Below are 253,538 nucleotides of genomic sequence, written 5' to 3'. Positions count from 1 at the left end.
ATTTTTCTTGAGTCTGCCCCCCTTCAATCTCAATTCATGCCCTCTCGTTCTACCGCCTTCCCATCTCCGGAAAAGGTTTGTTTGCGGATTAATATCTTTCAAATATTTGAACGTCTGTATCATATCACCCCTGTTCCTCCTTTCCTCCAGGATATACATGTTCAGGTCCACAAGTCTCTCCTCATACGTCATGTAACGCAAATCCCATACCATCCTCGTAGCTTTTCTTTGCACCGCTTCAATTCTTTTTACATCCTTAGCAAGATACGGCCTCCAAAACTGAACACAATACTCCAGGTGGAGTCCCATCCTAGTGTGTGATGCAAAGTCCCTGAAATGGAACAGTTGTGCATTTATTGTTTAATAAAACTGGGCAAAATGTCTCTGTCCCTTAAATGACTGAATACAGATTAATTTAAAGAAACCTGGCATTTTTGCTTTGTAAAAGACGTTCCTTTTCAACTCCTTATCATCCCATTAAACCAGTGGTTCTCAAGAAGTGGGAAGTTTGTCACAAAAATTTGGTGTAGACATCACACCTGTGTTTCCTTTACAATCATTAGTGCCTGCAAGCTGGGAAGACCAGCAATATTGAAATCCCTGTAACTGGTCCCTATTACGTTCAGTAATAACTGGTGCCTTCAGCCCCGAATGATAATGTTGAAGGTTTGCTGTCCATAGATTCTGTTTGCTATATAGTTTCAGAGGTATATTTGCAGGTTTTTGTGTTGCTTCACAGTATCTGGCACTGGAGGGATTCTTTGTTGCTGTTATTGAGATGACACTATGTATTTGTTTTATGACAAGTGAGAAATCTGGACTTGATGTGTTGCATACAGCCTTTTGATATGGGATAGGCAAATTCATACTAAACTAATAGTTAAACAATGAAATATTTAGGTGTGCTTTTTCAGCTGTGAATTTGAGTATTTGTTGTAACACACCTGACAGACAACGTTCGTGTATGTGACACAGAGGAAAAGTTGGAAACCACTGCATTAGACCAGCCCACACCAATGGGTTGTGTCCCTTCCTGACCAGCAGATGGAGGTAGAGAATGTGAACTTTTTCAGTGACATCACCAGTATAAAGGCTGGTGCCTGCTGCAGCCAACTTTTCAAAATGATCGGGGGGGGGGGGGGGGGGGGGGGGTGCTAAACCCAATGGAAATTACTTCTCACTGGACAGAGTCAAGGAGTTTGCTCATTATTGGGGGTGCTTAAGTACCCACACCACCCACAGAGCTGGCTCCTTTGTTGCAGTAGGTAGATGAGGTAGGCTTGACACCCTGAGGGGCAGTCTATGACCTGCATCGCTCCTATGGTTTGGACCGAGGTCCATACCCCAGTGGAGCCAAGGGTACAGCTCAGTCTCGTGTCCCAGCTTCAGCCCACAGACTCTAGCTAACTGAGCCAGCCAGTAAGAGTCTCCATGGGGCCTCAGTCGGTGGGGAAAGTGGGTTCATCTGTCGATTGCATTGGTGGGAGTAGCCCAGAGTTGGCTATGGCTCTGGGCTGCACATGTGGCTTCAAGGTACAGTTCAGTAAATTGCCCTTTCAGGGAGACTTAGAGAGGCTGGTAAAGAATCTGGGTGAGGTGAAGTTTCAGCAGTTGCCAGAGAAAAGGCCAAGTGTGTCACCTTGTTCTGTGCCTTACAGATCATGGCCTAGAGATTGGGAGAGTTTTTGTCAGGATAGGAAGCTGAGTAGTGGTTCCTCTGCTCCATGGGCGTAAAGGGGCAGTCATATTTGGGTGTGAGAAGGCCATAGGACTCTGGAACCACACCCTCCAAAAGATCCTAATGATGTTCTGGCTGGTGCATCGGTGGGGAGCAGGCTGCACCTCCTTCAGCACAAGTGGGCCCTTATCACCTCAGACCAGCGGGTTCAAGAGGTGGTAAGTCAGGGTTAGGCCTTGGAGTTTGTGAGACGAATTCTTGATGCCTTGATTCCCCACAAAGAGGGAGGTAGTCCAGACCATATTTTCATGTTTAATGGACCTAGGGGTGGTAGAGCCAGTTCCCCTCCTGGAGAAGGGGCTGAGTGGGTACCCCCTCCTTCTTTGGTACCATGAAGTAAGTGGTTCCGTTTGCCCCAGTCTAGACCTCAAGGGAATCTATACAGCCTTACTGTTGGCCCATCTTGACCAAAGAGCAAGAGTGGCAAATATGCTGGGAATAGGTCGGAGAGAAACTTGGTGAAAATATGAGCATTGTGGAAGTGATGTACAGGCATAAATACTAGCCACAGATGCCAATGCAGTCAGAGGTAGACAGTGTTATATATATGTTGTAACGTGTATTACCAAACAATATAAGCTTGTACAGTAAAATGCTAAAGATAACAAACTCTTATAAATGAAAATTATACATAATAAAGAAAGAAAAATATCTCAATACCATATATCAAGTCCACAATAGGAGGAAGACAAGAACAGAACATTGAGAAAAAAATAAGTCAACAATTAACTAACAAAAAGTAGCAAAAACATTGTTTTCTACTAGCATTTATATTTATAAAGACACAAATCTTAAACAGGAACTACACTCAAAGCTCCCAAAGCCCTCTTACAATTACTAAAGGTGAAGATGGAAGTTTGAAAAAAAAATATACTCCACAGAACAGTATTTGACTATACATTTGCATGGATATTGGACAATGGTTGTGACAGAAGTGTAAAGGATGTTCAACCTTACTTGTACAAAATCTCCTACCAAGTTACAGATTTCACATGGTACATCTATCACTAGTACAATGAGGAGACTGATCCTGGACACTAGCTAGAGCTCTTGCTATGGAGCTTTACCAGCTTGTAGGAAGCTTTTGTAGTTAGCCTCAATTTACAGTAGTTGGTGTACCTGACCCAGGCTACACCCTGGCTATCTGTAACTAGCTGGAATGAATACAGTATCCGCCTATCCAAGAGGACATAAGTACATAAGTAATGCCACACTGGGAAAAGACCAAGGGTCCATCGAGCCCAGCATCCTGTCCACGACAGCGGCCAATCCAGGCCAAGGGCACCTGGCAAGCTTCCCAAACGTACAAACATTCTATACATGAATTGTGGATTTTTCCCAAGTCCATTTAGTAGCGGTTTATGGACTTGTCCTTTAGGAAACCGGGTAACCCCTTTTTAAACTCTTCCAAGCTAAACGCCTTCACCACGTTCTCTGGCAACGAATTCCAGAGTTTAATTATGCGTTGGGTGAAGAAGAATTTTCTCCAATTTGTTTTAAATTTACTACACTGTAGTTTCATCGCATGCCCCCTACTCCTAGTATTTTTGGAAAGCATGAACAGACGCTTCACATCCACCTGTTCCACTCATTATTTTATACACCTCTATCATGTCTCCCCTCAGCCGTCTCTTCTCCAAGCTGAAAAGCCCTAGCCTCCTTAGTCTTTCATAGGGAAGTCGTCCCATCCCCGCTATCGTTTTAGTCGCCCTTCGCTGCACCTTTTCCAATTCCTCTATATCTTTCTTGAGATGTGGCGACCAGAATTGAACACAATACTCAAGGTGCGGTCGCACCATGGAGCGATACAATGGCATTGTAACATCCTCACACCTGTTTTCCATACCTTTCCTAATAATACCCAACATTCTATTCACTTTCCGAGCCGCAGCAGCACACTGAGCAGAAGGTTTCAGTGTATTATCGACGACGACACCCAGATCCCTTTCTTGATCCGTAACTCCTAACGTGGAACCTTGCATGACGTAGCTATAATTCGGGTTCTTTTTTCCCCACATGCATCACCTTGCACTTGCTCACATTAAACATCATCTGCCATCTAGCTGCCCAGTCTCTCAAGGTCCTTCTGTAATTCTTCACAAGCCTGTCGCGAGTTAATGACTTTGAATAACTTTGTGTCGTCAGCAAATTTAATTACCTCGCTAGTTACTCCCATCTCTAAATCATTTATAAATATATTAAAAAGCAGCGGTCCCAGCACAGACCCCTGAGGAACCCCACTAACCACCCTTCTCCATTGTGAATACTGCCCATTTAACCCCACTCTCTGTTTCCTATCCTTCAACCAGTTTTTAATCCACAATAGGACATTTCCTCCGATCCCATGACCCTCCAATGAGATTTTAAGTTTGTAAATTTCTGACTTGGTTCATTTTTGTTCAGAACGCATCATTCCATAGTCATAAATGAAGCAGATGTTTCTTTTTACTTGTTGACAGCTATCCCTCGGTTTTACACCTCTGAACTATAGCGAATTATATGAATTTTAAACTCTAGGACATTACCATATCCTTTGCACACCACTTTGTACAGTAGAACTGCTATTTCATAAAATCTCTTGATTTCAGTTGCTCCTTTTATTACAGAGCCCTCAACATAAAAAGCCTCTGTTCCAGTTCTAGCAGCTTTTAGTATAGGTTGAGGTTCATCTTCAACCCATTTCCCTAAACAAAATCTCTGAAAGCTCTTTTTTTTCATAGTATTTCTCTTGCATGATAATCTGGAGAACATGCCATCCATCTGATGTCATCTCTCTGAACTTGTTTTACAGGTTCCAGTCCTGTCAAAGACAACTTGGCTGTTTCTGCCTTCCAATCTGAATAAAAATGGGTATGGGTCTAGTGGGCTTTGGTATAGTGGATATGTATTTGGAACCCCTGTCAATCAGGGACGTTTGAGTGTGCTCAGGCCCATAAAGGGAGGGAAGACTTCTGCAGAGGGTGTATCTCAGAGAAGATACTCTACCAGCACAGCCCACTGCAAGAGAAAAGGGAGTAAAGACCAAAACAAGTAGATAAATGAGGACCATTATGTCTGGGTGTTTCTCATATATTCTATTTGTAAAGTTATCTGTACATATGGGAATTGTTATTGTTTAAAATGGGAACAATAGCTGTCTACAGAGACACCGTGTGTGGACCATTCCAGGGAACAAGATTCACCACCATAATGAGTAGGATTGAAGACCAATGACTGGGGCTTTCTAGCAGTGTGTCTAGGATGTAAATTTTGAAAGAGCTGTGAGGTTTGCTTTTTAAATGCTGCTGAGGCTCTAAGGCAATAATTTGAGGATCCCAGACATCAAGGGTCTTGTATTTTCCCCTCTCCCTCCTCCTTATGGTTCAGTATCGCTCTCTCTCTCTCCCTCCCCCCCCCCCCCATAGTTCTCATCCAACATCCCTCCCTTCCATTATCCAGCATGTCATCATCCCTCCCTCTCTTATTCCCCCCTTCCTACCTTAGTCTTTAGCATCAGAGGTCACTGGCAGCAGCACTGCTTATGACCAACCTTGGAGCCTTCCTTCTGCCACATCCCGCTCTGCTGGAAATAGGAAGTTGCGTCTGAGGTGGTGGGAAGGCTCCAGGGCCGGCTACAGGCAGCATGTATGAAGTGCTGCTGCTACCAGTGAACTCTAGTGCTAAACATAAGTTCCTTGTCATCAACAGCAGCGGGGGTGTTGTGGCTGGTGGTGCCCACTTTGAAGGCATACTTGGTTTTGTTCCCTGTCCCTGCCTTACCCCATCCTCCTGGAGTCCCTCTGTTGCTGCCTGCCTCCAACTTTCCTCACAGTGTAAAAAAAAAAGGGCGCGCTTTTTCAGCGTTGCTGTTCTGAGGCTTTCTCCAGAGATTCTGGTTCAGTGCAGCTTGACCGGAGCTCGTTGACTCGGCCTTCTGAGGTGAGAGTGGTGCCCAGCTCCTCCAGGGAGGTTCCCGCGGACAGCGTTCTGTGCGGGGTAAGTTTTGGTGCAAAGCCGCCATTTTATTTCTATTTTTCCATCCGGTCGAGCGATGGCTGCTGAAGGCGTTAAGCATTGCTCCCGCTGTGGTAAATGCAGGTCAGCAGCGGGGCTTTGCAGTACATGCTCCTTAGACAATCGTGCTAGTATGGGCATGGCGAGCGGCGATTCTTCCCGCTCAATGGAGCTGGCAGTGGGTGCCATTTTGGAAGCGCCATGTGACTTGACCCTCACGGTTGCGGAGGAGTCTGAGTGCAAAAAAAAAGACAATAAAATTACTAATTCAACCCCAAGTTTACCTTTTCCCAAGTTTGAATGCAATTTTCAGCAGGTAAGATACACCAGTGAAGTTTTCCTCCTCTCAGGAGGTTCTCTCTCAGCACCTTTTCAGGACTAGGAGCAGCTGAGTTCTGGTTAACTTTATGTAGCTGTGCTTGTAAAGCAGTGTTTCCCAAGTCCAGTCCTGGAGTACCCCTTGCCAGGTTTTCAGGATATCCACAATGAATATGCATGAACTTGATTTGCATACACTGTCTCCATTATATGCAAATCTCTTTCATGGATATTCATTGTGGATATCCTGAAAACCTGGCAAGGGGCACTCCAGGACTGGACTTTGGAAACACTCTTATAAAGCAATGTCAGCTAACACCTCCTTGATGATTCACACTGCACTTAGGGGGTCTTTTACTAGGCCGCAGTAGCGTTTTTAGCTCATGGTAGAAATCATTTGGTGTTAAATGCCGAGATGCCCATTATAGTCCTATGGGTGTCTTGGTGTTTACCGCCAGCTGATTTCTACCATGAGCTAAAAACGGTATCATGGCTTAGTAAAAGACCACCTTAGTCTGCCCTTTCAACTTTTCTCTTTAATCAGGTCACTGTTGTTTAATTGAAAGGTAACTGAAAAACATATTGGTTTCTTTCTTCCATCCTAACAGGAAGATCCTTGCAAACTGTTCTCTGTAAGGGTACTTTCTCTAGCAAATAATTTCAAACAGATAAACACAAATGTGACCGTACCTTGCTTTCTAATTTTTATTAAAAGATTCCTATTTTTTTTCAGTGACTAAGCTGTACACTAAACCAGTGATAAATGTGATCTCCACTTCCATGTCCGGCATATCCCTCAAATCTCCTTTCTGCCTCCCCCATCTCCATGCCATCCCCTGATCATGCTTTCCACCTACCTCTTATCCAGGATCTCTCTCAATCTTCATTTCCATCGGTCCCATGTCCAGTTGCCTTTCACATCTCTATCTGTGCCACAGATCTCTATCTGTGCTGCAGTCCTCAGGCACAAAGTAGAAACCCTTCCACATCTATTTCTGTGCCGCAGCCCTCAGGTCCAAAGTATAAATACAAATTAGCAGCATGGGGCATCATAGTCAAAGCATGAGCTCAGTGTCTTCCAGTCCTGCTCCCTTCGATGTGGCGTGTTATGATGGAGGAATGGGATTGGCAAACACCTAGCAATATATGCACACAAGCTCTGAAGCTCCCCCCCCCACTCTGCTATTTTCTGTCTGTTAGATTTAGCTGGTGCCCAGTGGGGAGCGTTAGTTTTTGAGGGCCAGCCAGGATGGAGGAGGTGACCCCCTGTTTTTGCCAGTCTCACGCAGTGGTAGCTACACCCCTGGGGAGGGAAAGAGAAATGTGGGTTGTTGGAGTCAAAAGATAAGAAATGTGGAGGGATAGCAAAGGAGAAAAGATAAGGATGATGTGGAAATGGGGGATTTGGAGAAAGGCGTACAAGAGATGAGAGAACAACAGGAACAGAGTAGGAATTTTGTTATTCTATTGCCTGCCTGGGGTTAGGATGGTATTATAGAAGGATTTGATATAAGATTATTCCTATCATTTTTAGTATTAGGAGATTTCAGTGATCATGTAGAGCCAGCCTCTTCTCAGGATGTATTCAGTATCACCAGATTCTGCCATCAACAAAAAGCCAAAACCCCCTCCCTAAAAAGATATGCCTTTTAACCAGTTTCCAGAATTGGACAACTGACGAGTCCATTCTATAATTCTGTGCCACAACGGAAAAAGCATTTGCCCCACATAGGGAGTGCACTGTAAAATTTCCAGCAGATTCTACTAGCTAGAACGTAGTGCCCTAGCTGGAGTATACCAGCAGAGGTCTGTGGCAGTACTTCTCAACTCAAGGTTTTCAGGGTATCCACAACGAATGTTCAATAGAGCAGTATATAAACTGTGAAATAAATAAAATAAAACATAAACAAAATGAAGGATCCAAAATTAAGTAATTTCTATAATCACAAAAATTATACAATAAACTACTACCTTATTAGTACAATCTTTTATTAATATCAAAATTATCTGTAATAATTAGAAGTACACAATTACCACCCCAATAATACACCACTGACTTGATTGAATCACAAAATTGCCTCCGAATGGATACCCATTTTTACTAATAATAAATCTTGATTTTTCATAGTTATTAAACATAAGAGTTGTCACGTTTACAAAGCTGGAACCTAGGTTAGTGAGCCCTTGGGCCACTGCTGAGGGGCAGCAGCGGCAGGCAAAACCACCCCACACCAGAAGCAAGGCAGAACAAACGTACCGGCAAATCCAGGCAAGGTCTCTTAGGCGGGCAGCAAGAATAGTCCAGTAACAATCCGGGTCTAGACAGGCAGCAGGCAGAAGAATAGTCCAGTAGACAAGCAGAGTCAAAGCCAGAATCAGGAAATCAGACTAGGCAGAAGTGCAGCACAGCACCAACAAACCAGGGACCTTAGACACAATGCAAAGGCAAAGCAGAAATGTTCCAAGATGGCTGATAAGCCCAGAAGCAGTTGGAACTCAGCTGCTGCAATCACCAGGCAGCTACGGGTGCTGTGCAGGCTCAAACAACACAAGCAAACCTGGCAGCCTGGAAGATCCGGACCAGACTGGGCTGAAATCTGGAACGGGTGACGGTTCACAGCAGCCACTGGTTCTGGCCACCAGAGGGCGAGGTGAACACAGACGTAACAAGAGTCCAGAATACACATAAGCTCAAGACAAATGTTCTCTTATATCCAAATGGAGGATAATCCAAAATTGTGGTAATGATGATAGAAAGTCTTATTTCACAATTAAAGTGGAGCCAAATCTCCATAATATTGAAGAACCACAGCAATGAACACCTTTTCAATTGTGATACCACCAAACCAGAAGAACAACATATATCTTTCAAATCGTTGAACTTGTTGAAGTTTGTGCTCAACATGGATCCATGTTTCGCTTTACGCATCCTCAGGAGGCAAAAGCTTAAATACAAGTTCTTAAACATCTCATGGTTCTATATGGGACGAGCGTACCACGTTACCTTAATCCACTGCATCATGCTTATGAGCATTCTGGATTCTTATGTTTATTATTTGTAAAAATGTGTAGCCATTTGGGGGCAATTTTTGATTCACTCAAGTCAATATTATATTATTAAGGTGGTTACTGTGTACTTTTAAATTTTAGATGATTTTGGTACTAATAAAGTAGTAGTTTATTGTATAATTTCAACGAATGTATATGAGATAGTGATAGTGCATGCCAATCTGTCTCTTTCGTATGCAAAACTATTTTATTAGTATTCATTACAGAAATTCTGAAAATCAGACTGACTGCGTGTGTCCAAGGACTGGGTTGAGAGCCACTGGACTATGCCATTGCAATACTTCAAAAGCCAGAACCAAAATTGTAAGTATTATCTCAGCCTGAACTGACAACCAGTAAAGTTTTATCAACAGAGGCCTAGCAATACTACATTTCCTACCACTAGTCACCAAGCATGCAGTCACATTCTGTAGCTTCTGAAGTTTCTCCACTTATCACCAATGAAATCTGATTCTGAAAAGTCACAGAACTATCGATAGATATCTTTAGGCTGCAGATATCAGAAGACAAGTCTAGTTTCTACAACTAAGGAGTTTATGGGATGGTGAGGTTGAGGTTGAGTAGTAGTTTCTTGGGGTAGGGCAGGTTGTGAAGTGGGGGGCAGTTGTGTCTGGATAGATTTTGGGAGTGAGGGCAGTTTATCTGATGATGAGGCAGTTGCAGGGGTAGTTTTTGGAGTTGAGAACAGTTTGGAGGGCGGTGGGGACAGACGTTGGAGGACCTAGTTTTTGGGATTGGGGGAATAGAGAACAGGAAGCAGCAGTTTGAAAGGAGGAATTCCCTAAATGCTATGTTTCACTGTATGTAAACGTTCTTTGCTACAGAAGCTGAAATTCCTTTTCCCAAAGAAATACATTGTGCCATTTTTTTGGAGAGGGGATTCTTTTTCCTCTGGAACCCCTCAGTCAGATTTAGACCATTTACAAATTCAGGGTTTCTTTTTACCCATTTTCCCACATGCCAGACAGATGACAGATATTCTACATCCATTTTATATAATTCTTTCCAACTTTCATTGGGCTGAAAGAAATAAAATTGCTGTCATAGGAAGCTCTATGGCAGGGGGCCCCAAATTTTGTTCTTGAGACCAGTCAGCCACTCTGATTTTCAAGATTTCTACAATGACTGTGCATGACATATTTGTTTGCATCATCCCCTTCTTATGCAAACATATGTCATGCACCTTCATTGTAGAAATCCTGAAAATCATAGCAGTTAGCAGCCCTCAAGGACCAGATTTGGAGACCTGGCCTTGTGGGATCAAAATGTGAAATGGTGCGCTTTGGATAAATATAAAGCCATGTCGAAGGCCAGCCCAAATGTATCTGACATCCTAGGTGAAACTTCAGCCACACACTTTTGCCAGGGATTGCTCAAGGCCCTACCCTCTCCTCCCTCATATCCTGCATTCCCCCTCTGTAGTCCAGCATCATCCCTTCCCTTCCTTTGCTGAGCCTGCCTCATCCCCTTCTCACTGTTGCTGTAGTAGGTAAAAGACAAAATATGCCTTTTAGCTAAGCTAAGCCATCAATAAAGTAGAAGAAACTGCTTATTCAGATCTAAAATTTTAAAAACGCTCTCTCACACACACGCTCTCTTCACAGCCTTGTTATATCACTCATTTAAGCAACATAAATATTGTCCAAAGTGATGATCTTTGAAATGTAACCAAAAGGCAGAAGGAAACTAACCCTTAAAGTGTGTCAGAGTGTAAATTCATAAGGGTGTCAACTAAATTAGCATCAATTAGCAGAGGTTTTAGTCATTTAGCAGGGAACAGGGAAAAGTGTTATAGTAGCACCTCAACAGAAAGTGATTAAAAAATTACAATAATGAGTCATGATCCAATGTTTTGGGTCAGGTCATTAGCTTAAAAGCATTTTCTTTACAGTTTGTACATGGTGCCCTAGCTACATTACTGCACAATAAATAACAACATAGCTGCAGAGTGGTAGAGATACAAAGAAATGGTGGAACTTGAGGATTGGACAAGCTAATTAACAGGATTTTTGTATTGTCTTTTTGAAGAAATTCACCTAAGGCGGTGTACAACAAGAATAAGCTGAACAGAGACAATTACAGCAGCAAACATATTTAAATAACAGTATATATTATGGCATAATATGCTACTAACAATGTCAACACAATATACATGAAAACTAGAGGGCAACCGAAAGTGAATCTACGGCTGCTTGGTTTTGGCTAAGACTGAAGCTGAAACCAAAAGTGAACCCCCCCCTGTTGCCAAAAGCTGGTCCCCCTGGGCTACCCTCCCCCAACCAATGGCTATTCTCAGACCTATATTTCAAAACCTCTGGTGGGTTAGTGCCTCTTCAGGGCAGGAGCAATTCTGAATGAACCCGGCAGGGGCTGGGGCTGGGGCTATAGTCAAAGACTGCTGTGGGAGTGGGAGGTCACAGCAACCATTTTGAGCTTGGAACCAGCGTGGGCAGGAGCAATCCCTAGTCTCACCACAGCCATTTTGACTATGGAGGTAGTGGGGGCAGGAACAACTTGGGATCACTCCTGCCCTGAAGAGGCCACTAGACTGCCAGAGCTTTTCGAAGGTAGGCCTAGGGAGGGCAGAGTTGGTGGGCAACCTGGGTGGACAGGTTTTCTGCCATGGGGAGTTTGGCCCAGGGTGATGGACTTTCAGCAGTGGCAGGGAGGGGAAGGGTGGCACAGAGTGGTCACAGGGTGGCGAGTTTTGGTTTCAACTGAAAATACATTTTTGGCCAAAACCAAGGCATAGCAAAATCCAGATTTTGGGTCAGTTTCAGCACCGAAGCCAAAACGGAAACCAAAATTCAGTTGGCCTCTTATTAAGTCATCTGACTATGGAGCATAAGGTGTAAGCAGAGGATAGATATAGACAGGTAAGATAGAGTAATAGGAGTTGGAAAGAAATAAGGGTCACTGACAAGGAAAAATTGTACTTTAAGTCAGAAAAGGTGCATGAAGATCTGAGCTACAGTAGGAGTTAATAAGCAAGTCCTGTTCATGTTCAAGATGAACATTAGTTAGGGAGTGGGCCTCTTGGATATAAGGTGAAATATTTGTTTCTAAAGTGGGAGGAGGAAGAAAACAAGAAGGTGATCTGGTTTGGGGGGGGGGCGAAGATACAGATCGGGGTGAGGACTGAGGAGAGAGCATATGAAAGTGAAGACCGCAGTTGTGAATCTTCTAGTATATATATTGAAAGAAACAGCTCAACCGAATAAACCAGAAAAATGTGCTGACATAAGATATGTCGGACACTCTCTTGATTCTGGTCTGCGGTCTTCAGTACATTTGGTTTCATCAAATCTACCATATTTTGACAGTAGAGGATCATTGTGTAGCCCCTGAAGCAGCCCTGCTAGGCGAAACACGGCCTGTGTCGGGCTGTACTGTATATAATTGTTAATATCTATTAATAAATTACATTTTTTCATCACGATCTGCTTTGTTGATTTTCCGTCTTGGAGTTTGCAGACTGTCTGCCCCTTTGCTTTCTTTAATTCCTATGTCAGGGCTGGGGTTTCTTGTATATGGATCATGGAGGATTATTGCCTTCCATGAGTCTCATATGTTTATGATAATAGCCTTTTCCCTACTTCAGGAATCCAATTTCCTTGAGTTATTTACCATGCAGAGAACCTGAGGCAGGGGCATGGCTGGATTAATGCATGGGCTGCAGCTTTTGATCAGAGATTTGAGACTTCTCAGTACAGACCCCTACTGAAGTTAATTTCCTAACTGTACTGCCCTTGACCTTATGCAGCTCCCATCTCAGTCTTTGGTTCTCAGTTCTTTCTTCCACCTTCCCCCAATCCTTCTGTGGTCCTTTTCCCACTCCAAGTATGAAAAGGGCAGGGGGGAAGAGGAGAAATTGGGGATTGAGGGTGAAAGGATAATGTGACTGGGGATCAAGGGAAAAAACAGTAATGTGGAAGAGTAAGAGGAGGGCACTTGAAAGTATTCTGTCAGCAACCCTGGAAGGGACACAGGAAACAGGTGCTTCAGGCCCCTATCAAAATTAATCTATCCCTGATCCCACAGAAAGTATGTTCAGGCACTGGTGGTATGCTATGCACAAGGCAGAGTGGTCAACATGGAGGATGTGACTGATTAACCTCTCAATCAATGCCAAGACACTTGAATGGCAGGAAAGCTTTCCTCTGTTTTTCACACTTTTACAGATTTCTGTGCTATTAGCAGCTGTTGATTCTAGGGGCCAAAAAATGGACACAGTTCACTTTACTCCAATCTTTGCATTTCAGCCCACCACTTAGTCACATGAGTCTGTACTGAGCTCAGACCTGAGGTGATTGATCTTAAAGACTGCAAACATTTCTGCTAATGATGCATAAGAGTCATGTTAGCATTCCAATACAAAACAGCTGATGTTTCAGTCAGAGGGACTAAAATCTGACTTTATTTTCTTCTGTGGCACTGTTAGAGTAGGCTATCTGCAGCTGCTTGCAATTTGGAAACACTGTGTTTTTGTCTTTGCCTGCCTTCTTTTCTTTCCTTTCTCTCTATTTCTCTCCTCCGTTCCATTCTCTCTCTCTCTCTCTCTCTCTCTCTCTCTCTCTCTTGTGCTTTCTTTCCCTTCCCCCTCCCTCCCCCCAAACCTTCTGTAGCCTGGAGTTAATACAAGAACGACAAGTGGTGACCAAGCTAAGATTATTCTTTGCTGTCGTGCTTTCTTCCTGCATCCATCATGCAGAATGTAAGACAGGTCGCTTCTGAGGCATTTTGTCGCCTTGGTGAGTCCTTCATTCATATCCTATAGCAGCAAGTACAAACAGGGTAGCTGTTTTCATCTCTCCTTAGCTCGGTTTGCTGCGGCCTTCGCAAGGAGATAAACAGGGAGCAGGTTTCTTGTAATGTTGTGGTAATTATTTTCCTGTTTCAAATGGGAAGCATTATGTGAAAGAGAGGTCTGGCTAAGCTGTCAGTATAGGATGAACTATGTATTTCTGTGTCTTTCAAAAACTGATCTCGGTTTAATCTCAGGATGCAAATGTACAATAATAGGAAGCAGAGCTGATTAGCACACTGATCAAGGAGTGGATATTGGCTTGGCTCTGGATTTATTGTAGGTACACCAAGGGAAGCCAGTGGAGCATTCTGTGATGCATCAGTTAAACCTTTCTAATAATCGGAAAGCATCAGTAAATCTGCTATTGATTCCTATTGCATAGATCTGATTTACTAAGGATTGTTTGCTTTATTTCCTCCCCTACTGACAATAAATTGGAGAAAGTTCTTAGCAAAATGAGACCCATCACATTCAGTTTGCATGTGCAAGATCCAAGGTTATCCCAGTGTCCACTTTTTTCACTACCCTGTCTGATAGCCCAAGATAAAAGATGATCCTTGTGTGTGCCTATGGAAATACATTTGTAACTGCTATATACTAGGGAAGTTGTTCCTGATTAGTTTAAGGGTGATCTATCAGAGGATGTTGTGAACCACTTTAATGGTGGAAATCCTTTCTGTGGCTAACACACCAATCCTGTCCCTAAATGCAGATGTTCTCAGCTGATGTGGTTTCCAAATTAGTTTGACTATTTACAAATGAAATGAATTGAACATGCGGCTCTTCCACAGGAAGCAGTGAGTTCTCAATTTCTAAACAGAGCAGTAGACTTATGATACAAAAGATTTTTGGCCAAATTGCTTCTGAGTGTTAGTAAGAACTGTGTAACTTTTCTGTCAATACAGATGTTATATTACTATGTCAGAGCTATTAACAGTAAGGTTGAGTTAATCTCGGATTCGTTATCTGAGGTTCAACCTAACCTGTGCTGTATCATAGAATCTTGGCATTTTATTGTAGATATGTTTCTTGGATGACAACTTTGTTCATCAATTTGGATTAGTTTCCAGAAGTGGTGGTGGTGGGGTACTTCAGTATTATCAAGCTAAGTATCAGTTACAGCAGTGCTTCTCAACCCAGTCCTCGGGGCACACCCAGCCAGCCAGTCAGGTTTTCGGGATATCCAAAATGAATATGCATGAGAGACATCTGCATGCACTGCCTCCTTTGTATGGAAATCTATCTCATGCATTTCGTTGTGGATATCCTGAAAACACAACTGGTTGGGTGTGACTGGGTTGAGAGGCACTGAGTTAGAGAAAGTGATTACACATTTAAATCATGTCTATGAAGCAATAGTTATACATTTTGCTATTTCTCTGTGTTTTTAGTGTACTGTCCATCTGGCAACTGGCCCCCTCTTTTGAAGAGGAGTTAGTATCTTCACATGTGCCTATGAAGGCATATTTTCAAAGCACTTTGGGAGGCTAAGTTCCATAGGTTTCTATGGAACTTTGGGAGGCTAAGTGCTTTGAAAATGAGCTTGATGGTCTCCTTAATTATAGTAGGACATTGGTTCACAAACCTGTCCTGGGGACCACCAGACAATCATGTTTTCAGGATATCCCTAATGAATATGCATAATTCCAAGTAAGGTTCACTCAAATATAGTAGTTGTAAGCAGTATATAATACAAACTATAAAACAACCGTTAAATTGTTTGCAAACCACTTTCTATCTTTATTGAATAACTTCTATACTTAAAATTCTTTTCTTTTACACAGTCATAAATAGAACACTAACACAATCAATCACTCTCTTTCACACATCACTTTCTATAAAAAAATCGCTCATCTTAATATATAAAGAGGCATATTTTCAAAGCACTTAGCCTTCCAAAGTTCCATAGGTTTCTATGGAACTTTGGAAGGCTAAGTGCTTTGAAAATATGCCTCAAAGAGTGCTACAACTATTTCCTCACAAAATGAATCTGCTTCTCCTGCATGACATTTAAACAACCAAATGACTTGTATACCATGGAGCCTACCCTTCAATGAAAAACATAAAGGGGAGAATTTTCTACTATATGATGATTGATCATAAATGTCCAACAAATTCACTGATAGTGGACCTACCAATAGTGTATCAGTTCATAAATCCTCACAAAGGCATCACCGATTTTTAACGTTGAATGTTGATGAAAATCCAATGGGGTACAACCTCCAATCTATATGTGAGGTAGCTACACGCGTCTGTATTATTCGCAATCAAGTCCAGGAATCATCTCTTCTGGACTTTATATAAAGTCATCATTCAACTTTGCTCAACTTTTCAGCAAGCCACTACAGGACCCGACACGATCATGTTTCGCTATCTAAAGCGTCTTCAGGGGTTTTACGTTCAGCTACTGCAAGTGGTCAGGAACTCGATACCAGCAGGTTGCCAGTGGAATAGAACAACAGTGTGTAAATATCTCTATATACTAAACATCCTTAACCCTAACCATCTAAACTAAACAAAATACAGGTCATTTTGTATTCCTCCCCAATGTTCAGAAAATAGCTCTTGCAACAAAACTGCCTTACCGCTACAAAAAATTAATGCCAGGTCGAAGCAGGCATTAGGCTGTTGGAAGAGAGGATTTCTCATGATTATTTCTGCAAAATCTGCCAGTTTTGATTGCTTTTGGAAGCAGAAGGAAGCCCTTGCAAGTCCTTAAGCGCTGGTTGTGAGAATCAGCAGACCCAAGTGAAAGAACACATTGGTGTCTCTTTCCTGTGTCTAAATTTAAAGTGTCCATGCTAAAAAACAAAAATTAAAAACGTACAAAGTGAAAACACACATTGGCATCTGTTTCCTGCATCTAAATATAAGCATCCAAGCTATGAAAAAAATAAAATAGTAATTAAAAACACTTCAATTTAGGCCTCTGAAGACAAACACCGGATAGGTGCACTCATAGTGTTGAGCATTAGGGAGTTCGGCGGGAGGATTGTGCTGTGGCACAGGAGGACTGTGTTTGGTGCATGCGCAGAAGAGTTCCGCAGTAAGCTTGGCTCCTGTGCGCATGAACCTGGTAAAAGCTGAACACATAGAGGCATATTTTCAAAGCACTTTGGGAGGCTAAGTTCCATAGGTTTCTATGGAACTTTGGGAGGCTAAGTGCTTTGAAAATGAGCCTCATAGTAACATAGTAGATGACGGCAGAAAAAGACCTGCACGGTCCATCCATTCTGCCCAACAAGACAAACATATGTGTAAACCTTACCTTGATTTGTACCTGCCTTATTCAGGGCACAGACCGTACAAGTCTGCGCAGCAGTACTTTCCGCCTCCCAACCACCAGTCCCGCCTCCCATCACCGGCTCTGGCACAGACCGTATAAGTCTGCCCTCCACTATCCTCGCCTCCAAACCACCAACCCCTCTTCCCCCCACCTGCTCTGCCACCCAATTTTGGATCCTCAGAAGCTTAGCCTATCCTGTGTTTTTTGTTTTGGCGCTGTTTGGAACAGCGCCGGAGTTTTAATCATCAAATCCTACGTTAAGCATGCAACTGTCACTATTCTATAGCTTCTATGCCCAAATTTGTGCGCTAGTCAGAAATCTGGGCACATTATTTTATAGAATCTGGGTGCTAGGGAATAATTTTATAATGAGAGAGCTTATATATAGGCTCCCAGAGGGCACCTTTGCGGCACCTATTCTATAAAAGTAAATAGGTGCCTACTTTCCTTTATAGAATATTAGTGTAACTGTATATATACATGCCTATATGGTTAAGTATGAGTACTTATGCCAGCCATAGAGCTGGTGTACATGCTCATGCCTAAATGCCAGAGATACATGTGTAACTTATAGTATTGTATAAGTTATGTGACTCTACCTATGAGTACATCCTGTAAAATATATACGCACACACAAATGCCAAAAACCGTCAAAGTGCATGTGTACATATAAGCATGTATATCATATGCTGGTATTCTAAACGTGCACATTTAGTGCGTAAATCATAATGCCTACCTTATAGAATTACACCCCTCCCCCTACTGACTTTGTTGCTTTCTACTCCTTTTCTTTACACCACTGATGGAGCATACTACAGTAATCTGTTGTGGGGGGATTCATACTTTCTCCAAACTGAAAGTTCCAACAGTATGGGAACAGGGCGGAGTTTCCCTGCTACATGTTGTCTGATAAATTCCGCTTCCAGCAATCACGCCAGTATAGAGTGTTGTTAACCTTTGGCATATTTGGATTCACTATTGTACTACGTACCACTTCGTACCATCAGTTTAGATGATATCAGACTCCTGATGCAGGCTTTATAGCCAAAATACAGCCTGTGTCAAGTCATTTTTGAAGTTAATAAAATCAACTCTGCATGATTGGTTACTAGCCATTGGTCATCTCCACTGTTTGTTTGTTTCTTTGTGTTGTCTAATTGCTCCAGAATCTCTCTCAATTGCAACAGCCCCTATTCCTTCTCCTTCCTTTTCAAGATCTGTTCCCTTGCTGACTATTCAGAGCATGCGTAGTCTTAATTTGGGTTCTACAACTAGGTGCTATCAACACATAGGGACTCCTAGACTGTACTTCAGAGGCCTCTAACAGAGGCTGTGCTGTACCATTATGCAGGGACTACAAATTGAATGTGACATACTGAAATGGCCATGGCACAAAGGAAGAAAGGATGCACTCTCTCAAAGTGACTCCATTCAAACTCAGTCTTACCAAACTGTATTGCATGTTAACAGTTTAACTGCTGCAATTCCTGTTCCATGCTTATCTCAGAGATAAAGGAGCTGTAGGGTTGTCAGACACCCCATGGAGCTCTTGGGTTCTTGTAACAGGGGAGAACACTTGCTTAAAGGCTGTTAAGGCTCTGGTAGCCTGATGATCAGAACTGCCGCAGTAAGCCAACAACACAGAAAAAATACCACCGGAACAGTGTAGAAAATTAGCTCGCCAGTGCTCAAAGGAAATGGCATGCAAATTATATGCATACTGTCAGTGGCGATCCTTGGTCGACTGCCACCCCGGGCAGATCTCTGCTGCACCCCCCCCCCCCCCACCGGGTGCAGCGGTGTCCACCCCACCCCCCGGGTGCATTCTTACCTGCTGGGAGCAGCCATGCTGTCGGTTCCGCAGGTTCCCTGCTCCCTCTCCCCCGGAACAGGAAGTAACCTGTTCTGGGGCAGAGGGAGCAGGGAACCAGCGGAGCTGACAGCTGTGCAGCTGCTTTCTGCACCCCTCCAGCGGCGTGCACCTGGGGCGGAACGCCCCCACCGCCCCGCCCTCGGTACGCCACTGCATACTGTTAAAGTGAAAACAGGGAGGGGAGACCGTCTTGGCACATGTGCAGAAGAGTTTCGCGGTAAGCCAAACCTGAATGGAAACACACTAGCATCTGTTTTCTGCACCTTTAAATATAAGCTGTTCAATCTTTTTTTTTAATTGAAAGGCTTATATTTAAATGCAGGGAACAGGTGCCAATGTGTGCTTTCACTTTCGGGTTTGCTTGGACTCACCCACATTTGTTTCTCACTACAAGCACTTTAGGGGCTTCCTTTTGCGTCGAAATTGTATAAAAATTGGTAGATTTTAAAGAAAGAATCATGAGAAATCTTCTATTCAAATACCCTAACGCCTGCTCTGAGCTGGCTTTATTTTTTAAAGTGATAAGGTGGCTTTGTTTTGTGTGCTGTTCTCTGAGCATTGGGAGGGAGTATGAAATGACCTCATTAACATTTATTTGACTACATTAGCATGCTATTTGCTCTAATCTTTGGCACACTCATTGTTTCCCATGCCAGAGCATCTGAGAATTCTGCACTCATTAATGCAGGTGCTAGTTCAGCGCTAATGGCCTCCAGGGCTTCGATCCCTCATCTGCACTAATCATACAGATACACAGGTTTGGGGTTGTTATAAAATAAAAGTTTTTTGCTATCAGGATACTCTGTAGAGACTTTCACAGGCTTTGGGACTCTCTACTTGATGTTAATTCATGACTTTATCATCTGATTATGAAAAACACGTCTTCACAAGGCTGAGATATTTCTCCTGTGATTTTTCTTCTGATTCTCCTCATTCAAGTTACATTGATGAAGCACTCGGGATGCAAGACTTCTTCTTATTTAGAACATACATTCTCTGGAAGCTGGTCTACTCCTGGGTGCAATTTCCACTTCTCTTAGTAAAGTGATTTGAAAATTCCTCTGGTACAAAGGGTGTGGAGAGTATTCTTTTATTAGGAATCCTATTAGGATTCCTTCTCAATTGACCCCATCCCCACCACCACCTTCACCTCGATAGCTCTAAAAGACCTCCTCTCCTATAGTCTCAGGCACTCACTGACTCTGAACTTCTTCCTGGAAGATAATCAGAAAGAATGAACAAAGTCTGCACTCTTTAACTATATTTAATCCACTCAATTTTAACATTCCACAGGGGAATGTTAAGACAATCACTGTTCCTCCTCTCTTGACAGTGTGTGTCAGTGAAGATACACAGATCACTGCTAAGGAACGATTATGGGGGCCTCCTTAAACCATTTATCATAGCAACCAAAAGAAAGTTTATATAATACAGAGTCCCACTGATATCCAAGACTATATAGCATCACTCGTTCACCAGAAGCTTTTGAAACTGTTCCCAGAGTTGCAAGTGAGAACAGTTTCAGAGACTTCAGTAGAATGCTAGAGGTCATAAGTTGAGATCATTTTCTAGCTTGTTAACATCCTGATTCCATGACAGTTCATGTGAAATTTTCTGGATTAATATTTGGATTTTCACCGCTTTTCAACCCACCCCTGTTTTCAATTTGCACAGTTCATCAGTTCCATTAGGGATCGATTCATCCAGCTTGTGGCCAAAAGCAAGGCCATGGTAAATAGCTATTCGGGGAGGTTAGGGAATACAAATAATCACTAATCAAAGGTAGGACAGAAGCCATGTGGGGTGGAGGGGAAGGCTGAACAGTATGGTTTATTATATTTGACATACCACCTCTCATGAAGAATGGTGAAGCAGTTTACAATTCCAAACTTATGAGAAAAGAGAAAAGAACCAATTAAAAACAGGACAGAGAAAAAGTCAGAAAGATGTTAGAAACAAGAGATAAGGGTAGTACAGACAAAAGCAAATGAACTCCAGACCACTGCGTCCACTCAGTCTCCAAATGCTAAACCGAAAAATTAATTTTAAATAATGCTTTAATTTGGGGAAAGAAAAGTTAAGTGCAGAGTGAAAGAAGATGTGAGTTCAAGAGGAGGGGATCAATACAGTAGAAAGTGTTCTGGCATATAGAGTCCAGCCAGGCATGTGAGCTGAGCAATAATAAACATATAATGGAGCGATTTCGTTTACTGTGTTATGAGCCATGGAATGAATTTGATGCTTCATTTTCCTATGCATAGTCTAATTATCTCTTTTTAGACATATGGAGTGTTCAAGTAATGTCACCACCCTATAGAAAATAGAGAGAAAACATATTGAGCAGGCACATGTTGTGATCTCAGTGTAAACTATAGGCAAGAAGCCAAAAATGCCTACTCACACTTCAGTCTCCATATCAGCTCATTTACATACTCTCTAAAACAACTCATTCACCCCCATAAGGATTCATTGAAAAACTGGAAATACCATCACACACACGCACATACGCATACAAACATACACAAAACAACTTGTTATACTCAGAAGAAATGCCATTGATTGTATTACGAATTGATGAAAGACAAAGCCAATATGCGCTGAAATAGAAAAAAGTGGATTTTCCCCCTATCTAGATATTTTCCTTACACGTACCATGTAAAATGTTAAGCTCTGTATTGTTGTCATGACTTTACACAGGGGAGTTCCAGCATGGATAAGGGCACTGGGAATTGGAGCTTCAGCTATCACACATATACAGACTCCGTCACTGCAGCAGTCGTGCCATAGAAGAGGTTCTGTAGCCATATGAGACTGTGGGGCTCATTTTCAAAGCACTTAGACTTACAAAGTTCCATAGGTTACTATGGAACTTTGTAAGTCTAAGTGCTTTGAAAATACGCCTCTATTGGGCTCATTTTCAAAGCATTTGGACTTCCAAAGTTTCATAGTAACCTATGGAACTTTGTAAGTCTAAGTGCTTTGAAAATAGGCCTCCACATGTCCTTCCGCAAATTGTTGAAAACATTCTTGATGAGTATTGCTTTTAATAATGACAAAACATGATTCAACTGTTAACGATATTATCTGTCTTCACCGCTTCTCTGATAGTAATAATCTATGTCTTTTGGGGGGCGGGAGTAAATCTTTTATTGTTAGTCAATGCTGTTTATTGTTTGTAAGTCATTTTGAAGCTGAGCCATGTTGGAATAATCTGGGGTATAAATATCATAAATATGTTGTACTCCTATAAATACCCTACCACTTTTTACACTGAATGTATGAAAGGGGGGTTGGCAGGCTATGGCTTTTATGATACTTAATTAGATAACGTGTGGGGGTAATTTCTGCATATAGGGCTAGATTCTATATATGGTGCCTGAAAAAATCCTTGCAAATAAATTTCTGCCTAAACATATTCTATAAGTGGTGCCTAGATTTATGCGTGGTATATATAATACGCTTAGTTGATATCCCAGCGCTTAGAACTATGTGCATCCATTTACACCAAGGAAAATGTGGCGTAAATATTAGCGCATAGCTTTAGGTGCAGAGGGGCATATTCTGTAACACTGCACATAAATTTTGGAATGCCCACAAAATGCCCAATTCTCCGCCCATAACCATGCCCATTTTTGGCTCTGCGCATTAGAATTTAGGCACTGTGTGTTACAGAATACACTTAGTGAGTTCTGCCCATAAATTCTAATTATTGCTCATTAAGTGCTCTTAAAAATGCTGATTGGCTTGTTAAGCCAATTAAGTTACGTACGCTGTTATTGAATATACTTGGATTTTGGCCCAGAATGCTAGGCGCGATATATAGAATCCTAGGGATAAAGTCTGTTTTTTACATGTGAAAAAGGCCGTTCATAAATGTGCAGCAGTATATGCCCTTATGACTGCATGCGCCAACAAGATAGCATGTATTTTTTTTTATTTATTTGTTACATTTGTATCCCACGTTTGCCCACCTATTTGTAGGCTCAATAGTACTGGAGAGGCCTTTGTAGGCTCCAGTTTGAACAAATACAGGGTGATGTGGTATGATCAAGTTCATGTGGCACAGCCACATTAGGGAATTGGAGAACGGAAGAGTTGTGTTATGTCCATTATGTGCTTTAGTTTGGTTGTGTTGCAGAGATTAGGCATTTAAGTTGGATCGGAAGGGTAAACCTTTTTAAACTGGTTGGTTTTTATTGATTTCCGGAAGTTTAGGTGGTCGTACATCGTTTTCATGGCATTTGGTAATGTGTTCCACAGTTGTGTGCTTATGTAGGAAAAACTAGGTGCGTAATATGTATGTACATCATGACTCCGCCTCTGTTCCACCCAAATTACATGCAGCGAGTGCACATATAAATACTCTGCCCTGTTCCACCCAGATATACCTATATGCAATGCTGCATATAGGTATACCTGGGTGGAACAGGGCAGAGTATTTATATGTGCATTGCATGTAATTTGGGTGGAACAGAGGCGGAGTCATGATGTACATACATAGTTTACAAAATATGTGAGTACACATGTGGAAGGTAATTTTATAAAAGAGTGCCTAGTTCAAGGGGGCAAGTAGGTGCCTATTTAGGCTGAGAAAGGGCTTTTATTTATACCTTCTTTCAGAAAATACAATTAGAAGAATACTGACACAATTTTGATGTCGCAGGCCCAGTGCTACGGATTGTGCTGCTGTTAAATAAATCCTCACTGTTGGAGCTTTTTGTAAACAACTTAAAGCTGATTAATTTAGACAGGCATTTGCCAGCATTTTGAGCTCTGCAATTGGATACTATTTAAAGATTAGATATGTGTATCCTGCTCCTCTCACTTAACGGGTTAAGCTCAGGAGTCTACTCCGTGAGCTGATCTTCAGTTTCGCGAGACTGGGTGTAACTAGTACTGACTTCAGGTCCCCTCTAGATAACACACGGGAACTACACAGTAGTCAGGTGAGTCAAGAAAAGTAACTGAACTTTATTTAATGACTGGAACTCTGCATCAATTGTCATAGAAGTCCTCAGCACACACAGCTATGATGGTAACCAGACTCGACCTTACAAAGTCACAAGAGCATACAATCTTTCCTTCTTGGGTTATGCACATATGCAAAACCCCTTTCATCTGACCTGCAACCAGTTGACACCCCGCAATCAACTTCTCCGATGTAGCACCAACGGAGATTTAGATCCAGCAATAACTGTCCAAGTCTTTCAGGAGTTTACCCTGAAAGAAATCACCAGCCGTGGGCAGACAGAGTCCTACCATTGAGCCCGGTTTGTGGCTAGACTCCTCAGTCTCAGCCTGCAGGTCGGCTTCTCTATTTGGCTCAGAAGATTAACAGCAATGACCCTGATCCTGCTCCTTTACCAGGGTTGGCTCAGCAGGTACCCCTCTTTTGTTCCAATGGGTCACTTGGCGGGGGTTATAAACTTCTTAAACACAGGCTACCAAGGACAAATCTTACAGTACTGTCCTTCCTTATATAGTAATCATCAGCTCCACCCCACACTGGGATTCCACGAATCAAAACATCCACAAGATGGACTCAGGATTTTCTCCCATGCTTGGCTCCTCCCACCTAGGGCTCCAATATAGCAAAGGGTTACATATGGTTAATGTTTAGGCCATGACAAAATTATGCTTGTTGCATGTTTGTGTTATTTCAGCTATGTCAAGCTGTATGTGTTTGTATGTTGTCATGCTGACCAGGGTTGCCAGGTGGAAAATATTTTTCCAGCCCAAAGGAGCCCAAAATCCAGCCCAAAACCCGCCCAAACTCAAACCCCGCCCCTGACACCCCCGCCCCCGCCGTCATCAACCCCGCCCCGCCGTCATCGGCCCCGCCTCCACGTCATCGGTCCCGCCTCCCACGTCATCGGCCCCGCCTCCCACGTCATCGGCCCCGCCTCCTACGTCATCGGCCCCGCCTCCCACGTCACTAACCCCGCCCAAAAACGTTGCTAACCCCGCCCACCGCGGCCAAAAAAGCAGCCCAAAAAACCGCCCGAAGCCCAAAAAGCAGCCCAAAAAACCGCAACCCGCCGCGGGCAAAAATTTCCCGCGGCGGGTCGCAGAAAACCGCCCAATTGGGCGGTAAAACCGCCCACCTGGCAATACTGATGCTGACATGGCCATGGTGCCTCCCAGTGGCCGTGAGGATAGAGTTATCTCAAGCTTTCCTTTCAGGATACTTGAGCAGATGTAAAAGACTAAGGCCAAGGCACCCAGTTGCTATACCACTGCTTTACTTAACATTAATTCCATGTACAAATCCTGGAATTCAATTCCATTTCATAATCTAATCTACTCATTATTCATGTATACCACATCTTCCCTTTAAAATAGAGTTCGAAGTGGTTAACAGAAAAAAAACAGGTTTACAATAATCTAGCAAATCATTAGACAAGAAAAGATCTCAAGTATCATAACATTTCTGATATAAAAAAAAGACTTTACATTTTATAGAACAATAGATATGAAATACTGTTTTGAGTAGCCGTAGGTAAAGTATTCCAAGACAAAACTGCTCTATAAGAAAATGACTCTAGCAGTTTTTTTCAAGCAGATTTAAACGAAGGGAATATCAAAGTAATTTGACGGCTTTGCCTATGGGTCACATTCCATAAAAAAATTGAACTAACGAGAATTACTTCAGAAGGCATGCCATGGAAAAATTTAAAAATAAAGCATAAACATTTCATATTAAGCCAGAACAAATTATAAGATGTTTCAACAGTTAACTTTCCTAGTTTAAGATGTTATAAAATTTGATCAGTTTGTTTTTACAAAATCTTGGTAAACTTAAGAATTGCAGTGTGGAATGGCCTCCCGGTGGAGGTTGTTGAGACAAGGACTGTGTCAGATTTTAAAGAAAGCATGTGGGATCCCTTAGAAAAAGGAGGAGTTAAGGGTTATGGAGGATGGGCAGACTGGATGGGCCATTTGGCTTTTATCTGCAGTCATATTTCTGTGTTTCTATGTTTCTATGACATCCCAGAAACGCTTGTTAGATCTTTTTAATCTGCGTGAGCCAAATATTTGGTAATCGCAGTATAGAAGTATGTATATTAGTATTATTACCCTTCACGCTATGGAGTTTCCATGGCCAAGCATAGACTATAGGAAATTATCCTGCTGCTAAACCTAACCAACATAGCAAAGTATTCCCCCTTCACGGCCCTAGGATTCTCCATCAAGGATACGGTTAACATAAGTACTATCACAAAGAACCCTTTTCTCAGATTTAGGGGTTTCTCCAGCTAGGCATATTAATTAAACACAAATCTCTTAGAGAGTATCTTATTATTCTCTGACTTAATCTATACAAACATTACATTATTACTTCTCTTTCTGCAGCATTCACTCCACTGAAATATGCTGGGATCCTGGCCTGCTCTAAGTAGGATTCCAGATAAAAGTTTTCTGATTTTCCCTTTGCACCTCTAGTAGGGGAAACTTTTCAATTCAATTCAATACTTGTATACCGCTAATATCCCCTTTCCAGAGTTCAGTGTGGTTTACATTCTAGGTGAGACAAAAGCAGAAAGTGTTATTGTGAGGTATGAGAAACATTAGGGACCATTGTGTAATGCATGAGACTATAAAAACATTAAAGGAAAGGATAATGGATGATATTAGGAAGTAGAAGTTATGATGGATTATTATGAAGCAGTCTTTAGGAAGAGAGAGGTTTTTAGCCTCTTCCTGAAGTTGAGGTAGCTGTTTTCTCTTCTGATTGGAATAGGTAGTGTAGTGAGTTCCATATGTTGACTCCAAGTACAGGGAATAGAGAGCTGAAAAGCTTCTGATTTTGAATTGTCTTTTGAAATGGCGATGCTAGCATTAGTTGTTGTTTCAGTCTGTTAGACTGAACCAGATATAGCAAAGTGTCTTAGCAGTTCAGAGGTGTTGTTGCAGCATATGAATTAGAGCAGGTATGGTAGGGAGGTAATAGAAATGGAAATCTGCATTACCATAGGATATTGGCATGTTTGTGTTAAAGAATATTATGAAAAGAACACAGCGAAGGTGACAAGATGGATGACGCCAAACAAACTTCTACTGTGAACTTTTTTCTGAGTCCAGTAGAAGTTTGTTTGGCGTCATCCATCTTGTCACCTTCGCTGTGTTCTTGGTTTTTAAAGAATATTATAACATCTTCAAAGGTCTTCTGCACCATTTTACTTTTGTGACTTATTTTTTTGCATTCGTGTCCTCTATAGGTCTGAAGCCAAAGCACACAGGCTACGAAGAGGTAAGATGACAACTTAATGCTTAAATATAAAAATGTTCAAATAATTACAGAAACTTACCGGGAATTATGAGCAGATGTGTGCTTTGAGCCCCATTGAGTTACGAATTTTTGGACACACAGGGCGCCCACATTTCTGATGACATCAGTCTCAGTTACTCATATTGTCTGTAGGTGAAAAATGTCTCTTGTGGATCCAATAATTTGGGCCCTTTAGTGAACTATGTGACACTTCAGGGATTGTTGTTATATGTCTTTTTGTTGGGTAACTGTATAGTTAAGACACTTAAATCCTTTTCTGCCCAGCAGTGGCTAAGAAAGCAAATAGAATGTTAGGAATTATTAGGAAAGAAATAGAGAACCAAACTGAATATTATAATGCTTTTGTATTGTTCCATGGTGTGGCCACCTCAAATATCATGTAACATAGTAAATGTCAGCAGATAAAGACCTGCACAACTCATCCAGTCTGCCCAATAAGGTTGCCAGAGTTGTATCTGGTACTCTGCATAGGTTCCACTTCTTTCATGATTAAACATTTGCCAGTTTTGGGGAAGAGATGTAGAAGTCTGCCCGACACAGGTCCTACTACTCAACTACTGGAGTCAGACCTTAGAAGTGTGCCTGGCTTTGATAGCACTAAAATTGATAAGGAAATATCATGTTCTGAGACTTCTGTTGGGCAATTAATTTCTGAAGTTGAATAAGACATCGACCAAATTGTGTAAGTGATCTAAAAATTTTCTTATAGAGTCATTAAAGTATTTAACATCATATTACATGAGGAAAGATCTGCCGTCACCAATACAATTAAGCATTACTCTGATACCTAAGGAGAGAAAGGATAGCACTCTTTATGGATCCTGTAGGCCTGCTCCTAGGTGAATCCAGATTGTAAAATTCTTGCTAAAATCCTTATTTCCAGATTACAGTGTGTGGTAGAAATCGAGAAGGGATATGACAGATGTTCATAAAATCATGAATGTAGTCGAATGGTTAAATAAGCAATGGTTGCTTAACCTTTCAAACAACACAAAAACAAGAGGACATTTCAGAAAACTAGTGACCAGCAAATTGAAAACAAATTATAGTATTTATTTTTCCCTCACAGCACACAAGTAGAATCTGTTGCTGGAGGATGTGGTTAAGGTGAGTACCATAGTGAGGTTCAAAAGAGAACTGGACTAGTTCCTAAAGCAATGGCGTAGTATTTTGGATGGGCCAAGAGTTAACTTAGATGGACCCTTCCATGCCATGCCACGCTCCTCTCAGAGATATAAAAAAAAAATTGTAGGTTTCTTTTCACCTATCCCACATCAATATCTCTCCTCGTCTGTGGCGTCCTGGCATCTGCCTGCCCATTGCTGAACCCCGTCCCTCCCTAGTGTACCTTATAGGCATTCCTGGCGCCTACAGTGATTCGCTCTTGCTGCTTGCGCTGGGCCCGCAGGCTTCCATCATCTGGGTCCCACCAGACAGGAAATGATGTCAGCATGGGCGGGACCCAGTCGATAGAAGCCTGTGGGGCAGGCGCATGCAGCAATAATGAATTACTGCAGGTGCTGGGGACACCTGTAAGGAACCCCAGGGAGGGATGGGGTTTAGTGACGGGCGGGCAGATGCTGGGATGCTGTGGAGGAGGAGAGATGTTGATGTGTGGTGCCATTGCTGGGTGTCGTGAAGCATCTGTTTACTCTTTCCGGAAATACTAGGACTAGGGGGCTTGCAATAAAGCTACAAAGTAGTAAATTTAAAACGAATCAGAGAAAATGTTTCTTCACTCAACATGCAATTAAACTCTGGAATTTGTTGCCAGAGAATGTGGCAAAGGCGTTTAGCTTAGCGGAGTTTAAAAAAGGTTTGGATAGTTTCCTAAAGTAAAAGTTTATAGACCATTATTAAAATGGACTTGGGGAAAATCAACTGTTTATTTCTGGGATAAGCAGCACAAAATGTTTTGTACTTTTTTGGGATCTTGCCAGGTATTTGTGACCTGGATTGGCCACTGTTGGAAACAGGATGCTGGGCTTGATGGACCTGTGGTCTGTCCCAGTATGGCAATACTTATGTATTTATGTACTTAGCTGAATCGCACTATTTTTATAATTTACCATTAGAAATGCTGAAAACCTAAAAAATGTAGCAAATCTATTCATTTCAAGATGTGCATTCTAGTGGTGTCACTGCGTTCCAGTGACATGGAGGCTCATTTTCAGCACTTAGACTTACAGAGTTCACTTTGTAATTCTAAGTGCTTTGAAAATACACCTCCATGTAACTTTGGAAGTTAAACATGACCAAAACCGAACTTCTCATTTTTCCCCCCAAACCCACCTCCCCACTCCCCCCGTTTTCTATTTCTGTTGATGGCTCTCTCATTCTCCCTGTCTCCTCGGCTCGAAACCTTGGGGTCATCTTTGACTCTTCTCTCTCCTTCTCTGCTCACATCCAGCAGACCGCCAAGACCTGTCGTTTCTTTCTTTACAACATCCGTAAAATCCGCCCCTTTCTTTCCAAGCACTCTACCAAAACCCTCATCCATACCCTTGTCTCCTCTCGTTTAGACTACTGCAATCTGCTTCTTGCTGGCCTCCCACTTAGTCACCTCTCCCCTCTCCAATCGGTTCAAAACTCTGCTGCCTGTCTCGTCTTCCGCCAGGGTCGCTTTACTCATACTACTCCTCTCCTCAAGTCGCTTCACTGGCTCCCTATCCGTTTTCGCATCCTGTTCAAACTTCTTCTACTAACCTATAAATGTACTCACTCTGCTGCTCCCCAGTATCTCTCCACACTCGTCCTTCCCTACACCCCTTCCCGTGCACTCCGCTCCATGGATAAATCCTTCTTATCTGTTCCCTTCTCCACTACTGCCAACTCCAGACTTCGCGCCTTCTGTCTCGCTGCACCCTACGCCTGGAATAAACTTCCTGAGCCCCTACGTCTTGCCCCTTCCTTGGCCACCTTTAAATCTAGACTGAAAGCCCACCTCTTTAACATTGCTTTTGACTCGTAACCACTTGTAACCACCTGCCTCCTCCTTCCTGTACACAATAATTGATTTGATTTGCTTACTTTATTTTTTGTCTATTAGATTGTAAGCTCTTTGAGCAGGGACTGTCTTTCTTCTATGTTTGTGCAGCGCTGCGTATGCCTTGTAGCGCTATAGAAATGCTAAATAGTAGTAGTAGTAAAATATGCCTTATTGTGCATTCCAACATCAAGTGAAAAGGAACAATTTGACTAATTAAAGCACAAAAATAAGCAAAACACACTTATTTTACCTCAAAGGTTTCTTAATAAGATAAATACATTAAAATGAACAAATATAAATCATTGTAATAAAAGCAAAATGAATAACAGAACCATTCTATATAATAATTTGCACCTCCAACATTCTACGTCTGGATGCCTGGGTTCATAGCATCTATTCCCACTCATTGCCCTGCCCTCGCGTCAAAATGTAATGAGGTCAGAGGGCGGAACAATGAGGGGGAAGGGAATGCTGGAGGTGAGATGATGTCAGGAGGAAAGAATTGCGGGACATCGAGGGGAGGGAGGGAGGAAGGGAAGGGGAGGGCAGGGCAGAGGAGAATTGATGGACATGGATGGGATGGGAGGACAGTCATAGGTGCCCCGTATAAGAGGCTTGGGGAGGCAGCCCAACCATGACCTTCCCCTGGCTGCTGCCCCCCCAAACGCAGGGCTGCCTGGTGCAGTAGCGCTGCAGCCAGGCAGCTCTTGGACAGTCCCTCCGCTCCTTCCCGTCCTCAGCTCCATGATCAACAGCCCTCCTCTCTGTTCCTCCCCACCTTGCGCGTGTTTAACCCTTTTACTTTCAGGCGCAGCGACAGCAGTGAAGACAACAACACAGCGGGCTCGCCTCCAGCTTCTCCCTTCCTTCACACAGTGTCCTGCCTTCTGCGATGATGCATTTCCTGTTTCCGCAAAGGCGGGACACTGTGTGAGGAAAGGGAGAAGCTGTGTTGTCCTCTTCACTGCCGTCACTGCGCCTGAAAGTAAAAGGGTTAAACGCATGGGGGAGGGGGAAGGAACGGAGAGGAGGGCTGTCGGGGAGCTGAGGGAGGGCAGGGAGAATCGCTGGGCATGGATGGGAGGGGAGGGCAGGGGGGGAGAAGAGATCACTGGACGGGAGAGGAGGGGAGGGCAGGGGAGAGAGAAGAATTGCTGGACATGGATGGATGGAAGGGGCAGGGGAGAGAGCAAATTTGCTGGATATGGATGGATGGAGGTGAGGGCAGGGGATAATGGAGAGTTGCTGGACATGGATGGATGAATGGGGGCAGGGGAGAGAGGAAATTTACTGGATATGGGTGGATGGAGGAGAGGGCAGGGGAGAAAGTAAAATTATGTATCATACCTGATAATTTTCTTTCCATTAATCATAGCTGATCAATCCATAGACTGGTGGGTTGTGTCCATCTACCAGCAGGTGGAGATAGAGAGCAATCCTTTTGCCTCCCTATATGTGGTCATGTGCTGCCGGAAACTCCTCAGTATGTCGATATCAAAGCTCCATCTGCAGGACTCAGCACTTAGAGAATTACACCCACAAAGGGACACTGCCCAGTTCACCACCGCCGAAACGGGGGAGGGGAATTAACCCAGCTCATCCCCACACAAGTGGGGAAGGGGAATCTGTCCAGTTCATCCCCGCGGAGCGGGGGAGAGACACCACCCCGCCGATGCGGGGGGATATGGCTTATCCTGCAACTGCAACCGCGGGGAGGAGCTGACTGACCCTAACACCGCCGAAGCAGGAGGGGTACAAAGCTGCCCTACAGCCGCACGAAGTGGGAGGGAGCGCCGGCAGAATTTAGGTCTCAATCCAGCCCCGTAAAACGGAGGGGAGAGGAATGCAGCAGCTCACTGTAACACAAAATTGTCTCAACTCCTGAAGAATCCAACTGAAAAAACTTGAACACGAAGTCCTCCTGAACAGGAACTGAAGACTAAACTTGAACCTGAAATGCAACCAGAATAAAAACAGTACAGATATCTGGGAGGGGCTATGGATTGATCAGCTGTGATTAATGGAAAGAAAATTATCAGGTATGATACATAATTATACCTTCCATATCATCATGCTGATCAATCCATAGACTGGGGGGATGTACTGAAGCAGTACTCACCCAGGGCATAGAAATTCCTGACCGCAATACTGAAGCTCCAAACCGGGCCTCCACCCGAGCAGCCACAGTCAAGCGGTAATGCCTGGAGAAGGTATGAGCCGATGCCCAAGTTGCCGCCTTGCAAATCTCTTCCAAGGAGACGGACCCGGCCTCTGCCATCGAGGCTGCCTGAGCTCTAGTGGAGTGAGCCTTCAGCCGGATGGGCGGCACCTTCCCCGCGGCCACATAAGCCGCTGCAATGGCTTCCTTGACCTATCTTGCCACTGTAGGCTTAGCAGCCTGCAGACCCTTACGAGGACCTGCAAACAGGACAAACAGATGATCCGACTTCCGGAAATCATTGGTCACTTCCAAGTATCTGATGATGACTCGTCTCACATCTAGATATTTGAGAGCAGAGTACTCCTCTGGGTAGTCCTCCCTACGAAAGGATGGGAGACAGAGCTGCTGATTCACATGGAAGCGAGAAACAATCTTTGGCAGGAAGGAAGGCACTGTGCGAATAGAAACTCCTGCCTCAGTGAACTGCAGAAAGGGCTCTCGACATGATAGCGCCTGGAGCTCGGAAACTCTTCTGGCTGAAGTGATAGCCCCCAAAAAGACTGCTTTCAACGTCAGGTCTTTCAGAGATGCCCTCGACAAGGGTTCAAAAGGCGGCTTCTGCAAGGCTCTTAGCACCAGATTGAGATTCCACGAAGGTACCACTGAGTGCAGAGGAGGGCGCAGGTGATTAACTCCCTTGAGAAAGCGCACCACATCTGGCTGCGAAGCCAGGGAAGCACCCTTCAGGCGGCCCCTGAAGCAAGCCAGAGCCGCTACCTGGACTTTAAGGGAACTGAGTGACAGGCCTTTCTCCAGACCTTCTTGCAGGAACGCCAACACTGAAGAAATTGGAGCAGTGAAGGGAGAAAGTGAGCCTGCCTCACACCACGATGCAAAGGTACGCCAAACCCTGGCGTAGGCAGTAGAAGTAGAGCGCTTCCTTGCTCTCAGCATAGTGACGATGACCTTGTCTGAGAAGCCCTTCTTCCTCAGACGCTGCCGCTCAATAGCCAGGCCGTAAGACCAAAGGGGGAGGGATCCTCCACCACCACGGGACCCTGATGCAACAGGCCCTGCTCCGCTGGCAGCCGCAGAGGGCCGTCCACTGAGAGCCTGATCAAGTCCGCATACCAGGGACGTCTGGGCCAGTCCGGACCCACCAGGATTACCCGGCCGGGATGCTTTGCCACCCGATCTAGCACCCTGCCCAACATGGGCCAGGGCGGGAACACATAGAGAAGCTCCTGTGTCGGCCACTGTTGGAGGAGAGCATCTACTCCCAGAGATCGAGGGTCCCGTCCTCTGCTGAAAAAGTGCGGCACTTGGCAATTGGCCGATGACGCCATCAGATCTAGGCTCGGCTGGCCCCAGCGCTTCGTGATGTCCAAGAACGCCTGAGCCGATAACTGCCACTCTCCGGGATCCAAGGTATGGCGACTGAGAAAGTCCGCCTTGACATTCATGACTCCGGCAATGTGGGCCGCCGACAGCTGTTCCAGGTTCGCTTCCGCCCACTGGCATAGATTCATGGCCTCCTTGGCTAGAGGGGCGCTCTTGGTACCTCCCTGGCGATTGACATAGGCCACAGCCGTGGCATTGTCCGACAGGACCCGTACTGGCTTCAACGCCAGTACCGGGAGAAACTCCAAAAGCGCCAACCGAATGGCTCTGAGTTCCAGGAGGTTGATAGACCACTTTGCCTCTGCAGGAGACCAGAGCCCCTGCGCTGTCCTTCCCAAGCAGTGGGCTCCCCAGCCCGTCAAAGAGGCGTCCGTCGTGACGACAACCCACTCCGGGGTCAAAAGAGGCATCCCTGCGGACAACTTGTCTGTCCTCAGCCACCAGCTCAGCGCCTTGCGCACCGCTAGGTCCAAGGGAAGGCGCACAGCGTAATCCTCCGACACTGGAGTCCAGCGCTGCAGCAGAGAGAGTTGTAGTGGTCTCATATGAGCCCTGGCCCAGGGCACTACTTCCATCGTGGCCGTCATAGAGCCCAACAGCTGCACATAGTCCCAAGCCCGAAGAGGAGAGGCTACTAGGAACTGGTCCACCTGAGCCTGAAGCTTGACAATCCGATTGTCCGGCAGGAACACTCTGCCCACTTGGGTGTCGAAACGAACTCCCAGATATTCCAGGGACTGAGTCGGGCGCAGCTGGCTTTTCTCCCAGTTGATGATCCACCCCAGGGAGCTCAAAAGAGCAATCACCCGGTCTACAGCTCTGCCGCACTCTGCATAAGAGGGGGCTCAGATCAACCAGTCGTCCAGATAAGGATGGACTTGTACTCCTTCCTTTTGTAGGAAGGCCGTGATGACCACCATTACTTTGGAGAAGGTCCATGGAGCAGTAGCCAACCCGAACGGGAGGGCTCTGAACTGGAAGTGTCGGCCCAGGACTGCAAAACGCAGAAAGCGTTGATGAGGAGGCCAGATGGGAATATGCAAGTAAGCTTCCTTGATGTCCAAGGATGCCAGGAACTCCCCTGCCTTCACTGCCGCTATCACAGAGCGGAGAGTCTCCATTCGGAAGTGCCAAACTTTCAAGGCCCGATTGACCCCTTTGAGGTCGAGGATAGGCCATACAGAACCTCCTTTTTTTGGTACCACAAAGTAAATGGAGTAACGTCCCTTGCCAAGCTGATCTTCTGGCACCGGAACGACCGCACCCAGGCGGATCAGATTGTCCAAAGTCTGCTGCACTGCCACAGCTTTGACCGGAGACTTGCAGGGAGAGTGCACAAACCCGTCTCTTAAGGGTCGGCAGAACTCTAGCTTGTAGCCGTCTCTGATGACTTCGAGCACCCAAGCGTCTGAAGTTACCCTGGTCCACTCGCCCAGAAACGAGGACAGGCGTCCTCCAATCTGCACTGGGCCATGGACCAGGGCCCCGTCATTGGGTACGAGACCCTGGGGGAGGACCGGAGGATGCACCTCCGGGACGGCGATCTCTGCGAAAGGGATGCTGCTTGGGGGAGAAGTTCCTCTTGAAGGGGCAGAGGAGCCCGACTTGCCCGGGCGATACCGACGGGCTTCCTGAAACCGTCCTTTGGAGGAACCGGGGCGAGCACCATTGGCCCGAGCCCTGACCTCTGGTAACCTCTTGCCCTTGGACGTGCCGAGATCGGTCACAATTTTGTCCAGCTCGACCCCAAAGAGCAGCTTGCCTTTAAAAGGCAACTTAGCCAGGCGAGACTTAGAGGCAAGGTCAGCAGACCAATGCTTCAGCCAAAGCCAACGCCGTGCAGAGACTGTCTGAGCCATACCTTTAGCTGAGGCTCTCAAGACATCATACAGCAAGTCTGCCAAATAAGCCAAGACCGATTCCAGGGCCGGCCAATCAGCCCTCAAGGAAGGATCCGAGGGGGAAGCCCGCTGCACAATCGTCAGGCACGTCCTGGCCACATAGGAGCCGCAAACTGAGGCCTGCAAACTTAAAGCAGCCGCCTCGAAGGACGACCTTAAGGCCGCCTCCAATCTTCTGTCTTGGGTGTCCTTTAGGGCCGTGCCACCTTCCACTGGCAACGCCGTTTTCTTAGTCACCGCAGTGATTAAAAAATCCACGGTAGGCCAAAGAAAGGCCTCCCGTTCACCTTCAGGCAGAGGCGGGACATAGCCCTAGCCACTTTGAGGCTCGCTTCTGGGACATCCCATTGAGCCGAAATCAAGGTGTGCATGGCCTCATGCACGTGGAAGGTTCTAGGCGGGCGCTTCATCCCCAGCATAATGGCAGAGCCAGCAGAGGCTGAGGGAGAGACGTCCTCTGGAGAGGAAATCTTCAAAATGCTCATGGCCTGCACTAACAGGTTGGGCAAATCCTCTGAGCAAATGATCCGCGCTGCAGAGGGGTCATCCGCTCCATCCGAGCGGGAATCCGTCTCCTCCAAGGAATCCCCAAAGGACCGTTGGGAGAACTCAGATACGCTGCCCTCGTCTACATCAGAGGAGACAGAGTCCTCTAGGGCCTGGAAATCCACCCGAGGGCGTTTGCTTCCGGAGGCCTCAACCCCTTTATCAGACAGGGGGGCAGGGACAGCGTTTTGCATAAGAAAAGCCTGATGCAGCAGCAAAATGAACTCAGGGGAGAAACCCCCCGAACTGTGCACTTCTGCAGCTTGGGCCACGGCCCTAGACGCACCCTCAACCGGCGCTCGCAAGAGCGGGGCAGAAACGTGCTGCGCATCCAAAATGGCGTCCGGCACGAAACTCTGAGAAGGAGCCGCGCGGGAAGAACGGCGCTTAACTTTGGCCGCTTTCTTACCGTCGCCCGAATCAAGGGCGACCATAGTATTAACGTCTCCCAGCTCGAGGGCGGCCCAAGAAGAAGCTGTCCGAGCAGAGTGGGCGAGCAGTGGGGGATGGGCGCTTATGGCGGGAAAAACCGCCGCACCGGAGGAAGAACCGGGACACTGACCGGACTCCAAACTGATGCTCAACAAAGGCGATTTAGGCTTTGAAACCCCCGCATCCTCGCTAGACGCACACACGCGGACCGGGGAGCGAATCTTTGCGCCCTCGCCCTCCGACGCCATAGGCCACGTGGAGACCGAACGGGGAACCCCCTGCCCGCTATAAAAAGGTAAAATTACCTGCTTCTTGCTCCGAGCTGTAACGAACTGGTGTCCCAGTGAGCAGCTGTAATAAACGCTGAAATAAAACGTTGAAATAAAACGTTGAAATAAACGCCCTTAAAGGACGTCCAAATTTTTTTTTTTTTAAACGGAGCCAGCGGGAGGGGGGAGAAAAGGAGGGACCTGGTACCACCAGGTTTGCACTTGCTCAAGAAGAGCCCTCAACCCCAGGTACTCAACAAAACCTAAAAATTAGGCTTGGAGACCTAGCCAGAGCTGCTGCTGTGTGTGACCAGCACCTGCTGAGATAGAGAACATACTGAGGAGTTTCCGGCAGCACATGACCACATATAGGGAGGCAAAAGGATTGCTGTCTATCTCCACCTGCTGGTAGATGGACACAACCCACCAGTCTATGGATTGATCAGCATGATGATATGGAATGGAGAGTTCCTGAACATGGATGGAGGGGAGGGGAGAGAGGAGAATTGCTGAACATGGATGGATGAATGGAGGCAGCAGGGGAGAGAGGAAATTTGCTGGATATGGGTGGATGGAGGAGAGGGCAGGGGAGAATGGAGAGTTGCTGGACATGGATGGATGGAGGGGAGGGAAGTCAGGAAGGAGATGCACATGGATGGAGGGAAGGGAAGAGAGGAGAAATGCTGGACATGGATTGAGGGGAGGGAAGAGAGGAGAAATGCTGGACATGGATTGAGGGGAGGGAAGAGAGGAGAAATGCTGGACATGGATGGAGTCTGCGTACTCTTTTTATCTTTTAATAAATACTATAAATAAAAATCACAAAAAAGAAAGATTAAAACAAAAAAAACATAGATAAAACAATCCGTATCTCATACTCCTGGAGCATATTACTCATTATACACCCTTCCCAATTATTACTTATCATGACAGAACATTTCTCCTAACAGTTCCCTTAAAAACATAATCGCCGTTACATGATAACCTTGCTAGTGTCCATTTCATTTGTGTGAGAAATGGACCTTTTTTACTAGTAATAAATAAGGCTAAATAACTTAGAGCACTGAGAAATTACAGGAATACTGACAGGTTCATCTTCATGTTAAGTCCTCAAGGGGTCAGTGTCTGGAATTTGAAAATAAGGGGTCCTTTTACTAAACTGCGGTAAACACTAGCGCATGCATACCGCAGGTTAAAAGGCACTATTGCGGGACGCGCTGAAGCATCCTGCAGTAGTTTTGGAATTGGCATACACCTAAAAAACAGATTTTTATTTTTTAGCGTGGGGGGCATGTTTGGAGATGGAGATGGAGAATAGGCATGTCCTGCGCTAATCGGTTAGCATGGTGGCATTGGCATGCACTGACTAATTAACATGGGTATCCCTATTGTCTACAAAATAGGTGGCGGTAAGGGCTCCCGCAGTAATGGCCTTGTGCTAATTGGGAAATTAGCGTGTGGCCATTAATGGAAAAAAAGAAATTGCAGTCATTACAGTTACCACATGCTAAAAATAGTGCAGGCCACTTTTTAGTGCAGCTTAGTTAAAAAGAAAAAAAAGGGCCCCTACGTCTGTGCTCTGTCTACAGAAGAAGTTTCTACATTACCAGCTCTCCATGATGGTCGTGGAGTTGCCAGAACACAATTTAAGTACTTGAAAAGTATTAATAACAACCTCTTCCAGAGATGTAGGTGTGGTAGAACTATAGGACATGAATGGGGGTTGAAGCTGGACAGAGTTCTACAGTCTGTCCTGCAAAGGCAAAAGACTGAAGAAGATTTGGCAACTCCAGAATAAAGGAAACCGAGGTCAGTGCCGGACAGACATCTACTGTCTGTGTCCCACAAATGGCAAAAGACAAGCTTTTTTTTTGGAGGGGGGTGGGGGATACATTTTGACTGTCAGCAATATATACATTATATACATATAATCAAGTCTCCCATCATGTTTGGCTGCCTATATGGTTGGCATGGTGGAGACTTGACAACCAGTATTTAAGCATGGGTGGCTGGGGCCCGCATACAGTGGCGGGCATGGCTCTGGCCACCTTGTTGGACAGACTGGATGGACTATGCAGCCCTTTACCTACTGTTATTTACTGTGTGACTGCAGCTGGTATGGACAATTCAAAGTAAGGCGGACATGGCACTATGTGATGACACAACAAGAAAAAGTCAACACTGTGAATATTGCAGTGAGCCCTAGAACATCAGTACACTTATTAGGAAAACTGAAATAGGACAGATTACTGCATATTCTTGCATAGAAACTCTATGTTAACTAACACACATAGAGGCATATTTTCAAAGCACTTAGCCTCCCAAAGTTCCATAGAAACCTATGGAACTTAGCCTCCCAAAGTGCTTTGAAAATATGCCTCATAGTACAGAAGACCTCACAAAATAAAAAACAAATGACCACAAAATGAAAATAAAAGGATACATTTCTGCTTAGAGACAGTAATATTCTGGTTGGTAGTTTGAAGCAAGTTGCTGTAACAATATATATATTACTTGAATATAAGCTAGTTTTAATATAGATCAGTGACAAGTTCAAAATGTATTTTCAAAGAATGGAGCCCACAGCATTACACCAGATCTGTTCTACTGAATTGGCTAAATGAATTACCTTAGGAAATTGATTTACTCACTGTTACAGTGGTAATGTAAAATTAAATCTTTTTATCTAATCTAAATATCTATAAAAATAGTAACTGTCAGAAGAGAAAGTGGATATAGGAAGTAGAAGTTAATACAGAGGGTTACTGTTTGTCTCAGATGATGATGCCAACACTAAATTTATATTTCTAGCTCCCTCTTTCCTTTATGTTCTTGTCATCAATCACTGATGAGATACACAGCAGAGTTTTGGAACCTGTCAGGGACCTCAATGCAAATACTTGTGCTAGGGTCTCTGGAATTAAACTGAGACCACCAATTCATTTTGTAAGTAATTTTTAAAAAATGTCCCTTCCAACCTGAGCTAGGTTTGAATCAGTGATGTACAAGCGAAAAGGTTCAGTAAAACTGTGGTAATTCTCCTGAGCCCATCCTTTGCAAGCTTCCAGACAAAGATCGCTGTTCCATATTCGCCAGGTCTGTACTATAGGTGTTATCATTAGTATGTGAGAATACTGTATACCAATGCCGTATGTGAAGAGATAAGAAGGAGAAAGAGGTATAACAAAGGATAATTATATGTGGAACAGATATAGGAAGAAAGAACTACATGAGAATGAGATAGAAGGCAAAGAAGCAAGGGTGAGTAGATGTGAGTAATACAATTGGTATGTAAAATAATTCATTTGACTGTGGTGTCTATGATACAAAGAGCTTGAAACCAAGGGTGTGTTATTTGCCAAAAAAAAGCAGCTTAACACAGGATTTATTTTTACCACAACACATGTTAAATAGTAATGAGCCATGTACGCAGAGTACTTGTTATGCAAAATGAACAAAGCAGCTTGCATTAAACGTCACAAAGCTGCGTTGTTCATGGAAAGCTGACAACAGCTCATGAGATGGTGTTAACTCCCCCCCCCCCTCCGATTCAGTAGAAATTAAAAGGCCCAATGGATCCATCCTCCACGTCCTGAATAATTTGAAATCAAAAACTCTCTGGGGCCCACCCCCACTCCCACCCCTACCATCTTTACCCCCTCAACACCTACTGGGATGTTTCTGGTAGATAGCAGGGATCAGGAGCAATCTCCAGTCACTTCTGCCCTGGCACCCTCAGATTCCCTTAAGGGTAATACCCGAGGATTACCACTAAGCAGGGGCGTAGCTACGGGTGAGGCCCACCCAATTTCAGCCCAGGCCCGCCCAGCGCCAGCGCCAGCACCCATTGCCGGCCACTGCTGCTTTTCCTGTTGAGCAGCAGGGCTGGCGCTACAAAAAAGAAGAAGCGCTAACGGCGCTAAGGACGAGAAATGTTTAAAAAAAAAAAGCGCGGCACCGGCAGGCACTGTCTCGGCAGCCTTAAGGCATTGGCTGCTGAGGCATTGGCTGCTGGCTCGCAGGCTCCTCCCGTCTGCGGGAGGAGCCTGTGAGCCAGCAGCCAATGCCTCAGCAGCCAATGCCTTAAGGCTGCCGAGACAGTGCCTGCCGGTGCCGCGCTTTTTTTTTTTAAACATTTCTCGTCCTTAGCGCCGTTAGCGCTTCTTCTTTTTTGTAGCGCCAGCCCTGCTGCTCAACAGGAAAAGCAGCAGTGGCCGGCAATGGAGGCTGGCGCTGGCATGCAGGGCGGGCCTCGTCGAAGAAAAGAGGGAAAACATGGAAGGATGGGGAGAAAAAGAGGGAAAACAGATGGAAGGATGGGGAGAAAGAGGGAAAACATGGAAGGATGGGGAGAAAAGAGGGAAAACAGATGGAAGGATGGCAGAGAATGAGGGAAAACATGGAAGGATGGGGAGAAAGAGGGAAAACTTGGAAGGATGGGGAGAAAAGAGGGAAAACAGATGGAAGGATGGTAGAGAATGAGGGAAAACATGGAAGGATGGGGAGAAAGAGGGAAAACATGGAAGGATGGGGAGAAAAGATAGAAAACAGATGGAAGGATGGGGAGAGAAAGAGGGAAAACGGATGGATGGGGAGAGAGACTCTGGATGGAAGGATGGGGAGAGAAAGGGGAGAGACTGGAAGGATGCAGAGAAAGGTGAGAGACTGGAAGGATGTGGAGAGAGAAGGGACAATGAACAGAAAAGGGTAGAGTGATACAGAGACACTGGTTAGAAAGAGGGAGAGAGACATTAGATGGAAGGATCAGGCGAGAGGATAGATGGATGGAAGGATGGGGAGAGAAAGAGGAAAGACGCTGGATGGAAGGGTAGGGAGAAAGAGGTGACACTGGACGGAAGGATGCAGAAAGAAAGAGGGGAGACTACTGGAAGGATGGGGAGAGAGAGGGGAGACTGGAAGGATGGGGAGAGAAAGAAGAGAGCTGCTGGATGGAAAAGAAGAGTAGTGAAAGACTGGAGAATAAGAGGAAGGGGCATGGGGAGAACAAGGGTGAGAAAAAGATGAAAAGCCATAAGTAGATGAAGGAAATTAAAGAATGGATAGTAAGAATGAATTAAATCAGGACAGAGAGAGAGAGGCAGAAAAATATTGAAGAAAGCAAAGAAAAAGGAGAGAAAAATGAGAAATGGCCAGGAAACCGTGGCAGAAGAGTTAAGCGAAAACGAGGGAAAGCAGAATCTAGAGACTGGGAGCGACACAATGAGAAAAAGTAAATGGCCATACAAGAAAGGTAAAGAAAATAATTTTATTTTTAATTTAGGATAAAGTAATATGGTACCTGTGTTAATAAAGTTTCAGAGATCAATACTTCCTTCCTTAGGTCAGGCGAGGATACCGTAACAGCATTATACTGACCTGAGGCAGGAGGTTTTGGCCTCTGAAAGCTCATTGAAAAGGGTGTTAGGCTATTAAATAAATTTTCTGAAATCTGATGCACTGAAAAGCAGCACTTTACCCTGTGTGACAAATGCATCTGATTAGCGTGACTAAATTTTGCTGGGGGAGGGGGGTAGAGAGAAAATTTTGTGCCCACCCACTTTGGGTTCAGGCCCATCCAAAATTGGCAGTCTGGCTACGCCACTGACCACTAGATGTCTGAGGTCACCATTTTTACTACTAAGCTGCGATAAAAAGTACCCTGCACTAGCATCGGGGCCGTTTTTGCCGCACGCTGCAGCCCTTTTGGTAAAAAGGCTGCAAAAAAAACATGGCCATGTGGTAAGATTGCTCTTACTGTGTGGCCACATGGGGGAGGGAGAGCACTTACCACCACCCATTGAGGTTGCGGTAAGAACTCCTGTATTAACCCGGTGGAATTATCTTTTGAAGTAATTACCCAGAGGATAACCTTAGTGGTAACCTTTGAGTCGGAGCCAGATTGCAATGCTGTTCTACAAATTTACTTCAGGAATTTGAATGAGCAGTTTATGGGATCAAAAATAAGGATTTTTCTTCATTTGGCTAGAAATGCATAAAAGAGGTGACAGGCCTTCCAGGCTCTAAAGGCAAGGGTACAAGCAATAGGAGCCAATTTTGTATTGCGTTTTCCTTGTATTTTTGTGTTAATTCTTAAGGGTAAACAGTTTCAATTGTTTGATCCCAAGCAACTAGAAGCTTTTCTAAGAGCAAAAGAGGATGTTAATGTTTTGGTTTGATCCTTTTGTTTACTGTAGAGGGCTAGCTTGGGGTATATGTTCTTAAGGGCAACCTCTTTTTGAAAATGTTTCTTTCTTCTTTGTCTCTTATTTCTTTATCTTGGATATAATTTTCCTGATTTGTGGATGAAAGTTTATAGTTATAGTTGCCTTTGTACTGATTTTCCTTTGTATCATGAAGTATTTTGGTGATAGAATAAATTTGAAATAATAATTTAAAAAAGAAACAGAAACAGATCAGTTGGAGATCCTCAGTGTTAAGGTCCTATCTCCTTCCAAATCACAATCTTCAGGGTAATAACAATGTCAATTTGAAGAAAAGCTGTAATTTCCTGCAAATGCGTGACCAGAATAAATGTAGTTTCGGGCAGAAATATATCATATGGGATAGGGTACCTGCCTCCTGCTTGCATGACCAACACAAGCTGGTACAACTACTGTTACATTTGCTACTTACTACTATTACTACTATTTAACATTTCTAGAGCGCTACAAAGTGTACGCAGCGCTGTACAAACACAGAAGAAAGACAGTCCCTGCTCAAAGAGCTTACAATCTAATAGACAAAAAGTAAAGCATTTAAATTTAAAATATTTAAGCAGTCAAGCACAAGAGAACAGTCACAGAAGGACAGAAGATGTTGAAGGGTGGTCAGTGTGATTAGGTGTAACTCTGGTTGGAGTAGTGGGAGAAGGTGATAGAAGAATAGAAATGGGTGAGGTAAAGTAATGAGTGGGTTGATAGGGAGGTTATATAAGACATGTCACTCTAGGGGTGGGTGGGTAGAGGGGTAGGGTGGGTGGAAGCAGGAGAAGGTATTCTCTGCAGCCTATCTGTGAGATGGAAAATGCTCTCTGAAGCTGCTGCTATAAGTTGTTAGTTTTCTCTCCCTGAAAGAGATCCAAGCCACACCCACGAAGTTCAAACTGTCAGTGGGGAGGGTGAGGGGAGGAAATGGCAGTGCTTGATGAAAAAGAGAGCTCAGTTTGATAGGAGATATACTATAGGATGTCATTCTGAGACCAGGCTAAGTCTAAAGCAGGAGAAGGTATTCTCTGCAGCCTATCTGTGAGATGGAAAATGCTCTCTGAAGCTGCTGCTATAAGTTGTTAGTTTTCTCTCCCTGAAAGAGATCCAAGCCACACCCACGAAGTTCAAACTGTCAGTGGGGAGGGTGAGGGGAGGAAATGGCAGTGCTTGATGAAAAAGAGAGCTCAGTTTGATAGGAGATATACTATAGGATGTCATTCTGAGGCCAGGCTAAGTCTAAAGCAGGAGAAGGTATTCTCTGCAGCCTATCTGTGAGATGGAAAATGCTCTCTGAAGCTGCTGCTATAAGTTGTTAGTTTTCTCTCCCTGAAAGAGATCCAAGCCACACCCACATCAGAGTCCACAGGATCATATGAGAAAAGAAGAATATGGATTGTGTCATGGAGGCAGAAGGGAGACCCTTGGGCCATGAGCCCAAAATCTGCACCACATCATCTTTTAATTTTTTTCCCATGTTCTTTCCATTCCTATAGTGTACTCTCAAGACTGTATCCTCTAACAGCCAATCATCTGAAATTTCACTGGGGTCTTGTACCTGCTTAATAGCATGTTGTAATTGAATCCAAGTAAATTCTGAGCTGTAGGGAGTCAAAAAAATTTTAATTGGCCATCTTCCAGCAGCTAACCAAAGGTCCAGATGTTTAGTTCTCCACAACTTCCAGCTGATTGATGTTCCCCCATCAGTATTTTGGATGATTCAGAATTGCCATCTCTTCTAGTACATTATCAAGAGCTTTTAAAATAGTGTGGCTAAGATGACAGGCTAATACAGATTCTGAGAGGGAGCCATTCCTTGTAAAATATTAATGGTAACAGAGAAGCAGAAATCTCCTCTAGCATCAATCAACTAGATCATTTTTGCTACATCTATGAAGGTCTTGAATCAAAGTCCTCCAATGCATAGGATAAACGAGGTGTGGTAGATGTTAGGGCTGTTTCAGTGTCTGAATGGCTATATGCGAAAGACTGCCTTTTCGTAAAAACCTAGTTAATATGTGCTCAAGGTTTTTGAAAGTAGTAACAGGTGAGTATATAATTAAGCTTCGGTGTTATAACCATTTTTATGGCTTCTAGCCTACCTCACCAGGTAAGATGTAAAGGAGACCATTGAGATGTTAAATCTTTGGCTATGGACAGCAGAGTGTTTATGCTCCTTGTTGGCTTCTAAAATTCTACGAAATCAAACTCCCAGATATTTCAGATAGGTCTGCTGCCACCTAAAGGGACTTGACATCCTTCTTATGTGTGTATTCATCAGAGGGAAGCATTCTGTTTTACCCCAATTAACTAACTTTATACTCTGATAACAGTGCAGAACTGTTGAAAAGGGACAGCAGATCCAAGATGGACCCTATTGGAATAAAAATAATCAGATCATTGACATAGATAATTTAAATTACTGGAATTTTTGAGAGTGGTTCTATAGTTACATTAAATAGGAGGAGAGGAAGGAGACATCCCTGTTTCATTCTCCTTTCACAGACCAAAAGCTGATAACAAGAGGCCATTAGAAAATATATGGGCAGTGGGTGCTGTATATAGTATTTGAACAATCTGTTGAAAATCTGGGCCTACTCCAAGCCAGTGCAGTACTTAGAAGAGAGAGGGCCACCCAACCCGATCGAAAACCTTTTCAGCCTTGAGGGCAATTGAACCGTAGGAGTGGACAGAATTTGAGCCATTATCAGTTTTTCAATAGTAGTAAAATGACAATGGAACTTGGACATTCAGATTCTAGAAACTCAAATGTGACAGCTAGAACAGATGTTTTTTCTTTACTGATTGAATGGGTCTGTTATTGTGGATCCTGAAAATATTGAAGTAAAAATATAATCTGCTACTTAGTATATGGGTTGGGTAGGGGGCCCATTACCCTACAGAAATCAGTAAATTGGGTAGATTGTTAGCTTAGTACCTTGAAGGTAGACAAATGTCTGCACATCAATAATGAAAGAAACAGGATCCCTATCAATAGAGAACAAGGAGGTAGTGAGTTCCAAACATTTTATCAAATGTTATATACTTCAGAATTTACTGGGTCCCCAATTCTTGAATTCCCTTACCCATCCTACATTAAGGGGTCCTTTTACCATGCTACAGTAGCAGCAGGGGCCATTTTTGCCATATGCCAGGGCCTTTTTTACCGTAGCGGGTAAAAAGCCCCTAAAAAAAGACATGATCATACAGTAAGATTATTCTTACTGCGTGAACTTGTGGGAGGGAGCACTTACCTCCACCCATTGAAGTGGCAGTAGGGGCTTCCCCGGTAGCCTGGCAGTAACTGGGCAGCGCACAACACTGCCCAGTGACCGCAGGGTTAGCACTGTGCTAGAAATTACGGAATTATTTTCCATAGTGCTGGAAATGATGCATACTCTAGGCAGAACTACCGCCAGCAGCCGCATTGAGCCAGCGCTAGTTCCGGGTTGTTACGTGGCAACCCTTTAGTAAAAGGGACTCTTAGTGACAGAAAAAGCAGCACTTGGATTCAGACATCACATTGGAAAAGATGCAGCTATACACACTCTTCTCAGTAACAAAACTCTGGGCCCAGGCAGTTTAACTGTAGAGTTTTAAACAAAGCTTTCTCCAAGGATCTGCTGCCTATTTTACAAGTCTTTCAGAATTTCCTTAAGAGAGACAATGTAAAAGGCTCCTTCACAGAGGTGCAAAGTGTAGTGCTTGCAAACCAGATTTGGATAATATACATGATGAAAACTACAGACTTGTATCCCTCATTAATGTCAAAAGCAAAATTTGTGGTTTCCCAAACTGTGGGTCTGTAGCTTTTAACATATATAGGATCCCCATTCAGCATTAAAGAAAAAAAAAAAACAGTTTCCTTTCCTGGAAATGCACTGACTAGGAGGGAGACATTTATGCCTAATGCAGTATGTACTATGTTTTCTGTCACCATACATTTTTTAATGCCATGGTAATGTCATTAGCTTACTGCATGGAGAATAAAAGATTTTGTCAGTATGTGCTTTACAAACATTGTGTGTTGAAGCTTAGTACACCATTCTAACACACAGTGTATTCAGAAGCGGAGCCAGGTTAATGGCGCGGGGGGAGCGAGAGCGGCGCAAGAGTGGACTTCCGCCGGTGCCAGAGCACATTTTCAATGCAACACATTGAAAAAAAATAGGCGCCAGTGCCGGCAGAACTCCGTTTGGGGGAGCGGCCGCTCCCCTGGCACCCCCCCTGGCTACGCCACTGAGTGTATTACATTGGCCTCTCAGTTTATAATATAACCCATCACCTTGGAGACAACCTAAGCTATTTAATTTATTTGTGAGCCACCTATATGGGCAGACCAATGTTTCTCTTGCTGGTACATGTTGGGGCAGTATTTATTGGTACGTGCAAAACAATGTATTTATTTTAATGGGTAGTGTTACAGAGAATCTACAACATCTATTTCAGAGATATTGATGTGCCAGTCATTGCTGAGCCCAGACCTGAGGTGTTTTATAACAAAAATTTAGTGTTATTACCAGTGGTGTGCTGGTAAATTTTTAACAACAGGCTCTCTCCCCGGTCCACCTTGGCGCCCCCCCATCCACCTCGGCACCCCCCCATCCACCGCTGCGCCCCCCCACCCACCTCTGCGCCCCCCCCCAAAATTGCAGAGCTGGCCATAGCCAGGGGGAGGGGGCAATGCATTACTCTCTCCAGGAAAAAAAATTAAATGATCCCAGGTTCCAATCTAATTCATGTTTAATATGGGATAAAATGCCATAAATAAGTAAATAAATATAAACTTTTAACGTTCAGCACCTGATTCTCAAAGTGGACGTATTCCAAACACTATAATGAAAATAAAATTATTTTTTTCTACCTTTGTTGTCTGGTGACTTTGTTTCTCTGATCATGCTGGTCCAGTATCTGATTCTGCTGCTCTCTATCTGTTCCGTTTCCAGGGCTTCCTTTCCATTTATTTCTTTTCTTTCCTCCTTTCTTCTTCATTTCTGGTCCTCCGCAGACTTGACTGTCTAGTGGATCTAGCTTCTTCCTATTTTCTCCATCCATGTGCAGTTTCTCTCCTCAATTCGTTTTCCCTCATCTAATCTCCTTCCTCTATCTTCCCTCCATATCCAGCATTTCTTATCTCTTCCTTCCCTCCCCTCCATCCATGTCCAGAATTTCTCTTGCTCTCTCCCCTCCATCCATGTCCTGAAACTATCCTCTCTCCCCTGCCCCCCTCTACCCATCCATGCCCAGCAAGTCTCTCCCCTGCCCCCCTCTCCCCATCTATGCCCAGCAAGTCTCTCCCCTGCCCCCCTCTCCCCATCCATGCCCAGCAGGTCTCTCCCCTGCCCCCCTCTACCCTTCCATGCCCAGCAAGTCTCTCCCCTGCCCCCCTCTCCCCATCCATGCCCAGCAGGTCTCTCCCCTGCCCCCTCTCCCCATCCATGCCCAGCAAGTCTCTCCCCTGCCCCCCCTCCCCATCCATGCCCAGCAAGTCTCTCCCCTGCCCCCTCTCCCCATCCATGCCCAGCAGGTCTCTCCCCTGCCCCCTCTCCCCATCCATGCCCAGCAAGTCTCTCCCCTGCCCCCTCCCCATCCATGCCCAGCAAGTCTCTCCCCTGCCCCCCTCTCCCCATCCATGCCCAGCAGGTCTCTCCCCGGCCCCCTCTCCCCATCCATGCCCAGCAAGTCTCTCCCCTGCCCCCCTCCCCATCCATGCCCAGCAAGTCTCTCCCCTGCCCCCCTCTCCCCATCCATGCCCAGCAGGTCTCCCCCCTGCCCCCCTCTCCCCATCCATGCCCAGTGATTCTCCTCCCTCCCCTGCCCTTCCCTCCCACTCCCAAACGTGTCCAGCGAATGATGTCCTTCGCCCCCACCCTCCCGTTCCGCTCCCATCTGTCTTTTTAATTACCTCCGTCGAAACCACTATTTAAAGCCCTGCTGCATGCAGGCCGTCTCTCCAGGCTTCCCCTGCTTGCTTCAGTGATGTTCGTGCCCTTAGTCCCGCCTTCGCGGAAAAAGGAAATGATGTCAGAATGACGTCAGAAGGCGAGACTAAGGGCGCAAACATCACCGAAGCAAGCAGGGGAATCCTGGAGAGACGGCCTGCATGCAGCAGGGCTTTAAATAGCGGTTTCGACTGAGGTAATTTAAAAAGTCAGATGGGAGCAGGAGGGGAGGGTGGGGGCGAAGGACATCGTTAGACATGCCTCGGAGCGGCAGGGGAGGTAAGCATGGCCTGTGATGGCGCCCTCCTGCCATGCTTACCTCCCCTAATGGAGCTGGCTCGCCCCCAACAACAACTGGCTCGCAAGAGCTGTCAAAATTTAACAAGCGGCTCTAGCGAGCCGGACAGAGCCGGCTCCAGCACACCACTGGTTATTACTTTATTAGTTCTGATGAAGGATAAACCAGGGTCTGAAACTGTGGCCCATAAGTTTATACAGATGATGCAAGCAGAGGCCCTGGAACAGGGCCTTCCAGAGAATCAGAGAGGGCAGGGTCAATGCAAATTAGAAAGACCAAGAATCTTTTAGTACTTTGAAAACATGTTCACTGGAAGCCACTGACACAGGCCAACGGAACCTCCTTTCAGTGTGAGACCTCGGTCAAATACCCTGCTGGCATCCCCTCTGATAGGCCCAGCCTTGGATAACAAGCTTTTGTCAACTTTCATAAGTTATTTGATAACAAGGTTACTTCCTAAAAATAGAGCACAATGAAGTTTGAGCAAGTTGGTTTAAGTGACTTTCCAAGGTCAACTGGAAGTGGTGGTAGAAGTGGGCTGCTGACTGAGGCTGTAACACAACAAGCCTAACTTCCACTCTTTGGTTTGTTAAGTAAAATGCATGCTGCCAACAGCCTAATGCATACATATAGTAGCAGCAGAAATCATTTTTTGAAGGGGAACAGGATGAAATGATATTGTAGGGCTGAGAAAAGAAAAACATGAACGTAAAAGAGTGGCCAACATGGAGCAGAAGATGCGACATTGGTTAATGTCGTTCCCATCTTTCAGCCTAAATTTAATGAGACTTGAATTGATTCTTACACTGATAATCATAAAGGCAGCTAGGCTTTTCAGAAGATATTTGTTGCATATATGTGTGGGGCAGGAGAGATCTGGTAATGCTGAAGTCATGAGACAGCTTGTAGGGGCCTCATGTGAGTCATATGAATACTCCAGTAATACTGATCTTTGTTGAAGAAGGACTGAGCCAGACACAAGCTGAAGCATTCCACAAAGATGTTTCATAAGCTGCAGTGAACATGGGTGAAGCTCTGTGTGTTAGTGCTTACAAGCCATGGCATAGCTGCTGCCACTCGGAGAGGGGAGGCCTAGAGTGCAGTCAGCAGATCCAGCCTATAGAAGGAGAGTCTGTGTTGGAGGTATGTGATGTGATAGCTGTAGCTGTAGTTCCATGCTATATCAAAACTCTGACAATCACAAAAAAACACTCAAATGGTGAGATGCTTTCTTGGAAGAGAGCAGCATATCCAGGTTGGAACTTTCTTATACAGGCTAGGGTGCTATTTAAATTAGGGTGTTTATTAGTCAAGATTCTATGTGGCCTGATTCCTTAATATATGATTTCTCTTTTATGCTATTCAATATGAGGGCAACACTATAATCATCAAAGTTCATTTTCATTTTCTTTCCCTAGCCCTTGCGGGATTACCTCAAAGAAATTGTTTCCCTCCCATTTAAACTAAGGTATTTGCCTAGTTATGATAGCTTTAAGCAGGGTTTAAAGACATTGTTATTTTATAAATATGTGATAAGAAAGTAATATGCCGCAGTTACCTTAGCGAAGATGTAGTTCTTTTGTAAGGTTATTGAAGACCATAATATTAATATCTGCGGTTATTATGGATCAATTCTGTTACATCCTAGATTTATTTTGATCTAGTATCTTAGTTGCAAGTGCAACCCACTATAAACTATGTCTCTGGTATTAGCGGAATGAGCTAACGGTAAAATTCAGCTGATCCATGTTTGGACTGTTTTCCTTTCTCTTCAGAGAAGGAAGGCAAATAACCAATTGTCCAGAGGAGAGATGGGTTTTATTATGTATACCAAATGCCCACTAAAATATTCATATATCAATACAAGGCCTTAAGGGTCATTCAGTGACAGTGGCCTAAAGGATTGTCTTCTGTGTTTTAACATGCATTACTTATATTGGCTCCCATTACTTGTGATAGGGGCTATTCGCTAATAATGTGTGTTGTTGTGCAATGTGGGTTGATAAATAGACCTCAGTGTGTGTGTGTAAGAAAAGTAGAGCCCACATTTGACTTTGTGGAACAGTAAAATGGCAGCATTGGGCTTAAGGCAAAGCCTGGAACTTCCAGCAGAAGGAAGTACAGATCAGATCTTGATGCCTGTGACTTTCTCTCAGCCACACTGAGTCTAAAATTCTGTTGCCAGTATTGGGTCAGATCTGCCTGTGCAAATATTTTGTGCTGAGAGACTGCATTCAGATGTATTAAGCTAAACACATGTGCAGAGCCCCAGGATTCTGCAAGAGGATCCGGCCGATACTCAAAGTGACTTAAGCAGGCAAGAGAGACTTCTGCCCGCTAAAATTGCCTGGGACTGCCCAACCATTGATATTCAGCAGCACTTAACTGGGCAGTGTTACTCAATATCAACTTTGATTGGCCCTACAAAGAGTGGGTAGGTCAGGGGTGGATCAAGGGGTGGAATTGGGGAGGAGCCGGCAGTTATGCAGATGCTGACAATATTCAATGCCAGGACCTGCATAGGTAACCCAGCCAAGTTAGGATAGGACAGCTTAAAAGTTGTCCTTACATGGCTGGTGTAGCTATGTGGGTCCTGATACTGAATATTGACTGGGACTCGCATAAATTATTTTGAAAATTCTCTTCTCCCTCTAAGCCCCTTCACCTCCTCTCCGAAGCAGCCCTTTTCCTTCCAGGCACCCTCCCCTCTTCCCCTAGTGACATTACCAAAACCTCCCTCTAACCTGTATAACTTTAAAAAAATGTTCTTCTCCTCCCAATCTCCCTTCCACCCTGTGAAGCAGTTCTTCTCCTCCTGGGCACTCTCCTTCCCCCAGCTCATGACATTACCAAAACCCCTCCTATCATTGGTGGTCCAGTACCCTGAGTTGTTCCTGCAGGTCGCATCAGCCATAGGAGCAAGAACGAGTAGCCCTCGCTCCTGTCCCCAATGCCCTCATTGGACCACCAATGATAGGAGGTAGTGCTGCCTTTCTTTCATTGGTATCTCGCCTGCGGGCAGCTTTGATGGATGGAGGATGTTTATCCAATGGAAGTGGGAAGGGTGCAGAGGGCCCCCTGCTCCCACAGATCTTCAGGCTTTGGCCTGAAATAGTATATGATCTTATGAATGCAGCATATGAGTGTCCCCCATGGCAGCATTGTAATGGTGACCAGGTTGAAATGTCATGGAAATGTCAATGTAGTTGCTGAGTTAACAGGTAGAAGCTTGGTTTTCTAGGGATCAGCTGGAATAAACTGTGACAGGGTAATGGGGGACTTTTCTGTTGTTTTTTATTTGGCCGGGAGCAAAAGTGCCCGGTATAAAAGGCTTGTGGAGGCTAATCCTCCCCAGCTCAATCTACAACTTTCCTCCCTGCTGCCTTGCCGGTATTGTCCCCCTCTCTCTCCCCCCTGAGCAGCCTGCTGGCATTCAGCAGTTTTTCTTGCATCCCCTCCCCGCGTGACTTTGCTATGTAACTACTACTATGGTGTGGCAGAGATGGTAGCAATGGGAGGCAACAAAAACTGCTGGTGAGTGGCTTAGGGGGGAGAAGGCACAGGAAGAGAGACTGGAGTAGTTTGGGGGGGGGGTAGGGAGAAAGACAAGAGCATGATTGGTGAGGGAAAGAGAGAGAGGGGTAATGGATGGAAAAGAGAGAGAGTGGCAGGGTCAATGCTGAATTGTGAGTGGAGGGGAGAGAGACAGACAAGCTAGGCAATGCTGGATGAGGGGTGGAAAGACATGCTGGATGGCATGGGGATAAACAGACACACAGGCAATGGGAAGTAGAGAGAGAGAAAGAGGCAATATTACATGGGCGGAGGGGGAAGAGAGAAAGACAGGTAGTACTGCATGGGGAAGAGAGAGAGATGAGAAAATGCTAGATGGAGATGAGAGAGAAATAGGGGCAATTTGCAAAGAGGGGAGAGAGACATTGATGGTGCTGAGTGGTGCTGGGGGAGGGGGAAGAGAAAGGGAAAAAGTGCTGCATGCTAGGGGCAGAGACAGGCAAACAGGGGCAATGCTGGATGGTGAAGTGGATGGAGAGACAAGAGAGGAGAAGCAGGGTGGCAGGAAAGAAAGAAAAAAATCCAGATGAGATGCTGGTTGGAAGAAGGGAAAGAGACTCACACAGAGGTGATGCTGAATGGTGGGGGGAGGAAAAAAAGAGGAGTTGCTATATGGCAGGTGATAGAGAGAGGAGATGCTGGATGGTAGCGGTAGAGAGAAGTTGGATGGCACAGGGTAGGGGTGTGTGGGGAGAGAGCAAAGCATTAGTGAAATAGTGGGGAATAAAAGGAAGGAGAATGGGAGGGCCAGGGTGAGAGAAAGAGATGTAAAGCTGTAGGTAGATGCAGTAACAAGGGAGATACTGGATAATATGAATGAATAAAATCTGAATAGACAGGATTAAAACATGGAAGAAAGCTGAAAGGAACAGATCAGTGTTAGAGCTGGATGTAGTAGAGGAGGTAAAGAAAACAGATGGAGACAAAAAATGACAAATGGACAGGAGACCTTTGGAAAGAGAATGAAAAGAAGATAGAAAGCAGTAATCAGATTGGGGTCAACGCAGTTAGAAAAATTAAGTGGCCAGACAACAAAAGTAGAAAAAGAATATTATTTTTTATTTAGGATAAAGTAATATGGTAGCTGTGTAGTCCACTTTAAAGGATAATTAATAAAAAGACAAAATGGAAAGTAAGATAATACCTTTTTATTGGACTAAATACATTTTTGAATAGTTTTCTAGCTTTCGGAAGCCAAAGTCTCCTTTCTCAGGTTGGGATAGTATACTGCTGTTCTAGTATCCTGCCCTGACTTAAGAAAAGAGGTTTTAGCATTTGGAAGCTAGTTACATGTTTTATTGATAACCTTGAAGATTGTGGTTGGCTTCCTCTACCCTTGTGGTTTAACTCCTGGAAGTTACCTGAATCTGGCCAATATTAAATGCTGGTACCCGGATAACTTACTCGGCATAATTGATACTGCTTTTTATACAGTCCTACTTATCTGGTTAGTAATCTGGGCACAAGTACTGAATATTGGTGGAGCCTGAATAACTTATGAGTCCACCCCGATGCTACCTCGGCACTAACTAATATTTAGCAGCACAATCTGGTTAAAGGCTGCTGAATATTATGTCCCCAGTTAGTGCTATTTAAAGAGGTAGAAGCCTCTCCTATCCTGCTAAATAGTGCTGAATATCTATCTTATAGATACTAAGGGAAGAGGAAGGGATTTTAAATTTAGCTCATGTCTTTTTTTTTTAGCTTATAGGGGAAAGGGGATGGGATTTGATATACCGCCTTTCTGTGGTTACAATCAAAGTGGTTTTACATATTATATACAGGTACTTATATTGTACCTGGGGCAATGGAGGATTAAATGACTTGCCCAGAGTCACTAGGAGCTTCAGTGGGAATTAAACTCAATTTCTAGGTTGCTGCACTAACCATTTGGCTGCTTTTCCACTCCTAGTGAGTTACATTCAGGCACAGCAGATATTTTCTTGTCCCCAGAGGGCTTACAATCTAAGTAGCCCTTTTACAGAGCAGTGGTAAGCCCAATGTGGGCTTACCACACGCTAATCTGGAACTATCGCTGGCCGAACGTGTGTGCCGGTGGTAGTTCCAACCCTGGTGTGCGCCATTTGCCACACAATGGAAACTAGCTGCACTAACCCGGCAGTAATCAGGCAGCACTGTGCTGGGTTAGTGTGGGAGCCCTTAATGCCACCTCAATGGGTGGTGTTCTGCTTCCCCCCACATGGCCATGTGGTAAGTGAAATCAAGTAATTGATATTTTTTTTACTTTGTTTTAAATTTTGCTTTCCAGCTGACTGACCTGGATGCAGCACCATGGCCCATGAACTCTCTGCAACCCCAGTGGTATCACACGCTCCAGGTACGAAGAATCCGGGCTCAGAGAACACGAAGCAACAGTGATCCTTTACAGGGGAAAGAGTTTACTCAGGGATTACAGTGGGTAAGTTTATGTAATGTAATATATAATCTGATTGACCAAGAATTCAGTTAGTGCAAGCAGTGGAGAATTACTCAGCAGGGTGTGTAAACATACATCTATGTTCTATTTCCTGGGCTTTTGGTGCTGGATTTTGGTTGTTTTGTAAATAAATGCCTTTTCCCTGACACAGCAAAAGAAGGGCCTACCATTTGGGACAGCCTCGTCCTACCTGAATCTGGAGAAACTGGGTGAAGGTTCTTACGCAACCATTTACAAGGGTATTAGCAGGTGAGTGATCCAAACTCCTAACTCAAGAGAAGCAGCAAAAATAGTCAAGGAAATTATCTCAAAGTGCTCACTTTACTCTGTTTAAAAGAATGCTGTGGTAGGATATAGACTTTGATGTGTAAGATGAACCAAGATAAGACTACCCCATTGCCTAAAAAGACCCAGAATCCAATAGACTGGAAATTTGTCACTCTTTGCACAGTCTACGGGTACTCTTGGGGTTATTCAGTCCCCTAGTAAAATCTTGGAAGAGGCTGGCTGATATCTTTCTCTTAACTAGACAATGTGTTATGTTAGGTGGAATCTAAACTGAGAGAAGGCTGGAAAGAGAATACACAGAACAGAAAAAATGTCCTACAGTCTGTTTAGACGAACCTATTATCCCTTGCAAAGGCCTCTGGGAGATGACCTTCTTACATTTAAGACAGGGGTGGGCAACCTCAGTCCTTGAAGTCCGCAACCCAGTCAGGTTTTCAGGATTTCCCCAATTAGTAAGCATGAGATCTATTTGCATGCATTGCATCCATTGTATGCAAATAGATCTCATGCATATTTATTGGGAAAATCCTGAAAATCTGATGGGGTTACGGCTCTCAGGGATTAAGGCTGCCCACTCTGATCTAAGACATACTCATTTACTCATACGCTGGGTCAAGCAAATCCTGTATATGGACGACTAGAAACCCTCTCTGTAACCCTTATATTCATCCAAAGCTACCATAAAAGACAAAAATGCACAACTCATTGCAACAAGGCAGCAAAGCAAATAGTAATAATCTCCTTACAGTGAACTTCCTCAGGAAATGCAGGCCTAGGGTCGTCATCTTACCCTTGGTCAGGCTAGTCCAAGGTCAGTCCTTGAAGGCTGCAAACAGGCCAGGATTTCAGGATGCCCCTAATGAATATGCATGAGATAGATTTGCATGCCTATACATCCATTGTATGCAGATCTTTCTCATGCATATTCATTAGGGATATCCTGGAAACCTGGTCTGCATGCAGCCCTTGAGTTCTGAACTTGGACAAGCCTGCCCTAGGTGATATGAACAGGTTGCTCTAGTACTAGTTTTGCTTCATCTCATTGTCTGCATGGATTTAAGGGTCTGTTTTTCCTAGGGAACTCAATAAGCAAACAAGAACTAAAACTCCACGCATTCAGTGGGGTAAAATTGGGCTGAATCAGCCTATTCAGTCGTCCTGAGATAAGGCTGCAGTCCAGATGAGGCCTCTGAATATTTTTATCTGCTTTTTTTTGAAACATGCTTTTAGGGAGCATTCCTTCATTTGGAAGACAGACTCCTAGTGATGATTAGAGCTGTACCAAATAGCATATTTTACTATTCTGAAGAATACAAATAATGAAAATATTATTTGGCCAAATATGAATAATAGGCCTTGAGCTTTAACATATCAAATAATAAAAGAAGCATTGTGAAATCAGAGAGCAAATAATTATTTCAGTAGGATTTAGCACAGTAAAGCCCCAGATTATTTGTATTCAAATTTAAATCACTATTTGGCCGAATATGAATAATGTATTCGGGCCTGTTCGAATTGAGTACAAATATTTGGTACAGCCCTAGTGATAATACCATGATACTATTGTTAAGGGTCTGACAGCAGCATTTTTGAAAATGGAGGTGCTGGGGCAGGATTGAACTAGGATTATTCCTACCACTCTCTGGACCAGTGCTTTTCAACCCTTTCCTGGAGGTACATTTTGCCAGTCAAGTTTTCAGGATCACCACAATAAAAACACATAGGAAAAAAAGGAGGCAAGTACTACAGGACCAACCAAGGACACAGGAAAGTATCAACAGACCACAAGAGTCCAAAAGAGAGAGAGGTAGTTTATTGACATGGGACCACCCTTAAAAAAGGAAGAATCTGACATGGCCACAAGCTGCATTAGTGGTCTCAATCTGTTGGAAATTGTTTCAATTAAATAAAAACTCATGGTACTTTTAAAAGCTGATGCATTAAACAGTCACACCGACAGCAGAAATCTTTCCTTGAATACAGTTTTGATTGTGTGACTGTTTTTTGCATCAGCACTGTTCTAGACACCAGGGATACCCTGGTAGATGTTGGAGACTGGGGTAGGGGGCTATTTGTAGCAGATCACCAGAGTCTTTAAAAGGCAGTTGGCCAGAGCTGGACCCTGCTATCACGTGTTGCTGTGACCGGTAATGAGTGCTGTTTCTGGCTGCAGCAATGCAAAAAAAAAAAATTATTGTGGGATTCACTAACTTGCCGTATATCAGTTCAGCAGGTTAGTAAATGCCACAGTAAATTTTCCTGCTGTAAAACTGTGCACAAACATGCTATTTTACCATGGGTTTGTAAATAGGGCCTTAATTTAATCTAAGAGGCTCCAGATTTAAGGCTCTCAATATGTATACTTTGGAAGAAAGGCGGGAAAGAGGGAATATAATAGAGACATTTAAATACCTCTGGCATTAATGCACTGGAGGTGAGCCTCTTTCAAATGAAGGAAAACTCTAGACTAAGAGGGCATAGGATGAAATTAAGAGGTTATAGACTCAGGAGTAATCTAAGGAAATACTTCTTCACAGAAAGGTTGGTGGATGTGTGGAATCGCCTCCCAGTGGAGGTGGTGGAGATGAGAACTGTGTCTGAATTTAAGAAAACGTCGGACAGAAAAGTGGGATCTCTTAGGGAAAGGAGGAGATAGGGTTGCTGTGGATGGGCAGACTGGATGGGCCATTTGGCTCTTATCTGCCATTATGTTTCTATGTCTCTATAACTGTAACAAATAAATCACATAGAAATGTTGCTGATTGGAAAAGAATTGGAACCAGGAGTAGAAAAGACTGAGGAGTAGCCTAGTAGTTAGGGTGGTGGACTTTGGTCCTGGGGAACTGAGGAACTGAGTTCGATTCCCACTTCAGGCACAGGCAGCTCCTTGTGACTCTGGGCAAGTCACTTAACTCTCCATTGCCCCATGTAAGCCACATTGAGTCTGCCATGAGTGGGAAAGCGCGGGGTACGAATGTAACAAAACAAAAAAAATTGATAATACTGCGTAAAAGGCTTTATTGCACAAAAATAAATACATTTCCTGACATGGCCACATTTAGAAGAACATTCATACTCTTTTAAAATAATAATTTGAAAACAAACCAACCTAAAAGCCATCACTGTGTTTATTATAATGGTTGTGATCAATGTACACAAGGTGGGGGGGTGGGGGGATTCTATAAATGGCACCGAGATTTCGGTGCTGGAAAAAAATTGGTACAGAGCACTATTCTATCAACGGTGCTCGGGGTTGAGTGCTGTTTATAATATAGTGCTTTGTGTGCCAAAATTTGGGGGCCAGTATTTACACTATCTGAAATATCAGAACCCAACTTCGGGCATTGTGGCACAGAAATGGTGCTATTCTATAACCCCGCTTGTGCCTACCACTCCCCTGGTCAAGCCCCCTTTTGAGTTGATTGCTAGAGGATTTGGGGGCAAGGAGTTATAGAATAGGGCACGGGGAGATGTGCATGCAAATTTCAATTATTGCCAATTAACTGCAATAATTGGCATCAATTAATTGTAATTAATTGGCTCATAAGCTAATTAATTTGTGTATAGATTTTTGATCTGTGTGCAAATTGCAGCACTAAAATGTTGGTGTCTTAAATATAATCTGTGGGAATATGCATACTATATTAAATTTTGAAAGATTTTTAGCAATGTTTTTATTATGTATGTGATATTGTGATCCACCTAGAATTGTAGGATAGTGCGGAATATAAAATTTTAAAATAAATAAAGAAATATATTTCATGTTTTAAACATTTTTCTTGAAATGGTCACTTTAAAATCTAATTCTCATTTTTAAACATATTTAGTCCTTAAAAATACATGTGGAGTACTCCCCTCCCTTTTAGGAGGAGTTACACACTATTTTTTCTGTAGTTAAGATCATTTTGATAATACTTCTTTTGTCAGAAATAACCTTTGACCCTTAAGAAGCACATATAAGCTGACAAACTTCAAGCTTGGTTGCTCACTATAGAGACTCCTGATGCACAACTGGTGGCTGTAAGCTCATTGCTTTGTACTGTTTTTACTGCAGCTTTTTAATTAATATTGACTGGTGATTTTAATTCTTTTTTAACATGTCAATTGTTTGTCTTGCTCTGCAACCATGTTCAGTGATTTTTACCACTGCTTTCAAACTAATGCTGATGCTGACAGGTGTCTTTTCTAACATGGTTTCAGAGATGCCAATGTTTTTCTAGCTCTAGAGGGAAGCACATTTAGCTCGCTCCCTCTCTAGGTATGTGCCATTGTCAGTTTTCTTATTGTATTGGTGCAACAACACTCATCATTCACCTTTGGAGGTACAATGCACTCTTTCCATGATTTCTAGTATTTAAAATCTTTTGGCGTTCTTTACAAACATATAGCTGCTCATTAGACATCTGATCACATTGCCTTAATTGAATATATTATTCACCTTGTGCACATTGATCACAACCATTATGATAAAACAGTGCTGGCTTTTAAGTTGGTTTGTTTTCAAATGATTTATTTTTTACATATACATGTATTTTTCTAAATGTTTTTATTTGACTTTCTATTCATGTTTCAGATTAGAGCTATGCTTTCTGTTTTTATTACTAATTATCTATTATTTATGATTTTATGTACTGATTTAGGGGTCCATTTACTAAGGTGTGCTGAAAAATGGCTTGCGGAAGTGTAGGTGCGGGTTTTGGGCGCACGCCGATCCATTTTTCAGCGCGCCTGTAAAAAAAGCCTTTTTAAAATTTTTGCCGAAAAAGGATGTGCAGCAAAATCAAAATTGGCATGCGTCCATTTTGGGTCTGCGACCTTACCGCCAGCCATTGACCTAGCAGTAAAGACTCATGTGGTAACCGGGCGGTAATGACCTACACATGTCAAATGCTACTTGGCGCGTGTCCGATACGTGCATCTGAAAATAAAAATAATTTTTTGGATGCGCGTATTGGATGCACGCCAAAAATGAAATTACCGCAAGAGCCACGCAGTAGCTGGGCAGTAATTCCCTTTTGGCACACATTGGGCGTGCGCAGAGGTTTACGTGGCTTAGTAAAAGGGCCCCTTAGAGAGAGCGAGAGAGAGATTGAGTAGACAATTTGGTTCCCAATTGTGACCAGATGAGATGTACTTTGATTTTGGTTTCATTTACCTGATAGGATCAATTTATTATTTCTGAATATGATATATTGAGTGAGATGGATAGAGGATGTCTCTAGGAAGTAGAAGACTGAGTTAATTTGTTTCTTTATTTAGGAGAATGCCATTCTGTGTCCCTTTTTTTTTTTTTTTTACATGGAGAAACATTCTGGAGTCCATGCTTTTGAGAAACCCCCCAGTATATGATGATGTAATGGGAAAGGGCCTCCCTGCTAGTCATAGGAAGTTTGGAAGGAAGTATAGAGGGCCTGAAAAGTCAGCTCGCAGAACATAAGATTTGCCTTACTGGGTCAGACCAAGACTCCATCTAATCCAGTATTTTTTTTCCAATGGTGGCCAGTCCAGGACATAAGTATGTGGCAGAGTCCTTAAAAAGTAGCAGGTTTCTATGTTACATAACCTCAGGGATAAGCAATGGCTTTCCCCGGGTCTAACTTGATAACGGTTTATGGACTTTTCCTCAAGGGATTTCTCTAGACCTTCTTTAAACCCAGCTACATTAACTGCTTTTACCACTTGTTCCGACAATGAGTTCCAGAGCTTATCTATAGGTTGAGTGAACAAATATTTTTTCCTGTTTTAAAAATGTGCTACTGTGCAACTTCCTGGAGTGTCCCCTAGTGTTTCTACTTTTTGATAGAGTAAACAATCGAGTCAAATTTACCTCTCTCACTCCATTCAGGATTTTATAGACCTCTATCATATGTCCCCTAAACAATCTCTTCTCAATGTTGGAGACCTAACCTCTTTATCTTTTCCTAAAATGAAAGTTGTTCCATCCCCTTAATCATTTTAGTTGTCCTTTGTACCTTTCCCAGTTCAATTACATTTTTTTGAGATGCAGTGACCAGAATTGCATACAGTACTCAAGATGTGGTGTCACCATGGAGTGATATAGAGGCATTATGATATTCTCTGTTTTATTCTCTATTCCTTTCCTAATAATTTCTAACATTCTGTTTGGTTTTTTGGCCACTGCCACACACTGAGCAGAAGATTTAATTGTATTGTTAAGCACTTTTCTTTGATGGTGACTGTTAATATGGAATCTAGCATCATGTAGCTGTAATTTGGGTTGTTCTTCCCAATATGCATCTCTTTGCATTTGTCTACATTAAATTTTATCTGCCATTTCGAAGCCCAGTCTTTCAACTTCCTAAGGTGCTCCTGCAATTTCATGCAGTTCTTATGCAATTTACCAGTTTTGAATAGTTTTGTGTCATCTGCAAATCTGATCACCTCACTTGTGCCCATTTCCAGAATATTTATACATTTGTTAAAAAGCACTGAGCTGAGTACTGATCCTTGAGGCACTTCACTATTCACTTTCCTCCTCTGAGAGAACTGGCTATTTAACCCTACTCTTTCTCTATCTTTTAACCAGTTCCCAGTTAACAGAACATTGCCTCCTATCCCATGGCTTTTAAACTTTTTCTCAGGAGTCTCTCATGAGGGACTTTGTCTAAATCTTTCTTAAAATCTAGATACACTACATCAGTTGGCTCACTTTTATCCACATGTTTATTTGTGCCTTCAAAAAAATGTAAGATAAAGTGGTGTGGTAGCCATGATAGTCCACTTTTTAGATAATAAGAACATAACATAAGAACATAAGCGTTGCCATACTGGGACAGATCGAAAGTCCAGCAAGCCCAGCGTCCTGTTTCCAACAATGGCCAATCCAGGTTACAAGTACCTGGAAAGGTCCCAGAACAGTACAATACATTTTTATGCTGCTTATCCTAGAAATAAGCAGTGGATTTTTCCCAAATCCATCTTAATAATGGCTTATGGATTTTTCTTTTAGGAAGGTATCCAAACCTTTTTAAAACTCTGCTAAGCTAACTTCTTCTACCACATTCTCTGGCAGTGAATTCCAGAGTTTACACGTTGAGTGAAGAAATATTTTCTCCGATTTGTTTTAAATTTACTATTATGTAGCTTCATTGCGTGCCCCCTAGTCCTAGTATTTTTGTAAAGAGTAAACAAGTGATTTACGTCTACCTGTTCCACTCCAATCATTATTTTATACACATGTATTATATCTCCCCTCAGCAAGCTGAAGAGCCCTAGCTGCTTTAGCCTTTCCTCATACCTTTTTATTGGACTAACAATACATTTTTGATTAACTTTTGAAGGCAATGCCACCTTCTTCAGATCAGAAATGAGCAAATAATAGCAAGTATCAGAATATATAAATGAAAAATAAAGTATTCCAATGACAGTCTTGTAGGGACAGGAAGAGGTGAGGGAGGGTAAGAAACAGGGAGAGATGAATGGGTGATCAGAGGGTTACAAAGCAATATAATGTATAAAATGTGTAAAAGTATAAAAATATAGCAGATTGGTGAATCAAGGCTTTCCTTGCTGAATCCATTTTGACTCTGTACCATTAAACCATGTTTGTCCATATGTTCAGTAATTTTGCCCATTACTGGCTTACTGGTCAGTAGTTTCCTGGATCACCCCTGGAACCTTTTTTTTAAATTGGCATTATATTGGCCACCTTCCAATCTTTGGGTACCATGGACAATTCTATTGACAGGTTATAGATTGCTAACAATTTAGTCTCTGCAATGGCCTTTTCCTCCCTTTAGTGCTCTTTAACTCCTTGATGATCTAACGGTTCAACTGTCTACCGTACAGGCTCTCTGCTTGTAGTGTACCTGAAAAAGTGTTTGCTATGAATTTCTACCTCTACAGCAAGCTGCTTTTCAAATTCTCTTTTAGCCTTCTTTATCAATGCACCTAACTTGCCAATTCTTTTGCTGCTTCCTACTTTTTTCATTCAGATCCTTTTTCTATTTTTTTTTTTTAAGATGTTCTTTTGACGCTTGTGGTGTACCTGAAAAAGTGTTTGCTAAGAATTTTTACCTCTACAGCAAGCTGATTCTGGAGAGTAAGAATTTGTTCTTTCTTCATGGGAGTCCAAGACAATGAGAAGGAATAGAGCAAGAAGCGGCTGACTAACCTGAAGACTGGGGGGGGGGGGGGGGGGGGGGGCGGGTCTGCTGCATCTATTGTACCCTACTAGACTGCAGTTTACAGATGGCAGTCACTCTAGGCTGGCAGGCTTGAACAAGGAATAAAGAGTTCTTAGAAAACCAGGAGACCACAGACAAGGAGACTGGAAGCAGAACATCTAGTGAGTCAGGAAGAAAGTAACCATTTGTCATTCTGCTGGGGAGAGGATAGAATAATACTAAAGTGCAGGAAGGGACTTTCAGCCAAGGGGCATCCCTGCTGGAGACTTTAGAGGACTGGGCTGGCTACTGTGTGAAGAGGACTTGTTGCCCAGGTGCATCCCTTTCTCGCAGTTGATGAGTGAGTTTTGACTATTTTTGTTGAACAGTCAGCTTTGGCAATTATTTTGCTGGGGGTTTTGTCTGCATCTCAGGGGAGAGGTGGGGAGGAAAGCAGTGATAGCCCCTAAAAGGATCTTAACTTGGGCATCCACTCCTCAGTGGTCACTGGGACTAAGCGGGAGTGTGTGGATTTTTTTTTTGTATCCAGGGAAGATCCAGTTTATATTTGGTTCTAAAATTTCTCACAGAGAAAATTCTGTATAGTATAGGGTTGGGATATTTCAGGATGGTGTATAAGGATGAGAGACCAGAAAAATATGGAGGTTGTTTGCAGAGATTTGCAGATTTGAGTCTTGCTTTTTAATGTTTAAGAGTAGTTGTTTTTGTTCTGTTCCAAACTGAGGATGGGACCATTCAGATCTCAAAAGCTAATCAAGAGGGAGGTGATTGTAGGACTGCATGGCATTTGCACTTATTAATAATTGGTTTGCACATGTAAATAGTCCTATGTATGTCTATAGCAATTTTTAAAAAGGTGCTACATACATGTGACTTCCTGCAGCACACACAGATTTGAAGGGTGTGGTTTGGGCAGAACTGAAAAAAATGTATATTTCCTGTTTTGCAATAGCAATATGTACCTACTTAAAAAATGTGCCCGTTGGCATTTACACCTGCTCCAAATCTTGCATAAGTGTTACATAACAGCTCGCTTGGACCTGGGAGTAACTGAGAGGGAAATTTTACTTATCTCTCTAGCATTTCAATCCACCTCAAAAATAAAAAAAATAAAAAATCTGAGTTTTGGAGGTTAGTTCCTTAACTGGACCTCTTGGATGTGCAGTTTTGTAAAATCTATCACGCACATGTGTAAAGTGCCAGCATTTATACATGCAGAGCCTTTATTTATTTGTTGTATTTGATACACTGTCTCTCTGAAACACATCAAAATTCAGCAAAATTAAAACTAAAAATTAAATTAAAAGGGCAGAAAGATTAGTCTTCCAAAAATTGAAGGGGTATGGAGGTGTTATTCTATTAGCCATCTGTTACTCATATGCCTAGTAAATACACATACATCGCTTCCTTTTGTGGTGAAAACTAAACTGGGGCATAACAAAGGAAGACACTTGTTTCATAAAATATACCTTGAAAGGTAATTGTTGTATGATCTATACAGCCAATGTGAAGCAAACTGAAATTTTTCAGTCTCCTTTCCCTGTACTTGCTGAATGTGTGTGAAAAAGCCATTCATATAAAGAGGAAATTTTAACTTGGTTCAGTACCCAATGAATTTCAGGTTCTGTGGCTGAAGATTGAGAGAAGGGCTGTATTTGAATATGATGCTATTTGGCTTGATAGTTTTATTATACAAAGAGAACTGAATGCTTTCTTTTTAGCTCCTCATGAAACGTATTCTAGGCTTCAATGTATCCTTTTAAGCTTAAATTTCAGAGGGGTCAAATGAAGAACAGGCCCAAATTTCTAATTAGGCAGATAAGACATTTAGGGCTAGGTTTACTAAGTGGTGCTATGGGCACGTTAGCGTTTTTAATGTGCATAAATGGTTTACGTGCGTTAAACGCTAACATGCCCATAGAAATGTATAAGTGCGTTAGCGTTTAACGCACCTTAAATTTACAGGCTCGTTAAAAACGCTAACGCACCTTAATAAACATACCCCTTAGCTAAGGTGAACACAATGAAAGGGACACTTCCTCTTCCGTCTTCCCAAGCACAACAGTATCCTTTTGAATCCACTCATTTAAAGGCACAGGGACAAACCAGTAGCATTTGGAGAATTGTAATGTAGAATTGGCACCAATCAAGCCCTGTGGATTTCTGATGGGATACTGTCATTAAGGGGGTATTTTACTAAGTAGTGTTATGCTGCTAGTTTGGGTTTTACCATGCATTAGACATTAGAACAGCCATTAAAAAGCTAGCACAGCAAAAATCAGCGCTAGCTGCCTATGGTGCTGAGTGGACTTAACAGGTGCAGAGCAGAGGTGTGGCCATTGGTGAAGGCCACTAGCAGTAGTCTCACATTAAGTTATTAAGTCATATTCCATAATGGAGCCATCCCAAAAGATTTAACATTGTGGTCAAATTACAACATTTAATAAATATAAAGAGTTTTTAGCATTCAAATGAATCTAGCTCTGCTTGCCAGAAGGTTCTTGGCACTTAAGCTTATTAAGGCATTAGTAGTTTAGTTTCTGACTGTCATAAGCATTTTTTTACACATTTGTAAGTACTAGGATTTTCTTCATGTACTCCTATGGAGCTGGGATGAATACATGTTTTATAGAGTATGCAAATAAAGCAATGTGGAAGTCAAAGTGTAAGACAGGTGCTTGGGGTTTATGATTCTTAAATGATGCTGTTACAACCTCTGAAAGCTCTGTGCGGTTTCACCATTTTTTTTCTAGAGGAGATCAACTATTTTTGAGATATTATGCGTGACTGAAAATGCACGAGGCTCATACGTAAGGCAATGAGACTGCTAATGCATTCTGGGGCCCTTTTACTTACAGTGGGGGAAATAAGTATTTGATCCCTTGCTGATTTTGTAAGTTTGCCCACTGACAAAGACATGAGCAGCCCATAATTGAAGGGTAGGTTATTGGTAACAGTGAGAGATAGCACATCACAAATTAAATCCGGAAAATCACATTGTGGAAAGTATATGAATTTATTTGCATTCTGCAGAGGGAAATAAGTATTTAATCCCTCTGGCAAACAAGACCTAATACTTGGTGGCAAAACCCTTGTTGGCAAGCACAGCGGTCAGACGTCTTCTGTAGTTGATGATGAGGTTTGCACACATGTCAGGAGGAATTTTGGTCCACTCCTCTTTGCAGATCATCTCTAAATCATTAAGAGTTCTGGGCTGTCGCTTGGCAACTCGCAGCTTCAGCTCCCTCCATAAGTTTTCAATGGGATTAAGGTCTGGTGACTGGCTAGGCCACTCCATGACCCTAATGTGCTTCTTCCTGAGCCACTCCTTTGTTGCCTTGGCTGTATGTTTTGGGTCATTGTCGTGCTGGAAGACCCAGCCACGACCCATTTTTAAGGCCCTGGCGGAGGGAAGGAGGTTGGCACTCAGAATTGTACGGTACATGGCCCCATCCATTCTCCCATTGATGCGGTGAAGTAGTCCTGTGCCCTTAGCAGAGAAACACCCCCAAAACATAACATTTCCACCTCCATGCTTGACAGTGGGGACGGTGTTCTTTGGGTCATAGGCAGCATTTCTCTTCCTCCAAACACGGCGAGTTGAGTTCATGCCAAAGAGCTCAATTTTTGTCTCATCTGACCACAGCACCTTCTCCCAATCACTCTCGGCATCATCCAGGTGTTCACTGGCAAACTTCAGACGGGCCGTCACATGTGCCTTCCGGAGCAGGGGGACCTTGCGGGCACTGCAGGATTGCAATCCGTTATGTCGTAATGTGTTACCAATGGTTTTCGTGGTGACAGTGGTCCCAGCTGCCTTGAGATCATTGACAAGTTCCCCCCTTGTAGTTGTAGGCTGATTTCTAACCTTCCTCATGATCAAGGATACCCCACGAGGTGAGATTTTGCGTGGAGCCCCAGATCTTTGTCGATTGACAGTCATTTTGTACTTCTTCCATTTTCTTACTATGGCACCAACAGTTGTCTCCTTCTCGCCCAGCGTCTTACTGATGGTTTTGTAGCCCATTCCAGCCTTGTGCAGGTGTATGATCTTGTCCCTGACATCCTTAGACAGCTCCTTGCTCTTGGCCATTTTGTAGAGGTTAGAGTCTGACTGATTCACTGAGTCTGTGGACAGGTGTCTTTCATACAGGTGACCATTGCCGACAGCTGTCTGTCATGCAGGTAACGAGTTGATTTGGAGCATCTACCTGGTCTGTAGGGGCCAGATCTCTTACTGGTTGGTGGGGGATCAAATACTTATTTCCCTCTGCAGAATGCAAATAAATTCATATACTTTCCACAATGTGATTTTCCGGATTTAATTTGTGATGTGCTATCTCTCACTGTTACCAATAACCTACCCTTCAATTATGGGCTGCTCATGTCTTTGTCAGTGGGCAAACTTACAAAATCAGCAAGGGATCAAATACTTATTTCCCCCACTGTAGATGCATAGGTGCCCACATGTGTACAATGCGCCCGGTGCCCCGGGTAGTAATTCTAATTTTGATGCGTGTCCAAAATGCATGGCAGAAAATCATTTCTATTTTCTACTGCGTGGCGCTAACTGGGCAGTAATCTGCAGTGTAAACGTGCAGATTATTACCGCCCGTTTAACACTTGAGACCTTACCGCTAAGTCAATGGGTGGCGGTAAGGTCTCAGGCCCAAAATGAACGCGCGATGATTTTAATTTTGCTGCACATCCATTTTCAGTTTAAAAAAAGGGCCTTTTTTGCAGGCACGCTAAAAAATGGACCTGGGTGCGTCCAATACATGCTTCTACACCAGCGCAGGCTATTTTTTGCTGTGCCTTAGTAAAAGGGTCCCTCTGTGATTTGGAACTGGGGTGGCCACAAATACTTCGTTAGACGGTCATTATTATTCAGTTTCTCCCATGCAGCCTTTGTTTCAGCATTCCATGGCAAGTTATATTTATTTGGTGGGCAGCCCAATAGCTGTTGACCTTGTCCTGCTTAACAGCTTCACATTTGTTAAATGAAACTCTTAGATTTCACCAGTTTAATGCAGTGTTGAAATAGATGATCTTTTCCTTGGAGGATATAGAGTAACTGAATGTGCTACTGCAACAAGTCTCCTTTCAGGATAGGATTAACCAATTTGGGCCCCTATCATAACATAAATATATTTTAAAACCCATACTAACAGAGCCCACATGGTTCTGTCTGCAGAGAAAAACTGGCAAAGGAGGAAGCAGCAGGTAAAAAATGCTGCTCCTCAGTTCCTCCTGCACAGGGGGTTGGAAAAATAGACTGACCTCTGAGGGCAGTGGTGGCTAGGTTTCCTCGCCCTCCTCCTTCAACCTTCTTTCTGCCTGTAGCTGACTTACTAAGGCTACCATATGTCCGGATTTCCTTGGACATGTCCTCCTTTTCAGGAAACTGTCAGGGGTCTAGAATTTTTTTCGAGCCAGCCCGTTTGTTCGGGTTTCTGTACTGGCTGGCTAGTTGGCGGGTTGGTGGGCGGGCAGGCTTGCCTCCCCCCCCCCCCCCCCGTAGCGCACCCTGGTGTTCTAGTAGTCTCTGGGGAAGGAAATAACTCACTGTTTCCTGCCCACTGACACTGACCTCCCCGCTACCACCACTTCTTGAACGTGGCTGCCTTGTGAGATTCTGTGGAAGAGGCCACTAGACCACCAGGGCTGCACGGTAGGCCTGGGAGGAGACGAAAGGGGCAAGCTGCTTGTGGATGGGAGGGAGAGAAGGGGGGAAGCCGCTTGTGGATGGGAGGGAAGGGAGAGGATAGGGGGACATGCTGTACATGGAGGAGAGGGAAAGGAAAGGAGGTCATGCTGTTCGTGGATGTTTGCTTTTTTAGAAATGTACATCTTTTCTAATTTTGTGGAAGAAAATGCATTTCTGTTACTTTTACCAATATTTTCAATGTTTAGAGTATCTGACTTTCTTGGGGTATCAAGGTAACAGTACAGCTGGGGCGGAGCAGGGGGTGGGCTGGGACGAGGTGGCATTTTATTTTTTGTGTCCTCTTTTTTTGTCTCCACAAATGTGGTAACCCTATGACTTACTAAAGCAAAAATCTGCTTTAGGAATCAGTGAAGTAGCAAAACTGAGAGGCCCCTTCTAAACATTTGGGCCCTAGGCACATATCTAGTTTGTTTGTTCCTTTCTGAGTAATACAACTATAGCTGTATTCATTATGTAGCAAGAATATGTTTATAAAGTTTTTGTGATGGTGAGGAGATGGAAGAAACATGTGCATGAATTTGAAGAAAAAACGCCTCCGGAGTGGAGAAACAGGGAAACCACTACGGAAAACTCAAAAGTAGTAAAGAAGAATAGGATTATCAATGGGTACTTGAGACAAAACAAAGAAGGAGGAAAAGTCCCTCACGTAAATGTGAGCACGGAAAAACAAAGTGAGGAGAGCTCAAGGAGCCGGTGATCGGCGGTCATACACAGCGTGGTTTCATTGTGAAGATTATACAACAGTTCCACAGCGAGAACCTTGTCTTTACACAGTCCTATTACCAAGAGCATATAAGATATTCTGACCCCTGACGTAGGCCTTTGCGCTGAAGCACGGCTGTGTCGGGTTGTTTTTATGCTTGTCACAATTAAAGACTCCTTGAATATCCTCCTTGAGGTCTCCTCAGTTTGTTTTTCCGTATAAAAGATTGAGACCATACACTGGCAGACTCCTGAGGCATGTGGTGATGCTGAAACATGGTTCCATGTTGAGTCTGAATCTCAGTGGTGAATCAATAATAAATATCTTTTCTATGAATAATTCACAAGTATTGGAGTTTATATTGGAAGACCCATTAATAAGATTACTCTTTTTTTTACTTCTTTTGTGGAAGAAATTTGACCATGGGGAAAAAAGTATGTTAATGAGGAACACAGGAATACAATTATTGGAATGCATTAAGACTGGAGGTGAACCAAAGATCCGCACAGGATGCTGAACTATGATTTAGGATTAGATTAAAGGAGCCTGGTAAAATCAGCTTATATTATTAAGCACAGTTTTAGGGGTTTTAGTTATAAGACATTTGGTCATAAAAGTTGGTGGACAAATTCGTCCTAAGCCATTTGGTCATAAAGGGGTATGGTCATTAGTCATATAATTCACTCATGTTATTCGTCATAGGCATGCTAACAGTCATGGTTTATGGTCATATGATTATTGGTCACTTGTATTGTTCATCATAGGACCGTTGGTCATAACATAACATGGCCTAAGACAGTAAATATAGAAAGGCAGACAATTAGGTATAAAAGATACAAAATATAGGACTAGGTAAAATGTAAATTTGTTATTTATTTCAAACTATATCACAATGACAACTCAATCGTTTTCACACAGTGTCAATTTTGTGATATATATGCCATACTACTTAAGTAAGTGATTATGGGGCTCATTTTTGAAACAGAAAGGTCCAGGAAAGGGAAATGGGACTTGATATACCGCCTTTCTGAGGTTTTTGCAACTACATTCAAAGCGGTTTACACTTATTTTGTACCAGGGGCAATGGAGGGTTAAGTGACTTGCCCAGAGTCACAAGGAGCTGCAGTGAAGTGGCAGATGGATGTTTTTTTTTGTCCATAATGTCCACATTGCTATTTTTGAAACCCATTTTAAAGATGTTTTTCTATGCAGTTCATCTGCAGTGCATCCAGATCTCAAGGGGGTATGCCATGGGCATGTTGGTGGTGGGATTTGGGCGATTTCAAAACTTGGACTTTTTCTGCCATTATGGAACAAAGCAAAAATGTCTGGGGCTAGACATTTTGGTCTAGACCTGTTTCAATCATGGCTAAGTCACATAAAGGTGCCCTAAATGAGAAGATGACCACTGGAGGGTTAAGGCATAATCACCCCTTATTCCCCTAGTGGTCACTGACTCCCTTCTACCTCCAAAAGATGTGAAACAGTACATACCAGCCTCTATGATGTTATGACCAGTCCTATTAGAGTAGCAAGCAGGTCCGTGGAGTAGCCTAGTGGTCGATGCAGTGCACCATAGAGAAGGAGACCCAGGCCCATATCCTAATCTAATGGTTATATTTATGGAGGAAAGTGTGACCCTTTCAAAACCCACCAAAATCCTACTGTTCCCACATATATATTTAATGCAATCTTTTTCTTCTATATCCTTGTTCTCATTTTCAACCCACAATTAAATAACCACACCAATACTGATACACTGCTTCCATAGTTATTTGAGGAGGTCTTTTACTAAGAAGCGCTTACGTTTTTAGCGTGCGCTAAAATTTGGCGCGCACTAAACATTAGAGACGCCCATAGGAATGAAATGATGCTAGTAAAATGAGAGTGGATTACTCTTAATTGTCTTAATTTAAAGAGAGATTGTCATTCCACTGAAGTAACCTACACTTCAAAATTCAAAGAGTATTCTAAAAGGACACCCAGTACTTTAGACACAGTATCAATCTTAAAAATCATTCCATCAAGCAGTTGGATAGAAGTTGGAATAGCATCCTTTTTTAAACTAAACCACAAAAACCTGGTTTTCTCAGCTTTAAATTTTAAATGATATATCTGAGACCACATTGAGTCCCATAATTTCTGAAAGCCTAGAAATTAACAATTTTATATTCACATGAATGAGAATCAATACAAATATGTCATCTGCATAAGAAAAAATCCATTCATCGGGAAACATAATTATCTTATTCAATGTGCTCGTATACAAATCACACAAGGAGTGACACGGGCTGCACATACTGCAGCAGGACATGTTTATCTACTCCTATCCTAGCTGAGATAACATTTAATCATCTCTCTGACCTCATGTGCAACTTTTAGTCACCATTTTTTAACTCCTCTTACTCTCTTACCTATCTATATGTTCCATCTTTGCTTATACCCTATGCTGTCTATTAAAAGTTTCTATTACGTATTGTGTTGACATTGTAAGTAGTGTATTATATCATACTTTGACTGCTGTAATTGTCTATTTCTTATGTTTGATTTATTCTTACTGTACACCGTCTTGAGTGAATTTTTTCAAAAAGGTGGTAAATAAATCCTAATAAATAAATAAATAAATTAGGGAGAAATAGGGGACCCTTGTGGTACCCCACATGGGGGTACCCAGCACTCTGAGCAAATTCCACCCTTCAAAACCTTATATTGTCTATTCTTCAAAAAACCTTCAAACCATTGTAATACCACTCCAGAAATTCCAATCTCTGACAACCTGCACAACAGTAGGTCGTGATTAACAGTGTCAAAGGCCGCAGAAATATTGAACTGCAATAAAAGTACCTGACCACCTTTACTTAGTTCTGATCTTACATAAGACGTCAGTTCAATCAACAGTGTTTCAGTACTAAAGAAACTCCCAGACCCATGTTGATAAGATAGCAAAACATTTGAATCCGAAATAAACCTATTCAATTGAGCAGCTACTAAAAACTCAATAAGTTTTGTGACAAAAGGAATTCCTGCAGTCAGTCTAAAGCTAGAGACTTGAGATAGATCCATATTTGTACTTTTTGGTATTGGAGATAGTACAATTTCTCCAAAGAAGGAGAAAAACAACCTTGAACTAAGACTGAATTCACAAAACAAACCAGCCAGTCCAATACGGTTAAAGGAACATCAGTAAACAAAAAAGATGGACAAACATCCAAATGACATGTTCTAGATAGTCTCTTAACACATGTAATAACCTCTTGGCTAGTAACTAGAAGAAAAACAGATCAATTCCTATTAGCTAAATACCTTCTAAAGAATATAGGTCAAAAACCCAAAGCCAGAATATACATTCAAATCTATATTGCTATCAAAAGATTTAAGTACAGTATCAATTTTACTCAAAATATGTACTGCAAGATCACCTGCTGAAGGCTGAATCATCACAGCACCAGTATCAGAACACAGTCAAATGTCTCATAATACCAAATAACTTATTCAAACTCAGACAGTTCATGCCAGTTAACTTAGAATAATATTCTTTTTTTAGCCTGTTTAGTCTGATATGTATAAGAAGAAAATAACCTTCTCCAAGGGGCCCTCTTACTAAGCTGTGGTAGGGCTATTGGCCCTACTGCTGGGGTAGCACAGGAGCCTGATGGTACTTCCGAAATCGGTGCGCGCAGTTTCCCATGGAAGAAAGTAATTTTCTATTTTCTACCGTTTGGGGCGTTCTAGCCATGCGCTGCCCGATTAGTGCGTGAATAGTGTTTGAGCCCTTACCGCCTTCTAAATAGGTGGCGGTAAGAGCTCAGGCAGTAAATAGTCACATGCTAATTTTAATATTAGCACAGGGCCATTTTCTGCCCCATTTAGAAAAAGCCCTTTATCTCGCCCTGGCAAAAAGTGACCCAGCATGCGCCAACTTCACGTGCCAAAACTAGCACAGGCATTTTACAGTGGCTTAGTAAAAGGGCCCCTAAGTGTAGAATCATTAAATGTTTTCCAAGCACGCTCTGCTTGACGACATTCCTGTTTAAGAGTAGACAAAGAAGTTGAAAACCACTGATTGTTTCCCCAATATTCCATTTATCACTCTGTCACACTTTTTTTTAACAAAGTTTATACTAAATTGTAAATTAATAATTTGATCAGATGTTACAACTACATTTTCTTACCATCATGCACAAATGTGTACATTGCACTAGCTACTTCCTGTTAACGTTATGCAGCTAGCATTATAAAGAATTGTAACCAACAGCCATGCATAACAATGTGTGCCTTATCAGCTGTCCTGATAGACTTGAAAGACATTTACACTCTGGACTCAATTATTATAAAAAATAACTTGCATAAAGGAGATTTACTTGGAATAAGACCGAAGAAATAGCCTAATCCCAACTAGCCTTTGAAGCCCATGTACTACTACTTGACATTTCTAAAGCGCTACTAGGGTTACGCAGCGCTGTACAATTTAACATAGAAGGACAGTCCCTGCTCAAAGGAGCTTACAATCTAAAGGACAAATGTACAGTCAGTCAAATAGGGGCAGTCTAGATTTCCTGAAAGGTATAAAGGTTAGGTGCCGAAAGCAACATTGAAGAGGTGGGCTTTGAGCATGGATTTGAAGATGGGTAGGGAGGGGGCTTGGCGTAAGGGCTCAGGAAGTTTATTCCAAGCATAGGGTGAGGCGAGGCAGAATGAGCGGAGCCTGGAGTTGGCGGTGGTGGAGAAGGGTACTGAGAGGAGGGATTTGTCCTGTGAGCGGAGGTTACGGGCGGGAACGTAAGGGGAAATGAGGGTAGAGATATTAGATCTATAAAGTCAATATTAGATCTATAAAGTCAAAGTTCTTCATGACAATAACCCCCAAATTCTATATATGGTGCCTGTAGTTGTGCGCACTAATTTGGCCGCACGGCCAAACTGCGTACTTAATTGATTAACAAGCCAATCAGCACCGATAATTGGATGTTAAGCAATTAGCGGCAGTAATTGGTTTTAATTAGAATTTACGTGCACAACTTTCTAGGCATGTTCTATAACATGGGGCATGTAAATTCTAATGTGTACAGTTGAAAAGGGAGTGTTGCCATGAGCATGGAATGGGCGGGTTGTGGGCATTTCAAAAAAATTATGTGCACTATTATAGAATGCACACAATCTGCGCCTAACTTAGGCGTAGTATTTGGGCCTGGTTTTAGGTGGCCTAAATGGATGTGCCTAAATTTTAGGTGCAAGAATGGTATGTGAGCATATTCTATAAACTATGCCTAACTGTAGGCATACTTTATAAAATCACGCTAACCACGTGGTTTTATGGAGCAGATTTTTAAGGTCCCTATATAGAATTTTCCCCTTTAAGTCCTTGTGACCAATATATCAGTGACCTAATAGGTTTTTGACCAATAGTAGAGGTGTCCATTATACATGTGACTACAAGGTCCTATGACCAAAAGGCACTGTGGTGAAAGACCCTATGACCACCTGTCCTGTGGCCAAGTAGTTATGACCAATTGTCCTTTGATCAATAGTCTATACACTATTAAGTACATCCTGCTACAAACCACTGTGGGGAGAAATATCCAGATAATGGCAGAGTATGGGGCATGATTTAGATTATGATTTTTTAGACATATCTTTAATAAAATTATATTTAATGGATACAGTAAAAGTAAAACTTTTAAACAATGAGGTCCAATGAACATAGAAAGAATACGTTACATAGGTAACTACATTTCATGGGAGGTTATTTATGGGTGCATATTGGAAACAGGTAGAGTGGCACTGGGGGTAAGTTGCTTGTTGGTACATGAGCTACAGTAGCACGGACATCCTTCTCAGCACATTTGTCCCCTCCCCCTCTTACCGTCTAGAATTAACAGGCAACTGGTGGCTTTGAAAGTCATCAGCATGAAGACAGAGGAAGGCGTGCCGTTTACAGCCATCCGGGAAGGTGAGCAATACAAAGCAACTCTTTTAACCCTCTCCCCCCACCCACCCCAAGAAAAAGCTGTCTGAAAATAATCCAGTGGCAACGTTATGAAATTATTTTTCTTCATCACTGAATTCAGTAACATTTGTGAGGAGGTATTAGTGTCAACATCTTGGAAGCTCCACATGTTTAGGCACTCTACCAGGATGTGTATGTAAAGCTGGGGCTGCTGTTTTAACCTTTAACAGCATCTTATTCACATGACGTATTTACACAGGATGAACAGTTTCCAAGCAGATTATTAGAGCACCATGTAGGCATCACACTGATGCATGTAAAGCATGAAAGCAGCACAGATAGCTGGGGAAAGTGCTTCCTTTGTCCTTAGCCATTCAGCAGGCACACTCTGCTTTTTTCTAACTGAGCCCAATATATAGGGTTAAATTAGAATACAACTAAGGGGTGTGTGTGTGTGGGGTGTATGGGGGGGGAGTAGTTATCAAGATGTGTTAGGGCACTAGCCTGTATTATTTGCCTCTTAAGCTCTAATGCTGGGTGCAGCGCCCTAATGCAGCAATAATTAGGTCACCTCATGTTACATATTGATGAGATGCAAAATATTCAAATGCATGTAAAGCAGCACCATTCTATGTAAATAATATACCGTAGCTTGTTGTACCAGTATAGCCAGTAAAATAACCCCAGCTAAAGCTGGTTATTTTACTGCCTAGTAGCATCGGGGTCCAACTGCGGCCTATACTCCCAGACTGCATGTTAAAGGGGCTAGCACACAGCAGCCATTGTTGTGGCCAGAGCACTCCCCAGGCTGAAAGCCCCTATTTGCCCCCCCAAATCAAGCTCCTCTTGTGTGCCCCAACTAGCCCCCCAACCCAAAGGGCCCCTAGTGGAAACCCCACCTTGGAAGTTGACCCTTCCTCCACCAAACACCTTCCCCCAAGGATGTAACCCTCTCACACACCTACTATAGTAGAAACCCCTGGTGTCTAGTGGTGCGGGCAGGAGTGATCCTCAATTGCTCCTGTCCTAACCCGCACCTTCTTCCAAAATGTCACTGGTGACCCCTAGTGGTAATTTGGCAGTACTACCCTTAGGGGGGGGGGTCATGTTTCTATAAGGGTGCCCTTTTACATGGGGTCCCCATTGGGGGCCTTTGAGCTGGGGGGGGGGGCTGGATGGATGACACAAAAGGGGGCTATGGCTGATATGTGCCAACCCCTTTAACATACAGCCTAGGAGCTTGACGACCTGATACTCCTGGACCCATGGCTCGCAAGCAGCATTATCCATTTGCCATGGGAGTCAGCAACCTCAGTACGGCAATGCCATGGGTTGGTGACTCCTGTAGTAAATCAAGGTGCAGTAAAAACCTGCCTTTTAGCGCAGCTTGATAATTTACCCCCTAAAAGACCTTTCATATTCAAAATGCATTGTTTAATGTTCTACTAGAGAAACCTCTGAGAATACACATATCTACACAGAAGAATAGTAACTGATACAAATGATAATGCTCCAATTGAATGTGACCCGGGAAGCCTGAAGTTCCAAACAAGGTTTATAAAGATATAGCTGACTGTGATCTTATGATCTTTCAGTTCACAAAATCTATTTCCTCCTTACTTATCCTGCAGAAACGAATACATCAGGCTTGGGCCTCCTACCACATCTGCTCAACCTTTGTGGATTTCTTGCTTTTGTCCTTCTCTTCACCTTTTTTTGCTTCTCTGACCTCGTTGCAAATGCTCATGCACCATATAAATCAGGGGTGGGAGGGCAATCACGGTTCTCAAGGGCCACAACCCAGTTGAGTTTTCAATATTTCCACAATGAATATGCATGAGATCTATTTGCATACAATGGAAGCAGTGCATGCAAATCAATCTCATGCATATTCATTGTTGAAATCTTGAAAACCTGACTGGGTTGTGGCCCTCGAGGACTGTGGTTGCCCACCCCTGATGTAAATGAGATATCCCACTTAGAATGTGAGAGAGTCTTCACCTCTGTCAGTAAGTCCCCTATCCTTGGATTTCAAGTTCATCCACCTCTCTTTATTTACATCATGGTGGAAGGTCTAACGGAAAACTGAAATGAGATGGGATATTTATTTAAAGGAAAAATCATACATTGTGTATACTGTGTGGTGCTCCAGAAGTATACAAACAAGTGGTAACATTCACCTTGTGTCATTTAATATTTGTATTCCTGTAGTTATTTTTCTTTAAGTTGCTCTTATGCAAATCTGCTGAACCCTGGGCCACAGCCGTTTTAGCAGTTTAATTACAGATTACCTCATGTGCACTGGATTTGTTGGGTTAGGATCTCAGAAATGACAGCAAGTTTATGGCATAAACTAATTGGGCCCTATTCCAGGAGAGTCAGTGAATGATATTATTTTCAATACGGCTTCCCCCATGGCTCAGAGAAATTACAGAGGAACTATTTAAAGAATTACACAAATAATAACTTAGTAGGTTTAAGTGAGAGAGGAGGGAGCTTTGTATGAATAGTTTTGTGTATGGGGATAGGATAAATCATAGTGTGAGCTCAGCTCCAGCAGGCTCCATTAGGTTAAAATTTCAGGCATGCCACTTTTGCCGTGCCATCGTTATTCTCTTCCCACCACCCTAGCTGAGTAAGTCACCTGTACTCTTAACAACAGCTCCTTGGGTTGATGATTTATTCATTTCAATTTCTCTAGCTTCCCTCCTGAAAGGTCTGAAACACGCTAACATTGTACTCTTGCATGACATCATCCAGACAAGAGAGACCCTGACCTTTGTCTTTGAATATGTGGTAAGTTACACTCCTCTTCAATGGCGTATCCATTCAAGGTGTGTGTGTTGTGTACGCACCCCCTGTCAGCTCCTCCTTTCTCACTTCTGCAGCATCTCACCCTTCCTGGCCCCGCAAAGCTCTCACAATTCCATCTCCTCCCCCCCCCCCTCCCCAGTGCCTTAAAATCACCTCTAGTCTTCACCTGGGTAGCGCCAGTGGCACTCATAGGCTGCCTGCAGCCTGTGCCGGGGCTTTCTCTCTGAACCGTCCCATCTCTTCTGACACAACTTCCTGTTTTCTGAAGGGCAGGACGGTTCAGAGAGAAAGCCTTGCTGCAGGCCGCAGATAACCTATGAGTGCCACTGGTGCTGCCCGGGCAAAGACTGGAGGTGATTTAAAAGGTACTGGGGGTGGGGGCGGCAGGAGGGAGATGTGACGTGAAATGCATCCCCTGTTCAAAATTCCTGGCTACACCACTGCTCCTCCTCCATTTTATCCTACCCTGTCTTTCTCGAATAGATGTTAGCCTGGCATAACTATATACCAGACATGGCTTTCCATGTACTATGTTTCTGTGTCTGCCATTAAACCCAAGGGATCCTCTTCCATGGCTGCCCCTAGGTCTGGGACTGTATTTTGCATAAAACATAATTTCAAGACATTGAAGGCAATTCTATAACTTGGTGCCCCAATTTAGGCACTACAGAGGGGTGTGTTTAGCACCAATTTATTTTTTTATTACATTTGTACCCTGCGCTTTCCCACTCATGGCAGGCTCAATGCGGTGGGCAATGGAGGGTTAAGTGACTTGCCCAGAGTCTCAAGGAGCTGCCTGTGCTGGGAATCAAACTCAGTTCCTCAGGACCAAAGTCCACCACCCTAACCACTAGGCCACTCCTCCACTCCAGTTCTATAACAGCACTTAGGTATGCCTAAGGCATTATAGGATAATAGTACAAGCCCAAGTTTGTGCACCAAAACAGGCACATTCTCTTATGCCATTGTAAAGGGTCATGCCTAATTGCACCTAGAGACGTGCATAGCTGATAGTGTTCTATAAGGGAGGCGTTCAATTCCCTCTTATCATTGTTTTGCTCTTCTCTGAAGCTTTTTACATTACATGATGTTACATTGTACTTATAAACTGCCAACTCTCCAACTGGATTCAAGGTGGGGTACACAAAAATAGAGACTGATACAATCATCAGGAATTACAATCGTCAACGATTACAAGTAATAATCAAAAATATACTGAGAACGTATAAAATATTAATTACATTGATCTAAATAAGTAGGTCTTCAAGGCCTTACGAAAATTTACAAGAGATCATAAAAGGCGGAGACAAACTGGAAGATGATTCCAAAACTGAACCACTAGATGATGAAATGAATGGGAAAATATAGCTTTAAATCTGATTTGTATAACAGAAGGAAAAGCTAAGATTAATGAATACCAATGCCAGAACTGAGTACTTGATTGTAAAATTTTAAAAGATTGTGAAAGATCTTTTACACAATTACCATAGAAAGACTTAAATATCAGGCATAATGCCTTAAAAAGCTATCCTTGCTTTTCTAGTTGCACTGCATCTTTTTAGAGACAGGGGTGACCTAAACTACACACAGTACTCAAGGTGCTGATGCACCAGGGACATGTACAAAGGAATAATGCCATTCTCAGTTTTTTCTTTTCCATCACTTTTCAGATAATCTCTAACATTCTGTTTGCTTTGATGTGAAGTAGAACAGTGTTTCCACCCCAGTCCCCAAGACACACTCACCCCAAGTATTCAAAATGTCCACAATGAATATGCAAGAGATTTTCATACAGTTGAGACAGTGCATGCAAATCTCTCTCGTGTATATGTTGCGGATGTCCTGAAAACCCAACTAGTTGAGCGTGTTTTTGAGGGCTGGGTTGCAACCCACTAAATTAGGAAATTTCAGGACCAGTTTTCTAACTCCACTCTGATTTAAGGCCAGATGCACTAAACTTAACGAGCAATTAACGAGCCATTAACGAGCTAGTAAACCCTGGCATGCACTAAAGGCTATTTTCCTATCATGATAGCAGCTAATGAAAACAGAATGCAGATGATTTTAATGAGCTGCACTACCGTTGCAAGGCTATTATAATGAGATGCACTAACGTTTACCGATTCCTCTTACCATGGAAAACTTAACGTGAGGTCTGCACCTCTCGTTAGGCTGGGGATACTGTGAACGGACCCATGGAGACCAGTGGGAAAGTGCCTAAAACCGTTGTGGAAAAAAAAAAAGAATAAGCTGCGTGTCCCAAGTGCTCGTCAGGGACGTCCTTCTAAAGTACCTAACATGGACGTCCTTCAAGGACGTCCCTGATGAGCACTTGGCTTTCTTTTTTTCCCTTCCGACACCACTGCCCCACCCCGAGTTCGCCGCCACTCCCCCCCTCCCCCTGCATTGAAATGACAGCTTCCCGTAGCCCCGGCCTCCCCACCATCCTCCACACCCCCTTGGCCCCGCCCTCGCCGCCCCCTTGATGTCGTCACTGCAGCCACTCCCCCTCCCCCGCCCCTCCATTTGAGTCCCGCTCTCTGATGTAACTTCCTATTTCCTCGAGGGCGGGACACAGAGAGTGAAGGGCCAACGACGAGACGGTTGTCTTCTTTTACAGTCAACAGCGCTGCAGATTTGAGGTGCCGAGTGCACAGAGCTCAGCTGATAGGCAGGTGGGGACTGTCGGATGGGGAGGGGAGTGAGAGGCGTTGCGCCGGGGGGTCCACGCCAGGGGGTGTGCCGTGCCACGCCAAGGGGGTGGACAGAGCACCCCCCCACCCGTTGACACCCAGGGCGGACCGCCCTTGCTACGCCACTGCTTTCTCTGCCTCTCCCCACTATCCATCATTGACTCTTTCTCTCTGTTTTCCCCCCTCCCCCCTGATCTCTCTCTTAAAGCCTTTCTAGGTCAGTGGTAGCCAGCAGCAATATCAGTGGTATCAGCAGTAAAAACAAAGTGAAGACCACAGGACCATTTTCCTACGCAAGCTGCTGCTAACTGTTTCAGTCATGCCCCTGTGATGCAGGAAGTTTACATCAGAGGGGGCAGAGCTAGCAACTGCGCTTGCAGGAAAATAGTCCTGTATGTCTTTACTTTGTTTTTACCCTTGATACCACTGTCAGTTACCGCTGACCTAGAAAGACTGCAAGAAGGTGATCCAGGAGAGAGGGAGGAAGAGAGACCTGGGAAGGGATTGGGCCCAGCAGCAGGAAAAAGAGGAAGGTCACAGTTTGGGGCTGGGGAGGCTTAGCCTCACAAAACGTGTTACACAGGGCACCTATGAGCACACTCTTTCTGATAGTGCACACGTGTGCACTCATGCAGAACGCTTCACGCATATGCATGCTATTGGGAAAGTGTGTGCCCTCTTTGCACATAGTCCCCCTAATTCTATAAAAGTTGCCAAAAATTGCGCACACAAATTTAGGTGTGAGCCGAATTGCACGTGCAATTTAATGGAATTATGAGCCAATTGGTGCCAAAAATTGGCTTTTTAACAATTATTGGCTCTAATTAGATTTAATTGGGACTTACACACATCAATTTAGGCACAGACCCCCGGATTCTATTTAGCGTGCCTAGAGATCTGTGCCAAAATCCAGGCATATTCTGTAATGGCGCATGTAACTTAATTGGTTTAACAAGCTAATCAGCATTGATAACAGCACTTAACAAGCAATAATAAGCACTAATTGGTAATAATTAGAATTTACACGCACAATTCGCTAAGCTTATTCTGTAGTGAACTGCACCTAAATTCTAATTCCCCCAGTTCAAAAGGAGTGTGGCTATGGGCCTTTTATGGGCATTCCAAAATTTACACACGTAGTTGTAGAATATGACCCAGTGCGAGTAAATCTACGCGCAGAGATTTATTCCTCACTTTTGTTGGTGTAAATGGAGGTGTGTAGTTTTAGGCGCTGGGATATCAACTAAGCGTATTCTATAATACCACACCTAAATCTAGGTGCTGCTTATAGAATACGCTTAGGCAGAAATGTGTACCACACAGATTTTTTTAGGCACCATATAGAATTTGACCCAGAATCTGTACGTAAAATTTATGCACAGCCCAAAAAAGGGGGTGCGGAAATGGGAGGGTCATGGGCATTTTGGGGTGTATCAGGGGCGTGGTTTTGAGTTACGTGCGTAATTATAGAATAATGGTGCTCCACATGTAAATTTAGGTGAGGGTATTTTCATCACATTTTTGTTGGTATAAATGGCAGCACCTAAATTTACATGCGACCTTTCTGCTTAAACGTTATTCTATACACTGTGCTGAACTTTAGGCTCAACTTATAGAATTTCGCTTAAGCAGTGAATTCTATATATGGCGCCTGAAAATTCTGCGTGGAAAAAAATACGCCTAGGCATATTCTGTAAAGTATGCCTAAATTTGATAGAATAGGCTTGAATTTCTGTGCAGTATACAGTGGTGGAAATAAGTATTTGATCCCTTGCTGATTTTGTAAGTTTGCCCACTGACAAAGACATGAGCAGCCCATAATTGAAGGGTAGGTTATTGGTAACAGTGAGAGATAGCACATCACAAATTAAATCCGGAAAATCACATTGTGGAAAGTATATGAATTTATTTGCATTCTGCAGAGGGAAATAAGTATTTAATTCCTCTGGCAAACAAGACCTAATACTTGGTGGCAAAACCCTTGTTGGCAAGCACAGCGGTCAGACGTCTTCTGTAGTTGATGATGAGGTTTGCACACATGTCAGGAGGAATTTTGGTCCACTCCTCTTTGCAGATCATCTCTAAATCATTAAGAGTTCTGGGCTGTCGCTTGGCAACTCGCAGCTTCAGCTCCCTCCATAAGTTTTCAATGGGATTAAGGTCTGGTGACTGGCTAGGCCACTCCATGACCCTAATATGCTTCTTCCTGAGCCACTCCTTTGTTGCCTTGGCTGTATGTTTTGGGTCATTGTCGTGCTGGAAGACCCAGCCACGACCCAGTTTTAAGGCCCTGGCGGAGGGAAGGAGGTTGTCACTCAGAATTGTACGGTACATGGCCCCATCCATTCTCCCATTGATGCGGTGAAGTAGTCCTGTGCCCTTAGCAGAGAAACACCCCCAAAACATAACATTTCCACCTCCATGCTTGACAGTGGGGACGGTGTTCTTTGGGTCATAGGCAGCATTTCTCTTCCTCCAAACACGGCGAGTTGAGTTCATGCCAAAGAGCTCAATTTTTGTCTCATCTGACCACAGCACCTTCTCCCAATCACTCTCGGCATCATCCAGGTGTTCACTGGCAAACTTCAGACGGGCCGTCACATGTGCCTTCCGGAGCAGGGGGACCTTGCGGGCACTGCAGGATTGCAATCCGTTATGTCGTAATGTGTTACCAATGGTTTTTGTGGTGACAGTGGTCCCAGCTGCCTTGAGATCATTGACAAGTTCCCCCCTTGTAGTTGTAGGCTGATTTCTAACCTTCCTCATGATCAAGGATACCCCACGAGGTGAGATTTTGCGTGGAGCCCCAGATCTTTGTCGATTGACAGTCATTTTGTACTTCTTCCATTTTCTTACTATGGCACCAACAGTTGTCTCCTTCTCGCCCAGCGTCTTACTGATGGTTTTGTAGCCTATTCCAGCCTTGTGCAGGTGTATGATCTTGTCCCTGACATCCTTAGACAGCTCCTTGCTCTTGGCCATTTTGTAGAGGTTAGAGTCTGACTGATTCACTGAGTCTGTGGACAGGTGTCTTTCATACAGGTGACCATTGCCGACAGCTGTCTGTCATGCAGGTAACGAGTTGATTTGGAGCATCTACCTGGTCTGTAGGGGCCAGATCTCTTACTGGTTGGTGGGGGATCAAATACTTATTTCCCTCTGCAGAATGCAAATAAATTCATATACTTTCCACAATGTGATTTTCCGGATTTAATTTGTGATGTGCTATCTCTCACTGTTACCAATAACCTACCCTTCAATTATGGGCTGCTCATGTCTTTGTCAGTGGGCAAACTTACAAAATCAGCAAGGGATCAAATACTTATTTCCACCACTGTATACAATATTCTAAGCGCCTCTCTGTGTGACCAAATGTAGTCGTGGCCACTTATGCCATGTTTTACTTGGCCTAAATCCTGACATCTAAATTAGGCACAGAGGAGGAGATTCTATTTATGTTGCCCAAAAAATCGGCGCTGAAATCAATGCCGACTAAGCGTATTCTATAATCGGTGCCAGAAATGAAAACATGGTGTAAATCCCAGCACTTAGATTTAGGCACACTGGACCATATTCTATAACTAGGCCTGGAAACTTCAGAATGCCCATGAAACCCACCCATAATTACACTCCTTTTTGCCTGCATGCATTAGAATTTTGGTGCACATCATTACAGAATACACTTAGCGAGTTGTGCACCTAAATTCTAATCAGTGCCACTTAGTGCTCATTATTGCTTGTTAAGTGCTGTTAGCTTTCAGCTTGTTAAGCTTGTTAAATTATGCACAATATTATAGAATCTGCGCTGATTTCAGCACAGATCTTTAGGCGCATTATATAGAATCCAGGGGAGAGTGGGTATATTCTATAACAATGTGCATAGATTTTAGAAGTGCCCATGGCCCTGTCCAAGGTCACACACCCTTTTCAACTATGTGAATTAGAATTTACATGCACCACGTTACAGAATACGCTTAGCAAGTTGTGCGCAAAAATCTTAATGCGAACTAGTGTTGATAATTGCTTGTTAACATCCAAATAACAGCGCTGATTAGCTAGTTAAACCAATTCCACGCAGGAATAAAGGCGCCATATATAGAATCATGGGGTTAGTGCCTAATGTTCAGTGCCAAATATAGAATTTTCCCCTTTATGACTTCTCCTAAGGTTAATGTCTTCTGTCCTCTTTAGCACACAGACCTGTCACAATACATGTCCCAGCACCCTGGTGGACTACATCCTCACAATGTGAAGGTAAGTTGTCTGAGGTTTCAGTTCTGTACTATACAATTAGAAAATGGCTCCATCTTATATGGACAAACTGCCCCATCCTGTTTAATCTAATTTATAGAGTTCCAGTTTTTAAAGCAGGATTACAGGTTCATAAATGCTATGAAGCAAAACCAGAATTGGTTTTGAATTTTTGGATTTATTACTCCCTTCCAAACCCAAACTCAAGATGAGATACAAATTCAGGTACAGTATTTCTTTGCCCACAGGGTTTTTCAGCTAAGGGTCACATTTACTAGCATGACTCAAGTTAAGTGCATGGTTAGTAACGAGACCTTATACAGAATAATGTGGCTTGCGATGAACAGGGGTAAAATTACTAAACTGCAGTACAAGCTGGCCTTTTACCACTGCTTAGTTTACTGCAGGAGTCACTAACTTGCACCAGCACCTTTAAGATGTCACCCAGGAGTATCAGGCTACATTTTAGCAGCCTGATGCTCTCGGGCAGGAAAAATAATATCAGTTTTAAGTTGCATTATTTTTTTCTGGACTAATATAGCTTGCAAAACTCACTACAAGCTGCATTATTAGATTTATATAATAATAAGGTGTTTTGCATACATTTGAATTCTTTGCATCTCCTTATGTATCTCGCAGTAACCTAAATTAATGTGCCTTATGGTAATATAATGCATGATAATGAGGTTTATAGCATGTTAAGAGGCAAATATCGTACAGTGTGTTAGTGTGCATTATTTACTACCCTCCTCAGTGTGTGCTAAATCAAATTTAATGCATGTTAATGTACATTACTGTGTTACGACATTAGTAAATGGGGTTAAAATTTCTGCCTGAGGCAATGAAAAATGAAATGACTTGCTCAAAGTCACATGGAACATTAGTGGGAGAGATGGGATTTGAACCCTGTCTTCTCTGGTTCTCAGCTTGCTGCTGTAATCACTATTCTCCGAAGACAAGCAGGCTGATAGTTCTCACACTTGGGTCGACGTCCACGTCGGCCCAGGATCAGAAGTTTTGATAGCAAAATCTCAAAAAATCTTCCAGAGTCTTCTAGTGCGTGATCGGCACGCACTGCGCATGCGTGGACCGGTTTCCCGCCCTTCGCATGACCAAGGACCTCAGTTTCTTTTTCTCCGCGTCTGAGGTGCACAGTTTTTCCGCTGTGTTCCTCTTGGCCCAGGAGAGAGTCTGCGCGTTGCCTCGTCTTTTTTCTTCTTTATTCTGTTCCTTGTTTTCAACAAAATCACAAAAAAAAAAAAAATTTTTTTTACCTTTATTTTTCCTTAGTTTTGTCGCTAAGTTTAAATTTTCTTTCTTTTCGCTGCGGCCGTCTTTTAGGCCACGTGGCCAGGTTTTGTTTTTCCCTTTTTGTGCCTTTTTAATTGGCACAATCACATCCTTTAATTTCGCAGCCGCCGTTTTTACGTCCATGTCATCGAGGACACCCAGCGGCTTCAAGCGTGTACTCGGTGCAACCGGACCATCTCGGGTACCGACCCCCATGTGTGGTGTCTCCAGTGCTTTGGGCCCGATCATCTACTAGTTGCTTGTAAGCTGTGTTCTTTGATGAAAAAATGGACCCAAGTGTCTCGGGAGGCTCAACGAGAAAAACTTTTTACTGATCAGTCCGGTCCTTCGATGTCGGCATCGGCATTGGTACTGAGGTTGGCGGCATCAACGTCGAGGGAAGCATCGATTTCAAGAGCACAGATAATGGCTGCCGAACGACCACATCACGCTGGGAGCAGCGAGGCATCGAGTGGGTCTCCACCTGTCTCGAGGCCTACTGCTATGCAGGCCCCCTGGGACCGCCCTTCATCGGACCCGGCCCCGAGGAGGCATGAGGATTCCACGTCCTCCTCTTCAGTACCAAGGAATCTCGATGACGGGCGTCGAGCGAAGGCTAAGAAGCACCGTTATTGATCTCCTTCCATGCGCGGTACTGAGAGCTCCGGGGAGCCGAGGGATTCGGCACCCGAGAAGTGTCGGCGCTGAGAGGACCGCTCACCCTCTATACAGGAGGTGCCGATGCGTCAGTCTTCTGGCAGCCTGGTACTGGCTCTCGAACCCCCACAGATTCAGCCACTGGCCCCTGTACCAGCCCCGCAGCCTTCTCCGATGGCGGCTCTCGACGAGCGCATCAGGCCCCTTCTTCCAGAGCTTCTGGAGGGATTGCTGCGCCAGTCTACTTCGGTGCAAGGGGTGCTTCTGTTGAAGTGGCCCTTTGCCTGTGGTGAGGTCCCCGAACTCACGTCGGATGCCACCCGGGTCAACTCTCCTTCGACGTCGGCGGAGGAAGCTTCGCCACAGTCCAGGCAGGGGTCGCATCAGGCCCCTTCTTCCAGAGCTTCTGGAGGGATTGCTGCGCCAGTCTACTTCGGTGCCAGGGGTGCTTCTGTTGAAGTGGCATCTGGCCCTTTGCCTGTGGTGAGGTCCCCGACCTCACGTCGGATGCCACTCGGGTCAACTCTCCTTCGACGTCGGCGGAGGAAGCTTCGCCACAGTCCAGGCAGGGGTCGACTTCTCGACATCCCCCCTCGAGGTTGTCATTCCTCGACGTTGAGACAGGCTCGGGTTCGGGCTGCTCTTAGAGAGCTTTTGTCCGATACCAAGGATGAGCGTTCATGGGAGGAAGAGGAATATCCCAGATACTTTTCTGAAGAAGAGTCCTATGGGGTCCCTTCTGATCCTACTCTGCCCATTGAGAGAAGGATGTCTCCGCCTGAGAGTCTTTCTTTTTCCTCCTTTGTTCGGGAAATGTCTAAGGATATTCCCTTCCCTATGGAGGTTGTGGATGAGCCCAGGGCCGAGATGCTCGAGGTCTTGGATTATCCTTCTCCACCTATAGAGGTTGCAACGGCTCTTTTGTATAACACACTCAGGGAAGTTCTTATGCAAAACTGGTCGTTCCCTCTCTCTAATCCAGTAGTCCCCAAAAAAGCTGAGTCCCAGTACAGAGTCCATGGAGAGCTGGTAATGGTGAAGTCTCAGCTACCTCACGATTCCATGGTGGTGGGTTCTGCTCTCACAAGAGCCTAGGGACTATGCCTCAGCACCCCCAGGCAGAGAGTCTATGACCTTGGATTCTTTTGGGAGGAAGACATATCAGGCCGCTATGCTTGCAGCCAAGATTCAAACATACCAGCTCTACACGAGCATTCACTTGCGGAACTCGGTGAGGTAACTGTCTAGTTTGGTCGAAGCACTTCCTCTGGAGTTGGCCGAACCTTTTCACCAGGTGGTCAGGCAGCAGAAGGCGTGTCGAAAATTCCTGGCCAGGGGTACTTATGACACTTTTGATGTGACATCCAGAATAGCTGCTCAAGGTATAGTGATGCGCAGACTCTCATGGCTGTGTGTCTCTAACCTGGATCATAAGATCCAGCAGCGAATGGTGGATGTTCCTTGCCGGGGGGATAACCTTCTTGGTGAAAAAGTAGAGGATGTGGTCGATCAGATCAAAAAGCACAATGATGCTATGGATTCTCTCTCCCTCCGGGCGTCTTCTGCTACTACCTCCTCATCTAGGAGGTTTTTTGGAGGGAAGAGGAGTGCTCCCTATTTCTATAATAGGCTTAGGTACACTCCTGCTTCTCGGCAGCCTACCCAGACGCAGTCCCAGCGTGCTCCTTTTCGTCAACAGCGTGCGCCTAAGACCACTGCGGCTCCTCAGCAAAAGCAAGGGACGGGCTTTCGACTGGCTCCAGTGCAGCATAGCCACAGTGCAAGTGTCTGTTCCGGACGACTTACCGGTTAGGGGGAGGTTAATATTTTTTCACCAAAAGTGGCCTTTTATAACCTCCGACCGGTGGGTTCTTCAAATAGTCCGGTTAGGATACACTCTCAATCTGGAATCCAAGCCTCCAAATTGTCCACTGGGAGTTCATTCTTACAGCTCCCAGCACAAGCAGGTACTTTCAGAGGAATTCTCTGCCCTTCTAAAGGCCAGTGTGGTTGAACCCGTTCCACCAGGGGAAGAAGGGCTGGGATTTTATTCCAGGTACTTCCTTGTGCAAAAGAAAACAGGGGGGATGCGTCCCATCCTAGACCTAAGGGCCCTGAACAAATTCCTAGTCCGAGAAAAGTTTAGGATTGTTTCCCTCGGCACCCTTCTTCCCGTGATTCAGGAAAACGATTGGCTATGCTCTCTGGACTTAAAGGATGCCTATACCCACATCTCGGTACTCCCAGCTCACAGGAAGTATCTTCAATTTTGGTTGGGAACTTAGCACATTCAGTACTGTGCACTGCCCTTTGGCCTCGCGTCAGCGCCCAGGGTTTTCACAAAGTGCCTGGCTGTTGTCGCAGCATCGCTAAGGAAACTGGGAGTGCATGTGTTCCCTTATCTCGACGATTGGTTGGTGAAAAGCACCTCGGAGGCAGGCGCTCTACAGTCCATGTGGATGTCTTTTCGAGTGCTAGAGCTACTGGGGTTCGTAACTATCCCAAGTCCCACCTTGTCCTGGTTTAGAAATTGGAGTTCATTGGAGCTCTGTTGGACACACGGATGTCTCGAGCTTATCTTCCCCAGGCAAGGGCAGATAATCTCCTGGCCCTCTTGTCCATGGCTCGAGCGTCTCAACAGATCACAGCTCGGCAGATGTTGAGACTCTTAGGACACATGGCCTCCACCATAGGAGCCAACTTTTCAAAATGATTGGGGGTGCTGAAATTTTTTTTTTTTTTACAGATAGTGCATTCCTCCCTCCCCCCCCCTCTACCTCCCTCCCAGTTCCAGGCCCCCCTCCCTCTCCTCTCTCTCTCTCCTTTCCCTCCCTCCCAGGGTCTCTCCTCCCTCCGAGTTTCAGGGTCCCTCCCTCCCCCCTCTCTCTCTCCTTTCCCTCCCTCCCTCCGAGTTCCAGGGTCCCCTCCTCCCTGTAGTGGTTCAAAACGGGTAACAAAGCAAATTAAAACAACTTAAAAGATTAAGACAAATCTTTTGAACAAATAAGTCTTTAGATTCTTATGGAGAAATAACTGAAAGAACTTTGAAGTTCAATAGGGAGAGAAAGCCAAAAGTGAGGGGCCTGATAACAAAAAGAAGCTTCCAGAATCTTTTTATATCTATTGTTTAAAAATGAAGGTAAAATTAAGCAAAACGGATCTCTAATTTTGAGGATTCCATGAATAGAAGACAAAGAAATGAATCCAAAAGAATAGTCTGGACTGAAGATGTACTATTTATCAATCAAACATTTTAAAAATTATATAGTCGGTCACCAACTTAAATAAAACTCGAGATTGAAAAGGAAGCCAACGAAGAGAAATATGAACATACACTCCAGTAGTAGCTGCCAGATTTCTTGAGACCAAGACTATCGCAGACAGACAGAATAAGATTTTAGAATTTAAAAGCTTACTTTAAAATAAAGTTATAAACAGTCAACAAGTGCTTTTTGGCCTGAAAAAACCCACCATCTTGATCTCACCCGACAGTAGCACGGAGGAGGGAAAAGTAAAAGTTACCGTGCTTCTTGACTTCAGTTTTTTAACGTTGTCTGGGGCTGGGCTGGCCTGGTACCTTTCCCTGTACCTCTATGGCTCGCTCTCTGCCCTTCTTCAGTGTCAACGCGCTGGTAAAGCACACACCTTCTTTGGCGCTCCCTCCCTCTGTTGCAGTATCCCGCCTATGCGGGACACAGGAAACTGTAAGGGAAAGCTTCCGGGCCGCCGAAGGCAGTGTGCTTACTGCACTGTCTGAGACACTGCCGGCAGGCCCGGAACAATGAAGGACAGCTGTGCAGGCCAGGGCAGGCAGGGAGCTGAACGGTGCATGATGCAGGGACTGGAGTGGGAGCTGGCCCGGGAGAGACAGGAGGACAGGCACTCTAGGGACGGTGTAAAAGCCAGATCTGCAGAATCCCCGGGATCTTCCGGATCCAAGTACGACCTTAAGACTGTATGGCAATGACAGCCGCGTGGGGGAGTGGAAACAGAGATTAACCAAATTGGCTTCCTCGCTTACAGTGGATTAGATAGGCTCACTTCCACTCTTGTTTATTAAACCTCCTTGCAGCAGCTCATAGGTTTGCTTGCTTGCTTTGTTTTGAGTGAATGGCAATGACGGCCGTGCGGGGGAATGGAAACAGAGATTAACCAAATTGGCTTCCTTGAATATGCATATCTAAACGACTGACAAAAAAAAAAGAACTTTTAAAAGTTTTCTCATCGAATCCGGGAAGATCCCAAGGATCCCGCTGTATCCGTTTTTTAACCTGTTGCCGGCACTCTATGCCCACGCATGGCGCCACCGGCCCACCACTGCCTCGCCCTCACTGAAGTAAGCAGCAGCTGCAGCACACAATACCTTTGGCGACGGCGGCTCCGGAAGCTCCTCTAACTTTTGCAGCATTATCAAGAGCCAGAGGGAAAGCTTCCGACCGCCGAAGAGAGTCACTGACAGTGTCAGCGCCTTGGCCGGTCTGGAACATGATTGAAGGAGGCGGAGCCAGGAGGTAGGAGCGGACGAGCAGCGCAGCGACAGACAGCGGTGCAGGGCAGGGAGTCAGGAGTCTCGGGACGGTGCAGGGAGCGGGACCGGGAGGGACTTTATGCCCACGTGCCACTGCCAAATTATTGGGGGTGCTTGAGCACCCACAGCACCCATGGAGTCGGCGCCTATGGCCTCCACAGTTCATGTAACTCCCATGGCACGCCTGCATATGAGATCAGCTCAATGGACCCTAGCTTCCCAGTGGTGCCAGGCCAGAGGGGATCTAGAGGATGTGATCCTTCTCTCCACCGACTTTTGCAGTTCCCTTCAGTGGTGGACCATTTGATCCAATTTGACCTTGGGACGTCCTTTCCAAATTCCTCAACCACAAAAAGTGTTGACGACGGATGCATCCCTCCTGGGATGGGGAGCTCATGTAGATGGGCTTCACACTTGAGGAGCTTGGTCTTTTCCAGAAAAGGGTCTTCAGATCAACTTCCTGGACGCCCATGTTGTTTCAATAGTATGAGTTTCCCCACCCATTCCCCGGGACATCCTTAGAGATAGGCGCCCTTAGAGATGGTCATCCCCGTTCGAAAATGCCCCTCCACATACGCTATATAAAATCCGGGAGTAAGTGACTTCAGCACATACTTTTATAGAATAGCACCTAGCATGTATGCGCATAAATGCTGATGGCGCCCCTGACACACATAAATGCTAGCATTCTGTAAACTACACACACCTTTGGCAGATAATAGACACCAAGGCCTAAAATGAGGGGGATGGTCAGCTGTATTGAATATAGATATTGTGAGGCTGCCATCACTATCCATTTACCCCAAATTCTATAAAGTGGGGTGCTCAAATTTACACTTAGTACACAGCATGTCATATAATAAAGCCAACTGCGTGTGCAAATTAATTTAATAATGAGTAGCTAATTTGGTGTTAAGCAATAATAGGCCATAAATTGGCACCAATTAGGAGTGCTTCCCAAACCTGGTCCTGGAGGCACCCCAGCCAGTCAGGTTTTCAGGATATCCACAGTGAATATTCATGAGAAATTTGCATGCATTGCCTCCACTGCATGCAAATCTCTTTCATGAATATTAATTGTGGGTATCCTGAAAACTTGACTGGCTGGGGTGCCTCCAGGACCAGGTTTGGAAACCACTGCTTTAGTCTGCATTCTAGAAGTTGTGTGCTCAAAATCAATCACACACAAGTTCTAAGTGGGTGTGGACATAGGAAGGGCATATGCTGCAGGTCAGGGATGTGCCCATGATAAGCACGAGCAGAATATAGAATACTACCTCTTAGGTACACAACTGACATCAGGTAGATGCATGTTTTTATGCCAGTCTAAAGTTAGGTGCATATATGGGCACATATGCTAGTATTCTATAACACCAGTTACGTGTATAATTACTGTTTTAGAATTTGCATTTAGCACATTCTATTGGGGTGGTTCATCAAGAGATCATTCATAAAGTAGCAACTCTCACATTTAAAGCATTTTGGACAGGTACTCATCTTGTCTCACCATTCCATATTTGCTGTTAGGCTTTTGTAATCACTGAGGGGCCCTTTTACGAAGTGGCGGTAAGCCCAATGCGGGCTTACCGCTTGCTAAAAGGGAAGTACCGCCGGGCCACCACAGCAGCCTGGTGGTAATTCCCTTCACTCAGCATGCACCGGTGTGTACCTTGCGGTAATCGGGGAGTGCCATGCGCTGCCTAGTTACCGCCAGGTTAGCTCGGGAGCCCTTACCACTACCTCAATGGGTGGCGGTAAGTGATCCCGCCCAAAATGGCCACACGACAAGTGATTCACTTGCCGCGTGGTCATTTCTTTAAGAAAAGGGAAACCTGCCTTTTACCCGCTGTGTTAAAAGGGGGCCTCGGCGTGCGTCAAAAACACACGCCAACACCAGCGCAGGCCCCCTTTTGCCGCAGCTTCGTTAAAGAACCCCTGAATGACTACCGTTTAGTTCTCTCTGGTCCCAGATCTGCTCAACTGGAATCTACAAGACGATCTGTTTTCTTTTTTCTTGCGCCTTTTGTTTAGAATGGGCTCCCTTTATCACTTCATAGTAATCCATCTTTCTAAAAGTTTAAAAGTGAATTAAAAGCTTGGCTTTTTTCTCAGGCCTATGAGGATGGTATTCTAAGGTTATAATTGCAGTCCAGCTCTCCTCTGTTATATGCTGTTCGACCCTTCTTCCCCTGTCCCTTTTTCTTCTATTTTGTGTGCCTGGTATGCTATCATTTTGATATTGTAGTTCATTTCTTTTTCCTCTTTTATTGTTTTTATATTTTAGTTTGTACACTGTTGTGCTCTGCTCGCCAGTTAGAGTGGTATAGTAAGTGCATTAAAACTATAAACTAAGTTTAATCTACCCCCAGTGTAGGCCTGCGGTGTAGGCTGAATCACAGAAGTTAGCCTTTCTGCCCTTTAAAATTTATCAGTCTCTTCATGTTCCTCTTTGTTAGACATAAGAATAAGCCATACTGAGTCAGACTGAATGTCCATCAAGCCCAGTATCCTGCTTCCAACAGTGACCAATCCAGGTCACAAGTACTTGAGAGAATCCCAGAGAGTAGAAAGATTCCATGTTGCTGACCACAGGGGAAAGTAGTGGCTTTCCCTCTGTCTACCTTAATAGCAGTTTAAGGGTTTTTCCTTCAGGAACTTGTCCAGACTTTTTTTAAACCCAAACACACTAACTGCTGTTACCACATACTCTGGCAGTGAGTTCCTGAGCTTAACTATTCGTTGAGTGAAAAATTATTTTCTCCTATTCTTTTTAAAAGTATTACCATGCAACTTTATGGAGTGTCCCCTTGTCTTTGTACTATTTGAAAGAGTAAATCAATTCAGGTCCACCCACTCTATTCCACTCAGGATTTTGTAGACCTTTATCATATCCTTCCTCAAAAAAGATATAGCGGAATTAGGGGAGAATTTGACAAGCAGCGCTACGGCCTTAATGCACCTTGATGGACTTTCAGCATTTAGCTCATGCTAATTCCTTTAACATGTGTTAAGGTCATAACGCTGCTTGATAAATTCCACCCCCCTAATTCCGCTATATCATTTTTGATATACAGAATATTATGAGAAAATTAAGTGCCCTGTTTACTAAGCCACACTGTAGGCGCACAAACGTTTTAGCATGTGCTAAGAAGTAGCATGGGCTAGCGATAGAGACACCTATTATATTCCTATGTATAGGATACATAACAAAGAATAATACATAAGAAAGTAATTTGTTGTAAGAATCCAATTTTACAATACAGTATCATAAACATACTGGGATAACTATGGATGCTAACATTTAGAAAATCTATTATGAATGAAAAATTGTACATAAAGCAAAGAGAAAGTTAATGTTAAGTAGAGTAATAACCAATTCAGGTAATAATTAATTGTTTGAGATATGGTCGTTCTTTGTGAGGGTTTGTTTGAATAGGAACGATTTGAGGATTTTGCGGAATCTAGTATATTCCTATATATTTCTTATTTTGGGTGGTAAGGAGTTCCACCATTTGGTTTTCTAGGTAAGTGAAGTCTGCAGAGTGGACAGTTTTGTAGATCACTTTTTTCTAATTTGGGAGGTGTAGTCTGAGATAGTTTCTTGCCCCATATTTATTGTTTCTTTGAGGTAAGTTTATTAGTGGTACCATGTAGTCTGGAGCTATGCCATTTAGTATTTGAAAGATAAAGGTACATAATTTGAAGGTGATTCTCGTTTTGATGGGAAGCCAGTGTAATTTGATTAATAAAGGGAAGGCACTTTCAAAATGAGAGATTTTATATATGAACCTGGCTGCAGTGTTTTGAGCTGTTTGGAATTTTTTCAACAGGTACTCCTTACAGCCAAAATATATGGCATTACAATAATCAAATTGGGATGTTGTACCAATAGTCTGAATGTTTCTGATGAGAAATAGGGTCTGATCCTTTTTAGTTTCCAAAGAGACCTGAAATATTTTGTGATTACTGAGGAAACTTGAGTAACAAATGTTAAATGTTTGTCTATAATTATACCTAGAATTTTCAGATTATTGTCAATGGGGAATGAAGTGTTGTCAACTGTGAAACTGTTTAGGTTTAGTTTGGATTCTGAGGCCCAGGTTTCCATCAAATTTAAGACAAGATTTGCATTATGTAAGATGTCTTTAATGCTCTTTTTGAAGGTTATGTATATGGTAACATCGCCAGCATATATGAATGTTTTGAATCCTGCTGTTTCTAGTCTGTTGCCTAGTGGTGATATTATTACATTAAACAGAATGGGCGATAATGGAGAACCCTGAGGGACGCCACAGTCCGGTGACCAAGGAGAGGATAAGGTTCCTTTCATTTTCACTTTGTAAGATCTTGATTTCAAGAATCCTTGAAACCATTTGTGGACTGTGCCACATATACCAAATTTGTCTAGTATGTTTAGTGGGATATTATAATCTACTACAAAAGGTTTGGACGGCTTCCTAAAGGAAAAGTCCATAGACTATTATTAAATGAACTTGGGGAAAATCCACTATTTCTGGGATAAGCAGTATAAAATGTTTTGTACATTTTTGGGATCTTGCCGGATATTTGTGACCTGGATTGGCCACTGTTGGAAACAGGATGCTGGGCTCGATGGACCTTTGGTCTTTCCCAGTATGGCAATACTTATGTAATGTGCTAGACATATCGAACTGCATTATTAAGATCTTAGACCCTATACTAATTTCTTTAATGAGATTTGATACTAGGGTAGTAAGGACAGTCTTGGTGCTATAGCATGGTCTGAAACCTGATTGAGATTTGTGTAGTAGGGAGAAATGTGAAAGGTAGTCCATAGTTTGTACTGTACATAAGTACATAAGTATTGCCATACTGGGAAAGACCAAAGGTCCATCAAGCCCAGCATCTTGTTTCCAACAGTGGCCAATCCAGGTCACACATACCTGGCAAGATCCCAAAAAAGTAGAAAACATTTTATTCTGCTTATCCCAGAAATAGTGGATTTTCCCCAAGTCCATTTAATAATGGTCTATGGACTTTTCCTTTAGGAAGCAGTCCAAACCTTTTTTAAACTCCGCTAAGCTAACCACCTTTACCACATTCTCTGGCAACGAATTTCCGAGTTTAATTACACGTTGAGTGAAGAAACATTTTCTCCAATTTGTTTTAAATTTACTACATTGTAGCTTCATCGCATGCCCCCTAGTCCTAGTATATTTGGAAATGCTTATCCCAGAAATAGTGGATTTTCCCCAAGTCCATTTAATAATGGTCTATGGACTTTTCCTTTAGGAAGCAGTCCAAACCTTTTTTAAACTCCGCTAAGCTAACCACCTTTACCACATTCTCTGGCAACGAATTTCCGAGTTTAATTACACGTTGAGTGAAGAAACATTTTCTCCAATTTGTTTTAAATTTACTACATTGTAGCTTCATCGCATGCCCCCTAGTCCTAGTATATTTGGAAAGCGTAAACAGATGCATCACATCTACCCGTTCAACTCCACTCATTATTTTATAGACCTCTATCATCTCCCCTCAGCTGCTTTTTCTCCAAGCTGAAGAGCCCTAGCTGCTTTAGCCTTTCCTCATAGGGAAGTCGTCCCATCCTCTTTATCATTTTCGTCGCCCTTCTCTGCACCTTTTCTAATTCCACTATATCTTTTTAGAGATGCGGCGACCAGAATTGAACGCAATATTTGAGGTGCGGTCATACCATGGAGCGATACAAAGGCATTATAACATCCTCATTTTTGTTTTCCATTCCTTTCCTAATAACACCTAACATTCTATTTGCTTTCTTAGCTGCAGCAGCACACTGAGCAGAAGGTTTCAACGTATCATCAACGACAACACCTAGATCCCTTTCTTGGTCCATGACTCCTAATGTGAAACCTTGCATGACATAGCTATAATTCGGGTTTCTCTTTCCCACATGCATCACTTTGCACTTGCTCACATTAAACGTCATCTGCCATTTAGACACCCAGTCTCCCAGTCCTGTAAGGTCCTCTTGTAAGTTTTCACAATCCTGCCATGATTTAACGACTTTGAATAACTTTGTGTCATCAGCAAATTTAATTACCTCACTAGTTACTCCCATCTCTAGGCCAATTATAAATATGTTAAAAAGCAGCGGTCCCAGCACAGACCCCTGGGGAACCCCACTAACTACCTTTCTCCATTGAGAATACTGACCATTTAACCCTACTCTCTATTTTCTATCTTTGAACCAGTTTTTAATCCACAATAGAACACTACCTCCTATCCCATGACTCTCCAATTTCCTCTGGAGTCTTTCATGAGGTACTTTGTCAAACGCCTTCTGAAAATCCAGATACACTATATCAACCGGCTCACCTTTATCCACATGTTTGTTCACCCCTTCAAAGAAATGTAGTAGATTGGTGAGGCAATATTTCCCTTCACTAAATCCATGTTGACTTTGTCTCATTAATCCATGCTTTTGAATATGCTCTGTAATTTTGTTCTTAATAATAGTCTCTACCATTTTGCCCGGCACCGACGTCAGACTCACTGGTCTATAATTTCCCGGATCTCCTCTGGAACCTTTTTTAAAAATCAGCATTACATTGGCCACCCTCCAATCTTCCACAAGCTCATTTTTCAGTTCTATCACTACTCTGGGATGAATACTGCTACTATTCCTTCCATCACCCTTGTCTTCAAAGGAATGGAGGCTACTGGTCTGTGGTTTGTTACATCAGTTATGGTGATTGAATTGGTTTTTGGTATTGGTGTTAGGATAATAGAACCTTTATTATCAGGGAAAGTGCCATGGGATAGTAGGAAGGAGATATGCTGCTGAAGCAGATTGATGAATATTTATTAGGAGCTTCCTTCATAAGGTAACTAGGACAAGATGATCAGAAGCCCCATTCTGTTCCAAACAGCACTCTAAGAATAGCACTGGAAAAGCACGGGGCTATAACGCTCCTATGATCAAAGCTAATAGCATGCAAATTTATGCACGCTATTAGCTCTGATCATAGAGGTACTTCTGTGGGAGGGTTTTTGTGTTTTGAGGGTGGGGGGCGGGCTTAGGTTTGACAGGACCTGTCAAACCTCTTCAGTGGGTCTCCTTCATTCCTCCCTCACTGGAAAATCCTTATGCCAGCTCCGAGCTAGCATAGGGTTTGCAGTAGTAGCAGCGCCCTTCTTTGGTGCGCTGCTCGCTGATCATGAGGGAGGAATGCGGGAGACCCTTGTTTGCATGCATTTGCATGCAATTAGCATTCAGAGCCGGCAAGCGTATTATTACATGCGCTCGCTGGTTCTGATCATCAGGCAGGAGCAAACATGGGCGCTAGTATGGCGCTATTGGCCTTTAGCGCCTGCGTTTGCTTCTGATCATCGGTCCCTTAGTGCTGTATACTCTTAACTCCCCATCTTATTTTTTAAGCTTCTAGCATTTGTGTACAGACATTTCAAATTGTGTTTTATTTCTTTGTAACTACAAGCTGCTTAGAACTGACAGGGATAATTTGCAATCCTTACTTTGCCCTCCTATTTCTCTCACCTTTGTGGCAATTTCTCTATTGGAATTCCCTAACTTCTCTGTTTTGATAGCATCTTTCAAGGATACCTCTCTCCAAACTGTGTGCTCCTGTCGACTTTCCCCCCATTCTAGTTTAAAAGCTGCTCTCTCTTCTTTTTAAATGTTGGCGCCAGAAGCCTGGTTCCATCCTGGTTAAGGTGAAGCCTGTCCTTTCTGAATAGTCTCCCCATTCCCAAGAATGTTACCCAGTTTCTAAGAAATCATCTGCAGCATCATCTCAACCACGAATTAAGACTCTGGAGCTCTGCTTGCCTCATGTTGATCATCTCCTGTTGCTGAAGTGCCCTTCAATTTGCTGTGAAATACAGTGCAACTGTAAAGGGCATGGGCACTCCCAGACTTTAGAGGTGTGGTTTATAGCTGCTGCACTAGGTTGCAGGCAGCAGGGGGTGTATGGAGACATTAGAGAACAAGCTACTCTAGACGGTGCTAATCCGGGCCTCTTGGATTGTAATATTTCTTTACAAATATAATATTATTGGATTAGCTTATTTATGAATTCACTACTTACCATTAATTACAGACCTCATGATGACAAGACTCTTAGCTCATTCGACTCCTCCTTCCCCATGTCCCTTTTTAGGATTTCAAACACTATCTTAACAAAACAAAATAACAGAAACAAAAACTGATCCTCCCTTAGGTACCACAAAAGAATCCATATGGGCTTTAATGAATCTAAATTGCATCACTACATATTGTAATGATACTTTCTGATTAATATAGATCTAAGATTTAGAAACTATTATTCCCAGTAACTGTACAAGGTTTACTGGTATGAAATCCATCACCTATTGGCAATGATTGAACTATTGTGCTTCTTTGTGGACTTGTAGCAACTCAAATGTAGAAAATATGTATATGTTTAAAGAAAGGAATACCCAATAACTCTGTTGTGACACAGCTTTTCATGTTCCAACTCTTGCGAGGCTTGGCCTACATCCATCGCCAACACATCCTGCACCGGGACCTGAAGCCACAGAACCTGCTAATCAGTTACCTCGGAGAGCTTAAGCTGGCAGACTTTGGTGAGCTATTCTTGATTGCTTTTCTCCTTCTGATAGCCAACAGATCAATATTCAGCCTGTTTCTTTAAACTGCCACTGGCTTTCAGAAGTTATTTGGGTAGAGTTCAAATTTAGCGCAGTACCTGTGTAGCTAATTGGGCGTAGTTAGGATTGCTTTTTGTGCTGTCCAACATGCCTGGCCAGCTATGTGGGCACCAGCAAGCAAGCCTGTGATCTATATTGTTATGATTGTAAGGTTAAAGGTGGACTTAACTATATTTGTTTTGTTTTTATAGTTTGGTGGCCACATAACTCCCAGTTCCACCTGATTCATAGGAGCCGACTCTGTGGGTGCTTGAGCACCCCCAATATTGAGAAAATTCCTTGTTTGTGTCCAAGGAAGGGTTATTTTCACTGGGCTTAGCACCCCCAATAATTTTGAAAAGTTGGCTCCTGACTCCACCCTGGACTGCCCAGGAACTAACTGGAGAGTGCCGTGATGGGCAAAGTAGATATTCAGCAGTACTGTGTGGTTAAGTACCACTGAATACTGGCTCCTGTGCTGACCAGTGGTATTTAACCAGGCAGGCGCCTCATTGAGCACTGACTGAACCAAATATGCTTTTTCTTTTAGTTTTAAATCCCAGACAATTGACTCCATTTCTTAGGGAATGAAGACAAAAAAAAATCCAGAATGCAATGGGCTACTTGCTTGTGTCTCATCCTGTTTATAATTCTGTAGCTTCCTCTTTGTGTTGCCATTTCATGCATTCTTTTCAACACTTTGAAAACTACCAGTGAATAAAATGTGTGGGGCTTTCAGTAGCTATAATGAGGCAGTTCTGCTAGAAGGTAATAACACTGAAGCCTGCAGAGAGGAATGAGATGACAATGAAGCCTATGAAGCTGGATGATGTGTTAAAGAGAGTGGATCACTTCTTATAATGAAAGTGACATCCCTCCAGTGAGAGAGACAAATTTTTGGCTTCTTTTTTTAAAATCATTGCCACGTGTAAATACCAGCATTTCAGACAGCCTCATTTACACACAGATCACCAAGAGTAGAGATTTCAAGGGGGTGTGGCTTAGGTATGGTGTGCAGTCCACAAAACTAGAACACATGTCTTCTAATAGTTAAAAAGGTTTTTATTCTTGCCACTTTAAAACTCAACCCAACGTGGCCACGTTCGCCTCTCTAGAAGCTGTGTCAGGGATTAATAACTATTAGGGTCCCAAAGAGCACAAACACCTAATAGTTAGTAGATGTAGCAATGAAAACAGCTCAGCAGCTAGCAGCAGGGTAAAAAGAGTGTCTTCTCCTTTCTCAATAGCAGGGTTACCATACGTCCGGTTTTACCTGGACATATCCTCTTTTTGAGGACATGGCCAGGCAGGTTTTGCCATCCTGCCCGTTTGTCCTGATTTGCGGACAGATTGGCGGGTGGGCGGACCTAGGGGTGTCCTATCCTCCCCTTACCTTCTTGTACTGCCCTGGTGGTCTAGTGACCTCTTTTGGGCAGGAAATATCCCTCTCTTTCCTGCCCAGAGCAGCCTGCAGGCTGTCTTTTGCTGCCTCCAGTCCCAGCACTGATTCAAAATGGCCACCGAGAGTTCAACCGAAAGCCTTGTGAGACTTCTGCAGAAGTTTTGCAAGGTCACTGTTGGCAGCCATTTTGAATCGACGCCTGTACGGGAGGCAACAAAGTCTGCAGCCGCTCTGGGCAGGAAAGAGGGGGCTCTTTCCTGCCCCGAAGAGGTCACTAGACCACCAGGGCAGTACAAGAAGGTAAGGGGAGGGTAGGACACCCTTAGGGGTGTATGAGGGGGCAGGGCGGGGTGTGAAAGGGGCGGGGTGGTATGTGATAGAGGGCAGGGTGGTGTGTGGTGGGGCAAGGGTGTGGCAGGGGCAGGGCACGTGTCCTCCTTTTGGGGGGAGCAAATATGGTAACCCTACTCAATAGTATAGCTATTAGAAGATTGTACTTCTCTTTTGTGGACTGTACTGCCCTTTCTGCAGAACTTTTGTTTTCCTCTTCTGGATTTCCTTAGACATGGTGTGGTCAGGCCAAAAAGCTACACATGTATTCCCTACCTTACATAGGGAATACATGTCTATATTTAAAACATGTCCCCCATCAGTTTCCACCATCTTAAAAACATACATAGATCATTTTGTTCCGGTTTCTAATTCTCCTTAATCCCCACTGTTTATTTCTGCCTCCAAAAAAAATAAAAAATTGCAGCCTCACTACTTAATTGACAGACTTACAGGTTTGTAAAATGCAACTAGCTACATGTACAAGTTGCTAAATTGCCGCTTTCACATGTAAGAGCCAGCACTTAAATGTGGAAAATGGCAAGTTGATGCTGCTGTTTTTGTGCACAAGTAAATGTAAAAAATGTCTGCTCCTGCTCTACATGCCGGCAAATAAATGTGCACTTCTGCACGTCATTATATGTATATTTACAAAAGGCTCTATGTTTGACAGAGCCTTTTTATAAAATATCGCTAAAATTGAGCAAAGCCCAACAAGGATGTCTCAAATTTCATCTCTACCACTTATCTAAAATAGAGGCCAAAATTTAAACATGTGTGTATGCATTATACACACAGAAAAAAGCATTAATTTTCATGCACACTGCTTCAGCTGTCTACAGATCAACCTCATTTATATTCTTTAGGGATTTCCTGAAAATCCTAGTAGATCAGTGTCTATAGGGACTGGAGGTTACCTAACCCTGATCTGAACTCAGGAGTCCTTTCACTAAGGTGCGCCAAAAAGTGGCCTGCGCTGGTGTAGACACGCATATTGGATATGTGCAGGTTCATTTTTCAGCGCACCTGCAAAAAACGCCTTTTTGTTGGCCGAAAATGGACGTGCAGCGAAATGAAAATTGGCGCACGTCCATTTTGGGCCTGAGATCTTACCGCCACCCATTGACTTAGCAGTAAGGTCTCACGCGTTAACCAGGTGGTAATCGTCAGCACGTGTAAAATGCCGATTACCCCCCCCCCCCCCAGTTAGCATTGCGTGCTGGAAAATTTCCAGCACACCTACTGGATGTGCGTAAAAAAATGAAATTACCACCTGTGCCACGCGGTAGCCAGGTGGTAGTTCCAAATTGGCACTCATTGGGCACGCAAAGGCGCTTATCCTGCTATATTTTCGAAGGAGAAGGGCACCCATCTTCCGACACAAATCGAGAGATGAGGATCCTTCTCCTAAGGGTGCCCAAATCGGCATAATCGGAAGCCGATTTTGGCTGTCCTCAACTGCTTTCCATCGCAGGGACAACAAAAGTTCAAGGGGGTGTGTCGGCAATGTACCGAGGGCGGGGCGTGGTTAAGAGATGGGCGCCCTCGGCTGATAATGGAAAAAAGAAGGGCATCCCTGATGAGCATTTGGCCGACTTTACTTGGTCCCTTTTTGTTCATGACCAAGCCTCGAAAAGGTGCCGGAACTGACCAGATGACCACCGGAGGGAATTGGGGGTCACCTCCCCTTACTCCGCCAGTGGTCACCAACCCCCTCCCACCCCAAAAAAACAAATTAAAAAACATTTTTTCCAGCCTCTATGCCAGCCTCAAATGTCATACCCAGCTCCATTGCAGCAGTATGCAGGTCCCTGGATCAGTTCTTAGTGGGTACTGCAGTGCACTTCAGGCAGGTGGACCCAGGCCCATCTCCCCCCCTACCTGCTACACGTGTGATGGTAAATGGGAGCCCTCCAAAACCCACCCAAAACCCACTGTACCCACATCTAGGTGCCCTCCATTACCCTTTAAGGGCTATGGTAGTGTTGTACAGTTGTGGGTAGTGGGTCTTGGGGGGGGAGGGTTGGGGGGGCTCAGCACCCAAGGTAAGGGAGTTATGTACCTGGGAGCAATTTGTGAAGTCCACTGCAGTGCCTTCTAGGGAGCCTGGTTGGTGTCCTGGCATGTGAGAGGGGACCAGTGCACTACGAATGCTGGCTCCTCCCATGACTAAATGGCTTGGATTTGGTCGTTTTTGAGATGGGCGTCCTCGGTTTCCATTATCGGCGAAAACCAGGTCGCCCATCTCTAAGGTCGACCTAAATGTTGAGATTTGGGTGTCCCCGACCGTATTATCGAAACGAAAGATGGACGCCCATCTTATATCGATAATACGGGATGCCCCGCCCCTTCACCGGGACGTCCTTAGAGATGGGCGCCCTTAAAGATGGGCGCCCCTTTCGATTATGCCCCTCCATGTGGCTTAGTAAAAGGGCCCCTCAGTCAAAGGGAGAAGTAGACAGGATGAGCTTGGAAGTGAGCCTGTGCACTGTAGGTCTGCAACTAACAAAACTGGTCATACATTTTAGCTGCTGGGAGTTGATAGAAGTGATCTAGAAGTAACAATGTATAATTTTACTGTATTGGCAGGTCTTGCTCGTGCCAAGTCCATCCCCAGCCAGACATACTCAGCAGAAGTAGTGACACTTTGGTACCGGCCTCCTGATGTGTTGTTAGGAGCCACCGACTACTCCTGTGACCTGGATATTTGGTGAGACAGAGCATTATTGATCATTGCACGCCAAGTGCTTAGGAATTGACAGAACGGGTATTTGTAGATTTACCTCATATAGGAGCCCTTTTACTAAGGCGTGTAGGTGCCTACGCGCGTCCAATGTGTGTCAATTTGGAACTACTGCCCGGCTACCATGAGCCCTGGGCGGTAATTCCATGTTTTACATGTGTCCTATATGCGTGACAGAAAATATTTTTTTATTTTCTACCGCGTGGCGCTAACTGGGCAGTAGTTGGCAGTGTATGCACACTGACGATTACCACCTGGTTGACGCGTGAGATTAACCAGCTCATTTTCGAATGTGATCGCCGGCCATCTTCCGACATAAATTGGGAGATGGCCGGAGATCTCAGAAAAGCGGCGAAATCGATATAATCGAAAGCTGCTTTTTTGACAGCATTGCCGCTTTCCTGTCGCCTCGCCGGCGAAAGTTCAAAGGGCGTGTCACTGGCGAAGCGAAGGAGGGTCATGGGCGTGGCTACCAGATGGCTGGCTTTCGCGGATAATGAAAAAAAAAAGTGGTGTTAAGCAGTATTTCGCCAGGTTTTCTTGGCACTTTTATTTTCACGACCAAGCCTCAAAAAGGTGCCCCAACTCACCAGATGACCACTGGAGGGAATGGGGGATGACCTCCCCGTACTCCCCCAGTGGTCACCAACCCCCTCCCACACGAAAAAAATAAAAATAAAGCACTTTTTTGCCAGCCTCTATGCCAGCCTCAAATGTCATACCCAGGTCCTTGACAGCAATATGCAAGTCCCTGGAGGAGTTTTTAATGGGTGCAGTGCACTTCAGGCAGGCAGACCCAGGTCCATACCCCCCCCCCCCCCACCTGGTACACTTGTGGTGCTAAGTGTTGAGCCCTCCAAACCCCCTCAAAACCCACTGTACCCACATGTAAGTGCCCCCCTTCACCCATAAGGGCTATGGTAATGGAGTAGATGTGTGGGGAGTGGGTTTGGGGAGGATTTGGGGGGCTCAGCACCCAAGGTAAGGCAGCTATGCACCTGGGAGCTTTTTTTGTATTTTTTAAACATTTTTAGAAGTGCCCCCTAGGGTGCCCTGGCATGTGAGGGGGACCAGTGCACTAAAAATGCTGGCTCCTCCCACGACCAAATACCTTGGATTTCGCCGGGTTTGAGATGGCCGGCATTTTTTTCCATTATCGCTGAAAAACAAAACCGGCGATCTCAAACCCGGCGAACTCTGGCATTTGGCTGGGCTAACCCGTATTATCGAAAAAAAGATGGCCAGCTATTTTTTTCGATAATACGGTTCCGGCCAGCTGTTGCGCCGCTGCCAAAATAGATTGCCGGCGATCTATTTCGCTGGAGACGTTCGATTATGCCCCTCCACACCACTAAGTCAATGAGTGGCGGTAAGGTCCCAGACCCAAAATGGATGTGCGCCAATTTAAATTTTGCCGTACATCCATTTTCAGCCAAAAAAGAAAAGGCCTTTTTTGCAGGTGCGCTGAAAAATAGACCTGCATGCATCCAATACACACGTCTACACAAGCACAGGCCACTTTTCGGCGCACCTTAGTAAAAGGACCCCATATTGTCAAGGAATTAATTTAATTTATTATAGAAAAAAAATCATTTTCTTTTATTTTTTGCATGCTACTTTCTGAAAATGCTATGTTTTCTTCTTTGCTTGAAGTTTTTTTTTTTTTTTTTTACATTTTTAGAGTTGAAAAACTAGAGCACTCACTGTTAGACTGATAGATGAGAATTCCTACTGAATTTTAGTATAGCACAGAAAAACTGGCTTGGAAGGATAGGTGAAACATAGGTACTATCTGGAGGTCTTGCCATCTCCCTGCTTTCTCCCATTTCCTGCTATTCATCTATAGACTGTTTATTGGGACAATAGCCTGATTTCTTGCACTTTACCTAATTAGATAAAGTTTCTGTTCTTAATTGTATCCCTCTTATTAACCTACATTTGAAACAATTTTTTCCTTGGGCCATGCTAGACATAGGAGTCAACTTTTCAAAACGATTGGGGGAGCTCAACTCAGCACAAATTGTCAAGTCCATGTAAAGGAAATTAAAGCATGGTGGGTTGTGAACACAACTGGTCAGGCTGTCTTTAAATGAAGATCACAGCAGGTGGGGCACCTACAGTGAGGACTTGTGGGTAAAAAGAAATGCAACTTTATTGTTTATTACACAGTCTTGCTATACCACAGTTTCTGACAAGCTGGTCAAAGTGGTTTACATACTAAATTTCAGAAAATATCAGAAAAGAACTCCATTTAAAAGTTAGACAGCATATATTCATACCAAATAGTAGAGATAAAAAATCCAGAGATTTAGTCAGACAGGATAATAGAGAGGGAAGAAGAGAAGGAGACTGCTCTGTCAAACAGACGGTTGAGAGCATCCTTAGCTGATTGGGTGGGAGTAATGCCATAAGCCAATTCAAAAAAATACATAATTTTCAATGCAAGTCAATTTGGGGAATGATCCCCTCCGACCAAATACAGGCCAGGAGGGCATTCCAAAAAGAGTTCGTGAGCCTATCTGGCCCATTATGTGGGATGAAGCCAGTAAGTGGAGCTCGTCACCCTATCAATTTCATTGTTTTGGGTGTTTCAAGATGGCAGCTGCTGAATTGGGAAGAATTAAAACCGCTTTGAATGGAGTGGGTAGAAACTGGCTTTAGCCTTGTGACATTATGCTGCCTCCTGTTATCAAACCTCCTTGGGGCATTCCATAGCTTTTAGGCTAAAAAGAACCCAGGACTTCTTGTAGATTCGTGTTTGGCCCTTCTAGGTTTTGGCAAAACCAAATGGTGAGGGTGAAAAGATCGTAGTGTACGATTTGAAGAATACGGAATAATCAAATTCGCTGAATACGCAGGGGTACCCAAATGATATGTCTTGAATGTAAGATAATCTTAAATTCTACACAAAAGTGAACTGATAATAAGTGTAGGGTACACAACAGAGGTGTGATATGATCAGACCTCCCTGCTCAGCAAAGTAGACAAGCTGCAGTATTTTGAAGGGTTTAGAGACATAATTGCGCTTTAGTGATACCAGCATATACAGGATTACAGTAGTCTAATCTTGAAATAAGGAGGGCCAATACAAGAGTACGGAGTGCTGATGCAGACAGTAAGTTACAAAATGTTCAAAGTTTATGAAGAGTTAAAAAGCCTAATTTAACAGATGAGATATTTGGTTTTGGAAAGACAGATCTGAGTCTCACCAGCCTCTCTTCCTCCCCAACCCCAAATCCAAGTCATTGCCACAGTTTACCATCCTACTCCCAGCCCATCTACACCACACTCACGCTATGCCTTCCAGTCCACCCTGGCCCACCTATACAACTCATATTGTCCCCCTCCCAGCCAGTCCTCAATAGTCCCTACACACCATACACTTTCTTTTCTCTCAGACATACCCACTTCTTTCTCAGTCCCTCCCTGCCTTAATGTCTTCTTCTTCCTTTCATCTTCTTCTTCTGTTTTTCCCTCACTTCTTTCTCCCAATGCAATTTGACTTTTGTTTTGAGGTAGGATGCTTAATACCCCTTACCACCCATACCTACACCACTCCCCCATTCTATACTTCTCTGTTCTCTACTTCTGATCTGACCTGCCTTGGCCCCTACTAATTCCTCCCCCACTTTGTCAGTGCCCCTTCCCTGCAGGCTAGGCTCACCCATCCCTCAAACCTCCAAAGTAGGTTCATTGCAAATTTCAAATGTTTTATCCCCACCTTTCCTGGCAAGGATCATATTCCTACTCCCCCTTCCCAGAACCTCAGACACCATTCATATCTAGAATTCATTGACTGAAATATAATAGTAGTTCCACATTCAGAAAGTACCCCTTCATTCATGGTGCTCTGCAAAGCCACACATGTCACACTGCAAAACATAGCCTGTAGCAGAGTTGTGCTGGGAGTGAGAATGGAAAGCCAAGGTTTAGTAGCTGAACCACAAGGGAAACCAAACCAAAAAGCACATATAGTTAGAGGGCAGTGAATCCTTTACCCCCTTCCAAACTCCACCCATCTCTCCTGTAACTTCTTCCTGCTGCTGCCATGCTATTTCTTTGGCAGAATACAGCATAATGAGCCCACTTAGTCTACTGTCTCCCATAAGATGTAACAAAGGAATTACTTTTATTTTTGTGAAAAAAATGGAGATGGAATTATGTTCTAGTCCCCTTTCAATCTGAGACTCAGTCATAGGTCTCTGCACTACAGAGCTGGCAAAGAGAAGCAATTTTAAAGATATGTTTTCAAACTATGTCATCAAATACTGGTACAATCCCCTCCTGCTGTTCTATGTTCTTCCAGTAAAATAGCGTATTAATTCTGGTGACTACAGGGCTGGAGGAGAAGGGCAAAATATAACTATTGCCTTGATCCAGCCCAGCTGCTTACAGAAATCTTTACTAAAAACTTAAACAATTTTCCAACCTTTGTGTCAGTGGTTTAACTTCAGTCCTCTGTCTCTATTTGATCTTGGTTTTCTCTCTGACCTCAAGTTGCTTCTTTTAAGGATTCTCTTCCAATCTTCTTCCCATGTCATCATCATTTCTCTTTCATCCATGTATATTTGTCTCTTCATGGTTTCTCTCTACAGCTTCTCTCATCTCACTTTGTTCTAGTCTTACTCCCTCCTCCACTTCTCAACCTTTTCTCACCTTCATGTCTGTTCTCCTCACCATGTCCTCCCTTTCCCTCATCTTTCTTTTCTCAGTCCCACACAGCTACTCTCCATCTCTTTCAGCTCCTCTTCTGTCTGCAGCTTGTGTCCCCTGTGCCCGCTCTTCTTCTCTTTCTCAGATCATGTCTCCTTCTGTTAGCAACCTTTTCCCACACAGTCCATTCTATTCTATACATGTTTTGTATTCCATCTATATTCCAAACAGGATTCATCGTAGTGGATTACAGCCAGGAAAGCATCAACATCTGAGGGATGTACAGTTATCCACAAAAATCATAATTAGTTGCCCCTTATTCTTAACTTTAGCTCCTAAATGTAAGCACCATTTCTAGTCTAAGGGCTCAATATTCAGCTGGCAGCGATCAGTATTTTGCTGACCACTGCTGTCATTAAACCCAGAAATTCAATGCTAGGCCATGTCTGGGCAAGGGCATTGAATTTCCTGGTTTGAGAAGCCAGCTAACTTATAGCTGGTTAAGTGTGATATCTAGCATGTAACAAGCTGGGGGACACTGCGTAAAGATAGGACTGACTTTTATTGGTCCTATTTATGCGGTTAATCTGGCTGGTTAAGTACTGAATATCAGCACTTAACTGGCCCAGGGGCGTAGCCAGAAAACAGATTTTGGGTGGGCCTAGGCAAGAAGTGAGTGGGCACCAAGTGTTCTATCCCCCCCCCCCCCCCCCACCACCACCACCACCAAAATTATATCTCAGCTGGCAGTAAAATGCTTCTTTCCACCTTGGCAGTCTGCAGCTGGCATGCGCTGAAAACTGAGCATGCACAGGTGCTGGTATCATGGAGAGTAGCACTTTTGTTACCATCAGGGGGAAGTCTTCAGCTGGTGGAGCTTGGAATCCCCACCAACTACTGCTAAACGTGTGCTACTGTTGGGTGGGCCTGAGCTCTAAGTGGATGGGCCCCAGCCCACCTGTAGCTACGCCACTGAACTGGCCAAATGCCAACTCCACCCCCAACCCCCTGGAACACCCCCAAAATAGCCGGTTTTAGTCTGCGCTATCCAGTTATTTTTAATGGCACTAACTAGTTAAGTGCCACTGAAAATTAGCAGCTAGCCCCAAACAGGTGATTTAACTGGCCAGGAGCTGCTTTTGACTGGTCAAATTGTTTAAATATTGACTCCCTAAGATTATAAAATACTAGTACTTATAAGTGTGAATTGAAGACTTACATGTGCAAACACTTGTTGCACTATTCTATAACTGATCCTCGCAACTCACTTAGGATTAGATTCTATAAATGGCGCCTAAAAATTTGATGCGGAAAAAAATGGTGCTTAGCGCTATTCTATAAACCGTGCTTAAAGTTAGGTACAGTTTATAGAGTAGCACAGATCCCCTAATTCTATAACAATGCGCATAAATTTCAACCTACCCATGCTCCTTCCATGGCAATTTCCCCTTTTCAGGTCCACACACTAGAATTTATTCACACCTCTTTATAGAATACGCCAAAAAAGAGGCACATATAAATGATTGCCAATTAGTGCCAATAATTTGCTTGTTATCTCCCAGTTATTGAGACTGATTGGCTCATTATTCAATTAAGTTGCGTGTACAAATTGGGCAAGCACCCAAATTTACCCGCGCAACTCAAAGTGCCATATATAGAATCTGGATGTTAGGGCGTAAATGCAAAGGTCATACACAAGGGCAGAGCATACATGGGGGCTCCCACTTATGTGTTTAACTTACAGAATACTGTAAGTTACACATTTAGGCCTGCAATTGACACAGCACGAGTAGGTGCATCTAAATGTAGATGCTTATTTATGCTAGTATTCTGTAACAGAATCTGGGCGCTCAGATGCTGTTGTAGAATTCACGCTCAGTGTGCTGCATCCAGACCCCTGACTTTAGCATCCAGTGATAGAACTGCCTCCTTGCCCCCAGTGCTGGCCCAAGGCAAGATTCTGCTTGAGGCGGAGCTAAGATGCTCCCCCCGCAGGCCGAGATGCTGCTCCCCACCCCATGCTGAGATGCTATCCCCTTCCTACTTCCAGCCCGTTTGTGACGTTTAACTGTTTCGTCACATTCCAAACCCGACAGCGGCAGTGATTCCCATACGCTGCCCTGCCGCCGGCACCTGTCTCTTCCCTTTACTGCAGCTGCCTGAGCCTTTGATGAAACAGGAAGTTACATCAGAGAGGTGGCTGCAGTAAAGGGAAGAGGCAGGTGCTGGCGGCAGGGCGTTGTGTGGAAATCGCTGCTGCTGCCAGGTTTGGAACATGGCAAAACAAGTAAATGCCATCAACGGGGTAGAGGAAGGAAGGAGGGGATGCTGCTCCCTGAAGAGTGCCACCCGAGGGCCCCGGCTCAGGTGGCCTAATGGTCGGGCCGCCCCTGCTTGCTCTCTCATTCTATAATCTCATGCACCCAATTTTACGATTAACTGCAAAGTTGCTTGCACAGGTTGTAGAACACCTGCAGTTATGCACGTAACATATAGCCACAGACATTTACACCAACCATTGACATGGTGTAAGTGGCCGCGCTTAAATGTTGGCACATAAGTGCGGACTTACCTTAATATTATGTAACGACAATTATTTATTTATTTGCTGCATTTGAACCCCACATTTTCCCACCTATTTGCAGGCTCAATGTGGCTTACATTATATTGCAAAAGGTATAATTATGAACAGAGTAAGAGGTTTGTTCTAAATTAACATATTACTATGTAAGAAATAAGGAAGATATGTCTGTAGAATGATTTAAATAACACATAATAAAAAGCAGTAAAATATAATGACCAATAATGATAATATGACTAATATAATCAATTCAGAGGGATCAGTAAGTGGTTGGTTTAGATATAGAATAATCAAGTCGTTAAGGAGGATTCTTATTGTAAGTTTCTTCAAACAAGTGCATTTTCAATAATTTCCTGAAGTCTGTCAAGTCACGTGTTATTTTTATAGTATTTGGTAGTTTATTCCATGCTTTTGTGCAGAGGTATGTGCATAATTGCTGATATAGAATTCACACTTAGTGCACAGCATCCCACATCTACCTTTTGGTGACGTGTAGAGAATTACCCCCTTGATGTTCAGATGAGTATCTGTCTCATAGTTTACATTACATTACATTTTCCATTTCTTATATTCCGCCTATACCATTAAGTTCAAGGCAGATTCCATATAAAGAAGCCAGAGACACAATTCTGGGGTCATACAAAAAAACACATCAAACTTAAGATTTAAACAATGCTAAAATGATCCTGGGTAAACAAAATGTAACCTTTGATTCTACTAAGAAGAAATTACGTACTTCCTAGATAGCATTATTTTGACAGATTTCCTAACAACATCATAATTTGCTAATTGTCTAATATTCCACATTTTTGTTGCCTGATAAGAAAATAACAAAGAGAAAATTCTCTTATATTTCATACCCTTACGTATTGTAAATACTAATTTTGATAGATAATCCTGCTTATAATCGAAAGAGAAAAACGCCAAATCGGGAGATGGGCGTCTTTCTCCCATGGGCGCCCAAATCGGTATAATCGAAAGACGATTTTGGGCGTTTCCAACTGCAATCCATCGCGGAAACGGGTAAAGTTGACGGGGCATGTCGGAGGTGTGGTGAAGGCGGAACTGGGGCGTGGTTATCGGCCGAGGAGAGATGGGCGTCTTTAGCTGATAATCGGAAAAAAGAGGCGTTTTTACCGCGATTTTGGGTCACTTTTTTTGGACCCTTTTTTTCATGCAAAAAAGTCCCAAAAAAGTGCCTCAACTGCCCAGATGACCACTGGAGGGAATCAGGGATGACCTCCACGGACTCCCCCAGTGGTCACTAACCCCTCCCACCAAAAAAAACCCACTTAAAAAAATTTTTTTTCAGCCTCTATGCCAGCCTCAAATTGCCGTATCCACCTCTATGACAGCAGAATGTGTTCTATCCTGTGACAGCCTTTCCCTGGTTCTGATGTGGCTCTCGGGTGAGTGTGACACCTTTTCTGTTATGCGCACTGCAGAGTCACATCAGCAATGCATTATGGTGGGTGTAGGGTATTGGGCTCCGTGATTCCAGTAGCTTGTGGCAAATGCTCACGATGTTGGTAGTTGGTAGGCTCTACTCCCATGGTGCTTTTCCCCCTGCTTACTGGGTCAGAGTGTGCCCTGTTTTGTTTCCGGTAGTCCATGAGGTAGTGGCCATTTTTGTAAGCCAGTTTTAGATCCCTTTCACGTGTTAGCCACGTTACAGAACTTAGTTCTTTCCTTGAATATGGCTGAAAGTGAGCATTGTACAGCATTCTGCCAGCTCTGACCTACTGCTCATCTCAGTACCAGGGAGACTTGTTGCCAGTGGGACACAACCTCTGTTCTGCAGTTAACTGTGAGTAAGCGTGCTTATTCCAATAAAGGACGTTTTCGGAGAGATTAGTCTTCAGGTGTCAACTGGTATGCCAATGTTATATAGCAGCAACAAGTCCTAGAGGCCTGCGTGTATGCAGGTCCCTGGAGCATTTTTAGTGTGTACCGCAGTGCACTTCAGCCAGGTGGACCCAGGCCCATCCCCCCTACCTGTAACACTTGTGCTGGTAAATGGGAGGTCTCCAAAACTCACTGTACCCACATGTAGGTGCCCCCTTCACCCCTAAGAGCTATGGTAGTGTTGTACATTTGTGGGTAGTGGGTTTTGGGGGAGGGGGGTTGGGTGCTCAGCACCCGTGGTAAGGGAGCTATGCATGTGGGAGCTATTTCTGAAGTCCACCGCACTGACCTCTAGGGTGCCCAGTTGGTGTCCTGGCATATCAAGGGGGCCAGTGTACTACGAATCCTGGCCCCTCCCATGACCAAATGGCTCGGATTAGGACATTTTTGAGCTGGGCGTTTTTAGTTTCCATTATCGCTAAAAAAACAAATGCCCAGCTGAAAAACATCCATTTTTTTGAAAATACGGTCTGTCCCGCCTCTTCACGTATCCGTTTTCGGACATAGACGCCCATGGAGATAGGCGTTCGCGTTCGATTATGCCCCTCCACGTGTCTTGTACCTTTTGGTTGAATTTGAGAAATTGATTAATCTATACATATAAGGTGGTACAATTTTCTGAACAATTTTAAATATTAATTGGTACAGTTTATAATAAATTCTGGCTTCTATAGGTAACCATTGCAGTTGAATATACCATGGTATCACTCTATCAAATTTGTTCAGGGAACAGATCAAACTAATAGAGGTATTTTGTAGAATTTGTAGTCTGTGTAGTAAGTACTTTGAGCAGCCCAAATAAACCACATTACAGTAGTTTAATTTGGATAGCAACAAGGCCTGTACAACCAATCTGAACTTTTCCTGGTGTAAATATTTCCAAATTATTCTTAAATTTCGTAAAATCCAAAAACAACTTTTGACTAGAGAATTTGCTTGAGGTTCCATTATTAAATTTTGATTACGTGTGATGTTCAATGATGGTTCCAACCTATCTGTTAGATTCCCTGTGGATTGAGAGTTCTTCATATCTGCCTCAAAAAGGTGTTTTGGTCTGTGTGAAAAATCCTAGTAAGCCTGATCAAATGGTTGCTAATTTCTTTGCAGTGACTGGGAGTTTTGTTCTTTTCCCTCTTAGGGGAGCAGGCTGCATATTCATTGAAATGCTGCAAGGACGACCAGCATTCGCTGGAGTTTCTGATATTGTTGAACAGTTACAGAAAATCTGGGCGGTAAGAGAGAAATCTATCTATCTATCTATCTATCTATCTATCTATCTATCTATCTATCTATCTATCTATCTATCTATCTATCTATCTATCTATCTATCTATCTATCTATCTATCATTATAATGATATGTGTAATTCTAAACAATCCATGAGAAACAAAATTAGGAAAGAAAACTTTTAAATTGGCAAATAAAATACATATGGGCAGCTGAAAATGGCACCCAAAAATGACAATAAGAATTTAGTTTCCTTATGTGAAAACACAAAAAACAACTTGCAAATCTGTCTACACTCTACCCAAATGGCACCCCAGTACACGCCCATATGTGCCCTGTGTAACAGTATGTGACTTCACTGTGTGTACTTTTATGCATGTTAGTCTGGGGTAATTTTATAAAAGCTCTTTTTGAAAGGAACAAGATGGCGTCCAGGGAGGATGTTAGTCGCTGAGCTCCTGACGCTTGCTAAGCTTTCGGTGGAATTTAGCCTTACCCGACGACATCATGGGGAAAAGGAAGGGGAAAACGGGGTCGCAAGCCTCCTCTGCTCCCGTATGCTCCACTCCCTGTCAGCCGACGCTTGAGAGTTTTGGAGTACAGCGACTTGAACCGCAGACGCCTACGAAGGTCAGTTCCGACGGTGGTATGCCGGACTGCAGTATCGAAGGGGCTTCGTTAAGCCCGCCTTCAGTTGCTGTGCCTCCACGACCCGGAAACACAATACCTGTAGCGGGATTACAGCTTGCTGAGCTGACCGGTGAGTCAAGCCAGCAAGCAGTCACAGGAGGACCCGCAACAGTGGCGACCCCAGTTACGATTGCTACCTGGAAAGATGGGGTGGAAAACCCTACCTCTGCCAGAGGATCGGGGCTGGCTTCCGTGGATATACGTGGAGCAGTAAAACCAACAGCAATTACTCTCGAGAGCCTATGGGACGCCAACAGGAACCTAGTCCAGGTAACGGATATATTAAAAGAAGATTTGTGTTCTCTTAAAACATCACAAACTCTTGTCACTTCTCAAGCTCAAAAAAATGAAGAGAAAATAGAGACTTTGGACGAGGAAGTTAAAGCCTTACATAAGGTAACAACTCTAATGATGAAAGATAAAGAAATTCTGGTTAAAAAAAAGTTGAATACCTCGACAACCAGGCTAGAAGGAACAATTTAAGACTTCTCAATTTTCCTAAAGTTTCTTTAATACCTCCGGTAGACATGTTTAAGAGATATCTGGGAGAGGTCTTGAATATGCCTAAAGAAACCTTTCCACCAGTTGTCAAGGCACAATATATTTTTGGAGCAAAATCAGCTTTACCAGAACCATTACCTGACTTAAATGTAACGGCTTTTTTGGAGAATTCTTTGGAGATAGTAACACAAAGATTGACTTTGTTAGTTTCCTTTGCTTTTGAAGTTGATAGGAATAATGTTTTTCGATTGTACTTTAAAAATATGCAAGCCAAATTCTTTGGTGAGAAAATACAAATTTACCCAGATTTAAACAGGGACACCCAGAAAAGAAGGCGAGAGTTCTTGGCTTTAAAACCAAGGACTCTCACCCTGGGTGGAATGTACATCTTGAAATATTCCTGTAGATGTCTAATAACAATTAATAATGTTAGCTATGTGTTCTTGGATCCAAGGAAATTGGTTGAATTTATAAATGCCAAGGAAGAGGGAAATGTTCAAGCCTGAATGAACACATAGGATAGGATACTGTTTGTACCTTCTAGTGGGCGAATAACGCTCTCTACTCTGATTGATAATTTGATTTATTTCTTTTATATTTCTTATATCTTGTTCCATAATTATGGTGGTCAATATGTATAAATTCTTTTTCTTTCTCACCAACTAGAGCACATGAATTGAGATTGCAGGATAGTAGGCTTAGGAGTAACATCAAGAAATACTTTTTTATGGAGAAGGTGATAGATGCCTGGAATGGGTCCTTGACAGTTGTCTAATGACAGTTGGTCTAAAATACACAACAGCTAATGGGCCAGTTGGTCTAAACAAAAGAGGAGACAGGATACTGATGCAAAAATCAATGTAATTATGCAAGAAAAAAAACTATTGCAATATACAGAAATTAAAAATTAGCACACAAACTTTATGAAATAAGTTAATTTTATAAACTTATACATATGAGTGAAGAAAGTTAATATGAGAAAATGTGGGTAATGCCACATAGAAAATCCAGAATAATATAGAAGGCTGACTGTGCAAAAACAGATATAATATGATTTTCATGGCTTCTTTCATCATTTTTCTGTTTCTTTCATTGCTCACCCTGTATTTATGCATTCCATCTGACCTTCAACATCTTTCTGCAATTCGGTGATCAATTATAAACTCCAACATGTGGTCTTCCAACCAACGCTTCTAGTCTTTTGTGCCATGATTCCACTATGTTCTGCGTTCTTGGTATGCCCAGGTCAACGCGAGTACCGTGTTTCCCCGAAAATAAGACACTGTCTTATATTAATTTTTGCTCCCCAAGACACGCTAGGTCTTATTTTCAGGGGATGTCTTATTTTTCGTGGAAACATCGGAGTCCCCCCCCCACCCGAGGTCACCCCCACCCGAGGTCGCCGGCCCCCCCCTCCACCTCCACCCGCCCTCTGTCGCTCCCAGAAGTTGGAACTAACCTTAAACGCCTCCTTTCACCAAGTTCGCAATCGCAGCAAGCAGCAGCAGGGCAGGCCACTCCTTCCTTCCGTGCCCCGCCCTCGCAGACGTTACGTTACGTCAGGCGAGGGCGGGACATGGAAGGAAGGAGTGGCCTGCCCTGCTGCTGCTTGCTGCGAGTGTGAACTTGGTGAAAGAAGGCGTTTAAGGTTAGTTCCAACTTCCGGGAGCGACGGAGGGCGGGTGGAGGGGGGGGCCCAGTGACCTTGGGTGGGGGGGGCGACCTCAGGTGTGGGGGGGCGACCTTGTACGGCTCTCGGCGGCCCTGCTTTAAAAGAAAAAAAACTTTGCTAGGTCTTACTTTTGGGGGAGGCCTTATATTTTACAATTGCAGCAAGACCTCTACTAGGTCTTATTTTCAGGGGATGTCCTATTTTCGGGGAAACACGGTATTGATCAACCACAGAGATGATGAAAACAATGGAGGTGATCTGATTTGCTAATCACAAAGAGTTCTGCCAACCTGTCCATGAATATAATTTTCATCAAACCACTGCATGAGGTTGGCTGCTTCGTCAGGAAGGGCTCCCATCAATTCAAGCCATGCCAGTTGAATTTCATTAGGAGGAAGAAATGCTATTGCTGTGATTTGGTGAGCCTTTATACTGAAGTCCTCATTTGTTGTGTATTGATTTTAGTCCTAGATCCTGTATCTTCTTATATATACTTTTCCCAAAATGGAAAAAGCAAGCATTATGAATGGAGTGAGGATATTCTTCAGCAGAAGCTCGTATAGCTTGCCTGTTTGAAGTCAGAAATAACAATGGGAGGTTTCAGGGAGATATTGTTGTCAGCTGAAAAGTCCACAAAGTCCTGAAATAATGTTTTGTGGCATTTGAGAGACTTACATGACTCGAGGCCATAAGCCAGTAGCAGGATTTGACTTTTGTCATCAGGGACAACAGGAGCATGTATCGAATACAGTTCAGTGAATATAGTGGGAATGATTTTGACTGTCCCATCATCCATGATCCAGTACTGGCTCTCGCTGAGCTTGTGAACATTGGTGATCGTTGTGAACAGCAGGACTTTCTCTGACGTAATGTATGCGTTCTTAACAAGGAAAGTCTCCTCGCTGAGAGTCTTTGTAAATTCTGGAAGAATAACCAAATTATTCAAAGTTGATGGTTCTGGATGATCATCTTTTCAGACTTGTTTGACAGTTTGCTTCAAAGATGCTGTATTTGGCAAGTATGGTCGTATAGCAAGGTCCATCATTACAAGTGTGGATTGAATGATTTGGGAAGGCTTGTCATTACTGTTTGCTGCAGCTTGTTTCATGGCGGCTTTCACACAGGCAACATCAGCGCAGTGTGCATCGGATGTTCTCCAAACTTTTGTAGTTGATGCTGGCTGTTAATGATTATTCTGACTGCTGACCCATTATAGTCCATATCTTTGCAACTCCATTAGTAAGCAGTTTCTCCCATCGTCTTTGTGAAACATACATCACAGGCACAGAAGATAACCTTGGGCAACTTCTCTTTCCCCTTTTCTGAATCCACCAAGTTGCAGAACTCCATTCCTTAATATATTCACTGTAACAGTTGCAAATTAACTGAAATATTTTATTATTTTATTGTTTTCTTTATTTGAATTTACTATACTGCTATGACTGAGAACAGAATTATATGGTTTACAGACTAAACACCACTTTTTGCACTAACTGAACATCTACTGCAGATTTGGGTTTTATACTTGAAGCATAAACTTTTATAACAGGAAGGGAAGACTGAAGAGTAAGAGGGTGAAATATGAGTGGATAAACAGAAAAGAGAGAGAGAGAGAGAGAGGAAATATATTAGACATATGTATTGAGGGAATGAAAGAAGACAGGAGAAATGGACAGCACCCACTGGAAAAAGAGCAGAAGACAGACAAGAAAGCAGAAAAGAGACACTGGGACCAACATGCTCAGAAAAATTAAAATGCCCAGACAGTCATTACTTATGTACTTATGTATGTATGACAACAAAGGTAAAAAAACTTTTTTCGGTATATTAAAAGCAGGAAACCAGCAAAAGAATCAGTTGGGCTGCTGGATGACCGAGGGGTAAAAGGGGTGATCAAGGAAGACAAAGACTTAGCGGAGAAATTGATTGAATTCTTTGCTTCGGTCTTCACTGAGGAAGATTTGGGTGGGATACCAGTGTCGGAAATGGTATTTCAAGTGGACAAGCCGGAGAAACTTACTGACTTCACGGTAAACCTGTAGGACATAATGAGGCAGTTCAGCAAACTGAAGAGTAGCATATCTCCTGGACCGGACGGTGTTCATCCTAGAGTACTGATAGAACTGAAAAATGAGCTTGCGGAGCTACTGCTAGTGATATGCAATTTATCCTTAAAATCGAGCGTGGTACCGGAAGATTGGAGGGTGGCCAATGTAATGCCGATTTTTTTAAAAAGGTTCCAGGGGAGATCTGGGAAATTATAGACCGGTGAGTCTGACGTCGGTGCTGGGGAAAATGGTAGAGGCTATTATTAAAAACAAAATTACAGAGCACATCCAAGGACATGGATTACTGAGACCAAGTCAGCACAACTTTTGTGTGGGGAAATTTTGCCTGACCAATTTACTTCAATTCTTTGAAGGAGTAAACAAACATGTGGACAAAGGGGAGCCGGTTGATATTGTGTATCTGGATTTTCAAAAGGCGTTTGACAAGGTACCTCATGAAAGGCTAAAGAGGAAATTGGAGGGTCATGGGATAGGAGGAAATGTCCTATTGCGGATTAAAACTGGTTGAAGGATAGGAAACAGAGAGTGGGATTAAATGGGCAGTATTCACAATGGAGAAGGGTAGTTAAGGGGGTTCCTCAGGGGTCTGTGCTAGGACCGCTGCTTTTTAATATATTTATAAATGATTTAGAGATGGGAGTAACTAGCGAGGTAATTAAATTTGCTGATGACACAAAGCTATTCAAAGTCGTTAACTTGCGTCAGGATTGTGAAAAATTACAGAAGGACCTTATGAGACTGGGAGACTGGGCGGCTAAATGGCAGATGACGTTTAATGTGAGCAAGTGCAAGGTGATGCATGTGGGGAAAAAAGAACCCGAATTATAGCTACGTCATGCAAGGTTCCACGTTAGGAGTTACGGACCAAGAAAGGGATCTGGATGTCGTCGTCGATAATACACTGAAACCTTTACTCAGTGTGCTGTTGCGGCTAGGAAAGCGAATAGAATGTTGGGTATTATTAGGAAATGTATGGAAAACAGGTGTGAGGATGTTATAATGCCGTTGTATCGCTCCATGGTGCGACTGCACCTTGAGTATTGTATTCAATTTTGGTCGCCGCATCTCAAGAAAGATATAGTAGAATTGGAAAAGGTGCAGCGAAGGGCGACTAAAATGATAGCGGGGATGGGACAACTTCCCTATGAAGAAAGACTAAGGAGGCTAGGGCTTTTCAGCTTGGAGAAGAGACGGCTGAGGGGAGACATGATATAGGTATATAAAATAATGAGTGGAGTGGAACAGGTGGATGTGAAGCATCTGTTCACACTTTCCAGAAATACTAGGACTAGGGGGCATGCGATGAAACTACAGTGTAGTAAATTTAAAACAAATCGGAGAAAAATTGTTCTTCACCCAACGCATAATTAAACTCTGGAATTCGTTGCCGGAGAATGTGGTGAAGGCGGTTAGCTTGGCAGAGTTTAAAAAGGGGTTAGACGGTTTCCTAAAGGACAAATCCATAAACCACTACTAAAGGGACTTGGGAAAAATCCACAATTCCAGGAATAACATTGTATAGAATGTTTGTACGTTTGGGAAGTTTGCCAGGTGCCCTTAGCCTGGATTGGCCGCTGTCGTGGACAGGATGCTGGGCTCGATGGACCCTTGGTCTTTTCCCAGTGTGGCATTACTTATGTACTTATGACAACAAAGGTAGAAAAAAAGTGTTTTATTTTGAATTTATTAGGTGGAATATATTATTTACTAGTAAAAGAGGCCCGCTTCCAGCAGAAAGGAAACGGGCGCTAGCAAGGTTCCAGGGCCCCCTCCTCCTCTTCCCCCCTCAACCCCCCTCTCATCTCAGGACCCCCTCCCTCCCCACTCCAGTCCGATGGCCCCAGTGCCGTCCGAGTTCCAGGCCCCCTTGTCCTCCGATATCCGTGCCCCTGAGGTGGGGGGGGGGGGGAATTTTGCCCTGCTGTCCCACCGCCCCCTACCGCCCTTCCGCTCCCTCCCCATCCACTGCTGCAGCAAATACCTTGGCTAGTGGGGGTCCCCAACCCCTCCTAGTTGATGCCGGTCTCCAGCGCCGGTCTCCAGCGCCGCCGCCTTGCCTGCCCTGCTCTCTCTTCCCCCTCACGTCCTGTTTGCTCCTTTTAGTGAAACTCTCAATTTCACTAAAAGGAGCGTGCAGGACGTGAGGGGGAAGAAAAAGCAGGGCAGGCAACGCGGTGGTGCTGGAGACTGGCGCTGGACAAGTCTTCAGCTGGCTGGGGTTGGGGACTCCTGCCAGCAAAACCAGGGGCCCAAAGGAAATTTGAGGGGGCCCAGGCCTCCTTGGCCCCTATAGCTATGCCACTGGCAAAAACATACAGCACAGGCCAATATCAACAGCAGCCTACCTTCTCCACCAACCACTCTGGGATGGTTCCCTGGCGGGATCAGCAGGTTCTCCGCTTAAAAGCACAGGAAGCCGGCAGATGGAACACTGGTATACTGTAGAAGGTCCTATGATGATGTTACAGCTCTTCAATCTCTCTGAATTTGTTTCTAGTCTGCTGTTTCAGGCCTCTCTCTTGTTTCTCTCTCCTGGATTTTTGCAGGTCTTGGGGATTCCAACTGAGGATACTTGGCCCGGGGTCTCAGAGCTGCCGAACTATAAACCAGGTATTTATTCATTTACACATTTACTATTCACCTGTTCACTAAAATCTTCAAGGTGGCATACACCAAAAATTTGAGTGTAATGTAGAATGACAGACTGTTAATGCAAAGAAATATGGAAAAGAGCAATACCTTGTAAACAATCTAATATCAAAACAAGAAGCGTTAAATAATATAAAACCTGCTTAGTCTGAACTCATTGTCCACAAATTATATTGTGTTTAGCCCAGTAAAAACTAAAATTGAAGCAGTTTTATTTATTATTTTATTTCATTTGATACATTTGTATCCCACATTTTCCGACCTATTTGTAGGCTCAATGTGGCTTACATAGTACCGGAGAGGCCTTTGCAGGCTCCGGTGTGAACAAATACAGGGTGATGTTGTGGTAAGATCAAGTTCATGTGGCACAGCCACATTAGGGAATCGGAGAATGGAAGAGTTGTGTTATGTCCATTACGTGCTTTAGTTTGGTTGTGTTGCAGAGATTAGGCATTTAAGTTGGATCGGTAGGGTAAGGCTTTTTAAACAGGTTGGTTTTTAGTGATTTCTGGAAGTTTAGGTGGTCGTACGTCGTTTTCAAGGCTTTTGGTAATGCGTTCCACAGTTGTGTGCTTATGTAGGAAAAACTAGATGCGTAAGCTGTTTTGTATTTAATTCCTTTGCAGCTTGGGTAGTGCAGATTTAGATAAGATCGTGTTGATTCGGATGTATTTCTAATTGGTAAGTCAATCAAGTCTGTCATGTAATTCGGGGCTTCTCCGTAGATGATTTTGTGAACCAGGGTGCAGATTTTGAAGGTGCTGCGTTCTTTGATTGGGAGCCAGTGTAGTTTTTCGCGGAGGGGTTTTGCGCTTTCAAATCGCGTTTTACCAAATATAAGCCTAGCTGCCGTGTTTTGAGCGGTCTGAAGTTTCTTTAAGGTTTGTTCTTTACATCCCGCATAAATTCCATTGCAGTAATCTAAGTGGCTTAGTACCATTGATTGTATCAGTTTGCAATATGTTTCCCTCGGGAAGAATTGCTTCACATGTTTGAGTTTCCACATTGAGTAGAACATTTTCTTTGTTGTGGATGCCACTTGGCTCTCTAGTGTTAAGTTACGGTCCATTATAATGCTGAGGATTTTCAAGCTGTCTGAGATAGGAAGGGTGTGATCTGGGGTGCTGATACTTGTGGGGATGTCCGCGCTGTGTTGGGATGAGAGGATGAGACAATGAGTTTTTTCTTTATTGAGTTTTAGTTGAAATGCATTTGCCCATGAATCCAAGTTGTTCAGGCCGAGTTTGATTTCGTTGGTGATTTCTGTCAGTTTGGTTTTGTAAGGAATGTATATTGTGACATCGTCTGCATATAAGAAAGGGTTAAGGCTATGGTTGGACAAGGACTTGGCAAGTGGGGGTCATCATTAAGTTGAATAGGATCGGTGATAGCGGCGATCCTTGCGGTACTCCACAGTCTGCTTTCCACGGTGATGATATGTTTGAATTTGATTTTACTTGATATGTTCTTGTGGTTAGGAAGCCCTTGATCCAGTTAAGTATGTTTCCACCAATCCTGAACTTATCTAGTAATCTTATTAATATATTATGGTTTACCATGTCAAATGCACTATTCATGCATGATATTTATTAAGCTGCTTATTTTAGAAGCACTATTCACAAGTTAGATATGCTTAAACTGGTATTTAGATGTTTATATTGCCTAATTGTCTAAAACCTGCTTTTTCTAAAACTGAAGAATTTGCATATGGCAGAGGGCATAGTCTGGATATCTTTTGGGCAGGTTTAGGGTGGTTCTAAAAAAATAAACATGTATTCCCTATTTCAAGATGGGGAATTCATAAATATGTCAAAATAGGATGTCTAGGTTTCAGAAAAGTGATGGTATTAAGCAGTGCCCCACTGGAGGGATTAGGGGAGGTCATCCCCTTAATCACACAGTAGTTTATATGCCCCCTAAATGCAAAACTGGCAATTGATATTGGACTCTGACAGCTTTCCAAAAAAATAAATGCGTATGTTTCTAAAATGGCTGGCATAAACAGTTATGTTCTGCCACATAAATATGTGCTTGTACTTCAGAATGCAAATGTTTATGTTGCTATACTGACCCCACTGATATTTTAGACATTTATGGTTATAAATTGGATGTTCCCACTGCATGGAACTGGCAAATAGATGTCCATTTCTCATTGTGTTTTAGAACAGTCTCTAAGTTGGCAAATCCTCTTCTAAAATACTAGCAGAACATAAGATGTCCCACTTGAACTTCCCAGTTCCAATTTGTATATCCTTTCTAAAATCCCATTCTAAGTTGCATGAGGGAAGCACGCTGGGTACCCAAGTTCCTGCATCTTCCTCCCTTAATAAGCTTCTCTCTTCAAAGAGTCACCATCAGCAGTTTCTACATGCTGCCTGCAGCTGATCCAAAAACCTCCCTTCTGCTGTATTCCACCCAGGCAGAAATAGGAAGTTGCATCAGAGGGGGACGGGATGTGGCAGAGAAAAGGTTTTCGGGTCAGCCACAGGCAGCATGTAGGAATTGCTGCTGCTGCTGCCAGTGACCCTTTGAAGAGAGAAGCTTGTTAAGGTAGACAAGAGGGGTGGTGGTGGGAAGATCGAGACAGGGAATCTGCTAGGGAAAGGCTGGACAATGGGAGGAAGGAAGAGAAGAGAAAGGGAGAATTATTGGACATGGAGAGTTAGGTAGGAGGGAGGAAGAGATGCTGCACAGGGAGAGAGGAGCAAGAGAGGGAGAAATGTTGGACATGGCAGGGGAGGAGGAGGTGGGAGGGAAGAAGAGATGCTCCTTGGAGAGGTGGAGAGGCAAGAGAGGGAGAAATGTTGGACATGGTAGTGAAGAAAACAGAGGGAGAGATGTTACATGGGGTAGGGAGAGAGAGAGAGATGTTGGACTCAGGCTGCAAGGAAGACGGGGAGAGAGATGGTGGATAATGGAAGAAAGGGAGGAAGGAAGAGAGAGAGAGCGAGAGAGAGAGAGAGGGGTAATGGACATGGGGTGAAAGAGAGGGAGGGAGAGATGAACAAGGGGATGGAGAGAGATGGAGAGATTCACAGGAGGGGGAGGGGAAAAAGAGGGAAATGTTGGATTCAGGGTCAGAATGGATTGAGGGAGAGATGCTGGATAATGGGAGGGTGGGGAGAAATGTTGGATCACGGGGAAAGGGGGTCAGGAGGGAAGAGAAAAGGGACAGGAAGATTCTGGGGGTGGAGTGGAAAGGACATGGAGGGATCAGGCTACAAGGGTGGGGAGGGGAGAAAGAGGGAGCAGTTGCTGAGCTAAAAGAGTAGAGGGAGGAAGATGCTAGGAATAGTGGAAGCATGTGGGAAAGGCCAGGGGGGATTACAGGGGGTAGAAATATTGTAATGGGGAGTAGATTAAAGATGAAAGGGAATGGAAGGCTGGGGAAGGAGTGAGAAAGGAAATGGGAAAGCTAGTGGTGAGAGAAGGAGATAGAAATATGATAGGTAGTTGACAAGTAAAAAAAAAGAGTGAGGGTAAAATTTGAGTGGCAGTGAAAGAGAGGCAGAAAAGAAGATAAGAGAGGAAAGAGATAAAAATGAAGCAGGTATAATAAGGGAATGGAATAAGACAGGAGAGAGGAGAAGAGACAAATGGATAGCAGCCACTTGAAGGAGAATTAGAGGACAGACTGGAAAGCAGAAAAGAAAAACTGGAACCAACGTGATGGAAAAATAAAATGCCCAGACAACAAATGTAGAAAAAAGCATTTTATTTTTAATTTATTAACTGAAATATACTAGCTTTGGGAAGTTATGTGGGTGCTGACTGATATTTGCCAGTGCCCGCATAGCTAAGCAAGTGAAGACAGGGCTGCCTTTTCTGTGGTCCTATCTGCCTGGTTAGCTATATGGGCCCTGGCACTGATTACAACCATTGTCCTCATAACTGTCAGCTCCTCCTTGACTCTGTCCATGGACTGCCCTGGCACAATGCCATGGCAGTCAGAGAGGATATACAGCGGAGCTGTGCTGAATTTCCAGGGATGGCCTGTTGAATGCAATTTAAAGTAGGCAGGAGCCTCCCCTGACTGCTTTAACCATGCTGAATGAAAACCATAATGTGTGTACCCAACCCTGGGATCACTCTCAGCCCCAACACATTGTGGGATTGGCTGCACAGGTAGCAGACTGCTTACACCTAGAGTCAATGCAGCAATAAGCTGTGATGCTGACAAATTGAATGATCATTCAGAGCTGCCAAGTTACCCATTCCAGGAGGGAGACTTTTTGGCAGGTCCTGGTTTTAAACTTACATCCCAAAGCAGTGTAATATTTGTAGTCCATGATTCTATCCATTGAAACCAGTGCTGCAGGTCCCATAATGCACCAGGATGAGGTTGGCAGAAATCCAGCACTGGCCAAAAGGTCTTCCTCCTGGAATGAGTAACTTGGCAGCTCTGGATCATTCTCCCCCCACCTCCAAGTCTGTCATGGGACCATCCTAGCCCTAATCTTAAAAGCAGGTCACTGAGTCTGATTATGTCCCTTAGTTCAGGAAGTAAGTGTCTCCATTGCCAGAGGACTAAATAGCTTAAAGAGAATTTTAAAGTGTTTTCATTCAGAATGGTTAAGAAATCTACAGTCCATCCTAAAACCTCAAACAGCCTTTGACTGTTCTCTGGATGAAGGTGAGCTTGAAGCTACACTTTGAAATGCAGACTTCTCTCCTGGGATTTGTTTGAGACCAGACCTGTTCTATCGTAGTTTGCTTCTGCACTTCAGCTTTCTGCTTCACAGTAGGAGCATTCTCGAACTGCAATATGAAAGTGAAATATTAAAACCCTGAGACTGTGTCACAGCCCAGTACAGATGCAGTCAGTGCCTAATTCCCACAATCTAGGAGAAAGGAGAGGAGGATGTATCTGGGAAAAGTAGTGGAAAGAACAGCAAGCACTCTGTAGCATCCTCAGAATAGTGGGTGCTGCTCTCTTGCCCCCTAAAATGCCCCTCCTTTGACTGATTCTGTCCCTCCCTCCTCAGGCCTTATTTTCACATTCTGACAGAACCCTTGTGATTGCTGAAAGTGCTCCAGTCACACTCCATTCACTTATTAAAAGGGGCTACTATCCTACAGAACATTAGATGAGACATATTAATCAAAGTGGCCCATGTCAACTCAACTTTATTTTTCTTCTTATTATTATTATTATGACATTTGTATTCCATTATCCCACACAAGCTCAGGTTCAATGTGGCTTACATTCAAGAGAAAACATAAAAAATATAACACAGTCAGATAATTATAGCATTTTAACATATTAGGAATAATTGTAGGTTTGTCATGAAGCTAGGCTAGAGTATTGGTTATGTTGAAACATATAAGAGAGAGGGCAACATTAGTTTATTGTCTTTTGATAAGATATGTACTTAATAGAAAAGCATTTTGTCATTTACAGAATCTCAGATAAATTGCTTGGGTAGAGAATTCCAAAGTTTGGTACTCTAATATGTGAAGCCTGCAACATGGATTGATTTGTAAGAAAGAACTTTGCAGTTTGGATAATGGAGCATGAGGTATTCTCTAGATGTTTTCACTGTATTACATGAAGGTAAATCAATTAGTTGCTGCATGTAGGAGGGTGATAAACTTTATATGATTTGGTAAACAGTCACACATATTTTAAAGATGATCCTGGTGTTTATGGGAAGCCAGTGAAGTTTTAACAAGAGAGGGGAAGCCTTCTCAAAGCAAGGAGCACTGCATACAAGGCGGGCAGCGGCATTTTGTGTTTTATTTATATCAACATACTAGGCGGTTTACACATAATATAAAACAATAAATAATCTAACATATAAAACATTAAAAAAAGTATGATAAACCATATATTAAAGCACTCTAGATTTTGATAAAGGAGAGAGGGTAAGGCATGGGTGATTTTTAATATCATAAATTATTAGTTTTCTCTTGATATCGTTAATAACATGACATCAATTTTAATTTGTTTCTGTGGTTAGGAATCTTAGGGAACTTAGAAAAATTAAGACAAAAAGATTTGCAACAGAGAGTGGATATCTCAGAGTGAGCAGACAACATAAGAAGTGATCTACAAAATTGAGAAGCACGAACTAATGTTTGACAGTTAAGCTTTAATGTGAAGAAATGCAGAGTGATGCATTCTGGGTGCAGAAATTCAAGGAAACTGTAGATGATAGGTTGATGTGCATAGATCAGGCGTGGGGGTGATAGCGTCTGAGGATCTCAAGGTGGCAAAACAATGTGACAAGATGGTGGCCAAAGCCAGAAGGATGTTGGGCTGTATATAGAGAGGCATAACCAGCACAAGAAAGGAGGTGTTAATGCATCTGTACAGATCATTGGTGAGGCCTCACATGGAGTACTGTGTTCAGTTTGGGAGGGTGTATCTTGATAAGGACATAAAAAGACTTGAAGTGGTTCAGAGGAAATCAACCAAAATGGTATGGGATCTATGTCAGAAGACATATGAAAAGAGACTTGAATATGTATACCCTAGAGGAAAGGAGGGACAGGGGAGATACGATACAGACATTTAAATACTTGAAAGGTATTTATGAACAAACAAATCTTTTTCAAAGAAAGGGATACTATAGAACTAGAGGACATGAAAAGCAACAGCAGGAAATAATTTTTAAGAAAAAGGGTGGTGGGTGACTGGAATGCCCTCCCAGTAGAGGTGGTGGGAACAAAATCAGTGAAAACATTTTTAAAAAGTGGGATAACGTGGAGGGGCATAATCGAATGGGGCGCCCAAGTTTTCTTGAGGGCATCCTCGCAGGACGTCCCGCAAAGGGGCGGGGAAACCTGTATTATCGAAACAGGATGGGCGTCCATCTTTCATTTCAATAATATGGTCGGGGATGCCCAAATCTCAACATTTAGGTCGACCTTAGAGATGGTCGACATAAATGTTGAGATGGTCGTCCTCAGTTTTCGGCCATAATGGAAACCGAGGACGCCCATCTCAAAAATGACCAAATCCAACTCATTTGGTCATGGGAGGAGCCAGCATTCGTAGTGCACTGGTCCCTCTGACATGCCAGGACACCAACTGGGCACCCTAGGGGGCATTGCAGTGGACTAACTGATGCACTAACTGAAATGAAAAAGCCCTTCCCTTATCGATCCCTTAGCGATTCGGAAAGGAACGGGCATGCATGAAGGAAATCGCATACAAATTAGCTGCTCACTGTTAGCTCATTTGCACACAATTTCCTTCCTAAGGAGGGGAAGCCACTGCAGAGCAGCCAAGCGTTATGCGTGGCTGCTCTGCGCATGCCAAAGACATCTTCATACATGCAGACAAGCTGCATGTATAATAGCCGTCTACAACCTTAAATAAATTGCCATCTACAACCTTAGAAAAATACAAGTCCAGGTGAAAACATCCAAGTGCTCGTCAGGGACATCTTTTTTTTTTTTTTTTTTAGAGTATAGGTGAAGGACATCCTTTGCTCTGCCTCTGTAACGGCAGTTGAGGACGTCCAAAATGTGGATGTTTGTGAGAAGGATGTCCATGCCTGCTATGCCTCTGACACCCCCTTTATTTATTTGGATTTTGGATCACAAGTAGCAGCAGTGGGATTTGAACTGGCCACCTCCAGATTGCAAGACCAGTGCTCTAACCTCTAGGCTACTTCTCCACTCCACTCCCTTGAAATTTGGCCATCCCTGGGTGGGGGGGGGTGGGGGGGCAGTTCAGGACGTCCAAAATGTTTCAAAGAAGGATGTCCACGTCTTTGCTATGCCTCAGCTGACACACACATACCTCCCCTCCCAGGGACCTGCATACTGCTGCGATGGACCTGAGTATGACATTTCAGGCTGGCAAAAAAGTTTTTAAAGTTGTTTTTTCCAGGGTGGGAGGGGGTTAGTCACCACTGGGGGAGTCAGGGGAGGTCATCCCCGATTCCCTCCGGTGGTCATCTGGTCAGTTCGTGCACCTTTTTATGGCTTGGTCGTAAGAAAAAAATGGACCAAGTAAAGTCGCCCAAGTGCTCATCAGGGACGCCCTTCTTTTTTCCATTATCGCTAGAGGACTTCCATCTGTTAGGCACGCCACAGTCCCATCTTCTCTACGCCTCTGACACGCCCCCGGGAACGTTGGTCATCCCCGCGATGGGAAGCAGTTGGGGACGCCCAAAATCGGCTTTCGATTATGCCGATTTGGGCGACCCTGAGTGAAGGACGCCCATCTCTCGATTTGTGTTGAAAGATGGGCGCCCTTCTCTTTTGAAAATAAGCCTGATAGTAACATAGTAGATGATGGCAGAGAAAGACTTGTACGGTCCATCCAGGGTGCCAAACAAGATAAACTCACTTGTGCTACTTTATGTGTATACCTGACCTTGATTTGTATCTGCCATTTTCAGGGCACAGACTGTAGAAGTCTGCCCAGCACTAGCCCCGCCTCCTAACACCAGTGCTGCCACCCAATCTCCGCTAAGCTTCTGAGGATCCATTCCTTCTGAACAGTATTCCTTTATGTTTATCCCACGCATTTTTGAATTCTGTTACTGTTTTCATCTCCATCACCTCCCGCGAGAGGGCATTCCAAGTATCCACCACTCTCTCCGTGAAAAAATACTTCCTGACATTTTTCTTGAGTCTGCCCCCCTTCAATCTCATTTCATGTCCTCTAGTTCTACCACCTTCCCATCTCTGGAAAAGGTTCATTTGCGGATTAATACCTTTCAAATATTTGAATGTCTTTATCATATCACCCCTGTTTCTCTTTTCCTCCAGTGTATACATGTTCAGGTCATCAAGTCTCGACTCATATGTCTTGTAACGCAAATCCCATACCATTTTTGTAGCTTTTCTTTGCACCGCTTCAATTCTTTTTACATCCTTAGCAAGATACGGCCTCCAAAACTGAACACAATACTCCAGGTGGGGCCTCACCAACGACTTGTACAGGAGCATTAACACCTCCTTTCTTCTGCTGGTCACACCTCTCTCTAAACAGCCTAGCAATCTTCTGGCTACGGCCACCGCCTTGTCACACTGTTTTGTCGCCTTCAGATCCTCAGATACTATCACCCCAAGATCCCTCTCCCCATCTGTACATATCAGACTCTCACCACCTAACACATACGTCTCCCGTGGATTTCTACTCCCTAAGTGCATCATTTTGCATTTCTTTGCATTGAATTTTAATTGCCAAACCTTTAGACCATTCTTCTAGCTTCTGTAGATCCTTTTTCATGTTTTCCACTCCCTCCGGGGTGTCCACTCTGTTACAAATCTTGGTATCATCCGCAGAAAGGCAACCTTTACCTTCTAACCCTTCGGCAATGTCACTCACAAATATATTGCACAGAATCGGCCTCAGCACCGATCCCTGAGGCACTCCACTACTCACCGTTCCCTCATCCGAGCAAATTCCATTAACCACCACCCTCTGGCATCTGTCCGTCAACCAGTTCTTAATCCAGTTCACCATGTTGGGACCTATCTTCAGCCTGTCAAGTTTAAACACAGAGAATCCCTATATATCAACAGGATGGAATCCAAGCAAAAGTTAAGGGTTCCTTTTACAAAGGCGCACTGAAAAGTGGCTTGCGATAGTGTAGGCGTGGGTTTTGGGTGCGCGCAGAATCATTTTTTAGCACGCCTGTAAAAAAGGCCTCTTTTTCCCCCGAAAATGGATGTGCAAAATCAAAATTGCCATGCGTCCATTTTGGGTCTCTGACCTTACCGCCAGCCATAGACCTAGCGGTAAAGAATTTGGGTGTTAAGGACCTACACACGTCAGAAGCCACTTGGCGTGAGTCAGCTACGAGCGCCAGAAAATAAAAAATATTTTTCAGACGTGCGTAGCAGACGTGCGCCAAAATTGAAATTACCATAAGAGCCACGCGGTAATCAGGCGGTAAGTTCATTTTGGCGTGCATTGGGCACACGTAGGCGCCTACGCGGCTTAGTAAAAGGAGCCCTAAATGACTTTCACATTTCGAAATAAAGGAAGAACAGGTACAACTCTAGCCACCTTACTGGGCAGTCTAGAAGAACCATACTACTCTGTCTGCTGTCATTTACAATGTTACTATGTAAAAGAAACAAAAAGGCAGGCCAAAAGTAAATGCCACCAGTTTAAAAGACTTGAGAAATTCTATGAGTGCTTTGAAGCAAGGTTTGAGACACCAGGTGGCAGTGTGAGACAGCTACTGGTTATGAGAGCAATGCCCTGTGGCCATAAAGCTGCTAAGGATGGTGTAGAGAGCTTCCAAATGACTATTTGTCTTGAGCAGACCTAGTTCAGTGTGTTGATAATCCACATTGTGCAAGGAGGGCCACTTTAAATACTTATGGGGCCTGGGCAAACTTATATGAATGTTCCGCCAATTTTTTTTTTCAAAATTGTTCCTTCAAATTATGCATTAAAGAGATCCTGAATTATTTCCTAAGGCACAATTATCTTTGAATGTTTACTTTATCATATTAAACATCTAGAAAAACAAAAGTACCCAAACTATAGATGACAAATAATTGGGACAAATGTGTTAATCATTGAGGGGTCCTTTAAGGTGCGCTGAAAAATGGGCTGTGCTAGTGTAGGCACGTGTTTTGGGCAGATCTATTTTTCAGTGCGCCTGTAAAAAAGACCTTTTAAAATTTTTGCCAAAAATGGTTGTGCGTCAAAATAAAAATTGGCACGCATCCATTTTGGGTCTGAGATCTTACCGCCACCCATTGACTTAGCAGTAAGGTCTCACGCGTTAACCGTTCGGTAATTGTCTACACACATAGAATAACGATTGCCGGCCAGTTTCTGCTGCATGCCGGAAAATAGAAATTATTTTCCGGCGCATGTAGTGGACGTGCGTAAAAAACGAAATTACTGCCCGGGCCACGCGGTAGCCAGGCGGTAACTCCGAATTGACGTGGCTTAGTAAAAGAGCCCCTGAATGTGTTTACCCCTATATGAGCATGAAGGCTGGAGTCTATACTGGATAGGACAGAATCTCAGTACAAACCTTACAGATCCAGTTTTGTAAACATAATCCATATCACAGAAACTCCTCCAATAGCAGGTACAGGGCAACAGAAACTGATGCACTAGTGGAATCTCTCATCACGGTTACACACATAAAACACAAACTCTCATCACACACACAATAAAGGAACCACAACTCAGAAACAGAAACAGGGAAACATTACGCTAGAAACCCCAAGAAGCCAGCATCTGAATGCAATGTAATACTGGAGAAACAAAAACAGAAATGCATTTCGTCTTGCACTGTGCAAAATATACAGAGAGAAGAGTTACTGCACACCAAAATTCCAAAAGCTAAAAGAAAAATTAAATGTACCCTGACATAACACTCCCTCTCCACAATTTACCAAGACGCCAGTTGTGTCCAAGACTGTTATAACTACCAGACTTGCGTAGCACTGATCTAATGAGGAAATCACATTTTACCACTTACAGTACTGTATTTTATTCCTTCCATTTTCTCTTCTCCATCCCTCCCTTTTTTTCCTCTCCCTCCATTATCTGTATCTTTCCTGGTTTCATTATCCCTGTCCTCTACCTTTTCTTCCCATTTTCTTTTCCTCTTCACCTCACATTTGCTCCATCTTTTTCTCGTCTACTTATCACTCCCTTTTCCTCCCTCACCCCTTTTTCTTGCTTCCCTGATGATTCCTCCAAACCAGTGACAGCCCTGCTTGTATGCAGCACCTCTCTACATAAGAGCTTTATCTCTGAACACATGTAGCACTGTCTCTCATTGCTACCTGCTTTCTTTGTCCCAAGATTTATTTAAGGGCCCTTTTACTAAGCCGCGTAAGCGTCTACGCACGGCCAAAGTGCACCAAAATGGAGTTACCGCCCAACTACCGCGTGGCTCTTGTGGTAATTTCATTTTTAGCACACGTCCGAAAAATATTTTTTTAGTTTTGGTCGTGCATAATGGACACGTGCCAAGTGGCATTTGACACACGTAGGTCATTACTGCCCGGATTCTTTACCGCTAGGTCAATGGCTGGTGGTAAGGTCTCAGACCCAAAATGGATGCGTGACAATTTTGATTTTGCTGCACGTCCGTTTTCGGCATTTTTTGTAGGTGCGCTAAAAAATAATTCTGCGCGTGCCCAAAACATGCGTCTACACTACTGCAGGCCATTTTTCAGCGCACCTTAATAAAATGATCCCTTAGTTCTTTAATAGCTACTCCAGAAATTAAGGATGTCGGTTGGTCTGATCATTACCTATTAACTTTTGATTTTCACATAGCAACAGATTTGAGCTCAAATAACAGACAGGAAAGAGTTAGGAAGCGGCCAAAATTTGAATCATCTCTTCTATATGATGAATGGAAACATTGAATGTCAGTTACAGATGGTATGTCTTTGTCTGAGATGGTTGGAATTCATCTTTATTAGCCTTTTTAGATACTATAGCACCAGAAAAAACTATTAAACTGTGATTTTTTTTAAAGATAAAAGGTTTGTTCCAGCTCTAAAGAATGTTCAAACTGATGTAAGAAAAGCTGAATGGTGTTGGAAAAAATCAAAAGATACTGATGATCTTGAATCTTATCTGTTGAAATTGAATGAATATAAGGTTCTTTGTGAACAAATTAGAAATAAGTATTATAAGGCTACTTTGAATCGACCAAAAGAGCTGTTTCAAGTAGTGAATTTTCTGGTGAATGGTGGGGACAATGAAAAGGTTTATGATGGTGTAATAGCACAGATGTATGGAGACTGGCTTTTGGGAAATTGTATGATATGAATGTTATAGATAATTCTCAGCTCCAAGAGTATGATTGTCGCTGGAATGAGTTTACTGTGATGACAAATTCTGAAATAAGAAAATTGATTAAGCATTAACTCCTACCAGATCAGTTTCCAATCCATGTTCATCAGCTATTTTTCGCTCTATATCAGCAGAGTTATTGTCTGTCTTAACTGGGATAATTAATAAGTCACTAATTATGGGAGAAATACCAGAGAATCTAAAAGTGGCAACTGTAAAGCCTTTATTATAAAAGGTGTAGGAGATACACATGATCCAAAATGTCATAGACCGATTTCAGTATTGCCAATTGTAACAAAATTGATTGAAAATGTGTATTACAACAACTCCAGGAATTTGTTAGATCATGAGATATTACATGATTGTCAATATGGCAATAGAGAAAATCATATTGTAGAATTTTTGCTCCTTTCACTAATTAATGATTTACGACTTGGGATAGATCATAAAATTAGTTACTGTTTAGTAACTCTGGATATTACATCAGCCTTTGATATGGTGAATCATAAGTCATTATTAAAAGAACTGTATGGATTTGAAATTAGAGGTAGGGTGTTACGATGGTTTGAATCTTATTTTCAGAAGAGAACATTCTTGTTGAAATCTGTAGAAATCAAACAAAATAAAACATGGAAAAGAAAATCAAGAAATATATTACGTTATGTCCAATAAAAAAGGTATCATCTTATTTTCTTTTCCATGTTTTATTTTGTTTGATTTCTATTGATAACCTTTAAGAGTGGACTAACACGGCTACCATACCTCTCTATTGTTGAAATCTGGAAATCCATTGTCTCAGAGTTACAAAATTAATTGTGGTGTGCCTCAAGGTTCAGTCCTCTTTGCATTGTTATTCAATATGTATTTGTCATCATTAGGCAAAGTCTTTGATCAGCTTAATGTGTCATTTCGGATGTACGCCGATGATATTCATTTTTTCCCCGGTACCAGAGAGTTTGGAAGGATTGGGAAATATGTTTGTTGTTTATATTTGTTGTTTATATGGATGCAGTTTCAGCTTGGATGCAATCTCATGATTTGTCATTGAACTTTCTGAAGACTGAATTTATGTTTGTTGGGAAAAATCTTGATATTTCATTACCTATGGTTTTAAAATATCAAGGACTAGATATTCGTATGAAATCTGACATTTGGAATTTGGGTGTAATGTTGGATTGTAAACCGAATATGCAAGCTTACATAGATCAGGTCATCTCTACTGCTTTCTTTCAGTTATGAGTATTAAGCAAATCAAAAGGAATGATACCAACATACAATTTTCGTATTGTAGTGCAGCATCTGGTACTTTTATGATTAGACTATTGTTACTCTCTTTATTTAGGGTTAAATGTAGCTAAGATTCAAGCACTACAAATTATTCAAAATGCAGCAGCACAATTGATTGGGGGAGTAAAGAGATTTGAACATATTTCTCCTACTTTGAAAAGCTGGTTACCAGTGAGATTTTGTGTACAATATAAGATTATTTATTTATTTGTTACATTTGTACCCCACATTTTCTCACCTATTTGCAGGCTCAATGTGGCTTACATAGGGCCGTGGGGCGAAAGCCTGCTCTGGTTATGAACAAATATAGAGTGCTTTTAGTAAATGAAATAGATATGTACAGACAAATTAGGAAACATAGAGTAAGGTTATGCAAAGTTTATTGAGTTCATATCACATTTGGGTCTATTTGAGTTGTTGGATTCAGGTATTTAAGTTGGATCATTAGGATATGCTTTTTTGAACAGGAAAGTCTTTAGTGATTTCTGGAAGTTGAGGTGGTCATACATAGTTTTCACAGCCTTTGGGAGTGCATTCCAGAGTTGTGTACTTATATATGAAAAGCTGGATCCATGAACTGATTTGTATTTGAGTCCTTTACAACTAGGGTGGTGGAGATTTAAAAAAGAACGTGATGATCTGATTGAGTTTCTCGTCGGTAGGTCTATGAGGTCAGACATATATCCTTGGGCATCACCGTAAATAATTTTATGAACTAGGGTACAAATTTTTAAAGTAATATGCTCTCTGATTGGTAGCCAATGTAATTTTTCACGAAGGGGTGCGGCCCTGTCGAATCGTGGTCTTTCAAATACAAGTCTGGCTGCCGTATTTTGAGCCGTTTCCAGGCTTCTTTATAAGATTTTATTTGCATCCGGCATAAATTCCGTTAGAGTAGTTGGCATGGCTGAGGACCAATATGACTTTGATACATCAGCATGTGTATGATACAGTTCCGCAATATTTTGTGGATTCTTTATGCTTGTACGAACCGCAGAGAGAACTGCGTTCTATGAAGACAGAACAACTTCAAATGCATGTTTGCCATCTATCTGAAACTAGAAATCATGCGTTATCAATAGCTGGAGCATATTTGTGGAATTGTCTACCAGGATATTTAGACTTTGTGATAATTTGCAAACATTTAAAAGATTGTTAAAGACATTTTATTTTGTGAAGTCATATATGACTGATTAGGGACTTGTTTCAACAGCCCTTTCCACAATGTCTTATAATTTTATAAGCTGAGGATGTATTGATTGTATGAAAATGTATTGTCTGTTGATCGTTTTTGTTTTTTAATATTATGTATGTTTTTACTGTGATCAGCTTTGATTTAAAGTGGGCTATAAATGTTTTTAAATTAATAACAAGAAAATAAAGTACTGGAATTGAGGAAGGAAGTGGGCAGTAGTGAGGAAAAAAATTGTGGCCTCATTATTTAATTGGCAGCACTTATATGTATAGGTTTGTAAAATGGGAATAGGGCGATTACATATAGAAGTTGCTAAATCGTCACTTCCATATGGAAGTGCTGAGTTTGTCCTAATCATTTTTTTCTCTGTGTATGTAAAATGGCTGCTCCCATTGTGCATGCTGGAAAATACATGTTCATTCGTTTTACAAAAGGCTCCGCATTCAGCAGAGCTTTTTGGGAAATACCACAGCCCTAACCTGGATACCTGAATTCTGATCTCAACATTTTGTTTATATAGGCTTTATACTCCCTCCCCCTGATATTCAAAGTGACTTAAGCAGGCAGGAGAGGCTCCTCATGCCGACCTAAATCGCCTGTTGGTGCCTAACCCTCAATATTCAGTGGCACTGAATATCACCTCTGACCAGCCACAGAAAAAGTAGACAGGTCAGGAGTGGTGCTGGGGGTGGCATTAGGGCGGAGCCCAGGGTTATATGGGTGCTGGCAATATTCAGCTCATAAGCTGTCCTAAATTAACCTGCTTAGCTATGGGGGCCCCACAACCATCCACTAACCCTAGGATGGGACCCTTTAGGTCCCTTTCTTTGACATATCTTCCTTAAAAGAAAAAAGGGAAATAAAGACTATCAGTCCTATTTTGCTGTCTGCTCCTTTATAAGGAAGGGTTTGAAAGAGCTTCCCTTGCTACTTCCTCTTTATAAGGAGAAGGAGTCTGTAGGACATTTACTTCCTCCTCCCTTCTTTCCTAGTAGGAGAATGGAGATCTGTGAGCATCTCTCTCAACTTCTCTTTCTAAGGATGGAGCTGGAACTTTGTCAGACCTTCTTTTTCCTTTTATAGGAGTGATTGTTTGAGACCCCGCCCAGAACAGGATCATACCTGGCCCTTTCCAAAACTGCTAGTGGTTCCAGTAAAAATCAAACATTTATAGGAATGCGGAACTATCATACGTTGTTCCATAAATCATCTGTATGCTCAGACATCTGCATGCATCACATTCACTTCCCTGTTCACTTCCAAACATGTTTATGTCTAATAAAAGTTTCCTGCATCTGGTAAAGCCAGCATTTAGTCATTTTTCCATCTTATTTACTATGCTAACATTTAACCTCTAATATTCCTCTGGGGGGGGGGGGGGGGGACCATTATTTTCAAATATAATCTTAATATCATCAGAAGGAGGAGAAGGCTGTTGGGGGTTCTTTCTCTATCTCTCTCTCTCCTGGCTTTTTATGAGGGGCTGGAAGCAAGCATTCTGTTTTTTCCCCATCCCTAGTAGGAGAAAAGGTGCTAAGGAGCTCTCCTTCCTTCTAGCAGGAGGAATGGGGGCTGTGCAGGTTGCTGGGATGTAGTAGATGAAGCATGGATGATGCATCTGGGCCTTGGAAAAAGTACTGATTGTGTTGAACAGCAATAACAACTCTAGCTAGATACGGAACAAATCCGGTGAATCTGGTCATATCCTCCATGTTGAAAAATTGTAACATTGTTAAATGAAACAACCTTTGATGGTGAGAGGAACATGGAATCACCGGAGCATATACAAATACTCCCTTCCCCAGATAGGTATTCAGCATATTATTATGCAGGTATCAGTTTCAGAAGGAAGCCTATTGCAGAGTTTATCATTAGTGACTCAGTGGTGGTATCGTAAGACCCAGCTGGTATGGATATGAATTCTTCTCTTGAAGTAGTTCACATGTCCTGCAGTGCTTTACATTTTCAATTTACTTAGTCCCAGTTTTAGCTTTTGTGTACAGAAACGCCTTCAGCTCTCTCACTGAACCAAATTTAGAATGTGGAGACCACAATAATTAACTGAGGACTTTTAGCAGGCTGCTAAATGTTTGGTCAGCTGTTGCTTCCCTGATCCACTCATGTCCTGTCAATGGAATATTACTAGCATGATGAATTTACAAAAACATTTCATTCTTACGTTGTGCAATTGCTGTCTTGGAAAACTTCATATATGTTTCAGTGATTGTTTCTCTTTGTGTTTTCTCTTCCAGATACTTATTCTCCTCTGAAATCCTTTCTACTTGCATTCTATAACCTCTGAGGTGTTATAGGAATGTGATATCAGCTCTCAGTGAAGGCTTAGGTCAGAGTGCTGCTAGTATGGCTGCACTTTAATCACGTTAATGCTGTGATTAATGTGTTAATTATTAATTGTGATTAAAAAATGTAATCACAATTGACTTTACGCTTCTCTCTCTCCCCTCGCATGGATCGCCGGCAGCTCTCTCTCCCCTCCCCTTTCCACCTGGGTTCAGTGAGAGGGAGAGAGAGATAATTGACCTGGGATGGAGAGGGTGAAGGGAAGGAAGAAAAAGAGAGAGGTGGACTGGGGGGGGGGGGGGGGTTCTAGGTCTTTAATCAGTGACACGGGGGACGAGACTGGCCTTGGACTCCTGGGTCCCCTCCTTTGGGACCTGTTCAGTGGCTGGTGGGGTATCTCAAGCCCTGCCAACCAAAGAAATGCGCTGCCTGAGTCACCCCCTTTCTCCTCATACTGCCTCAGGAGCAAGGAATTCAGTGGGGTTCATCCAGCCACCAATGCATGCACTCCCCAAGCATGTTCAGTTTGTATTTGAACTGAGCATGTTTGGCGAGTGCTGGTACTGAGCACAAGGAGGAAAGGGGCAACTTTGGCAGTGGACTTTTTCGACTGGTGGTGCTTTGGCCTCTCCACCAGCAAAGGTATGATATCTAATGTGTGGGTGTGTGGGGGGGGGAGGGAGATGATATGTGTGTCCCCGCCATGGACTGCTGGCCATGCCCCGCCATTAATCACGCAATTAATCGCGATTACAAATGTTAATCAAACTGCAGCCCTAATATAAAGTGCATTTAGAGGCTTATTCCACTTGTGAGTAAAATTACACAGTAACAAACCAATAACAGAAATACAAATGGGGAAAGCATGTAGAGGCATGACATCAAGAATTCTCTCCTATATATATTTCTGGAGGGTGTGGGTATGAGAGGAGTGTGTGGTCAGGGTGTGTTTAGGGATAATAGAGAGTGCTTGTATGTGGGAGGGATCTCTGTGGCATGGGTGGGGTTGTAGGTATAGGAACACATGATTTAAAAAGAGTTAGTGTTTGGCCTTTAGAATGTTTGTTTATTTCGGTATTTGCTATACAACCTTTAAATAAAAGTATCAAGTTAGTTTACAGACCAAATGTAAGGAAAGGAACGCCAAGATATTTGATTGGATAGAGAGAGAGAAACTAGGAGAAAGGCAAAGCAAGGTTCATAGTAAAAGGACATGAAATGCACATTATGCATGTTCCACAAAGGCCAAGCTAAATGAGTCTTAAGAGCTGCCATAGATTTCTTCAGGGAGTACTCGTGATAAAGAGAGGGGGTAGAGTATTCCAGAGTACCTGAGAAACTGAAGGAATCGCCAAGAAATATTTCTGGCTGGAATGAAGAGAGTGTGATGTGGCATAGGGAGTTAGAAGAAAGGAGAGGTTGGTTGGGGTGCCCAAGTAAAAGCCTCATAAGCAAGAGTCAAAACCTTAAACTGAATTTGAAAAGAGATGGGAAGCCAGTGATGTGATCACATTTTCCAGCATGACAGGGGATCCTAAGGGTGGTATTCTGAACAGATTGAAACCATATTTGGGAGTCTGGCATAGATGATGTTACAGTAGTCAAACCTAAATGCTAGAGGCGCATGCAGGAGAGTGATTTGTGCGGCTGCATCAAGATAATTACATAACACTTGAAAGTAACAAACGATGAGGAAGCAGCTTCTTGTGATGGTAAAAATCTGTGTTTGAAAGGATAGTTGACGATCAATAGTAACACCTAGATATCAACAGGAGTATGAGAGCCTGGTGAGAGGGGTAGCTGAGGGGGAGAAAAAGACCTATTGATAATCCATGATGCTACAGTCTTGATCTGATTAAGAACAAGTTTGTTTATAGTTAACCAGTTTGCAAGAGCAATAAGGTGAGTGCAGCCAGGTAAGATTTGGGTTCCTTGCATTTATGTAGCAAATCAGCAGGATATCATGCACAAATGCCTGTTACCTTCCTATGTCTCTCACCCTCTTTATAGCCCTCTGCCTCTTTATCTCCTTTTCCAAGTATCCATTTCCTTGCCTCTCCTCCATCCTGAGCATCTGTTTCCCTGCCCCTTAACCCATCCTCCCTTCCTCAGCATCTGCCTACCTAATCCTACTATAATATTAATTTTCTTGCCTTTTCTATTTCTTGCCTCCAGCATCCATCCCTCTGTTTGTTTATCTCCACGTTTTACTGCATATGCTCTTGACTTGCTCCCCCATCTACATAGTAACATAGTAGATGACGGCAGAAAAAGACCTGCATGGTCCATCCAGTCCGCCCAAGACAAACTCATATGTGTATACATTACCTTGAATTTGTACCTGTCCTTTTCAGGGCACAGACCATATAAGTCTGCCCAGCAGTATTACCTGCCTCCCAACCACCAGTCCCGCCTCCCATCACCGGCTCTGGTACAGACCGTATAAGTCTGCCCTCCCCTATCCTCGCCTCCCAACCACCCCCCTCTTCCCCCCAACTGCTCCACCACCCAATTTCAGCTAAGCTTCTGAGGATCCATTCCTTCTGCACAGGATTCCTCTATGCATATCCCACGCATGTTTGAACTCCGTTACCGTTTTCATCTCCACCACCTCCCGCGGGAGGGCATTCCAAGCGTCCACCACCCTCTCCGTGAAAAAATACTTCCTGACATCTTTCCTGAGTCTGCCTCCCTTCAATCTCATTTCATGTCCTCTCGTTCTACCGCCTTCCCATCTCCGGAAAAGATTCGTTTGCGGATTAATACCTTTCAAATATTTGAACGTCTGTATCATATCACCCCTGTTTCTCCTTTCCTCCAGGGTGTACATGTTCAGGTCGGCAAGCCTCTCTTCATAAGTCTTGGAACGTAAATCCCATACCATCCTCGTAGCTTTCCTTTGCACCGCTTCCATTTTTTTAACATCCTTCGCAAGATACGGCCTCCAAAACTGAACACAATACTCCAGGTGGGGCCTCACCAACGTCTTATACAGGGGCATTAAAACCTCCTTTCTTCTGCTGATCACTCCTCTCTCTATACAGCCTAGCAATCTTCTAGCTACTGCCACCGCCTTGTCGCACTGTTTCGTCGCCTTCAAGTCCTCAGATACTATCACCCCAAGATCCCTCTCCCCGTCCGTGCCTATCAGACTCTCTCCGCCTAACACATACGTCTCCCTTGGATTTCTACTCCCTAAGTGCATCACTTTGCATTTATTTGCATTGAATTTTAATTGCCAAACGTTAGACCATTCTTCTAGCTTCTTCAGATCTTTTTTCATGTTTTCCACACCCTCCGGGGTGTCCACTCTGTTGGAAATCTTGGTGTCATCCGCAAAAAGGCAAACTTTACCTTGTAACCCTTCGGCAATGTCACTCACAAATATATTGAACAGAATCGGCCCCAGCACCGATCCCTGAGGCACTCCACTACTCACCTTTCCCTCCTCCGAGCGAACTCCATTGACCACCACCCTCTGGCGTCTGTCCGTCAACCAGTTCCTAATCCAGTTCACCACTTCGGGTCCTTCTCTTTCGTAACCCCCCCAAGCATCAAATCCCTTGTCCCACTTACATCTGACAACATCAGCCCCAGCATTAGAATCTTCTCACAAAATCAGCCCCCTTCTCCCAATTCTACCCCCAACCCCGGCACTGCCAACATTAGCCCCTTCTCCCATCTCTTTCCTTCTAGCCTCAGCATTGGATCTTTCTCACAACTCAACACCCAGCCCCAGATCCCCCGCTCACATCCCCAGAATCTGCCAGTCAGCTTCCTCCTCCCATCCTGAGACCCCTTCTCCCATCTCTAGCACTAGCATTGTTATAAAAAACCATAATTACAGAACATACACAAAAGCAAGACTTAATGGGACAAAGCCAATATGGATTTAGCCAGTAAACTACATTTTTTTGAAGGTGTGGATAAAGGTGAGCTGGCTGATAGAGTTTATCTGATGGAGTGGATGAGATGAGTAGCCTAATGATTAGTGCAGTGGCCTGAGAATCAGGGGAACCGGGTTTAATTCCCACTGTAGCTCCTTGTGACTGTGGACAAGTCACTTAACCCTCCATTGCCTCAGGTACAAAATAAGTACCAGTATATAATATATAAATTTCTTTGATTGTAACCACTGAAAGGCAGTTTATCAACTCCCATTCCCTTTCCCTATCTGGATTTTCAGAAAGCTTTTGACAAAGTACCTCATGAGAAATTCTGTCATAGGAGGCAATGTCCTATTGTGGGTTGGTTAAAACAGAGAAAGCAGAGAGTAGGGTTCAATGGTCAATATTCTCAATGAAGAAGAGCAAACAGTGGGGCTCCTACGGTTCCCTACTGGGACTACTAATTTTTAACATAGTTATAAATAATCTGAAAACAGGAACAAGTGAGGTGATCAAATTTGCTAATGACACAGTTATTCAAAATTGTTAAATTACAAGAAGATTGTAAGAAATTGCAGGACCTTTGAGACTGAGCATCCAAATGGCAGATGAAATTTAATGCAACAAGTGCAAAGTGATGCACATAGGGAAGAGCAACTAAAGAACATGGTACAGGGTTCCACATTAGGAGTCACCAACCACGAAAATAATCTAGGTGTGATCATTCATGATACATTGACATCCTTTGCTTAGTGTGCAGCACTGCCAAGAAAGCATATAGATGTAAGCCCTGACTTTTGGGGTCACCCTAGTTAGCTGCCTAGTATGCGCTTTGGAGCATAAGAGCTGGCCGGGTACACAACGCATTTGTTTACTGCATGGGCCAGGACTGGAGAAAACCCCAGGAGGCCGAATAAGGCTATGCTCTGCACACTTATAGTCACGCAGAGGTTCTTTTACTAAGGTAATGGCCTGCGGTAGTGTAGGCGCGTGTTTTGGCCGAGCACAGAATCATTTTTCAGTTCACCTGTAAAAAATGCCTTTTTGGGGGGCTGAAAATGGACGAGTGGCAAAAATGAAAATTGGCGCGTGTCCATTTTGAGTCTGAGACCTAACTGCGAGCCATTGACTTAACGGTAAGGTCTCACACATTAACCAGGCAGTAATGGTCAACGCGCGGTCAAATGCCGATTTCCGCTCACGCACCAGAAAATGCAAATATTTTCTGGCGCGCATGGTGGACGCGCATAAAAAATGAAATTACTGCCCCGGCCACATGGTAGCCGGGTGGTAACTCGGAATTGACGCACGTTGGGCACGTGTAGGCACTTACGCAGCTTAGTAAAAGGGCCCCTCAGTTCTCAAAATAAAAGCGGACCACACGGTTGATGTTCTCTGAACCACAATAGTAGTTTTCAAAAACAGGCAGGTTTAAACAATCGGGAAAAGTATGGCAGAGGCAGTATAAATGCAGGACAGAAAAAACTTTGATACACAATCATTTTTTTTTTCACTCCTTGTGAGAACTGTGGGGTTCTTCAACAGATCACATTTTATACTCAAGCTATAAAGTAGCAGATGTCATTAGCAGTAAGTATGAAGAAGGAACTGATAAACTTCCATTTGTTGAGCCATGCAGCAGGGCTCAACAAGAGAGACAAAGCCAGGCCTGGGGCAAATAATGTTAATGGTCCCTCTACTTGCCTGGACTAGTCCTTATCACCTCTGAGGAATTGGGAGGTCAGTAGGCCAGTCAAACAAGAGCTGGTGTTGTTTTTGTTCAGGAACTGTAGTAGTTCTCTTCTCCCAGCTAGGCTCTGACAGACTCTGCAGCATTTTGGGTTGGAAACTAAAGATGCCTGGTTTTACAGCACAAATGAGACACAGGTACTATCTTCTCCTTCTCCTTCTAGTATTAGTCCAAAGGTAATGAGGTGGCTCTGCTATTTCCAGCCTTACACCACAGGTAAAAAAACACTAGGTCAGAGGTCTGTGTGATACTCCTGAATCCTGCCTGTAAAAAGAAACAGCTTAAATGTGTTGACTGGGTTAGTACAACACCGCTGTAAGTATGTTTTCTGTGTCTAAAAGGCTGGAGATGGGGGCGGACTGACCATTCTGGCAACCGGGCAGTGCCTGAGGGCCCAGAGGCTCTGCCCGGTTGCCCACCACCGCCGCACACTACAACCCCCCAGGTTCTAAGTTGAAGAGCCCTGGTGGTCTAGTGGCTTCTGCAGGGGTGGGAGGGGGCAGGAAAGAACAACACTCTTTCCTGCCCGCTACCACTATTCTGCCTGGTGCCGCCATGTTTTAAAAATGGCTGCCTAGACTCCTTGAGGCAGTCTCGCGAGACTATTGAGACCCGCAAGCCTACTTTGGGAATTCTCAGCCGCCAGTTTGAAAACACGGTGGTGCTGGGCAGAATAATGGTAGTGGGCAGAAAAGAATGGGGTTCTTTCCTGCCCCCAAAGAAGCCATTAGACCCTTCAAAGTAGGACTGGGAAGGACCCCCTGAGGCTCTGGGGATTGTGGTATGTAGTAGGGGGGCGGCAGCTGCGGCAGTGGGGGGGGGCAGTAGGCAGAGGCCGGGGGGCCCATATCACCTTCACTGCCCGGGGGCTCAGATCACTATCAGTCCACCTCTGTCTGGAGATATCTTGCTGGAGGGCTCTTCTTGTTACATGGTCAGGGCCCGGGAGGCTGGAATCAACAGACAAACTTCAAACCTAGGAGTTCCCTTATATATTTTTCCAACTTTCTCTCCAGAACTGAAACTCCTCCTAGCTTTCTAACTCTCACTAATTAGGGGCTTAGACACTCCTATTTCCTCTGGTTACTGATATCTTACAGCTCACTGAAAAGTACCCTTCTGCATGGCAACTAGTGAGATCAAACCTTTATCTTGTCTTCCTCTCTTCAATAGTCCCTTTTCCCTATGTGTCCTATCTGTCTGTCCTTCCCTTATCCCTTATTTGTCCTGTCTGTTTGTCCTGATTTAGATTGTAAGCTCTTTTGAGCAGAGACTGTCTTTTATTCATGTTCAATTCAGGGGCGTAGCTACGGGTGGGCCTGGGTGGGCCTAGGCCCACCCAATCTTGGCTCAGGCCCGCCCAGTTAGGCGCTGAAATATACAAAAGCCTTTCTGCCATGCCTCAGCCACCTCCCACCTGCTTTTAGGCAGCGGCAGCTCTCCCAATCCTTCTGCTCCCGCCTAGGCTCCTACCTGCCTGTCAAATGCAGTGGCGGACCGCCCCAGGTGCAATCAATGGGGGGGGGTTCTGCTCCATCGGTCCTCGCTCACTGCGTCTCCTCCTAGCGCCGCGGCTTCTCGCGAGACTCCCGACTGTAACTCCCCTCCGTCAACACCTTCCTCCTGGCCTCTGCCCTGCTCGTGCGCCTTCCTGCCACTGCGCCTGTGCGTGAGTGACGTCTCCTCTCCTCCGGGTGGCTGGCTCCGCGTCCACTCCTCTTCTCTCCATCCCGGTTCAAGCGCTGCCAGCCTGCTGTTTGTTTCAGCTTCTGGCTGCTGGCTGTGTCACGGGCGCGGCTCCTCCGCGCTGTGCTGGCTCATGGGTGATGGTTGCCTTCGCTGGATGCGATCAGCCTCATCGATTCCCCCCCCCCCCCAGCAGCACTTTCCTGCAGCCCCACACAACAGGCACATAAGCCTGCACAGTGCTCTGCACCACCTGCCACCATTCGCAAGCAGCTGTCCAGGTAAAATAAATATATTTTTAAATTTTATTTTTTAACGTGTACAGGGTGTAATCAAAATGCTGGCTGGTGGTGGGCTTCTGGGTGGGCGTGAGCTCCTCACTGCCTAGGGCAAAAAAAAAGTTATATGTAATCATTAAATATGACTTTTATTTGCCCTAGGCAGTGAAGAGCTCATCCCCACCCAGAAACCCACCAACAATAAATTTGAATATTAGCTAGGTTAACATTTTTAAAAAAGGTTGTCTATTTCTCATGTTGGTGGGTTTTTGGGTGGGGATGGGCTCTGCAGTGCCCAGGACATTAAAAAAAAAGTCTTATATTTAATGGGGATGTGTAGGGGGTAGGACAGGGCCGATACCTAGCTATGGAATGGATGGTGGGGAAAGGAAGGGCTGATACTGGGCTACAGGGATAGATGTGGGGGGATGGGGTAAGGTAGCAAAGGGAAGGCATTATTTTGTAGTATCCCAAGAAACACTATGTATATAAGTATGCATAGGCGCCCGGTATAAGAGGCTTGGACAGGCTAAGCCTCCCCTGCTGTGCTCTGAGAGGTTTAAATTGTTGATTTACCTCCATCTTCACAGCAGGAGCTGCAGTGAAAGCCCTCTAGCCTTGTGTAACCAATTGTAGAAATTGGTTTATGGTTTGTTTACCTTACTGCTGGGAGAGCGGGGGGGGGGGGGGGGGGGGGGGGGGGGGGTTGGCTGGGTTGCCAGGGAGATATTTAAGGAGGATGACTTCCTGACCTGCACTTAGAACAGATAGCAGCAGAATCGGACAACCAGACATCAAAGGTAGAAAAGATCATTTTATTTTCATTATAGCGTTTGGAATATGTCCACTTTGAGAATCAGGTGCTCAACATTAAAAGTTTATATTTATTTACTTATTTATGGCATTTTATCCCACATTAAACATGAATTAGGGTGTTTTGTGGCTCTACATGAGAATTGTGATATTATGATCCTTGTTTCATATTGTTGACGGTCTGCATTTTCCGTATGGGTGGTATATTGGTGTATTAGGTTCTGCCCAGTGTAATATTTATGGTACAGTATGGTTCTGAGTGTGTTTTTGCACAAAGTTGTGCATAGTGTTTTGCAGTTGAGCGATTGTGGTTAGAATATGCTTTGAGCAACCACTTTATTCTTTGACATATGATACATATCTAATATCTAAATTTAATAAAAGGTATTAATTGTGACTTTTATTTTTATTTATTTATTTTTTTTCTGTGTGTTATCAGACAATTATGGATTTAAGCTCCACCCCTGGCCCCACCCCTAACCCCGCCCCCTTTAGCCTCCCCAAACAGTTGGGCCACCGACCGCCTATGTAAGTATGAGTAGTGTTTCTTGGGATACTACAAAATAATGCCTTCCCTTTGCTACCTTACCCCATCCCCCCACATCTATCCCTGTAGCCCAGTATCAGCCCAGTATCTGGGCCCACCCAAAATGTCAGGTCTGGCTACGCCACTGGTTCAATTGTGAAGCGCTGCGTACGACTGGTAGCGCTATAGAAATGATTTGTAGTAGTAGTAGATCAGCAACTTCTCTTTTATACTTTTCATTGGAGGAATCTGGTGGAATTTTCTAGGTTCCTACATAGAATATTAGGAATTATTAGAAAAGGAATGGAGAATAAAACAGCGTGCATTGCCGATTTGTGTGTGCAACTTAATTGATTAACGAGCAAATCAGAGCCAATAATTGGCTGCTAACCTTAATTGGGATTTATGGGGGAATCATTTTCTATAACAATCTGCATGTAAATCCTAGGATGCATATTTTGGCGGGGGGCATGTTTAGGGGGGGCATTCCTATGAATTACAAGCATTCTAATAGAAAACGCCTGATCCACGCCTAATTTAGGTGTCAGCATTTATGCCTGTTCAGCAGGTGTAAATGCAGACAAGTTAGTCACAGATTAGGTGCTTTTCTATAATGTGCAGACACCTTTTATAGAATACCGTTTGACACATAATTTTTTCTATGCTGAGTTTTCGGCATGATATACTGAATCTAGCCCTTAATGTTTTGGTCTGTTATTTTGGATTTTATTTCCTTTATGTATGTTTTAAGAATTGTAAATGGAATATTGTAAGCCACCTAGAATTGTAGACAATGTGCATTATAAGTTTTTAAGTAAATAAATGATTTTATGGATAAGTGAGGGTATGTTCTTATGCGAGAGAGATGTGTGTTTGAAGATATGACGGTATGTGTATCTTGTGGGGTGGGAGGGTTGTAAATGTGGGTATGCTGGAGGCATAGGTGTCTCCAAGGATCAAAGTTCTGGTGTTAGCATCCCCCCCCCCCCCCCCCCCCCAATGTAATGGGCAAATTTTAATAATAATGACATTGGTTGCTCTCCTTTTGCCCCTTCAGAACTTTGTATTCAGTTCTGGTACAAGAAATGTGATAGTATTTAGTTTATTAAGTGCTGGGGGTTCCTGTTTTGATATCTGACACTGGATAAGTCCATTCTATTACAAACATTCAGGGCTTCTTACAAAGCTGTGCTAGTGATTCCCATGTAGCAAATGAGAGGAAGCCCATAGGAATTGAATGGGCTTCCTCTCATTTACTGCACAGGTTTCGCTAGCGTGGCTTTGTAAAAGAAGCCCTCAATAATGACTTTTTTCTAATTTGGTAAGTTCTGTCTGCGATCTACCTATTAATAGGCAACATTCGCTGCAGGACAGTTAAGGTAGTTAACCCAATGTTTTAGGGTCTTCACGTTCTTCGTTTCTGCATTGAATGCTTGCAGTGTGCATTCAGAATGGGTAGTAGCTGTGAACAGCATTCATGATTACTGGATATCAGTTCTACTGAGAACCCCTGCTGTCAGACTGCATGCAATCTGCTCTCTAACAAAGAGATATTTACATGCAAAGAAATGATATAACACACAAGCATATTGATGACAGCAGTGCCAAGGGTGGACCATCCAGAAGAATGAGATTTACCACCCCAAAGAGTGAGACTGAAGGCCAGAGAGTGAGATTTTTCAGGCAGTAAGTCCATGGTATAAATCAAAATAAATTTAAGTACAGTATTGTTTGCAAATAAAAAAAAAGCAGCATAAAATGATATTTGCTTTTTCTTTGAAACCTCTGAAAGAATACAGACGGAATGGAGGTAAAATGGGTAAGGTGTTCAATGTCGGTCCTTGAGGTCCGCAACCCAGTCAGGTTTTCAGGATTTCCCCAATGAATATGCATGAGATCTATTTGCATACAATGGAAGCAGTGCATGCAAATAGATCTCATGCATATTCATTGCAGCAATCCTGAAAACCTGACCAACGTTGAGCACCCCCCCCCCCCCAATGTGTAGAGGAAAGGGATGCTAGTGTTTCTGGCACGCACTAAATGCTGTTGACACCCATATATTCCTGTGGGTGTCTCTAGCATTTAGCACGTGCTAATTTATAGCGTGTACTAAAAATGCTAGTGCACTTTAGTAAAAGGACCCCTATATTAGCTTAACACTCAGTGAAATTCACTGGAAGGTATTTGCCACTGCCAAATTCAAACGTAATATCTTACTGTGTGATATTAATGCAAATGTGGAATAAATTGATAGAATTTAAACAACAATATATCCAGGGTGATTTAATACTATGCTTCATTGCAGTAGGCACCCAAACTTTAGAAGTCTACTCTTGCCCCTTACAGGATAACTTTGTAACTGCATGCGATACATAATAGCATGCTCTGTGCAGGTACTAATGAATTTTCAGAATGAAAGTGTATGCTTACCGTTGTTTTGAAATTTACTCCAAGGAATTTATGTGGGGATTTACATTTATACCTGCTGTTCTGCATGCACACATTTCCCCCCGATTCTGTAAAAGTCACCAAAAATTGCACACGGAAATTTAGGCATAGTCCCGATTTGCAAGCATAATTTAATAGAATAACGAGCCAATTAGTGCCAATAATTCGCTTTTTAACAAGCAATTATTGGCACTAATTAGATGTAATTGGGAATAACTTGCATAAATTTAGGTGCAGCCCAAAAAGGGGGCACACAAATGGGAGGGTCATGGGCGTTTGGGGGCAGATCCGGGGTGTGCTTTTGAGTTATGTGCGTAATTATAGAATATGGGTGCTCCATGCATAAATTTAGGCATGGGCATGTGCACCACATTTTCGTCGGTGCCAAAATTTACGTGCAACCTCTCCGCTTAAGCATTATTCTATAAACCTCACTGAATTTTAGGCATGTCTTATAGAATATCACTTAAGTGGGATTTTTTAGGCACCATTTGTAGAATCTAGCTCTTTATGAGTTAAATTAAAGTATGGGTATAACTGCAAACATTTTTCCAACCTCATCCCTGGAAATTCATCTGTGCGATTCAAGTACAGTTATATGCATATAGGCTGTACATTTGTAACTTTATGCACATATTGGGTATACAATTTTGTAAATGTCTATTTCCATGCAAAAAAATCAGAAAATCAGATTCCTGAGGGTATTTTTAAATAATTTCTTGTATACTTATTTCCATAGGAGTCATTTTATATTTACACACAGGTCATAATGTAGTAACTTGTTTATAAGAATGAGCAAGGAAGCAGTGCAGCCATTAGATTACATCAGAGTGGGCCTAAAACGCACCACAGAGGATAACTGTAAATCAACTTATTATCTGTTCTGAAATTCTCTCTAATAGTCTTTAAGGTGCCTATTTTATGCCTATTATATGTGGAGGGGCATTTTTCCCATTTCTACATAGATTTAATGTTATACTTTCCTGAGAGTTTTTGCTTACCTGGGGTCTTTGTTCACCCAACCCTGACTGTCTTAGTTTAAAGCCCTCCAGTAAGTTAGTCAGTTTGCTGCAGAAGACACTTTTCTTCAGATTCTATATATGGCGCCTGAAACTCCGTGCAGAAACCGAAGCATATTCTATAACAATATGCATAACTTAATTGGTAACTAGCTAATCAGCACTGTTAATTGGATGTTAAGCAATTATCAGCACTAATTGGCATTAATTAAGATTTACACACACAACTTGCTAACTGTATTCTATAAGGTGGTGCGCCTAAATTCTAAGTCGCATAGTTGAAAAGGGGGTGTGGCCATGGGCGTTTCTAAAATCTATGCGCATTAGAGAATACGCCCAATCTGCACCTAATTTAGGTGTCGGGATTTACTCCAAGTAAAACGTGGCCTAAATGGATGCGACTAAATTTAGTTGCGTGGCAAGCTGCTTGGCTTATTCTACATACTGCGTGGAAATTAAGGAATACGTGGATTTTTCAGGCGCCATATACAGAATCTAGCCCTTTATCCCTTCTTCTATAAGTAAGCACCAGCTGACTGAATATCCAGATAAATATATGTGGATAACTTTATCTGGATAGCTTACCTGCTCTCCAACTCACTAAGGGCCCTGTTTACTAAGGTGCATTAGTGTTTTTAGCGTGCCTACACTTAGCGCATGCCAGTGGTGTTGTGAGGGCAGCTGACACCCGGGGCGGGTCGCCGCTGCGCCAGTGGCGTACTTAGGGTAGTTGACACCCGGGGCCTGTCATTTTTTAACACCCCCCCCCCCCCCAAATCCAGTACTAGGCATGCCGAGAATACAAAACACGCAGGACCTATAGAGCAATTCTACCATACCATAAGCAGTCATTTCTACGAGTCACACAAGGAAAAGGAAAGCATCTTAAACACTACAGTGAGCACTAGAACATCAATTCACCTATTGTAAAACGAAACCAGACAGAATAGTACAGATCGTAGATCCTGCACAGTCAATGCCAACTGAAAGCCATGTCTTTTTCACAAACACAGATACACCCTAATCCACTATAGAATAAGTAATCATAAACTTTCTAGTTAGACAAAAATTAAACTGAACCCCCAATGCCAGACTCTGCATACAATGCAACACCACAGAAACAGAAACTGTCCCCTAGTACTGTGCAAAATATAAAGACAGCAGATGTAAATTTGAAAAAAAACTAACAAGTACCAATAACCACTTTACAAATTAACAAATAGAAATAAAACAAATATAGAAAGTAAAATAATACCATTTTATTGGACTAATACATTTAGCTTTCAGAGGCCAAAACCTCCGTCCTCGGGTCAGTACAGTATAGTGCTGTTACAGTATCCTATCCTGACCTGAAGAAGGGGGTTTTGTTCTCCGAAAGTTAGTCAAAATGTATTAAAATTAGTCCAATAAAAAGATTACCTTGTTTACATGTTCTATTATAAACATTTATTAACACAGCTACAATACTACTTTATCCTAAAGCAAAAAACAAAAAAATATATTTTATTTACAGTTTGTTGTCTCTGGTTTCTGCTTTCCTCATCTTCTTTTCACCATCTTCCTTCCATCCAGCATCTGTCTTCGTTCTCTGCCATCCAGTGTCAGCCCTCTCTGCTGTCTCCTCCATCCAATGTCTGCCCTCTCTCCCTGCTCCTTCCATCCACATCTGCCCTCTATCTCTGCCCCTTCCATTCACTGTCTGCCCTTTCCCTTCCATCCACTCCACTGTCTGCCCTTTCTCTCTGCCCCTTCAATCCACCATTTGCCCTCCCTCTCCCATCCATCCAGGGTCTGCCCTCCCTCTCGCTTCCCCTTCCATCTAGGATCTGTCCCCTCTCTCTCTGCCCCTTTTTTCAGCCCCCAGTTCCAGCCCCCTTCTCCCCTCTGAACACCCCCACCCCAGTCCCCTTCTCCTGTCTGTGACCCCCACCCCAGTCCTCTTCTCCCCTCTGAACACCCCCACCCCAGTCCCCTTCTCCCCTCCCCGTCTCCCATCTGAGATCCACAACCCAGTCCCCTTCTCCCCTCCTACTACTACTACTATTTAGCATTTCTATAGCGCTACAAGGCATACGCAGCGCTGCACAAACATAGAAGAAAGACAGTCCCTGCTCAAAGAGCTTACAATCTAATAGACAAAAAATAAATAAAGTAAGCAAATCAAATCAATTAATGTGAATGGGAAGGAAGAGAGGAGGGTAGGTGGAGGCGAGTGGTTACAAGTGGTTACGAGTCAAAAGCAATGTTAAAGAGGTGGGCTTTCAGTCTAGATTTAAAGGTGGCCAAGGATGGGGCAAGACGTAGGGGCTCAGGAAGTTTATTTCAGGCGTAGGGTGCAGCGAGACAGAAGGCGCGAAGTCTGGAGTTGGCAGTAGTGGAGAAGGGAACAGACAAGAAGGATTTATCCATGGAGCGGAGTGCACGGGAAGGGGTGTAGGGAAGGACGAGTGTGGAGAGATACTGGGGAGCAGAGTGAGACCCCCACCCCAGTCCCCTTCTCCCCTCCCCTTTTCCCCTCTGAACACCCCCACCCCAGTCCCCTTCTCCCCTTCCCTTCCCTTCTCCCGTCTGAGATCCCCACTCCAGTCCCCTTCTCCCCTCCCCCTCCCCTGTCTGAGACCCCCACCCCAGTCCCCTTCTCCCCTCCCCTTTTCCCCTCTGAACACCCCCACCCGAGTCCCTTTCGCCCCTCTCTTTCCCCACCTCAGTCCCGTTCTCACTACTGTCTGAATCGGCGAAGCAGCATCGCAGGCAGCGCCTCGTCTGCCCTGCTTGTAAAAATCAAATCTCCTTCTCCTCGTCTTGACGTCTTGACGTCGACTTGGGCCTTCCAATCAATCACTATGTCCCGCCCGCCCTCGTGGAATTTACCTTAGAGGAGGGCGGGACATAGTGATTGATTGGAAGGCCCGAGTCAACGTCAAAATGTTAAGACGAGGAGAAGGAAATTTGATTTTTTCACAAGCAGGGCAGGCGAGGCGCTGCCTGCGACGCTGCTTCACCGATTTTTGTTTAAAGGAGGCGGCGGGAGCGGAGCACCCCCCACCCACTGGCACCGGGGGCGGACCGCCCCCACCGCCCCCCCTTGGTATGCCACTGCGCTGCGCACCCCCTCCGGGTGCAGCGTGACACACCCTCCCCCCTCCGTAGCGCAACCCCTCCTCCCCCCTCCATAGCGCAACCCCCCCCGCGAGAACATACCTGGAAGGCAGTGAGGGGCGGGCGGGAGGGCCAATCTGCCAAGTGCACGCCGCTGGGGGGTGTCGGCGCCTCGCCGGTTCCGTGCTCTCTCTGCCCCGGAACAGGAAGTAACCTGTTCCGGGGCAGAGAGAGCAAGGAACCAGCGAGGCGCTGACACCCCCCAGCGGCGTGCACCCGGGGCGGACCGCCCCACCGCCCCCCCTTCCTACGCCACTTGTGCATGCACTACCCATGTAGGCGCCTATAGGGATATTGAAGGCATGTACATGGTTAATGTGTGTTAAAAATGTTAACGCGCCTATGCTGCTGCTTAGTAAACAGGGCCCTAAATATTAGACTTAAAAGTGTTTTTAAGAATTACAGCTAAGAGTTTGATATTCTACATATTCCTCCTGCCTGCTTAAACAACGCTGAGCGGGCCATTCCCAGATTTTCAGCAGCACTTAAATGCAAAGTGCTGCTGAAAATCTGGTGTGACACCGCAGCAGCGTCAGTTTTAGTGCTGGGGCAGTCCAGGGGCGGAGTCAGAGTTCAGTCGGAAGATATGCAGTCCTATGTTTGTCTGCTTAGGTATGTGGGTGGCAGCACTGAATATTGGCCGACACCCATACTTCCAGCTCCGCAGCTGACCTGCTATTCAATGCTGGTGCTTGGACATGGCCCAGCATTGAATTCCTGTGTTTAATTCAACCCACAGCTGTCAGAGGCTGTAAAATTGCTGACTGCTATGTGCTGAATATTGCCCCATGAATTTTTATTTTAAATAATTTAACAGAAACCTGCTAGCATTGTAAAATAATTTTAGTTCCCTAGCTTACCTTTATCCAAACATAGCTTAATAAATAATTTAATTTGTTTACTTTACTGAGAAAGACAAGTAAAGATGGTTCACTTCCAGCTGGATTCTGTAGGCACAGAGAAGTAATGTGACCTTTTCAAGCCCAGAATAAGGGTTCTTGGAGCCAGGGCTGCCGAGAGGGGGGAGCAGGGTGTGCAAAATTCCCCGGGCCCGGGCCTCCAAGGGGGGCCCGGTGCCGCAGTCCCCGGTCTTACCTGCCTGCCCTTGGCTCTGTCGACCGTCTGCCACTGGGCCCCCTGCATTCAAATTGGCAGCGCCGTGGCCTCACCTCCCTGTGAAAGCGCAAGATCGCCTCCCTTCGGGCCTTCCCTCCCTGTGTCCCGCCCTTGTGTAATGTAAATTCCTGTTTCCACGAGGAAGGGACACAGGGAGGGAAGGCCCGAAGGGAGGTGATCTTGCGCTTTCACAGGGAGGTGAGGCTGCGGCGCTGCCGATTTCAATGCAGGGGGCCTGGTGGCGGACGGTCGTTGGAGCTGAGGGCGGGTGAGACCGGAGACTGCAGCGCCGGGCGGCCTGAGTGGTGATTGGGGGTGGCGGGGAGGTGGTGGCCTCGTGGGGGGGGGGGGGGGCGGCCTTGCCCTGCCTCAGTCTCTCGGTGGCCCTGCTTGGAACAGGGTGTCTTGAACTGATAACACAGAACTTCTGAATTATAATCCAACACTCTAGTACTCCCTCATCCCCTCTATTAAACAGTGCATACCATTCCCACCAGATTGATTTATTAACTTAATATAATGCTTATCACAAATTGCATTAAAGTGGATTACAATCATAAAACTCTCAGACTTTATTCGTAATGCATATTTTTATTCATTTCTTTTTGTTACCTAGATTGGTTCAAACCCTGTGAACCTCAGCAGTTTGGGATTACATGGGACAGGTAAGTTCTTTTCAATTGTACAGGAAATTTGATATATCTGGAAGAGACACTTTTGGTATCCCAAGATTTCTCTGCAAGTTAACAAGAGTTTTAAAAATCCATTTGTGAATCTTTATGTAAGTGAATTATACGATTGGGTTAACTGTATTTCAAAGCAAGTTGTTTAATTTGTCCATAGAGTACAGACAGCATGAACTGTTGCAGTTCAAATTATCCCGTGCTATCGTACTTTAAAACACAGGAAGACGTTCTTACTGACCTGGACAATTATATCCAGTCTCTTCTGAGGCACGTTCTTAATTTGACAGTTAAAAAAATGTGTATATATTAAGTGAAACTTTTTTTTTTTTTTTTTTGGGGGGGGGGGGGGGGTGTTTCCTAGTCTTGCATATACTATATATGTTGTTTTCATCCTAGGAGTGTCTTGTCAAGGGGGGTTAGGAGGGGGGATGGGTAGGTGGATAGGTTCAATGTGACCCATGAATCACAGAGGTTGCCCACCTCTGCTCTATTTGATAGTCTTTTAATTGTTTTGGGGCATTATTTTGTATGGTTATTCTACAGGGGATGGAGGTGAATATACCACAACCTCCAGACCTGTCTTTTCTACTAGTTCCAGGGTTGGGTGGGGTATGGTGGTGGTGGTGGTGGTGGTGGTGGGGTGTTTATTGGGATTATAAAAAATGATGCTCTTTCTTTTCCTGTAACCGGTATATGTTAAATTAAGGTTTGGAGGTTTGTTATCGTTGATCACCAATAAAATTGTCCAAACATAAATTAACAAGAAACACTGGAGTCAGAAACATTTAAAAATGCTTGACTGTGTTTAAATTAAATAAAATACTATATGAAATTGTAAACAGGTAATCATAGACCTTAAAATCACAAGATTGACTTACATAATATTTCACCATGTTTCCCCTCTTTACTGGTTTATTGTTCCTGGAAACTTTCAGTTTTACAATGCCAAAATGTTTCAAACCAGGACTGATTTTGTCTTTAGTGGCATAAAAGCAGTCATTAAAGTCTTGGATGTTGTTAGTACTTAACAGACTGACGTTTCATATAGTGCCATGGTGACTCTCATTTCCCACATGTTTATACGCAGGCTGCAGTACTTTACCAGTGCCACTGTATTGATGATTTTTTCAATTACTTTCTTGCAGTTATTAATATTCCTAATGTGTTTTCTAGGCTTTTTAGACACTGAAATTGGTTCTGCATAATCCATGTTGTTGTTTGCCATGATGTTGTTGTTAGCCTTTAACCCTGACCATGACCATGTGATCCAGTGCTGTGCGGTCATTGGTTTCTACACTGGTTTTGAAACTAAACATTTTCCATACCTAACAGGTTTTGAAACTACATAAAAATTTTGTGGCTCTACAATGGCTTACTTAACAGTTTTAACCATTAAACTTACATGCATCCTATGGCTATCTATGAAGGCAATCTGTTTCCAGTATAAACCCATTTTTGGAAAAAATGTATGTAACAAGTTTTGGAACTAAGCTCTTCAATTATTTCCTATATATATTCTTACCAAGTTAGCGCTGATTACTGTTGGTGTATGTGAACTGTTATAATTTTAGTTGCAGTGTCAAACGCCAATTCAAACAAGACGTTTCACACACACAAAAACTCCTATTAGGATCCCCTTGTTCTGAAAATCTGGTTTGGATAGGATACTAATTTTAAAAAATGATTAGAAGCAACCCATGTACATACACAAACAGAGGGATGTTAGGCCTTTTTCCCTTGGAAAGTAGGCTAATATGTAAAACAGAAAAGTAAATTTATAATCATGAAGGTATTTAATAGTCTAATAGTAGCAGTAATTCTTTCAAGCATTTCTTGTCTGGGTAACAAATGGTTGTCCTTCTTGGAAGAGAAAGGAGATTCAGTGACTGTCTTCCTTTGATTTCCTAGGTTGGGCAGAGTACCGGGAGCTGAGGATCTTGCAACAAGGATGTTGAAATGTTGTCCTCGGGATCGCATTTCTGCTGGAAATGCCCTTCATCATGATTTCTTCAGCACTCTACCACCTCAGCTGTACCAGCTTCCTGATGGTATGTTGTCTTGAAAACCTTTAACTTACTATTAACATATGACATACGGGCGATTTAAGTTCTAGCTGACCTTGCCTTACTTACTGTTCTTTGTCACTGTTAATACTCTACTAACCCATCTTTTCTGGAAGTTGTACCCTACTGTAACACTCTACCATGTCTATTCCCCGGTGCTAACCATTATACCCTCTTATGCTAAGTTCTCCTCATTGAAAATTGTGTTCTTCTTCAATACATTCTTTCCTCACAAACTCCAGCACTTATGTTTGTCTCTCCCTCTCCTTTAAAAAAAAATATTTACATTCTGCTTGACCACAAATATTGTTCCCAAACTGGAAAGTTTTTTAAATGTTACATGTGCTCAGCCTCTTGAGCGCTCTCAAACGTTTCCCCGAATATGGGGTTTTCGCACATACACAGCCAGTCAAAAGGGGGACCTTTGTTGACCTAGCTGTCAAGTTGTCAGACGATTTAAGATTTTCTGACTGCTCCCCAAGTAAAGTGACTGCCAGCTTCTATTTCTTGTAAGCTGCCATCCTCATGGAGAAGCTGTGAAAGCTATGCATTCCTTTTCTCTTCACCCAACCACAGAGCACAAATCTACTTTGACACTTTTAGAAAAATGAAAAGCTGGAATCTCACAGGAGCCTGCCTAGGGCGGGGGAGAGAGGAGGAGTGCTCACAGCAGGAGGGAAGTTGACTTTTCTTTATGTGTATAGGATTTTTTTTCCATGCAGAGCTTAAATTATGCCTTATAAAAGGAATTTCATAGATATTTCAGTTCTTTCAAACCCTTCTGGCTTCCTCCCAATTAAACGAGGTTTGTTAAAGCCACAGGGCTCTGCTGCTGCCTGAGAAGGGGACAAGCACTTCCTGCAGTGACATGTAAAATCCCAGAGGTGGGAGATGAAAGTGTCAGTGCCCAGAGACAGTAGCAGAAAGCAGGAGAGGGAAGAAAAACAACTGCAAAATAGAAAGACATGGAGAGAGAAAGAGAGAGCGGAATGAACATATTTTGTGAGAGGAACAGGCTAGTGAGAAATTATATAGGTGCATATATTGTGAGGGACAGATTCATAGGGAGAACAAAAGGAAGTAAAACTACAAAGGGATGGAATTTTACACATATATATAATAGCAGATGTACTGAAGATATGACCCATACAGATAAAATGGAAATGATCCTAACATGCATCTGGGCCCACAAAGAGAAAAGGCAGAAAAATATTTAAGAGGACAAGAGAACAAGAGGTAGATGGGCATAAAAAGTGAGCATGAAAGGGAACTGTTCTGAAGTAGACAGAGTGAAAAAAAAGAAACCAGTAAGAGAGAGAAAAGAGGCATAAAATTAAGCTATAGCTGATGCAAAGAGAAAGAGGATCTCATGACACAGGTTGCATTTCTGTTGCACAGGTTTAAACTACCGGTACCACTCTACATCAGTGGTTTCTAAACTGAGGGTTGAGACCCAGTGCTGGATTTAGATGTGGTGAGGCCCTAAGCCATGAATATGCATGAGAGAGATTTGCATGTACTGCCTCCACTGCATGCATATCTCTCTCATGAATATTTGTTGTGGATATCCTGAAAACCTGACTGGCTGGGTTGCCTCCAGGACCAGGTTTAGGAACCACTGCCAAGTACAGACAGTGGTGTTCCTAGGGGGAGGCGGTGGGTGCGGTCCACCCCGGGTGCACGCCGCTGGGGGGGGGAGGGTGCCGCTTGCGCCTGTCCTCCGTTCGTTCCATGCTTTTTCTCTGCCCCGGAACAGGTTACTTCCTGTTCCGGGGCAGAGAAGAAGCATGGAACGAACGGAGGACAGGCGCACGCGGCACCCCCCCAGCGGCGTGCACCCAGGGGGGGTTCTTTCGCGGGGGGTGTCTCGCGCTGAATCCAGGAGGGGGTGCTGCACCCGGGGGGGCATGGCGCATTGGCGATCCGCCCCAGGTGTCAGCCCCCCTAGGAACGCCACTGAGTACAGACAAAGCGGTTTACATATACTATTTTTGCAGGTACTTTTCAGTCCCAAATGGGCTCATAATCTAAGGTTATTTGTTGGCTCTGCACATAAAAAGCCACATAAAATTCTAAAATCCAACAAAATTCTGAAATTTTGTGAGGCAGTGTGGATTGTGAGGCTCTAAGCTGTAGCTTGTTTAGCTTATGTCTAAATCTGGCACTGTTGAGACCCCAAATGGGGTCACATCAGTGGATGAGAGTTACAGAAACAGGGTTGTCCCCCACAGAAACAGGGCTGTCCCCTTCCCTCTGGCACTTCACTTTGCCCTATTCCCAATAGTGGCAGTCAGCACAGGAGCTGTGAGTCAGTGAATGAGCCCTGCCCAGGGCCGCCGAGAGGGGTGGAAGATTCCCCAGCCTGGCCTAGGGGGGCTCGGCGCCAGAAGGTTCTGCTCCCATTTCACAAGGGGAACATATGTTGATATAAAAAATTGTAAACAGCATTTATACCTGCTCCAGGGTAGGCAGATGTGCCAGTCTGAGGCCTCGATGCTCAGAAGCAAATGTGGGTGCTAGAGGCACAGATATTGATACAGAGAGGGTCTCCCACATTCCTCCCCAATGCTCAGCAGGCAGTTTGCCAAATAAGGGCGCTCCTCCTGTTGCAAACCCTACTGCAGCTTGGAGCTGGCATTAGGGTTTGCCAGGGCATTTGGGAGGAATGGAGAGACACGGTCAAAAAAAGTTGGTGTGGTAGACCCCAGACTCCCTGGTCCGATGGACTCCTAGACCCCTCAAAACACGTAACCCCCCTCAGAAAATTAACAAAACCCTAGAGGCTCAGTAAGACCCTTAGCCAGGACTCCAACCTCCCCCTCAAAGGTTAGTCTTAGTGGTCCCCCCTCTACCTTGAAAAGAAAGGAGGAGGGACTAGGGCTCCCTCCCTCCTCTGCTGGGCATCTCCTCAAAATGGCAGTGCCATGCCCAGTGCATCCTGGGATGCTCTGGGTGGGGCTTAACTACCATATAAGGTTAATAAGGTTTGAATTAATAACCATAAACACTTATCCCTACTATATAAGGTAGTTAAGCCCCACCTAATGCATCCCATTTTGCACTGAGCAGGGCAGGGCGCCACTATTTTGAGGAGGCACCTGGCAGAGGAGGGAAGGAGCCATAGTCCGTCTTCCTTTCTCTTCAGGGTAGGGAGGGGGATACACCGCTAGACTACCAGGGCTACCTTTGGGGGGGGGGGGGGGGAGGTCGGGATCCTGGCTAAGGTATCTAGTGGACCACCAGGGTTTTATTGATTATTTGGTGGGGGGGGGGTTACATGTTTGGGTGGCTGAGGCTTTTCTTGCAAAAGAAAAGCCCAGACCTACTACTACTACTATTTAGCATTTCTATAGCGCTACAAGGTGTACGCAGCGCTGCACAAACATAGAAGAAAGACAGTCCCTGCTCAAAGAGCTTACAATCTAACCTGTCAAACCTCTTGCTGGATCGTGCCTAGACATGCTCTTGAGTGCATGCCTAGGCACAATCCTCCCCTTAATGCACCAAAAACTCCCTTATCAACGCTATGACTGTGCTTAAATTTGCCTGTCGTTGGCGTTGATCATTAGGGAGTTCATTCCCCATGCTGTTCTGGTGGTATTTTTACTGTGCGGTTTGGAACAGTACGGGGGTTCTAAGCATTAGGGCCTGAAGGAGCAGATAGAAAGGCCTGGCAGACAGTAAACCCTATCTGAGGATCTTTCAGGAGACCTTCCTATCCCTGGCCTTACCGGGATCCTTCATATCTAATAAGAACAGGAGTGATCCCCAATCAAGCCAGTTCATTCTTGTCCCAGGCTCAAAATGGCAGCTGTGACTCCTAGGACGAATTCCTTGGTACTGCCGCTAGGGTTCCCTTTTTTGACAGCCTGACCCCTAGTGATAATGAAATTACTGCTAGGTGTTGTGGCTGCTATTTTAATCCTGGGACCAGGATAAGCAGCAATGACTGGGGTTTGCTTCTGCTCCCACTAGACACCAGTGAACCCAGTAAGGGAGTGAGGGGGGGGGGGTCAGGTGAAGGGCTGCTGCATGCCAGGGGTGTCAGGTAGGGAGGGGTGACTCATGCTGCGGGATCAGGGTATCCCAGCAGCCAGGGGATAGTGATTTTACAAAGCTACAAAGCTACTCCCACACGCTTGTGGGCTAGGGAAACACATTTTTTTGCCCACATACAGCTTTGTAAAATTGCTGATCCCGCTGGACTGTGGGGGAGTCATGGATGTTCAGTTCTCCAGATGTATATTTTTACAAGAAGTTCTGCATTTGACTGAGCCTTTGTAAAATACAATGGGAATTTTCCACATTTCAGTTTGGACATCTCAATTCCCATCTCCACATCCTTTCTGAAACTGGGCTCTACATGTAGGTCAGCATGCAGGCATATATAGCACCCCAAAAGGAACTGGCATGTGGATACAGAAGACTGACTGATGCAAGTCATGATTTCTTTTTTCTTCACTTTAACTTCAGTAAGAAAGCTGAATACGTGCAAATTCTCACACAGCTGTTCTGAGAGAGGCCTGACCTATTAGTTTTAAACAAATGCGTGCTAAGAGGTACTATTTCCTTAAAATGGACTTCAGGGGCTGACCTGTATATTGTAATGGGAAAGATCTCTCATTTTTAGATATGTCTTTTGAACTCTGAGTTAGCTGAGGTTGAGGATACTGTGAAGTCCCTGGAGGTGTGAGAAGGGAGTTGTAATCATCAGTAAGAGTGACAGCTGGTGACTGGATTTAGAGCCCATGATACAAGCTTCTAACTTCAGTACCATTGTTACAATTACCAGAGTAGAAGCAATAGGGGGAAGGGTCAGTTACAAAAATAAGAAAGAAAGCTCAGGGTAGTTGCAGATAAAATCAGGCTCCCAGCACTGGCTCTGATTGAGCTGGAGGAAAAATTGCTTTGGTCATAAGCAAGTAGAGCCAGTAGGTTTTAGAGAGCAGAGGTTTTGTTACATTTCCCATAGGGTAAGGTGACACAGATGGTTTAAGTTCATTTTCTTGTGGCGTGGGAGGAAAAAAATACAGCTGTCAAACATTACTGTCATAGACTATGAAGGGGAGCTATGAGGGGACCAAGAATATGTGTAAATGATCTGAATACCGGCAACATACACACATAAATGTCAATATTCCAGCTTCATATTATTCTATAAAATGGTGCCAAAATACGAAGCTGGATGGTGTCTGGGAAGAGCATGGTCAGGGCAACACAATTACACACATAAATTGGAACATACTAGAATCGATGCACTTTTTGTTAGCGATCTAGGTGTGAGCATTTACATATGTCTGGTGTAAGTGGTCACATCTAAATTATATGCATTTATTTGTGCTGCACCTGTTTTCCTTTATAGAATACACTCAAAATAGGAGCTTTCTTGTTGCTTAAATATACACACCCCTTTAAAACATTTTCCTCCTAGTAGCTGTGACAAAGGAACTTTAAGAGATTTTCCAGCCTTCAGCAAGAGTACATATATTTAGGTTTGAGGACAGCATGTAATAACTATGGGCCTTATTTACTAAACTGTGCTGTAGGCACGCTAATGTTTTTAGCGCACTCTAAAAACGCTAGCGCATCTTAGTAAACAGGGCCCTTTATGTTGAATAAGCTTTTGTGGGCAAGTCTATGAGCAAAGTGGGGAATGTTAATTGAGTATCTATTGTGGATTTTCCTCCAGTGCACCCCAACGTGCAACCTCGAACGTGCATGGAATAAAATGAAAGATGAACAAACATTCACTGCGTGGAAACAAATGTTAAGAAAATACAAATATACTATCAGACAGACTAAAAGGTCATATTACAAATCCAAAATTGGACCAGATTATAAAGAATTACACAAATTATTCTAATCTGTTCATAACCTCCTAGATACTACACCGGTCACTTCTACTAATTCAGATACCCCATCAGCAAATGATCTAGCCACATACTTCAATGAACAAATCATTAAACTAAGATCCACCTTACCAACTAATTCCTCTAACTACGAAATATTCATTGATTGCCTGGACTCAACCACCGATGAATATCCAGTAGACCGTATATGGACAAATTTCAATTCTCTAATGGAGGACACAGTCACCCAAGCAATCAATAGATTCACCAAATCCCATTGCAAACTAGACACATGCCCCAGTCACTTAATAAAATCTGCCCCTCAACGCTTCCTAACAGACCTCACATCCTACCTAAACCACATGCTCCAACATGGATTCTTTCCTATGGATAAAGGTAATATACTACTTACACCAATTCCCAAAGATCAGAAGAAAATAATTAAATGATATAACCAATTATCGCCCAGTTGCATTCATCCCTCTTGTAGTTAAGTTAATGGAAAGCCTAGTAACTAAACAACTTACTGATTACTTAAGCAAATTCTCAGTATTACATGCATCCCAATCTGGATTCCGTGCTAATCATAGTACTGAAACAGTTCTTATAACACTCCTGACTAAATTCAAACAAATTATTGCAACTGGCAATAATGTTCTCCTCCTCCAGTTCGATATGTCCAGCGCGTTTGACATGGTTAACAGTGGTGTTCTTTTAAACATCCTAGAATACTTTGGAATTGGCGGAAATGTATTGAATTGGTTTCACAGCTTCCTAACCGCAAGAACGTATCAGGTGATATCTAAGTTGATCATATCACCATGGAGACCTGGATGTGGAGTGCCTCAGGGATCGCCGCTTTCGCCGATTCTCTTTAACTTAATGATGCTACCATTGGCCAGATCACTATCCAATCAAGGCCTAAACCTGTATATTTACGCTGATGATATTACGATATATATTTCATTTAAGAACAACTTATCAGAAATTGCAGACAAAATTAATAACAGCTTCCAAATAATGCACTCATGGGCGGATGCATTCCAGCTTAAGCTTATTGCAGAAAAGATGCAATGTCTTATCCTTTCATCGCAGTATAACAAGACCAATTACACCAATATAAATACACCAAGCCACACTCTTCCTGTTCCGGATACCCTGAAACTCCTGGGTGTTACTATTGACCGAAATCTTACCCTTGATTGCCATGTGAAAAATATTACAAAGAAAATGTTTTATGCAATGTGGAAGCTTAAAAGAGTGAAACCTTTTTTCCCAAGGGAGATATTCCACAAGCTGGTGCAATCATTGGTACTGAGCCATCTGGATTACTGCAATTCCATTTACGCAGGATGCAAAGTGCAAACCATTAAGAAACTCCAGACTGCCCAGAACACCGCAGCCAGACTCATATTTGGAAAGACGAAATATGAAAGCGCCAAACCTCTTAGAGAAAAATTACATTGACCCCCATTAAAGATCGAATTGCATTCAAAATCTGCACCGTAACTCATAAAATCATTAATGGAGAGGCCCCGTCATATATGTCAGACCTAATTGACTTACCAACACGAAATACCAAAAGTTCATCACGTACTTTCCTAAACCTCCACTACCCCAATTGCAGAGGTCTTAAATACAAATCAATACATGCATTTAGCTTCACCTACCTCTGCACACAATTATGGAATTAACTACTGAATACTATAAAAACTACGCACGACTTAACAACCTTCTGGAAGTTACTGAAGACATACCTGTTCAAAGAGACTTACAAAAAGAATCCTCCTTAATGACTTGTTTCCTAATCTATACCAGAACCAACCAATATTGATCCCTTCTGATTTGATTATTTTATCATATTATCATTATTGAACATTACATTTTTTCCTACTCTCACTTGTATGTTATGTATTATCATTTTATTTACCCTACCTACCTGTTATTCTTGTACATTAATTGTAACAATACGCTGAACCTCTTACTCTGTTAATGGTAATGCCATTACTATATAACATAAGCCACATTGAGCCTGCAAATAGGTGGGAAAATGGGGGCTACAAATGCAGCAAATAAAAAAATTCTTTTTTTAAGTTGTACTGAATAACTTCTTGACCACTTTCAATATCGATTGTAACAGTTGTTAATCAGCAAAACCCAGAGCCATTTGCCTCCCGAAGCCCAAATCATAAGGAGTAAGTGTTTTCTAAAACCTAGTGTTTTCTTAAGTACAGATTGTAATGTTTTCCATAGTATCAAGGTCAGACTAACCAACCAATATTTTTTCTTCTCATTTCTTTTCACATTTTTAGATAGAGGTGTTATGTTTGCTTTCTTTTCAGCCTCTTGACCTCTTGTACCATTTCTGTTACTAGAGGTTTCTTATAAATAACACACAATTCTTAGTTCCCACAGCAGTCTTCTGTTGATTTCATTCATACTCAGATGTTTACTGATAACCATTTTCTTATCACTTGTGTGTCAAGCTCCAACTCCAGCCTCTGACTTCCAATGGAATCATGGTTTACATCCCTCCCCATTTGTTTAATTCTTTTTTTGTCTCATCTCATAAATGTTGGGGCATCGTCCTTACTATTTTAGCCTTATTGAATTTAGTTTTTATATCTATGCTTGGTTCATCTTGAAAGGGCCTTACCACACACTTTCTATTTCTTTTATTGCCCACACATAACTAGAATCCATTTTAATTTAAGTTTGCCTCCAGTGACATTTTCTTCAAACAAAGATCTTTGGACAGAATTCCTGGGGGTCAATATTCAAAGCGATTTAACCATATGTAAATGCCACTGAATATCAGCACTAACTGCCTAAGCCGAAACTGGCTATTCGGTCTGGGGACAGAGTCTGCACTTAACTGGTTAAATGCCAATATTCTATCCTTAACCAATTAAGTTAGCCAGCCAAATAGGACTGCATAAGTAGCAATCCTGTCTTTGGCCGGTTTAACTTAACTAGTTAAGGCTGTCCATATATACCCTATGTATTCAATGCTGGTGCCTGGACATGGCCTAGCACTGAATAACCAAGTGTAAAGCCAGCAGTGGCTAAAACAATTGCTGATTGCTGCTGGCTGAATATTTACTCTACTGTCTTGATGCTCTTTTTTTTGTTGATAACCCTCATAACCTTTCTTCTTGTTTCTTTATTTTTAACTTTATTTATTCTTCAGCACAGAGACAAAACATTACAATATAACCAAAAGATACAAGACACAAAAGTGTACTATGTAAAACATTCACATCGAACAGTATTAAGACTTTCGAACACACCTATAATCACCCTAAAGGCTTACCAGCCACCATATGGGAGACCCTGGTTGGACTTTTTTCCGGAGGGCTCATGATGCTACTTGTCATCTTTGCTGGAATTTCCATATAAGCCCTGGTAATGGATTCCAACATGCACTCTGTTCCACACATCCCCAAAGCCCCAGAGGTCCTTTCTTTATCCCTGGTTAGGAAAGACAAAAAGGAAGTACTTTTACACCTCATCCCAATTTGTCCCACCCAAATCCTTCACAGATCTATGGCTGAAGCTAGTCCATAGAGCAGTATAGCCCCTAGCCCACACTTTAACAACATTTTTATGTTCACGCAATTCACACTGGGGCAACTGCATCATTCAATGTAGCCATATTTGATATGGAGAGCTTCTTGAGAGATCCAATATTTCATGATGAGCTTTTTCACTAACAGAAATGTTTATAGTACAAACGTTTTCCCTGCTGTATATAATGGGCATCCTACTCCTTCCTCCTCATCCATCTCCCAGTCTCCCAACATCAAAAGGTGATAGATACAATGAATATCTCTATCTAGTATGTCTTTAACGCTCTGAATGACATTAGTCCAAAGAATCTGTAATAATGTACACTCTAAAAATGAATGGACTCATGTACCCTTCACCCTCCTACATCAGAGTTAAACATCTTCTTCCCACAACTTAATTTGTAGACCCTTAACCCTAGTAATATATACTCTATGAAATATCTTGAACATAATTTCTTGGTACTCCACTGCTGGTATTAACCTCCAGCCTTCAGTCCTAACTTTCTTTGAATTCCACTCCTAGTTCTTCTGATCACAACTGTGCGAATCCCCTAGCCTGCCCAACTCCTTTAGTTTCCTGCATAACCCTATACCAGATGGATAAGTTATTAAATTTTTGGAGCAATGCAGCAGAATCTTCATCTACTTCTTGCCAGCACACACCATGGACATTCTTTTTTTGTAGTGCCTCCCAATGGTGCCTCACTTGTAATTAATGAAACAAAATGAGTATTAGGGATCTGCCAGGTTTGTTTAATGGCATCAAAGATTGGAAAAATGTCTTCTCCCTCCCATGTCAAATCCTCTAAAGTTTTATATCTCTGATGTTCCCAAATAATGAATCTCGATTCCCCTTGTCCTAGAGTGAAATTTGGGTTGCCCCTTAATGTTAAAAAGGGGACATTTTTGCTAAGCATCGTCAAAAAAGTCTTTACCATCTCCATCCTTTCCTAAAAGAATGCAAAAAGATATGTAACCCTTTCCCACCCAGTTTGCCAAACATATGTATCAAAGTCAAGCAATCCCAAGCCTCTGAGACCAAGCTTCCCAGCGCTATAGGAGCATACTATTTTTCCCTTTTATGAAATTCCCAAGTCCATCTCATCATCGCCACTACATTATATTTTTGTATGTCAGGAGTGCCCAACCCACCCTTTTCTTTAGCAAAAGTCAGTTTGGCATAACTAATAATAGGGCTTTTCCCCCACATAAAATCTTTTGCAGTAGGCTTTGATACATCTTTTTTTCTGCATGTAAAATGCAAAAAGAAGCCAGATAAATGACAGCAGATAAAGACCCATATGATCCATCCAGTCTGCCCAACAAAGGCGAAGCTGCACCTGCTACTCTGTGCAGGTTATAGTCATTCATGCTTAAATACTAGTTGGCAATCTGCCATCATGCCAACCACATATAGGTAGTTACATATGATGCAGTCATGGGACAATATTTTGAAACCAAATGTGATTAGCAAGCTATATACTGTTAGCAATACAACTTTAAGAGATTTCCCCTCCTCCTTGAGATGCACAGCACCTTCACTTTTTCCATTTGATAATAAAGTGATATACAATGCACACACTTGATCTTCATTTATACCATCTTGAACAGGGCATTCTTCTCTAACAAAGATAAATGTAGATCCTTCCAGGTCTCACATTTCTGTCAAATCCCCTCCAATTTATCCTTGATGTTCAGCTTATACATAATTTTACTATTAAAGTCCAAATAAATTCCTAAATACTTAGCACTACCAAGGGCCCATCAAATATGAAAGGTACTCCTTCCCACCCACTGTCCTTTTTGGACTGCAGTTGCCTCGGATTTATCAAAATTGATTTTAAGTCCTGAAAAGCTACCAAACTGTTCAGTAAGATGTATCAATTTGTCTATATCCTCTTCTGGATTCCCCAGAAATGAGCATATCATCTGCAAATAGGTGTATTCTATGCTCCTGTTGGTCTAGCCTAATTCCCTCTATTTCCATAGAGCTCTGAATTTTCACTGCCAGGGGTTCTAAGATACACAGCAGGAGGGACAAGGGACATCCCTGCCTTGTGCCTCTCTGCAGTAAGAATGTGTCTGTAATGTGTACATTAAGGAATAGCTGAGCTTCTGGCTGGTGGTATAAAAACTGAACCCACTGCAAAAATATTGGCCCCATCCATATTTGTCCAAAACTCAGAACATGTACTTCCAATCCACCCAGTCAAATGTCTTTACGGTATCTAGGCTCACCAGGACTTCCTTTCCCATGGTAGGAGTTCTGAGAGCCAACACGGTCCTTATTGGTGGATGTATATCATCCCGGCACAAAGCCTGTTTGGTCTGTGTGAACTAATTTGGGTAACACTTGGTTTAAACAGGTGGTCAAAACTGATGTCAGAAGTTGACCACCAAGATGGAGGAATAAGATGAAGTACAGCCTTGTACTTTGAAGAAGCTGACTCTCTGACAGGTCGTGTTTTTACCACTGTTAAAATTTGGATTGCCTATCCTATGCTCACACACAGTGAGCCTATCCTATGCTCACACACAGTGAGAGAAAGCAAGATGGTGGAGGCTATTATTAAGAATAAAATTGCAGAGCATATACAAAAACATGGACTGATGAGACAAAGTCAGCATATACAAAAACATGGACTGATGAGACAAAGTCAGCACGGATTTAGTGAAGGGAAGTCTTGCCTCACCAATCTAATGCATTTTTTTGAGGGGGTAAGCAAACATGTGGACAATGGGGAGCCGGTTGATATTGTATATCTGGATTTTCAGAAGGCGTTTGACAAAGTGCCGCACGAAAGACTCCTGAAGAAATTGCAGAGTCATGGAATCGGAGGTAGGGTATTATTATGGATTAAGAACTGGTTGAAAGATAGGAAGCAGAGAGTAGGATTGCGTGGCCAGTATTCTCAGTGGAGGAGGGTAGTTAGTGGGGTCCCGCAGGGGTCTGTGCTGGGTCCGTTGCTTTTTAATGTATTTATAAATGACCTAGAGATGGGAATAACTAGTGAGGTAATTAAATTCGCCGATGACACAAAATTATTCAGGGTCGTCAAGTCGCAGGAGGAATGTGAACGATTACAGGAGGACCTTGCGAGACTGGGAGAATGGGCGTGCAAGTGGCAGATGAAGTTCAATGTTGACAAGTGCAAAGTGATGCATGTGGGTAAGAGGAACCCGAATTATAGCTATGTCTTGCAAGGTTCCGCGTTAGGAGTTACGGATCAAGAAAGGGATCTGGGTGTCGTCGTCGATGATACGCTGAAACCTTCTGCTCAGTGTGCTGCTGCGGCTAGGAAAGCGAATAGAATGTTGGGTGTTATTAGGAAGGGTATGGAGTCCAGGTGTGCGGATGTTATAATGCCGTTGTATCGCTCCATGGTGCGACCGCACCTGGAGTATTGTGTTCAGTACTGGTCTCCGTATCTCAAAAAAGATATAGTAGAATTGGAAAAGGTACAGCGAAGGGCGACGAAAATGATAGTGGGGATGGGACGACTTTCCTATGAAGAGAGGCTGAGAAGGCTAGGGCTTTTCAGCTTGGAGAAGAGACGGCTGAGGGGAGATATGATAGAAGTGTATAAAATAATGAGTGGAATGGATCGGGTGGATGTGAAGCGACTGTTCACGCTATCCAAAAATACTAGGACTAGAGGGCATGAGTTGAAGCTACAGTGTGGTAAATTTAAAACGAATCGGAGAAAATTTTTCTTCACCCAACGTGTAATTAGACTCTGGAATTCGTTGCCGGAGAACGTGGTACGGGCGGTTAGCTTGACGGAGTTTAAAAAGGGGTTAGATAGATTCCTAAAGGACAAGTCCATAGACCGCTATTAAATGGACTTGGAAAAATTCCGCATTTTTAGGTATAACTTGTCTGGAATGTTTTTACGTTTGGGGAGCGTACCAGGTGCCCTTGACCTGGATTGGCCACTGTCGGTGACAGGATGCTGGGCTAGATGGACCTTTGGTCTTTCCCAGTATGGCACTACTTATGTACTTATGTACTTATTTATCAGCTCAGACTCCTGAAGCAGGTGCCATCAGTGCTGAAACACGGCACCATGTTGAGTCTACAAGTTAAATTTACAGGTTGTTATTTGTGAACAAATTGTGTATGACATCTTCGACTCCCTTGTGTTTTTGGAAGTGTCATTTCTCCACACTACTCCTTTGACTGCCCCTCCAAAATTGATGTCAGCAATTTGCGATCATAATTAATAAGTGAAATTGGATGATACAGGCCCACCAGTTATGGATCTCTTCCAGGATTCTGTAACACTAGGATTTGGGTTGTATTGTGATACTTCTCTAATTGACCTGTTGCCAGATACTCCTCAAATAGCCTTTGTAAAAGTGGGGCATTCAGACCTTCCAGCATCTTGTAAAACTCCATGCTGAATCTGTCTGGTCCAGGGACTTTCACTAGTTTGTTTCCTAATTGCTGACCTAATTTCAGCTAGTGTGATCAGTGAGTCAAGGCAATCCCATTCCCCCTCCATAAATTGAGGTAGGGATAACCCCTGAAAAATTCTTCCTGTATGCATCCAGGACAAAAACTCTGAGTATATATGTCATGAAACATCTAGCCACCCGCCAGGGGTTACCCCACAGCCATTTTGAGAGTCTATCCCCAGCACAGCTCAGGTCCACCTGCACCTGCCACTTGTGCTCTATAGTAGCACCCTTCTCCCACCGACTGGGTCACAACTGCCTCTGGGCAAGTCTCCCACTCTCAAATTATCCCCAGTAATTTCTAGGTTACTGAAACCACACTCCCAGTGGTCCCACAGTTCCCAGAAAGCACTCGCAGACCAAACACACAAACCACCAGGATTCTTTATCAGTCCAGACAAAGAGGCAATAAGCTAAATTGTTTATTGTTTTAAAAATGTAACTGTGTAACATAAAAAGTGCAATCAGCAAACAATAACAGGTAACTGAAATATGGATCAATTATAATACTAACTAAACATTTGTTTACTTTCTAAAAAGTACCTGGGAAGATCAGGACATATAGCTGCTCACAAGTTATCAAATGTAACTGTTTACAGAGCCTTAGCAAAGAGATCTGTCTCTCTCTTCTTCCTGGCTAAGACTGGAACAAAAGCCAGTATTCTTCAAATGAAAATGGGCTCCTGGGCCAATCAGAGCCCAGAACATTTCAAAAATATGCTGCTGCTTCTTGCTTCCTGTTTGTGTGTTAAAACAGTTTTGTGGCCCCACCTATGTAATTTATATTTGTATAGAAGTACACTATTTTGAGCCCTCTTGTCCATCAAGTGATCAATCTGCTCTCAAACCCTACCCAGTACCTTATGATCCAACAAGGACAGTGAAGTGAAGCTCAGTGTTTATGCTGTAGGGATCCTAATTGCATAATAGTTTATAGTAACATTTTATCCCTCACTCAATGTTCATGGGAGGTGTACAAAATTATGTGCCCTCTCAAGACTGCTGTTGCAGCCTCCCATAAAGTTGTGACACTAATATTTTCCTTCTCATTATTGGTCATACAGGCTTGCCATGCATTCCTTAAGAAAATTTGGAATGCTTGATTATGATATGATAAAGGATTCAATTTCCACCCTCATCCCCTGGTTTCAGGTGGGAGTTGTTTTATTTTTATTTATTTAAAATATTTATTAACCGCATTACCCTACTACTCAAGGCGATGTAAAAAATAAAACATACATGAAATCCAAACAAACAAAACATTAAAAAACAAAAACATTGTCTGTTAAATTACTTATTAAAATAGACCAGCCAGCAAAACAGTAAATAAGCAAACTGCCATGCTTAAGTACAGTACACCTGAGTGAAGAAATATACTTTCAGCTGTAACATTAAGAACATAAGAATAGCCATACTGGGTCAGACCAATGGTCCATCTAGCCCAGTATCCTGCTTCCAACAGTGGCCAATCCAGGTTACACGTACCTGACAGAAACCCAAATAGTAGCAACATTCCATGCTACAAATCCTGGGGCAAGCAGTGGCTTCCCCATGTCTGTTTCAATAGCAGACTATGGACTTTTCCTCCAGGAACTTGTCCAAAACTTTTTTAAACCCGGCAGCTCATATGGTAGTGTGTTCCAGAGTCATGTATTCTATAATGCAGTCTATGCATCCAGATGCCATTATAGAATGCTATCTTAACATACCGATTTTTGGCACCTAACTTTTAGTGCCCTTTATAGAATTCACCCCTTAACCCTCTATGCATCAGGTACAAACATAGGGGCCAAAGCAGAAGTCCTTGCAGTACAGCCAGCTGAACGCACAGCTCTACTGCGACACTACCCCTCCAAAAATACTGCGGCATGCTACAAACAATGAGCATGCAGATTACTGCTGCGTTAAAATCATGGCAGTAATCCACAGCTCATTGTGAAATGTCACCATTCCTTTCAGTGTCTGCACTTGTCACTGGTCTCATTCCTTTCCTGCACGACTGATCCCAATCCCTCCCCCCACCCCAATATTAAAAAGTTTCCCTGGTGTCTAGTGGCACTCCCACTGCTTGACAGGACTGGCACCAACACCAGCTAGCATCCTTCCCACCTTCTACCCCCCAATGGGCCCAATCGGTCCCCTATCTCCTTTCCTCCTTAGAAATATCTCCCTAGTTTCTAGTGGCAACCCTCCTTGCCCCCCAACCCAAAAAAAGAAGTACCTGGTGTCTGGTGGGGACCCCCCCCTACCACCAGAGCCATACTTTGAACGAGACAGGCACAGTGCCCATTTGCACCTGCCTCTGGGCCATCACCCCCAAAATGGTGGCTCACTGTCCCATGCAGTGCATTTTAGGGAAGCACCAGGTGGGGCCAGTTTGCCTTATAATGGAGAAATTCCCTTACATGGCAGACTGGCCCTACTTCGTGCATCCCATGATGTACTGAGCAGGACAGGGAACCAACCTGATGACAGCTCTGGAGATGGGAGTTAGTGGGCATTGCTCTTGCTTTTTCAGGTCCAGGAGTCTGGGGTGGGGGAGGGGAGCTTAGAAAGGAGGTTGGAGAATGAATGGGTGCCACTAGACACCAGGGAGTGTTTTTTTTAAAGTAGGGGGGAAGGGACCCACTAGACCACCAGGGACTTCTTTATTTTTTAAATCAGGTTGGGAAGGTGGAGTGCCACTAGACTCCAAGGCAATAACATAAAGTTCTGCCCAGTGCATCCCAAGATGCACAGGTAGGGTGCATCCATTTTGAAGGCGGTGCCCCAAGAGGAGGGAGTGCTTCTCCCTCCTCCTTTCTAAAGGTATGGGGAGGCAGGTGGGAGATGGAGGTAGGGTTGTCCACTGGGCTACCAGGGACAGTTTTTTTGTGTTGGGGGGTTATGGGGGCAAGAAGTCCACCAGACCTCCAAACCCCCTTGTGTCGGGGGCATGGGGGAAAGTAGGCCACTGGGCCACCAGGGAAACTTGTCCGAGGGGAGGGCTTAGCGTGTGCGGGTAGGGGTGGCACTCCTGTTTGACAAGTCCAGGCTTTTTTTTTTTGACAGCCCAGGCACAATCCTCCTGCAGAAGTACCCCCATGATCAAAACTAATAGTGCGCATAAATTTGCATGCTATTAGTTTTGATCATCGGGGCTTTAATTCTCCGCACTGTTCAGGCACTAATTTTTCAGTGTTGTTTGAAACAGCGCGGAAAATGTGATCATCGGCCCCTTAGTGTACCTGAGTGTAACTAGCCTTGAGCTACAACTGAAAAAGGTGTGAGCTAAATTCAAATATCAGGGAAAAATCAAATAAATAAATAAACAAACATCCGAGATCTTGCACATTCAGAGATTCCCAAGCTGATCTATTTTGAAATCCCTAAGGGACCCTTTTATAAAACTGTTGCAAGAAGTGGCCTTAGCTCACCCTTACGTGGGCACTTCCCATGTGCTAAGGCCAATTCTACCGCAGCTGGCAAATGGACGATTTTCCATTTTCTGCCTTACGCTAATGTTGCCATTAGCACATGACTATTAACAAAAAATTGGCACGTGAGCCCTTATTGCCATCTATTTTGTAGGCGGTAAGGGCTTACGTGCTAATCCTGCACTAATCAGTTCACATGCATCAATGCCAATGCACTAAGAGGCAGATGCACTAAACGTTTTTCATCGTTAAATGAGCCCTCAGGGAAGAATTTCCTATCCTTTCCATGCACTTAAGCCTATTTTCCGACGACAGTAGCAGCTAACGAAAACGGAATGGAGATGAGCAATTAGTGTGAAAACCCCATTGAAATGACATGCACTAACCTTTTCCGATTGCCTTTACGCAGGAAAACTAACGAGAGGTCTGGACCTCTCGTTAGGACAGCTCTGTGCCAGGAAAAAGTGTTAATTGAAAAAATAAACAAACTTTGAGCCAATCCCAGCGCATTAGCAGAGCTAAAAGCGCTGTGATTGGTCCAAAGGACCTCAGAAAACACATAAAAAAATAAAAAAAGGATCGGGAGGGGGCAAGGGCGCTCATCAGGAGCGTCCTGTACGGACGGCCTTGCCCCCCCCCGCTGCTCCCCACTTTCCGCCGCTCCCCCCACCCCGAAAAAGCAAACTTCTAGAAGACCCTGCCCCCCTCCCTTCCTCAGTCACCTGTGCTCCGCCTCCCGACATCCTCCGTCCGTGCCCCGCCCCCTTTTGGGGTCGTCGCCGCCATTCCCCTCCTCCATCGGGCCCCCCTTCCTCTTACCGGGCCCGTGCAGCGCCTCTCTCTTCTGTCCGAAGGCGCTGCACGGGCAAGAAGAACGCTGAATCAGCTGATGCCTGCCTTCGCGATGGCGCGTCTTTCTCCTCCTGGGCCCGCCCCTGTCTGACGTCAGTAACCTACTGGGCTGAGCTATTATGTGCTGGCTGCAGTCTGTGCCTCCACGTTTTCCCATGAACTTGCAGAGACCACACTACTTCTTCCATCGGAGGCATTTTTTTGTGTGCATTTGGAGTGTACAGAGCAGCGGCGTACCTACCATATATGTAACCCGGGGCGGAGCACCCCTCCTGGGCAGTGCGCACCCCCCTCTTCCAAGCAAGGAGGTGCGCTGAGCAGGCGCATGGCTGTCGGCTCTGCCAGTCCCCTTCCCCTTCTGAAGTCAGCTTCCTGTTCCGGGGCAGGGGGACCAGAAGAGCCAACAGCCGCATGTCTGCTCCATGCACCCCCTTGCTACTGGCACCCAGGGCGGATCGCCCCCACCGCCCTTCCCTAAGTACACTAGAGGTACAGAAATTGAATCTTTTATTAATACTTGGGGACCATGGGTCAGTTTTAGCAAGCAATGGAAAAGGTACTGCCTGAAAAAGAAAAAAGCCCTATTTAAAAGTAAGCACAAGAAGCTTATCTGATTTGGGTATTTTTGGTGTTCTGACACTCAAATCCATTTAGTCTCATCACACACTTCAGCACACAGGCTGCACCAGCTTATCAGTAGAAGACTAGAATGAAGCTGCAGTGGGCCACTTTCTGAAAAGAAAGCAAAGTTAAAGATAACTTTGAGAAAGTGACAGCAAGGAACCTATAAGCGTGGCAACTCAATTAAGCTGAAAGGCAATGAGCTCATTATCTGTCTCCCAAAATGAGATAAATACATAAGTGGATGAAAATTGGAGATTGCTTGTCTAGTTGGTTCACTTCCCCCTTTTCCATCTCTTTAAACACCTACTTTAGTATTTATTTATTCTAAGTGAGAAGCAGCTGCAGGAATTAGACTGTCACATGCAGTAAAGCTAATGAGGAGTCACTGGAGTGGAAAGTTTTAGCATGTGAGAGTTCCCTGAAGGAAGGAGAGAAGCTTCCTATTTTCACTGTACCCCTCCCCCATCTCTCTCTCTCTCTTTTTTTTTTTTCATTTTGCTGGAGTTGGAGGCAGAGAGGTTGGTGATGCAGATGATTTTGAAGCCTTTTGATTAGGTAGTTGCATTTCTACTGCTTATTAAACACAGATGTGCCCCCAAATTGAGCAGTGGCATAAGTATAATAGTTGGACAGCAGGATCATTGCAAAGGGGTGGTCAAGTCAAGAAGGATGACTGCCTTGGGTGCCCAGCTGGAGGTGGGGCTCCTTGTCACCCCTTTGAGTCTGTCTGTGAGTTCACAAGCTTGATAGAGAAGGGAGGTGCTGAAAGTAATGGTCCGAGTGCTTTTTTGTCTAGCCAACTGCCTACTGAATAGTACCTTAGGCCCCAATGCTCAAAACCTAACGCTGGCACTTGAGGGAATTAGCGCCGGACTAGTACCATCATTAATGTGTGCATGATGTTTAATGGGCACTAGCGCAGGAAACAATGTTTGCACCAAAGATGGCCACAAATCTTATTCAAATGTAGTCAAATGGATGTTAATGAGATCATTTTGTATTCCCTCCCAATACTCAGAGAAGTTCAGAAACAACTGCTGCCCTTAACACTGGAAACCTACCGCCAGCTTAGGGGAGGCGTTGAAGGTTTTGAAGCAAGGATTTCTTTCAGAATTCTTCCATTTTTTTGTTCTTTAAGAAGCGGAAGGAAGCTTGTGCAGCCTATAAGCCCCGATAGTGAAATACAAGTATGTGTGTGAGTCTGAGCAAACCCGAAAGTGAAAGGACATCTTGGCGTCTGTTTTCTGTGCTTAAATATAAGCCTTTCAAGTGGAAAAAAAATTGAAAAACGTATACTTAAAGGTGCAGAAGAATGGTGCCGATGTGTGCGTACACTTCTGGGTTTGCCTGGGCATGCGCACAAGAGCTGAGTTTACCACGAAACGTCTGTGTGCATACACCAAGTACATTCCTCCCCCTTGCTTTCAGATTCATAGCGTGCATATAATTTGAATACAATTTCATTTGAACATTGGAGGGCTCTGTTTCTGCCCTATTCTGTCATTATGAAATGCGCACTCTTGGCTTCAGTGCTGGAGTTTTAAGTATCGGGATCTTAGAGATGCATTAAATGTTTGAATACAAGCTGCAGCTCTCTTGTTGCCTGAATCATTTTATTTGTGCACTTCTCCTGTCAATAAAAACAGTTAAAAAAAAAAGCTTACAAAAGGAACAGTTGCCGTGGGCTAGTGTTGCTGTTTAATCCTTGTCCTCAGGCCCCTCATCCACTACAGATGCCAAACCAGCCCTAGTTTTTCTTAAAGGACAACTTTGATTTCTGGTATGTTATTGGGAGCAAGAAGTTTAATTGTGAGATACTGGAAAGGGCTGACTCCTCTTTTGTGTAACAGAATGTATTTATAAAGTATGAGGAGTTGTGTATATGGAATTATTATATATGAACTCTGGCCCTCATTATTTAATCCCCATTCCAGTGCAGTGCTTCACTTCTGAAGAATGCATTGGGAAAAGAGTTACCAAGGCAGGAACTTGAGCAACATCTCATGATGACATAGAGTCAAGTTGCCAGCACTGAATAAATCAGCTTTTCCCAAGTCTACCTTGGTGACTCTATAATGAGTTGGGTTTCTATGCCCCCTTTTTTTTTTTACTCGCATGTAAATTCTAATTAAATCTAATTAGTGCTAATAATTGCTTGTTACAAATCCAATTATTGGTGCTAATTAACTCATTACGCAATTAAATTGTGCACACACCCACATTTGCATGCTCAATTTTTGGCAACTTTTATAGAATTAGGGGGTTTATGAAATAATGAGAAAGAACAGAATTTAAAAAAAAAACCCAAAAACAAGCTGTTCTGAAAAAAATACTTGTTTTCCGTTTCATTCATATACATTATCTTGTGAGGAAGATTATGTTTATGACTGTAACTTCTATCATATTTATTCACAATTATTTCACTAAGAATATATTATCCAGCCTTTCTCTTGTGAGAGGTGAGCTTCCTTAGGATCTTGAAACACAAAAGGGCCAAGTTTAGGATTGTCTGTGGTGCTCACTATTCCCTCTAAGCTAAGCGGGTGTCCTCCAACTGCATTGCTACCAGTAGGGGGTGGTGCTTCAGTATTGTGTTTTCAATTGCTAAGGACAGGCAGGTTCCCTAAAGTCCTGCAGAACTTGCCTGCCCCTCACTATTGAAAATGTGATAGTGAAACAGCACCCCCCACTGGCAAGACTGTAGAAGGAGGACTCCTGCTGGGCTTAAAGGGAACTGTGGCGGTGCTGCAATTTCATTTTCAAAGATGGTCCCTGTGATGTTTCTACTTGAAACTTTGAGCCTGATTTGAAGGAAGTGTAAAGTACCTGCAGGACGAAGTACACATGAAATTCTTACCTATATCTTTTGTTCCCTTGAGCTAAACTCACCCCTATTTTCTCTCAACTAAAAGTATATAATAATTGTTAAGCATTTCAGAATCCTGATGAAACACTGCTAATAAGAAGAGTGATATCTGCTGTTGACCATATAAACAGATATTTCAATGTAGTAGCACAGCACTCTGTTTCCATGTTCTCCTAACCTACTGTACTGCAATAACAATACTTTATTATTGGGCTGGGACAATTTTATAACAGGGCACATAGAATTAGGTGTCGTTAAGATGTGTGGTTGGAACCTATTCTATAAAGGAAAGTAGACACCTACTTTCCTTTATAGAATACCAGCATAACTGGGTACAGTATATACACATGTGGCATTTAGACATGACCACACATGTCAGCCATAGAGCTGGTGTGTGCAGCAGATGCCTATATAACTTACAGTATTCTGTAAATTAGGCATGTAAGATCCCCGACTATGTCCCACCCATGCTGTACTCCTGCATTCACCCTCCTTGCAAATATGCACTATGTAAGTTCAAGAAGTATTCACAGAATAGCAATTACGTGACGTACTTGCATATATATACATAAATGTGTACATATGTGAGTAACTGCTAGTCTTCAAAAAATGTATACAATATTAGTGCCTAGTATATAGAATTTCCCCCTATATGTTCATTCTTTGATATGAACATAAGCGTTGCGTTGCCTTGCTGGGACACACCGAAGGTCCAACAAGCCCAGTATCCTGTTTCCAACAGTGGCCAATTCAGGTCACAAGTACCTGACAAAATCCTGAAAGAGTAAAACAGATTTTATGCTGCTTATCCTAGAAATAAGCAGTGAATTTTCCCAAGCCCACCTTAATAATGGCTTATGGACTTTTCTTTTGGGAAATTAGCTAAACCTTTATTAAACCCTGTTAAGCTAACCACTTTTACCTCCCTCTCCTTCCTGCCTATCATTAACTCTGTGCTTTGAATTATTTTTACTTTCAACAACAAAAATATGTTCATTTTCTCTCAAAATGAAAGTCTGATTCACTGTGAAAAATGATCAGGTGGAAACTCTAAAGCTACATTATGGAAGGAAGATGCTACCAAAGCAGCTCTTACTTCTGTTGTTTACTTCTCTTTCTTCTGCAGCACGGTCAGTATTCACGGTGCCAGGGGTGACACTGGAGCCAGAGATCTGTGACCTTTTCATTTCTGGTCAGAGAGGCCTTCACCTTGGCAGGCATGGCAAACGGTGGTGAAAACCTGGACCAACCTGCAGCTTAATAGGTAATATAAACACTTCTACTGAATGTCCCATTTTGGCCCTTGAACCCACATCCAACAGTTCCTATTTATCTCTTTGGTAGCACTCTTCAAGTTAGCCAGAAATTCTGCTCAGCTGCAGTGCTCCTATTAGCACCATTTGCATAATGCAGCCATAATAAAGGCCTGATTCATTAAGGTCCTTCTTACTGAACTAAGCCTTAAGAGGACAGTTTTATAACTGGGCCCTAGAATTAGGTGTCTGGAGGGTGCATGGTGCAAGTCTATACTATAAAGTAAGTACGTGCCTATTCTCCCTTATAGAACACTAGCATAACCAGGAGCTTAAAATATAGACGTGAGCCAGGGGTGAACTGACCATTTGGGCAACTAGGCAGTGCCCAAGGGCCCAGTGCAGTTGGGGGGACCCAGTACCTCCTCCCTACATTTATTTATTTGTTACATTTGTATCCCACATTTTCCCACCTATCTGTAGGCTCAATATGGCTTACATAGTTCCGGAGAGGTGGTTACAGACTCCGGAGTAAACCAATACAGAGTGTATAGTTTGATTAGAGCTTGTGTGATTCACCCCATACAGGTTGTCTGACATCTCTCTCTCCTCTGTATACTTCAAAAGTCCATTTCTTTGTACATGGCCCTGGCTTTGTGCCACTGACCGGAATCTCTCTGCCTTGGCCCACCCCTCTCTGATGTAACCTATTGCTTCCTCAAGGGTGGGCTGTGTCAGAGAGGTTCCAGTCAGCATCAGACATCCAGGGCCCTGTGTAGAGAAAGGGACTTTTGAGGTAAACATGAGGGGAGAGAGCCAGATTCAGGGACAGTGGAGAGAGGGAGAGATGTTGGACATGGAGGGAGAGGCAGAGATGGTGCATCAAGGAGAGGGAGAAAGAATTGTTGCACCTGCGGGGGGGGGGGGGGGGGGGGGGAGAGAGAAAGATGTTGGATCATCATCTGGGAAGGGGGAGAGATGTGGGACCCAGGGGTGGAGGGTTTCAGGTTTATTAAAGGCTTACTATCACATACATAAAAAACCCCCTATGTGGCTTACAATACTAAAATACATAAATAGAGGAAATGAAATTTAAGAGAAAGAAGGAAAAGAACTCCATTATTGGGTAGAAAAATAGGTAAAAGATGGGTCTGAGGAGAAGGGGAAAGTCCAAATTGGTTGACAGGCTTAGTCTCAGGACAGTGCCTAGGATAGTATGAAGGCATCCTCAAACAGGTAGGTTTCAAGATCTGCCTTGAATTTAATCAGGAAGGTCTATGACCTAAGGAAAAAAGGTAATTCTGTTGCACAACTTATATTCCGCCAGTGTTGCTATGCTCATATTAGCCCTCTCCTCAAGTCGCTTCACTGGCTCCCTATCCATTTCCGCATACAGTTCAATCTCCTCTTGCTGACTTACAAGTGCATTCACTCTGCAGCTCCTCAGTACCTCTCCACTCTTATCTCTCCCTACACTCCTCCCTGCGAACTCCGTTCACTGGGTAAATCTCTCTTATCTGCACCCTTCTCCTCCACCGCTGACTCCAGACTCCGTTCCTTGTATCTTGCTGCACCATATGCCTGAAATAGATTTCCTGAGCCAGTATGTCAAGCTCCATCTGTGGCCATCTTCAAATATAGGCTAAAAGCCCACCTTTTTGATGCTGCTTTTAACTCCTAATCCTTACTCACTTGTTCAGTACTCATATTTTATCATTCCCACCTTAGTAATTCCCTTATCTCTTATTTGTCTGTCCTAATTAGATTGTAAGCTGGATAATTTAGGACAGCAAAAAGGAAAACTGAATATCTCCACTAGCTGGACAACACTAGCAGTCACTACTGTATCAGGATATTCAGTGCTGCATGCTATCTGGATAGCAGTGCTAAAAATCCAGGGGAGCAATATTCAAAGCAATGTAACCGACAGGAGAGGCTTCTGCCAGGTTAAATCACCTGTGCAGGGCTATCCAAGGATATTCAGCGGCGCTTAACAGGACAATACCACTGAATATCCCCTCTAACTGTCGCGTCTCTCGCGCTTGCCGCGCTCTCGAGGACCTTGGCATACCTTCAGGCTTCTTCCCCGGAAGCGCGGGGTTTGTGAGTCCTTTAGGCAAAATCACCTTCCAGGTAGAGAGGAGATAAGACTGGACCGGAACTCCGGACTGGAGTTCTACACCGGAACACTCGGAACTGGAACGCACCGGACGGGTGCGCACTGGAGTGGGGCCCACTGGACTGGACACACTGGAGTGGCCCCACTGGACTGAAACATACAGGAGTGAAACCCGCTGGACTGGAACACACTGGAGCGGAACCCGCGGAACTGGAACACCCTGGACCTAGGCTTCACCTACACTTGACTGCCTTCCCCCTCGGGTTGAGCCCTCAGGTTCTGGCAGCCGGTAGGACTTACAGGAACAGCAGGAATGAAGGTCCAGGGGTGCCCCCTGGCCCCTAGGCGAAGGCAAGGCAGACAAGCAGGGTCTGTCCGGGTTCCGGCAGTCGGCAGGATTCAACACTGTCTCTGGAGGTGGCTAGCAGGACGGCTAGCTGAAGTCACTGTCTCCGCAGGAGGGCTAGCAGGACGGCTAGCAGGAGATGCAACACTGTCTCTGGAGGTGGCTAGCAGGACGGCTAGCTGAAGTCACTGTCTCCGCAGGAGGGCTAGCAGGACGGCTAGCAGGAGATGCAACACTGTCTCTGGAGGTGGCTAGCAGGACGGCTAGCTGAAGTCACTGTCTCCGCAGGAGGGCTAGCAGGACGGCTAGCAGGAGATACAACACTGTCTCTGGAGGTGGCTAGCAGGACGGCTAGCTGAAGTCACTGTCTCCGCAGGAGGGCTAGCAGGACGGCTAGCTGAACGGAACACAGTCTTGGGATAGTGGCTAGCAAGGGCGGCTAGTCTAACACTAGGAACAAACACAGTCTTGGGATAGTGGCTAGCAAGGGCGGCTAGTCTAACACTAGGAACAAACACAGTCTAGGGATAGTGACTAGCAAGGGCGGCCAGTCTAACACTAGGGACGAACACAGTCTCGGGATAGTGACTAGCAAGGGCGGCCAGTCTAACACTAGGAACAAACACAGTCTTGGGATAGTGACTAGCAAGGGTGGCTAGTCTAACACTAAACAACCACAGTGAACTAGTAGAGCTATGCACAGGCTACAAGCCACACGATGCCTAAGCTGGCTAGTCTATCACTGGAAACAAACACAGAGAACTAGCAGAGCTATGCACAGGCCACCAGCCAGACGGTGCCTAAGCTACTAGTCATGCACTGGAAACAAACACAGAGAACTAGTAGAGCTATGCACAGGCAACAAGCCAGACGGTGCCTAAGCTAACTAGTCATACACTGGAAACAAACACAGAGAACTAGTAGAGCTATGCACAGGCAACAAGCCAGACAGTGCCTAAGCTAACTAGTCATACACTGGAAACAAACACAGAGAACTAGTAGAGCTATGCACAGGCAACAAGCCAGACGGTGCCTAAGCTAACTAGTCATACACTGGAAACAAACACAGAGAACTAGTAGAGCTATGCACAGGCAACAAGCCAGACGGTGCCTAAGCTAACTAGTCATACACTGGAAACAAACACAGAGAACTTGTAGAGCTATGCACAGGCAACAAGCCAGACGGTGCCTAAGCTAGCTAGTCATACACTGGAAACAAACACAGAGAACTAGTAGAGCTATGCACAGGCAACAAGCCAGACGGTGCCTAAGCTAACTAGTCATACACTGGAAACAAACACAGAGAACTAGCAGAGCTATGCACAGGCTACAAGCCACACGGTGCCTAAGCTAGCTAGTCTGAACAAACATAGAACACTAGCAAGGCTATACACAGGCTACAAGCCACACGGTGCCTAAGCTAGCTAGTATACACAAACATAGAAACTCACTCAGAGCAAACACTGAAACTGTGTACAGAGCACTCTATACAGCAGGACCTTTAGATGAGATGAGATGCAAAGGCCAGGACTGTAGTCTCCAAGTGACTAATAAAGCCCATCAACACCAGGGCCACAGCTGCAGCAATCACCTTGTGACCAAACAGAGGCTTGACACTCAGAGCAGTCAGCCCATAGGAAGGAACAGCGGGAGCCATCTTGGATACTGGCAAAGAGGAGGAGGCGGCAGCCATCTTGGAAGAGGCAAAGCCCACACAGGTGAGGTTCAGTAAGGCAATCAGCACACAGAGCCAGAGAGAACCTAAGACAGACACAGACACAGAGACAAGCAGAAGCCAGCACAGACACTGACTCCCAGAAACAGGGTAAGTCTGAGGGTTGGCACGGCCACAGACGGGACAGTATCCCCTCCTCAAGACCCCCCTCTCGGTCTCCCGGAGGCGATCCGGTATCCAGGGGTAACTATGGTGAAACTTCCTGATAGGTCTCAAAAGCCAGACATAAATCACTGGGCTGGAAGTCACAAAGAAGTTCAAAACTGGCAGACAAAAGTAGAACTTGTGACCAGGAAGCTCCTTCGAGTCACCACGGGGCAACCTCAGGAACATGGATGCATCAAGAGGAACCCAATTCAAAAGTAACCCTCCCCTGAGGGAACCCACAATGTCCTGAACCTCTTGGCAAATCCATGAAATGACAGGAACAGAGCTGGAGTCACTACCCCAGCTGACATCAGAAGCTGGGCTGAGGCTCGAAGTGGCATTCCCATCTTGACAGGAGCTAGAAGTCTGAACAGAAATGGATCTGGAACTAGCCCCCGGGTTGGCATCCAACACGGAGCCGGGATAGGGACCCGGACTGGCCTTAACCCCTTGACTGGAACGGGAACTCAGCATACGGTCTGCCTCCTGACGGACACTGGAACTTAGGGCGACCTCAACCTCTTGGTCGGACCCGGAACTGGACACGGACTCAGCCTCCTGGCTGGAACTGGAACTCGGAACAGGCTCAGCATCTTGGTTAGAACTGGAACTTGGAAAAGATTCAGCTGCAGGGCTGGACACACCCCTCTGGCCAGACTGGGATGTCTCTCTAGCATTAGCTTCAGGCGGCGTCCGCCGAGCAGGTTTCAAGAGGAGACGGCCCTGGTATCCCCAGAGCATGCTAGCAGGCTGAAATGCAGAAAATGGGTTTCTCCAGGCCCCAAGCCGTTGAACACACCTTCTCTCAGCTATTGCTTCGGAGGTCTTCTCCCAGGCTGAATCAACACAAGGTCTATCACAGTCCTCTGGGAACGTCATCTCATCCTCAATAGCAGACTCAATATCTTGGCTGACCTCTGCACTCGGTGCAGATTCAGCATCTTGACTGGAACTACAACTTGATCCAGACTCAGCATCTTGACTGGACTTGCAACTCGATCCAGACTCAGCATCTTGACTGGACTTGCAACTCGATCCAGACTCAGCATCTTGACTGGACTTGCAACTCGCGACGCCCTCTGCCTCCTGGCAGGGACGGAACTTTAACTGAGGCTTGGCAGAACACACCCTTTGGACAGGGATCGGCGGCTCGATCTGAAGTGCCCCTCGAACTGGTCTTCGGAGCTTGATTGGAGGTGCCCTCAGGACTGGAAGCGGAGGTGCCACCTGAACCACCCTGTGGACTGGCACCGGCGGCTTGGTGAGAAGCCCCCCTCGAACTGGACTCAGTGGCTTGACTGGACGGGTCACTTGAACAAGAACCGGAGACTTGACCCGAAGCGCCACTTGCACAGGAATCTGAGGCTCCATCGAAGGCTTCCCTCGGGCTAGACTCGGAGACTTCAGAGGGCGTGCCATTTGAAGGAGGACTGGAGGCTCGACCCGAAGCGCCACTTGCACAGGAATCTGAGGCTCCATCGAAGGCTTCCCTCGGGCTAGACTCGGAGACTTCAAAGGGCGCACCACTTGGACGAGGACTGGAGGCTCGACCTGGAGCGCCACTTGCATAGGAATCCGAGGCTCCATCAAACTGGCCTCGGAGACTTAAGCTTCCTCATTACTTGGACTGGAATTGGAGGTTCAGTATGAAGCATCCCCTGGACTGGACTCAGGCGCTTAGGAGGCAGCGCTACTTGACCTGAGGTCAGGGGCTTGGTCCGACGCCTCCCTCGGCCCGACCTCAGCGGCTTGGCTGGAGGCTTCACTCGGAAAGGCTTCCAAGGCTCCACCGGAAACCCTCCTCGAACCGGACTCAGCATCGGTGGACTAGGATCCCGACGAAGAGCTACCCCACCATGGTACGGCCGGCTACTCAGCTGAGGTGGTTGAAAAGACCGGGGCGGGGAACGTTCCCGGCGTCTTCTTTCGATCTCAGCCTCCGGAGTATCCCACAGAGCTGGGTCTTCCCGAAGTCTGAGGCGGTACTCACGGAGCGTGATGGCCGAATTCATGTCAGAAACTGGGTTATAGTGGTCAGAAACTGGGTTATAGTGGCCCAGACTCCGGTAGACACGCTTTCTCTCCGCTGCTGCTTCAGGAGTAGCCGTAAAGGCTGGATTCGACAGAAGTTCCTCTCGGTATTCCCACAGGCTTAAATAGGGATCCAAAATAGAAACTAGACTGTCCTTGGAATCAAAAAAAAAATAATCAGAATTTCCCCTCGGATTGTCCATAGGGCACGGACTTATGGGCATGAAGCCCACCTGGACTGATGATCTCGCCGAACTCATGGCCTTTGCATCCTGTCGCGTCTCTCGCGCTTGCCGCGCTCTCGAGGACCTTGGCATACCTTCAGGCTTCTTCCCCGGAAGCGCGGGGTTTGTGAGTCCTTTAGGCAAAATCACCTTCCAGGTAGAGAGGAGATAAGACTGGACCGGAACTCCGGACTGGAGTTCTACACCGGAACACTCGGAACTGGAACGCACCGGACGGGTGCGCACTGGAGTGGGGCCCACTGGAGTGGCCCCACTGGACTGAAACATACAGGAGTGAAACCCGCTGGACTGGAACACACTGGAGCGGAACCCGCGGAACTGGAACACCCTGGACCTAGGCTTCACCTACACTTGACTGCCTTCCCCCTCGGGTTGAGCCCTCAGGTTCTGGCAGCCGGTAGGACTTACAGGAACAGCAGGAATGAAGGTCCAGGGGTGCCCCCTGGCCCCTAGGCGAAGGCAAGGCAGACAAGCAGGGTCTGTCCGGGTTCCGGCAGTCGGCAGGATTCAACACTGTCTCTGGAGGTGGCTAGCAGGACGGCTAGCTGAAGTCACTGTCTCCGCAGGAGGGCTAGCAGGACGGCTAGCAGGAGATGCAACACTGTCTCTGGAGGTGGCTAGCAGGACGGCTAGCTGAAGTCACTGTCTCCGCAGGAGGGCTAGCAGGACGGCTAGCAGGAGATGCAACACTGTCTCTGGAGGTGGCTAGCAGGACGGCTAGCTGAAGTCACTGTCTCCGCAGGAGGGCTAGCAGGACGGCTAGCTGAACGGAACACAGTCTTGGGATAGTGGCTAGCAAGGGCGGCTAGTCTAACACTAGGAACAAACACAGTCTTGGGATAGTGGCTAGCAAGGGCGGCTAGTCTAACACTAGGAACAAACACAGTCTTGGGATAGTGACTAGCAAGGGCGGCCAGTCTAACACTAGGAACAAACACAGTCTAGGGATAGTGACTAGCAAGGGCGGCCAGTCTAACACTAGGAACAAACACAGTCTAGGGATAGTGACTAGCAAGGGCGGCCAGTCTAACACTAGGGACGAACACAGTCTCGGGATAGTGACTAGCAAGGGCGGCCAGTCTAACACTAGGAACAAACACAGTCTTGGGATAGTGGCTAGCAAGGGCGGCTAGTCTAACACTAGGAACAAACACAGTCTAGGGATAGTGACTAGCAAGGGCGGCCAGTCTAACACTAGGAACAAACACAGTCTAGGGATAGTGACTAGCAAGGGCGGCTAGTCTAACACTAGGGACGAACACAGTCTCGGGATAGTGACTAGCAAGGGCGGCCAGTCTAACACTAGGAACAAACACAGTCTTGGGATAGTGACTAGCAAGGGCGGCTAGTCTAACACTAAACAACCACAGTGAACTAGTAGAGCTATGCACAGGCTACAAGCCACACGGTGCCTAAGCTGGCTAGTCTATCACTGGAAACAAACACAGAGAACTAGTAGAGCTATGCACAGGCAACAAGCCAGACGGTGCCTAAGCTAACTAGTCATACACTGGAAACAAACACAGAGAACTAGCAGAGCTATGCACAGGCAACAAGCCAGACGGTGCCTAAGCTAACTAGTCATACACTGGAAACAAACACAGAGAACTAGTAGAGCTATGCACAGGCAACAAGCCAGACGGTGCCTAAGCTAACTAGTCATACACTGGAAACAAACACAGAGAACTAGTAGAGCTATGCACAGGCAACAAGCCAGACAGTGCCTAAGCTAACTAGTCATACACTGGAAACAAACACAGAGAACTAGTAGAGCTATGCACAGGCAACAAGCCAGACGGTGCCTAAGCTAACTAGTCATACACTGGAAACAAACACAGAGAACTTGTAGAGCTATGCACAGGCAACAAGCCAGACGGTGCCTAAGCTAACTAGTCATACACTGGAAACAAACACAGAGAACTAGCAGAGCTATGCACAGGCTACAAGCCACACGGTGCCTAAGCTAGCTAGTCTGAACAAACATAGAACACTAGCAAGGCTATACACAGGCTACAAGCCGCACGGTGCCTAAGCTAGCTAGTATACACAAACATAGAAACTCACTCAGAGCAAACACTGAAACTGTGTACAGAGCACTCTATACAGCAGGACCTTTAGATGAGATGAGATGAGATGCAAAGGCCAGGACTGTAGTCTGCAAGTGACTAATAAAGCCCATCAACACCAGGGCCACAGCTGCAGCAATCACCTTGTGACCAAACAGAGGCTTGACACTCAGAGCAGTCAGCCCATAGGAAGGAACAGCGGGAGCCATCTTGGATACTGGCAAAGAGGAGGAGGCGGCAGCCATCTTGGAAGAGGCAAAGCCCACACAGGTGAGGTTCAGTAAGGCAATCAGCACACAGAGCCAGAGAGAACCTAAGACAGACACAGACACAGAGACAAGCAGAAGCCAGCACAGACACTGACTCCCAGAAACAGGGTAAGTCTGAGGGTTGGCACGGCCACAGACGGGACACTAACTGCCTAAATGAAAATCGGATTTGTTGTGGGCAGTCCAGGGGTGGAGTCAGCACTCATGCAGTTAGGTGCCAGTATTCAGCAGTTATTCGGATAAGATAACCGGGCAAATCAGACCGCATAAAACACAATTCTGTCTTGTCTGGTTTCACTTATCCGGTTAAAGGCAAAATATTGGTGCTTTTTTTAACTGGCTAAGTGCCAGCTGTCCTCACATACCCAGATACTCAATGCCAGTGCCCAGACATGGCCCAACATTGAGAATCCAGGCATAAAGCTAGCTGTGGCTGAAAAATCACTTACTACCTTTGGCTGAAAATTTACTCCCAGGTTTATTTTAACCTCAGTGGCCAGCATGTTTAAAAAATGCTGACTGCAGCAGTTGAATATTGACCTGAAAATATATAACTTGGGTATGATGTGGAGTAGACAGATGTTTGTAAGAGGAGACCAAAGTTCAAGTTCTTTCCTATCTCAATGTATATTTTCTCGAAGAATTCATTTAGGGATCCTTTTACTAAAGCGTGCTAAAATCTGGTCTTAACGCATTGTAACGCAGGATTTTACTGTTCACTAAATCCAGATTTAACATGACCCCTTTTGGAGGCAGTCCCTCTATTTTTTATTGCAGGTCATGTGATAATGTTGTCATTAGTGTACGGTATCTGCAGGACATTAACTTGAGACCACTTACCGTCTCCTATTTAGGAGGTAAGTGCTCTTGTGTCAACTCTGCACTAGCCAGTTAGTGTGTACTAAGTGTAATGGGATAGCTGGCTAACGCTTCGTCACTCACTTTCTGCCCATGCCACACACGTTGGTTTAGTGCAGGTGCAACTGTCACTGATTCTGCCCTTAATCTCTTTGGCATTCCTATGCGTCCCATCGACTCTTTCTGCTACCTAGGAGTTATCCTAGATTCTTAACTCACCTTTCCACTGCAAATTGCAGAATGCAGCAGCAAGACTCATAGAAGGTTGCAAGCGACGTGACCACATTACACCATTTTTGCAAAAACTTCATTGGCTACCAGTACAATACAGGGCTAAATTTAAAACTCTGTCTGATCTTCAAGGCCCTGAAAGGAAATGGCCCCGAGTATCTAAAGAATAGGATGATCCTCCACACACCGCCAAGGACACTAAAATCCTCCCAAGGACTTTCACTAACTACACCCTCTCCAAAAGACATTACACGATGTTATACCCACAAGCGAGCCTTCTCCGGAGTAGCCCCCACACTCTGGAATGCATTGCCTGAAAGGTTCCGCTTAACACAAGACTACCTCTACTTCAGGAAGCAGGTGAAAGCTTGGCTCTTCAACCAAGCCTTTAATGGAAGAAGTAACTAACTTGTTAGTCTCACTCACACACACAAGGAGTGATTCGGGCTGCACATACTGCAGCAGGACATGTTTATCCACTCCTCCATGTGCAACTTTCTTCAAATCAGTCACCTTACTTTGTAATTATTCTACTACGTATTGTGTTGACATTGCTAGTATACCATGCCATACTTTGTATTGTTTTCAAATATTTTTACTGCTGTAATTGCCTATTGCTCATGTTTGATCTATTCTTACTGTACACCGCCTTAAGTGAACTTCTTCAAAAAGGCGGTAAATAAATCCTAATAAATAAATAAATACAATTTCCAGTGTTTATAAAACCAGGTTCTTTATTCTCTGCCAGCTATGTTCCATTCATAGATACTTTGATCAATCAACATGTCATTCCCTTGTTCTCTCACTTCGGAATATGAGATTAGACTATTGTAACGTCAGATATCTAGGCTGTTCTCGGTTAAATATGAAAAAAAACACAGCTATTAAACTCACCATGTTTCTCCCCTGTTACAGAAATTCCACTGTCTGCCCATTGAACAGCGTGTCATCTTTAAACTACACACTCTCATGTTTAAAGCACATAGAGTAGGTCTTCCAGATTATCTTGCTGCACTAACAATTCCTTACTCCTCCCCCCCCCCCCCCATCTCCTTCGTTCTATCAGTGACCACTGCTTGAGTCTCCCTAGTCCTAAAACTTCTCAACTGGAACTCACTCATCACCGTGCTTTCTCTTCATCTTTGGGCTGAACTATCATTTAAAAATTTCAAGATAGCTTTGAAGACTTGACTTTTTAAGCAGGCTTTCCCAAATTCAGATTGAATCTTCAAGTAGGTAGAGTTTGGCGTTCGGCATTACTGTCACTGCCCCCGGCCTACCCTCCCCATCCTTTGTTCCTACTTCCCTTTGCTCTCTCTCCCTCCCCCTACCTCAGTTCCCTTCCCCTCACTCCTCCTTTGTTTTAGTTTGTCTTATGAATGCCCTAGTGTGATTGCTTTACGCTCTTTCCTATCAATATTATGGAGATCCTTTTCTCTTATTGTTTGTTTTTAGATTGTAAACCGCCCAGTTCTGTGAGTCAGCTTGGGCGATATTGCAAGTTTTAATAAACTATAACCTCAGAGAAAAATTTAGAAAAATACAATAACATGCAGTTTAACGTAAGGTAAGAGGCAAAGTACTGTACAACTCCCAGAAGCGTAGCTAGGTGGGGCACAGGGGGAGCGGTCGCTCCCCTAAACAGCTGATTTGAAAAAATGGCGCCTATGCGCCTCGTGGCAATACTTTTTTCTGCTTCCTCCCTCCCTGAAGCTGCGCTTTGCAAGGCTGGAAAATCTCCTCTTCCTCTTCTCTCTCTGCCGCCGGCCTTAGTCCCACCCCCTCTAGCGTCAGAGAGAGGACCAGCATGCAGTGGCAGTGCTTAACCTACGACGCAGCTCCAGAGACGCCCCGTCCCGCCTCCCCAACGGCAAAAATGACCTCCATTTACTTCTGCCTCCCTCCAGCTCCCCGCGGTCGGACGGTGCTTGCTAACCCACCTCAATCGCTGCTGAAGAGGCACCGGAGCGATTGAAAGGAGCTGCCTCAGTGCCTCGATCTTCCTTGTGACGTGAACTGCCCACGCGGAGCAGGAAATTGCATAAGAGAAGACAGAACACATCACACGGAAGATCGAGGCACCCAGGTAGCATCTTTCAATGCTGCAGTGCCCCTGCCAGCAGCGATTGAGGCAGCTTAGCATGCACCATCGGACCACGGGGAGTAGGAGGGTCGGAGGGAGAGACTCTGGAACCACAGGGGGGGGGGGGAGATAAAGGGAGAAAATGCAGGTAAAAGGGAGGAAGAACTAAGTGCTGCTCTGCTGGAAGGGGAGAGGGAGAGACAGACAGGAAGAGGTGCTGGAGGGAGAGGCAGAGGGATACATAAATGCTGGATCAGCTTGGAGGGTGGGGGCAAGGGAAAGACTGATTGGCTGACTGACTAGGTAAAGAAAGGGGGGAAAAAAGACCCTGGAGACCTAGGAGGGAGACATATTGAACTGTGGGGGAGGGGAGTGGGATGAAAGAGGGAGACATCCTGGCCCCAGGGTGGGGGAAGAAGGGAAGAGAGAGAGGAGAGTGACAGGGAAACAAGAGATGTGAGATATGGAGGGAAACGGATAAGGACACAAAGGGGCACTACTGGATGGGGAGGGGGCTTAGTGACACAGAGGGGCAATACTGATCACAGCAGGGGATAGGGAAAAAAGAGAGGGAAATGCAGGCCAAGGCAAGACAAAGACCTAGATGGGAAACTGCTGAATTTAAGGGCTGGATCGGAACATTTCGAGGGCAGATGCTGAAACTGGAGGAAGGATAGAGACAGGGCTGCAGGTGGTAGAAAGGACGCATAAGGACACAGGAGGATGGTGAACATGGTGAGAGAAAAAATATCAAATGGAAAGAAGACACTGGGACCAAAGCGAATAGAATAACTAAATGCTCAGACTATAAAGGTAGAAAAAAGTATTTTATTCAGAATTTATTAATTGCAATATGTCAGCTTTTGGAAATGTGTATCTGTGATATTTTGCATTTAAGTTTCAATTCCAGTTCCTTGTGTCATATCTGTTGTGTTGTGTTTTTTTCATGTGTGATCAAGGTGCAGTATTCTGCTAGCATGTAGTATTTGCAGTCCTTTTTGTTTTGTTTTTTTTTACTAGGTAGTGTATTGGTGTATTAGTGCCCAGTATAATATTTACAGTGCTGCCATTTCACGCATAAGGTTATAGCTCATCCTGTCCTTGGAGTTTGGCAAGGTTCTCAGTGTGTTTTTGCACAAGTTTGTGTATAGTGTTTTAGAGTGGAGAGATTGTGAGTTGGCCTTACTGAAGTGGCACCAAAACATCACAAAGGGTTTTAGAGCCTAAATCATGAGACACTACCTCTTGAAGGATCTTTAAATAGTTTAATTGTTCCATAGGTGTGTTGGCTGAGGGCAAATAGGATGTGTAAAAGAGAGGCAGACTGACTACAGGCCTCTATGGATGTGTAGGCATCATTTACAAAATCAGAATTTCAATACATTTGTATGATTTGTTGTCATCTCCGCTTCACTCTATTTTTTTAGGGGGGGGGGGGGGATATGGAGTTTGTAATACATAATAGAAGGTGCAGAGTTTTGCTGAGATTATATTCGATCCTGTTGAGAATCCAGATTTCACTCCGGAGTCCCACACAAAAGAATTTGTTGAATGATGCTATCAGTTATAATGTTGGTTTTACCTGATAGCTGAAACTAGCTGGAAGGGGATGATTTCTTTATGCATAGAAGGTCCTGCTGTCTTTCTGGGACGAGGAAGCTACATTACATTGCTAATTTAAAACTGAGTAGGTTGAACTCCGAGTCCTATCCTTTCACCATCCTTACACCATCTGTGTAGGAATGTGTAACGGTGCAGCTTGTTCCAGTTTCCCAATAGTAGGTATATTGGTGCTCCAGAGCCCAGTGTACTATATATAGCACTGTCGTCTGATAGGTGGGTTAGGGCTGTTATGGTGTGGTAAGTATTGTGTTCTAAGGCAGTCCTGGAGTACCCCCTTGTCAGTCAGGTTTTCAGGATAGCCACAATAAATATGCATGACATTGATTTGCATATACTGCCTCCATTACATGCAAATGTTTTTCATGCAGATTCATTGTGGATAACCTGAAAACCTGAATGGCAAGGGGGTACTCCAGGACCACCTATGGAAACACTTCTCTAGGTCCCACTGTAATATTTATAGCACTGCCTTTTCATAGGTGGGTTAGGGCTGTTATGGTGTGGTAAGTTTTCAGTATAGGTTTTGGGTGTCTTTTTGCAGGGGTTTGTGTTATTTCACAAAGTGTCTAGCCCTATTTGAAAGTAGACTCTGGGGCAAGGGCCATCTTTGTTGGCCCTTGACACCCAAAATAAAAAATGCTCCAGACTAGTGTTCTTCACATCCTGTAGAGTCACCACACAAACAAAAGACCATCTTGATTTAAACAAGGTGTCTAGCAGTGGAAGGACTGGGTGTGCTATTCCTGAGGTGATGGTCTTGATTTGAATATTTTTATTTGAAATTAAGATAGGTTGTCTGCTCTGGCCAGTCCAGGGACCTCTTCTGCATCCTGCCTCCTGATGTAACTTACTGTTTCATTGTAGGCAGGACGCAACAGAGGCAGCCTGTATTAATCATTGCCCGCCACAGCCCTTGAGCAACAACACAAACACTTCTGTCTAGCTGACACCAACCTGCGCCTATTTTATAAAAGTCTGCTCCCCCTGAGATCAAAACCTGGCTACGCCTCTGACAACTCCCATCTACGATTGTGTTGTTGCCTGTTACGTCGTACTATCGACATATATAGGGCTAAATTCTTAAAAAGACGCTAAAATGTATGCACTGGGATGAGGCGTGTGAAGTGTAAATGCGATAACAGCTGTTAAAGAATTCTAGTGCAAGTCTGCATTTACACACCTAACTGTAGGCAAGAGCACTTACGCAAACTTAATGGCTGCTGTAAATGTTTGTGTCTAACTATAGGCAGTTAAGCACATAAAAAATAGTATTCTATAACCCATGTGCATAACTACCTCACATGCCCTTGACCCACCCATGCCCCTCCCAGGTCCATGCCCCCCTTGAAGTTGCATGTTCTGGAAAATGAGGGGCCCTTTTACTAAGCTGCGTTAAAAAGTGGCCTGCGGTAGTTTGGACATGTGAAATTGGTGCGTGCTGGACTGCTTTTTTTACTGCAGCTGGGAAAAAGGCTTTTTTTAAAAAAAATAGGGGTAGTAAATGGCCGTGCGCTACAATTAAAAGTAGTACGTGGCTATTTACTGCCTGAGTCCTTATCGCCACCCATTGACCTAGCAGTAAGGGCTCATGAGCTATTCATGTGGTAGTCATGCAGCGCGTGCTAATGTGGCCGTGCTGCTGATTACCACTGGGAACGCCTTCAATGATAGAAAATAGAAAAATATTTTCTGCCATGGAAATGGCACGTGCCAACTAAGAAGTTACCATCAGGTGCCTCTGCTACCCGGGTGGTAGTGTTGATTTGGTGCATGCTACCCGCACGTTAGCCCTATGGCAACCCTTGCCCCAGGTCCTTCTATCAAACAGGCCAGGCACTTTGCAAAATAACACAAAATCCTACAAAAAGATACTCAAAATCTATACAGGAAAAACTTACCAAACCATAATTGCTCTGACCTACCTATGAAAAACAGTGTTATAAATATTCGACTGGGGCCCTAGTGCACCAGTGAACCTGCTATAGGGAAACTGAAGCAAGCTGGACTTTGTTACACAGTCCTACATGGACACTATGTTTTAGCAGAATCCTTCACCTCAGTCAGACATGCAGAACATGGACAGACCCTCACCTGATACTAAATAAGGGACTACAAAAAACACGCAAACAAAAACTGAAATGGAGACCCCCAAGTAAGTCAGACTCTATAAGCAGTAAAAAAAATACTTGTAAAAGAGAAACAGAAGTGCATTTTCTCTTGGTCTCTGCTAAATATAAAAATAGAAAAGATGTACATTTCTCAAAGCAGACACATACCAATCCTTAAAAAGTATTAAATATATATTTTTTCCTTTTTTACTTTCGTTGACTGTGCACTTTTCTAATTGGGTTGGTCCCAGTCTGTTCCACAATTTTTTCTAAGTTGCCTTTCCATTTCTTCTCTACATCTGTCTGGCACTAATCTTTTTTTAAAACCTTTTTATTTTTCTCTTCTCTGCCTCTTTTTACCCCTCATTCTCCCTTTCTCTCACCCTCTAGTACTTAGTTACCTTCTCCCTCTCATCCTCTTTCCAGCAATTCCGTTCCCCCTCTATCTTTCACCTACTCTCTAGTTCCCCATTTCCATCCTCTGTACTCACCCTCTCAGCCCTTGTCTACCCTCCACTGCTTCTCATCCCCTTATCAGCTGTCTTTCCTTCCTTTGCTTGTTTCTAGTCCATTCTCTTACCTTCTACCCCATCTCCTATTGCCTCTCTTTGACAACATTAACTCCATTTCTACCATCATTCAACTCCTTGGGACCTTACTTTTCCACTGCACCCCATCCTGGCCTGGATCACACATGAAAAACACAGAGAGCCCCTGTTCAAATACAGGATAAGCAACCACAAACTAAAAGTACTAATGTAGACCAGTGCCGTAGCAAGGCCGGCTGACACCCGGGGCGGGTCGCCACTGCGCCCCCCCCCCCCCCCGGGTGCAGCACGGCACGCACCCCCCCTCCGCGACACATTCTTACTTGCAGAGGATGGGCGGGAGGGCCGATCCGCCCCAAGTGCACGTCGCTTGAAGCTGCGTCGGCTCCGCTGGTTCCCTGTTCTCTCTGCCCCGGAACAGGAAGTAACCTGTTCCGGGGCAGAGGAAACAGGGAACCAGTGGGGCCGACACCCCCCCAGCACATGCACCCGGGGCGGACCACCCCTCCCGCCCCCCTTTCCACGCCACTGATGTAGACAAAAATTAAACAAACCCGAGATGCCAGACTCTGCATGCAGTGCAACACCAAATAGAAAGAAATGCATTTAATCTTTACAGTACAAAATGTAACTGGCAGATGTAAATTCTCAAAACTGAAAATAAAATAATTTTTCCTACCTTTGTTGTCTAGTGATTTTATTTTTCTAATCATTTTGTTCCCAGTCTCTGGATCTGTTTCCCTACCTCCGTGCAGTTAACAGTGTCCAGCCTCTTGTTTGTCCTATTTTTTTTCTCTCCTCCTTTCTTCTTCACTTCCTGCCCTACATTCATTTTTAGCACTGATCTTTCACTTTCTTCTATTTTTCTGCTTCCTTCCAAATCTATCTAGTTTTCTGCCACTTCTCCTCTCTTCAATCCATGTGCAGCATTTCCTCCTTCTCTTCCATCTGTGTGCAGCATGTCCCCCTCTTCCTTCCCTTCCATCCATGTGCAGCATGTCCCCTCTCCTCTCCCTTCTGTCCATATGCAGCATGTCCTTTCCCTTCCCTTCTGTCCATATGCAGCATGTCCCCCTCTCCTTTCCCTTCCATCTATGTGCAGCATGTCCCCCTCTTTCTTCCCTTCTATCCATCCTTGTGCAGCATTTCCCCTCTCCCTTCTGTCCATATGGCAGCGTGTGCCCCTTTCCTCTTCTATCCTCTCCTCTCTCCCTTCCCTTCATGCAAGTGCAGTTTCTTTCCCTGGCCCTGCGGGTCCATCATCACTTCCTTAACCTCACTTTATGTCCTCCCTCCCTCCTCACAGACCCTACAAACTTACAGAGTTCGCCATCATTGCGGGCAGTGATTACCATTGCCTCCCTCCAGTGGCCTCGAGGCTTTCCCTCTACCGCATCTTTCCTACATGGCAACAGGGGCTGACCAGAGAGAGCCTGTTGTAATTGCTGCCGGGCTGGCAGTGCTGATGAACTTCAAGTTTGTAGAGCCCATGGGGAGAGAGGAAAGGAGATGCACAGCTTTGGCAGTAGCTTTCACTGGGGGTGCAAATTAGAATTTTATTTTGAGGGGGGGGGGGTATTTTCACCCCCATAGCAAAGCCTATGCCCTGGTCATACAAGTACAAAATCATCTTCGGTCACACTGGTTCTTACTCAGTGCAGTTCAAACAATTTGCTTCGAATTGAAACACTTCTCTATTTCAGAGGTGTGTGGAACCTAATTCAGATTCTGGCTTTCATCCTGATATGAATACTCCCTACTGTGAGATTAGCATAGGAAATAGCTGCAGAGTTTCAATTTATATGAAGTTTGAGTCAGCATCTAAAGCAGAAATAATTGCCATCTTTTTTTCAGCAGTGGTCAGCCAAAAAGTTATTCAGTCAGTGCATTTTTTAAAATTTGAATTTAAAGTTACTTACATTTACATGAAGCAAAAAGAAATAACAAGTCCACATCAATGGGAGAGAAAAGATACATACATACAAAAGAAAGAAAAAAAAAAAACCTAAAGCAATCAGATGTACAAAACATCATATCATAGTGCACAACAATAAAGACCTGTCTATGAATCATTCCCCCGACTAACAAGAGAAGAAATTAAACAATCACATCTTTTCCTTATCAAGCAATAAATGCTCTGTCAGTGCATTTCATTGGAGCATTCAGGCGTGATCTGCATTTCCACAGAATTTGGCCATTATCAGGGCTGTCACAAGTTCTGAGCAATGAGTAGGGTAGGATTAATGCATAAGCAAACTAGGCATATGCTTTGGGCCCAATGTCAACTATCCCTACCTGAGAAAGGTAAATTCCTGCCAGATATGGGTGACTTGGGGCCAGAGTAGGGTTGGAAAGTAAGGCCAGGGTCAGGCAGATTTCTAAGGTCTGTGTCCTGAAAATAGCACGGACAGATCAAGAACAAGTATGCATATTTTATATCGCATTTATATCATATGCACAGGGGACAGAGTTGGGTTTGGCAACAAAGTTATGAGGAGGATGTCAAGGGTGGGGGGGGGGGGGGGGGAAGGAGGGATTTGTCCTTAATGCCTATTTTGGCATGTTTGAAGGTGTGTTTGGTCTGGCTCTTTCTATCCAGCAAAGAGTCGGGGGGAGGGGGGGTCTAGATTAGACGTCTTTTCGCAACAACGTTCATGGGGGAAGTTTTGTTCCTGGGATGAGCTCTGGAAGAGTTTAGAGTTAGAAGGATTTCTGTTGTTTGCATTCTTTCACTAACAGCATATTGCCACAAACCCTAATTATGTAGATAGCCCCCATAAGAACTGCTAATCAGCTTGAGAGAGTGGTCTTGCAGTCTTCAATATTTAAAGAGTAAATGGGAAGGATTTATTGGCTATTGGGGGGGGAAGGAATTGGGTATGTCATTGGATGATGTAAGTGAGGGTGTGGAAGAGCTCCATGGACTTAGATGTAGTTATGCAGCAGTATCAATTTATGCTGCTATCCTATTAAACTCCAGCATTTTTGCATGTAGTGGATGGTGGAAAGACAAACACTGGAGAAGATGCGAGGAGCAAGGAAGTCTAGCCCATACTGTATACCAATGTAAAGAGTTTTGGAAGTTTTAGGGAAGGATCAAGAGTGATACTCACTGTACTACTTGCTCTATATTACTTGCCTAAAGTGGAAGAGGAGAAAGGAGTTGGGCCCCTTAACGAAAAAAACTGGTGCTAGTGGAGAAAAGGGTCATCTTATGTTCTTATTTTGCAACAATGGTGAAAGATAGCTTCTCCCAGGGTGGAAGAGTTAGTGTAGTATAATGGAGCTGTTGATAGCACGTAGGAAGGAAGATATGAGCATACAACTACCATAACTCTCCTACCACTCTCCCTATCTCATAACCCTACCTAAACCATCTCTGTCCCACTTGGCATTCTGATCAACCCAACCAACACACCTCTCTCATCACACCTCTCAATTATTGTTAGGATTATGAAAAAAAATGCTGTAACAGGGGTCCATTCACTCATCATCTGCTCATATCTTCCTTCCTACGTGCTATCGATGATGAGTGAATGGACCCCTGTTACAGCATTTTTTTTCATAATCCTAACAATAATTGAGAGGTGTGATGAGAGAGGTGTGTTGGTTGGGTTGATCAGAATGCCAAGTGGGACAGAGATGGTTTAGGTAGGGTTATGAGATAGGGAGAGTGGTAGGAGAGTTATGGTAGTTGTATGATTCCCATTAGACTATGAGTATTGGCAGGATAGGGAGTGTGTATTTCATTATTTCAGTGGAAGATGGGAGAAATTTCTGCTTATTTGTGTGATTTTATATGTTTTGTGATTGTATTGTAATAAAACATTGGTTTAAAAAAATACCTTGAAGATCTTGCTCTCTGTTTTGTGTTGATTAATGATAATTCCATCCTTACTGTATTGCCCAGACAAATAAAAGGTACAGAAAAATTCTTTGTAGACAAGGTACATTTTACAGAAGCAAAACCCAACCTCTACACTAACTCTTTCTAGTATTTATCCCACTACTTCTGATTTTGACCTTTTGCCCTCCAGAATGATAAAAAATTCATTACAGACTTTAGTATCCATTTATTCTTTCCATGGTAAACACCACTTTAGACACTGGGGATTTTTCATCACTTTGGAGACATACACCGTTAGACCCATATTGAAATAAAGTATTAAGGGATAAACACAGAGTATCTCTGTAGAAAAAGGATGGAATCCAATTGAAGCAAAACTTAAATGGCCTTATAGCTGGAGTGACGGCAGCTTCACAGGTTGGAAAGTAAGACCATGCCAGGCAGACTTCTACGGTCCCGTAACTGGCAAAGACAGATAAGGATCGAGGCTAGAGTGGGCTTTGACGGCAACTCCAGACTCGTGCTAGGCAGACTTTCTAAGGTTTGTGCCCCAAACTTGGTTGGGAGAGATAGAGATTAAGTATGCCATGATTAAGTTTAATCATGAAGAAGTGGAACCAGATACAACTCTGGCCACCTTTTTGGGCAGACTGGATAGACCATGCAGGTCTTTATCTGCCATTATTTACTATGCTAAGTTCAATTTTATTTGATATACTGGTATGCGTACACAATAAATCTAAGCGGTTTACAATTCAAATCAATGATAATGGGGAAGAGGGTACATAAAATCAAAGAACAAAATAATGCAAAAATTAGAGAAACACATAATAATCAAGAGCAGTCGGAAGGGGGAGAGATACATTGGGAGAGCCGCAATAGGAGAGAATAGTATTACATTTGCCAAAAGGGTTAAAAGGAGAGGTATAGAGGGCAAAAGAGCAGGAATGTAGCAATGCCTGAGAGAATAAGTGTGCTCTAAGGCAGCCCTAAAATTTTACAAGTGAAGGTTTGGTCTTAAGGGAGATAGGGAGAGCAATCCACAAAGTGGATGCAGCAACACTGAGACAGGTGTTACTTAGGGAGTCAAGCCATTTGTGACAGAAGGAGGGAACCTGAGTAAATGTTGTTGGGAAGAGTGAAGAGCGAGATGAGGGGACTAGGACACAAGATGTTTAAATAGAAATGTTGGAAAACCAGAATGGAATGTGTGATGGATAGTGGTAGAATATTTAAAAGGAATCCGGAAGGAAACAGGAAGCCATCATGAAAATTACAGAATGATCTCTAATCTGTTTATAAGATCCAGTAACCCTCAGCGAGTAGGTATGAATGTGTTCTTTCCTTTTTTGTCAATGGAATATATCCTTTTTTGTAACTGCCTTGGCCTTTTGATAGTAAAGGTGACATATCAAATTAGTAAAGGTGATATATCAGATTTTTAATAAACATAAATGTACTAAACCAAAAAGGAAAGAAAGAGAAATAGCTGCCAAACTCAGGCTATGCCATATACGCCTTATTATCAGAACCTGACATGTCCAAAGATTGACTGAATAAAGGTATCAGTTCCATTTTATTCATTCATTCATTCATGTATTTATATACTGCTTAGACCTAAATGATTTATAGTTTCATTTTACAGGTACTGGGTCTGTCTGTAATGGGCTCACATTCTAAGTAGTTGTACTTCTGTTCTGTTGTACCTGGGACAACGGAGGGTTAAGTGACTTGCCCAGGGTCACATGGAACTGGAGAGGGAATTGAACCTGGTTCTCCAGGATCTCAACCCAGTGCTGACCATCAGGCTGCAGCGGGAATTGAACCCAGTTCCCCAGGTCCACAACCCATTACACTAACCATTAGGCCACTCCCCCATTCATTTGTATTTCTTGATGTTTAATTCATTGACTTCTGATAATTTGCCTTTATGTTGTATAGTGCTGTAGGGGTCAATATTGTCTCCACTACTATTTTTGTTTCAATTTGTTTCTGAACCCTTTGGCATTGCTGGTACAATTGCTTGGTATCAGCAGCTATTTTTGTTGTTGTTGTTGATGATGTCCAATTGAGAGCATAGACTGGCCCCATTCTTCCAAATCTCACTATGTTCAACAATTGTCTGGCTGTTATAGCAGAAGGATTGCCTAAAATTAAATCCTTTGAATTCCAAGTGGCCATGAGTGACAGGGTGTTCTTCAATCTCCAAGAGTACCCTAGTTTTGTTGCTTTGACTCTCAGCTCATAATTGACCATCAGCTATTGACAGTAGCAAGGGCATTGCTACCATTAGGTGAACCCTGCAAACTGCCCAGGGCCGCCCAATGATAGGGGCCCCCTGCAGGTGCATGCTCCCTCCTGTTTTGTAAAGATATGCAAGTGCGTATGTGACTTTATAAAATATTACTGCAAATCCAGCAGCCATAGGACCCACATTCAAGGTGTAAATGTTAGAACATGTTTTATGTGTATATGCACATATTTTATTAAAATACATGTGTAAATTGTGCTGCTGTACAACAAGTATGCACTGACTTAGGCATGGTCTAATTTTATAAGAGCCTGTACACACATGTAAAATGCCTTATTTATTTATTAAGATTTATTTACCGCCTTTTTGAAGGAATTCACTCAAGGCGGTGTACAGCAAGAATAAGTCAAACATAAGCAATAGACAATTACAACAGTAAAAATATTCAAACAAAAATACATAGTATGACATAGTATGCTACATCAACATTTCCTAAGTCAGTCCTGGAGTGCCCCCTTGCCAGTCAGGTTTTCAGGATATCCACAATGAATATGTACACTGCCTCCATTGTATGCAGATCTCTTTCATGTGTATTCATTGCAGATATCCTGAAAACCTGACTGGCAACGGGGTACTCCAGGACCGACTTGGGAAGCACTGGATTATATTAGAAGATAGTTACTTACCTCCAGATTCTATAAAGGTCACCCAAAGTTGGGTGCGTGCAGCTGAATTAGTTAACAACCCAATTACAATCAATAATTGGATGCTAAGTCAATTATTGATGTTAATTAGCACTAATCTGGATTTGCTCATACGTTCTGTTCTATAACCCTGAGCGCCTAAACCCCACAGTGTGCAACCCAAAAGAGGGCATGGCCATGGGAGGGGCATTCCAAAAATGTGCTTACAGTGTTGCAGAATAGCTCCGTTTACATGCCCAGACACATGCCCAGGTTTCTGCTAGTGTAAGTGGTAGAGCCCAGGTTTGGGGCTGGGAATCAGCGCAATGTGCTATTCTATAATGGGCTCTCAGTTCAGGGCGCTCTGTATAGAATAGTACTTGGTACTCATTTTTTCAGCGCTAAGTTTTGAGAGCCACTTACCGAATATGGTCCTTAGGGTGGGGGAATGCCAGTCGAGAAGGCATGATTGGAGCAAACGGCGACTGCAGCTTGTTGACTTCAGAATGTCTACTGATTAGAGGTGTTGTAATGTCTTTATGAATGTTTTTATTTATAAACCTGTTTGATTCAACATTTCTTGATGTTGGCAGTCTATAACATTTGAATAAAGATAATGAAAGAAAGACCTTGTAGATGAGGTCGGCTCTAGTATATAGACAGGACTAACTGTATGGTGTTATAGGTATCTTACAGGAGTGCTCTCATACTGTCACAATGAAATAATAACATATTTATTTATTTATTTATTTATTGTGAACATTTATATCCCACATAATCCCACTAAGGCAGGCTCTATGTGGCTTACAACATGTAATGAAAGAACAACATAAGACGTCCAGTACAAAACAGAGAATAAGGTTGAGAAGGGGGAGGGGGAAACAGCAGGAAAAAGGAGTGCGGGATTGCAAGAGATCAAGCTGCAGAGGAGTATGAGCGATCACAAAGATAGGTCTTTAGGGACTTCTTGAACAGCCTGTGATCGGCTGTCTCTCGTAACGTGGATGGTAGAGCATTCCAATAATGGGGACACATAAAGCAAAAAGAGGAGGCAAAAAGTAGTTTGTATCTTAAGTTCCGGCAGTTAGGAAAGTGGAGAGTGAGATAGGTGTGGGACGACTTCTCTGAATTTCTGGGAGGGAGGTCAATCAGGCTGTTCATATCTTGATATTGTACATGATTTTATGCTCCCAAACAGCTATGATCTTATTACTATGCAACAAGTTATAGGATGCCTGGAGCTGTGTGGGACAGGTTTTTAAAAAGGTTATTTATATAATATACATGGGATTTAAAAAAAACATTTGGATAAGGTAAGGAGCCAGAAATGAAAATAAAGCATTTGTGTTCTCCTTGAACCTTTAATAATAGAAATAAAAATGTTTGTGTCTATGTCTTACTACGCCTTTTTATTTTAATCTTTAAAGATGTCCATCATGCTGCCTGTATCTCTTCATCATCTCGATGTCTTCATCTCATCCTGTATACTGCCCTTCCCTTTCTCCTGGAAACTACTGGATCCTTTGGTCTTGAAGACTTTATTTCATCTGTTAGGAGATCCTATCTTGTAATCTTCAAAATGAATGCCACCAACAGCTAGAATCCTGATGTTACAAAAATGAAAAGAGGGTAATGCCTGTAAGATAATATCATCCAAGATACAGTATAACAAAACCACTACAGGGAGTGGATTTTTCCAGTCAACCTATGCCATGTTCAGAATTATACAGAAGACATTCTCACCCAAAATGGATAGTTGGCGAGATTCATAACTGAAATAGCATGAAAGCTTATCAGCAACTGCACAGCTTTACCATTCCAGGGGCCTTGTCTATAACCCTCTGCAAGGGAAAGAAAGCAGGATTAAGCTACAGACTGATCTTTACAGTCCATGCCAGAGGATGGTTTCCCCTAATAAAGCTGTCAACAAAAGGCACATGTTCCTGGAAGAAGGCTCTGTCCTCCCTAACAGGATTAGAGGAGAGACCTATTTCAGTCCCAGCAGAGCTGTGTCAGTATGCTAACTGTGCCTGCTGATGGAGTGAAAGGCCTTGTCACACTTTACTAAGCATTGAACATGCATGTGTACTTCTAATGGGAAGCAAACGAGGAATTAGTGATCCATAGGAAAACTGAAGAATGATTTCTTTTTTTGTGGAGTCAAGTTACAGTTAAAAATGTTTAATCGGCAGTGCATTTATTTACTGCCTCTCATCCTTCATCATGTGGCATTTTCTGATTTTGAGTGAGCCCTGGTGCATTCTAGGAGTTTGTTTTATACCACTATCCCATTCCCCCAGCTCCACACCCAGTAATTTCTCCTGGAAGAGGAAAGAAGGCCTCGCTTACTGGGTTTCTATTCTCTGCAGCTGCTGCTCTAACCAAATTAGTCTCCAAATGACTAGGGTTGTGCATGAAATGTAATAGCCTTTTACCATATAGTCATACTCTGTGTGTTCCCTCTCCCCTCTTTCTACCTTATGTCAAGCTCTTCTGCTTCACTTGAAGTACATTGCCTGAGGGAGGGATCTTAGCAGTCCTGAGAGCTTGCATGTTAAACCATTCAGCAATCTGTACCCAAGTACATGCTTGGTTTAGTCTGCACTAATTTTTATTTGTTTGGAGTTCTGATTGAAAGCTGGAGGGGGATAGTGTGTTGTCAGTTTCTATTGGGGGGGGGGGGGGAACTTTGATTGAAGCACTGGATACTAATACTGTACCACGCTACTAGAAAGTAGTGTTACATATAATGGATACTCTCCAGTTAAACCTCCATGGCTCGACCAGAACACTCCTTGCTCACAAATCTCATCCTATGAGATATATTCAAAAGCCCCAGCATGTGGTTTACTCAGAGGAAACAGGAAACGTTTGCTGTCTTTCAAAGCCATACTTCACACAAATGCTGCATAAACTATACTAGAAGATTTTATAACGTTCAGTATTTAACATGTAAGAATTTACACAAGTATTGGCTTCCAACCCAGCCACCAAGGAGGAAGCACACATGTTCAAGAAGAGAGATGGGGGAATCCCACCATTTGAATTAGGGGCATAGCCATGGCAGGCCAGAACCCTTCCACTTTTGTCTCAGGCCCACCCTGCAGTCAGGCACATCCTTTGTGTAGCTAGCAGGGATCCCCAAGCCCTGCCAACTGAAGAAATCTAGACTCCATCCCAAGTCAGTTAAAGCACAACTATCAGCAGCTCAAAGTACTGTTAGTGATACTGGCACCTTAGGCATGTGCAGTTCTCACCAGTGGCAATAACCCTGAGTGGGCCTGGGCCCCCCTCCCCCGCTTTGGGCTCAGGCCACCCCCAAATTGCATCACTGTCCGTTGCTATAGCTGGTGGGGTTCTCCAAGCCTTGCCAGTGGAAGAAATCCTCCTCTGGTGGCCAGAAACTCTCCAATAATGGTAGTTGGTGGCCTTTTCCATGGGTTGCCGTCATGCTGGCCCCTTCCCCACATGTGCACAGGGTAGGGGGGGGGGCGGTATAGCAGCAATCCATGGAATACTCCACAACTGATCAGAGAGTTTCTAGCCACCACAGGAGGATCTGCCACTGGCAAGGCTTGGGGATCCCTGTCAGCTCAGGTATTTTGGGGGTCATGGGAGGGGGGCAGGGAGAATAGGATGAGGCAGAGAGTGGGGTGGGGCACAATTTTGTGCTTCCCCCTCTTTGGGCTCAGGCCCTCTCCTAAACTGAATGTCAGTGACTATATGACTGGTTCTCGTGGCCTGTGAGAATTGAGCATGCTTGCAGTGCCAGTATCAGCACAGCAGCTCAAAGTGCTGTTGCTGACTGCCATATGTTAGCTTGCTTAGGGTGGGCTCCAGATTTCTTCAGCTGGTAGACAATGAAGATCTCCACCAGCTAAGGTAGTTTTCATTAATTTTTTTTTTGGGAGGGGGTGTGGCAGGAGGGAGGGAAGAGGAAAGGGGTGCCTAGTTCCTATGTGATCTGTTGCACCAGCAACAGCCAGTGTGCGATAAGTTCTGCTTTGGATCAGATACACTTCTCTGAGGGTTTGTTCCGGAGCAGCACTTTGTGTATTGGTCCTTTTTATTTGAGATATTTATGAGAGCTCATAAGAAGCTTGTTGTATGTTAAAACTTATACTGATGCAGACAGAGGCCGAAATGCGACCATGTCAGATGTTTTGTCTTCAATAAAGTTTGTTTGTACACCATACTGCCCTCCTGTGGTTGGTAGTGGTCAACTTTTGTCCATCCACCTCCAAATAGTCTATCCACACCACTGATTTGAATTATTCTTTTCTGATACACCTTAGAAACAAACATCAGGGAAAGATGTTGCATGAGTGCAGAGTTGTACTGGATAATGGAAATGGGGTCCCATTTTTAGCTGTTTTAGCAACCATGTGCTCTGCATGCAGTTATGCCGGAACCATACACACCCTACTTCATTCTACAAAGCCAAATGTAAGAAAGTGGATTTAGACCACTCTGAAACACAAAAACATAGAAAACGACAGCAGATAAAGGCTGTAAGATCTGTCCAGTCTACCTCTTCCAAGCATGTGTAACCTCTGTGGGCATCAGGATGGGTTCTTATAAGTATGTTTAGGCTAGATTGTTAGGTCAGAGCCAGGAGACTGAAAGGCACTACAAACCACTAACTCAATACTCTCCTTTCATCCAATAAATCAGTCCAGGCCAGTAGTTGCAAAGTCTAACCAAAGGTTTACTTAACTAACTACTACTACTAACTAACTAACATTTCTAAAGTGCTACTAGGGTTACGCAGCGCTGTACAATTTAAACATAGAAGGACAGCCCCTGCTCAAAGAGCTTACAATCTAAAAGACAAGAGAACAATCTAAAGACAAGTGTACAATCTAGAGGACGAGTGAACAGTTAATCTGATAGGGTGGATAGATTGAGGCATTCTATATTTCTCAAGCGGTTAGGCGCCGAAGGCAGCATTGAAGAGGAATTAAACTTAAACTTGGAAGATGAAGGAAAAAACAAGGGGCAACTTTTTAGCATCAACTATTTACAGTCAATAATAGAAGAAGGTAATATCCAACACTAACAGTCTCTTATTAAGTAGTTTGCTGAATCCTCTGCCTTGATAGAGGTCCAAAGAGTAAAATGTTCTTTGCAGTTGAGCACTTCTGGACCCCACTTTCAGAGAAGAGCTGCTTGTTCGCAGATTTCTTTCATACAGTAGCTCTCTCTCAGGGAGCTGGGCTGTAGGAGTGTGCAGGTACAAAGTCCTCTACAGGAATTCCCTTCTTCAATGGAAACTCAACCACTGGGGTTATCTGTCCTGATGTCTCTCTTTTTTTTTTTTTTCTGTGAAGGCAGTATTGGTGGTCTAGTCCCTGCACCAGTTTCCACCAGGAAATAGTGAAGCAACTGTATAGGTTTTGTTACTGTTTCCTCACCCCTTTTTTCCCCTTGTGCACTGGCTGTCAGTCACAACTTCCATAGGCTCAGTATTTATTACCCTTAGTTTCCCTCCAAAGAGATGTCTTGTCCTATTACTGTCATCCTTGATTCTAGAAACTATGAAAGCTTTCCAAGTCAACATTTCACACCTCTGTCATTGGTAGAGGCAATAGAGATCACTGCCAAGCTGTTTCTAACAAGAATCTGTATGTCCTTTATACCTTTAATCATGGGCCCCAAATCCAGTCAGTAAGGGGGAAATACATGTGTTAAGGGAATTAACATGCGCTAACTGCTAAGAAGCCCATTTTATGGTCTACTAGTAAAAAAGGCCCGTTTCTGACAGAAATGAAACGGGGCGCTAGCAAGGTTTTCCTCGGAGTGTGTATGTTTGAGAGAGTGTGTGTGAGAGAGAGAGAGAGTGAATGTGCGAGTGTGTGTGTGTGTGACAGAGAGAGAATGAGACTGGGTGTGAGTGTGTCTGTGAGAGTGTGTGTGTGAGATTGAGTGTGTGTGAGATTGAGAGTGTGTGCCAGGGGCGCCCCCTTCCCCTCCCTCCCAGTTCCAGGGTCCCCCCTCCCTCCCTCCCTCCGAGTTCCAGGGTCGTCCCCCTCCCTCCGAGTTCCAGGGTCATTGTCCCCCTCCCTCTGAGTTCCAGGGTTGTCCCCCCTCCCTCCCTCTGAGTTCCAGGATAATCCCCCCTCCCTCCCTCCAAGTTCCAGGGTTTCCCCCTTCCTCCAAGTTTCAGGGTCACACCCCCTCCAAGTTCCAGGGTCACCCCCTCCCTCCGAGTTCCAGGGTCATCCCCCTCCCTCCGAGTTCCAGGGTTGTCCCCTCCCTCCGAGTTCCAGGGTCATCCCCCCTCCCTCCTTCCAAGTTCCAGGGTCGCCCCCCCTCCCTCCAAGTTCCAGGGTCATCCCCTCCCTCCCTGAGTTCCAGGGTCACCCTCTCCCTCCCTCCCTCCGAGTTCCAGGGTCGTCCCCTACTTCCCTCCGAGTTCCAGGGTCGTCCCCTCCCTCCCTCCGAGTTCCAGGGTTGTTCCCACCTTGAACATTGCCTGGATACCGACACTGACCCGCATTCCTGCTCGTCTGATACCTTATCTGGTTATCTACTGATCTTTTCTACTCTTTGTCTTGGGACCTGCCTGGGCCTTGTCCTTGTCCCGCTGGGTGGATAGTAAAACTCGCTCCTTCCACTCTATATTCAGCTCTGCTTCCCGTGCCTCAGGTTCCTACCCACTAGTCTCTCCGCTCCTCCTCCTCCAAAGTCCCGTTGGCCGCCTGAACCTGGGGGCTCAACCCCTGGGGAACGGCAGTCGCCGCAGTTGAAGTACCTCGAGCTTGTAGACCTCAAGCTTGTAGACCTATTCCTACCTTAAGGAAAGGGCACAAAGGCTCACACACTTTGGCAACCCAAGGATCGTGACATGGAGTAACATGATCAAATTTCTGGTGATTAGTTTAATAGCCATGTTTTGGACTAATTATAGTCGTCTGATGTCTGTCAATTTAAGGCACATATAAAGTGGTTCCAATTAAATCTAATTAGTGCCAATAATTGCTTGTTAAAAAGCTAATTATTGGCACTAATTGATTTGTTATTCAACTAAATTGCGCGTGCAAATTGAGAACATGCCTAAATTTGCACCTGCAATTTTTGCCAACCTTTACAGAATCATGGAGTTAGCGCTGAGCTACAGACTATTTCTATGATTTTAATGCAGCAGTAATGTGCATTCTCATTATTTTGAGCACACCAGGGCAATTTGTTTTGCGCTGATTTCATGGTAGAGTGAAAACTCTACTGCAAACCTTTGAGTATCGGCCCCTTAGATTGTAAGCTCTCCGGGAACAGGGAAATACTTTGTGTACTTGAATATAACTCAACTTGAGCTACTACTAAATAAGCTGGAATAAATAAATAAATAAATTTTGGGGCTAATATTCAAAGTGAGATATGTATTTGCCAGCAGGTGGTGAACACATAACTTGCTTATGCCTATATTTTCAGCCCTTAGATTTATGGATATACTTTGGCCACTTCCTAAATGGCCACATTTATCCAGAGGGGGAAAAAGAGCCAGCATAGAGGTGGGGCAAAAGCAGAACCAACACTTATAAAGTAGACTATTGAATAAGTTTAGGCCCTACAATAGTGGGCAAAGGGGGACTGGAGTGTCTTCACCCCTATTGGTATCAATAGCCCGGGTTGAAGATGGGAAGACAAAGTATGTTTGCTGTCAGAAACAACAGCTTTGGGCTTGTTTTAGGGAGAAAAGTGTAACAGAGGTAGGGGCTTCTGGTGGTATATTCATCATGTCTGAACTTGCTGCCTTCCACCGGAAGATGATACATAGAATAAAGAAGGTTGTATCTCCTGGGTACTGCTTCCTTCTCTTGCAAGGGTCATAGTAGTCAGGGATTCTGCCTGTTTTACATACCTTTCTCTTCTTCTCAAGCTATGCTGAGAGCAGCTGAGAGATCTTGGGTGCATATCACACCAGTCAGTCCACAAAAGAGAAAGCAAGAGCTTTTATTTTGCCACTACCAGGAAAGAAGATTCTTTTCCTTTGAAATTACGATAGTTACGGCACCTCCATGCTTGCACACCAGCCTCAATCTGTCAACAACACACAGTGGAAGAATCTTAACGCTCTCCCCTTGCCCCCCACACACAACTTTTCAAACTGCTAGCCTATGCATCACTCAAAAAAAATAGTGCATAGGACAATTATTATTTATTATTTAACACATTTATACCCCACATTTTCCCACTTAGTTGCAGGCTCAATGTGGCTTACATAATACCGTAGAGGCAGGCTCCGGTTCGGTAAAATAAAAATACACAAAATAGTAGAAACCTATAAATAACATGAGTATAAGGCAACAAAGATATGATTAAAAAGTCCAATACGGTCCATAGTTTTGCTGTATCACAGGAAGTAGAAAATTAAGTTGGGTCTGAGGGGTAGGCCTTCTTAAATAAAGGTGGTTTTCAGTGACTTCCTGAAGTTAAGATGGTTATGAATTGATTTCACGGTTTTAGGCAGTGCGTTCCACAGTTGTGTACTTATGTAAAAGAAGCTGGATGCATAAGTTGATTTGTATCTAAGACCATTGCAGTCTGGATAATGTAAATTTAAGTAAGTTCGGGATAGACTGGTACTGTTTCTGGGTGGCAGATTTATTAGGTTCAACTGTATCCAGGAACTACACTGTAAATAATCCTGTAGACCAGAGTGTAAACCTTGAAGGCAATGCGTTCTTTGATGGGAAGCCAATGCAATTTTTCACGAAGGGGTTTGGCACTTTCAAATTTTGATTTTCCAAAGATCAGTCTAGTTGCTGTATTCTGGACGGTCTGAAGTTTCTTAATTAGTTGTTCTTTACAACCTGCATAGATTCCGTTGCAGTAATCTAAATGGTTTAATACCATTGATTGTATTAGGTTGCGAAATACATCTCGCGGGAAGAAAGGTTTTATACTTTTAAGTTTCCACATTGAGTGGAACATTTTCTTTGTGGTGGAATTTGCTTGGCTTTCAAGTGTCAGGTTCCGATCAATTATGACGCCGAGTAGTTTTAGGCTATCCGAAATAGGGAGGGTATGGCTAATGTCATACCAAAGAGACTATTCAATAACCTTTTTCACTGCAAAGACTTTTATACCTGCTACATAAACCCTTCTGGCTGCTCCTCTTATGAAAGCTAACACTGGTGGGTCTGAACGGGTCATTGCTTCCCTTCGTTTTCCCACATTTATTCCTGCAAATATGATATCCCCAGCTGTTGCTTTTGCATAATTAACTGGTGCATAAAACACTGAGGTGGAGGAACTCAGATGAAAGTCCCTTCACTTGGGTCATGTGACAGGCATCACATCAGTAATGGTATCAGGGAGCAGAGATAAAAGTTCTCTTGTTCTGGTCAGGTGACACAAATTCATTCCTTTCACAGCAGGTGGGCCAGGAAGCTGAATACCTTTTTCTATCATTATAATACTGTGGTAATGAGAAAATGTTTAAACTCCCCATCTCTGTTTAAACACTTCCCCAGGCTGACAGCAGTGGGGCACTCCTTGATCAGCTGTCAGACTGGAGAATGAAATTTTTCTGGAAAGTAAACAGCATGTTTACCAGTTGGAGATAATTCTCTATTATCAAGGGTGCTGCCTGTGAGTGAGGGAGCCCAGGTGACTGAGATCTCTGCAATATGTGTTCTGCCTCTGCTTGCAGCAGACAGAGCTTTTTTTTTTTGTGCCAGTACACACCAGTACAGCGCACCAGCACCTTTTTTCCGCTCATCCCCCCATCTTCCGCCTTTCTCCCGCAGCCACTGCTGCTTTTCCCAATGAGCAGCAGCAGCAGGCAAAGCAAGGAGTAGCTGGTGCGGGGCTGCTGTGCTAGGACATGCACTGTGGGCTCTGCTGATCCCCTGCCCTGGAATAGGAAGTTGAGGTCAGAGGGGCAGGGGATCAACAGAGCTGACAGCGTGTGTCTGAGCACTGCGGCTCCATGCCTTTTACTCCTTGATTTGCCTGTCACTGCTCTTCGTTGGGAGAAGCAGCAGCAGCTGCAGGAGAGATGCTGGATGGGAAAGAGGGGGCAAGGGGAGAGAGATACTGGATGAGGAGATAGGATGCAAAGGGAAAAATGCTGAATGGGAGAGAGGGGACAAGGAGAGAGATGCTGAATAGGAGAGAAGGGATAAGGGGAGAGATGCTGGACAGGGAGAGAGGGATCAAGGGGAGAAATGCTGTACGGGGAAAGAGGGAGCAAGGGGAGAGATGCTGAATAGGAGATAAGGGGCAAGGAGAGAGAGGGATCAAGGGGAGAAATGCTGGATGGGTGAGACGGGAAAGATGATGGATGGGGAGCGAAGGAGAAAGGAAAGGGAATGGGACTTATATACTGCCTTTCTGTGGTTCTTCCAACCACATTCAAAGCGGTTTACATATTATATACAGGTACTTATTTGTACCTGGGACAATGGAGGGTTAAAAGTGACTTACCCAGAGTCACAAGGAGCTGCAGTGGGATATGCTGGATGGGGAGAGAGGGTGCAAAGAGAGCGATGCTGAATAGGAGAGGAGTAAGGGGAGAGATGCCGGACAAGGAGAAAGGGATCAAGGGGAGAAATGCTGGATGGGGAGAGAGAAGGCAAAGAGAGATGCTGGATAGAACAGAGGGGGCAAGGGGATGAGAGATGCTGGATGGGGAGAGAGGAGACAAGGAGAGAAATGCTGGATGGAAGAGAGGGGAAAGATGCTGGATGGGGAGAGAGGGAGCAAGGAGAGAACTGCTGGATGGGGAGAAGGGGAGAAATACTGGATGGGGTTAGAGGGTGCAAGGGGAGAGATGCTGGATGGGGATAGATGGGGCAAGGGGAGAACTGCTGGTTGGGGAGAGAGGGGAAAGGGGAGAGATACTGGATGGGGAGAGAGGGCAAGGGGAGAAATGCTAGATGGGATAAAAGGGGGGAAAGGGGAGAAATGCTGGACGGTGAGAGAATGGTCAAGGGGAGAAATGCCAGATGGGGAGAGAGGGAGCATGGGGGAGAGATGCTGAATAGGAGATAAGGGGCAAGGAGAGAGATGCCAGACAGGGAGAGAGGGATCAAAGGGAGAAATGCTGGATGGGCGAGACGGGAAAGATGATGGATGGGGAGAGAAGGAGAAGGGAAAGGGAATGGGACTTATATACTGCCTTTCTGTGGTTTTTCCAACTACATTCAAAGCGGTCTACATATTATATACAGGTACTTATTTGTACCTGGGACAATGGAGGGTTAAAAGTGACTTACCCAGAGTCACAAGGAGCTGTAGTGGAATATGCTGGATGGGGAGAGAGGGTGCAAAGAGAGAGAGATACTGAATAGGAGAGAAGGAGTAAGGGGAGAGATGCCGGACAAGGAGAGAGGGATCAAGGGGAGAAATGCTGGATGGGGAGAGAGAAGGCAAAGAGAGATGCTGGATAGAACAAAGGGGGCAAGGGGATGAGAGATGCTGGATTGGGAGAGAGGAGACAAGGAGAGAAATGCTGGATGGGAGAGAGGGGAATGATGCTGGATGGGGAGAGAGGGAGCAAGGAGAGAACTGCTGGATGGGGAGAAGGGGAGAAATACTGGATGGGGTTAGAGGGTGCAAGGGGAGAGATGCTGGATAGGGATAGATGGGGCAAGGGGAGAACTGCTGGTTGGGGAGAGAAGGGAAAGGGGAGAAATACTGGATGGGGAGAGAGAGAAAGGGGAGAAATGCTAGATGGGAAAAAAGGGGGAAAGGGGAGAAATGCTGGACAGTGAGAGAATAGTCAAAGGGAGAAATGCCAGATGGGGAGAGAGGGGGCATGGGGGAAAGATGCTGGATAGGGAGAGAAGGGAAAAGGGGAGAAATGCTGAATGGAAGTGGGGAGAAGAGAGAGGGGGAAATGCTGGATGGATGTGTGCAGGAGAGAGAGAGGGCAAATGCTGGACAGAAGTGGGGAGGAGAGGATGGTTATGGGGAGGAGAGAAAGGGGCAGATGATGGAAGAGGGGAGGAGAGAGGGGGAAATGCTGGATGGAAGTGGGGAAAAGAGAGGGGCAAGCTGTAGGTAGCCACAGTCAAAAGAGGGAAACTGAAGATTGGATAGTAAGAAAGAACTAAAGGGCCCTTTTACAAAGTGTCGGTAAGCCCAATGCGGACTTACCACACGCTATCCCAGAACTACCGCCGGCCCAACGTGGTGCTAACCCGGCGGTAATCTGGCATCGCTGCGTGCTGTCTGGTTGCTGCTGGGTTACCATAGGAGCCCTTACTGCCACCTCAATGGGTGGCGGTAAATGCTCTCCCCCATAGGGCCCTGGCACGAGGGAAAAATGGCCCCTACTGCTACCGCAGGGCCCTTTTTCCCATAGCTTAGTAAAAAGACCCCTAAATGAGGACAAAGGCAGAAAATAAAATCAAAGAAAGCTGAAAGGAAAGGGGAGGAGATAAAAATGACAAACAAACAGGAAATCCTGGCAATAGAGTTAAGAGAAGACCAGGAAAGTAACATAGTAACATAGTAGATGACGACCAGGAAAGTAGAAACTGGAAACTGGGACCAACACAACTGAAAAAAAGTAGATGGCCAGACAACAAAGGTAAAAAAAAGAATTTTATTTTTAGTTTAGCATAAAGTAGTGTTGTAACTGTGTTAATTTGTTGTTTTATTTGTAGCTGTTAATTTGTATTGTAGTGAATGGAATATGTCAGTTTTTTAAATTTACGTCTGCTATCTTTATAGCTGTGCAAGGGAAAAATATTGTTTTTCTGGTGTTATCCTGCATGTCAGAGTCTAGTTTTTGGGGGTTTCAGCTGATTTTTTTGTCTACATATTTCATTAGTTTATGATCACTCTTAGGGGCTCTTGTTGGACCATGACTGGTAAAATAAGTATGGCTACTGTAGGGGCAGAGCCATATATAGTGACTCCGCCTTGAAGGTTGGCCCTGTACGGTACCTTTTTTCAAAAAAGCACTGGCAGCAGGTAACAAGTTCCGCAATTTTTAGGACACTACCAGTCAGGAAAAGGCACAGTGGGACGTGCAGAAGATGCTTCAGTGCTTTAGCCCTGGGAGACACTTTTTGGGAAGTATCTGGCAACCCTTTGACAAATCTTTGCCACTAGAGGGAAATGGATAGGGACAGTAAGAAAAGTGATGTAATCAGATGGCGATATAATTAAATACTGATGTAATTGGACAGAAAGCCTTCACCTTAGCCATGATTCAGTATTTTTGATTTGTGAACAAATTTAAAGGCATACGTTTTATAAATAAACTTAGCTGCATGTTTGAAATATGAAATTCAAATATAATATTAATAATAATCAGTCTCCTGTGACTTAGTAGGATACACCACATAATTAGCACCTCACTGCAGAATAAACAAGTTGCTGCAAAATACACAGACCAGCTGGATCTCTGCTAATTCAAATGTCTGCTGGCACTAGGCTGAAAAACAGCTGTTCTCTTTCCTCAGCAGAGTCAGGGGCAATACTGAGCTGCAGGCTGATTTGGATTGCTCTCCCTCTCTTATCCAATCAGATTCCCAACACTGGAAAGAGAGCCAATCAAATTAGCTGGGAGAGGGCATTCCCAATAAAAGATCAGCAACCCAATAGATTCTGGTCCCACTGCCACTATCACAGTTAACATGTAGTGGCCAGAAGAGAGAACTGCAAGTTTCATCACTGCCTCCCTTGCTTCACCTTCGACTACTGGTCATCTGGCAGAGTTGGACAAGTCCCCAGCAACCATCATTCTCTGAGAGTAAACCTCCATGGGACTTTACACCACAGCACAGCTAGACCCCTTATACAAGGTGTTTTATTAAAAAGAGGCCCACCCATTCTTAGCTCAGGCCCACCTAGTCCTAGTCTGTGAGCCAATTGCAGCTCTGCTGTTATTTTTGTTTTTACCAGTGCTCCAGCCTCCTGGAAGCAAGGAGCAGCCTCCTGCCTGCCTTGTTTGCTGCAGCTGCTGCTCGGGAGTTGAGCATTGGGGGGGATGGTTGCCTCCGTGTCCGCTCTGCTCCATTAATTTATTTTTCCTCTGCTCATTGATGCCTCCTCCCTCCCCCCTCTGCACACAACGGTCCAGCATCGGGGAGTGGGGGACGCGCACCTCTGCTCCAGCCTCCGGTGTTCCCATAGTCTGCCTCTGGTGCCGGCGTGGCTGCTGCTCTTGTCTCTGCTCACTGATGCCTCCCCCCGCGCGGATACAACAATGGTCCGGGATCATGGAGGGGGATGCGCACACACACCTCTGCTCCGGTATACCCACAGTCTGCCTTTGTTCCCAGCGGCTGCTGCTCTTCTGCTCAGTGATGCCTGCCCTTCAGCCCACGCACAATGGTCTGGCATCGGGGGGGGGGGGGGGGGCACGCACCTCTATTCCCTGTAGCTTCTGTTCTCACCTCTGCTTCTGTTCACTAATGTCTGCCCTCATGGCCCGCGCACAATGGTCCGGCTGGCTTGGGCGTCCTGCCACGGCACCAGACATCAGTGAGCCCCGGAGAAATCTGCAGAAGAGTCAGGGAGTTAGAACTCGGGAGCTCCATCAGGCATTGGGGAAATCTGGGCACTCATCCAGCCCCAGATGCCAGGAGTCAGCAGCCACTGCAGTGGCCAATGGGCACTGATAGGAGTCTGCTTGGTCCTCCTTTCCAGCACTGCACCATGTGCACACACTGATCAGGGCCTCTTCGGGGGCAGGAAACTTTCTCTGCAGTGCCCAGGTAAAACTATATATATTATAAAATGGTAGTGGGCTTCTGGGTGGGGGTGGGCTCTGCAGTGCTCAGGCAAAAAAAAAAAAAAACCTTTTGTTGGGCACCTGGGTGGGGATGGGGGATTGTGAAGGGCAAGGCTGATGCCAAGCTAAAAGGAGGGATGTGGGGGGTTAGGAATGGGCAGAGCTGATCCCGGGCTACAGGGAAGGATGTGGAGGTAAGGAAGGGCTGATGCCAGACTAGAGGGAGAGATGGAGGGTGGAGGGAAGGGCAGGGCTGATGCTGGGCTAGAGGGAGGTTATTATTTAGTATTATCTCAAGAAATACTACTCATACCTATATACATAGTGCCCACCTATATTAGCTCTGGGCATACCCAAAATAGGTCTGGCTACGCCACTGCTTAGAATACTCTCTCACAGCTTCTGAGAGGGTCGGCAATCCTACCTGTGATGGAGAGAAGGAGGAGGAGATGTAAATACCAAACTCAATGGAAATAGCCTTGTCTTTGGCTCCTGCTCTCTGGCTACTGTACCTCTACTGCAAGAGGACAAGGCTTGGCTTCATTTTTCTTAGTTAAAGTATACCTAACTAATAGGAAGAGGGATTGTTCATCCTAGCCATTGCACCTGGAGAGAGCAGGAGAGAAGAGCATCTGACACAGTCAGCAGAGCTACTACATTTGCACAAAGTGAGAGTTGTTAGGGAACCAGCCTTCCACCCTTTCTACCCAGAAGCAAAGGGAGAAAGAGTAATAAGATCAAGCCAGATAGAACAACCAGGAACTAATGGAGGGTCCTAGGAGAAACATCACAGAACCCTAGTAGCAGATCTCTCATCAGGGAAGGGACCACCTAAAAGGATTTTGTACCTGAAAGCTCACAGAACCCTACTACCTGAAATTTACTTATAGAGCCGCTTCTCTCTGGAAACAGGGTTCAGAGAGAAAAGCTGTAAAGGACTTTTACCAGAATCTGTATCAAGCTGAAGGATTCATAAGGACACCTACTAGAGAATCTAAGTAAGTGAGAATCTTATTCTACTATGTTTAGATGTAGTTGCTATTAAGCATTTGTTCCATGCTTTTGCATCAGAACTGCAGCTTATGGCCTGGTCTGACTCATTGACTGAAAGGAGAGTGCTGAATGAGTGGATTCACGGTGCCTTTCAGCCTCCCAGCTCTTGCTGGTCTGGGCCCTGGCCTCACAAACCAGTCTGTCCTAACTTTACTTAATCCGCCCTGATGTTTACCAGGCAAGCATCAAAGCTACACAACAAACAGGGAAGCAAAGAAGCCAAAACTTTCAATGACACAACCTATTGAGTCTCAGTATGTGTATCTATTCAGTGCCACAGTTGACCTCACCTAGTACACATTCCTTTTTCCATGCTCTACAAACTTAAGAAAATAAAACATATTGTTAAATGTAGGTAGAGGTTAAGAATGTTCTTAAAATATCAGGCAGACAGCAAGTGTAATATCTTTAATGTTGGCTATTGTCAGACTCCATTCACATCATTGGTCATAAAAACCTCCACACCAATTTTTATGTAATAAATCAATATCTATGCGCCATACACTAAGTGCAAAATGATTGAATGAAAAAGGAGGGACACTTAGCTTTACTGTTGCCCTATGGGGCTCTCCATTTCACTTTTCCAAAAAAGCTTCTTCAAAGGGACTAAGTGCTCCAAAATATTTGTTTACTTTTACCGAGCTCTCCGTTTCACTTTTCCTTTGGAGAGCCCCTTCCTGCTTTAATGTCTTCTTCCTCCTCTCATCTTCTTATGTTTTTTCCCCTCATTTATATCTCCCCATACATAGTTTGACTTTTGTTTTGGGGTAGGGTGCTTAATAATGCCCCCTACCTACTTCACTCCCCCATCTTACAATTCTCTGCTCCTTACTTCCTCCTACTAACTCCTCCTTCTATTAGGCTCTCGCTCATCCCACCATGGTCAGTTCCTCTCCCCTGCAAGCTAGGCTCACCCATCCCTCATCACTTAGAAGCATGTTTATCTCATTTTAAAGTTTATCCTCACCCTCCCTGGCAAGGATCATATTCCTGCTCTCCCTTCCCAGAGCCCCAAAGCATCTGTATTCCGTGACACCATTCAGATCCTCCCATCCCCTGGAACTCACAGATTGAAGTACAATAGCAATTCCACATCCAGATGGGCCCTATGAGCTGCTCCACCACCTAAATGCACAAACCTTAGAAGCTCAGCAGCCCTCAGGGCCACAGTTGCATGTGGTGCTTCCTGCCTTCAGACTGAAAACCACAAAGTCCAAATGTTGAACAGGAAATCAGTGAACCCAAAGGCATGCATTGATATCAGCCTGCTGTGTGTGCCAACCCACCTGCTCTAGAGGTCACAGAGTAAGTGGTTGGCTTGGGATGCAGCGTTAAGACTGACTCTAGGCTAATCAGTGCCTTTTGCAAAAATGGAAATTAGCACTTCATTTGGTGATAGAAGCTTTGGCACAATGCCCCTTCCTTTATTAGGCATGACTCCAGCACAACATCCCTTTTTTTCTCTCTCTCCTACCAAACATCCCTTTCTTTCACCTCCATATTCTGCCCAGCACCATTATCCACTGCTCCCCTCTTTCCCTGGCCCACACGATGTGGAAGGATATGGGAGTGGAATATCACTATAGCAGTACCCCCTTCATTCATGGTGCCCTGCACTGCACACACGTCACCCACCCCAAAAGCTAGCCTGAGCTAAGCCAGAAGTTGAGCAGCAGAGCTGTGCTTTGAGTAAGAATGGAAACCCAGGGCTTAATAGCTGAGCCAAGATGGAAACCAAACCAAGAAACACATAGTTTGAAGGCAGTGTACCCCTTACTCCTTCCAAACTCTACCATCTTTCTTGTAACCTTTACCTGCTGCTGCCATGGTATTTCTTTTGGCCGAAACAGCATAATAAGTCCACTATGTCCAAATTCCCTCCTGCTCCCCCATGTCCTTCCAGTACAATAACATATTAGTTCTGATGATCGCAGGGCTGGTGAAAAGGGCAAAATACAGAAGAGAGATGCTGAACATGGGGAAAGATAGTTACACAGAGATGGAAGATGGATAGTGAGCAGGGAGAAAGAACAAAATGTTAAATGGGCAGGAGACCCTGGCGAGTGAGTTGAGAAGACAGAGGGAAACAGAAATCAGAGCCTCGGATCAACATGATGTGAAAAATAAAATGGCCAGACAACAAAACGTAGAAAAAAAAAAGAATTTTCTATTTTCTGATTAGAATGTGTCAGATTTGAAATGTGTATCCTGCCAGAACTGGTGTTAGCCGTGGCTAGGGCCCAGGGCAGAAATTTCAGAGGGAAGCCCAAAGCTTACCGCATTTTATTTGGGGGAGGGGGGGCTTTTTACCCGTGGTGGTAAAAAGGTTCCCCACTGCTACTGCAGAGCCCTTTTTACAGCAGCTTGGTAAAACGGACCCCATAGTAAACGGCAGCCCTGACATTACAAAAATGAAGGAATTAATTAATTAGGGGCCCTGTTTACTAAGCCGTGCTAAGGTGCATTACAGTTTTAATATTCCTATGGGCGTCTACACAGTTAGCGTGTGCTAATTTTTAGCACGTGCTAAAAATGCTAGCACACCCTAGTGAACAGGGCCCTAAATGTGTTAATATAATGACTATAATAACAACTATAATGAAAGAACACAACAGCATCAGATGTATATATAAAAAGCTATAACATCTCTTATAGCGCACAGCTATTCCAAATCAAATCTTAAATCAATTCATCAATCACTTGCCATTGTGCCCCACCTTACTGTGACAAAATTTTATTAGACACTGCAAACATTCCTTCAAAAAGAAAAGAAAGCCAGCGACTACTTAGCTTAAAAGTGGTCTCCACACTCCGTGCTAGCAACATAGACAAAAAGGAACACCCGACGGCCACAATGAAGAATCAATAGCGTTTCAGTCTACGACCTGCGCCCGGGGTAAATGGAGGCAGTCGCAAAGACATTCTATGCCACTCAAAATTTGAAAAACAGCTTCAGAAGCTGCTTTCTTCATGGGCTGTGTGAAAAGTAGGTGCCAGGAATAATTCACGCTTGGTGCTGTTCTATAAAGGGAATTCCAGGCTGAGTGCTCTTTACAGAAAAGCGCTTAGGGGTAGATTCTATACATGGCGCCAAACAAATCAGCACAAAAAAAGCACTATTCTATAATTCATGCGGTTTATAGAATAGCGTTTACACCCAGGAATCACGCCTTACTTTGGGCACGGTCATTTGCACCAACTGAAACGTGGTGCAAATGCATGTGCCTTAATTAAGTGCATATCCCTGTTATTCTATAACAATGTGAGTTAATTTTAAGAACGTCCCCGTTCCGCCCATGCCCCTCCCATTTCTGCACCTTTTCATGCCATGCGTTAATGCCAATTAAATCTAATTAGTGCCAATAATTACTTGTTTAAAATCAATTAGTGGTGCTAATTAGCTTATTATTCAATTAAATCACATAAGGCCATACAGTTTTTTTAAAAGGTCTTTTGTATGTATAAAACCTGTATGAAATTCTTTACTTATCAAATAGTTGTTATGTACATGGTAAACTATATGTATTTATTGGGATTTATTACACACTTTTCTGAAGAGATTCCACCAATGTGTTGTGCAGCAGGTACAGCCTGACATAAAACTTACAATTTTGTTAACAGCATAACAATAGTGAAAAGATCAAACATAAGCATAAATATAATCACTAAGATGAACTTGGAGACGGCAAACTGAATCCTAGAAAATGGAGTAACATGATGCAGTATCAGAAATATATACAATTAAATAGCACAGTAGAGCAATCATATAATAGAAATATGATAAATGATCGTAAAGTACAAATGATACATAACAGGCACCGTATAATAGATATAAGACTCGCAATGTCAGCACAACACGAATGTAACACCTTATTACTTGTTTGTAGTTTAAATATTACATAAGCAGAGTGTAAAAATAAATTCAGTCATAGCCTTTCGTAAATATTTAAACAGAAGTATGCAAACTCTTAGGAAACCACCTCACTCTACTCTGTTTAGTGCTGTGTTGAAATTGGGTGCGTAGCTACATGGGGCCACGGGGGCATGGGCCCCCATAGATTTGGACCTGGCCCCCCTGCTGCCAACCCCTTAGACCTCCTCCCACCGCCAACCCTCCCCCGCCGCCGTCGGGTACCTTTGCTGGCGGGGGTCCCCATCCCCCGCCAGCCGAAGTCCTCTTCTCCGGTGCGGCTGCGTTGCTGATCTGCAAGGCTTCTGTTTCTCTGAGTTTGACGTCCTGCATGTACACGTGCAGGACGTCAGACTCAGAGAAACAGAAGCCTTGCAGATCAGCAACACGGCCATGCAGGAGAAGAGGACTTCGGCTGGTGGGGATTGGGGCCCCCCGCCAGCAAGTGTACCCGACGGCGACAGCGGTGGCGGGAAGGGGGGTCAAAAGGGTTGGCACCGAGGGGGTCAAAGGTGGTGGTGGCGGCAGGGTAAAAAATGGCAGGGGGGCGGCGCTTTGGGGGGGATAAAATGTGCCCCTCACCTCAGGTTCTGGACCCCCCTCCCGCCAAAGTCTGGCTACGCCCCAACTTGAAATGCTGTATGGGGGGGGGAGGGGATTCTCTAAAATGGGCATTGGAAAAGATCGATGCACATGCCCTTTATTGAATAGTGCCCAGCACCAGTTCCTGTGCCCAACTCTGGATGCCACACGTAAGCCCGCTGAAACCTGCTGTAAATCTGAAGCCCAATATTCTATAACACTGCAACTTTTTGGAACACCCATGGGCGTTTTGAGGCAGATCAGGAATGTGGTTTTCATTTACACACATAATTACAGAATATGAGTGCATCTGGAAGCTGGTCCTGCATCAGCTGCACATCGTGGTCATATTTGCCTTCTACTTTTACATCTGGTTCAACAAAGTGAATGGATGTTCTGCTGAGCACCGACACTCCAACAGACATCCTGACTGAACTGCTGAAGTATAAATGGATACTCAGCAAGTGACTGACCAGAATGTGTTTCTGTGACACACACTGGAGTAAACTTGGATCATTTTGACTGTTTGTTGGATGAGCAATGATGAATATTTTTTCATTTGTGAAGGTGATGAAATTGACGAGCCTTGGAGAAGATAGCGATAGAGTAGAATGCAGTCCGTGGTCCAATTTATTTGATTATCCGCTTAGGGAAGAACCATCAAAGTGGTGTACAATAGTATAAAATCACATTAAGTAGAAAAGAACTACAAATCAAATAGGACTGTAAAGAGAAATAGGATCTACTGGCTGCTATCCTGCCATTCACCGGGTGCCCAACTTCATCCATGCAGCGCTATCAGAAAAGCACAAACTAAGCACCAAAGGCCTTTTGAAACAAATGTGTCTTTCCTCTTCGTTTGTTGAAAGTTTTCTTCTTTACATTTTGTCTTCGCTGAACTTATGCCTAAACACAGAGGGGGAAAGAGGGTTTACCATCCTGCTCCCTCTCCTACTTCCTCCCCATGGCAATCAGTAATTACAGTCTTCACTTTACCTTTTACAGAGGGCAAATCTGCTGTCAGGCTTAGGAAGGAGCTGATTTGGACAATGAAGTTTAATTGAGCCTGGCTTGACCTTCCACTCCTTCACCTCTGGATAGTCCATGGGAATCGCCATAGCAGATGCAAGAGGAACTCAGAAGTGCCTCCAAGTTAGCTGCCTTGACAGGGAGGATCGGTATTGCTGGAAACTCACAGTGGTGAGTTAAGGGAATTGGAGAAAATGCTGGCTTTGGCTGGCTCTGCAGCTATTGCCAGCTCTGCTGTTATAATTCTCTTCAAGTCATTAGTTAAGCTGGCGGAAGAGGATATGGAGGAAATTCAGGGTGCCTTTCAAAGCCTACATCAGGTATGCTCTATGTTTGTTTCTACTTTAGTGAATTATTGCACCAGACTGGTAAATTTGGAGGACACAGTTCAACAACATCCAAACAGACTGAAGTTCTTTAGAAAAATCGGCCGTAGAGATTAAATCATCATTGGTTCAATGGACTTGAGGTAAAAATTTGATTTTAAGGAAGGTAGAAGACCTAGAGAATACAAATAAGAACTTAAATTTAAGACTTTTTAATTTTCCAGTTTCAAGATTATTATCACCAAAAGACTTATTCTGCTAACATCAGTATTGAAATATCCAGGAACTAATATGCCACCATTACAAAAGATATCAAACATATAAACGGCGAGTGACCGAACTCACTCGCAAATGCGCAGTAGAGACTTCCCTCTCTGTCCCGCCCCCGCGTCAATACGTGATGACGGGGGTGGGACAGAGAGGGAAACTGCGCTCCCTCCCGAGGTCGTCGCCACAGGTAACCCCCCCCCGAGTCGCCGCCGCCACCCCTCCACCCAGCCCGGACCCTCTGATCGCAATTAATTCAACTTACATCGCCACAGCACGCAGATCAGCTGAGCTCCGGTCGGCCTTCCTTCCCTGCCTGAGTCCCGCCCTCGCCGACGGTACATCACACGAGGGCGGGACACAGGCAGAGAAGGAAGGCCAGGCCGACGGGAGCTCAGCTGATCTGCATGCTGTGGCGATGTAACTTGAATTAATAGCGAACAGATGGCCCGGGCCGGGTGGAGGGGTGGTGGCAACTCCGGGGGGGGGGGGGGGGGGGTGTACTGGTAGCGGCGACCTCGGTGGGGGGGGGGGCTTGGAAAACCCCCATTCCAATAGTAGCCCGTTTTAACGGGCTCAACAGCTAGTATTATATAAATCCACCTAGTGCTGAAATTTCTGTAGGTGAAGAAGTAGGGAAGTTAAATGTTGCAGCCCTTTTGGAAGGGAAGAGATAGGGTTATAGAAGATCTTCCAACACAAAACTTTGTCCAAATGTTTATTGAAGCAACAGCTGAAACCAATGCATATATTAAGTAAGCTGAAACCAAACAGCTAGGACCTGACATGGGACCATGTTTCGGCCTAATCGCCTGCCTCAGGGGTCTGCTAATTTATCGCATGTAGGCTAGTGCTATTTTGTTGAATGCAATAATGACAGCTCTGCATAATCCTCAGCATGAGGTAGGTTATCTGTATTACAGTGCAGTTTTGCTTGTCACTGGAGCGTGGGACAGCCACCTGTTATGATCATGCAGAAAAAATAAGGCAGGCGATTACTCCGAAACACAGTCCCGTGTCGGGTCCTAGCTGTTGGTTTTATCTGTTGCTTTAATAAATATTTGGACAAACATCCTTGTATGAGCATCTTTTGCTGGAAGATCTTCTACAATCCTACTTCTTCCCTTCCTGTTGCGGCATCATAGTGGCTTATCTCTTCCTCCACCTTGGTGGTTTCGTCTTCATTCAGCCCTTCTGGAGTCAACACAAGAGGAAATTTTGGGCAGATCCATTTTGTTAATCTTTTTTGACTTTCTTCAAGACAAAGAGGCTATACTGAGGTTATATTAGAGAAGTGGAAATCTTGTTTTTCATAGTGATAAAGTTTCAGTCTTTCCCGATACCTCGAAGTGGACACAGCTTATGAGGAAGAAATTTCTGGCAATGCACCAATCGGTGTGAGATTTAGGGGCTTCTTTTTAACTGTATTTTCCTTGCAAATGTTTTATTTCTTATCTTAATGCTAGGTATAATTTTATGAACCTACAAAATTACAGAACTTTCTTGAAAGTAAAGGTACCTTGAGAACCCCCCAGTGATGTCTTATGATCCCAGGCCTTATTTTGTATATTAGTAATAGGTTTGCTCTGATATTTTCTTTGTATATTATTTTTGTTTCATATCCAGCTTCCTATGGATTTTCTGTTTTTGTTTTCCCCCTCCCTCTTCTCTTATAGTGGACTATAGTATGTATTTTGGTTCTACTTGATAACTGTTCATTCTTTTTTTGTTTTGTCTGGTTTTCTTTGTGAAAGTTGGTTCTTTGGTGTAAACATATTATAATGCAAATAAAAAAAGAAATTGATGAAGCTTGGTGGTGCATCTTTGTGTGTTGCAGCCTTGCTTCCTTGTTTGCCTCAGTTAATTCAGTTGCTTTGCTCTTTTTTCAGAATTTCGATTGAAGGTTATAGTGAACAATTTCGTTCACTGATATTTAGGAAATTTCAAGATCCAATGCAAGTTCATTCTGAGTTCTGTGACTTTCTGTGGCTGTGGCTCAGTTTCTCTTCCAAGGCACATCCCTCAGGTACTGTAGCCATTTCTCTCTCTTTCTCTGTATCATTTGCTCCCTAGAGGCTTCTTGACTTGGACCTTTCTTGCTACTCCCTTAGAGACCTCTTGCCTCAGGGCCTCTCTGATATGTTCTACTTTAGGGCATTTGACCACCTCCCTTGTCTGGGCCCTGCCCCTCTGACTCAGCAGTTGAAGCTCCACCTACTCTAAGGTGGTTCACTCTCAGACACAGTGAAGGAGTGACTCTACGCGAACCCAGCCAGGCCCAAATAACGTGGCAACTAATGCCATCTCGGGTCCCATCTGGACACACACCAAGTGCTAGTGTGAGGGAGTGGGTGGTACAGGCAGTGTTTGGGCCTGGCTAGGAGCCAGCTTCATGAAGAGTATTGACTGGAACTATTGAGAGAGAGCGAGAGAGAGAGAGAGAGAGAGAGAGAGAGACGCTACTTAAAAGGACTGAGGCCCTGATGCTCAAAGCAAACCGGGCTTGCAACATTTCATTTAGACTGGTTTTAGCCAGTCTAAAAGAAACATTATTGTGTGGCCAAAGCACAGAGGCTTTTGGCCACTGCTTTACCACGCACGGAAGTAGTGACCAAAACTGACATGCTAATGAGCTTGCTTGTATTAAAATGAGCTGATTATCAATTCTGTGCGATGCACAAAAAAAACGGCACATGGAAAATCCTTCCCCTAGTGGCTAAAAACTAACGACAGCTCCGGAGCTGTCATTGGAGTTCCCATGCTAACCTTCCTGTTAGTGCCACACACTTCAAAAAATCCCTGGTGGTCTGGTGGACCCCCTACCCCTGACCCCCCCCCCCCCAAAAAAAATATCACCTGTGGACCCCAAACCCCCAACCCTTTACAACCTCCCTGGTGGTCCACCAGACTTCGACCCTGACCTTGACCCCAACCTCCCCCCAAACCAAAAAAAACCCTAGTGGTTCGGTGGACCCTCAAAATAAATCACCCAGATCCCTGCACATAACAACATTGGAAACAGGAGGACTGCCTCCTCCCTCATGCCTCTGGGTCTGCCGGCATCAAAAAGGAAGCACCCAACCCCTGCCCAGGGATTTCTGCCGGTTATTTGTGACTTGGATTGGTCACTGATGGAAACAGGACACTGGGCTAGATGGACCATTGGTCTGACCCAGTATGGTAATTCTTATGTTCTTAAGAGACGGTGTGCCCGATTTGGGGCTCACTGACAGTGTTACTGCAACCAGGAACCTGCAATGTTCCTGGCTGCAGCATTCCTGATTGTGTGCTCAGAATGGTCTTTTGTTTAATGTTATTTTAATAACATTTCTGCTTGCGCTAGACATGTTGGCAAATTCTTGTATATTTGCTACCATTCTTCTAATTTACAAAAGGCTGTGTTTGGCAGAGCCTTTTGTAAATACAGGGAAGACAGAGAACATTTCAACCCAGATGTCTCAAGTCCCTTCTTAACAACCTACCTAAATGGGTTTTTATGTTTAATGGATTTTATAGTAGACTCAAACTTCTACTGATGTTGGTGTGTTTATGCTACATACACTTAAGTTTTATAAAGGACTACAATCCCACAGAATTCTGCTTATCAAAGGCAGATTTATCATTTCTTGGACACTAATCCATGTGATGCATTAGGAAGGTTAGGCAAAGCAGGATTTATCTGAGTGCGGTAATCAGATGAAATGTCTCTGTGTTATTTTGAATCCCCCTCCCTTCAGTAACAGAGGTGACAATACAGAGTGTTGCTCAAGGACAGCAGAAGGAACCATGAAGCTTATTACACCAAATTTTTAGGTCCTCACAGCCAGGCAGTTCCTCTGACAAACACTGACATGTGGCAGCTTGACAGCTTTCTAATTTCCATGGCAGATATCCTTAATTAGGGCCTAGGTGAGAAATAATCTGAAAACTGAAATGTATATTTCTCTCCATCTGTCTCTCACACATCCTTCCTGCCCTCCCCCATTTCTCCCATTCCTTTCTTTCTCTTCCCACTGCTTTCCTTCAACTTCATAGATTGTGAGGATTGTGAAGCTGCAAAACTTAAATTGGGCGGCTAAGCTTTACTCCAGCAGAACTCAGGTCAAATATGGCCAGTAGTGAACTAGAGATGGGCATTCATTTGTGCACATTCAGTTTGTAAGTGCTTGCAAAATCAATTCAATGTGCATTAGCCTCTGCATGCAGGGTCAGTGTATAACATGCTGGGGATCACAATGGCATTTGGAAGGAGGCCCCACAGCCCTCTGGCAGGCAGTGCCTTCAGCTTCAGGCAGGCTTAGGGCCCACTATGGCATGGGAGAGCAGAGCAATTGCTCTGATTGCACCCCAATAAATCTAGCCCCGTATACTTTAATATGTGGAAAGTGAAATTTGTGTGCACTAAAAATGGTTTTAACAAAAATGTGCAAAAGGTTGGAAATTGGGAAACATGCCATATGAACCACACCTTTTTTTTTCATCTCTGCACATCCCTATAGTGGCCTCGCCTTATAATTTCCTGTCCTTTCAGAGCAGCTCTTCCAGAAGACAGATGATGCTGAAACTATATGCATGGTATGAAGAGTCTAAAGCATTGAACTGCATCAATAATAATACCAGGACACAGCAAAGGTTTCCAAGCATTTTAAAATTGTGATGTGCTATTTGTGGAAGCCTCTTATCTTCCAAAAACATTTGACATTATTTTTTTCTTTAAGTCTTCAAATAAAGTATACAGTAATAGAAAATGGATGATAGTATTTGTGTATCCTGGAATGAGCATCAGACGTTTGAGAATGCTTGTTTAATAATCCTTATTCTTTAACATTATAGATAGGGTTGGAGATTGGGGAGAGGGGGTTCTCATGGGCAGAGTTTATCAAAAACAGTTCTGCATCACTAAAATCTGATCTGTAAATTGAGGGAAAATGTGAACATTTATTTATTTATTTATTTTTATCCCACATTGTCCCAAACAACCTCAGGTTCAATGTGGCTTACAAAGCACAGTGTGAACATGTAGAGAAGTAAAACAATGTATAATAATACCTGGGGCGGACCGACAGTGGTCGGATTCAGGGCAGTGAGGGTCATTGGCCACCCCCGGCTACGGCCTGCCACCCCACTGCTGCACCACTGCCCCCTCCTGAACATCATAGCCCCCCCCACTTCCACAGTTGTCGCCCCTCTCTCACACACTACAGACCCCTAAAAGTGGTTCCTATCTTGAAGGGCCCTGGTGGCCTAGTGGCTTCTTCGAGGGCAGGAATTGAATCCAACTCTTTCCTGCCCCCTACCGCTACTCTGCCTGTGTCTGGCGCCGTGACCGCTATGTTTTCAAAATGGCTGCTGAGACTTCCCGCGGTAGTCTTGCAAGTCTCAGCAGTCTTGGGAAGTCTTGGCAGCAATTTTTAAAACAAGGTGGTGCCAGGCACAGGCAAAGTAGCAGCAGCAAGCAGGAAAGATTGGGATTCTTTCCTGCCCCCGCAGAGGCCACTAGACCACCAGGGCCTTTCACAGTAGGACCACAGGGGGAGGGGGATGTAATGTGTGGTGGCGGGCAATCGGGCAGAGCCTCTGGTCTCCCTAGAACCTTTGGGCCCTCGGGCACTACCTGGTTGCTCAAATGGTCAGTTCACACCTGCACAATACACTTAATATCAAACAGTACAAAACCATTCCAAAGACGATACCACAAACTTGTATAGAACTACAATCCTAAACTAAGCCTGGTGAAAATCACCTTCAGAATGAAATTTCCTAAAGAGGAATGACTTCAGCAATTTATGGAATAACAGATATTTATTGATTATGGAATTCCATCATTTGGTACCTTGAAAAGAGAAATCTTTGGAAAGCACTGATTTATAAGTGACTAGCCGTTAAGCCCGTAAAAACGGGCAAGATTTCTAGCTCCCCTCCTTGCCGCCGCTCCCTCCCCCCTCCGTGCCGGGCCCCCTGCACTGACCTGACAGCGCCTCTCACCTCCGTGTGAAAGCGCTGCAGGCAGCAGCAGATCGCTCTGCTGCTGCCTGCAGCGCTTCCACACGGAGGTGAGAGGCGCTGTCAGGTCAGTGCAGGGGGCCCGATGAGGAGGAGGGCGGGAGCAGCGGCGGGGATGGGGGTGAGGGTGGAGGTTGGTGCGCACGATGTTTGTTTCCAGGCGGCAGTGTCCGACAGTGACTCTGACTCCGTTTCCCTCTCTGTTCCACCCTCTGACATGATCACGTCTTGATGCGAGGGCGGGACAGACAGGGAAGTCTCTACTGCGCATTTGCAGGTGAGTTGGTCACTTGCCGTTTATATGTTTGATTTTTTTGAGTATTGCATTCGGTTCTGGTCACAGTATCTAAAAAAGATATAGCGAAACTAGAAAACATCAGCATTATTTCTTGTTTTGTAACTGCTTAGTCACCTTTTTGGATCTATTTATAGTATCTGGAAAATAAATAAATAAATTAAATAAATAGTCCACAATCAAAATTTATAAAGTACAAAAAAATTGAAAAACACTTATCTTAAAAAGTAGAATAACTGCTGTTCAAAAACTTCTCAATCTCTCAAAGGCCAACTGATCCGTCAAGGTGCCTCGTTTCGAATATTTGCTTCAGGGACTCTACTGGGCTCAATCTGGCAGCTTCACCAAACTTCATGTTCAAACATTCACAAACAGGATGGGAATTTACAAGAGACTTTGGGGTCATTTTACTAAGGTGCACTGAAAATGGCTTGCTGTAGTGTAGGCGTGGGTTTGGGGCACACACCAATCCATTTTTCAGCGCACCTGTAAAAAAGCCCTTTTTAAAATATTTGCTGAAAATGGATGTGCAGCAAAATCAAAATTGCCGCGCGTCCATTTTGGGTCTGTGACCTTACTGCCAGCCATTGACCTAGTGGTAAAGTCTCATGCAGTAACTAGACGGTAATGACCTACGTGCGCCAAATGCCACTTGGCGTGCGTCCGATATGTGTGGCTGAAAATAAAAATGATTTTTCAGCTGTGCATATTGAACGCGTGCTAAAAATTAAATTACCACAAAAGTCATGCGGTAGCTGTGTGGTAACTCCATTTTGGCATGCATTGAGCGTGCATGGGAGTCTTACACGGCTTAGTAAAAGGGCCCCTTTATTTGTTCAGAGTTTACTATTCTGTCTCTTGCATGGGAACAACGTTGTCTGAAGTGACTTTATAGAATACTGGCATAGCGTGCAGGTCGCACCTGACTTTGGGCACCAGTTTAACACCTGCAGGTGTAAGTCTGGTGCCCAAAGATAGGCGTGGATCGGCACTATTCTATAACTTGACACCTAAATTTTGGGAATGCCTATGACCCACCCATGCCTCTCCCTTAACCACATTCCCTTTGAGGTTGTGTGTGGGAAAAGTTAGACACCAAGTCATAGAAGAGTGCGCAGGGGAGGTCTGAGCACAATTTCAATAAAGCACCAATTAAGTGGCCAATTGGTAACCATTTCCTCATTAAGTTGCACATGAATCTTGCATCTGTGCACAAATTCTGGCACCCAACTTTGGACAACCTGTATAGAATCTGGGGGGGGGGGGGGGTTCTATAATATATACGCATAACTACCTTAGTGTGTAAATGCAAGTGGGGGAGGGTTAACACACACTGACCATTAGTAATGACTCCATTGCAAGATGTATGGAGATATTTTGACAGGGGGGATTTTTTGGATTTTGTTGATATGCCTTTAAAAGTATGAGCACAGAAAATCATTTTATTGAATGGGAATCTCAGACACTTCCTCCCACAGGTATACACAAAGGCACAAGTGTCCTCATGTTGTTAGGAGCCATGACCATGGTGAGTTTAATTTTACTATTCTCTGAGCCACCTCTCCCCACATTCTCCAACAAGGCCGTTTCCTTCTCAGAGCACACAACTGGTTATATACCTTTATCCTCTCTGGTTCTGTATTCTACCTCCCTAAATGTAGCTACTATCAGGACAATTCTGTAATATGGTGTCTGGTAGGAATCTATTCTATGAAGTAACATAGGGGCCTACTTTCATTCACAGAATGCTAGCCTAACTGGGTACATATGCACCTATAAGCTATTGAGGGATACATTTTGTTGTGATTCTGAAAATCAAAGACATTTTTCCTGGGTATAATAAAGATATGGGTTTGGTATCAATTTTTTTAATTCAATGTTTAGCCTGTTTTTCGGGCTTTCTGACCACGAGATGATATCAAGTTACATGTAACTCGACTACGTCAGCCCCGTGGATACCTGAATGCGGAGTCCCTCAAGGTTTCCCCCTCTCACCAACCCTCTTCAATCTAATGATGACACCCTTAGCCAAGCTACTATCCAATCAGAACCTCAATCCATAAATATACGCAGATGACATCACGATCTACATCCTATTCAAACAGGATCTAATGGAAATCACCAACGACATCAACAAAAGCTTCCAAATTATGCACTCATGGGCAGATGCTTTTCAGTTGAAACTTAATGCAGAAAAAACACAATGTCTCATACTTACTTCACAACATAACAAAAATACATTCACCACTATAATCACACCAAACTTCTCCCTTCCAGTATCAAACACTCTGAAAATTCTTGAAGTTACCATCGATCGAAATCTTACACTTGAAAACCATGTGAAGAACACTACTAAGAAGATATTCCACTCAATGTGGAAACTTAAAAGAGTAAAACCATTTTTCCCAAGAGCCATTTTTCGCAACCTGGTACAGTCAATGGTGCTAAGTCACCTCGACTACTGCAATGCACTCTATGCCGGCTGCAAAGAACAAATCATCAAAAAACTTCAAACAGCCCAGAACACCGTAGCCAGACTCATATTTAGAAAAACAAAATATGAAAGTGCAAAACCACTAAGAGAAAAGCTCCACTGGTTGCCACTTAAAGAACGTATCACGTTCAAGATCTGCACATTAGTTCATAAAATCATTCACGGAGATGCCCCGGCCTACATGTCAGACCTTGTTGACTTACCACCCAGAAATGCAAAAAGATCAGCCCGCACATTTCTTAATCTACAGTTCCCCAGCTGTAAAGGACTGAAATACAGACAAACACATGCGTCCAGCTGTCCATACACGGGCATGCAGATGTGGAATGCCTTGCCACGTAACTTAAAAACAATCTACGAACTAACCAACTTTCGCAAATCTCTGAAGACATATCTCTTCAACAAGGCATATCACGACATTGATCAACTATTGTAAACACAACACATCACCACCTCACCTTATAGTCTAACTGGTCTCTTTCTATGCCTATGATCCTATTCTTTATACAACTCCAAATGCAACTTACTACTCTGGAATGGCGAAAGCCATAACCGAACATTGTAAGCCACATTGAGCCTGCAAAAAGGTGGGAAAATGTGGGATACAAATGCAACAAATAAATAAAATAGCATCCTGAACAGGTTACAAAAAACATACATAATCAAATCAAATAGCTACCATTAAATAATCAAAAATCATAAAAGGAAATAGATAAAACACTTCATTTCAATAAAGTTAAGCAAACTCATTTGAACAATAAAGTTTTAATATCTCCATTATATAGGAATAATTTTATACAGCTTATTACATGTGTAAAGCATGCTTTGCATGCAGAAACAGGTTCTTGCGAAACTGTGCAGCCAAGAAAGCTGACAAGATGACATATACTTATGCTTAAATCATTTTTATTGATTCTAAAAGGATAACCAAGAACACAGATACAACTAGAAGCAGAGATGAACAAAACAGTATACGCACCATCCCCTTACTACTCCTCTATATCCCACCAGCCCCCTATCCTCTATCCCCCCAACCCCTCCCTTCTCCCACACACACCTCCCCCCCCCCCCCCCCAGAAACTCAGGAGAGTTCTTGTATGTTCCAGTTTTCAGTAATACAAGTTGGTTTTATTGATCAGAGACTCGACACAGTACTGTGTTTTGGCCAAAGGCCTGCTTCAGGAGTCTTCTGAGCTTGTTTTGAAGTACAATAAATTTGGTATGTACTGATGGTTGTGAAGCATAGCCTTGAAGAAGACCTTTCATAAAAACTAAAAAGTCAATGTAGTACTGCCTTTCTTGGCGTTTTGACACTTTTGGCACTACTTCGACACTACGTTGACTTTTTAGTACATAAGTGTTGCCATACTGGGACAGACCAAAGGTCCATCTAGCCCAGCATCCTGTTTCTAACAGTGGCCAATCCAGGTCACAAATACCTGGCAAGATCCCAAAAAAGTACAAAACATTTTATACTGCTTATCCCAGAAATAGTGGATTTTCCCCAAATCCGTTTAATAATGGTCTATGGACTTTTCCTTTAAGAGGCCGTCCAAACCTTTTTTAAACTCCGCTAAGCTAACCGCCTTTACCACATTCTCTGGCAACGAATTCCAGAGTTTAATTACATGTTGAGTGAAGAAAAATGTTCTCCGTTTCATTTTAAATTTACTACATTGTAGCTTCATCGCAGTGGTGTAGCCACAGGTGGGCCAGGGCCCACCCACTTAGGGCTCAGGCCCACCCAACAGTAGCACACATTTAGTGGTAGCTGGTGAAGATTCCAAGCTCTACCAGCTGAAGACGTCCCCCTGATGGTAACAAAAATGCTAGTCTCCACGCTACCGGCACCTGCACATGCTCAGTTTTCAGCGCATGCCTGCTGCAGACTGCCAAGGTTGAAAGGGAAGGGAAATGGGACTTTCTGAGGTTTTTGCAACTACATTCAAAGCGGTTTACATATATTCAGGTTTTCTCACCCGCTGAGATATTTTTTTGTTGGGGGGGGGGGGGGGAGAACACTTGGTGCCCACCCAGTTCTTGCCTAGGCCCACCCAAAATCTATTTTCTGGCTACGCCCCTGCATCGCTTGCCCCCTAGTCCTAGTATTTTTGGAAAGCGTAAACAGACGCTTCACTTCTACCCATTCAACTCCACTCATTATTTTATAGACCTCTATCATATCTCCCCTCAGCCGCCTTTTCTCCATGCTGAAGAGCCCTAGCCGCTTTAGGCTTTCCTTATTAATTGTATTGTTGTTTTATGTTTTATTGTACTACTGTAAACTGCTTTGATCTTGTTTAAGTAAATGCAGTATATCAAGTTTGAATACATATTGAATGAATAAACATAAACTTACTGCAGCAGAACTTGTGTAGGACACATACACCTCTTGCAATTCTGTATTCAATGTTTTCTTCAGTTATTCATCCTTATCTTCTATCTAAACTCCTGCTACTCTTTCTGACCTGCCTACAATTTCCATCTCTTCTTACCCCCCTGTGCTATCTATTAAGATGTGTTAATGTGTGCTGTGTTGACCTTGTAATTAGTATACTATGCCATAATGTTTACTGTTATTTTAATATTTTTACTGCTGTATTGTCTATTACCTATGTCTGGGTTATACTTGCTGTATATTGTCTTGGGTGAATTTCTTCAAAACGTTTGTAAACAAATCCTGATAAATAAGATAAATAATGGCACAACTGTGTTAATTCAAAATTTCACTGTCCCAATTTGGGTATTTAAAAACTTTTAATCCTAAAATGTAATGCCATCTCCTTTTCTAATCTGTCACAACCAAAATTTTTAAAAAGTCTGTTTCATGGGCTGTTTGTTCATTTTTATTTATGCCAATTAATCATTCAAACACTAAAAAAAAACAAGTGAGAGAAATTCACAAGATGATAAAATAGGAACTAATTCCATAACACTGTATTTCCAAATGCATAGACCACAAAATCTAAGGGCCCCAAATCAAAGAAAATAAAGGAAACAAATAAATTAAAGGTGGGACTAACAAAGCTACTGTGCAGCCAGGCTTCAGCATATCTTAATCCTGAGAGGTAGAAACCTAAAAAATCAGAAAAACCAAGAGCTCTTTGGGGGCAAAAAACAAAGAGGAATTATCCTCAAAGAGACTCAAATGAACACAAGGAAATTCTAAAAAGCTAGCTCCAAGGGTGAGGACCCTGCCCAAGAAGTCCTGCCTCCTCTTCTGCGTTGCTCTTGACAAGTCAGGAAAGTGAAGTTGCTCACCTGTAACAGGTGTTCGAGGACAGCAGGCCAAGTATTCTCACTTCTAGGATGACATCATCTGATGGAGCCCAGTGTGGATGCTGCTCAGCATATACAGCTAATAGAAAATTCTAACAGCGTCCCACTGTGCATGCCTTCCTGCCCAATGCGAGAGCACAGGTTCCTCAGTAGGATAACATGGCTGAAGGAATAGAACTCCAAGGGGAGGTGGGAGACTACTTGGCCTGATTTCCTTGGAGAACACCTGCTACAGATGAGTAACTTCGCTTTTTCCAAGGACAAGCAGGCCATGAGTATTCTTATATTTGGGAATCCCTAGCTACCACGCTCACTAAAAACAACAATGCAAGTACAATAGGAACTCAAAACATCAAGGCCTTGAAGTCAATCATCCTTAAACTATATACAAACTAGTTGTGAAGGTGTACTCGGAACAGAACAAAACTGGATCTAGGAGGGTGGAGTTGGATTCTAGACACCAAACAAATTCTGCAGAACTGTCTGACCATACCAGCTGTCACATCAGGTATCCTGCCCAAGGCAGCAATGAGATGTGAATGTGTGGATCAAAGACTACTTCGCAACCTTGCAAATCTCCTCAATGGAGGCTGAACTCAAGTGGGCTACTGACATAGCCATGGCTCTGACATTATCAGCCTTGACATGACCCTCTAGAGTCAGCCCAGCTTGGCATAAGTGAAGGAGATGCAATCTGTTAGCCAGTTGGAATCAGGGCCGCCGAGAGGGGGGGACAGGGGGGACAAAAGTCTTGGGGCCCGGGCCTCCAGGGGGGCCCGGCGCCACCTGGCCCGCCCTCCATCACTCCCAGAACTAACCTTAAGCCTCCTTTCACTTCGCAGCAAGCAGCAGCAGGTCAGGCCACTTCTTCCTTCCATGTCCCGCCCTCGCCTGACGTAATGTCTGCGAGGGCGGGGCACGGAAGGAAGGAGGAGAGGTCTGCCCTGCCGCTGCTTGCTGCGAAGTGAAAGGAGGCTTAAGGTTAGTTCCGAGGGCCCGGCCCAATAGCGGGTGGAGGGGGCCCGGCAACCTCGGGTGGGTGGGCGGCGGAGGGGCCCGGCGATCTCAGGTAGGCGGCGACCTCGGGTGGGAGGGCCCGGGGGTGGTCTTGTCCCGGGCCCGGCTCCGGCTCTCGGCGGCCCTGGTTGGAATAGTGCATTTGCTAATGGCTACCCCTATCCTGTTTGGGTCAAAAGAAACAAAAAGCTGGGTGGACTGTCTATGGGCTTTAGTCCACTCCACATAGAAGGCTAAGGCTCGCTTGCAGTCTAAGATATGCAGAACACTTTTGCCAGGATGGGCGTGCCGCTTTGGGAAAAATGTTGGTAGAACAATTGGCTGGTTAAGATGGAACTCTGACCTACCTTAGGAAGGAACTTAGGGTGCGTGTGAAGAGCTACTCTGTTGTGATGAAACTTTGTGTAAGGTGGATCAGCTACTAGGGCCTGAAGCTCCCTGACTTAGAGCTGAAGTGACCACCACTAAAAACACAACTTTTCAGACCAAACACTTCAGATGACAGGAGTCAAGCATATCAAAAGGCGCTTTCATCAGCTAGGTTAGAACAATGTTGAGATCCCATCACACAGTAGGAAGTTTGACGGGGGGGGGGGGGGGGGGGGGGCTTTGTCAACAGCAAACCTCTCATGAATCAAAAATAGAGGCTGCACAGAGATGGGCTTACCCCATACACGAAAATAGTAAGCACTGATTGCACTGAGATGTACCCTTACAGAGTTTGTTTTCAATCCAGACTCAAAGAGGCGCAGGAGGTATTCAAGCAGTTTTTGTGTAGGGCAAGAGAGAGGAACTAGAGCATTGCCTTCACACCATATGGGAAACCTCCTCCATTTAAAGGAATAACACCTCTTACTGGAATCTTTTTCTGGAAGCAAGCAAAATTTGGTGTGATGTTCTAAAATCTAAACCTGATTGCCCAATACCCAGGTAACAGGCAACCTGGGGCCTGATGCATAGGTGCCGACTCCGTGAGTGCTGTGGGTGCTCGAGCACCCCCAATATTGCACCCACTGGAAGTTCGTTCCCTCCCTCTTTCCGAGTTCCAGGCCCCCTCCCTCCAAATTTTAAAAGTGTTCTATCTTACCTCGTCGGGGTTAGGGCGGCAGCAGCAGTAAAAAGCATGCAGGCTTGGCTCGGTGTTTAGTTCAGTTTTCCCTTCTGTCTCTCTCAGCTCTGGTCCCACCTTCATTTCCTGCTTCCGCAAGGGCGGGGACCAGAGCTGAGAGAAAGAAAGGAAAACTGAACTAAGCACCGAGCCGAGCCTGCATGCTTTTTACTGCTGCTGCCACCCTAACCCCAACGAGGTAAGATAGAAGACTTTTAAAATTTGGAGGGAGGGGGCCTGGAACTCGAAGGGAGGGAGGACGGACCCTGGAACTGGGAGGGAGGGAGGATGGATGGACGGACCCTGGAACTGGGAGGGAGGGCCCTGGAACTGGGTGGGGGGACCCTGGAACTGGGAGGAAGGGTGGGGGGAGGACCCTGAAACTCGGAGGGAGGGGGGGACGGAAAGGAGAGAGAGAGAGGGGAGGGAGGGGGGCTGGAACTTGAAGGGAGGGGGCCTGGGACTGGGAAGGAGGGAGGGGGGCCTGGAACTCGGAGGGAGGTGGAGGGGGATGGGGTGAGGAGGAGGGGGAAATGCACCAGCTGTAAAAAAAAAAAAATTCAGCACCCCCAATCATTTTGAAAAGTTGGCTCCTATGGCCTGATGCATTGAGTTTTGGTGGTGTTTTGAACCAAACCTCAAACCCATTGCTGGAGGGCAAATGGGTTTGATGTTTGGTTCAAAAAACCACCAAAACTCCATGCATTAGGCCCAAGGTTGCTGGGGAGCCACTCTCTCCACAGGGCTCAATAATGCCCCCCCCCCCCCGAACACTGTGATGCACAGATGCTGCTGTGGATTTGCTTGAAATAGCAGTCACTTTTGAAAGAACTGCCACTGCATAGTAAGCCTCGAGGGTAAGCTGCTTCATCACTGGGTTACTTACAGGAAGAGAAAACCCTCTTCTCCCTATCTTCTCCATCAGCATTACAGTTTGGAAGCGATGAAACCAGACACCTCCAGAAGCACACAGAGCTCAAGGCAGAGCATGCTCATCCCGTGCCTTCTTGGCCCCATAGTTTGTTTGTTTAATGGTATTTTTAGGCAGCCAGTTCCCTTCCACACCTTTGGACATCCTGTTCAATCAGAATTTGCCTCTACTGCTGCCATAAGCCTTCTTTGAAAACCACCAGACATATTTCTCCCCTTTTTTAGAACCTTCTTTACCCTTGCTCTGAGTGACTGTTGTCCAGGAGCAACAGGCTTTAATTACATAGTAACATAGTAGATGACGGCAGAAGAAGACCTGCACGGTCCATCCAGTCTGCCCAACAAGATAACTCATAGTTCTAATGTTGCAGGAATGGATGCATGAATTTGTGATGCTTCAGGAGTCAGACAGCACACACCAGTATGAGAAAGTAATCTTCTTTATTTGCCAGCAAACAAAGCAAGACATCAGTTCTAGCTCTCTTCTCCTCTGTCTCAGCTCTCTGTGTCTTTGTCTCAGCTCTCTTCTTATGCTGTCTTCTCCTTCTTCTGTCTGTTCCTTCTGTCCTTCTCTTTCTTCTGAGCTCCTTCTGACGTAAACTGCTTCTGCTCCTACTTAAATAGGGTCCTAAGCCCTCCTCCTAGCCTAGCCCCCCCTTACTCTCCAATTGGTTAAGGAATTGATTGGCTACCTTGCCTCAACCAATCATTACTTTTGAAATATCAGTTACATAGGTTCCAGACATCCTAAACTGACCTCTGACCTGGGGCCCCTTAAGCCAGACATTTGGTCTCCAGTCTCTTACATGTTATTATGATTGATTTCTCATATTCCTAGTACTAACTGCTAACTAAACTCTGGCATTCATTAAAGGGGTCAAAAGCCAATCTTACTTAATAGCATACATATCAGGTTATTACTTCCAGGAGGCCAGTCCTACACTTAGCTATAATTAATCAAGGAGAAGAGAGCTGACTAGTTCTGACCTTTTTCACCTATCAGCTTATACATTGAACCAGCCAGAACTATGGCTAAGTCAAACCACATGTTGATCTCCTCACTGCAGTCTTAAACAGCAGACAAAGAGTAATACAGAATTTAACAGATATTCTACACAGACACAAACCTTATTAATTTACACAGAATACAACATATTCTAAAGTAAGCATCCTTATAACACATATTCTAAATATCAAAAACTTGTAAATACTAATCTATTGCCTCTCTCTCTCTAAATAGTATTTTCTATCTAAGCATTTTAAACTACAATTAATCATATGTCTGGCTCATTCCTTTATTCATTCATAATAGTTTACAGCTGTGCCAGCTAGCATTGGCAATTCACAAGGGACAGAGTTTCATTTCTCACTGACCTTTCCTAACCTTAGCTCGGCAAACGTAAATAACCTAAACCAGATGACATTCCTTCACTTGCTAGCAGAACTGAGAATTTAAAATAATATCTGAGCACCTTTAAACAAAATTAACCCTTCATATGATTTCTCAGAATTATTCAATTTCTTTTGCCCACTGCCTCATTCCCCCCTTTGAGACTAAAATCAGCTTATGCAGAGATAAGTCTCACAACTCAGACTCTGGAGATTATAGTGGTCCTAACTAGGAATAGACTTATGAACCACCATTACCCTACTTGTTAAGGTTCGACGGCATACTGCCGAAGCACATGAGGCCAGGAAACAAAACAACAACCCTGCTAAAACTAAGACTATTAGGGAAATGAACAAGGGACGTATCCAGGAGGTCAATGACCACCACCAGGAGGTAAGGTCTAATCCTCCTCGGTAATCCTCCACATTAAGGCTAGCCAACTGTAGGACTTTATCCATAGCATGCCTAACTACATGCGTCCTATTTATGACAATAGTACAGCACTCTGAAGAATTTAGCACTGTGCAGAGGCCACCCTGAGCTGCAAAGAGATAGTCAAGGCCCATACGATTATACCGAGAAACTATACTTAATTCATTAATTTGATCCTGCAATGCATTGACTACCACGTTCAGCTCATGAACTAGAACATGGAGTAGAGACTGAAGTCTCCGAGTAGCCATACCTAGTTCAGTAATACCCGCTACCGGGCCTCCAATTGGAATCCAGGCCGTGGCAGAAAGGGCTACAAGTCTCTTTTTAGTCAGAGGATAAGTAGAATTAATATACTGGAGGGCTAATTCAATCGCCTCATCCTCTGTGGCAACGGAGGAGGGTAAGGACAAAGCCTCTCGCTTAGAGCGGTGCGGGGATAGTGGCTTAAGAGGAATAACTTTAGGAAAATAATTCAAGGTTACCAATACACAAAAATCATATGTAGGGGGAAGAATCATGTGGAGGACATTATCACAGAGCCAGTAATGACCAAGGAGAGGGTGAGGAAAGTTCCCAATAAATGTTGGCTCAGGCTGGACAGGGTACTTAGGGTGCCCATAATGCGAGCCCCTATCCCAGGGGGAACGAAGACGAAATGGAGACTTTGCACACCATAGGCGCCAATCCCCAATTGTGACAGGCCGCTCATTTGTTAGTAACTCTTCATACCCCGGGGACTTATGAAAGTAGAAAATAAGCTTGGACACTATAGTCTTCTCAGTGGTACGCTTAGGAGCCAGATAATCACCTGGGTCATAATCTACAGGTATGGTAGCAGGGCACATAGGAGTACCTGGAGAAACTACCCACACAGATTCTCCTTTTTCTGGGAGAACATTAGTATAGTTACAGGGAATGGGAAGAACAGTTGAGATGCTTCTTGTTAAACAAAACACTCCAGAGGCTGGATAGGGAGACGTAAAAACTGGCCTTAGAGAAGATTCAGAGGGGGAAGTAGCATTATAAAAGGACCACCAAGTATAATCCTGGCTCCAAGGGCCTGAACTCGAAAAGTAGGGAGGTATAAGAGCTGGGAGTTGCACAGGGACAGGTACAGCTGGGACATCTGTGGTATAAGGAGAAAATCGGGAACACACAATACAAGGGGAAGTAATCTTTGCCTGGCTAATTAGTTCCTGGACAGAGTGTAACCAAAGGTTGGAGCGAGTTGGGGTATTAGGAACAAGGAGGCAAGGAGTAGAAAACAACAAAAGCATCCAAACTACTAACATTTTCTTTCTTCCTAATCTAAAACAAATACAGCAAACTAATTAAGCAATAATATTTCCACAGTCTGTGCTAATCACAGATTACTCTCATATAGTGTTCTCAGTCTTTGAGTTCTTATACCAGTTGGGATAGACCCTCAACTGACAAGGATCAAGCTCTCAAATTCCAAGAAAGCCAGAATCAGAGCAAGAAAGAGTCTCAGTGTGAAGCCGAAGTTCAGCCGCTCCTGCAGTATGCAGTTGACCCTTCTTTTCAGCTAGTAGATTCTTTGGTTCGGGTCAAGCGCAACTTCAATGGCTCCGCTGGATCACTTTCTGCTCTCCACTGTCTAGGCTCCGTCTGATCCGTGCTGGGCTCAGTCTGGTCAGCAGACTTAATTCGAGACCAATGGACCCATGGAGTAATCCCTGCGACCTTCACAGCTGTAGGAGTAGAAAGCAAAACAGTAAAAGGTCCTTTCCATCGGGGCCCCAAAGGCTGAAGCCTCCAATCTTTCACCCAAACTCTATCCCCTGGCAGGAAGGAATGTACCTGAGCCTGGAAGGGGACAGGGTTTATTTCTCTCACATAAGACTGAAGCTCAGAAATTATCTTGCCCAAGAGGGCTACCTGCTCCTGCACCTGGGCAGACCCTATAATCCCTATGTCTCCCTTAATTCCCTGTAAAATGGCTGGGGGCTTCCCATACACAATTTCAAAGGGAGAGAGGGCTGTTCCTTTAGTTGGGGTGCATCGGAGGCGGAAGAGGGCTAGTGGCAATGCCTGTGGCCATTTCAATTGGGTTTCCTGACAAATCTTTGCTAGGCTATTTTTCAAGGTTCTGTTTGCCCGCTCAACCTGCCCTGAACTCTGGGGACGATAGGCACAATGCAATTTCCAGGTAATGCGCAATGCGCGGGACAGGGCCTGAAGTGTAGCTTCAACAAAGGCGGGACCATTATCTGAACCTATGGCAAGGGGCAGTCCATACCTGGGGATGACATCCCTAAGGAGGGCTCGAGCTACTTCTGTGGCTTTCTCAGTGACTGTAGGATATGCTTCCACCCACCCAGAAAAGGTACAGACCATGACTAAGAGGTATCGGAACCTACCACTCCTGGGCATTTCTGTGAAGTCTATAACTAGGGACTCAAAGGGTGTTAGTCCTCTAGACTGAACTCCTGGTGGAATACGGGGTCCCTGACGGGCATTATTCTGGGCACAGAGAGTACATCGGGCAGAGGCAGTGGCAACCAGACTATCCAATCCTTCCAGCACCACTACTCGATTGAGTAGACGGGCTAGTGCTGTTTTCCCTAAGTGTGATAGGTCATGAGCTTGAGACACTACAGGCCAAGCTAGGTGGCGTGGCACCAGAACTCTGGTATCAGGGAGATGTAACCAGCCATCAGGTCTCCTTACTGCACCTTCTTCTTGAGCCCATTTCTCTTCCACTTGGGTATATATAGGTGTCCATTCTTGCAGTCGGATTTGGAACAGGGGGGTCACAGTACTTGCTGGGGGTCCTCGAGCAGCTTCCTTGGCCACCCGATCAGCATGGCGGTTCCCTCGGGCCACTGGAGTATCTATTCTTTGGTGTCCCCTGCAGTGAATAACAGCTACCTTCTTAGGGGCCCACACAGCCTCTAGCAGCTGAAGTATTTCAGGTCCATACTTAACAGGTTGGCCTGCAGCATTTATGAGTCCCTTTTCCTTATACAAAGCTCCATGAGCATGTAGAGTTGTGAAGGCATATTTGGAATCAGTATAAATGTTGGTTACCAGTCCTGCTGCTAACTCCAGAGCTCGTATGAGGGCCACAAGTTCTGCTTTCTGGGCTGAAGTTCCTTGGGGCAGGGCTCTCGCTTCTATCACCTTGTCCTCTGTCACCACAGCATAGCCTGCCAGTCGCTTAGAGTTCTCCACATAACTGCTTCCATCTGTAAAATAAATTACATCTGGGTCCCTCCAAGGAACATCTTTAAGATCTGGTCGACTGGAATACACTTCATCCATAGTTTGGATACAGTCATGATCTGGTGGTCCCTCAGATGCTGGCAAAAGAGTGGCGGGATTAAATGTAGCCACTGTTTCCAGGTGTATCCGTGGATTCTCACACAAGCTGGCTTGGTACTTAACCATACGGTTATTTGTAAACCAGTGGTTGCCCTTATACTCCATGAGGGTAAGAACTGCATGGGGGACTTTAACAACCAGTTCTTGCCCCAAGGTCAACTTATCAGCTTCCTGGACCAGTAAGGCTGTTGCTGCAATGGCCCTCATGCAGGCTGGCCATCCTTTAGCCACTCCATCCAGCTGTTTAGACAGGTATGCAACAGGCCTCTGCCAGGATCCCATCATCTGGGTCAGCACACCCAGAGCAACCCCCTGTCGCTCGTGGACATACAATGAGAAAGGTTTCTCCACATCAGGAAGGCCTAACGCAGGGGCTTGGAGTAGGGCTTTCTTTATGGCAATGAAGGATTGTTGAGCAGTAGGTCCCCATTCAAATGGTTCCTTTTCACCCCCCTTTGTGGCTTGGTAAAGGGGTTTCGCCATCAATGCAAAATTTGGAATCCAAATTCTGCAGAATCCAGCTGCTCCCAGGAATTCCCTAACTTCTCTTCTGGACTTGGGTTGGGGAATTGCAGCTACCGCTTGCTTCCTACTAGCATCCAGTCTCCGACTTCCCTGGGAAATGCAAAAGCCCAGATACTTCACTTCTGACTGACAGAGTTGGGCCTTTGAGCGTGAGACCTTATAGCCTGCATCCAAGAGTAGCTCCAGCAATTCTCTGGTAGCCTCAAAACACTCTTCCTGAGTCACTGCTGCAATCAGGAGGTCATCTACATACTGGAGTAAAACTCGCCTGGAAGGCTCAGATTTAAAAGTCTTAAGGTCTTGCCCTAGGGCTGTCCCAAAAATAGTGGGGGAATTCTTGAACCCCTGTGGCAGGCGGGTCCATGTATACTGAAGCTTCCTTCCTGTTACTGGGTTTTCCCATTGAAAGGCAAAAAGCAATTGACTGGCGGGGGCCACCCGAATACAAAAGAAGGCATCTTTTAGGTCTAGTGTTGTGAAATGGGTAGCTCCAGAAGGTATCAATCCTAGCAGGACATATGGATTAGGCACTACAGGGTGTAATGAAATAGTGGATTTGTTAACCACTCGTAAGTCTTGGACTGGCCGGTAGTCCTCAGTCCCTGGCTTCTGAACTGGCAATAGTGGCGTATTCCATGGAGACTGGCAAGGACGAATAATTCCATGGGATAACAGACGATTCAAATGTGCTTGAATCCCTTCCAGAGCCTTTCTGGGAATTGGGTATTGACGAAGATGGATTGGCCGGGCACTTGGAAGTAAATCTACATGTACAGGAGGAATATTTCGGGCCAACCCTGGGGGATTATCTTCTGCCCATACCCCACTGACCTGAAAGCTGTCTGCCAGGGGTAGGTCAACTTGGCTATGTGACTGATGCAGCCGCCATTCTTCTTCAAGAGGGCAGCAGAAACTCAATATACCCTTAGGGCTGGATATCGGGGGCCGAAAGGAGACTGAAGTCTGGCCATCAGAGTCAAAGGAAATTTGGGCCCTAAGCTTGGACAGCAGGTCTCGGCCTAACAAAGGGATTGGACAGTCTGGCATATACAGGAATTCATGAGTGACTATGTGTGAGCCTAATTGGCATCTACGGGTTGTCAGGAAAGGCCTCCGGTTCTGCACCCCCGTGGCTCCCACCACTCGGACAGTTTTTCCAGACACAGGCGCTAATCGCTCCGTCACAACAGAATGTTCAGCTCCTGTATCAATCATGAATGGAATTGAGCGGCTCCCTATAGTTAGCTTGACCATAGGTTCCTGGGAGCCCAGTTTGTAGGAACCCGGTCTGTCCTATTCGTCCCATTCTGCCATCTCGGCTATCCCGATGATGTCAGATTCAGGAGGCTCATATCTTCCCTCTCGAACTCGGCCTCAGCTTCCTCGATCTCCTGGTCCCCTTCTCAGTCCCTGGCGCCTCTGGGGGCATTCATCTTTCCAGTGCCCTCTTTCCTTACAATAGGCACACTGGTCCCTCTCCAATCTTGGTCTGGGATTCTCCCCCCTTGGCCGGGATTGATTGAAGGAATCTCGGGGCCTGGCTGGTGGTCCGGGATCCCACTTTGGCTTCCCATTAGCTAGAGGTCGACCTCGGTTAAGGGTGGAATTAGTAATGGCTGCCGCTAAAAGGTCGGCCTTCTTCTGCATCTTCCGGTCAGCCTCTCGGCGCACCTCCTGATCTCTATTAATGAAAACCTTGGTTGCGATCTCAATTAGCTGGGTGGTATTCATCCCTGCGAATCCCTCCTGACGCTGCAACTTCTTCCGGATATCTGGCATACTCTGGGCCACCAATGCGCTATTCACCATTCTCTGGTTTTCTGGGGCTTCAGGGTCAAATGGGGTGTATGTTCTGTAGGCTTCAATTAGTCGCTCTAGAAAGGCCCCAGGGGATTCAGTTGCCCCTTGGAGAATTTCAGAGACCTTTGCCAGATTAATGGGCCTCTTTATGCCTTTCCTCATACCTTCCAGTAAGTCCCGGCAATAGCCAGACAACAGTTCATAGTGCTGCCCATCATTTGGATCCCAAGCTGGAGCTGCGCGAGGAAACCGAGCTCTAACCCATCCCTCTGGGTCTTGTGTCCCCCCGGGGACACGCTCTCGCGTGATGGCCTCAGCATTTTGCAAAATCTTCCGCCTCTCCTCAGTTGTGAAGAGGGTCAGGAGAAGTTGTTGACAATCAGTCCAGGTTGGGTTATGGGTGGCCATAATGCTAGTCACTAGGTCCACCACTGCCTGAGGCTTTTCAGTATAAGAGGGGTAATGCGTCTTCCAATTCAGGAGATCGGTGGTTGTGAAGGGTACATACTGATAGGCCTGTGCCTGTATAACCTGACCCTGATTATTAGGATCTGGTCGAGTGGTAGTTACCTGGCGGAGGGGCAGAACTCTCGAGGAGGTGGGAATGGAACCTGAGGTAGAGCTAGGAGCTACCCTCCTATCATGCTCAAAGATGATTGCAGTGGGTCTAACCCATTCAGTGGAGGTATGTTGAACCCCTGAGGGATGGGGAGGGGTACTCATAGACTGAGAGGTGGTCACAGGTGAGTCAGTCCATTGAAAGGGATGCCGGGCCCCTAATGAGTGGGTAGGGGTATTAGAAGGAGAGGCTGGGCTGTCGGGAGTTGAGGAGTCAGGGAGTGGAACCCAAAACGGGTCTTCAGAGGTTAACAGGAGAGGATGTGGCACAGAAGGGTAGAGGCCAGGTGAAAAGTCCAACCTAGGGTGTGGCAGGTTTGGCACAGGAGGGGAAGAACTATCCGGAGAAGCCTGTGCTGGAGAAGCTTGGGCTGGGCGGCGTGGATCTCTGGGGGTGGCACGGAACCCCAACAATGGGCCATAAGGTGGTGGCTCAAGATCTGAGGGGTCATCAGAGAGTATGGGTTTCTCAGACAGGGTAGGGGCGGAAGCCACCGATTGGGTGGTAAGCTTCCTAGGGCTCTTTCCCTCTTCTAGTTTAGATTTTCTAATCTTTCTTTGAACACGGCCTAACATGAATTTTACTGGGGATCCCATATAAGTTTTCAACCACGAGGGAGGGTCAGTCACAAGGCTGTCCCAGGAATCTATATAAGGGAGTTGTTCAGAATATTCTGGTTCTCCTACTACTATGCTGTAGACCTTCCGGATTACTTCAATATCTAAGCTGCCACTAGGGGGCCACCCCACTCCCATAGATGGCCACTCAACTTCACACAAGGTTCTTAAAGTACTTGAGCTTAAAGTCTGTCCATAGTCATTAATTAAAAAGCCTTTTTTAAAGTTTTAAGCATACAATCTAGGGGGGTAGCAATTTGTCTAGATGATGTCCCACCCATAATGCTTACAGTTACAACACACAAAGAGGGGGGGAATTTTTGAGAATGCAGTAAGGGGTCTGCACTCTCGAGACACTAGGTAGACAGACAGCAATCGCTTCCTTCCGTTGCTGACCAATTGAACTCGCGTTAATTGGAAATGCAGCTATAAGAAGTCCGCACTCAATAATCATTCACGCATCACACATTCCATACAGAAAATCCCACCCAACAATTTCAGATTTCTCAAATACAGATAAGCTCAAGCGTTTTCGCTTCTAATCTCCTCTAGATTAGAAGGTACTAGGGCCTTCGCTGAGAGTTGATCAGGCTCTCCTTCCTCAATTTGTTTGAGGGGCTGATTTACAATTTTCTAGCTAGAATTACAATACAAAATACAGAATACATACCCGGCGAATGTTCTCCAGTCAGTTGGGTGCTGGGATTAATGCAGGATTCATCCCACCACTGCCACCAAGAATTGTTGCAGGAATGGATGCATGAATTTGTGATGCTTCAGGAGTCAGACAGCACACACCAGTATGAGAAAGTAATCTTCTTTATTTGCCAGCAAACAAAGCAAGACATCAGTTCTAGCTCTCTTCTCCTCTGTCTCAGCTCTCTGTGTCTTTGTCTCAGCTCTCTTCTTATGCTGTCTTCTCCTTCTTCTGTCTGTTCCTTCTGTCCTTCTCTTTCTTCTGAGCTCCTTCTGACGTAAACTGCTTCTGCTCCTACTTAAATAGGGTCCTAAGCCCTCCTCCTAGCCTAGCCCCCCCTTACTCTCCAATTGGTTAAGGAATTGATTGGCTACCTTGCCTCAACCAATCATTACTTTTGAAATATCAGTTACATAGGTTCCAGACATCCTAAACTGA

The 253,538-nt window shown here is 44.2% G+C and overlaps 1 protein-coding gene across 1 annotated transcript; it reads left to right on the top strand.

The window, feature by feature from the left end:
* The first annotated feature begins 13,774 nt into the window (after nt 1-13,774).
* On the top strand, nt 13,775-210,224 carry CDK15 (cyclin dependent kinase 15). Its single transcript, XM_030209325.1, has 15 exons — nt 13,775-13,869; nt 27,304-27,335; nt 55,359-55,508; nt 55,678-55,775; nt 76,263-76,342; nt 79,041-79,135; nt 86,038-86,100; nt 101,035-101,158; nt 105,543-105,663; nt 115,974-116,067; nt 123,540-123,603; nt 158,475-158,523; nt 160,453-160,592; nt 183,368-183,505; nt 208,112-210,224. The coding sequence occupies exons 1-14, from the start codon at nt 13,824-13,826 to the stop codon at nt 183,475-183,477; spliced, it is 1,266 nt and encodes a 421-aa protein (XP_030065185.1). The 5' UTR covers nt 13,775-13,823; the 3' UTR covers nt 183,478-183,505; nt 208,112-210,224.
* The last annotated feature ends 43,314 nt before the right edge of the window (nt 210,225-253,538 follow it).

The sequence above is a fragment of the Microcaecilia unicolor genome, chromosome 7 (genome assembly GCF_901765095.1).
Source record: "Microcaecilia unicolor chromosome 7, aMicUni1.1, whole genome shotgun sequence".
Taxonomy (NCBI): Eukaryota; Metazoa; Chordata; class Amphibia; order Gymnophiona; family Siphonopidae; genus Microcaecilia; species Microcaecilia unicolor.
This window is presented reverse-complemented; position numbering and strand designations above follow the sequence as displayed.

What these genes read in the sequence shown, in the direction of transcription:
- CDK15 (XM_030209325.1), top strand. Translation starts at nt 13,824, where the DNA reads ATGCAGAATGTAAGACAGGTCGCTTCTGAGGCATTTTGTCGCCTTG. An exon ending in TACATCCTCACAATGTGAAG is followed by an intron (nt 86,101 to 101,034) that starts GTAAGTTGTCTG and finishes GTTGTGACACAG; the next exon opens with CTTTTCATGTTCCAACTCTT. An exon ending in GCTGTACCAGCTTCCTGATG is followed by an intron (nt 160,593 to 183,367) that starts GTATGTTGTCTT and finishes TTTCTTCTGCAG; the next exon opens with CACGGTCAGTATTCACGGTG.